This window comes from Cloeon dipterum, chromosome 3 (genome assembly GCF_949628265.1).
Source record: "Cloeon dipterum chromosome 3, ieCloDipt1.1, whole genome shotgun sequence".
Taxonomy (NCBI): domain Eukaryota; kingdom Metazoa; phylum Arthropoda; class Insecta; order Ephemeroptera; family Baetidae; genus Cloeon; species Cloeon dipterum.
Window position 1 is genome coordinate 34,824,723 of NC_088788.1, and position 208,565 is coordinate 35,033,287.

At 40.0% G+C, this 208,565-nt stretch overlaps 25 protein-coding genes and 2 long non-coding RNA genes across 47 annotated transcripts; 12 read left to right on the forward strand and 15 right to left on the reverse strand.

Moving 5' to 3' along the window:
* The first annotated feature begins 10,195 nt into the window (after window positions 1-10,195).
* LOC135941129 (uncharacterized) lies at window positions 10,196-11,306 on the forward strand. The gene is made up of 2 exons (XR_010574949.1): window positions 10,196-10,814; window positions 10,884-11,306. It is a non-coding gene; the product is annotated as an uncharacterized LOC135941129 (long non-coding RNA).
* Window positions 11,307-11,898: 592 nt separating this feature from the next.
* LOC135941124 (D-beta-hydroxybutyrate dehydrogenase, mitochondrial-like) lies at window positions 11,899-14,884 on the reverse strand. 2 transcript variants are annotated; one of them, XM_065486412.1, is made up of 7 exons: window positions 14,554-14,884; window positions 14,155-14,238; window positions 13,927-14,095; window positions 12,649-12,801; window positions 12,432-12,599; window positions 12,214-12,371; window positions 11,899-12,156 (listed from the first exon to the last, which is right to left on the reverse strand). In XM_065486412.1, exons 1-7 carry the CDS (start codon window positions 14,758-14,760, stop codon window positions 12,001-12,003), a joined length of 1,095 nt encoding a protein of 364 aa, XP_065342484.1. In that variant the 5' UTR covers window positions 14,761-14,884; the 3' UTR covers window positions 11,899-12,000. The 2 variants fall into 2 exon arrangements, with proteins under 2 accessions (XP_065342484.1, XP_065342485.1); XM_065486413.1 differs by having other exon boundaries at window positions 12,223-12,371; window positions 14,554-14,882.
* Window positions 14,885-16,433: 1,549 nt separating this feature from the next.
* Window positions 16,434-17,368, forward strand: ND-B18 (NADH dehydrogenase (ubiquinone) B18 subunit). The gene is made up of 3 exons (XM_065486420.1): window positions 16,434-16,640; window positions 16,882-17,050; window positions 17,126-17,368. The coding sequence occupies exons 1-3, from the start codon at window positions 16,532-16,534 to the stop codon at window positions 17,223-17,225; spliced, it is 378 nt and encodes a 125-aa protein (XP_065342492.1). The 5' UTR covers window positions 16,434-16,531; the 3' UTR covers window positions 17,226-17,368.
* Window positions 17,369-17,399: 31 nt separating this feature from the next.
* On the reverse strand, window positions 17,400-31,940 carry LOC135941126 (very long chain fatty acid elongase AAEL008004-like). The gene is made up of 8 exons (XM_065486417.1): window positions 31,585-31,940; window positions 28,306-28,469; window positions 26,160-26,350; window positions 23,059-23,139; window positions 22,943-22,999; window positions 22,644-22,749; window positions 22,074-22,210; window positions 17,400-18,556 (listed from the first exon to the last, which is right to left on the reverse strand). Exons 2-8 carry the CDS (start codon window positions 28,364-28,366, stop codon window positions 18,278-18,280), a joined length of 912 nt encoding a protein of 303 aa, XP_065342489.1. The 5' UTR covers window positions 28,367-28,469; window positions 31,585-31,940; the 3' UTR covers window positions 17,400-18,277.
* sit (stuck in traffic) lies at window positions 18,442-55,063 on the forward strand. Of its 2 annotated transcripts, XM_065486416.1 has the most exons (9): window positions 18,442-18,584; window positions 47,297-47,394; window positions 50,151-50,258; window positions 50,310-50,500; window positions 50,844-50,924; window positions 51,361-51,417; window positions 51,644-51,886; window positions 52,917-53,157; window positions 53,221-55,063. In XM_065486416.1, exons 2-9 carry the CDS (start codon window positions 47,355-47,357, stop codon window positions 53,223-53,225), a joined length of 966 nt encoding a protein of 321 aa, XP_065342488.1. In that variant the 5' UTR covers window positions 18,442-18,584; window positions 47,297-47,354; the 3' UTR covers window positions 53,226-55,063. The 2 variants fall into 2 exon arrangements, with proteins under 2 accessions (XP_065342488.1, XP_065342487.1); XM_065486415.1 differs by lacking the exon at window positions 47,297-47,394 and having other exon boundaries at window positions 18,454-18,584.
* Window positions 54,339-66,942, reverse strand: bond (james bond). Of its 2 annotated transcripts, none has more exons than XM_065486418.1 (8): window positions 66,668-66,942; window positions 56,938-57,007; window positions 56,695-56,885; window positions 56,453-56,530; window positions 56,332-56,388; window positions 56,154-56,259; window positions 55,956-56,092; window positions 54,339-55,474 (listed from the first exon to the last, which is right to left on the reverse strand). In XM_065486418.1, the coding sequence occupies exons 1-8, from the start codon at window positions 66,689-66,691 to the stop codon at window positions 55,307-55,309; spliced, it is 831 nt and encodes a 276-aa protein (XP_065342490.1). In that variant the 5' UTR covers window positions 66,692-66,942; the 3' UTR covers window positions 54,339-55,306. The 2 variants fall into 2 exon arrangements, with proteins under 2 accessions (XP_065342490.1, XP_065342491.1); XM_065486419.1 differs by lacking the exon at window positions 66,668-66,942 and adding an exon at window positions 60,373-60,548.
* Window positions 66,943-67,272: 330 nt separating this feature from the next.
* Window positions 67,273-73,559, reverse strand: LOC135939495 (very long chain fatty acid elongase AAEL008004-like). Of its 2 annotated transcripts, none has more exons than XM_065483906.1 (9): window positions 73,443-73,559; window positions 71,357-71,401; window positions 71,020-71,131; window positions 69,620-69,810; window positions 69,492-69,569; window positions 69,374-69,430; window positions 69,209-69,314; window positions 68,982-69,118; window positions 67,273-67,731 (listed from the first exon to the last, which is right to left on the reverse strand). In XM_065483906.1, exons 3-9 carry the CDS (start codon window positions 71,081-71,083, stop codon window positions 67,498-67,500), a joined length of 867 nt encoding a protein of 288 aa, XP_065339978.1. In that variant the 5' UTR covers window positions 71,084-71,131; window positions 71,357-71,401; window positions 73,443-73,559; the 3' UTR covers window positions 67,273-67,497. The 2 variants fall into 2 exon arrangements, with proteins under 2 accessions (XP_065339978.1, XP_065339977.1); XM_065483905.1 differs by having other exon boundaries at window positions 71,020-71,136.
* On the forward strand, window positions 71,637-74,333 carry LOC135939496 (very long chain fatty acid elongase AAEL008004-like). 2 transcript variants are annotated; one of them, XM_065483908.1, is made up of 7 exons: window positions 71,637-71,671; window positions 72,181-72,261; window positions 72,317-72,511; window positions 72,579-72,706; window positions 72,757-72,862; window positions 73,378-73,514; window positions 73,985-74,333. In XM_065483908.1, the coding sequence occupies exons 2-7, from the start codon at window positions 72,201-72,203 to the stop codon at window positions 74,213-74,215; spliced, it is 858 nt and encodes a 285-aa protein (XP_065339980.1). In that variant the 5' UTR covers window positions 71,637-71,671; window positions 72,181-72,200; the 3' UTR covers window positions 74,216-74,333. The 2 variants fall into 2 exon arrangements, with proteins under 2 accessions (XP_065339980.1, XP_065339979.1); XM_065483907.1 differs by lacking the exon at window positions 71,637-71,671 and adding an exon at window positions 71,932-72,005.
* A 72-nt stretch (window positions 74,334-74,405) lies between these two features.
* On the reverse strand, window positions 74,406-82,730 carry LOC135939498 (very long chain fatty acid elongase AAEL008004-like). The gene is made up of 8 exons (XM_065483909.1): window positions 82,561-82,730; window positions 76,931-77,035; window positions 76,679-76,869; window positions 76,537-76,617; window positions 76,422-76,478; window positions 75,643-75,748; window positions 75,213-75,349; window positions 74,406-75,040 (listed from the first exon to the last, which is right to left on the reverse strand). Exons 2-8 carry the CDS (start codon window positions 76,986-76,988, stop codon window positions 74,873-74,875), a joined length of 798 nt encoding a protein of 265 aa, XP_065339981.1. The 5' UTR covers window positions 76,989-77,035; window positions 82,561-82,730; the 3' UTR covers window positions 74,406-74,872.
* Window positions 82,731-85,987: 3,257 nt separating this feature from the next.
* LOC135940370 (very long chain fatty acid elongase 7-like) lies at window positions 85,988-97,770 on the reverse strand. 2 transcript variants are annotated; one of them, XM_065485222.1, is made up of 8 exons: window positions 97,725-97,770; window positions 90,114-90,201; window positions 89,574-89,767; window positions 89,432-89,512; window positions 88,737-88,793; window positions 88,187-88,292; window positions 88,001-88,137; window positions 85,988-86,923 (listed from the first exon to the last, which is right to left on the reverse strand). In XM_065485222.1, the coding sequence occupies exons 2-8, from the start codon at window positions 90,199-90,201 to the stop codon at window positions 86,630-86,632; spliced, it is 957 nt and encodes a 318-aa protein (XP_065341294.1). In that variant the 5' UTR covers window positions 97,725-97,770; the 3' UTR covers window positions 85,988-86,629. The 2 variants fall into 2 exon arrangements, with proteins under 2 accessions (XP_065341294.1, XP_065341293.1); XM_065485221.1 differs by lacking the exon at window positions 97,725-97,770 and adding an exon at window positions 93,239-93,426.
* Window positions 97,771-98,223: 453 nt separating this feature from the next.
* Window positions 98,224-101,997, reverse strand: LOC135940372 (very long chain fatty acid elongase AAEL008004-like). 2 transcript variants are annotated; one of them, XM_065485225.1, is made up of 8 exons: window positions 101,800-101,997; window positions 101,200-101,339; window positions 99,803-99,993; window positions 99,670-99,750; window positions 99,557-99,613; window positions 99,395-99,500; window positions 98,528-98,664; window positions 98,224-98,472 (listed from the first exon to the last, which is right to left on the reverse strand). In XM_065485225.1, the coding sequence occupies exons 2-8, from the start codon at window positions 101,249-101,251 to the stop codon at window positions 98,287-98,289; spliced, it is 810 nt and encodes a 269-aa protein (XP_065341297.1). In that variant the 5' UTR covers window positions 101,252-101,339; window positions 101,800-101,997; the 3' UTR covers window positions 98,224-98,286. The 2 variants fall into 2 exon arrangements, with proteins under 2 accessions (XP_065341297.1, XP_065341298.1); XM_065485226.1 differs by having other exon boundaries at window positions 101,200-101,364.
* A 483-nt stretch (window positions 101,998-102,480) lies between these two features.
* On the reverse strand, window positions 102,481-106,942 carry LOC135938399 (uncharacterized). Its single transcript, XM_065482018.1, has 13 exons — window positions 106,799-106,942; window positions 106,557-106,744; window positions 106,423-106,503; window positions 106,308-106,364; window positions 106,146-106,251; window positions 105,952-106,088; window positions 105,666-105,891; window positions 104,699-104,886; window positions 104,564-104,644; window positions 104,445-104,501; window positions 104,279-104,384; window positions 104,089-104,225; window positions 102,481-104,037 (listed from the first exon to the last, which is right to left on the reverse strand). Exons 1-13 carry the CDS (start codon window positions 106,854-106,856, stop codon window positions 103,804-103,806), a joined length of 1,656 nt encoding a protein of 551 aa, XP_065338090.1. The 5' UTR covers window positions 106,857-106,942; the 3' UTR covers window positions 102,481-103,803.
* Window positions 106,943-107,425: 483 nt separating this feature from the next.
* LOC135939720 (very long chain fatty acid elongase 7-like) lies at window positions 107,426-109,521 on the reverse strand. Its single transcript, XM_065484246.1, has 7 exons — window positions 109,189-109,521; window positions 108,949-109,136; window positions 108,814-108,894; window positions 108,704-108,760; window positions 107,944-108,049; window positions 107,749-107,885; window positions 107,426-107,680 (listed from the first exon to the last, which is right to left on the reverse strand). The coding sequence occupies exons 1-7, from the start codon at window positions 109,244-109,246 to the stop codon at window positions 107,450-107,452; spliced, it is 858 nt and encodes a 285-aa protein (XP_065340318.1). The 5' UTR covers window positions 109,247-109,521; the 3' UTR covers window positions 107,426-107,449.
* A 1,995-nt stretch (window positions 109,522-111,516) lies between these two features.
* LOC135939719 (zinc finger protein 34-like) lies at window positions 111,517-119,514 on the forward strand. Its single transcript, XM_065484245.1, has 10 exons — window positions 111,517-111,799; window positions 112,836-113,253; window positions 113,361-113,630; window positions 113,751-113,865; window positions 113,925-114,150; window positions 114,206-114,387; window positions 114,441-114,599; window positions 114,655-114,804; window positions 114,856-115,172; window positions 115,935-119,514. Exons 1-10 carry the CDS (start codon window positions 111,666-111,668, stop codon window positions 116,187-116,189), a joined length of 2,226 nt encoding a protein of 741 aa, XP_065340317.1. The 5' UTR covers window positions 111,517-111,665; the 3' UTR covers window positions 116,190-119,514.
* Window positions 119,515-119,884: 370 nt separating this feature from the next.
* Nuak1 (Nuak family kinase 1) lies at window positions 119,885-147,759 on the forward strand. 5 transcript variants are annotated; one of them, XM_065487132.1, is made up of 21 exons: window positions 119,885-119,937; window positions 129,617-129,824; window positions 136,095-136,173; window positions 136,232-136,318; window positions 136,372-136,557; window positions 136,620-136,816; window positions 136,872-136,993; window positions 137,049-137,272; window positions 137,330-138,317; window positions 138,373-139,060; window positions 139,335-139,696; window positions 139,751-139,934; window positions 139,989-140,147; window positions 140,437-140,563; window positions 140,719-140,876; window positions 140,999-141,040; window positions 141,479-141,612; window positions 143,428-143,954; window positions 144,341-144,645; window positions 145,090-145,587; window positions 146,846-147,759. In XM_065487132.1, exons 1-21 carry the CDS (start codon window positions 119,898-119,900, stop codon window positions 146,949-146,951), a joined length of 5,421 nt encoding a protein of 1,806 aa, XP_065343204.1. In that variant the 5' UTR covers window positions 119,885-119,897; the 3' UTR covers window positions 146,952-147,759. The 5 variants fall into 5 exon arrangements, with proteins under 5 accessions (XP_065343204.1, XP_065343207.1, XP_065343205.1 ...); XM_065487135.1 differs by having other exon boundaries at window positions 140,734-140,876; XM_065487133.1 differs by having other exon boundaries at window positions 139,998-140,147.
* A 2,702-nt stretch (window positions 147,760-150,461) lies between these two features.
* Window positions 150,462-162,586, forward strand: LOC135941412 (pancreatic lipase-related protein 3-like). 2 transcript variants are annotated; one of them, XM_065486922.1, is made up of 10 exons: window positions 150,462-150,611; window positions 156,591-156,737; window positions 157,316-157,450; window positions 157,513-157,673; window positions 157,730-157,970; window positions 158,267-158,497; window positions 159,427-159,693; window positions 161,833-161,962; window positions 162,047-162,241; window positions 162,297-162,586. In XM_065486922.1, the coding sequence occupies exons 1-10, from the start codon at window positions 150,542-150,544 to the stop codon at window positions 162,388-162,390; spliced, it is 1,671 nt and encodes a 556-aa protein (XP_065342994.1). In that variant the 5' UTR covers window positions 150,462-150,541; the 3' UTR covers window positions 162,391-162,586. The 2 variants fall into 2 exon arrangements, with proteins under 2 accessions (XP_065342994.1, XP_065342995.1); XM_065486923.1 differs by having other exon boundaries at window positions 159,439-159,693.
* LOC135941416 (mpv17-like protein 2) lies at window positions 158,386-164,140 on the reverse strand. Of its 3 annotated transcripts, XM_065486929.1 has the most exons (7): window positions 163,985-164,140; window positions 163,830-163,929; window positions 163,183-163,338; window positions 162,891-163,120; window positions 162,702-162,830; window positions 162,606-162,648; window positions 158,386-158,514 (listed from the first exon to the last, which is right to left on the reverse strand). In XM_065486929.1, exons 3-7 carry the CDS (start codon window positions 163,328-163,330, stop codon window positions 158,495-158,497), a joined length of 570 nt encoding a protein of 189 aa, XP_065343001.1. In that variant the 5' UTR covers window positions 163,331-163,338; window positions 163,830-163,929; window positions 163,985-164,140; the 3' UTR covers window positions 158,386-158,494. The 3 variants fall into 3 exon arrangements, with proteins under 3 accessions (XP_065343001.1, XP_065342999.1, XP_065343000.1); XM_065486927.1 differs by lacking the exon at window positions 158,386-158,514 and having other exon boundaries at window positions 161,832-162,648; window positions 163,985-164,139; XM_065486928.1 differs by lacking the exon at window positions 158,386-158,514 and having other exon boundaries at window positions 161,832-162,648; window positions 163,978-164,086.
* A 46-nt stretch (window positions 164,141-164,186) lies between these two features.
* On the forward strand, window positions 164,187-166,783 carry FeCH (ferrochelatase, mitochondrial). The gene is made up of 9 exons (XM_065486924.1): window positions 164,187-164,357; window positions 164,399-164,440; window positions 164,581-164,775; window positions 164,836-165,057; window positions 165,115-165,216; window positions 165,269-165,437; window positions 166,003-166,159; window positions 166,211-166,326; window positions 166,378-166,783. Exons 3-9 carry the CDS (start codon window positions 164,582-164,584, stop codon window positions 166,582-166,584), a joined length of 1,167 nt encoding a protein of 388 aa, XP_065342996.1. The 5' UTR covers window positions 164,187-164,357; window positions 164,399-164,440; window position 164,581; the 3' UTR covers window positions 166,585-166,783.
* A 740-nt stretch (window positions 166,784-167,523) lies between these two features.
* On the forward strand, window positions 167,524-170,947 carry LOC135941415 (retinol dehydrogenase 13-like). Its single transcript, XM_065486926.1, has 8 exons — window positions 167,524-167,749; window positions 167,807-167,972; window positions 168,021-168,129; window positions 168,184-168,329; window positions 168,388-168,556; window positions 168,619-168,826; window positions 168,893-169,000; window positions 170,688-170,947. Exons 1-8 carry the CDS (start codon window positions 167,661-167,663, stop codon window positions 170,707-170,709), a joined length of 1,017 nt encoding a protein of 338 aa, XP_065342998.1. The 5' UTR covers window positions 167,524-167,660; the 3' UTR covers window positions 170,710-170,947.
* On the reverse strand, window positions 169,022-172,410 carry LOC135941414 (retinol dehydrogenase 11-like). Its single transcript, XM_065486925.1, has 7 exons — window positions 172,149-172,410; window positions 171,976-172,094; window positions 171,458-171,607; window positions 170,350-170,454; window positions 170,089-170,295; window positions 169,475-169,685; window positions 169,022-169,419 (listed from the first exon to the last, which is right to left on the reverse strand). The coding sequence occupies exons 1-7, from the start codon at window positions 172,256-172,258 to the stop codon at window positions 169,302-169,304; spliced, it is 1,020 nt and encodes a 339-aa protein (XP_065342997.1). The 5' UTR covers window positions 172,259-172,410; the 3' UTR covers window positions 169,022-169,301.
* A 144-nt stretch (window positions 172,411-172,554) lies between these two features.
* On the reverse strand, window positions 172,555-178,672 carry Sec23 (transport protein Sec23). 6 transcript variants are annotated; one of them, XM_065486915.1, is made up of 18 exons: window positions 178,557-178,672; window positions 178,233-178,455; window positions 178,046-178,176; window positions 177,901-177,987; window positions 177,690-177,845; window positions 177,440-177,636; window positions 177,244-177,388; window positions 176,718-176,762; window positions 175,677-175,951; window positions 175,481-175,623; window positions 175,273-175,424; window positions 175,105-175,211; window positions 174,759-174,912; window positions 174,382-174,708; window positions 174,170-174,325; window positions 174,048-174,113; window positions 173,884-173,907; window positions 172,555-172,806 (listed from the first exon to the last, which is right to left on the reverse strand). In XM_065486915.1, the coding sequence occupies exons 2-18, from the start codon at window positions 178,378-178,380 to the stop codon at window positions 172,714-172,716; spliced, it is 2,406 nt and encodes an 801-aa protein (XP_065342987.1). In that variant the 5' UTR covers window positions 178,381-178,455; window positions 178,557-178,672; the 3' UTR covers window positions 172,555-172,713. The 6 variants fall into 6 exon arrangements, with proteins under 6 accessions (XP_065342987.1, XP_065342989.1, XP_065342988.1 ...); XM_065486917.1 differs by having other exon boundaries at window positions 178,233-178,446; window positions 178,557-178,644; XM_065486916.1 differs by having other exon boundaries at window positions 178,233-178,451; window positions 178,557-178,643.
* Window positions 178,673-179,004: 332 nt separating this feature from the next.
* Window positions 179,005-183,179, reverse strand: LOC135939134 (kinetochore protein NDC80 homolog). The gene is made up of 13 exons (XM_065483344.1): window positions 183,127-183,179; window positions 182,768-182,929; window positions 182,313-182,582; window positions 181,916-182,250; window positions 181,562-181,783; window positions 181,391-181,512; window positions 181,210-181,336; window positions 180,946-181,151; window positions 180,676-180,885; window positions 180,513-180,617; window positions 180,339-180,460; window positions 180,182-180,287; window positions 179,005-180,125 (listed from the first exon to the last, which is right to left on the reverse strand). The coding sequence occupies exons 2-13, from the start codon at window positions 182,917-182,919 to the stop codon at window positions 180,066-180,068; spliced, it is 2,037 nt and encodes a 678-aa protein (XP_065339416.1). The 5' UTR covers window positions 182,920-182,929; window positions 183,127-183,179; the 3' UTR covers window positions 179,005-180,065.
* Window positions 183,180-183,428: 249 nt separating this feature from the next.
* Window positions 183,429-186,903, forward strand: LOC135939135 (histone deacetylase HDAC1-like). 2 transcript variants are annotated; one of them, XM_065483345.1, is made up of 6 exons: window positions 183,429-183,586; window positions 183,651-183,776; window positions 183,903-184,186; window positions 184,294-184,667; window positions 185,221-185,947; window positions 186,440-186,903. In XM_065483345.1, the coding sequence occupies exons 3-6, from the start codon at window positions 183,904-183,906 to the stop codon at window positions 186,469-186,471; spliced, it is 1,416 nt and encodes a 471-aa protein (XP_065339417.1). In that variant the 5' UTR covers window positions 183,429-183,586; window positions 183,651-183,776; window position 183,903; the 3' UTR covers window positions 186,472-186,903. The 2 variants fall into 2 exon arrangements, with proteins under 2 accessions (XP_065339417.1, XP_065339418.1); XM_065483346.1 differs by having other exon boundaries at window positions 183,437-183,591.
* LOC135939136 (uncharacterized) lies at window positions 186,816-187,600 on the reverse strand. Its single transcript, XM_065483347.1, has 4 exons — window positions 187,445-187,600; window positions 187,314-187,384; window positions 187,190-187,259; window positions 186,816-187,136 (listed from the first exon to the last, which is right to left on the reverse strand). Exons 1-4 carry the CDS (start codon window positions 187,538-187,540, stop codon window positions 186,921-186,923), a joined length of 453 nt encoding a protein of 150 aa, XP_065339419.1. The 5' UTR covers window positions 187,541-187,600; the 3' UTR covers window positions 186,816-186,920.
* Window positions 187,601-187,689: 89 nt separating this feature from the next.
* On the reverse strand, window positions 187,690-188,517 carry LOC135939138 (uncharacterized). Its single transcript, XR_010574720.1, has 4 exons — window positions 188,339-188,517; window positions 188,186-188,256; window positions 188,062-188,128; window positions 187,690-188,005 (listed from the first exon to the last, which is right to left on the reverse strand). It is a non-coding gene; the product is annotated as an uncharacterized LOC135939138 (long non-coding RNA).
* Window positions 188,518-189,007: 490 nt separating this feature from the next.
* LOC135940163 (WW domain-binding protein 11) lies at window positions 189,008-191,351 on the forward strand. The gene is made up of 9 exons (XM_065484942.1): window positions 189,008-189,237; window positions 189,310-189,435; window positions 189,493-189,590; window positions 189,641-189,879; window positions 190,037-190,116; window positions 190,171-190,364; window positions 190,423-190,543; window positions 190,626-190,983; window positions 191,039-191,351. Exons 1-9 carry the CDS (start codon window positions 189,174-189,176, stop codon window positions 191,253-191,255), a joined length of 1,497 nt encoding a protein of 498 aa, XP_065341014.1. The 5' UTR covers window positions 189,008-189,173; the 3' UTR covers window positions 191,256-191,351.
* Window positions 191,352-192,006: 655 nt separating this feature from the next.
* WDR79 (WD repeat domain 79) lies at window positions 192,007-194,272 on the forward strand. Its single transcript, XM_065485312.1, has 3 exons — window positions 192,007-192,255; window positions 192,320-193,311; window positions 193,726-194,272. Exons 2-3 carry the CDS (start codon window positions 192,344-192,346, stop codon window positions 194,144-194,146), a joined length of 1,389 nt encoding a protein of 462 aa, XP_065341384.1. The 5' UTR covers window positions 192,007-192,255; window positions 192,320-192,343; the 3' UTR covers window positions 194,147-194,272.
* The last annotated feature ends 14,293 nt before the right edge of the window (window positions 194,273-208,565 follow it).

The window sequence follows — 208,565 nt, forward strand, 5'->3', positions numbered from 1 at the left end:
ACAGATATGTTTAAATCATTTGCAAATTAATACAAAAATCCATTTTTTTAGATTTTTCAAAGAGGTGGATGAAGTATAGCAACTTAGGGTTGGAGGGTAAGCACCCCTAAACCCTTCTGAACATCAGGGCAACCCGAGAATATTCTTACGGTGGTTAGTTTTAGCAATTCTGATAGTTAGAACCCGAGATTTGGAGTTGCAAAAATAATGAAATTTGAAAAAATCCTCTTTTTTAAATTATTTTGTACTTTGCACCTCTAAATCTCGGGTTCTAACCTTCAGAATTGCAAAAAATACCCACCGTTAGACTCGTCTTAACCTCCCCAGACCAGCTGAAGGGTTTAGAGGTTGCTTACCCCCCCACTTTTAACCCCCTGCTAAAAGTATGCAAAAATGTGACGCGCAATCTGATTTCTGGTGCAAATTTCGTTGCGTTTGCTTATTCTCAATCCAATTTTGTCCTCCCACCCGTGAAATTTCATGCCATATTCAATAAATTTTTGCCAAATTAGGCAGTTTCAACCGACTTGAGATGACGGTTGGAAAAGTGCCCAATCATCTAAAATTCACAGCCTTTTATATGTAACAAAAAATAATTGTTAAAAAAAATCCCTGCGGCAAAAGACAGTGCTCGTATATGTGCGGCTATATAGAGATTGCTTTTCGTACTTGTGCTTTGAGGCCCAATCATTTTTACAGCTTGCCGTGTATATTTAAATTTTAAAATTTATTTCACCTGCATGAGATTAAAGCAAGTGTATAAAAAATAATGCTAGCCAGTGGTTGCTAGGCTGCTCCTCTCACGGCCGACGCTTATTCCAATTTCACCTCTCTCGGCAGATATGTCAACCCGCGCCAAAAGCCATGGAAGAACACATACTCCATTAGTCGAGTTGCATGTCCCCTGGCCGGCGTTCCGATAATAATATGAAGTGTAATTGAGTCGCCCGCTCAAGAGCAGACTGGGCCCGCGGCGCTATCAATCAATTCGCGTACGCACACACAATGGAAATTAATTAATATCGCATCGCTAATTAACGGCACAGCTGCCCGAGCGGCCGCGGCGGCGGCGGCCACGTGGGCTGGGGCCGCCGGAGAGCAAGGGCCGCCGCGGCTCAAGGACACGTACGCGAGCGGCCAACCCCGCCCGCCCGGCACAGCCATTCCATTGGAGCAGATCACTCGCGGTCTGGGGCCTTTCTGGGAAACTCGCCCGCCGCTCATTTAGCCGCCGAGTAATTATGTTGCCTTTGCCAGAGGCCCGCACGGGACGACAAGATCGAGAATCGCCCATGGGAACAATTCACACCGCACCACGCTGCACTACAAACTGATCCATTCTCATACAAACGCAATTGCTGTGGGAAACGCACATTAGACGCTATTAAAAGCTGGAATAGTTTGCCAGTTTGAACTGTATACACGTGATGATAAGTTTAAGAACCTCACTCAACACGAGATAAGGTTAATGAACGTAATTGCAATTATACGGGTCTTCAAAATGTGAAGCAGTTCACCGCAAAAAAATATAATCCTGCATTTCTAACAGCTTGGAAAGCTTGGATTTTTCTTGACTGATTTCCAATATCGTTTCAAATGATTTTACTATTTATAATTGTGGTGAGGGACAATATTATGACCCTCTATAGATTGCTGTTCTTGTTCTCTGCTTAAATATTGCTATCAATCCAGATTTAAACCATTTAATGTGATTATTAATTACAGCTTGATATTTTTTAATGCCTAAATGATCCACTGACTACGCTGGAAAACATTAATCCATAATTAAAACTAAAACAAACCTTTTATTACTTTCATTAAAGTGCTAAGAAAGAGGGATGATTGTTTAAATTGAATGTGAGCGAATTTGACTTGTTCCACCCTCAATTGCTTCCAATCTGCTAAATATGCATGTTTACCATTTTAGATCTGGGTTGGATATAAGGGGTAAGAACCCTGCTAAAAAGGTCATGACGAGTTGAATGGTCTACAGTTTTTGTGAAGCTGAGATTAGTTGAAAACGTCTTATGATTTTACAGACAAAATTCCAGTTTTTTTTTTTTATCAAATACTACAATTTTTTTAAAAATGCTATGCATAAAACGAAGTATCACGCACCAATTTTTAATTTTTTGGAAATGTATTTTTTCAAAATTTTCTGGCACTTGTTTCAATTTGTATCCAAATCAGCGAAATTGCGAATAAACTTTTCCCTTGACGACCTCTGTTTTATTTCCACGCGTTGCTGTTTCTCTGAGAATTCAGCATGTGTAAAGAAAAATGCGAATTCATTCGAGGAGAGGAAACGGATTGGGACTCTATAATCCACGCCAGCCTACCAGCAGCCAACCTACGTGTGTTTTGATTGTATAATACGATTTTGCATCCACGAGAGAGCAATGAGAATAGAAGCACCTGCCGACGACTGGGAATGTTTGCAAACACGCGCGCGGCCCAAATAAATCGCAAATGCACAAAATCGTGTACAGAGGATATTATTATGGAATGTGTGAGTGTGTGGCATCGAATGTCGGAGTTTTCTTGGCATGCAGTCGAAAATATAGAAAGAAGATTAATGGGCATAATAATGAAGGCGTTTCTGCGAGATTCCAGTCTGCGATAGCTTCCACTTCCCAAGCTGCAGCGCCAGTTGCCTACATCAAGGCAGACGCCAAAGTACCTTCCAAGGTCACTCGAACGGTTCTTGAGACACACGCCACCTTCCGCCAACCTCAAGAATAATCTGAGGAGCGAAGCAAATAGAATCAAATCAGCGCGCCAATCTTCAACTTGTACTGGTAGCAAGGAATGGATGGCTAAAAAAATCAAAATATTGTAAAAATAAAATATTAGCACACGCTCTCATACTGTACACCAGCTGTTTTTGCCCCACAGGCCTCAGGATTAGCTCCAAAACAAAATTCATGCCAAAGAATTAGCTGCTAAAATTTTTGATTGTTGAAAACGTCCGCCAACACTCATCTCTGAGTGCAAACAAAAAGAGAATCGACAACATTTGATTTAATTAAACCACAAACTTAGTGCATCCTTTTTTATATAAGCAGTTTTTAATGAGTAAAAACTTGCTACTAACATTGCACCATTTTTTCAAAATATATTTAGATTATGTAGTTGGTATGAAAACTGGAAAATAAATTTTAAGCATTTTTTTATCTTAAATCAAGAATGTTAAACAAAATTAATTTTTAGCATCGAATATCCAATTTAAAAGGTCTTGCATATTTATAACTATTGAAATAAAAAATTTCTCCTGTGTATGAATAAATGCCATTTTTCTTTGTCAAAAATTTAATCCTGAATTTTCTAATTGGCATGCAGTAAAATTAATTTTTGCATAAGAAAAATAAACATGTATGAAATATTTAGCACTAGATGTAAGAGTTTTCATGATATTGAATCTTCAACTATAAAAATTGCATAATTAAAATTTCTTTTTAAAAACATGACGAATATTAATTTTATGCACAATCCAATCCGCACAATCATAGAAATATAAATCATCACGACATTTAACGCCTGCGACTTGTAAGGTATGCAATCCGCTCCGCACGGGAGCGAAACAAGCTGCCTAACCAGATTGAAAGTATTATAAGCACCACAAGGTCATACAAAGTATAACTTCGCACAGTTAAACAAGATAATCTTTGCCTAACAAATGACTGTATCAATTAATAATATACATTGATTGACAGTTTCCTCTCAATGTGACACTTCTATTATGCAAACAAGGCTTGTCCATGAAGGTGTGCTCTTTTTATAAACTAGTTTTTAATTAGTCTCTAGTTGTGTTAAAGAGAAAAATATTTTCTAGAATATTTTCAAACTTTTCTCACAGATTCATACACAGTTGTAATCACTGACTATATAATACATCTGAATTGTTAAGAGTTTATGAGGATCTTGGCACGCCAAATAGGACTGTGAAATCTAGACAATCGGCCAATTTTTTTCTAAGCTTACAATCGTTTCGAGACCATCAAATAATGAGCACGAATCATACAATTTAATCCATTTTAACCTTACTTGAAACCGTTTAAAGCTGCCAAAACACATCTGAAAGCGTCTAAATTGGTTAAAAACCAAAGTTTTCAAAATGTTTTTATGGTTTCTGCAGAAATTTTCAGTTTAATAATTTTATATCAGAGTCTAGTTGAAATAGTATTGTTGCAATTTTTTAGATTTGATGAAAAACAGAACGAACTCTCCTCGTTTTGGTTCTAAATTTTCCCTTTTTCAGCTAAGATTTTTTAAACGTTTTCAAATCATTCTCACATCTAATATTTCAGTCCTGTTTTGATGGTAATGCAAGAAGTATTAAAAAAAATTAAGGTTCAGGCATTCTCTCAATAAAGAAAATCCCCTTCATTTTACAAAATCACGACTAAAAATTTTGCTTAAAAACCTAATATGTTTTAAAGTTTGTAACTTAAAAAATGAGAAATATTTTGATATTTAGAAAAATAGACATTCAGATTTTCAGTAAAAATTTTAGCAGATAGCAATTTGGCGGTGCAGAGATAACACCAGCCTAGACCCTACAGCAATTTAGGGGAGATAAACAAGAGTCTAACGTTGGTAATTTGCAATTCTGATTGTAAGGACCCGAGATTTGGAGTTAAAAATGTTTTAAAAACACAAAACAGTCAAAATTTTGTATTTTTCGAGTTTTTTTAATTATATTTTCTCTGAAAAAGAGAGAAAACCACTTTGAAACTCTTAGAAAAGATCAGACATGTCATAGGACGACTTTCATGCGCATTTTAAAATGCATATTTCCCATTGTTAATTACAAACCAAATTTAACCTTCTACTACCATGACCAAGGACATCAAGGTTGGTGTTAGTTCGGCCGAGCTGGGCGCCAAAGCTTACCATTTTTTTGCAATTGCATCACGGAGGGATTTCCATGCCCACGTAACTGTAAAAATGAACATTTCGTTGAGTTTGGTTTTTGACTTAAAGCCAATTTTTCCCCCAGCCCGTGACATTTCATTCTTACGAACTGTGTCACAGAACGTTTGACTGCATAAACCCACACACTCATTAAGATAAGAAACCATTTGGTACTTTCCATTGTTTCTGCCGACAGCTGCGTTTGCAGTCTAGGACAACTTCTCAACGCGCTGATTTAATCAAAAGGGATTTCTTTTGGTTTGGTTTGGAAGCTGAGAGAGTTTAATTAATTCGCCACCTGCGCTACAACTGTTACACAGTTGCGACTGACACTTTATTTATTGAAAGGCTTGATCGCAATACAAAAAGCTTTTTGATTTGTATGATTTTAATTTGATAATTAAATTCCCTCCACTGTTTGAAAGCTGCACACTGGCAGTTGCCAAGAAGTGCGAAGGTAGACCTACTCACTTCTGCTGCTTAACACCTCTCAATCACGCGTAATTTGGTTTCTCGTCTCGTTGGGGAGCGGAGGCAGTGTACTCATTTTATGCCAGCCTGTTGAGCTAGCTGCTCCATGCCGCGTAATGATTACATGCTTAGCAGACGCTTCTCGAACGAGATCAAACAGATAAAAGGCGTTTTTCATATATGGCGTCCACTTATAATTTTTTTAGTATTTAATCACTCGTTTATTCTCATTCTCAGTATTGTAAAATGTGAGAAATTTTAGTGTGAAGCTTTACAGGCCAATTTTAAATGTAATTTGAAAATGAAATTAAGACCAAGGAATAGTTAAATTTCAGATTTTGCCGAATTTAAATGAGTTTTTCTCTTGATTTCGATCCCTCTCGTCGCGATCTATCCAAAGATGTACGAAATTCGAGGAAAATTCCTTAAATTGTGAAATAAATCGTGATTAGCATGCAAACTTTTAAAGCTCATTTTGAAAAAATTTAAACGACAATCTATAACTGTCAACAAATTTTCTGTAAATATAAGCTTTACTTTAAAGCAACTAATTACGATCTTAGCAAGCTTGATTTCTTTAGAAATGGCCCACAAACATTTCAAAATTTCTCGATTGCTTGTTTTGCCAATGAAAAAAATCGAGTGGCGTGTGCGGCTTTAGCTATAAATTGTTAGCAAACACTTTACGATCCCGGAATCCCTCTGTGATTCATCTGTGGTTACTTGACAATGAAAGTGACCTGCAAGGATAATGCAATGAAATCTCTTTTTAATGGCTTTAGTTACAATTCTCTGGGGCACGTGTTTTAATGCATAAATTTTTGATAAGGCATCGTGAAATTCAGCGTTGCTTTTTGCTCGTTCGAATAATTAAAATCACCGGCCTTGGGAGATTGTTACCAGGCAGAATTATATCACCCGGCTTGAGTGAATTATTTCAAGCTGGCTGCGTATAAAAAGTACTCTGGCGAGGAGTAATCTGACACGCATAACTGGAGCCGAACACATATTATTCTCTCCAGGTGTGTGCGCAGGGCAAGTTTTTATCCATCAAAAGCGAAAACGCCCAATCCTAATCCAAAATATTGCTGTAATCATGGATAATATTTGACTTTTGCGATTATTCACACTAAATCTTGAATTAAGTGTTAAAAAATAACGAGATGGATTAAAAATCTGAGGGAGGGAATTATTTTCCAAGCATTTTTATGATGTTATGTTTGTCAATTAAGTTTAAATCAAGGTAATGTCTATTAACAGTATGAAAAATTACTGTTGAATGTAAGTGTGTGCCCTTTGCTTGCGGCGCACCGTGTAATTATGAATTTGCGTGCGTTGAAACGAAAACTGCCTCGAACACAGAACGCAAAAATGTTTGGTCCTGCTCTATATTTAACCTTGATTTATTTAGGAAGCCCTGGACCCACGTCAAGGGGAGGTATGAAAATTTTCTCCCATCCAAAATACACGCAGCTACCGCGCCTTGCCAAGACGGAGGTTTTGCGGGTAGCAACAAAACGAGAAAAGATTAATGTTTAAAAGAGCGTTCCAAAAGGAACAAGCTATTAACATTAGCTATTATCATTAGAATTTTTATAGTTTTTATTGCAAACAGCTACATTTTTCTTAACCTTCTTCGTGCACATTGCGTTTTTTCATATGTTTATGTAAAAATCCGACGTTAATAGTTTCACGAGATACTCAGCACGATTCTATTTACAGCACCTTCAATATCCATCCATATTTCGGGGGCGGTGAGCATAGGAATTAGGGAATGACGTCAGTGAAACAGCATCCGCGATCGTGCGGCAGGAAAATCACGGATCAAGCATCGCGTATTTGTTTCCACGACGTCCGCCTTCTCTCTAGAGTATATCCTTACGCGTGTTGCTTTCCCTTTCAAAACAAAACATTTGATAATATAGAGGCTGGCATAACAGTTTAGCCTTGAAACTCGCAATCATTGTGCTATTTTGTTTGATACGTATCATCCGACCGCGGATGGCTGGGCATAGAAAACACGCAAAAAACTGTTCACCAATTATTAGACACGGCACCTTCATCAGCGGCCGAGCTAATGACGGAATTGGAGTTTTGGGAATTTTTTGCCTCAGAACTACATAATTAATTTCCGGTGCGTGTAGAAGGCTGGCCAGATATTAATGAATGCGATAAAGAAACATGAGTTGCTCGAGAAGGTTTAAAAGGCACAAAATTAATCAGTGTAACTGAGAAACATATTACTGAGCGAATAATTTAAATGTAATAGAGTTGAACTTGAAAACTCTTATATATTTTATGGTTTGTATGTAGAAAAAATCAATTAAAATATTAAACTGACGTCCTTACCATCTTTCAAATATTAAAATTCTGAAATTTTGTGCTATTTGATCGGAAATACCGTCGAGAAAAACACCTTTTCCAGATTAGCGGGTCTTACGGACACTTGAATTTCGAGTTTTGGGATTTTGAGTGTTCCCTAAATCGGTTAAAATTGGTCGTAGAACAAAAATTCGGACACCGTTGAACTCGTCTTGTTAAGTAAAACAACTTTCCTGCTGTATTAAAAGTGGCAGGCCAAAGCACAAGGTCACTAAAATCGAATTTAAGAAATTCAGCTAAAATTATTTTTTTACTTAAAAAAATGTTTACACGCCTTAACCGCAGCTTCTAATTGTCAGATTTTCAAAAACCACACACCGCAAGACTAGTCTCCACCTCCCCTAGATAGCCGAAGTGGTCTAAGGGTGCCAACCCTTCAACCCCCTTTTTACCTTGAAAAAAAAACGATTACCTTAAATGAGTTTTAAAATTAATCCCAGTTCAAAAAATGTAAGAGCCTGCTTTTCTATTCGTGCTGAAAATTTAAACCATTGGTCTGAAAAGCAACACAACCCTTTAGGTTGATTAAAACTCTTTAAGTGCATAATATACTTCTTTGGATTTTGTACAGCACGGGAAATTCCTACTTCGAATAATCGGATGTGAATATTTATAACAGGGGAAAATAATTAATCGGGTTCCTTTCGATTTGCCCTCAGCAAAGAGTGTAGGCTATAGTTTACTGCTGCTGCGACCGAAACAGCTGCTGCGAGATAATCTTACTCTTCAAATTCTCACATTCTTATGGATTAGAACCATTTGTAACATTAGGGCGGCTATAAAAAGATTTGTTTAATTTTTATTAGAAAACTTACTAGGCTAAAAACTGACCGTCTCTTTTGCTGATTGAGAGGCAGAGGGCAATAAAAGTATCCTGCTGGCCATGAATATTAAGAAAAATTCTCCCTGGTCGCAAAACGTTCAAGCGATAACCTGTTTCGGACCTCAATATCAGTCGGTTCCGTTGACAACTGCCAAGTATGAATTTATTTTTTAATTGGAAACGTGTTCCTGCAGCAAATTTATTAGAGCCGCCGCCTCAAATAATAACAATGCAATTTTATTATTTATATCCATTCATGACTCGATCGCGTCGAATTATACGTTTCGGGCGTGCAATTGAAGCTCGTGAAGGCTGCCGATTTAATGATAATGCGCGGAGTGCACATAATAATTCCTTCGCATGACCAGTCAGGTTCGACATCGAAGCGCCCAACTGGCTGCTGCTGGTGGTTAAATGAGAAAAACAAAGCCGATGAAAACGAGACCAAGCACGCACACCTACAACAACAAGTTGCGGTGCGTGACGACACGGTGTCTCGGCGTGGGACGATAGAAATTGGAAAATTTCTTCATTAGCACAAATCTCCTGCGTGTATTGATTAGCCTTTCGTGCAGTCTTCCTATTTCAAGGTTTCGGCACTTGAATAACAATGAGCTGTTATGAATCTCATGAACGAATTATTATATCCGCCAATTTTCCTGAATGCATCAAGATAAAAACGAGGAGGCGGCGGAATTCGCTCATTCGCGGTTTGAAGGTTTCTCGCGTCTATCGTGATCGGTGATTGCACTAATAAAATTTTTTATTGCCATTTCGAAAACAAATCCCCCTTTGAGCATTTTGGAATGTGTCATGACTAGACGGACACGCTATTTAAATTACCTCAATGTACTTGGTGTACTTTGCCAACTAGGTCGGGAAATTACAAATACTGCGCAGATATGGGAGTTTAAAGTCTGAACACGTCTTCCCAATGAAACCTGATATAATCGATTGAAAGTGAAATGAAATAATATACGCAGTAGAACAGAGCGAAATAAGCGCGGGATTGTCAAAATGTACGACACGGTAATTTTTGCTGCTTAGTTATGGCCATATTGCATTCCCACGTGTTCTGATTCTCTCAATGCCAACTACATTCTTATTATTTATTCCTACTGCCATAAAAATGTGTAATAAAAATTCAACGTTCATTTTCTGACGATACATTCTTTAAAATATTTTAAACTTGATAACTAGATTTTCTAGAACATCATAGACTGATTTAAATGTCTATAGCGAGTTTTAAACTGTAAAAGAAATATGAACTTGATAAAAAAAATCGTGCCTGTTAGTTCAACTATCATGAACACATTTGTAAAAAAGTGGAAATTGAGATTTTTACGAACAATTGGTGTTAAATTCTTCGAGTAAATTTTCAATTATTATTTTAACCGTCTGAAAATGGTAAAATATGTATTGTTTTTGCGTCGAGAGTGAATATTGTTTTTTGTGCGTTCGGAAAGCTTCACAGAGGATTTGGACGTTTTTTTGGCGATTGTAAGAAGTGTGGCTTAAAAAGCACTGTATTAAGATGTCATGACTCATGCTCTTTGGTGCTCAAACGCACAGAAAAAGGCGATCGTTTTAAATTTTCAATTTCTTTCACAAGTTTTTATCAATCTCTATAAATAGCATTTTGATGAATATGTTCATCAGTTGCAGATTGAACAAAAAATAAATTAGCTCTGCGGTGAAAAGACCCTAAGCCTGGGAGAGTAAAAAGTTCGCTTCTTCAACGCAATGCTGAGCAAAAAATTAATTGGAATTGGCGCATCGCAAAAAGTCGAATCCAGTCACGATCGAGTTGGCCGGAGCGATCAAGCCGGCGAGCATAAATAACGTACCCCGCAACCCCTGCTTCAATGAATGTTTTTACCAAAACCTATAATTGGTCAGGGCGGGCGTTCAAGGCCCTGGCGTTGTTCAGCACCAGCAGCAGGGCAAGTACACGCGCGAAATTTTGTCGTTCGCCAACAATAGAGAAAGGAGGCAGTGACTCTGACATTGGCCCAAGGTCAGAGTCGACCTGCTGCACGGCTGTTTTAGTAGGAGGAGGATTCGCTGGCGGGTGTGGCCCTGGGAGGGGAGCCAGGCGCGAACACACCTCAACCACCTGCCCTGAACACGAGAGAAGCCGGTATAAAAGGGCTCGAACGCTTAGCCAAAGCATCAGTCTTGCAACAGACAGCTCAACAAACCTCAACCAACCATGTACAAGCTTGTAAGTCGAAGCCTCTTGTAAACCGAAAATTTCTCGATTCTCATTTTTCTGCGTTCTCTTTTGCTCCAGATGATCCTCGTCCTCGCCCTCGTGGCCGTTGCTGCTTCCCAGTACATCAGCCCGTACGCTTATGGCGGCTACAACGCCTACAACGGCGTGTACCGTGGTGCCTACGCCAGCCCCTACGTTGCCGGAGTCGCTGCCACCCCCTACGCCTACAGCAACCTGGGCTACCGCGCTGGATACCCCGCTGCTTACTCCTACCTTGGTTAAGCTGAGTTTGTAACTGATCCGGGGACCGGAAACCGTCCTAGGTGCCGGACCCTGGTCCAGAGAGCTGTCCAACTTGCTGTCTGATCCCTCAACCAACGACCGACCCTTGCTCAACGCCCCGCGGACTCATGATTTGGAATTTGCGATTCTGATTTGACTGACAAGGATTTCACATTTCGGCAAAAGCTAAATAAAACTTGGCTATATTTTGCAAAAAAACCTCACGTTTTTCTTTCTCTGATTCCCAACCCTTCAAGTAGATGGCATTTTTCAAAAGTTACCAACAACAGGGAAATTATGAAACACTTGGAGAACACTTACTAAAGAGGCCTCAGTGGGAAAATCAGCTGCTGTTCAGTACTAGACCTATAGTATTTTATCTCATCTATTGATTCACTTTTGCCAACCATCCTGTTTCGAAGTAATGGGATTAAAGCCATTATCTAGTTTAGTTTGCTCGCGGTGTTATTGGGACCTGGGTTTCAGCATTCGTGCTAGTACAGTGCGCGCCTTCCCGGTCCTCGGACAGGGATAAAAAGCAAAAAGCCTAATTACAATCAAACAAAATCTAATTGTTTTCCTAAGTTGTGTTTACAAATCCTGAAACATGCAAAAAATCTTGGAAAGTGTCTGAATAATCTAACAATTGTTTATCTTTTTTATAAATAAATTAGCAACAAATTAATCCACTTGGAGCTTGAGTAGCAATAAATCTAAACATTTACACCTCTCAGCATCTGATACAAGCAGTTTTATAGGTGAGATTTCAAATTAGAGAACAGGTTTCAAGACCATTGATAAAAATACCAAATTGTCAGCTCTACGAAGCATTTATTTTCCATTCGTCCCTTTCTCTAATTCACATTCCATTCGCTGCCAAGCGTAAATTATTCCGTTCAGCTCTCAGTCGCATTCAATTGTACAAGATGTCGTAAATGGAGCGGGGAAAATGTTCGGCCACCTGCGTCTGCACCCACTCGGCCGGAGTGAGCACCTGGTACCTGGGCAGCGGGAAGGTTCGCACCACGGCGTCCACCAGGGCGCGCAGAACGGGTGTCATGTCGATTTCCTACAACGAGCAGTGTCAATTTCGACCGCCAGGTTTTCTACCTGAGAAAGTTCAAACTTTTTCCACCTTGTCGTCCTTGATGTAGTCGTGGACGGCCCGGACGGTGTCCACGAAGTGCTTCTCGCCGTATTCCTCCTTCTGCGCCGCGTCCATCGCCTGCCACGCCTCCCGAGCCTGTCGCAGGACCCGCTCCTCGCTGAACCACTCCAAAGCACCTGATTTTGAAAGCTCAGGTCAAAAGCCTGGACGCCCAACGAGTGAGTTTTCCTTCCCACCTGTGAGAGCGTCGCCTGGCTCGACGAGGATGACGTCGACGCCCCAGCGTTTCATTTCCAGCCTCAGGCACTCAACGAAGGCTTCCAATGCCGACTTGGCGGTGCAGTAGGGCGCCCTGGCCCTCGAGGACACGCGACCGAGGAGGCTCACCACATTTATGATGCGACCTGCGAGGCTCGTGAGAGAACGGAACAAACCGGAATTTCGATTACTTACCCCGGGTCGGTCTGAGCAGTGGCAGGAAACTCTGCGTCACTCTGATTGCGCCCAGAAGGTTGACCTCGGTTGACCTTTGGAAGTTGGAGAACGGAGCCCACTCGACCTCTCCGAAAGCAGCCCATGATGCGCAGTTAATGACAGCCCAGATACCTGAAATGATAAGATGTTTCATTGAAAGCCGCGGAATCGGTTGGAGTTGCGCCTGGTGTTCTGTTCATGCTGTGCCGTATTGCACTCATGACGAGCAGGTTGCATATCTTGATTCATTTTAATGCCTTTTTGTATGGTCAAAGTTAAATATTTTATGCTATAAAAAAGAAAAATATGAAAGAATAGATCTTAAAATTAACAATTGATAAATAAAACAAGGGCATAATTTCCCCCCCCCCCCCCCAGAATTTTCTGTGAATCTGTAGCAAATTAAAAAAAAGAAAGTGCATCTTCCGCAATTGTTTACTAAAGTTTCGTTCCTGAGTATAAATTTGGACAACCTATTATATGATTATTTTCCTGTCAGAAAAACTGAAAATTTTAGGAAGAAAACATTTGCCCAAAGAGATGAATTTCTCTTGCCGATAAAACCAAAACAAGCTCTTCCTGTTCCCTGTCTATACATGGTGCGTTGTCTAGGTTTAAAATGTATAAAAAAGTAATTCTGAAAATTTATTTTTATATTTATAACCTCGTATAGCGCCATCTAGGCGAGATCACGTCGAGTCGAACAATGTGCAGTTTTTGTAGATCTGATAGTTAGGAGCTAAGATTTGGTGAAAAACTTTTTTTCTTTTGGTAACCAGCATATTAAAAATCAGTTTGACTGCAAAATCTCTGGTTCCAAGAGTTGACTTTACTAAAACTGAAAATCCCTCGACTCGTATTAATGTCCTAAGTTGCACTGAAGTAGTTTCAGGGAGCATATTGAAGTGCAATAACAAAAAAATTGAATATTATTAAGTTTTTACGGGCAAATAAAGAGGGTCGGAGGGCTTTGGCTATCTAGGGGAGGTTGAGACGAGTCTAGCTGTGTTTGGTTTTTGAAAATCTGACCGTCAGAAGCTGAGATTTGGGCGTGCAAACATTTTAAACCCTAAAAGACACAAACTTTGCATTTTTTATAAAAAAATAAATAAAAATGAGGCAGAAAATCATTCAAGATTTTCTTGCTAGAAAATTTCCACATTATTTTCTTTTCTAATTTACCCCGCGGCTAACCAATTAATTTTTAATCCACTTTCCTTAAATACGTGCCAAATATTGGAACATTGTTATAATCACCGGCTTGTGAATGAGGCAAATTCTTCTTGATGTAATTGACAGCTGCCTTAATGTCTGATTCCGAGGTGACGTCAAGTTTGATCAAGTGAAGCCGTCCCGATGACTCACTTTTCAGCTTGGCCGCTGTTTCTGACTCAACCCTCAAACATCCTGCGTAAACTGTGAATCCCTAGAGAACGGAGTCAAAATTATTCGACAGTTCAAACTTTTTGAATCAAACCATGCTACCAATGAATCGAGCTGCCTTGCGAATAAGGAGCCGAGTTTCGAGTCGCAGCCAGAAATGAGAACTGACTTTCCAGCCGTCGTTACCTACAACATTTAGCACGATTTTTAATAATCTCGCGACGTGAAATAACGAAAGGTTAGGTAACGCGTGTATGTCATGCGACATGCGTGGTGTTATTTTTGGATATTCGGAGCAGCGTCGGGTTCATCCATTAGGCACTCACTGGCACAAAAATAGACCGCGCATAATTGACCGCGTACCGTTGCTTCATCTTGCAGAGGGAAAATCAGCTGTCGCGTCTAATTCACCTGCCTAATTTTACTAAAAATTGACTTTTTCAATAAAAATCAAGCATCGCATGACGCAAAATGTCGGATTAGTAGAGTGGATGAGCTCACTTTGAGGTTGTGGTAGAAGAAAACAGTGGCCAAACTCGACGAGCAGATGAAGAAAAAGAGGGTAAAGCAGGAGATCTGCGAGATTCTTAGGGTGTTGAACACCACCGAGAGAATGACGGCGGCCGCGTGCGAGAAGACGACCGGCAAAAAGCACCTGTCCACCAGCACCCAGGGGAACTCGGCCTGCTTCTGCTGGCTGCTCGACATTTTCCTCGGCCCCGAGCCGCTCTCTCTCTCTCTCTCTCTCACTGTGCACGGCTGCTGGACACTGGCCGCGCGCGTCCACTCACCGAGCTGATCTTTCTGGCACCGACGATGCCGCCGCGTCCGACCAAGTGCCGCTTCTCTGACAACAGTCCAAATGCTTTTTGGCACCGATCGCGTCGCGGCTATTCACGCGAAAAAAGTCACTTATACACATACAGAGCACCAGGCAGTTGAGGTTTTCAATGAGATTGTGCCAGAACTATATTATACGTGTACCTCGTCAGCTTTGTAGTAAAAATCTAAATCTGAGTCACCTAGAAATTTTATTTTATTTTTTAATTTAGTTCAGATTTAGAAAAAAACAAAAAAAAACAATAAAACTTTCTTAATCTGTATCTGAAATCTATGCCAAAATATTTAACTGTTTTTGGAGCAATTTAGTCGGTCATAAAAGGCTTTTTATAGTCAAGTGAAATGGTTTTAGATTAATACTTTTTAATTTATTTTAAAGAAAAACCAAATTATTGAAAGCTTTTAGTAAGATAAAGATTATTAGGCCTTGGAAATATTACCCAAAAAATAAATACTTGAAGTTTTGCCAACATTGCCATCGTTAAATCTCGGGTTTGAACCGCAAGAATTACAAAAACTGCACATCTCTAGACTCGTCTCAACCTTCCTTGGATATCTGATGGGTTTTGTGGATCGCCAACCAAACCCAATTCCATAGTAAAAATGAGATTTAATTTCTAGTTATGAAATTTAGATTTATATTTTTAACCTTTTCACTCAATACAAAGGATAAAAGGTGTATTTCGGGGAGGATTTTTATTAATTTAAAAGGTTTTTGTTATCATTGAATAAGTTTGTGAAAGTGTACAAAGCAACACGCGTTTTTATCTTTACTGCGATGCGGGGTAGAAGGGGGATGAGGGTTGATCATCCTCAAAACCCTTCGGCTATCTAGGGGAAGTCGAGACGGGTCGAATGGTGTGCAGTTTTTGCAATTCCGGCTGTTAGAACCCGAGATTTGGAACTGGCAATGTTTTGACAAAAATGGAACAGTTAAAATAACTTTAAAAAATGTAAAATTTTGTTTCTGTAGATTTTATAACGCATCCAAAAATCGTTGCTGCGCATAGAAATGATTTTTTTACATTTTTAGAGTTGTGAAAACAACAAGTCCACGGAAACCAATATTTAGCATATTTATTTTAATTTATTGATGCGTTCTCCAGCTTTTTGGACACGCTCACAGAAACGATTTTTGCGAGTTTTTGGATCTATTTGAAAATGATGGATTGTGGATGTTGCTAACTTCAGCATCGTTCATTATGTTGTTACTATTTATTTGTAAATAAATGCAATATTTGATCGTCAATATTGTATTAAAGTATGTCTTTATCGCTGGTAGATACATATACATAAATGGATATTATGCGCGCACTTCGCACTGTAAATTAGCGAATATTTGATTTAAATAAATCTCGTTTTCATATAATTATACCGATTTTTATGTATTTAAACTGTAGAATCAGAACATTCCCTTTAGTTTGTTGTTTCAGGTATAATTATAGAAGAAAATCCAATATAATATTCTTTCCATTCCTGCCGCTCACTTGGCGCGCTTAACTGTAGACAGTATTTGGTTGCGAGAATATCCGCTAGATGTCCTTGTGACTCTCTCAAGCAGCTGGTGTTTTTCAAGTTTTGCTTTTGTCCGGCCCAATAGTCTGATTTTTGCCGGATTTTGTGCCGATTTGGCGTCGAAATGGGCACCTATTGGTCTTCGTATAGACACCCTGAGAACTTCCCTGACCGGGCAAGTGAACCGACCTTCGACCCTTTGTACGGCTTCCCCAACGGCCGCAAACCACGAGGTGAGAGTCAGGCTGGTTATGATTCGCACCCGCACCAAATTTTTTATTTTGATTATAAAGAACTGGAATGATTTAAATTTGAAAGATTTTAGTAGTGCAATAGATACCTATGAGATTTATTTGTTTTATTTTTCCTTCATTAGATGAATCAATCGATGTGAAAACCTGTCAGAACCGCTGAAAAAAGTTGTTTGTAGTGGCATTAGTTAATTTTAAACTAAATCTGATTTTAAATTCGCAGAAATGATTGCTACTGTAGAAGAAATGGAGGCTGCAAAGCTGGACCTCATTGACCGAGACTACTGCGCTCACAAACTGCTCGAGTTCCGCAAATGCCGCTCAGAAAACTGGCCCTGGGTAGCCAATTGCAAACACGAAAAACACGCCTACCTTACATGTGAATTTGACGAGTAAGTTTTCGGTTTACAGAGTAAAAAATCGTTCAATTATGCCTGTACAAACAACCTAATTTTTGGCTTTTTCAGTTTTGTGCTCAGAATGAAGGAGCATGAACGGGAAAAGAGATTAAAGGACCGGCAGATGAGGCTTAATGCGAAAAACAAAGCACTGGAGTTCTCGGAGTAATTTGTGCTGGAGGTTAGTGGTTCCATGGCTAGCAGAAACAGTCGACCACTTTCACAGCCGGCCGAATTATTTTGACGTAGACACTGTCATTGTATATTGATAAAAATAAAACAAAATGTCTCATTGTTATCAGTTAAAGGAAAGTAGAACGTTTTCAATGATACACTTCAAAGCTATAGGTTTAAGCTCTTTATTTGCTGATTAAGTATTCCTTTACATACAATGTGGGCAATTTTTACGGAAATTTTCTGCCTTAAAGTGCACCATTCGGCAGTTTTGTAGCCTGTCCAGCAGCTCGTGCATTTTCTGGGCTATCTACACACTTATGAAATGAGCAAATTATCAGTTTTCCCTTAAACACATGAGTAAAGTGGCGTGCACACCAAAGTTTACGAAAAATCTGCACTGCAGACAAATGAATTTTGGATTTGCCGTGCACGGCCAATATTATATGCAAAAGTTTTAAAACAAAATCCTGAATATAATCCCGTGCTTTTGAGCCTGAAAGCAGTGCTTTCAGGTCCAAGCAGGTGCGCTTAATCCTTAATACTAAATTTGAACAAGATCTGTGTATAAAACTCTTAAACTAGTTCAAAGTCGCAAATTATTTTTAAAATTAAAATAAGGGCTCAATTCCTCGTTGGGGCAAGAGGCGACCTGCCTGCTGCTGGCTTTTCTGGCTCGCGCAGGAGCCTAAAATGCAATGATGAAGTGTTCCAAGCGACAATGGAGGGTTGTGAGAATAAAAGTCTTACTCCACCGGGGGGAAGACTTGCGCTCGCGCGTGTGTATAAATTAAAAGTAATAAAGGGAGGTTTGAATCACAAACACTGGCACTTGACGCAAGTATTCTCGGCGCGGCCCGAGAAAATTAAGTAAGAGCCGCGGCCGGCCGCTCGTGCCATAGGTATAATTACAGCGCGTAATGAGGGTGGAAAAATGTGAAAATATGTACACGGGAGGGAGGGGGGGCGAGGGCGGAGGCGTTGTATGTGCATATATTTTGCTATCACGAGGCGCGGCGGGGGCGGAGGAGGGGGCGGCGCGCAGGCTCACTGAGTCTTGGTCTTGGGGGTTGGGCCCTCGGCCGCCGGGGTGAGCAGCGGGGCCAGTTGCAGGGTGGGTGCGTTGTGGCCGCCCTTGAGGCTGCTGTCCAGGCCGCCGCTGCCCTTGCGGCTCTTGTCGCGGCGGTACGCCTTGATGTAGAAGTCGAGGAAGAGGCCGAAGAAGATGCAAGAGTGCACCACCAGGAAGGCCGAGATCAGCTTAGGGTAGCTGCAGTCCGAGAAGAGTGCGTTCGCCGAATGCACGAACACCATCAGGAACTGCACCTGCGGATCAAGCAACGCCCAGCATCAGGTCAGTGTCTCTTATACCTTGGCCGCGGCCGCCGCGCACCCTGGCCGGTGCTCAAGGCGCGGCTCAGCCCTCCCACGGGCACACGGGGTGCAGTGGGTGGTTTTTATTGTTGTTGTGTCTGCGCTGGAGACTTTATAGAGTGTTTGGCGAAGTACAAAAAGGCCCCAAACCTCATTGTGCTCCGGATGCGCGTGCAAACTATTTTTTGGTGCCTTAATAGAGTTTTTATATCGATTTATAATCGCGGAAAAACATTAAAAGTTAATTTAAACCAATAAAATTGCCAATTATACACCAGTTCGGTAGGCCCTTAGTGTTCAAAGCCGCCAACAGATGGCGCCACCGTATACTTTGGATTTTAAGGAAATTATAGCTGCGATTTCAGACTCAATCCTGCCACTGTACATTCTTCACTTAAAATGTTTTCTTTCGACGTGCTGAAAACCAAAATCGGTTAAGCCAAGTGCCGTAGAATCGTGAAAACCACTTTTTTTAAATAAAAAATATTTTCCGACGTTTCTAAGGCGAATGGCAGGACTGACTTTTATTTTCAGCACGTCTAAAGAAATAATTCTAGGAGCAGAATGCACAGCAGCAAGTTTGAGTCTGAAATCACAGCGCAAAAGTTCATTTAAATCGAAAGAAACCACTGGCGCCATCTATTGGTGGATTCAAACACTAATAGAGGGCTTACCCAACAGGTGAGTTAGAGACAGAAACTAAGACTGCTAGAAAAATCCTCGACGCTGATTGGCTGACGCAACGCACATCTCGAGATCTGCTGACATGCGCGTTGCCTCAGCCAATCAGCGTCAAGGATTCTTCGAGCAGAATTCTTTTGCTGCTTTCGCTGACTATCATTATCAATTAAATCAGTTTAAATAATTTTTGTGTGTTTCTGCGATTATAAATCGATATACCAACTCGTAAGCTGCAAACAGTTGGTCGCACGCGCATCGGGAGCAGAAAATAAAATAAAGCAATCTAGGAGAGGTTCTACCGGGAGCAAAAAGACGTTTGGCGACTTTTTAGACATTGCTTATCTCTCTCTAAGGCCTCTAGTCTGCGCGTTTACGGCCGATGGCAAAGTTTTGTGGGAAAAGAGCAGCCTGCTATATTAATTCAGTTTGGTTTTAAAACGACTCGCGGGTTCTATTCAACAAACACAGCCAGTTCTCAATTTAAAATTATTATTATTATTATAAATTGATGTGCACTATTTCGATCTAAAATATGAAACAGCCTTTCAAACATTAAAAAACCTAATTATAATTTCATTAATCATTGCAGAACTTAAGCACCGCGTTACGTAATTAGATTCCAGCTATCCGCTCGTGCCGGGGCAAATTGCAATCTATTTTTCGCGCGCCATATGTCGGTGAAGTGATAATTTTTGCCTCTCGCAATCCGCCGTTCTCCCGCTCGCAGTACCGTGCATGCCGTGCAAAACTCGCAATCGATAATAACGAGCAGATATATAAACACGAGGGTGCCCTGTGAGAGCGAGACGGAGAACCTACACCCCGAAATCGGTCGATAATTTAAAGCAACACATTTAAGGCGTCCAAGTGCTTCTGCAGACGACGTGCGCGTGTGCTTAGAGGTTTGATCTTGTCGAATTATACAACGTCCGTTGAGGTCTAGACTACCAAATCCAATTGGGAGCAGTACAAGTCCACTATAGCCGATTACGCCGTCCGCACAAGCGGGGATAATGTCGATATTGCATGTTTTCTCTGCTACACATAGTGAGTCATTTTTTTAAATCCCATTCAAGACTACGAATAAATAAGGGATACATTTTACCCTTTTTGTACCGTTGTAGTGGAAAAGGTAATTTTGATAAACTGAGGATAACGAAGGCTTAAAGTAGAATGAGAAAAATCTTTGTACATGCCAACTGCTGTTTTAAGCCTCTAAATGGATTACTCATTTCGTAAGACAGGACTGTGTCGCAGGAGGAAAGAGTGTCCTTTAAAATTGCATAAACAAGGAAAATCTCAATTATAGTGGTGAATTAATTTGCTCGAGCATTTTCCTGCGAACTGACTATGATCCAAAGGTGAAAATTTTTACTCTGACCCAAAATTTGGAGCCAGAAGTAGACTATTTAACAAGACGTATAGATCAACGTGCTATTTTTCAGTTCCAGAAAAATCTCTGAATTTCATATTTTTTGGAAAGATCGATCATAATTGCTCCAAATGCACTGAGCGAAAAAAACATGGCTTTTTTTGTAGAAAGAACAAAAGGAATAAATTTTGTTACCAACTAGATTCTTAAAAACTTATTCTTTGGAAAACTTAAATGATAGCAAAAAAAAGGGATTTTATACCAGCTTTTAAAATATGTGCAGTTTTTGCTTTAAAATTAAGTTTTTCTAAAGTTGTGGTGTTCATTTAAAACCGTTATTTAAAATATTGGAACTTGAAAAATGTCCCATCTCGTCAAAATTTGTTTAAAAAACCAAATTTAATCTAAATTTACCCAAAACATTTGCTGTAATGAAGTTTTAAATCTTCGATCCCGTGCAACCGTTGCAGTGAAAAGAGAAGCTATTTAAAGTGGAATGCAACGAGTGTATGGACCAATCTGAAAAAAGGCCGCGTGCATTTTGCGGTCAAACGAGCGTGTAATACATTCACAATGAGTCGGAATTGCGACACTTGAGCGTTCTTTTTCTGTGATAGAGAATGAATATAAATATAGCTGGAGATATAACTGGTTTGAAAAGTGCAGCAGCCGCTAGCCGCTAGCCCCACTAGCTATTATTATTATTGAGAGTGAGTGAATGGCGTGAACTTCTAACATTGCACTGCTGAACACACAAATAATTAGTAAATGCATCTGTGTGCGCGGTGCAGCGCGGCGCAGCGCGGCGTCGTTTCAAAATCACGCCTTTTACGCTGCAAAACCATGAACCTTTTTTACTTGGCCGATGTCTCAACTCGCAAACACGCACTTTTCATTAAATCAATCACCGTGACTTGAACGGTAGTGATTCGTCTTGATTTTGTGTCTCAAGTCATTTCCCACTGAGGTCAAACAATGTAATGCAACAATATAGCAACAAGTCAATTAAAGAAAAAGTTTTGACCTTTTCGTGAAATGCTATCTGAAAATGAGGAAAAAACTAAAATTTTCATAAATTGTGTTGTTTAATTTTCTGAAAAAATCGGCTCAAAAGTTTGCATTCTAAATGGTCTCCCTACTGTAAAACCACGATTTATTCCCCAATTTAGGGGATGTTTTCTCAAAATTCGCAAACCATTGGATAGATCGCTACGAGAGGGATCGAAATCGAGAAATTTGGCAAAATGTGAAATTTAACTGTTTCTCTCGGTCCTGATCTAAGAAAAAAATGTCGCTTAATTTCCCAATCTTTCAAAAATGCAAAATTCTCTTAATTATTGGCCTGCAACGCTCTACTTAAACATGAATTCACGAAAGTATAAAAAATTATTTTTCCGATTTTACTTCATGTCTTACCAACTGAACAGTGGTGAGGTGCTTCTTCCACCAAATGTATTTCTGGTACTGAGGGCCCATTGCAGTCATCATGTAGTAGAAGTACATGACCACATGCACCAAGTTGTTGATCAGGTTTGAGAAGGTTCCATGACCGCCTGGAAATTGCAACAATTTAGTATGTCTGTCTGTTCAACTCGCTTGCATCTTCAGGGGGGTAATTCTAAACTCGTTTTTAATATGTATTGCGTCATGTGAACTTGCATCCGCATCCAACAATAATTATTCGTTATTTTTTGGAGAACCGTTGTTCGCTCTTGGATTGATGCACACGTCATTTTGCGCGTGACGTTATTCACTTGCAAGTCATTGCTGAAAATTCTAGCTGACGACAGAAAACACAAGCTCATCGTTGCTTTTTCAGCCGGACTCACGGAATTACCCCGCATAAAAGGATTTATCCAATCTGCACAATATACTCCGAAAAATCTGTATGAAACGAGCATTTTAATGGTACGTAACAAGCCAATTTACGAGAGTCAGCCTTGGTCATAAAACGGAAAAGATCAATACGATTAGAAAATTTATTACCTGCGAGGAATCTGACAAGAACCCAAGTCATGATTGGAGTCATCGAGTGGTGGTAAACGTGCAACAACGAGATTTGGTTGTTCTTTTTGCGCATAACGAAGAAGAGCTGTCAAAGGAGAATTTAATTAATGATCAACGGCTCTGGCGAAATGCAACGAATGATTAGACGCTTTTCTTACCAATTCCTCAATTTGTACGGTACGCATGCAATTATACAATTGAAAATTATTGCGATTGAAACATGTGTCAGAGAGTAACGTGCTCGGCATGCTTTTCAATAAGGTTTGTTTTTAACTTACGGTATCCAGGAATTCGGTTAGTTTGGAAATATAGTACCACCAGCAGAGGTGAGCCATCTGAAACGAAAACGCTTTAGTGCAAAACAAGGTTGGGACCCTTTTAACAATGCACTTACCCTCATTGCCACTGGACTGAGACTGTAGTCGACGGGTTGACAAGAGTAGCTGTAGTCAAATAGCCATCCGCTCATCAAGTGCTGTAAAAAGATCAAAATTGCATGATTTAATGCCTGTTTTCCTCCTTCTCAAAACAAAAGGGAAACTGCAATTGAGCAATAAAGGTGTTTTAAAGAGGAAAAGTGTGGGCTGTAAATATTTTTGAAAACAAAATTATTCTAAGTGAGGAAACAATTATTTACAAAAATTACTCTTTTAAAATTTCAGCGCAATTCCAGAAAAATGTTTTCCAAGGCTCTGAAAACAACGCGAGGTGTCTTGGTGCGGCGGAAAAGGAATAAATCATTTATTGCCTCCAAATTGCCCTGTTTATGGCCTGTTAGCTCAGTAAAATTAGAAGTGCCAAAGTGATTTAGTTCTCTCCGCAGGCCTTCGGCCCTTTTCAATCCCCACATTTTTTGCATTATTTTGCATAAAAAAACAAGAATAGTGGCCCGCGGTGGCACGATTTTCTTAAACACATTGTCGCCGATGGACTTTTATTATCTAAGGGGCATTTTTTATTCTCTTTATTAAAAAATAAAACACTTATGAGAAGCCTAAACAGCATTTTATAAAGACATTAATTGATACAGATGATGATGTGTTAAACAAAACCAGTTTTCAGAAAATTAACATCAATCAACTGTCACGGTGTTTAATCTCAAACAGGTTCAATGAGGTGTGCGAATTTTACGAGCCCTCTGGTTGAAAATTGAATACCAAGGCTGATGCTCAGCGGAAGGCTTTTGAAAAAATCAAGATTCTTCGTAAATCAGAGGCCAAAACAACGATAAGCTAGATGAGGAATTGCTTGGACCACTCTTTAATTAGAAAAAGGAAGGTAGAACCCTGAAACTACGAGCACAATAGAAATTAGCGGACGAAAGGCACTCTAGTCTAGCAAAAAAACCTGAAGACTAAAAAAGGCAACTGAATAGCAAAAGGAGCCGCCGCCTTATATTAAAATTTCGGCCTTTGATTGCGTCTGGCCGTTGGAAGAATCCGGTCTTGTTTTTGCGCTCGTGATGTCTGCAAGCATTTAACATTGGAGCAGAAAAGCGCCGATTTTGGCGGACGAATTGAAAACAAAAGTGCCACTTTTATTGTCTTGTCGTGGCGTACATTGCACGGTGGACTGGCCGGGGGTATATATTTATTTTTTTCTCTATCTCTCTCAATCTCCACGGCCATTTCCGACAAGACGGCTCTGCTTTGTGTTTTTTGTTCGCCACGCATCGCAATTTGCTAATGGCTTCCGCGCGTAGTAAAATTAGTTTATTAGAAAATGAAATCTACTTTAGACGAAAGCCAATTTACTCATGAGCTGGCTGAATAGAGGCTGGACAAAAATGCTCTTCCGCGGCAATTTGGTTGCATAACGAGAATTTTTTCCTGCATCTTCTCGATTCATTATTTCCGACCTTCGCGCTTACGCAATTCGGCTGTTGTACCGCGCGAATCGGGCCAAAGCTGCTGACGCACCGGACAATCCACAAATATCTTAAAAACTATGACACGATGCAAATTTTGAGGAAAAATGCGCGGCTCTCACGCTTACGCAGGTGAAAAGCGCTTTCACTTTCGCTCGCCAAGTTCAAGATCAGAACACACATACGTCTAATGCGTCCAATGAATCAACAAGAGTTTATGTAACCGACCAGTGGCATTCAAGTACACACGTGCGTTCCTCTTAATCGCGGTTGCTCCCGAGACTTTACTGTGATTATGCAACACGCACTGACCGAGAAGCAGACCGTTGATTCAGCGCCGTCCTGATTAACATTGTGTCGTGGTTAATTTGAGTCAATTAGCTTTCAGCGTAGATATTATTTATTAAGCAACCAAATTAATGTCTACGCGGACTTGAAATCTAAATATTAAATTGTTTCTAATTGTATTGAGATGAACTAGATCTCATGAACAAGTTTAAAAATGAATACAGCAGCAATTTTCAAACTCCAACCAATTCTTATAACTTGTATTATAGGGGTGAGATTGAGGGATGATTGACTAAATTGAAATAGAGAGATTTTTAATTGTTTGTACACTGAAATAGTTGCGGCAGTTAATTTTAATCTACGAAAAATGCATTTTTTAAATTTTTGACGGGCTGGAAAAGGGGTTGAAGGATTTGGCCACCTAGAAGAGGTCGCGCGTCGAACAGTTTTTGCAAATCTGATCATTTAAAGCCGAGATTTGGTGAAAAACATGTTTTTCTTTTGGAAGTTGTGGTAATAAAAAAAACTGAGTCAACTAAATCTTGGATTTTGAGAGTCACATTTACATAAAGTGCATACCGTTTTACTCATCTTAATGTCCCATGATGCACTGAAGTAGTTTGAAGGTGGTAAACTCTCAATTCCGTTGCGCAGTGAGGTGCAAGTAACAAAAAAATGTAAAAACTCACTTTTTTTTATTGAGTGAAAAAAGAGGTTTGAACCCTTAAGATGCTTTGAATATCTAGGGGAGGTTTAAACTAGTCTAATGGTGTGCGGTTTTTGCAAATCTGACACTTAGAAGCTGAGATTTGGGCGTGGCAACATTTTTCAAAAACCCGGATATGCACCATTTTGTCCAATTTTGTTTTTATTTTTTTCATTTAAAATTAAGGCAAAACGCCCTTCCTGATTTTAATTCTCTCTCTCTCTACCAGCTCTTTTCACTGGCAGTAAATCAATTGAGAACGAAGGAGTTTAGAGCAGGAAACACGTCGTGAGGCAGTAACAAAAGTTGTATTACCATATGTGGTGCACGAGACAAAATTGTGCTTTGACCGTGTAATCTCACTCGAGGTGACTAACAGGCGGTCCAGTGTCAAATTCGCTCACATGCATCTTCAGGCTGTAACCCTCAGATTGAGGTCCATTGAGATTATTCGGCCTTTACAGTGGCGACTTTGCTTCGTCACTGTGGCGGATGCGAAAATGCAACAACGCTCGAGACTCGTTGGAGAACAAAACGACGCACAAGAGCGAAAACTTGATTGAATTAAGAGTCAGGAAAGATGGCTATCCAGAAAACCAGTCTTGCTTTTTCGCGCACGGTAATTTATGCTCACCTCGTAGAACATGGCTGCACTGTAAATGACCTGAGCAGCGTTGTACACGATTAGCACCTCTCTGAGCTTGAAAGGCTTTCTGTTGTCCATCAAGGTGGGTCCTAGGATGAGCACCGTGTACAGGTATCCAGCCACCATCAACAGGGTGGGGAAGGGACTCGACATCAAGGGCCATTTGCTCGTCCTGGGATCTGAAATTCAATCGCGCAAGCACACGTGATTACTAATCATTGTCTTTGAAAAAATAAATCATCATAATTTATTGCTGTCTGAGTGTGAAGGACCGCCGCCTATTGTGCCAGCCTGACACTTCATGTAATTAATGAAATGCGTGTCAAACAGGATCCGATCGCGGCGGGTTAAATTATAGGACTGTTCTTTGTGTAGCGGAACAAAGACGTAATTTTGCGGTTTAAGTTTAATGTTTTTAATAAGCTAAGTGCGCGCTCTTATCAGAGCCGGAATTGCCATGAATTCAGTTTTTAAGAAAAGCTTAAGACGCGCTGCTGGTGCGTAAGTTTCATCGATCGTGAGCGGTGAAACGACTTTTTCTCGTGATATCGGACAATTTAGAAATAAATTATATTTTTCCAAACATCATTACTCAAGTGGGACATCAATAAGGCCAATTAAGAAAAGGTAATGCCATTTTTTGCGCACCATCAAAACCCCGTCATGAAGACACAAGAGTTTGGCTTAATAAGAATTAACGACCTCTCATATCGTTTTTTGCCAACACGTGCGTCAAAATTAACGAATAAAGACGATTCGCTCGGCGAACGCGCTTTGCCACACATGCATTTGTCAGCTTCAAGGTGTTTTTGAACTCGCAATGTGTGTGTTGGTTCGCCGAGTGGAGAAAATGATTCAGCAGTCTTTGAATTGTAGTTGGCCACTTTTTGTGTGTCCACCCGCGTCAAGGACAGTCAAAGGCAAGAGCAACAGGTGAATGCATCTCTCGCTCTAGGATTTAAGTCGCAATCTGCCAAATCACAAATCCTGATTGCCCCTGAAATGACGTCAATCGCAGCGTTTTTCTCGACAAACAGAAATTTTAAGAATTATTAATGATAATTTAGAACGGTCATTACGGAAAGGTCACCGCGCGATTTAGTTTTTTTGCTGTTCGCGAGCGTTCAAAAAGCGTCGTGTAAATCGCTCGAGCAGTTCGATAGGCATTGAGGCAGATTTTCCGCGCTTGCCGCAATAAGGCATGGATGAGGGATTTCTGTTTGTTTGTCCGACGCTCGCTTTTGTTGCCATTTGCGTAATTCTACGGCGTTTCGTTCGCTGATCTCTCGTGGTTGCAAGAAAAGACTGTAAATCTGGACACTGTTATTTATTAAAAAAATATATAAAGAAGCGAAATGAAGAAATTCTGCAGCATGTGATGAGACAAGAAAAATTCTTTACTCTGTGGATTTTTAGTCAATGTAAACAATTGAAGAGAAATAATTTTTCACACATTTTTGAACAGTACAGATGGTTGTTTTGGCCTCATCAGCAGTGTACTCACGCAGTGTAGAATATAGAGATCCTTATTGTTCAATTGTTAATTTTGAGCCGCATATCCTGGTTATAAATCCACACGAGTAATTTTCACGGTTTAATTGAATTAACAGTTGGAGCAGGCTTACTAATTTAAATAATTCAGTATTTTTATTGGCCATGTCCATAATCTTTAAACATAAAAAACCTGAATGAAATGTAAAACTAATGCTTCAAACATGTAAATCAAGATACAAGCAATTGGGATAGTTATACATATTGAGAGATAAAAATTGTAATCGTCAATCATTAAATGATGGTGCTTTAATAATATAGAAATAAAATTTAAAGATCGCGCGCTCTCTTGATTATGATAGTGAGAACGCCGGCGGCAAGGTTTCGCGATGTTTTTTTAGAAACGCAAAACAACAACCAACGCTGACTTAACAAGCCGGAAATTGTGAATTTGGAATCACTAGTGGATTATTTAATCAGAGTAAACACCTCGTTTAGAGGGAATTTCTCTTTTTTGGAGGTCAAAACATTTCCCGCGCAAAGTTTTGAGTTTGGCTCGTGCAGAGGAAGGGTGACCGTGACAATGGGATAAATATTGAATCGCTTCAAGTCAAATAGAAGAAAAAGAATGCGAAAAACTCACCACTGATGGAGTCCCAGTAGTTGAGGCCGTAGTCGATGACTTCCTTCACTATTTGCGCCATTGCACCTGTTTGATTTCGCCTGCGTGGTGAATAAAAAGAGGTGCGAGGAGCACTTTCCGAGCCGGCCTCGACACTGCACCAACCAATCGCCGAATTTAGCCACCTGCGAATCGGAAAAAGGGATGAAATTTAACGGAGATAAAGCGCTTGGTAATTTCGACTCGGCTGCTGGGATATTACTTTGCAAAATCATTCATTAGGCACAATGCGCAAATGACTTGCAAAATGACTTAACGGTGCTAATCGGAGTACGTAATTTAATTTACAATACACACACTACTTTTTTACCACGAGCCATGGACTAATTTGACGGGCAGCAATTAAACGACACATATCCAGAGGTGATAAAGTGACAATGAATTGAATTTAATTTGTGTCATTGCGAAATGGAATGAATAGATCTTCGAGTTGTGATGCAATGCCAATATAGAGAGTTCTGATTGGAATTATTGCACTCCTGGGCGTTAAATTTTTATAAAATGCTGCGAACGGCAGATGGAAGCCATTAAAGGAGCATATTTTTGACGGGCCGTTTTCGCAACAGCGGCAACAGCAGAGCGACGAGACAAAAGAGCGCACGTTAATCGGCACATTAAGAGCGGCGCCAAGCATGAGCGGTTACGTTGTCGCGCGCATTTCACGTAACGTGTGATACTATTTAATGTTGGTCGGCTATTTAGTGAAAGGATCGCCGCCGTGGCCGGCTGATGCAGGATTACATCCTATATATTATTGTGTGCGGTGCGCAGCGCAGAGGAATCAGAGAGATGCGGCAATCGCGCCACCAATTCGGAGGTGCAACAAACGCCAATTCGAGTGCCGCGGCTTTAATTTGATCCACTTTCACTGATGCTGGGCGACGCAAAAATTAAGTATTTAACAGCGGGATTATCAGACATCGAGTTAATGTGCACTATACACAAGAGCGTGTAAGATTAATTTTACACTTTTGCCAGCAAATAATTACTTTCAGAACAAAAATAAAAAATATTTGAAAAGTGCGACCACTCGGCGTTGTTAAAAATAAAAAAGTAAAATCCTTTTCTTAATTTATCAGCGTAATTTTCCATGAATATTTTTGGTTTAATCGGATCCCGATAAATTATTTAATGAGCCAACATTCCTATGCTCGCTGTTCGCTCACATTTTCGCAAGCATAAAAGCGAAATGGCACATGCAGCTAGGTCAGCCCAATAAAGCACCGAGAGTGTTGCCTATCTCACACTCGATTGACCCCACATGTAAACAGTCTATGCGTCTGTACGTTGCATAATTGCAATGCACCTAGATAAAACGCCGCTCTCGAGATTGTGCCGTCGAGCACCGCTGCTGGAACGTCCTTGAAAACCAGTTTGTGTGCACCAGCCGAGAGTGCATTTCTACCACGCGTATAATCACACAAATAAAGTGTGTCTGAAGTTTAATTCAGCTGCTGGCTGGAGAACGCCGCTTTTATGTCGAGTCAAGCAACTACTTCATCAAACTATCGCAGACGGCCTTTGCGGAAAACCACGTGACCGTGCAGTCTGATTTTGCAAAAATGCAGGCCGTTATTGATATTGAGTAACAATTTCGGACCATGGTCAATTTTTTATGATTTTAAAGCTTGGTAATAAAATCGTAATACTGCTTGTTATTAAAAAATAAAACTGAAAGGTTTCAAGAGTGTCGCCCGCCTTTTGAGAAACGAGCCTTGAGAGTGGCGTCCAAAAAGGAAAGATGTTCCGAAATAAATTTGCAGGCTGGCAATTATAAAAAAATGCGTACGCGAGCATTTCCCGCTCCTTCTGGCCTTGATGCCTTGGTGCACCAACGAAAACAAGCCATTATATTAAGCGAGTCACATAAAAATGCCCACGTGCTACCCTGAGATGTGTCTCGCCGACAATGGAGTCATATTTTATGCGGCTGCAATTTCGGCGTCGCAATAAGGATAAAAGACTTTTCATTGACTGAGACGGACTGAAAACAGAAATATTTTCCACTTTCAGCCGGCACAACCTTGAGCTCGTCGTCAATACAAATGCACTTCAGCTATGAAAGACTTTCGATCTCGTGTGTTGCCGCAATTGCAGATTATTCACTCGCCGGCCCCAACTGGCTCCAGCATCACGTGGCACGTAATTTTATGCAAGCACCGCCTGCATCTTTTCCAAGATTCCATGCTCTAGAAAGCCAAATTGGTGCGTTTGCCGCCGCGAAAACACACAAACAGCACGCGCGTGAATTATATCATCTGCGAGCGTGTCGCTTCCTTTCAACGGGCTGCCACTTTCACTGACCAAAAGTGCGAGATGCAAACGCACCCACACAGTATCGAATTTGTCCAGGTCACAGACCGCCAGATTTGAATTATTTACCACAACGCCGGCTTCTATATTTCGAAATGATCCTTTTTATATGGTTAATGCAAAGGACTAATAAGTTGTAATTTACAGATCTCACGCACAACTCGAAATTTTTATGAAATTTAATTATTGGTTGCGCCACGATTTGAAAAATAATGAATTAAATAAACCGCATCTCTAATAAAACAATAAAAGACGGAACTAAGAGGCATTGCAGGAAAATGAGCTAGGAGTTAGCACCTCTCGCGATGGTTTTCTCTGTTCCGCGAGGTGCGAATTCGCCGGCGTCTGGCGCAATCAACTGGCTGCAGATGCGAGCATAAAAAAGTTAGGCGGATTTCGTCAGCTATGACCAAGCAAGTCTAGCAGGGCGACCGGGCGAGAAGAGAGAACAACTGCAGTGCCACGCATGACGCAAATGAATTTACCCGAATCACGGTCAACAGACTAATTAGAAGGAGAGAAACCATTTTTTGGATCGCCCACGCACCCGAATCGGCGGCACAGATACATTGTGGAGGACCCTGTTGCAACCGTGAGTGCGCGAGTGAGACTGTTAACGGCGCATCTCGCTAGAGTGTTTGCTCTTTTGTGTCATTGTTTGATGGATTAATTGCGCAGGACCCTTTGCAAATTTCTATAATAACGATTTGACGTCTGATGACTCCATCGAACGTGTCGAGTGGCACATCCTAGAGCTAGAAAAAAAGCGTTTGAGGTGCGTCTTTTGTCTTTTGGTTCCTCTATGATGGCTTTTGAATTTTTGTGACGCACTCGGATGACTTTATAGTATTTATCGACAAGTTCGGGTGAATGCACAGGCAGCCGAGGAAATTTACCAGGTATAATTTAAGTATTGAAGAGACTTACCTGACTCGGTAGTTTCGGCCAAGCAGTGGATTGGGTTTGGTGCACTTGAGGAGGCGGAGGCAGGCGAGAGCGTGGTGTCCTGGACGAGACTGCGTCTGGATGTGACTCTGGTGGGCGCACCTGGGGTACCTGGGTCGAAGGCCCCACCACCAAGCGCGCCAACACCGGCCCTCCACTTCTTTCTTCCTCGGTTTCTTGGTACACCACCTTGGCTGACCTTGCCTGCACTGGCAATGGCCAACTTTTCGCCTAGCATATCAGGAAGCCGAATTTCTTCCCTCGGCGCAGCCACCGCCTCGCTGATCCAATTCGCGAGATTGCCATCCCGGCATCGGCCGGCCTTGCGCTCGAGAGCAAACAAACACGGCTGCTCCCTTTGTTTTCGTCTTGTGCGGCTGATCAAACATGATATGTGTCGGCCGGGTGACTTCCTTTGACAGTCACAGAATTTTAAGCCCAGCCATTTTCCTGCTGTAGATAATTGGATTGACAATAAGTGTGTATGAAATTTATTCTTATCATTTGCATCTGAAGGTTTTTGTTTGTATTTGCCGCGAGCGTAGAGGAAACACGCTTACTTAGTTATACACGTATGTGGATCTGGCCTCATTAATATGTTCCGGGGCTCACAAGTTCAAGCAGGTTTTATAACTGAAGCTACTGAATTTTTAGCTTACACCAAATGTTTCTATCAAGCATTACTCGCAAGGTCGGACTATGGTCAAAGGTTTTGCAATGAAACGCATATTTTATTGAACTTACACGGTTGAAATTTTCACAAGGACGACGATGATGTTAGGCAAATCAATTTCCATCTGCTTTTGCAAGATTGTGATAAAAATTTCATTTCTGCCAATCATTCTTAATATAATTCTTTGGGTTTAATGAAAAATTCAGTTAGCAATCGTTCAAGAAATTAAATTTACATAATATTTGAAAATTTGCAGACCTTGAATTGGAAAATAAATACGATTTTTTTAATTAAATGCCACAATATCATTTTCAACGAGATTGAGGGCAAAATAAACATTTATTCCAGCAAATTGACTTTTTATCCTTTATTTACACAATTTAGTTCGATGTGAAGATGCGATTTTTCAGACAAAATCCCCATAATTTGTGTTATGCTATAAACAAAGCTTAGAAAAAGATTATCAAAGCTTTATTCTTGTTCCAAAGAACTCTGTTAATTGAATTAAACATCATAACCTTCATACTCGACAGTTCAAAAGCAATCAATAGTTCTAAAATCTCATAGCCTTGACTATAGACAAGCTCATGTCAAAGACTGTTGAACCGCAAAGGTCGTGAAAAGTGCAATTTTTTTTGCTGCCCTGATTATTCCAAGAATCATACAGAGTTTCGCATTAAATTCGAGGTTTTCCGAAAATATTTACGAAACATTTCATGACCGCGTCGATTCGAATCTGATGCAAAAGAACATTATACAATATCTGTTTACTTTTGAACTTTAGTGCGGCGCAATTAACGCCGAACAATACCATTCTATTAAGGCTGTGCGCGCGCGACTGCATAAAGGAGATGTATGTGCGTGGACCACTTTCGCTATCTAACCCAATGAGCTGCTCAAGCAGTTCTATTATAATAACACGGTATCTCAGCTGGGTCACACCGGCTCTCGTGACGTTTGAATCAAAGCGTGGAATGAGCACCACGCGCCTTTTATTCTCTTGTCACACTAGTCCGAGGCAAAAGGAAATTCAGTTGCTTGTTCTGTTTTATGATTGTAAAATTATATTAAATCCAACACGTGTTCAAAAAACAAAATTTTCTGTTACTTCAGGAATAAAAATTAATTTTGAATTAAAAAAATCCCTGAATGAGTGTTATCACTGGAAGTTTCTATTTTAAAAACAACAATGTTTTGATTTGAGACCGAATTTCTGCAAGTTAACACGACGAATTTTTATTTTTTAATCTCACAAGCACTTCCTGACGCTCCTCTATAGTTTTAGAAATGTTTATTAGTTCGTAAAGAATTGTTATCATGCAAATTAATGAATAAGGGCAGCTAGGAGATTTATATTTGTTGGAAAAAATGTGCTATGTGCAATGAAAGCCTCAATTTGCAAAATTGTGAGAAAACCACGGTCCTAGTTGCGTCTGAAATTATTTAAAATATATATTTTCCTTTCACCGATCATTTGATCCATTTTGATTTCAATCAAGAGATGGTTGAGATGATCCAAGCAGAATTCAGCGAATTGATTCCCACGCGAGGTGACCAGATACGTCTCTCATTGATCGGTGCTCACTGTATGCACACAATTTCATGTGACCTTGGTGTGAAAAGTTACATAAACGGAGAACATCTAGCATAATATTCCGCGCAACGCTGACCTAGCTGAGTGATTTCACTATTTCAACAAGAGCGAGCCACTCATTCCTCACTTCAATTGCTCCAGCGCTTTTTCATTTCGCTCGGCAGCCAGCCAGCCGCGCCTTCCTCAACTCGATCGTTTGCACTGTTTTTGCAACTTTTCGTCAGCTGTTGTTCTTGCAGATTGTTTAAAAACTTCTGCCATATGGAGGATGAAGTAATCCACAAGCAATGCAGGCGCAATTGGTTTTGTCTCTTTTTACATGGCGTTCTATCTTCTTTATCGGCGTAAAAAATTGCAAGAAATTGTGAAATTTTGGACAGAATCAAATAAATTATTGTTGTCAGAGTAGTTCGAGGAGTATATTTTAATTTCACTTTCTATTTAGTTCAATATTTTGGCACGAATGGTCCATGTTGAAGATCTTTTAAAATATTATGGAATAATTATTATCTTACAAAACGGAAATTTATATAAAAAATACTCGATTTTAATTCAACAATGAGCGTCTTGCGAGGAAAGATTAACAAAATGAATTAGATTTCGATTTGAGGAAAAGTGTTAGCTTTTTTGTAAGTGAATTTTCCCAGAAATTTACACAGCAAAAATGAAAAAAAGATAATCAAAGGTTTTATAAATATTTATTATTTATTTAGAAATTTCATATAGTTTTATTGTTTTTTAAACATGGGAACATTTTGATAATTTGATTTTTTTTCTAGCCAGTGGGAATTTCAGGACTATGAGTGCTGAACCCCCCAAAAACCTGTTTTTTACGTTTTAGTTTTTCCTCAACCTTGTACCATTCGCACCGCCTAGGCTAACCTGTGATTAAAAATAGAATCTACTGCTCACTCTAGAGCTAACAGTGAGATATTATGAAACGTAAAATAGTAAAACCTAATAAATGTGGTCGCTAGTCGTCGAAACCGAAATGCGTGGCGGCTTCCTTCTCACGAATACGTTTCAAGAAAAATGCCGTCAAACGAGTTGCGCATATGTTTTAGTGGTTGGTTGTTTTTCTTTTTTTTTCGCCTGGCAGTTAAAAATCTTCATCGTCTCGTCTCTCTCATTGGACCGTGTTTGCTTATCTCTATATAGTAAATATTTTAAACTCCGCAAATGCTGGTGTGGGCGCCTTTTGACTCCCAAATAATTGCAAATATGGCAGTAGGCTATATTTCATTCTAACTTCAAGCCAAGCTCACATGAAACAGGGATCAATGCCAAGGCTGTTTTTCGTGACCTTTACATAATATTCTCGTAAAAATTAATGCAATCGTTTTATTTTACTTTTTAAAAAAATATAACATTTCCAACTAAAAGCCACGCTTGATTGGGCGGCACTATGTAGCAACCTTCAGGAAAGTACGCGAAATTTTTATTTTCACCTACTAGTATTTTTTTCGTGATGTTTAGAGCAATTTTTAACTATTTGAAAGTAGCTCAAATAAGAAAGGGTGGAATGTTTGGCCTAATTTGAGGAAATTTCTGTTAAAATTGCGGTGTTGTCAATTCCGTTGCTCGTTTGAGACATGAGTGCAGGCGGACGTCTCATTAAAAATTTCCTTGTGGTATGAATTTTGTTTTGTAGTTAAAGTATTGCTGATCCGGTGCCGAAACAGCTGCTGATGATATTATTTTTCTTTTTACAATTTTCTGACTTAAAGCCTTTACAAAATGTAAATTAAATTAAATTATGTATGTTTTTTACAGGCTGAGAACAATTTTCTAAATTAAATAAATTTAATTAAATTGGAATATGAATAAATTAGCAAAAGAACCAATCAAAATAAAAAGAACCTGCGTTGGATTAATTTATTCCAGTGACCAAATTTTAGACGAACAAATCGTGAGGTGAGGGAATCTGTTGTAGCGCAGACCACCTTTGGTCTATCCCTTCCACGGCATCCCTTTTGCGCAGTAGAATCACACTTTGCACCATAAAAAGGCAAATATGTGTCGGGTACATGTATTAAACAACACATAATTAATCGAGAAGCGGGTACACATAGTCGAGCAAACAGTGGCAGCGAGAGAGAGACAGAGAATTGGGCAACGCTTATTTATTTACGTATTTTCTCCCGATCCAGAGCAGTGGGCTGCTGCTGGAAGGTCGTCCACTTCATTTCCTAGGATCGCGTCGTCCGATCCGTTTGTTTCGCGCCAGACCTGGGGGCAACTAAAATGCGCACCTTTGCCGCATAAAAGTGTCTTACAGCGCTCAGCGATGCTTCGCTCGTTGCTTTCCGTCCGGCCGCTCCAAGGGTAGACTGAACCTGGCCAAACCAGTGTGTTGGTACACGGCAGCGATTATTTGGGATTCCCCCGGTGAACCTTCGCACGAGAGAAGAGAGTTTTCTGCGCTCAAAAAACACACCTCTGGAGGAGCGACGGCAAAAATTCAAACTGGTTTGGAATGTCGAAACGGCGCGCACTGCAAATAAAGAAAATTTGACTTGAAGTCTCTTTGACGGGTATGCGCAAAGAGGTCGGAAAACTCTTGATGTTTCCTCCAGGCGTGATGATTATTGCTGTAATTATTGTTAAAAACAAGAATGGAAGTGGCGAAATGACTACATTTAACATAGCGGATTCGTCGCGATCAGTGAAAAGTGGTTTTCATCTTTAAATTCAATTCCAGCGAGTGCTGAAATACTAATTAGAGACAAAGTGAAAAGCCTTTTTTCCTCAGATAAGAACACCATATTTTTTTATGGTTTTTTATGTTTATTAACAGACATATGTTCACGAGACACGCTTGTCACGGTTTTCACTATTTGATCTGTAATAAATTGACCTATCACTCCTGCGCGAGTGAGGACTGCGAGTGCAAATTCTGTGATATCAAACAAATTAACTTTTACCATGTTTTTGAATGTGTTAAGAACAATCTGACGTTGTGCCAAGCCGCCAAAGCAAAAACGAGCATTGATATGTGATTTAATTACTCTGTATTTTATGTCTGTTGTACACCTTTTGGTGTTTAATAAATATTTCATTCATTCATATTTTTTTATGATTTACTTGCAGCTTAAAAACATTTTTTTAACACTTTTTTCGACGCGATATGCACTTTAGAGATTTGTTATTAAATTCTCCATGTCCTTTTTCATAATATTATAAAGAGAAAGGGTACAAAGTTTAGAACTTGTTTAAAAGAGTTGGTTCATCGATTTAAAATCGCTGAAACACAATAAAATTTAATTAAATCCGACAATTGAGAATGACTACACGCAAATCGCTGATTGGCTGACGCAATGCGCATGGCAACAACTACCATATATATGATTTAGAACACGTGGGAGCTGCTGACATGCGCGTTGCCTCAGCCAATCAGCGTCTAGGAATTTTCGAGCAAAGCCTTATTGCTGCTGTCTCCGGTTTGCGTGTTTTCATTCGCAAGTCCGGATGTTCAAAACCACTGCAAGGTTGCACCACCGATTATTTAAAAAAAATCATTTCTTTACTGGACACAGAAACAATCCTGCTGCTGTGCATTCCAAACGTGGAAAGAATACAATAAATTAACATTCTTTGTTCTGGATACTTAGATCGGTTGAGCGCTGATCGCTATTAAATCGGAATAAAATATTTATATATGTCATATTTTTAAACACAATCGGAGAAATTGAATACAGAATAAGGGCGGAAGTTTCCAAACATAATCAATCGCACAAAATATTGGCTTAAAATTTAATTAAAGGCTAAAATCGATTAAATTTTTTAAAATTGGTTAAGAGATGCAGCCAATATATATATTCCCTTGCATTATTTGAATTTAAAGATCAAAGTTCAACAAATTGTTTGAATTTTTTGCGAAGGACTTTCCTGGGAATTATGCAAAAAATTTAATTAATTTTCTCTGGGGTATAATCAATTGGCAGTTTAAATTTGAAGGTGTGGGAATGTTCCTAAATGCTATAATTAGGATCAATTTCTCTCTTCCTAAATGTACTCCCATAAAAGTAAATTCAATTCTGGGATTACCCAAATTCCTGCTTTGAATGCCAATCGCAAGGCCGCAGACGAAGCAATTAGCTATTAAGCCAGCACGTCGAAAAGCAAGAACACCGATAAATTTTAACGCCATGAGGGCTAGCCCAAGAATTGCGTCGGCGCCTTATGTCATAGGAATAGGAAGAACGTGTTTTTTCACTCTACTACTCTCACGTTTAATTCTGAATGATGCTGTCACTGATTAATGAGGTCTATTTTGCAAAAGGACGCTCTGCTCAAAATTCAATCTAAATAATACCTTGGAGGTTGACCAGTTTTTACAAATGGAAGTTGTTTTCATTCTGTTTATCTCGCCAGATTAAACGATCCGACACTTCCCTCTAAAGCGTGATTTTATTTAAGTTAATCGTTCTTGATTCATTACTCTTTACTCCTTGAAAATCCACTGCTGTTTTTTTAACTTTGGAATTTTTATCTGAAACCATATAATCAGAAAAATAATCACAGATATTTTAGCTAATTATTATTCATTTATTGGACACCATCGGTGTATGACTTAATTACAATTTCGTTTCTTATACCAGGATGCTTGGGATATTTTTGTACACAGTATTTTTGACACAGTCCAGTAAATGGTACTTGCTAGTAAGCGAAGAATAATAAGATACATATTTACAATTTAAAGTCAGTTCGAGATGAAAACCTTTTAAGAGAGCAGATGAGAAAATGATAGCCATGAAAGTTGCATCTTGTTAACATAGCCCTATCTTTACAATTAGTAAAGATCCAATCAAATTTAGTCATAGCAGGAGTAACATACAATTTCTAGTCAATTGATTGTCGTTTAATATTCAAATTGTTTTTAACTTTTCTTAGGCAGTTGTATAGAAGGGAGTGAATATTATTTGGACTTCAAAAAATTAAAAAAATATGTGTTTTAACTAATTCATAAGCGAATCAAGATTTCATTCGTTTGTCTACACAAAGGGCTCTTTTGAAGAACCTAGACTTAGCACCACATTCCAATTCGTTGAGATCATTCAGCGAGAGGTGTGACCATATTGCTTCAATACCATAATAAGAAGCTACAGGAGAAATGACCAGATTAAAAAGCTTATGTATTAGATATTAGCTTAACTTGAATAAAGAATAATATTTTAAATAAGCAAAAAGACGTAGCCCAAAATTTACAAGAAATAATAAATGAAAAGATGAATGAAACAAACAAACCTTCATATATTGTTCAAGGTATCAGAAGATATTTTAGACCAAAAATGTTTTACGAAACCCTATGTTTACAATTATTTGCCAACAGCATGTCATGCAGAATGATTCATGGAATTTCCAATAGCAATTTAATATATACCGAATCTCTAATACGCAACAATGATCATTTCCCAGAAATACCTCTAATTTTAACTTCCCCCGTTTCACTTTCCATCAGCAAGAACAAACACGCGGCCGTTAAAATTAGGCCAAGCCAACAGCTTATGTGCGTCTATATTTTGGTGTTCACGCATGATGTCAGTGTCAATGTCAAAACCGCAGCGAAAACTCTTTCTCGGCCAAAATATTTGGACACCAATGGCATTGGCATGTTTAATGAAGAAACTTGATACGCGGCTATGCTCTCATATCGGTAGTTTTCTCACGAGAGCTATGCAGTTTGCAGTTAGTTGCGTCGTTTAGCGCCCAGTAAGTTTCCTTGGGATATTTTGAGTCCTCTTTAGCACAAAAGCGTGCATTGTCTTGTAATAACTACAACAAAAAATACCGAGCGGCATTTGAAATTACAAGTCTGGATTATCATGATCGCTGTCCATTTATCCTTGGATCTTTTGTCCGGGGCTGACGATGACACGAGAAGAGAAATAAAATGACATTCCACTTTTTGCAATTGTTGCAGAGCGCTTCGCTCATTCATCTCTCCTCACGATCGAGTCCTCGCTAATTTCAATGTCATCCCGTGGAATTTGCAAACAATAATTGGGAGCTGACATTTCTATGACGCAGGCAAAAAAAACTTCCACTAGTTTAATTGTTACTTAGCGGGCAAATGAAAACTAGCGGAGCTGTTAGCAACCTTTTTATCAGATCACAAAAAAATTCATCGGTCCCTGACTCAGAGAGTGGAACTGATTTGCAGTTGCATAACTAACAATGCAGATGCAAGATCGGCTTGTCTCTCCTATCGAGAAATGCAACGCACAAATCACTTCCTCACGCAATTAAAAATGTAAATCGAGTGACGAAATGAAAGTTATGATGGTTTTTGTAGTTAAACAGAGAAATGCTTGTCCTTGCACGAAAACCATCGCTGCACGCTTAATGCAACGTGTTTTCCGCGGTCAGCCTTTATTATAAATGCTCACGCAGAAAGCACTTGCACAAAATTTTGAACACGGTTTACTCTCTTTATGGCCTTGTTACACGTAAGATTTCGTGCAATACAGCATTCTTGCCATTAAACCTCTGGCGAAGGGAATAATCAATAAAAATAGTGCATGAACAGCTCTTTCCTCTCACAATAATAAAATATTGTTAACGATTTGATAAACAAAATATTGAGGCTTCTCCGTTTTTCTCTGTGATTGAATGCAATGAAACGGTTAAAAATGGGCGAGCGCGAATGCAGCACAAGTGCCGAAAGTGGTTGCGTCACAACGAGGGTGGCTGGAGCGTGAAATCTGTCTGATGGACCGTGAGCACTTCCGCAAAGTGCGACTCCGAAATGCAGCGCAATATAAGCGATCGTCTGGCCTACTTGTCTTCCTGCCGGCTAAACGGCTCAATTCACGCCAAGCTGTTGCACCGCACCGCCCTGTCAAAATTCTCGATTGACGATCACGATTACAATCCTTTTGTTCGTTAACGAGATCAACGCCCAGTGCTCCTTGTTTTGATCTCCACGATGACTGCTCCATTCATTATTTTTTGCAGATTAACGCTCTTGCTGCGAGATCGATCAATTATAAAGAAAATTAGTTAAAGAAGTTGATTAGTAATTATATCGTGCTGCAAGGAGAGGCTCTCACGCAACACATCATGAAGAAGTGTGCTTGGAAGATATTGCACAGAAAGACGACTCAGGTAAAAATTCTGCACATGAAAAAGTCTGAAATTTTTACAGCTAGATGGAGTAAAGTTGGCACCTTAAAAAAGTGAGAGCGACTCTTAAAAAACGCAGACCAGAACCTGTTAGCGGCGATCACTTGCGAGGTATGCAACACGCTTGACGGGAGTGCTCAACAGGTTGCTTTCTTTTCGAAGAGAGCACAGCTTTATTGACAAAAGTTCAATTTTAGTCTGTTGCGTCTGTTGTTAAAGTAGGACTGTAATTTATTCTTAACAGTGATAATCAATTCCTGAGGGTCAAATTAGGTCAGGCAGCTGAATCATTCAACATGCCAAATCGGCGGAAACCTACTTTAGCAGTTTTTTGGTCTGAAACTAGCAAAGAGTATACCAAAAGAACGCCAGCGACCAATTACAGATGAGAGCAGTACTCTGCAACCAATCTTGTCGCTTAATTGCGCTGGTTGTCGTTGTGGCGCTGCCGTCTGGAACTTACAAAGTCTAGCGGCTAGACAATCAGAATGCCACTCTCATTTCTGAATGGTCGCCGCCGTTCTTGTGGTACTTTCTTTTCTAACCAAAAAACGCCGAAGTAACGGTTTTTACGTTTCCCTCGAATTGTGCACATTGTGTTGAATTGTCGAACTCAGCTGTCTAACCTAATTCGACCCTCTGGAATTGAATAGCACTATCAAATATTAAATGATGTTGAATTTTTAAAACGCAATTTAAATCGTTTTTCCTAGATATATGCTAACGATTTATCAATCGATAATTGGCGAATAAACAAAATAGGTATTTGAACTACACGAATTTCCTGCTCGACTATTTTTAGCCCCAATTCATACAAGCTCAAAGTAGCCAAAACTGAACAGGGTAAAATTATACAGAAAAACTAACATATCGCTGGACACCGAGTAAGCTGCGTTTGATTTAAACTGTGATAAAAATCATTGAGTCAAATTTTCAATGAATTTCATGGTTATTTGAAGCCTTGGATATGAAGTAATAATATTTTTTATTAAAGGTAGTACCTGATATTTTAATGCGTGAAACAATTTACCATTTACTCCCTTAGCCCCTGGCACTTGTACAATAAAAAAATTTAAATTTATAGCTGACTGTTAGTACCTTTCCCTTCCGGTGCACGCAAAGTATTTTCTGAAATCTTAACTCAGGATGTGCGCTGTTGGCAGAAGGAAATTCCTTGAATTTCGCTCATTGCCAACGCATTATTTTTACAGCAAAAACCTGGGCAATCGCTCTTTAATTGTTGCAGCGGCAGTTAGCTGCTGTTTTTGCGCAGCGGGCCAAGGAGACGTGGCCAAGTTCAGCTGCACACTTTGCGAGCCGGTGGGTGACTCCCAAAGGTGGGCGCACGTCCTGGCGAAATAGATACTTTCTTCGCAGGTGCGCACATTTGCCACTGACAATTATTGCCACATTGTGTCTTTCAATCGATTGATTATCCGCGACTCTTCATTTTTGTGCGACAACTTGACCCCTTCGAACCCTGAAAACAACGTTTCAGCGTAATGTGTTTGCAGCTTATGCGAACAACTTCAATGGCAGCTTTCCCTTTTGTTTAACATTGAACTTTCCGCCGATACACTTTTATGGCTCAAGATATGTAGAGGAATTTTCATTTACATACTCTGACTGAGTAGGTGTTTCAAGCTAAAGAGGTAAACTGAAGTGGGAGCATACTTACGCTATTAATTAAAACTAGTATAATGAGCAGCAATAGACAAGAAAGTGGCTTTTCGGTTTTATAATTGCTTTATTTCTCATACAAAATGTTCGTTCAGATATCTTTTAAGGTAATATTCATCATCATAAAAGTACCTACTAATAATATGCGCGTTTAAAAATAAATGGTACTGTTACTTGTAAGAATATCACTTAATTTTCTTACGTAACTGAAATTGTGCCTGTAGCTAAGGGTCGCCGACATACCATAATAGAGATTTAGTTACAAACCATAGAGACAACCTTACATATTTAGACGAAATTGAAAAAGATGCCAAAATGGTTGTCACGTGGCATATAGTCTGCGTAACAAAACGCCAAAATCGGGCAGAAGCGGCCACGGCCTTGCCGCGTGACCCACAACGAAGCCTGTTTGCAAATGTCACCAGCAGAAATCGCGTGCCGAAACGTGGCCCAGCCGCGTTGATCCGTCGGGATGACCAGCACGCACGCGAGAGCTGCTGGAGCGCGCGCGCGCGCGCTCAACTCGGCCGCAGGTGAGCTGCGCGCGCGAGTTGCATCACTGGACCACAGACTTACTTTCTCTGTACTCCCCGGCCTTGACTCCGGAGCCGCCGCTATGCAATTGCCCCACTAATTACCGCCTATTGCTCGTCTAATGCCGCAAGTGCACGCACGCAGAGTGCAGCAGCCGTGGTGCACTCACGACCCACACTCGCAGCGGCGGCAGCGCACCGACGCTCGGCAAAACAACATCCAATTGCGTCCAGGTCAATACTCGCTCTTGCCTCATGCACCATGCACTTGGATCGCACCACGATTTCCTAATGCAACTGCCACGAAAATGTCGATTGTTTGCCAAACTTTCAGGATATGTCAATATCACAAAATTTGGATTAAATCAACTGAAAGCTAATAATTATTTCGCCTTAACCAGATTGCAAAATATAATGCCAAATGGGGAGTTATGAACAAGATTTATTAAAATTACTAAAATCCGTGAAATTTCTCTCTTTGAAATAAAGAATGGAATTTAGGACGCTCGAATTTTGTACCAAGTAGGGTGAGTGGCGGGGCTGAACAAGATTTCATCACTTTTGCCCTTTTTTAAATTTTCTGATCCGGTAATTCGGCGTTCTTGGCAATTAAATCTGTGGTATTTATTTTGTTTGTGGTGAGGTCTGAAGGGCAAAAACAGCTGCTCTTCCGTTCGCGAACGTGCGATATAATTCCCCTCTTCAATAACTTCTCACTTTGAACCATAAATTTTAGTTTTTATTTAAGGTTATATTAAAATGTCGTTTATTGTTTGTTTTGATCAAAAATTGATTAAAGATTTGAATTAAATTTAAAACATGCCCATGTTAATTGTTGGTAGATTCCAATGAAGTCAGCTGCAGTTGAGGTTGTCATAATTTTTTTCTTAATTCTAAGCAACAGGAAATTTCTGTCAAAAATACGGAAAAAAACAGCTGGCTTTACCCAATGGAAGCTGTATTCACAACCTGAATATAGTTTGGTTGTCGAAATTCAAAATAAATTGACCCCGCAAGGTTTGAAAGCTTTCGAAGCGGAGTTTCATTTCGTCAAAAGAGGATAATTGCATTCAAGTCGTAAAAGCATTTCCAAAAAGAGCAATAAAAACACGACTAAGTTGAGAAACAAGGCAAATTCCAAAGAAGCCTTTGTTTATACGATATGCGGAATCAGACTTAATTAATTAATTGCTAAATGATGATTCAATACTAAATTGTCAGTTTAATTTTTTATGTGGCACCATGACGTTCGATGAATATGCCTGCAGTTTTATTCTAATATTTTATTAATGCATACAAAAAGGTACACAATTTTCCACGCCCACTCAAACCAATTTATCAAGTTAGTGTCATACGTGAAAATACTAAAATTAACTCTAGTTTTCAATTGAATTTATTAAATTGATTTGCTACGTCGCTCTTATTCATACACATTCAATATATTTATCTTGTTGGCATTATCGGAAAAATGGCATTAAAATGTTATTTCCTGCCTCAATATAGCTGTATAAGTGTGCATTTCTCGCACACAAAATTGCTAGATAAAGGAAGTTGGTTGTTGAACTAAATTTTTAATTCCTGCATGCACGGCCCACGTTCACTGAAGGAAGCACACTCTTCTGGAGCAAGGTGTTGATTTAGACACGCATGGAACGGCATTTAGGCCAAACGCAACGTGCAGCCTAGAGAGCACTACTCTTGATATCGGTGCCTTCTCATTTGGACGCGCACTCTTTGAAAATCGGCAATTAGAACGAGGAGCTGTTTTCTAACTATTTTATTTTTCTCAATCCTCTGACCTCTATACGACTGACATCTTGCAAAAACTACAACTTTTGGTCATGAAATTAAGTGGAGCCTTGTGTCTAAAAACGACTTGAACATAACCTCGAGCAATCAATTTGCAATACGAACAATCTCGAACCTTCTTCAAATAATTGATCATTGTGAACTTTCTCAAACAATCAAATTTTTAAAATATTCCTGCATCCGTTTGTTTCTGAATTTTTTCAACTAGATTTCACTCATCTTACAATTTGACAAAATTAATGCAGATTGGGCTAGAAAATTAACGAGAAAACGTGTGTCAACTTGGTCACGTCGTACAAAATTTTGCAAACTGCAATATTTTGCAAGCCAACGGGCTGATTAATCAAACGCGCCCGCCAAACTTGACACAGAATCCGATAGGTTATTTCCTAAAAAAAAGCGCCTCGGAGAGCTGCAGACACGTAATCCTATCTGCAGGCCAATATGGGAGCGCGCTGTGCGTTCAAATCGTGGTCGCCTGCCTAACAGAGATCGAATAGAAAGTGATTTCCATTCGGCTGTTGGAGCTCGCTGACCGCTACCTACATTGCTGCAAGGTCACAAGGAAATATATGCCGGGACACTTGCGTATTCGCTCTCCGATTTATGGGTTAAATGCCACAAAGAGGCGCGCATTTTCAGCTTTGTGTTTGTGCAAGGGGGAGCGCCGCTTTTATCTCGGCAGACGCGGACGTTTGGCCGACGGCGCGCGATAGAAAGGAGAAGGGTTTGTTAATTAATTAACATTCGCCTGCAATCGAGTTGCGAATTGAGAAACCTTTCTTGATAATTCCTCTTCGGCTAGATGAATTTAGTCGTTGAAAGATTGCAATGGATCTTTTCACAATTTAACAATTACATTAATTAATTGCGGAAACTACTTCAATCCATCATGGAACTGCATTTTTTGCTGCATGGCCCGAGATTTTAACTATGCAGATCTCAAAAGAATATAAACATTTCTCACCAAATCTTAGGTTCTAAACATCAGATTAACAAAAACTGCACACCGTCTTACTCTTCTTGATCGCCCTAAGATAAATAAAGCGGTTTAAAGATGCCAACATCTTATTTTCAGGGCGATACACACTAAATTTCTTTGAGTATAGTGATGTAAAAAAAACAATAAAATTGTAAATTTCACGTTTTTAGGGTGCGAAAGGGGGTTGAAGGCCCTTAGGCTACTATGAATATCTAGGGGATATCGAGACTAGTCCATCGGTGAGTGTTTTTTTGGAAATCTGATCATTAGAACCTAAGATTTGGATGTGCAAACATTTTTTGAAATCCCGAGAATTCACCAAATTTGGTGGTTTTTATTTTTTAATTTAGATCTAAGGGAAACAACTTCAGATTTTGACTTACCCTAATTTTTTGTGCTCTACAAGATGGCAATGCAAAATATTTTAAAATTTCAATAAATCCAACTTCCTTACTTTGAATTAAATGACTTTGATATTTATCCTACCACCTTGAAATCAAAATAAAAGTTGTTTAACTTGACGATACAAGTTCAACGGGGTCTGATTTTTTTGTTCTACGCTAAGGAGAAAATTCAAATATCCGTGAAACCCGCAACTGTGGGAAAGTCGGGGTTTTGGCAATGTCGCTTTCGGTCAAATAAGGCCTAATCTCAGTAATAAAACCTCATCAAGATACTTAGACCCCTGCCAGAATTACGTATCTTACTTGGACATATATAGGATCAATAAAAACCTGTGACTACTTAATATTTTTGTTTAAATCAGAAAAAAACTGAAAGTACAAAAAAGTTGTTCTCTTCTAGAATAGCTGCCGACCGACTTTTTAATTTTCCTGGCGTATAATCCCGTTTAGAAAAAACTCACACGATTTTTTTTATTCAGCTCAAATATCCAGTTTAACTGGTTGTTTGAACTATTAAAGAACTAAATTATTCCGTTCAACTCAGTTGTATTTTTATGTCCCTTCGATTTTCACTTTTTAACCATTTTAAATAATTTCTAATGAAAGAAATGTTATGAAATAATTTCTGACGATTGTTGGCAGTGACGGATTAAATCCCACTAAATGTGCGTACGACACGGCCACTGCACGCACCTCTAATTTAGTGGGAGGGACCAAGCCGTGAAAATTTTTAGTAGGAACCTGGCTGCCCGAGTGCGTTTAATTTCATACATGTGAGTGTGTGTTGCATAAGAAGCGCGAGTTGCTTCTTATAGGAGAGATAAAAACGATCGCGTCCCCACTCTCAGGCGCTGCAGATTCGACGCCAGGTTCACTTTTGCTGCGTTGTTTCAGTCCTGCTCAACCTCCAGGGGGATAGAAGCACCCTTGCTGACTGCGCAGCACTGCCGACATGGATTTGCAAAGTTGCTCCGCCGGAAACCTCTCGGAATGTGAGTCTTTATATCAATTGCCATTGTCTAATTTTTATTATTGCTCCTGTGCACAGCAGAATAATTCTGAATTGTCATGATTAGTTGACGGAATTTGGTGATAATTGTTTTATCAAACGGCCCAAAAGAGGCAATTCACCGCCGCCTTTTCACTCTCGGAAGCTTGCAGATTCTTCTCGAGCGTGAATGAGTGCTCCAATTGAGTCATGATTCGGCACTTTTACTTTCAAAACTGTAATTCGCACAATCTCGCGCGCACCTAATTGAAAACGAACGTGTAAGCTAAGCGTTTTCCTGTCTTTAAAATTCATTAAGGGGAAATTTCTTGCTAAATAAACTCTACTGTAATTTATTACAGTACAGAGAAACTTGAAACTAATAAAAACAGTTTATTTGTAATTTTATTTGGTTATTTATCTTTTGAAATAGAAATTATAATTGACAAATAAATATTTTATTATTAATTGATGATTCAGTAGTATAATCGATGAATGAATAACTTTGAAAGGTTGTTTTTACAGTAATTGTGTACATACGGAATGAAAATTGGTACAGCTTTTTATAAATTTGAGGATTAACAAGTCAAAATATGCTTATTAAAAAAACTAGCTCAAAATAGATGATTTTACAGCGGCATGTAGTTAATTAAATTTGGAGCTAACGATATTCGGCTGAACCAAATGCACGCGGCAGGTGATGTAATTGGCAGCTGACCATAAACCGGCCCCGCGCCCGTCGCTTTCTGGTTTCCATTTCTTCTGTGTGAAAAGTGCAAGTTTTGCCGTGTTGACCTAGATACCTAGATTCTACGAGCCCCGCCGCTTATTTTTCCTCTACCGTATAAAGTGCTAATAATAATTTTGTCGCTTAATCGCTGTTTGGCTGGTAACCACAGGTTAGATTCGATTGCTCGCCGCTATTAATCAGAGCCAGAGAGCGGATTGAATTTATTTCACGAGATCAGTTTACGCAACCTTCAAATATTGATGGAGAAATTGTCGGTTTCCGCGACTTAAATTTTTATTCAATATAGTGTTCGGCGTACGTGTAAGGTCACACACCTGTTTTTTCCCCTCTGGTTGACCGCTGAACAGAGTTCAACAAAAGTGAACACTCGAAATTCGCTGTAGGGAAGTGGCAAAACTGGTTTCGCCGTCATTAATCTCATCTTTTGCACGGTGTTCATCGTTGAACGTTTCGAACATACCTCCGTCAGGGTCACTCGCCTGCACATTGGACAAAAACAACAGACGTTTCAAAACTTGATTAATCGAGATGCTGAGGTTTTTTTGCTTCGGAAATAATGAAGGCTCAAGGGCCTCGTCGTGGATTTTTTGCTGCAAAAGCTAATGCACTCAAATTCTGAGGTCATGAAGTCTCTAAACACGCAGAACATTCATTTGGTTGTTTTATTGGCCGCCAAACAACATTTTAAACCTTCAATGGATCAACACTGAAAGTTTCTGGAAAATAATTTTCATCTTTTTGCCGTAATTATGTTCTGAAAATTAGGAAAGAGCTCAAATTTACCTAGGTTGCCGTTTAATTTCTGAGAAATTCAGCTCCAAAGATTGCATTAATGAAATCAGGATTTATTTCAGGATAGATCGTGACAAAGGGATCAAATCAAGCGAAAAAAATTTAATTGCTCGAGAAAATTGGCAAAATCTTAAATTGCACACTATGCAAAGACAACTATTCAAACTTAAAATGTGATCATCTGCTAATTCAAGTCACCAACTCGAATTAATTTCAATTGTTGCGCTACCTCAATCCACTTTATTTCTAGAGTGTCTCTGAAATTCAAATTCCGCCATAGAAATTAAACGTGGCGGCTCGAGAGCGCCGGGTTTTTTTTATGCCTCCGATCAAGGTACTAACTTGTCATACCACTTGCAGCGAGCCTCATTTACTCACAATCAGGTCTGCTTGGCGCGTGAGTACGTGCTCCTGTTCGGTCTGCGAATAAACATAAATTTGGCATGTCGAAATCCTTGTCCCACAAAATATCGTCGATACCACGACGGACGGATGGCACGCGCGAAAGACCTGTCGGCAGGGGGCGGATGACAGCCTTCGCGAAATAATCACTAATTATAAGTTTTAACGATTTGAATTTCATTACGCTCTATGCGTCGTTTTGTAATCGGCGTTCGCTCGATGCATAAACCATGTAATCTCTCTCTCTCTCTCGTGTGCTCACATGCGTGCCGTGCGAGAGAGGGAACAAGCCGGTGCTGTTGCTCACTCGAAATCAAAGGCCGTGCAGCAGGATGAATTTATGAAAAATTATTCGGAACCGCGTGCGCGTTGCCTTGAAGCCAGAAAGCGGCAAATAATTATTTTTGTAACGACACAATAATTTAAATAATTCATTGGAAAATCCTCGATCGCTAATAGAACGCGTTTGAAATCTGCATTCTGCCATTCCTTCCACAACTATAATTGTGCGGATCTGGGATTTTCCGCTAGTTTATGTTACGTTCTCTGGATTTGCAGCCGTCTCAAGGTGAGCAGCAATTTGTCTGCATTTTATTCGCAATTACCCTACGCTGCATATATTTATACTGCGTAGAAACAATCATAGTATGCGACTAAAAGGCTCGCGGCGTGAACTAAAAAATGTGTCACCTTTGGTAATAGAAAAGTTGCCACCAAAAGCGCATGTGTTCGGCTGATAAGCGCCGCTGAAAAATATGTCCGCACTTCCTTCCACCTGCGCGAAAGTATAACGATGACCTTTGCGCTTGTTTCAGGTCTGCAACCAACGCCCCAAACACTAGGAGGCCTGCAGGATGCACCTGAAGCTGGCTTCGTCGGTGCTGCCAAAAGATACTGGCACTTAGTTTTCACCGAACTTGCAGGTAACTGTTCTTTTGGAAGTCATGATCTATTTAAATGAAAATCGCCAACAGACCCCCGCACGAATGATTGGCTACTCATCAGCAGCCCCCTCCCCGGGCTCACCATCATCGCCTGCTATCTCATCTTCTGCCTCAAGGTGGGCCCCAAATTCATGGAAAACAGAAAGCCCTTCCAGCTGAAGAACACCCTCATCGTCTACAACGCCCTGCAAGTCTATGCCAGCGTCTGGCTATTTTGGGAGGTACGCCGCTTGATCAATATTTCAATAAATCCCGTTTGAATTTTATTTTTTCGAAAATAATTCAATGTTTCGTCAGTACTAGAAAAATTTAAAATTAATTTCTAATCCCATTAATTTTTAAAATTGCACAAAAATTTGTTCCCAAATCCGACAAATATGTCATTCTTGCAGTTAAAATCGTAATAATACGGACAAAAATTAAATTGCAAAAAAACAATTTATTGGCAATTTGCATATTTAAGCTCTGGTAATTTTGCCCCATACGGAAAACAATTAAAAATATTTATGCAATTAATGCAGCTCAGCTCGATTGACTAATATTTGTATTGTAATGAAATTTCAGGCTTGCGAAGGAGCTTGGCTCTCTACCTACAGCTGGAGGTGTCAGCCTGTCGATCCCTCAACATCTCCGGAGGCCATGAGGGTCTGTATTAATTGTCACGGAGTGTGACCTGATTTCATGCCACCCAATAATCAGCCAAATTCCAAGAACCGTTCGATTTCATTGCTCAACAAGTTGTCAGTTGAAGATGCAAACACTTTCACCTGGATGAGCTCATATATAAAACCGCAGATGCGGCTGCACGAGAATAAAAGAACGGCGGCTGACTCTCAATGCACTTGTTTGCGCGTGTGGGTGACCTCCATTGTGCTGAATCATCCGCCGCCGCTTTGTTCTCCTCAAATTATCGCTCTCTTTGATCAGTCTCGAGTTCCACAATTCATCAAGTCAAATATTGAATGGATCGTTAAGCAGTCTTTGTAAAAATATGATACGGATGATTAATTGTGGGGCTTTTTTGACGATGTGAAGTATTGCGCTTTTGTTTTTGAAATATGTGTATTTATTCCCTCCACAGGTGGCTAGAGGTGTCTGGATTTACTTCATTTTGAAAATCACCGAGCTTCTGGACACAGTAAGTAGCGTCTGTTATTAATTACAATTTATTTAAATTATATTTGAAAAAATCCGGTAATTCGCGGACAAAATCAAAGGAACTTTCTGTGGCTCTTTCTATTGATTTTGTCTCGCAATCATATCTCCATGAGAAGGAAAACAGAAAAAGCTGTGTTTATTCCACCTGCACAACGGCCGAGCGGAGCCGGTTGCCTACCTGCGTCACTCACGCTCTATTTTTGCAGGTTTTCTTTGTGCTGCGCAAAAAGCAGAATCAGATTTCGTTCTTGCACCTGTACCACCACACTGTGATGCCGATGATCTCGTGGGGCTGCACCAAGTACTACCCTGGAGGGCACGGCACCTTCATCGGCTTCATCAACACCTTCGTGCACATCATCATGTACGCATACTACCTGCTCTCTGCCCTCGGCCCGCAACTGCAGAAATACTTGTGGTGGAAGAAGTACATCACCAGAATGCAGATGGTACGCAAATCTCCTAATTCATCTAAGATTAGAAATAAAACTACTATGCTAGTGCGAAAATAGCAAAGATTATTTTTTGGGGCCATAACTTGGCCCTATTAAACAAAAATTCCATAGGAAACCCCCTGAATTTCCCATTTTTGCGGGTTTACTGGCATTCGAAGATCAAAATTTATTGTTTTTTAGTAACTTTGTTCAGTTTGGTCGCAGAACAAATATTCGGATACCGTTCAACTTTGTCTTGTCATTTCAAAAAAGTTTTCTGTAGATCTCAAAGTGGTAGGTCGACGGTTAAGGCCACAAAATATTTGAGTTTTGACATTGTAATTTTGTTGAGCACAAAAAATAGGGCAGATCCGCTAAAATTTTGAATGGTTCACATCTTTATTAAAAAATGGTGTTTTTGTTCGGGATTTCAAAAAATGTTGTCACGCCGAAATCTCAGCTTCTAATAATCGGATTTTCAAAACCTACACATCAATAGACTAGTCTCAACCTCCCCTAGATAGCCGAAGCAGTTTAATTATGCAAACCCTTCAGCCCTCTTTATGTATACTAAAAAACCTAAATTTACGCAAATTTTATTGTTTGCACCTCACTGTGCAAGAGAATTTAGTTTTTATCCCCCTGTAACCACTTCGGCTCATCACGGGACGTGAAGAAAACTCGAACGGTATGCAGTTTTTGTTAATTTGAATCTTAGAACCCAAGATTTAGTTGACAATATTGTTTATTCCAAAAGAAAAAACAAGTTTTTCACCAAATCTCGACTTCTAAGTTTACCAAAAACTGCGCGCCATTCAACTCGTCATGACCTCCAACGACGAGGCGTAAAATGGTATAGAGATGATTCTTCTTACTTAAGAATGGTTACAAAACATTTACTTGTTTATCAGAGTGACTGCATCTGCCACTTTTTTTACCAAATTTAAAAACCGTGTGAAGCGCGTGTCGTGAACTGCTATCTAATTGAACTTTCTAAAAAGTGTCGTCAAATTAATGATGTATTTTTCTTTTTAATCGAAAACAGGCGCAGTTCTGCATGGCCTTCTTGCACAACACCCAGCTGCTGTTCTACGACTGCGGCTTCCCCAGGTGGACGGCTTTCCTGACCCTGCCCAACGCGATTTTCTTCTACTACCTCTTCAACGACTTCTACCAGCAGGCCTACAAGGAGAAGCAGGCCAGACTGAAGGCTGCCAGTGACGCGGCGGCCGCACTTGCCAAGAACGGAGCGGCCAAAGCCAATGGCAAAACCCGATTGAAAGCTGGTAAAGCAGAATCTCGTGTAATTTTTTCCTATCAATAATTTATTTATTTTCTCGTGTTTGCAGAATGAATGTGGTGGAGTTTGTCGCCTTAAGGGCTCTAAAGATGTATATACCTCCATGAGAATGATTGCTGTTGAGTGAACCGACCGATTCATCATCTGCAGTATTTAATTTGCCGCGCCGTCTGCCAATGCCAATGCACCATCTCACCGGGATGCAGAGTGAATTTACATTAATATGTATAGCGTAACGAGAGAATCCAACCCCCGTAGAAAGATAGAAGGTTTCTTTGAGTTGCGGGACTTTGCCGTCTTTGTACACTCTCCTGCTCCCGTCTTCGTCAAGATAAGAATTTTCAATCTGTCTTTCTGTCATGTCCGCGCGCGTTTGCATGTGCTTTTGGTTTCGCGTTCCGACGGCAAACTCCCGCGCGATCAGTACTTTAGTCATTTTGCAAGAGTTGATGTATCATTGACAAAAGATAGCTTGACACATCTGAAATGTGCTCAAATGCCTTGTACCATAAACGAAGTACTCGAGTAAGGTTTTGTAATATGTCGTACCTCATCCGAACACACACATATGTCATTGCTGGAAAGAGTAATCACCCCCCGAATTACCAGAGGGCGAGGTCGTCGATTGCCGGCGCTCGCGCTCACCCCCCCCCATTTAGACCGTCTTTTTTACGTTTTGCATTTAATTAAGAGTAATGTGTACGGAATCTTATACATTTGAAGAGTCTAAATGTGTGCGAATTAATCAGAAAAGTTAAAATTTCAATATTTATACTGTGATTAAGTAAGGCCTGTCACTTTGTTTCGTGTTGGCATTTTTTTGTTGATTTATTTTCTCAATCTAAGCCTAGACACTCACTTGATTTTTAAATGGGTCTTATTTTTTATGTGATGTGCTTGTCAGACAACAACTCGCCTTTCCTGAAGCCACCATTAGATGGCAAATCTGGTGAAATCAAAATCTGTCCTCTTCCATTACAAATCTAAGTTGTTTCTGCGCGTGAGCAGAGGGAAGAATTAACCGATTTTGGATTTTCAGATGGAATCCGTTGAGCGGCTAGACTTTGATTTCACAAACACTACTAACAGGCGGACGTCTCCAAAATTATTTTTCGAAAATTTCTACGTAAAGAGGCAAAAGATCGAAGAAAATATAAAATTAGGAACTTAGGGAGACAAGTGGTTTTTATTGACAAGTTTGTGGTGTTTTCTGACCGTTTATAATGGCACGTATATATAATTTTGCTGGCTTCTTTCATTTCCAAATCGAAGAGATATACAAAATATTTGTACGTGTATATTGTACTCATTCTAAAATATATTCGTTGATTTTGAAAACAGTTTATACTATACATCTCATTAACGCTGTGCATGAAATATATTTATGTCTTCGATTTTCCAAGTTTTCGAGGAGAGAAATAGGTAAGGCCAAGCAAGGCCTTTATAGACGAGAGTCATCAGTTTGCTTTAAGGTGAATATTTCAATTTCACGTGCAATGTATTCCCACGTACGGACATATGAATTTAAATAGAGGCAATAAAGGGACACTCTAGAAGCAAGGTAGAAGAAGCAATAAATTATGTATCTGCAAATACAAACAGAATTTGCATATCTCTATTAAATAAGAAGCTTTTAAAAACTAAGGAAGGATGCCAGCAAATGGGAATCGAGAGACCTTTTTACTAAAAAAGGCTTTAGATATTATTTTGATGAATCTATCTGTATTGTATATGTATTTTGAGTGGATATATATGGGCATTGAAAAGAGAAAACGTGTAATTCCCTTGTTTACTCACATAATTTAACTTATATGCATTATACAGTACAGCAAAATATGAATATGAATGTATATCTAAGTACAATTAAATATAAAGTTTGTTTAAACCTCTAATTCCTACAGTGACATTTTCATTCTTTGTTGTTCAAAACCCACAAAAATGTTTAAAACGGCATATATTTGAATTAAAATGACAAATCTCACAATCAAAAGTGGAGGAACTCTGTCGTCTTTCCGCTCTCTCGCGCAAGTTAACTCCTCGTCCTGAACTACTCGGAAGGCCACTTATGTTTTACAATCAGGTGCAAAATTAATGAGAATCATAAATATATGGCAGACGCGGCCAATAATGCCCATTTAGTTGACCTTTGGCTTGTTCTTGACGTACGCTTTGCGGTAGAAGTCGGAGAAGAGAAAGAGGAACACGATGGAGTTGCCAACGAAGAAGAGAGTGAGCGCTTTCGGCAGCTTGCAGTCGTAGGCCAACAGCCCCAGCATGTAGGCAACCATCAGGCAAAACTGGATCTGGGAAAATGATTTAGATCGATAAGTTTAAATGCCAAAATACAAAATGTTAACATGGGTGGTTCGTGATCTTAAAGTGGGGCCGTGCTCAGTTTAGATTTAAAGGGCAAAAAAAAACTTTCGACGTTCACAAAAATGATAATATCTCGAATTTTTATGATGTTAAGAACTTTGTGCCAAATGATGCCTATTTAGACAACTTTAAAATTTGAACCACATTTATTGAACTAACCAAAATTTTTTAATGTCTGAAAAACACAAATTTTTATTTTGTCTTTTAGCACAGAATAAAAAAATGTTGCCCTAAGGGTGTATATTACATGCCTAGAACATTTCTAGAAGGTGAAAATTTTGGTTTGTTAGATACGAAAGGGTCAAAAGTTTAAAAGACCGATGGAACGTTCTGAGGCGATACAAGACCATCAGACCAGGTGAGAAATTGAACCCTCAAGGTAGCCAAAAATATGGAAAATGAACAAACCAGCTGAATCCAGGTCATATATCTCTTCCACCACAGGTACTTCTGGTACTTGGGACCCATGGCAGCAATCAAGTAATACGTATACATGGCGATGTGCACCAGCGAATTTAGGAAAGCGATGACGATTCCTTGCTCGCCTGCGAATCAAAAGAAACACCTATAAATATTCTCCTACAAAAATAGCTTTTTAATTTTTACCTGGAATATACTTCAGATAAACCCAGGAAAAGATGACGGTGATGGTGTGGTGGTAGACGTGCAAGAAGGTCACTTGACTCTGTTTTTTCCTCAGCACGAAGAAGATCTAAAGATGCATGACAAAATTTGTTAGTCTTTAGTTGCTGGCAGCCGAACAATGAGCTTCCGATGAACTCACCGTATCAAGAAGCTCGGTGACTTTGGCAAAGAAGTACCACCACGCACCGCTTGACAGCTGCGAAACAATGCGAATATGTAATTTGCTCACGTGCCACACAGTGATTATTCAATAAACATACCGCTCTGGAAAACTCCGCGGTGCGATGCGCCGAGCAAGCGTTGTTGATCAGGTACGAAAATGCGCTCTCTTGGAACGGCTATAAAGTGAGAATTTATATGAATGCATGTTTTTATCCTTTGGACCTGGAAGAGTCGAAATAATTTATTAAAAATAATTTATTAAAGGGTTAAATAAATCTGATCAGTCTTCTCTCTACCAATTTTGTCCTGTTTTTCATAATAAATAAACTTAAAAACTTACGAGGTAGGCCAAAAATATGCTGAAGATGACTTGAACAAAGTTATAAGCAATGAGCACGCCGGTGAGCTGGAAAGGTTTGTGATTCGCCATGATTTTGGGGCCGAGGTAGAGCACGAAGTAGAGGTAGCAGGCCAATATCGAGAACACCGGCCACGGACTGGACATCAGTAGCCATGAATCTACGGTCGGATCTGAAAATCGGTTTTTTAATGTCGACGGTGTGGCTGGACAAAGAATTCTTACCCTTTGTGTGTTCAACCAGCTCGTTGTAGTTGTCGACTACCATGTGCATGATCTCTGCCATGGCTGTAGTCTGTCAACAAATAGGACAAAATTTAACTTTCATAAAAATCTATTTTGGTGAATTTTTATACTAATTTAATATGAGCAAAAGCAATTAAATTTTTTATGAAATGAAACTTAACTAAATACAAATATAGTTGTCTTAATTTTAATTTTTAATCTGCTTATTGATGAACAGATCAATAAGATTTTCTATCGTATTTTATTTAAATTTAACGCTTGCCTAATAATTAAGGAGATGCTAATTTAAATTTAGTTGCTTCCATTATTAGTTGGAATATCTTTTGAATTAATTAGCTAATAGAATATAACATTCATACTAAAGCCATCTCCAAAATTGGGTGACAATAGAAGGGAATAGCACACCGTATGAATAAGTTATGATAGAGGCCGTGCAAGAATCCCACCGAAATGTCAAGATCATAAAGACATTTCCAAGAAAGAATTTTTTGTCAGCAAAATAAAAATTCTCTCAAAATGCTTCACTCTGTCTGTGAGAGAAGAGGATTATGGTCAACGCACGCGGATTTTCACTGGTTTTCAACCAAAAATGGAAATAATGATTGTCTATTGTGCCTATTAAAAAAACTTTTAATCGCGTATGTTTTCGTGTTTTGTGGAATCCCAGAATAATCTACTAATCTAATTTCTCGTAATGGAAATAATTGATTATTACTCATTTCAAACAATCGAAAGCAAAGCGTTGGTAATTATATCAGCAAACAAAAGCCAGCTTTCCAGTTTTGAATAATATGTGCAAGTAACGGTTGACCGCAAACAAATTATCGCTGTCTCCCGAGGACAGCGTCCGCCTCCTCTTGCGAGTGAAAACCTTATCAAAATAGAGGCATAGGACTATGACATTATGCTTAAAATGCTTCGTAGACTGCCGCGTGTTACTATAATTTAAACAAAATACCACAATTTTGGATTTAGTAAAATTTTTTCATAGTGAGAAGATAAAAACATATATTGTTACTCAGTTGTTACTAAAATAAACATAATATATTTTGAAGATTCTGATAAATGAGTGCTTCAAAGGCTTTTTACCTACATTATTTTCAATTTATTTTACCACTACGCATTATGAGTTCATTGTTTTTTTTTTTTTACTTTTTATCCCTGTCTTTTACTCTCGTTGGAAATGAGCGAGGATATTTTTTATCCAGCCTTGATGACTCTGTTTTTTTCCCGGATTCTGACAAAAAGATTTTGATCTCACGGCACGCATCAAGTCCTCATCATTTTCATAAATGAACTCGGGATTCCCTGTGACTATCTTTACATCATATTTTTTCTTCGTAAAAAAATTAAGTCGTAAATAGTTTAGTGCCCCCAGCGTCGTAAATTACATAAAAATTGGCCAGTAACATTAATCAGGGGACGTGGCTATTTGCATCTTTCTATGACTATTGCAAATAGTCATTCGCGAGAGTATGGAACCGGCTGTAATTAAGATTAATTGCAAGAACGGTAGCACACGCGCGCGGCGGCTAAAGGGAAAATTGCACTTTGGGATTAATTGCGTCAACGTCGCGGGGCGGAGAGGGAAAACGAGATGAAACCAGCGTGATGAAAGCGAGAGTACATTTTCCTCGAACTGTGGCGTACTTGCAAATAATAATAATTGTTCTTCTGCGCGCCACTTTTAGTACCGCCAAAGTGAAATTATTCCGGCCTCTCGTGATCCAGTTTTATGAAAAGACATTGTAGGCTAGAGAGTAATTGAGAAATTTGTCGTATTTGTGTATCAATCTGGAATGCCCCTGAAGTGATGATAATAAGGGCCACTTTAGCTCGCAAATTCGTCACTTTTAAAAAGAAATTATTTATCAAGGACGAAAATAAAGCTAATTATTTTGGAGGAAAGTTTGTAATCAGCTCTGAAAGGCCGAGGAAAAGTGCTCATTAATTGTTTTATACCGCTATTGAAGTTTTGCAGCTGTAAATAGTATGAAATGTAAATAAACCGCAGCTTACAAGCAAGACTATGTAAAGATATGTAAAATAAAAAGACATCATTTTGGTCATCCAACTATTAACAAAGTAATAAAAGGTAATGGTCCAAAAGGCTCAAATGTCAACTAGTGGTTCTCTCGTAGAATGTAGAATGTTGTTTACACTCTATGGAGCGTTGCACTTAAACAATTCCATGAATCGTTTCTGTCGGCACTAAATTTTAGGCACGTGGTCATCTCATATGTTTTGAACCCCGGCTCCACCTTGGCATACCTTTCAAGGCCGCAGATAATTCTCAGCATTAATAAAGATCTTGATTCGTTATTTTTCATGAGTTGCACCAGAAATTTACTGGTTGAAATAGATTAAAATAGCTGGCACAAAAGGCCTGGTTTTCTTTGCACATTGTGAGCGGCTCAAACATTTCATTTTGACCGCTGTCCAAAGTCGCTATGGTCTTTCGCTTCTCGCACATTGAGTGCGTTGACTTTCGCAACAGGCAAAAACTGTTAACGCTAAAAATCAATATCACTGCTACCGGCTCCGTCATAATTTTGTGCGAATTTAAATATAACTGAATAAGAGATTATGCAGTCTAATTTGTCCGATCTAATCTTCATATTTCAGCGCTAAGGGCAATGGGCGTTCGTTAACACGGAATGCCAAAGCTCGCATGAGATTAGTTATGGTCAGCACCTCTGAATATATGCATTTTATTAAAAAAGGCCTATTAATTTCGCAATAGCTTGTTTGTTTGTTTGTTTATTTTACGACTTTAGAAAATATTAACAAATAAAAATGGATTTAAGTAGACAATAAAAATATCATTCTGTGTTCTTGACCGACTCTATCAACAAAACATAAATCCCTGAATATCTGATCTCTGGGAAACATTCGATTGCCTAATTTTTTTTTTAACATTTCGTGTTTTTTCCTAAACAATAAAAAGGAGTTAAAGAAAATTGGAATTTACTTCATCCTCGTTAAAATTAATGAGTTTATGAGTTTGCCTCTGTTTGGATCAGTGAGTTGAATATTTTATTTTGACTTTCTGAGCGGTGGTAAAAATTTAAAAATAACTAATAAAAATAATCTGATATAATCATGCGTCGCAACTTTTAAATAATCTTGGAAAAATTACAAATAATTTTATTGTTGCTCAGATGCAAATGGAAACTAAAACACTTGAATAGGTCAAAATTGTACATTTCTTTACAAAAAATTTCAACAGGAAACATTTAATAATTCCAGAAAAAACATTTTTCAAACGGCAAATAAAAAAACAATAAAGAAGAATTAAACTCTTCTGTAATTTTGTAAGCAACAATCACTAATTGAGCAAAGTGCAGCCTAAAATAGTCCAAGTATTTCCACACGTTCCTTAAATGGCTCGAGAAAAACATTAAATGCACTTACTGTAACCGCAGTCTGTGGGTTGAGAGTGAGAAATAATGCCTACTCGACTCTCTCGCGCCCGCGATCCCCGGGATTTAGCGTCGCCTCGCGTCTCCCGCACTGCTTTTCCGCTCGAAAAGGTTGAGGATCGACTGGCAACGGCGGCGAACCCAGCCCGCGCTAAAGTCGAGACTGAGACCCCCACCTGTGGATGTATGCAATGCACCTTTTGTGAAGCCGCAGAACCCACTTTCCGCCGTGCCTCCGCTGTCCACGCCGGCCCGGCCCGGCCGGCAGGTGACAAAACATGCAAATCGCTGGCGAAACGCACCGACTGCTTACTGATGAGTCCATTATCGAGGGGTAATTCAAAACTGAGCCGTGGGAATGAAGACTTACGTTACTAGCGAAACAGGAAATCGTCGCAAGCTCCATGATTTGTTTGGCATTTTCTGTCTAATTAGGAAATTTTCTATTTTTTTTTCAACGGACAAATAAATAAATATCCTGCCTGCACCGGAAACAGTGAATGTTATTTTATTCAGGAGAATCTTGTAGTTGAGTTGGTGTTAAAATTTCTTCTAGTTTTAAATTCAACGCAAAAATGTTGCATAAACCAGCAGAAACTTCACTACTTTTAGAATGCGTGTGTGTACCAAAAATAATAGCACTTAATGCGATCAGCAGAAAAGCGTTCAAAATCAGGTTAGACTAATTATTTGTATAGTGTAAGGTTAGGTTGATTATTTTTCTGGCTAATGCTAGTTTATGCCGCTAGTAAACAACGATTCCAGTTAAGCCGATGTTGCAAATAGTAAATCATTTCTTATACTTAAACGGAAGGCATAGAAAATTATTACTCCCATTACTATATTTACAAAATACTAATAATTCGAGATATTTTAAAACGCAAACATTTTTCCACAACTTCGATTGTTATCTCGACTTTTCATCACATGCGTATAGTGAAAAGAATTTAATTGATGCAGAAAGTGAACTGCACGCGCTATTTTTATCGGCAATATCTCCCTACTTTGACGACAAAATGTTACGCATGATCTCCGCCTGATTCTGTTACCCCGCAGGCGCAATCTGCTATTCTGATTTTCCTTCGAGATTATCTCTGCTGTATAAATAGTTGCTACAATATTTTTGAAGCATAGTGCAATAATTAGAAAGTACTTATGCACCTAAGGAGTCGAGCAAGCGATCATTGTGCCGGAGAAAAGAGAACCACTGTTGTGGAGCCGTCCCGACGCCTATTCAAATTCATAATAAAATGTGTTTACGCGTGCACTCAGATATTTCTCAAAGCAGGAGAGCGCGAGACGCATAATATGCCTTGGGCTCTCGCTTCTTTCACCTGATTTCTACATATTTTGAGCAATGCAGATATTGGAGCGGACGGTCCAAAACTCAAAATTATTTACCTTATTTGTGGTTGAATATTATATTTCCCAATTCAAATCAACTCAATTTATTTATTTTTAATTTGTGCCAATCCTGAATAAATTCGTCCCTTTCAGAAATTCTCTGTGCATTTCTTTGCGACTGAACGTGTGGAGAAAAAGTGAAGCTAAAATTGTTGTAAAATCAGTAAATGCCTTGTTTTAATTTTATGATACATGTAATTAGAGTCTGGTTTAACCAGTTGAAGTGGTACACAAATTGATTTAATCCTGAAAATTGCCTATGGCAATAAATGATCACATAACTTACAGGCCCAGATAATCATACTTCTCAACTTCAAAATTATCTCCCTAAATTATCCATCAGCACCTCCAGTCTAAATTTATTCTGTTTATAAATAGGCAAAGTTTAATCGAAATTAATGTGTAGTTAAGCAGCTTCTGAATGTGTAAAGGTCAAAGCGTGAAGAAAGATTGCATTATTTCCTGTTTACGTGAAGAGCGAACGTAACTTTTCCGCCGAGCTATTAAAAGTTGCATCAAATTAAATTATCTTTCTGACCGATGTCCGCAGGTAATTGTCACCTGTTTCCCTAATAAAAAACTAATAAATTAATTATTAATTTTATTTCCTCACACTCTCGGATGCGAAATCATGGGTCAAGCGCGGCCAGACCGATTCTCTGGAAATTGGCGGCGTTGAGCCAAAGAAAACGATGGAAACACTCGTGGAATTGAAATCAGCGGACGCACGCTTGTTATTATTTTGTCTGCTCGGCTGTACTGACAGGCTTGGCAATGTTTGGCGAACTGATTATCATTCCGATATATGTGCCGTAGCCTTGCGTAAGGCCCGGTGGAACTAACATTCTAGAAAATGCGCATTAAATTGACGCCATGAAAGAAATTCAGTTTATTTGTGTGTTGAAAAACTTTACAGCTCTTGTAGATGTCAATGAACGCAGATGCACTCGAGGAGCTCACATACTGTTTCCACTTGAAATTAATTGCAGCTAACTCACTGCATAGCGAGTTAAAGTATTTCTCTGCATAACTTCAGAAATTTCCTGCTAAACTAGTTTCGGATGCTGATTGCAGCCTAATTTATGAGCTTCCCTGTTCCTGGGGATTGTGGAATGGGTAGAAATGCGTTCGTATGAAGTGAAACAGAAAAATAAACTAATTTAACACTCGTTGCAAACCAATGTATAAAGCATAATTTAAAAAAAATGTAAATTTTGCTCTCTGGACTTGTTTTTATGATGATACAAGAGAGTAAATAGCAGCGAATTTTGCAGAATTCATCACTTGTTTTGCAACCGAGTGCAGTTAATCATTTTCAACGACCGGTGAGGCAAAATCCTCTGCATAATTATGAATGTTGTTGTGTGCATTTGTTACCTGAAGGGACTTATAATAACTGCTTATGATGAATTTTTTAAATTATAATTCAATTTATATACATATCTATACCTTTAAAATAACACTATTAAATTTATTTTAGCAGATTCTCAATCGATTCAAGGCAGCAGAATTGCTAATTTTATTTCACAAGAAAGACTTTCCCTAATAGGGTTGGACAGATCTCGGCGAGAGGAATTAAATTCTGCCAAGAAAATGTGTTCGAGTGATGGAAATTTTGGAGGAATTTTGAAAAAATGAATTTTTACTGTAGCAAGGTCCATTTTTGATTGTAACAAATTGTGTAATGATCAACTGCTTATTGCATCCAACAATTCAAATAATTTTCAATTGTCGCCCTGAATCGACCCACTTTAAAAGAGTGTCCGATGCAACTGCAAGTTGTACAACTCTTTGCTTGAAGTATTTTTAATATTTATTATTCAATCTGCTGAGGGATGTGTCTCTCAATCCAATTAAAAGATCATCTCGTCGATTTGGATGAGCTAACTCAGCGCCTCAGTAATATGCGTAGTAGTAAAAGTGCTGAATATATGGCATTACAGGTAATACCTGTATGCGCAGCACTTGCTTGTGTAAGTACTGCAAATGCGCCGGGCTGTATAAAAAGAGTGTAGTGCACTCTTACGCACACCCAGTGGCTCGCTGCCGACAGTAACAGAACATACGAACGAAATGGAAAGTAGGAATCGAGGCGTGGTGTGTGGAATGAAGCATAAAGAGCCTCGGAATATTGGCAGATGAAATCGAGTGTGATGTAAGAAAGGCGCGCGCAGACATTTGTATGCAGAGCGGCGATCGTGCACGCGGATGTGTTATGGTATGGCCAGACAGACAGATCGCGACGCATTCACGGTCAAAAAGGCCATGCAAAGATTCACGGCACACCGTGCAACAACCGAGAAGATAGAATAGAAAGAAATAAAAGTATCTCTTTGGAATCCGGTCTGAGGACTTTCACTGCATATTGTAAACAGAGCCGTTTCGTTATTGAAAATATTAAAATATTGTAACCACCGTACATGGAAAATCCAGAATTCTGTAACAGTTTATAAAAAAAAATATTAAATACCAGTATTCGATCTAGATTTATTATATAGGAGCTTTGCTAATGGTTTAATCACACTGTGGTAATGAGCGAGCAAATTTGCTCATTTTTTTAAATTTTACAGTAACTGCTGCCAATCACCTCTGTATTAGCAATCTTTATCAAGGATAAACAATTTAAAAAATTAAATCCCTAGCTGCATCGTCATAATGGTTGTTGGTTGACTATTAGCAAGAATAAACAAGAGCATTAGCTAAATATCCGCCTCCAAAGTAAACTTGGACGATGCAACAGCTGAGATAATGTATGCACGTAAAAGCCTACAAACAGCTGCTGAGTTTTTAATCATTATGTTCACTAGAGCTAGTCACATGGCACAATGACGCTGTACGCCATAAATGCAAAAGATATCCGATTCTCAGCATAGATAGAGCCTTTTAACAAAGGATTAGCAATGAATTTATTAACAATGCACTGCGTCATCTATCACGAACGATTGACTTTTCTCACACCGTTTTGCGTAATTCGCGTTGAAGCGGCCTAAAATTATTCTCAAACACGCCAGGCATATTCTAGAATTTACGTTTTTGCGCACAATGGTTGCTCTTGGTTTCTAAGTTTGCTCAAATGATTGTCAGTTGGACTACGTGCGCGGATTTGTGCTCTTGCGGAAAAGATGACTTGACTAAAACTTGTTCTTCAAGAATCCTCATGGTTTTACTTTGAGCCGGCGCCTCCCTAGACTAACAAATTACGCACACGTTAGCCCTGAGAGCTAAATTAAATTAAAGAGGTACGCAAATAAGGTTGTGCGAGCAACAAGTTTATAAAGTTGTTGGCTGTGGCGATCGGAAGGTGAATCAGCGAAATTTTAGCTGAAGTGAGGGGATTACACTATAGCATTTCTATCGCGCACGTGTGATCAAGGCATGCTCGGTAAATTTTTAAAAACCGATTTAATTCTCGATCTTATCTTACCAATAAAAAAGGATTTCTTGGCTTAAACCTCTTCTGTTTAGCAAAATACAATCGAATTAGAAGATCATGTTGTTTTCCGTTTTTTAAATGTGGATAAAACTATGATTGCATACGTTAAACGCGGAGCCAATTTTGTTTCAGCAGGTGGCATTGATGTCAGTCTACTATAATTTCCAATTAAAAATTTAGGCATCTTCGTTGAAGGTCTAATTTCATATATATTCCTTCGAAAAAATACCGGAAATGACGTCACTGCCGTCAGAAAAACAAAAAAGACTATGCATATTTTCCGAGAAACAATTTAATTCGATCGTGGTGCTTAACCTTGATTCCAACAGCCAAAACATTTTTTAAAATTCCCTTCCTGTGCCGAGATTTAATTATTCCATCGGAGCCGAGACCGAAAATGTCCTCTACGCATGCCTCGAAAGGAAATGATCAGCAGGTGTCGCACGCGCTTTTAAGACCACCGGTCGATGCTTTCACTGAGCGGTGAGGTCGCGCGGCTATAGCAAATGAACTCGCGCGTTGAATGCACTTACGTGCATCGGTATGTACACCATTTATACATGCCCCCGAGGAAAACGCGAGACTTAGGCAATCAAAATAGACACAAGTGATTCTGATTTACTATCTTGCTCTTGCGCTCTCTTGTTACCTTCTAATTAACCAACTAAAATTCTTAGAATAGATTTTAAGCTCGGATTTATTACTTCCTAATTAATGTTGAGCAACTATATTGGGCATGTGGAGCGCGTGCTCAACGTGTTTCGCAATCTTTACTATTTATCAAAGAGTGTAATCACTATTTCTTTGATCTAAATTAGCGTTTAAAAGGACTTCCTGCGTCCGCATGAGCAGTCATGAAATGAGTTGGTTATAATAAAGATGAACATATTGTCTATGAAATTTCCGTAAAAAAATAATCTTCTCTAGCTTGACACTGAAATGGTTGCTTTAAATTGAACTTAAAAAAAGCATCCAGGTAATTTAGAAAGAGTTGTGTAAAAAATTGCCATTCGTTCTGCATTTTTTTTTTTGGCTCTCCGCATCAAATTACGAGGACCCTCAAAGTCATTAGCTTTAATAATGATGCGCTTTTTGAAATGGGTGTGAATAAAAAATATACGCTTTAAGTCAGCTTGGAAAGCACAACAGTATTTCTCGCTTTTTGCTTCATTGCATAAACGTCATCAAGGGAAAACTCTAAAGGTCATGTGTAAACCGTCTGTGGTTGCATCTATTAAATATAGTGCTGCGCTCTAGACGCGCCAGGAATCATACAAAATGTCTCAAGGCTTTTGAGAGACTTTTCCACCGGCTGTGACCATTTCCAGGGGATCTATTCATGAATGGATTTTTGAAGTCACAAGTGTCTGAATTAAAAATTAATCTCAATATGGTTGAGGAGGGGACCAACGAAAAATAATAATTTAGTCAAGTTTTATGGTCAACTTACCGTGTTTTTTACCGTCGACTCCATCTAGGTCCTTGGTGTGCTCGTTGATTTTCTCCAATGAAGAAAATGCGCTGGTTGTGCGGCGCGCACTCGCTCGCTGCTCCCCAAAAGGCACTTCCTCCCCAATCCTTTATTTGCCTGTAGGAGGCCCGGCCAAGGCTCTTCCCACAAGTAATTTTATTCAAAGCGCAGCTCTGTCCCCTGCTGCACGAGCCAAATTTACGCTCGTGTGCCAATTTTCTGTATCAACAGCAAAACGTGCGACGGCAAACAAAAGCTTTTTTGCTCACCACGACAATTGTTGATAGTTTACAGATTCCACAGTCGTGGGCAGCTGCTCACTCGCGTTCTTTTGCCGACTGCAGTACTTTTGGTCGATTTCCTTGCGTCGTCGAGTGCTTACCGGCGTTCACGCGGTATGGTGTTATCTGGTTAAAAGCAACTTTTGTCGCTCAAAGCCTGCGATTATGGGCATGGTGGAGTCTCTTCAAGGCATCTCTGACCATTAAAAATAAATAACGAGACTGCTATTTGCCAAACGTCAGTGCCGTCGTCAAGGAAAATGCTTTCAAAAATTTCATTTGAGAAAAACTCAATTCTATATAATGCTTAGAGAACTGACCTTTATTTGAGAAGTCTTTGGGTTATCGTGCAAAATATTTTATTTTATTATTTAGGTTCAAGATTAATCTGCAATTTATAAGAGTCTCAAACAAAACCTTCCTTGTACAAAAATCGTGAGTTGTTTCTCAGCCACAATCCGACAATCCTCGCAGTGCTGAGCTTTTATTACAATCAATTACACTTTAACTTAATTTAATCGGGCACGTTCATGACTGTTTCGGTCCACCGGTGGCGGCTTTCGTGTCGGCGGCCGGGTGCTGCACGCCGTTTGTCTGCGGTTGCTGCGGCTTCTTCATCACGTAGGCCGACAAATAGAACCTGAAGAAAAGCAGGAACATGTAGGCGTTCTGCGATACCACAATCGGAACGGTGAACTTTGGATAGTCGCATTCTCGGAACAGAAGCTGCATCGAGTGAATGATGATCATCGCGAACTGAATCTGAAAAAAGAAAAAAATGACAATTTGTTAATACGATGAACAAAACAAGAAAGTGTCTTCCGTCCCAGCCGGCGAAATTGACCAAGAGACTCAAATATAGGCGACGGCGCTGGCCAAACCACAAAAAACAGGTGACCTGAGGAAGGTTGGTGACAGGAAAGGGGGAAAACGTCGCCGAGTATCGCCAAATGTGCTCGAAATTACTGAAAAAGCATTAAAAACCGGCCTGGGAGAGGATCTCAGGTCTGAAAAAGGTCGTGAGGGCACCGCAGATCAAAGCCCCGTTTGAGACCTATCCGATGAGGGGTCGTGGTCGACGATCGGACAAACGGTTGAATTTTAAGAAAAATAAAATCATTTCCACGTGAAGAGAAAACAAAAAAAATTAATTATAATTTTTCTATGGGCACGAAAAATTTCAAAATCGGTTTCCAGACTGGCGGTGGTCCAGTTCGTGTGATAGAGTAGGTAAAATCCTTTAAATTTGCTCCCTTTGAAAAAAAACCACGAATTTTCGATTTTCCACGAAATCCTTATGGAGAAAGAGCAAAAATCTCGTTTTTCAAAGTTCAAAATCTATCTACTCCTAGGATTTTTTTTTGCTCTTTTTATCCCTGTCCGAGGACCGGAGGACCGGGAAGGGCGCGCACTGCACTAGCACGAATGCTGAAACCCGGGTCCCAATGACACCGCGAACGGATAACATGGGCGCACCGGGCCGCACAGGGACCCAGCCCACTCAGGGGCCACTTTTGATTTGATCGGCTCGTATTTGGTCTTAAAATGATCCCAGATAAATTTCGCGTCAACTGATGAGCATTTTTCGCCTTAAACCGGAGATATGGGTGGTGGAGCTCGGAAGGTATCGAAAAAAAAACGGAAAATTACACAACTGTATAAAATCAAACCATAGAATTTCTCCCTCCGTGTTTTTCCACATTTTTGCTTTCGATCAACTTGTAAAAATATTAGTGAGAGAAAAGATAATTGTATTTTGTCAATTTAACGTTTGTTCAAATTTATTGCTGCATCTTTCAACCAGTTTGATGTAAACTTAAAATGGAGATTCAAAAGAATATACTTTGGGATAAATAACAAACATTATTTACAAAAAATTGATTGGATTAATTTGTTGCGTTAATAAACAAAACCTTTGAGATCGTTTTTCAGCATTTGTTCCAAAGAGTAAAGTGACAAATATTAAAATTAGAAAAGCCTTTCTTTTTTTCAAATAGCAAAATTAATTTTACCATTTGCATTTGCGTGATGTATTTCTTCCACCAAATATTCTGCTTGTACTGAGGATAGAGCGCTGTAATCAGGTAGTAGGAGTACATGACAACGTGGACGAAGCTGTTGATGAATCCTAGGAAAGTGCCGTGGCCACCTGAGACAAAAAAACGCATTCCATGTCAAATAACTCCGCTTGCATAGCGAAAGCATTCAGTTTATAATTATCCGAGAGTTGATATATTACCCGGCAGCCACTTGGTGCCTCCCCAGGAGAGCATGACCATGCCAGTGTGGTGGTAGATGTGCAGGTACGACGCCTGGTTCAGTTTCTTGCGCAGGATGAAGAAAACCTGCGAGCCAACATTCGATTTCGCACATGCACACGCTTTTCGATTAATTCAAACATTACCGTGTCCACCAGTTCTATTACTTTCACCAGGAAATAGACGTACATGGCTCGGATTATCTATAGAAATGGCGATTGCAAAAATGCGTATCAACATAGTAAACGCCAAGCCATATTATACCCTTCTGCTTTTGGGGTTGTCCGTCCAGTCGACCGGCTGGCAGGTGTAGCTGTATTCCTTCCAGGCGCCGTCCCAGGCCTGCAGAAATTTCCCATCGTGACTTATGCTGCGAACGGATTCAAACGTACCTCGTAGAAGAGCCACGCGCTGACCAGAACGTTGAGCAGGTTGTACACGATGATTATGCGGTCCAAATTGAACGCTCTTCTGTTCCTCATGAAGTTTGGGCCCCACACGTTCACGAACCGCAAATAGCAGAATAAGATGAAAAGGGTTGGGAAGGGGCTGCCCATCAAAGGAAGATTAGAGGTCCGTGGGTCTGAAACAGAGTTTGCCAGTGCTGCAAAATCCTCAAAATACAAGGCAGAAACAGTCCAGTATTTTTTATTTAAAATTGGATCGATACAGGGCGACAGTTGAAAATTATTTGAATTGTTGGATGCAATTAGCCGTTGATCGATAAACAATTTTTTATAATAAAAAAGACCTTGCTACAATGTAATTATGCAATTTTTTTCCAAATTTCTGCAAAATTTCCAGCACTTGAACACATTTTTTTGGCAGATTTTGATTCCTATCGTCGAGATCTGTGCAAAAGCATTTGAAACCTTTTAGGGAAACTCTTTGTTGTGAAATACAATTAGATTTCAAGTAAGGAGACAGTCCTCACCGTTTAAAAAGCATACTAACTTTGCATAGCCAATTTTCTCACAAATTTACAGTGCAAAGCCCAGGTCAATTTTGGCTTTAAATGCTCCTTAGGGATTGGTTAATGCATTAGCAACAACGATTTTCCAGGCTTTTGCAGTATCAATCTTTTCTAAAGCGTGATTTAGGCTGAGCAATATTATATGATTCTTTTGAATCGTTGTGAAACCAAAAGTACTATAATTTTAAATGCGCAGTTTTTTCAAAATTTGACCTGAATACGAAATCACGTTTAATATAGAAATAGTGTCTTTTTACTCTCAAATAAACTGTAGATTTAGGAGCTGATGAAGATTGTTGCATCAAATTTAGCCAACAAATGCTGAGAAATCTAGAAAACATTTAAAAGTATTTATCATCATTGTTATATTTACTTTAGACAGCTAACTCCTATTGTTTTTGTTACATTTTATTAATTTATTAATTAATTATTAATTTCTGTGGGCATATTTTTACCAACTTGTCAAGACTGTAAATCATCAACTTATCCTTGTAAAAATGGTTTACAACTCGCATTTGAGCTTTTTAGAGCTAATTATGCTCTATTATTTAAATGTCAAACGTCATTCTAAAGAGGAGCGGCTAAATTTGACAGTCATTCCCACGCGGATGCGAAAGTTTCTCACCAGTGGCTCATTTTAAAAAGCCTGGTAATTATGCAGCCGGCTGGGCGCACGTGTGGAGCGCTCTGCATACCCATCACAATTTTACCTGGGCTTTAATTCTTGCAATCGCGTAATAATGAAACTATCCGATAATGCAGTTTTGAAGACAGATATATATTTTTCGGTGAAAAAAAAAATGAGAAATTAATACTCACCGCCCCATTTGTGGAACATGGTGTCATAGCCTTCGCGGATGGAGTCGAGGAATTGCGGTGCCATCGTCGGGCTGGTCCAAAGGCGGCAACTGCAGACCGAGCGGTGTGTGCCCTGTCCTGGCGTGACACCAAAAGAATCGCAATCACTCTCAAATGGTCAATCGCGGCTAGGGAGGCACCGGAGGAAGTGCTCGTGGGATAATTTATTCCGGTATTGTCACAGCCGCACGCGCTCGCCTAATGCAATGAACTCGATTTTGTGCGTTTGCTGGAAGGTCGAATGTCGGAATAAAATCTGAGCAAACATGCGGGTCAACTATGTAGATATAAATCTTACCCTGAGAGAAGTGGTTGCTGGTGTCGCGGTTCCGGTCAGGAAAGGCTGAGGAGCAAAATTTATTTGACCATGATTCTAATTTCGGATCCAGATACCGAGAGATCGCCAAAAATCGGTCTGATCTTTCCCAATAAGCGGCTGAAGTGGAACTGCTCGAATTCGGACGACGCGCGGTTATTGTTAGTTCCCGCGCCCCATTTCCATTAGCGTAACTCGGCATTGAGGCCAGTGACTTGCAATTCAGAACCGAAATTCACATACTTTAAGCTGGCCAGTCCAGCCCGGCTTTTCATTCAGCGTCGGAACCCTTGCGGGGTAAGTACAAGCTCAACTCGAAACTTTTTGACCAACCGCAACTCTTTCGAAATGTTAGAATAACTCGGCTCGGGTGACATTGTATGTAGATAGAGTTTTTGCAATCTTAGAGTGATACGTTTCACTTGCATCATTGCGTGCATTAGCGGAAGAAGGACGAAAAATGTAGTCGAGCAAACAATTCGCGGCACCTGATATTTTTCCTCACGCAACGCGCCCCTGTTTGTACGTTTGAACGCGGAATATAAAAGGAAGACCCTGACAGCTCTCGCTGATCATTTTATCGCGGCAATCGGTTCCAATGGCTGAACGTATTTCTCTCGTCTAAAATTTTATTTAAAAAAATACGTGAGTGATTAGTCGAATTTAGCTGCAGCTTTTCTCGCGTCGTAATAATATTGTGGCGCACACACTCAAAGTGTCAAAGGCCAGTCTCACGATGACTGCGTACAATCAAACAGGATATTACAACTTGAATGCGTAATAAGCTGCTCTTTTTTTGCCCGCAGTTGAAACACACACAACAGGCATGGCTACCCTGATCGGAAAAGTAATCGATGGCTACAACACGCTCACCTACACATGGGCAGGTAACCGAGAGTTGATTTCCAGGGTGCGCGCGGATTGACTTTTTTCCTTATGCAGATGAGAGGACCAAGGACTGGTTCCTGGTCGGCTCGCCGCTCGTGCCGCTAGCAGTAATCTACTTATACCTCAAGCTCGTCAAAGACTGGGGTCCCAAGTTTATGGAAAATAGACAACCGTTCGACTTGAAAAACACCCTTCTCGTCTATAACATAGTTCAGGTTATCTATAGCATCTACCTGTTTTATGAGGCAAGTGGCTGAATAATTATTTCCCACCATTCGCTAAAGTAATTATTATTAATCTCTTCCATTGCAGGCAGCTTTTGTTTGGAGCAATTACAGCTTCGTTTGTCAACCGATCGACTTTTCTCGAAGCCCTGCGGCCATGCGAGCGGCCCGGGCCTGCTGGCTCTACTACATGGCCAAATACACGGAGCTCCTGGACACAGTAATTCTTTGCTGAATTTAAAAAGTTAAAGCTCACCGTCTGTGTCGTAGGTCTTCTTTGTTTTACGAAAAAAGAACAATCAAGTCTCTTTCTTGCATTTATACCACCACTCCATGATGATCGTTTGCGGATTCATCGGATCGAAATATCTGGCCGGTAAACATAATTAATTTTTAAAATTTTCGCGCCCATAGAAAAATTAAATTTAATGTTTTTCGGTTTAATCTCGTAATGTGCAAAGGCAAAATTTTTTTTTATTAAAATTCAGCCGCTTGTCGGATCGTTGACCACGACCCCTCATTGTACAGGTCTTTGATTGGACTTTTACGTGGGATGGCCTTTTTTAGGCTACCCCGACCTGAGATCCTCTCCAAGGCCGTTTTTTAATGCTTTTCAAGTAATTTCGAGCACTTTTGGTGATTTGTTTTTACCCAAATTCCATCTGAGTACTATTTTTTGCGGTTTTGCTAGCGCCAACGCTTACTGGACTCTTTTGATCAAGTTCACCGCCTCGACGGACGGTTGTCCGAAGGGCCCAAGGGGCGTAAGCCACTTGTTCTAGAAGATATTACAAAGCGAATTGAAGCATGGCCATAATAAAAATTTAAATTTATAAATTCATACACCCTCAACTTTGACCGCATTATATTTAAAAAATTATGCAATTCCAGGTGGACATGGCACCTTCTTGGGTCTGATCAACACCTTCGTGCACATCATCATGTATTCGTATTACCTGCTGACAGCGCTTGGCCCGAACGTGCAGAAGTACTTGTGGTGGAAAAAGCACATCACCCGCATGCAGATGGTGAGCTCAAAATTTTCGCACGCCTCCAAGGAGCAGATCCGCGACTGCTTCGTCTGCTCCGCCACCGCCGCCGCTGACTGAATTCAATCTGTCTGTACACTCTGCCCCTTTTCTTTAAAACGTATAAAACGACTTGTACATAACTAGACTGGGTGGTTATTATTATTATCAGCCTGACTAATGACAGCAAAACTGCATTCTCTGCGGAGGACAGGTTGCTAGCCTTGGAAATTCGCTTCATTTGCACACCAGCCATTATTCCGTCTAGCTGTTCGATTATTATTTACACATCCTACGCGTTGTCGTGATTTCTCCGGGGAAATATTTCTCACTGAGCAATTCTGGAAACTATCAAACACTCTCTTTCATGCAGAAATTGCTTTAAAGCACCTCACCAAGAATAAAAATAAAATATTAAATATAAAAATTCCCTCATTAAGCGCCTCATCTAATTTGTCATTCATTTTCAGTTCCAATTTTGTCTGGTATTCCTGCATTCGCTGCTGATCCTGCGCAAAGACTGCGATTACCCGAAATTCGTGGTCGGTCTGCTCACTCCGAATGCCATGTTCTTCTACTTCCTCTTCAACGACTTCTATCAGTCTGCGTACAACAAACGGAAAGCTAATGCTGCCAAACTCGCCGCCGAAAACGGAAATGCTCAGCCGACGCAGGCGACGGACGAGAACAAGACGGAATGAGCCCAGTGGCCGAGTGGAATAGGATTAGGTGTGGAATTTTTCGTGTTCTTTAGGATATGCAGAAAGCAGCCGTGAATCTCATGTGCCATAAATCGGAATATAGATTTGTAAACAAAAATCGGTGGTTTGATTTACCTACTAGAGTATTCCCTCGTTATCCAGTTTAGTGATGTAAAGAAATGAATAGGCATTCTACGTGGTAAAATTTTATTTTTCTTAAAATACATACGTAGAAGATAAATACAAAATTAACCATAATACGTTTGAAATTTAACTTCTTATCTGAGGTATATTCTTAAAATCACAATTGAAACTAGGTTATCTTCAAATCGTTTATCGGGAATTCAAATAAACAGAATTCTCTGTGTAGACTCGGGTATTTCAACCAATCGACAGTTGTGAGCCATTAAACCAAGTCTACTTAATTGCAAAAATAGGAAAAATTTCGCCAAAATAATCATAATTGAAATTTGCTTTAGAAGCGACTGAAATTCCCAAGTCTACTGATGAGCACGTGAATATTAACCTCTATATCAACATAATTAATTAATTAATAAAAAGCGATCAACGCTTGCGTCATTAACTGCTGCTTTTTAAAGACAGTTAAGGGTATGTAAGGCAGTTTCCCGACCGACTCTACTTGCTGACTGATCACATTCACGCAGTCTTCTTCTTCTTTTCGCCGTAGTTTTTCTTGAAGAAATCGGCGAACATGTAGAAGAAGATGATAGCATTGGCGCACAGGGCCACAATGATGGACTTGGGGTAATTGCACTCGTACACCAGCAGTTGCGCGCAGTGCACGAACACGATGCAGAATTGTACCTGAAAATTAAGATAGAAATTTATCCTTTGTGTGAGACTCTGCTTCCTGTGGCAACACGCAACGATTGTCAAGCTACAAGATTTTCCTGATCTTTTTACACTTAAAATTTGCCAGAGTGTGACAGTTTCACTTTGTAATTTGAAGAAACGTGTGTCTGACACTATCTCTCACCAGTTGCATGGTGGTGATGTACTTCTTCCACCACAGGTACTTCTGCACTTCAGGGCCGAAGGCAGCCAACAGGTAATACGAGTACATGACGATGTGCACCACCGAGTTGATCACGCCCAGCAGAGTGCCGTGGCCACCTGATTCAAAACATCGCATCAAGTTATTAAAATTAGAGCTTCATCATTTTATGAGTAAACATTTAATTCTTAAAAACCAATTTAAACCCATGAGCTTTTGCATTCAGTTGTCAACCCAGGAGGAATTTGAAAAAATTAAATGAGAAAAATTTTAATTACAAAAGGTAATTTAGTGAGAAATTAAATTAAAAGTAAAGGTCTCCTTGTTAAAAAACAACTATTGCAACTTTTAATTTAATTTACCAATTTAAATTTTAAACGCAAACAATAAATTCCTTTATTTTTGTAATTACCTGGTAGGTAGCGGGTACCAACCCAAGCGCAGAATGGCATGATGGTGTGGTGGTAGAGATGCAAGAAAGAAACTTGCCTGTCCTTCTTTCTCAATACGAAGAAAATCTAAGAAAAAAACAATCGAATATATTCCTTCCTTCCAACTTTAAACATTGTTTTGATATGTATAATAGCATGCATTAAAGAGGATTGAAACTACAAAATGCTTGTTGCCAATGCATGAACCCTTAGAATTCAGTTGAAGCCAAAATTGACCTAAGTAGCACTGTAAATTTTTTAGAAAGGTGCTTTTTAAATGGTGAGCACTGTCTCCTTATTTGAAACGTCATTTTTTTGGCAACACGAGTTTCCCTAAAAGGTTTCATACGCTGTTGGAAAGATCTCGACGAGAGGAATCGAAATCTGCCAAAAAACGTGGTCAAGTGCTGGAAATTTTGGAGGAAATCAGAAATATTTGAATTTTTACTGTAGCAAGGTCCATTTTTGATTAGAGCAAATACATATTGTATCGATCAACTGCTTATTGCATCTAACAATTCAAATAATTTTCTCTGTTTGTCCTGCATCAATCCACTTTAAAGTCAACAGAAAATAAAAAGATTGCTTGTTTCATTCTCATTTTCCGCTAAGTGAGATGAAGTGCAAATGAAGACCGGCAATTACTTCTCCATTCTTTAATCTAAACTGCTTAACGAGAGTGAACGACCATATAATCGCCAAGGGTATAATTATCCTTTATTCAATGGGAAAGTGCATCGTATAGGACAACACAACTTACAGTGTCAAGCAGCTCGATGATCTTGCAGAAAAAGTAGCACCAGCACGCGCGCGCCATCTAAACAAACACACGATTTATTAAGGTTAATTGAGTTTGCGGGCAGGGCGGGTCTTACCCTGAGGGCGACGGGGTCGTGCGAGTAGTCCACGGGTTGGCACTTGAAGCTGTAGTGGTGCAACCAGCCACCCTGGAGGCCCTGCAGACATTTTCCAGGTGTTAATTCTTGCTCAGTTTTTAAATTAAATATAATTACGAACCTCCCAAGCGATATAGGCACTGAAGACAACCTGGAAGGCGTTATACGCAATCAGGACGCCCTTCAACTGGAAGGGCTTTTTGTTTTTCATCATGCGCGGGCCGGCTATGTTGCAGAAGTAAAGATAAGAAGCAAGAATTGTGAAGAGCACTCCAGGGCTGTCGACCAAAAACCATTCTCTCGTTCTGGGATCTGAAGAATATACATATTTAGTTATCAGTTTATTCCCAACAGAATATTCCAGCTGACAAACCTGCTTTTTCATCCAAGAACGACTGGAAGTTTTCCACCAACTGCGCGTAGTTACTCATCTTAATAGAGCTACACTATTTCCAGCAGGCGCGGATGAAACTCGTTTCTGCAACAGAAAAATTCCCTATGCATTAACAATCGTTTTTACGCGTCAGTTAATTTTTTATCCTATTTGACTCATCTTGACCCTAAAAGAACATTTACGAGCACGTTCGTAACGCCCGCAGTCACCGTCTTAAGGAGGAGATATAAATCAAAATGTAATACGTGTTTGACCGGCCTTGGCAGTGAACATTTTTACCGACCGAACGAACGAACGAACGTGTTCATATTTTTTTTACTATGTTCATTGATGAAAACGCTTGGACGCTGGCGGCCGTTAACCGTTCAGCTGCTAAATCGCAGCTATCGCGTGGCATTAAATTAGTGAGCGCTACTTTCACATTTTGATATGAGTGTATTTAAGACTACGTAGCAAAAACGAACTTATGAATTTTTATTTTAAATTAAAATGTTTGTTATGAGGCAGGTGTGGCGTACGCAGGTAATTTGGCACCAAAAGTATGCATAATGTGTCACGTATGATATGACAGCGTTTACTCGATCCCTCGCGCATAATAATAAATAAAGGATAGGCATAGACCTGAAATAAGAAGCTGAGCAGCATTAATTTGAAGGTTTTTTGATCGCATCCAAAATATTCGAACATAAAATGTGACGCAATCGTAAAAAAAACACAGCCGCAATATACTCTCATCAGTAGAGAATTCAAAATATCACTTTTCCCCGCTGATTAGAATTTAACCGCACCCAGCTTCCCATCACCTTTTCAACTCGCTGCGACGCAAACAATGCTTGCAGCTATAGGAAAACAGGTTTTTCTCATTTTTGACGTGCTTTCCACAATCAAGTCGCCAAGAACGAACGGAAAAATGCAAACGGCATCCGTTTTGCGGCAGTGGAAAATTCCTCACCTCTAACAATAAATTTTTCTCAATCTGAAAATTGGAGACTATCAAAATTCACTTTCCTTGCAAGGATCGAATGAGCAACGAAATAAATCGTGCGTCACTGCGCGGGCATTGGTAATAGCAATAACTTTTAATTGCAAATGCCGTCATAGCCAAGTGGCCGGCGGTCCTATTATGGAAATCGTCACTAATTGCATTCCGAGCTGGCCAACGACTGGCTGCTGCGCACAATCCGCGAGTTTTAAGTGACTAATTTAAAATCACGAGTTAGGCAAGCTCGAGGATAATAGTAATAATATATATACGCATAATGCCGTCGATGCTGAAAGGATCGAGTCCCAAACTCGTCGGCTCTGTGTCAAGAGCAAGAACGTTAATTCGATCATTATCATTACATCTGTTTGCAAAAAGTGCGCAAGCTCTTTCTCGGAATTTCACTTTCCTTTGCTTGGTGCAAAACTGTTGATCTGAAATAATGGATGGCGTGTGCACGACTCACCGCTGCTGCGCGCAAAAGTGAAGAAATAGGTGAAAATAAGTAGTTCTTCAATTATTAGCGTTTTGTTTTCCGCCTCGAGGAGAAAATAGATACACCGTATAAGCTGCATAATTTTGGCACGGTTCCTTTGCAATTATGATGTGGTTCATTTTGCTAATAAGTAGTAACTCTCCTGTTTTCACTATTACTGAAAGTCAAGGCTCCAAATAGAGTGTAATTTATTGCGTTGCAAAACAGCGTAATTTGGGCAAAAGCAATCATTCCACTCCATTGGCCCGACTCGCATTTAAATGAGGCGCACGTTTGATTGGAATGACTGACTGACTGACTGAGAACCGGAGTGTGCACATGCGAGCGCAATAAAATCTGCACGCATTTCAGAAAAGGCCGCCGGCTGGCCCGCTTGCACAACTTTGTGCACAATATTGTGCCGCGTAACACAGGTAGCGAGAACAATTTTGCTCGGCAAGCACGAATCACAAACAGAACGAACCCGCCATTGCTTGCGCAACGAGCAAAAAATTGTTTGACTATTCCAATTTTTACTGGAGCAAATATTTATGTCTGCTGTGAGTTTTGCCATTGACTTGGCAGAATTTAAAAGAGTTTAGTAACTGCGTGCAGCTATTTAAACATCGCCCAGATCGTTTAGCCTGTCAACAGTTTTGTCACTCTCTTGTTTGCACGAGGCGTAGATAAAATCTGCGCGCTGGTTGTGAAAATCAAACTGCGAGCACAATAAATTAATTTATCTTGTTTCCTGTCCGAATTAGGGTTTAACGGGCAAAAAATAAGAACAATTTAACTCATTGTTGGCTGGCAAGTGGTTCATTCAGTTAATTTGTTTGTGAATTTAGCAACAGTTTATATCCAAAATCAGGACTGATGAGGAACGGTTTAATTTTAGATTTTGCCAAATTTCGTTTTTTTCTCTTGATTTTGATCTCTCTCGTCGTGATGTATCCAATGGTGTGCGAATTTTGAGGAAAAATTCCATAAATGATGAAATAAATCGTGGTTTTACAGTAGGCAGACAGTGCTTGATTATCATGTAAAATTTGCTGGGAAACTTTTAGCTTTCCTTATTAAGGTAATAAAAAGGCAATAAAAATATGCAAAGCTTTTCTTTAAAAGATAAATTGTTGTCAGCATTGGCACGTTTAAGGGATTCTAATTTTAACTATCAAACATTAGTGTCATTGATGATGTACAAATTTTCACACCTTTTTATGTTCAACTCGAACAAGCAGTGTTCAAGTCCGCAAAATGTTATGTTCAAGTAAATAATAATTTTAATGAACTAGAGTCGTAAAACCTATCAGCAAGGCGTAAGTCGGCAATATCATCGTTAATTTACGATTCGACCTACACCAACTTTTGAACGAACGCTAGTCCTTCAATTTATCACGTTTTTAAAGTGCAAACCGTGATTCTTTGGCAAATAAATTACGTGGCAATTGCGTGCTGATGTTTTTATATGAGTAGGCACTCTATTGTCGACTCCCCAAAATGTTCGGCAGTCTCGAGAGCTCATTAGAGAGTCACGTGCAATAAGTTGCCAAATGGAGAGACGCGCAATAACACTAAAACATGGAGCGTGGCGGCGGCGGCAGCGGCGGCGGAGGCATCTGAGGGTTGTGGTCCAAGGCTAGGCTCGTAAAGCGTTTCTCTAAACGCATCTCGTGTCGCGAAAATCAGGCAGATATGAGACAGAAGGCGGCTGACCCACTATTTCCACACTCGCCGTGTGCATTGGATCACGTAATACAATTTTTCCCAATATGACGGCCAACCGGCTGCTCGTTTGCGAAAGGCGCCCTGTGACGTGATCGAGCCACCCAGACCCCGCAGACTCACGTGGCGGTGGTGCGCGTGCAAGATTCGCGAGAATTTCCGCGGGAATGTAGCCTACGTGACTGAGAGTGCGTTTGGAGAGCGATCATCGGCCGATCGGGTTCCTCAAGTGGGATCAAGGTCTTTCGCAAATCGCCTGGAGTTTCCTTGCCTCTCTCTAGGCCTACCGCTGGACCGAAATGCACTTGGTTTGCGAAACGCGATGACCTTTGTTTTCAAAATTAATAGGACCGGTGCACAAGTAAGATTTCGTATAAATCCTTTAGGCCCTTGAGGTGTGATTTGGAGGCTTTCTATTTCTTTGTTAGTTAGAAGGATGCCTCTTCGTTTGTTTGTTATTTGGTTTGGTTGATTAATTGTGTTTCTCTTAATGCATTTTTTAGTACCGATATGGAAATACGTAATACATATTATGATGAAATATATTCCTATTATAAAGAGGATTGATGCTACAAAAGCCTGGAAAATGCTTGTTGCAAATGCACGAACTCATCTCTTAGGATTCAGTTGAAGCCAAAATTGACCTAAATATTTGAGAAAAGTGGCTGCAAGGTTAGCTTTTTAAATGGTATCGACTGTCTCGCTACTTGAAATCTCATTTTGTTTCACAACAGAGTTTCCTTAAAAGGTTTGATACGCTGTTAGACAGATCTTGACGAGAGAAATCGAAATATGTGGTCAAAGTGCTGTAAATTTGGGAGAAATTTTGAATTTTTACTGTAGCAAGGTCCTTATTTGACTAGAACAAATTGTGTATCGATCAACTGCTTTTATTTTATTCAACAATTCAACGATAAATTTTCAATTGTCACCCTCCATCGATTCACTTTAAAATAAGATTTCAGAGGACAGCAAAAATTACAACCTTTTTGTAACGAGGAGTACACCAGTGCTTAACATTCGACCACGGTTTTTGTAACGAGATATTTTTCACAATATTTCAGTTCTTATAATTTTGAGAAATTAATTGTAACTGATAAGTGGTCAAGATGAATAAAGTTGAAAACTTGCAACAAGGAGATGCCCGTTTCTTTTATCACACCAACATGCAATCGTTGAGTGAGAATTCCATCCAACCAAATATTAAAAAAAAGATTTGCAAATGGCAGAGCTGGAGAGGGGAGGTCTGCATTGTGAAATGTCTAATTTAAAAATCATCAAAATTAAACGGCCTTAAATTTCAGTAGAAATAAAGCTCAGGTAGCAAAGAAGAATTTAAAATTAAAAATGAAATTTAATTTTAAAAAGACTCTCTTACTATTAGCAAAACTGAAAAGCCGTGCCTCCATTGCATTACACAACTTTCTATGCCAAGGCTAACAACTAATCAACCCGTTTGAAATGACCTAAATTGCAGAATTTGGCGGAAAAGCTCGTACCTCCAGTAAAGTCGGTGGAAATTTATAACTTCAAAGTATAGGTTGACTTGAATTTCTCTAGCGATTATGAAACCTAAACAGAATGAGGTCAAACATTTTGCGAATTTCAGTGTCTTCCTGCCATTAATGAATTGCGCCTAGACCACGCAGAATTCTGCGTTCTCCGAGACGGATTTCGCATCCTGCCGGCTGACGTGAAGGATTTTTTGGCAATATGATTTAATTGGCGGGTTGCGTGTGCCAAAAGAAGAAACTCATGCATTATTTAAGACGGCAGAAGATGCAACATATTAAGTTACATTCCGCGGAGAGACGCACATGCAAATCGAATGATAAGCATTGTCCGACCTTGGCGGCTGTTGATTTTTAATGCAGCCGCGCGCGCATTGCGAAATCGCGGAGCGCTTCTTGTTAATTCGTCTGCCTAATTATTACGTGCCCGCAAAGGTCTTTCAGCCGAAACCCGAGCTGCCTTGCACCTTGCACAAAGTGAAAGATTGACAAATGTTATCAACAAGTTAGCATTTCTCCTGTTTGCACAACAAACACTTCTTGTTCGGTGCAAACCCGTTTGGCCGTGATTTATGGGAAATGATTTTAATTTTCCGATTTTTGTTCCTCATTTAAACTTTTCAAAATACATGATATTTTTTAATTGGCGCGTGCATTTAGCCGAAAATGACAAACAATAAAAATTATAAAAAAATTATAATTGAACGAAATATTGAAAGATCTGTTTTAACGCGAAGTAAAATTTAGAAGCTGAGGCTTAAAATGCTTATTTGAAATAATCCAAATGGAAATTCCCGATTAAAAAAAATAAATTGATGACAATCACTATTAACCCATTTAAAAAGAATCAATATATATAATACGCGGAAGTAATTAAATAATTGTAATGAGATTAACAATAAAAGCTGTAATTTACCTTAAAGATAAAGCAACCCGGAGAAGAGCGCGTTGACGCAGTCGTCTAGCTGGTGCTCACCAAGAAAGGACTGGCTGGAGAGGTGTGCAGCCAAGTGCAAGGTGCCCGTGGATCTAAGAGTGCGACCTGCAGAGGCGAGCGTCCGTTGCCATTGCCACCTCCGTGTTGGCTTACCTTGTTGCCCGGTGGAGTTGTGGTGTTCTCCGACAAAGGGGGGGCTTTCGCAAAACTAGCATCTTGGACTTCCTAGCCTCCTCAACGAGTGCACACAGCCCTTGCTTCGTTGGCGTTGATATAAATTGCGTCTTTCTTTGTGACTAGAATCTTCTTTTGTGGTGGCTTGAATCACAAGTTGTGTTTTCAAAACTTCCAAATTACGAGGTGAAGGAAAGCTTACATAATTTTTTCGATTTCGTCAAACAAATTTGCCTCAAAAGCAAAATATTTGAATCCGGAAGTAGAGTAATCTTTAACAAAAATTGTTAAAATTATCTAAAATATAAAACATTAGATATCATATAGATTTTGTGCACTCTCCCTTCAATAACAACGAGCTCGTGACTAGGGTATACGCAGGGTACGTGCAGGGGTAATGCAATGATATACGAAAAAAGTCATATTTTTATTTATTTAAAAATTCAAGCACCTTTATTTTCATGCAGACTACACATTAAAATTCAAGGAACGTAAATAAACGATTGGGGAATATCGTACTACACTGCAAATAGTCTGAAAAAACAAAACATTTATCTTATTTGTGTGCTACAACAAAAACTAATATTGTTCCATTTTTGCCAATATTGTTAGCACCGAATCCCAGGTTCTAACACTCAGAATTGCAAAACCTGTGCACCATTCGACTCGTCTTAACCTCCCCTAGATAGACAAATTATTTTCAGGGTGGTACAAACTCATCCCCCTTCCACCCCATGCATTGCAGTAACGATAAAAATTGCGTCGCTTTGTACTTACAGAAACCTATTCGCTGATCCCTTCTCTCTTAAATTAAAAATTATCTGACCCAAATTCCATTGCCTATCTAGGGGAGGTTCAGTCGAGTCGAACGATGTGCAGTTTTTGCAATTATGACTGTTAGAATCCAAGATTTAGCGATGTTTATGTTGGCAAAATTCAAAAGTTGTATTTTTGCTAATATTGCCACCGCATAAATCTTGGTTTCTAAGCGTCAGAATTGCATAAAATGCACACAATTTGATTCTTTTGGCATCCCCTAGATAGCTGAAGGGTTTTGAGGGTGATCAACCCTCATCCCCTTCCACCCCATGCATCACAGTAAAAAAAATTTATACCAATTGCGTCACTTTGAAATTTCAGAAACCTATTTAATGATCACTACTCTCTTAAATAAATAAAAAAAATACCCCTAACTACCACCATTTACCTTTTATAGAGTGAGAAATGGTTCAAATCAAAATCATACATTTCATTGCAATTTTACTAATCAATTTTTTCTGCGGAGATAGAAAAAAGGTGAATCGTGATTGATGAGCGATTAGATCACCCCCAAAACCCATTGGCTATCTAGGGAAGGTTGAAACGAGTCGAATGGTGCGCAGTTTGTATAATTCTGATGATTCAACCCCGAAATTAAGCGATGACAATGTTGGCAAAAAATGAAGTTTTTAACTTTTGTTGATATTGCCAAGGCCTAATCATTGCGCTCGGTTAGGCGGTTAAAAAACATATTCCTGAAGCTTTAATAGTTTTTACTTATGATGCAAACCTAAATATCCCAATAATTGATCATTGACTTACCTTTTTCTATCCACAATTCTCTAAAAATAACATAGGTAAATTTTTCCCACAAAAACAATTTTATGTTTAGTTTCCAACCTAAGACAAGTACAGGTTTCCAGAGATTTTCAAATATTCATGATTATTTTTTCATGTTGGCAAACATAATGTAGATGGTCAAATGTCATGTGTGAAGAAATCGAAAAAGCTCTGACGAAGGAACCGTTAACTGGTTTAGACTGCACAGGCCAATAATTTTCGTCTATGTTATGGTTGCACAATTATCGGTGTCGTATAATAATGGATAGCGTGATTTTCAGGGCGGTGGTCGGCTAGCTGCTGGATCTGTTGCATTAATACGTGTGCGGTATTCACCTTGGGGCAACATTTGTGTATCTAAGGCAAGCGCATGCACCAATTTTCCTCAAATTTTCGGATCTCGCGCGACAAAACCTTCACCTTAATGCTGTAATTGCCCAGCGTTTCCTTTGCGTCGCAGAGCAATTATCACGGCAGTTGCGGAGACGGGCGAATTAAAATCATGAGTTTAGCACACACACAAGTAGCAATTCTCAATTATCAAGGAAAGTGCGGTTGGTTAATTCAGTCAAAAAACGTACCTGCACACATGAAATCTCAGGGCCACGTGCACCATAACCGCACACAAGACTTTCCTCTCTTCTGGAGAAGACAATTAAAATTGTCATTGAGTCTTCAACAATGTTTTATTATCTTCTTGCAAGAAAAAAAATAAAAAATAGCCCTGCTCTCCAAATGGCATTTTGCAAACCTTTATTTAAATAGCATCCCACGCGAAATGTGTTGAAATCTTTAATTTTCCGTCTTTTTTATAGCGTAATGTATTACCGGTTTAAACATTGACGCAAAAGCAATAGCTAAGTTATCGCATTTACTTGATGTTGTTCTCGAGATAGACTTGTTTTGATTATGCAAATTCAACAGCATTAGCGCTGACCTGCGCCTTTGAGTTGCTGCAGAATGCTCAAATGTAGAACATTGCAGCTCTCAAAATAACTTTCATATTGAGCAACAGGTTGCTGCATCGGCAGTCTGTGAATGGCGAGTCAGCTGGATTTTTTTGGATGCCAAAGTTAGGCCACCGGGTTACTCCTCAGTTGAGCCGGTTGCCTACGTGCGAGGCGTTTAAAAATGTGTAAAAATATTGGACACTCCAACGCTCTCTCTGAGAAAGCTAATTCACTACTTGGAAACACACTCGGAAGTTTTAGTCATTCTTTCGAGGAATGCAATTGAGGAAAGATCTCTGCTACATGTCTGATACATTGACTTAATTAATTAAATAAATTAAGGTCATGCTGAAATTTACTCGCAACAATTTACTAACTTTCAACTGACTTTTGACAGCAAATATTAAAAAAAATTAATTAATGCAATTAGGGGGTTAAAATAGAAGTTAAATAGTTACTATATATTCAGGGATGTGTTTAAAATCCAAACACAAAAAAATCAACGATGACTCGTTTGGTATTTGTTTGTATTTAAAGGGGTTGTTAAGGGGTTCTTTGGAGGTTGTATGGCCGCAGTCTGACTTTTGCAACAAATTTGCTGAGAGGGCTGAGAGAAAGGTTCACATAAATAACAAGTATTCATTTTTCAGTTCAATGGAGGGTGGATAAATAAAACAAATGCCTTATTGCTAACGTCTATAAGTTTATTTGCGCATGGATGAAAACAAGATAAAGTATTATGCGTAAATATCAATATAGTACAAACATAATATGTCTCAGGACATAGTTGATCAAGAGCACTTCATAAAATATTTAAATTTACATCAGCGTTCTGATACAACACGGTCTGGCTTACTTTCTAGGTAACTAGCGTGTTATATGTTGGTAATCGGGAAGTTTCACAGAAAACATTTTATTTACAAATGGACCCTGACGAGATGGCATAATTAAGAAAATATTCAAGGCGATTCATTTTAATACTAATTTTCAGAATGGCAAGAACGCAAAATATCAGTGATTGTTGAGCAATATGATGTTCAATACGAGTTACATTTATTATTGACAAGTAAGACGCAGGGGCAAAGGGTTTCGACGTTTGTAATTTGCTAGGAACACTTCTTGCTAGCGCGAAAACGCGGGCAATTTTTGGTCCAGTGAGCCTGTTTTTGACGAGCAGCAGGGGAGACGCAACAACTATAATCCGCTTTCAAAACGGATTATTTGGTAGTGTAGGAAACTATAAAAATCGTAGGATGAAACATACTGTGTGTTTAAAGTTTTTGGTGTTTGTATGTAATAAAATGTGTATTTTCGTGTGTGTGATTTTAGTCGAGCTTGGAATTGGGCGAGTAGCACGCAGAAATCATGTACGAATTTCCGTTTTGGTGCACCCCATTGGTTCCGTTCTTGTGCACCCCGTTGGTGCCGTTCGTGTGCACGCCGTTGGACACCTTTCCGTTGGTCTGAGCCGGCTTCCTGTACGCCTGCCGGTAGAAGTCGTTGAACAGGTAGAAGAAAATGAGCGTGTTCGGTGCCAGGAAGATGAAGGCCACCTTGGGGTAGGTGCAACTCGGCTGCAAAATCAGCAGTGTGTGCACCAACACCATCAAGAACTGGATCTGCAAGTAATAGAATGATTAATGTTTTGTAACGAAGTTGCAATACAATTTATTCTTTTTTCTTCTTCCTTGAAACTCAATTAAGTTTAATGTTTAATCAGCCTATAGTATTATTTCAACTAATAGGATTTTATTGAAGTTGAGTAATATTTAGAGAACTGCAATTTTTTTTGTTAAGCGTTCCAGGAATTTTTATCCAACAATTCAATTTTAAAGATCAGACTTATGAAGTTTAGTCGACAGAAGTTTTATATAGAAATGTTTAATGAGACCCATGTTTTGATTTTAAACTGGCGTCTTAAAATTAACCTACAGTAAAATTGGATACAGTAAAACCGCCAAAAATGCTGACAAATGCATTTTTACTTCTGGGTTTTAGCAATTTCTTGCGCAAAAGGGTATGTACAAGTATTTTTTCTTTTTTATGTTATTCCATCAATATATATTAATGCAAGTATTTAATCTTATAATCAGGCTGATTTTTAACAATCATTGCATGATATTTAATGGTTTGCAGTCTAACAATATAAATAAATTTTCTAGAATGAAACAAAAATTGCTCTAAATGCGTATTTTTTGTCTAGTCGAATAATTGACCAATACGTTAAACTTTCCGGTTTATTGAATAGAGTTGTCGTTAAAAAAATAAAAACAATTTTACTAACCACGTCATAGCATCTAGGAAAAATATCCGAAAAAGGACAGATGGGTTACCGTTTTTTAAAACGGCAGCACTTTCATGAACTTTATCCCCAAGAACCAAACTTACTCGTCCAATTATTCACTGTTTATATTTTGCAACAATATTTAATCAGCTATAGCTTCAAATTTCTGGGTTTAAGACAGCAAATGGAAATTAATCAAACGTGGGCAAATTTTGAGATGCGCGCGATCCAACGAATCGGTAAAATTGCAGCAGCGGGTAAAAGTTTCCCCCCACTAAAGTTTGTTAGTCACCACCTAATAAATAATCCATAATTGTAAGGTCTGCATCCGCTTCACTTGCAGTTATTAAGTAATTAAAAAATAATCTTAAAATTCAAGCAGCGTAAAATGAGAGGAAATTGAATTATATACCATTTGCATCCTGGTGAGGTATCTCTTCCACCACAGGTATTTCTGCATGTGAGGCCCAAAGGCAGACAGCATGTAGTAGGTGTACATGACGACGTGGACGAACGAGTTAAGCAGTCCCAACATGGTGCCGTGGCCACCTGAAGATTTTTTTTCAGCATTTTTCATTTAAATAAATTCGATGCAAACCTGGCATGTATCTGGTGCCTCCCCACGAGATGCCGACCATGCTGACGTGGTGGTACAGATGCAGGAACGACACCTGATTGTTCTTCTTGCGCAAAACGAAGAAAACCTGCAAATGTAAATTTTGATGAGGCCCCAGAGACGTACATTATCGTTTGGCAGCAATTTCAAATCATCTGATTGCGATCTCGCGATCTTTCTTTTGTTGCTCTCGCGAGGCCTGCTTTTGAGCCGAGTGACGTCAGCTGCTGTAATATTTTTTAAAGGTCTGCGGCAACCGAAACAATGGCAAGTTGCAATTCTTTTTGCCAAGTCGTAATTAGGTACGGCTGGATTTTCCACTCGGGGCAAAAAGGGTATTGCGAAAAAGACTGCAGGCGGAGGTGTAATTTGAGCACCACGCCTCTCTTTCAATTGAACCAGGCTGTATAGAGGCGCAGGTGAAAAAATTATGTAATTCATCCATCACTGTCAACCCTTGATTAGCAAAAAGCGTTTTTATTCATCTTCTTCTTGTCGTTATAAAACCAAAGATGAGTTGCCTTGAACTTACCGTGTCCAACAAATCGACCAGCTTGCAGATGAAGTACAGCCAAACTGCTCGCGCCATCTGAAAATTAAAATTAAATCAAAACTCGATTTTCGTGCCGAGGGGAACTCCAAATTTCAGACAAAAAACTCGTCTCATCTCGCTGCTCTCGCAAACTTGGCTAATAACCTTGTCTGTTGCATAAGTGTAGCACTTGCGGTTTTTCGCATGTTTGCTCACGGTCCAAAAAAAATCAGTAAGACGTGTGTGATTTGGATTCAACGTAGGCTCTTTTTTAAATCTAAAGCTGACTTATAGGCCCCCTGAATGGAACTATTCTGACTCCAAATTATTTTATAAAATGGATTAAATTGTGCAAATTTGTAACAATTTTTAAAACAAACATTTATTTCCTGACAATTAAGCCAACAATAATTATTTTATTAAATAAAACGGGCGTCCCCAGTGGTTCACTTCAGGGGGCATCTGATGACTAGGAGACATTGCAAAAAAATCATGAAAAATTTAGAATATTTAAAAGAAATTGGAACTTGGACTATTATATTTTTTTAAAACAGGTAATTGGATTTAATCACATTTAAACAAAGCATTTTAGTGATTTTTTCCATAAATTTAAAGTGCAATCACTCTAACATGAATAAAATTACATAAAAAACAATAATTTTTCCTACAATATGCGCACAAAAATCTATACTTGCCCTCATGGCAGTTGGGCTCGTGGACGGATCCATCGGCTGGCAAGTCCAGTCGTAGCCGTTGGCCCATCCACCCTGCAGACCCTGCGCAAAATTGATCTCAATTATAGAAAATTCGCCTTTTTTTGCCTCTTTCCGTCGTTACCTCGTAGAAAATGAATGCGCTGAAAATGACTTGGGTGAAGTTGTAGAAGATGATGGTGTTGCGAAGATCAAACGGCTTGCGGTCCCTCATCAACCAGGGGCCGACCCTTGTGCAGAAGGGCAGATACATGAACAGCACCAGGATTGAGATGTAGCCGGGCGACTCCATCAGAAACCAGTCTTTTGTTCGGTAATCTGCAACAAAATTGAATTTCCACGGTCAATTGGTGACAGTTTCATGCTCGGCTTGGCGTGCAAGTGCAATTATTACACATTGGTCTTTTCATTGTACTTGAAGAGGTTGGTGCAAATTCAGTATTTCTGGCCAAAATTAAACAAAAATAATGTATTGAAAGGATAAAGAGGTGTGAGTCATTTCATTCAAACAACTATCCAGACGACCTTCAACTTTCATTTGTCGCATGACCTTCGAAAATTAGGTCGCAACTGTCATTGTGAATTTTTCTTCACAGGTAATTAAGCATTCATTTTCAAATGTTCGACAAATTTGTGGAGAAACTTAATTACCAAATAGACTTACCGGGAGGTATCGCAAGACCGTTCCATATCCATCTGTCCAACGTTGCGACGACTGGACCCGACGTTGACAAAAGTGGATTGTAGCCCATCTGAAAGCCAAAAAGACGGAAATTTCAGCAACTGTCCTAATTGATGATTTCACGTACGACACCGGCAAAGGTGCTTTCTCTTGACGGTCAAAAATGGTATGCCTCTATAAATAAACTGCTCTTTACCGTGTAGGAACAATAAAATTTCGAATTTGTACCAATCAGTTGCCACAAAAAGGGGGGAAATCGCGTGTTTATTTCTATAATGCTCTATAAATTCCTCGAGTTTGCTGCCGAGAAGAGCGACCACCAATTGGCACAACAAGCAACACGCGAATCTGAGCATTTCCTAAGCGCCAAAATCCAAGTCTTTGCTATTTCCTGCCTACGGGAGACGAGAAGAAAGTTTTTCAGAGCTGCTGAAATTTATTAGCGTGTGCCGCAAGAGAGGATGATGAAGGAGCCGTTTACAGCGCACAACTTTCATTTTCGACGCCCGAAAATCTCGAGCTGCACACACGTGGGTCAGGTCTCCGCCGCCGCACCATTTCTCACCGCCTCTTAAATTATATAACGCGGTGGTTCACGAGTTCTGCAAGACCATCACTTGTGACCTTAATATTTTGCGTTCCTTTTGAGGCCACTTGCAGCTCTCATTCATTATTTGACTAGCATTCGAGATTTCCGATGAAGCTTTGTGTTCTGAACTGCCAACAAATGGCACCACCGCATTCTTGCATTTTTAATGCTCTTCCGTGGCGATTCCTCTGTGCATTCAGCCTTTAAAATGATTTCAATTGATGTGCTAAAAACCAAAATTGGTCCAACTAATCGTCATAGAAATATGATGAGCAATTCTTTTGATGTACAAAAATCCTTCCCGACGTTTCTGCGGCGATTTGCTAGACTGATTTTTTTCAGCTCATCAAAAAGCAAATAATTTTAAGATCAAAATAACAGGATTGAGTCTTAAATCGTAACGGAAGTGAATTAAACTCGTAATAATACGGTGTCATCATCTCCAAACACTAAACTGGCGAAATAACTATAAACTTTTACAACATTTAATGTGGTTTGAACCGCTCATCCTGATCTAAAGCCACAACACGAATATTTTTAAAAGCTTTTTTTACAAAGATCTTTAAAATTTTAGCGATGGAAAAAGATTCTGCGTCGCTCAAGGTGATAGGAGTTCGTTCAGATGGTGTTTTTGTGTGTTAGGTAATGGTTTTTATGAGCGTGATGGGTGGTGGTGGGATAGAATCCTAGAAATCGCACCGCAGCACACGCAAACACGTGTGTCTCTTTCACATTAACTCCATAAAGCGAGCAAAAAAATGATGAAACTTCGCGTGTGAATTTGCCTTTTAATTATCAATCCAGCTGGCACGTGTTCGCGACGAGAAATTTACAAAGCGTAGCAATAATACTGGCTTATTTTCTATTGGTTTATATACATTATACTTTCAAATTTATTTATGACAGAGAGTCCACCAATTAAGAACATTTTTGTTTTATTGACTATAGAAAGTAGCTAATTGAGTTTATTGTTTGTGAAATTCAGCAACAGTTTATTACTACAAGAACCGAGGAATAGTTAAATTATGCAAATGTCTCGATTTATTCGCTAGATTTCGATCCATCTCGTCGCAACCTATCCAACTGTTTGCGGATTTCGAGGAAAAATTCCCTAAATTGTGAAATAAATCATGATTTTAAGAAGGGAGACAGTGCTTGATTTGCATTCAAACTTTAGAGCCGATTTTCTCAAAAACCTTGGAAATATTTAGCACATTCCCCAAATTTTAGCTTCATTGTTTCGTCTTTCTAATATTAATAGCCGTAAACGAAGCAATGAAAGATTTTCATAGCTTTATGCGCACATCCGTTTTCCTCCCACGCATGGAATTCTGTGGCGCGAAGAAATAAACCTTGACTCTAATGGAGACGCAAATCATCCGCTATTAATTAACACCGTCGTATTATTTACAACAAAACGCGAATGGACTGGTCAAATATTGACACGTCGGTATAGGCTGAGAGAGCAAAGAATCCGTTAAAAGCCTCTCAGAAAGGGAATCGGAGAACGCGAGCTTAGTGTTTTGCAAACATGCATAATCCCGCGGCGTGAGCAGGCTGATCGTATCATTTCTGCTCATTCGGTGGCACTCACGCCAATTACCTAATGACAAAGCGCCGAGGGAAACAATGGCACGGGCGTGCCTACGTATTAAAAAAGCCGGCAGCCCGAGAGTGACAATAATAATTGCATTGTCTCGAATACACTCGCGGTGTCTGACAAAAGCACTCTGGCGGGCTGGTGGCACGCGTCGCATCTATTATATGCACCGCCGACGTTTCTTTGTGCCAATTTGTGTGAGTGAGAAGTGTTATTTCGTGCACGACGCCGCCAACAAACATACGCTGACTTGCATTTCCACGGAGAATTCAATGATTGTGCGCGCGCTCGTTAGCACTATTAACTATTATGAATGGATGGCTCCTTTTCAACCAGCTCTTGTAACTAAACGACCACTTTTCCGCTGTTTACCTCCAGCAAATAATAGTTATAATCCAGCGTACATCTCATTTGACTGTTGCACTGCTGCAAAAGATCAAAATTTAAACACAAAGAGTACATATATATTATAGAGCCTTAAAGGCCAATTAGTAAGAATATTTTAACGCATTGTTGAGTTCAGTGAGTTTATTGGATGTGAAATTTAGTGACAATTTATCTCTACAGGGCGTAATAATGAAATCAGGACCAAGGGAACAGTTAAATTTCAGATTTAGCCCAATTTCTTGAAAAAATAAATTGTTTTTCGCTTGATTTTGAGGAAAAAGTCGCTAAATTGAGAAATAAATCTTAGTTTTAGAGTAGGGAGACAGTGCTTCATTGGCATGCAAACCTTTGAGCCGATTTTCTCAAAAAAATAAAAGGCAACATTGTAAATTTTGAATTTAAATTGTAATAAAGGTCTCATTTTGCCCAAATTTCTCTTAAACTTAAATTTCAAGAACGTTCCCTTTCCAACAATTTTGATGATATTATAAATAAAAAAATTTCACTCAGCTTTGTACGAGCGAAACTCACCTTAAATTATTGTAATCCGAATTTGCGAGAGCAGTGCTGCCGAAAATAAAGCCGAATTCGAGTGTGCACCTTTTGCGAATTGGCTAGAACGGTGCCATAAAGTGCAGCGCGCACTGCACGTCCCAGTCGAACCAACCAAAATGACTCGAGCGCAAAGGTGGAACTGCGGCCCGGCCGCCGTCGGAGGTGCAGGATTGCAGACTTCCCTCTCCCGCCCCCTGCTTTGGTGCGCAAGGTGAAAATTTAAGAGAGATATTTTACGCAAGAGAAATTTTTCGCTCGTACACACACACACGCTCTCGAGAGCTAGCGGCCAACCAATGAGCGAGATTCGCTTTGTTTGTGTGACGCAACTCTAAAATTTCGGCTGCTAATATACCTGTTTGACCAGCCGCCACCGTGATTTAACCCATTCTTTTCCTTTACAGATCGAACCTCCTATCCTATTCGGCAAATCTCTCTCGCGCGGCGGCTCAAGTTTGCACTTGTTGCGAATTACATCATTTATATTATTGTCCCTGCCAATTTGGGCTCCTGCGTAAGCCGAGCATCGAGATGTTTCCTAACGATTTCCACTTACTATGTCAAAAGTAGCTTCTCGCTTCTCAAGAAAAAAAGATTGAAATGAGGTCAACTCCATCCAATATTGAAATAATGACTTTGGAAAATAAATTAACTACATGTATCTCATGTCAACAATAACAGTTTTCAATTGAAAATGTATCAAATATGCGGTCGCACCTAATTTATTCATAATTAAGGATATAAATAAACAAATATTTTATTAAGATTAGAATTATTAGGATATTTTTTTAATTCAAGAATATTTTACTTTAATTATAAAATAGTTAATTAATTATATTAAAATCAATAATAATAATAAAACCTTAAAGGAAAAGAGTTGCTAAAATTTGAAAAATTAAAAAATTGCACACAGTTTATTGTTTAGGTTTTGTTAGCAGTGCGCAAACCTGCAATAACAATAATTCAGTCCTGCAAGGATTATTTAATGTCTGGTACTCATCGCTGTATCGTTGGGCACCATTATAAAGAGTTTAAAGAAAAAATCTAGTGAAACCCCGTTCCTCACTCTCTCTTCTGCAAAACTACCCTTCAAAATGTAACAAGTTTTTTGTTTAGATGGAAATTTATCTTCTTTTGTCACGAATGCGTGTAGTTTTACTTTTATTCAAACGTTATAAATGCTTAATTAGGCATTTTTCTCTTGCTTCCCAAATCGTTGGAGTTGGTGATTATTCATTCAAGTGTTTGTTAAGTCGTTAATAAAAATAATCAAAGCCAATTTTTTACTTGAATATAACTTTTTCTTGATCAAAGTTTCAATGGAATTGTTATTCTCGAAAAATTGATACCATTTTTGCTATTTCCATTATTAAAAAAGACATTTTGTTAATTAAATGAAATTTAACATCAGATCTGATTTGGCTTTAAAATGTAAATTTTAATTGAAACGTTCTTCGGCTCGTTGTAATACAGGACAGCAGCTGTTTTGGATTCCTATTTACTGAATTGTTGAGCACCAGAGACGAATTCTTAACAAAATTCCCTCTAAAACAAATGAAACATAAAATTCAATACAATTCTTTATTCCTTGTCTTAATTTCAACAAGGCTGCAACCAGTTGTATCTGTGTTGAAAGAAAAAGACTTCGATTAAATTCTCGTTTTTAAGAGGTTAAGGTCATCCAGCGTGAATTACAAAAGCAAAGTTCACCGATGAGGATAATTTTGGGTATAATTAAAACTACATTAGCTCGCAAAGTAAAGCACATACTCCTTCGACAACCTTAAATTTACGCCCTTGAGATGTTCACAGAAGATATTATGCTAATTTCTGCTGCTGCAAACGCGAACAGCCGCGTAATTGTTTCTGAGATGGATTACGTGAGCGAAAGCCTCTCTTGCGCTCGAGGAGCAAAGTGAATCGGTGAGGTCCGCTGTCTGCTGTAGGCCAGAGAAAGTTTTTTTCGGGTTTGCATACAGCGGCGCGCATATTACGTTTCAAAGGAGATTCTTGGTCAACATAATATGCGGAGAGAGGCGATCGCCGCGGCAGTGAAGGTTATTTACTTCCACCAAAATTGCCTCCTTTATTTGTAACGCAGCGACAATTATTATTATTAATTTAGAATGTGCGAGATGCCTGTTGAAAACACCTTTATTTTTTTGCTGTCTTCATTAAATTAGTAAGTAGTGCAGCAGCCAAAAGGCGACATGCGTGCGCCTCTTTAAAAATTGGGTCAATGTGAACCGAAAAGCAGACTTTAGAACTGCAGCTCGCATCCTGTTGGCGGTTCGTTGAATGCTGCCGAGGATGCAACAGCAGATTATTTTACTAGCAAGATGGCTCGTCTTTCAGAAAAACAAACGACGAACTTGAACTTTTTTAATATATTTTTGCTGCACGATGTTGAATGACACTTCTAAAGGTTGATTAATATCTTTAAGAGACAGGAGGAATATAAATTGTAAATACTTTGGATGGAAATTCAACGTGTTGAATGGAGGAACCGTTGTTTATAATTCTGCAAAACGTTCAAGTTATCCTGAGGGCATGAAAGTGCACGTAATAAGGGCGTCAATCTGTTTGAATTAGAGTTTTGAGCAACGCAACCAGTATTTGTTCAAGGGCAGGATAAAAAAATTGCGGTTAGGGCGATTGTAACGTGCAAAAAACTCAATTTGTCCTCTTGGTCAGGGTCCAACAGTTACCATTATTTTTTGCCTCAGCTTGTGTTCATTGACATTAGATTCTCTATAAAAAAATAATTTGCAATAACTATATAAAAAATATCCAATGCCATTGTCTGCATTTCAAAAGGATTGACACTGCAAAAGCCTAGAAAATACTTGTTGCCAATCCCTTAGGATTCACAATAATTAGCACTGTAAATTTGTAAGAAAAGTGGCTGCAAAGTTAGCGTTCTGTTAAAATGGTGAAGACTATCTTCTTACTTGAAATCCTATTTTATTTCACAACAAAAACAACAAAGAGTTTCCCTCAAAGTTTTCATACGCTGTTTGATAGATCTCGACCAGAGGAATCGAATTCTGCCAAAAAATGTGGTCAAGCGCTGTAAACTTTGGAGAAAATTTGAAATTTTTTAATTTTTACTCTAGCAAGTTCCTTTTTTTATTTATCGCAAATTGTTTATCCATCAACTGCTTATTGCATCCATCATTTGAAATAATTTACAATTGCCGCCCTGTATCGATCCACTTTTAAGCCCTTAGCAACAGGTTTAGAATTTCAAATAAATTCACTGGGAGCAAACATAAAGAATTTATCCTTTGATTGAAAATCTCTATGTTTAAAAATTTTAACCTTGGCTTCGCTTACTCAGTTTGAATAATACAGTAGTCCTTGTGCTTATCGCAAGCACTAACTCTCAAGACTCTTAATTTTTCGACTAAATATGCTTCATGGGTTTGTCCGAAGTGTATTTGACTGTTTAAAAGTCTGTACAAACAAACGTGCCATTTTTCAATAAGGGAAATTCCGCGTATACACACTACTTGCGAGCGAGCGAGCGAGCGCGTGTTCAAATGATGAAAGTGGCTGCGGCGCTGATTATAAATTCGGCTGCGAGAAATGTGTGTTAATCTGCCGGCAATCTTTCTTCCGCCAGCGGCTTACATAACATTTCATGCTCTCGCGTCTCTCTATCGTCGCACTTTAATTTACCTCCTAATCTCGATCTCGGCTGGCATTTAGCTCTCGACGGGCTGAATAACGGACATTTATTATCAGATATTCGCAAACAAAGCTCAATTTAATTGGCGTAGCATTATCTTGTTCGGATTCAATTATTATTGTGACTTTTACTTGCCGCATAATTTTCTCAGGCCAAGTACCGATGCATTTCGTAGCCACAGACACAGACTCGATTCATTTGCGTATTGGCTTTTTAGCTCGCGACGTAAGTTGCCGAGCGAGTTGTGGGCTGGCGCAACTTTTTGCCACTTGAACTTTTCGCCAAGTTTGCGGTAACTTTCTATCGAGCACGTGGCAATTAATGCTGAAACGTGAAAAATGACAGTTACTGAAGTGAAGAGTGTGCGAATGAATAGATCACCTTGAGGTACGCACCCATTAATCGATAAATAGTTTTTTTCGCTACAAAGTGATAAAAGATTAATTTTTCAATGCATTATTAGCGTCTGTTATTTATGGTTATAGCCTTTTAAGTCAAAATTTTGACCATATCATGAAAATTGGTCGGATTAAGGAAGAACTTAATATATTTGGAATCTACTCAGCGAGTAGAGTCGAATAATATACTTATGGAAAACCATATTATGAGAGAAACGGACTTCATCCTCGTTGCTAAAAAAATCTTCTTTATTTCTTTGATAAGTTTCGCCGCCTTATTTTATTTTAAACATCGTTATTCACATTAACATAAAATCAAAACAATTATCCAACAGCGCATTTTAAATACAGTAAAAATACAAATTGCGCATACCTATGTCATGGAAAAACCCAACTGTCTCCAACAGCAGCCAACAACAGAATAAATAGACATATGCAAAAGGAATTGCGAAAGGTAAAGGACTGGTTTATTGTGCGGTAGGATTTTTCTTCTTTCCAGGTGTAAGAAATTTTTTCTTACTCCACTGACAATGAGGAGATGGCTTGGCTGACTAATCACAATCATGTCTTTACATTCTAAAACCAATCTTTTTCCCAGGTTCTAAAATTGTCAACCTCAAGTGTTGACATCTTAACCAAGACTTTTGGAATATTTTGAGTTTTTCCTAAAATTTCTGACTGTAAAGTGATCTTGGAAAAAAATGCAATAAAACTTTTAAGTGTAATATTTAAACTGTAAAATCTTTGCAAAACTGTTTTTGCCTTATGTAAATTTTCAATATTTCAAGCACTTACCGCTTATTAAAAATATTAATAATTTTAAAACCTTTTTGTGCCTTTTCAAGCCTAAACTTGTGATTTAAAATAAAAAGTAACAGCTTCAACACTAACTTTTATTACTGTGAACAAAATTTCAGTTCAAAATTACGCATCTATCATTTGACTTTCAGCTTCTTTCCTGTGATATGCTTTCCTTCCTTGTAGCTTTTCCTGTAAAAATTCACAAACAACAGGAGGAACATGCCAGAGTTGATCATTAGGACGATGACCAGTGGTCTCGGGTAATTGCACGACGGGTGGAAAACGTATGCGGCGTGCGCCAATGTAAACACGAACTGCACCTATACACAAGATGTACTTGGATAATATGGTCTGGCTGGGAAATTGCAATGTTACCAATTGCATGGTGGTGAGGTATTTCTTCCACCAGAGGAACCTCTGCACCTTCGGTCCAAGAGCAGCCAAAAAGTAGTAGGCGTACATCAGCACGTGAATCAGCGAATTTAGCAGAACAATCAGAGTCCCGTGTCCATCTGCAATATTGCGTTGTTTTAAAGGGGATCGATACAGGGTGACAGTTGAAAATATGCAGCAGTTGCTCAATAAAGAATTTGTTATATTAAAAAATGGACCTTGCTACAGTAAAAGTTCAAATTTTCTCTAAAATTTCCAGCGCTTGACCGCATTTTCTTGGCAGATTTAGATTCCTTTGGTCGAGATCTGTCCAACAGCATTATGCAACCTTTTAGGGAAACTGTTTGTTGTGAAATAAAATAGGATTTCAAGTAAGGAGACTGTCCTTGCCAATTAAAAAGCACCCTCTTTTCTAAAAAAAAATGTACAGTGCTACTTATTGTGAATCCTAAGGGATGAGTTAATGCATTGGCAACAAACATTTTCCAGGATTTTGCAGCATTAATCTTCTTTAACTGCTGAATTGTTCAGTTTAAAACAAATGAGTATAGAGAGAATATTTGTTTAATTAGAGAAAATCTGACTGGGCCACTGCCATCATGCCATTCACGTCAATTAAATTAAATTTATTTGGCTGTAGGTGTATGAAAGCGGCCGTCGCCATCATCAAGCGATGTGAATTCATTTACGAGTTTGGCACTTGACACCGGTTAATGCCTTCATAGGCGCTCCACGTGATGTATTACGTTAACATCAAAAGCTCTCGTCGCCCGAAAACACACGTCCAATTTGCGAGCGTATCGATTCGTTGGCGAGGGGAGGCTTATGCAAAAGGGGTTATTTATATACCAGGCAGATAGCGGAACGAGCAGTAGGACATGAGCACCACCACGCCGTGATGGTACACATGCAGGAATGAGATTTGCGAGTACTTCTTGCGCAGCACGAAAAACACCTGCAATCAATAATGATCTCGTGATTCGAAGAATCGATTTTCACACACGTTATCACCGTGTCCATCAGTTCGATAAATTTGGAGACAAAGTACACGTAGTGCGCCCTGACCATCTGGAAATAAAAGCTGTGTTTCAAATTCATTAATGCGAAAAAAACGCAGAATTTACCCGCATCGAGGCTTTGTCGTCGGGAGCACCGATCGGTTGGCAGAGGAGCCGGTAGTGCGTGCCCCAGCCTCCCATGAAGGACTGCAATTTGAAATCAATTTGATAGCTCTGTAAAATTAATTCCAGCACTCACCTCAAACGCAATATAGGCACTAAGTAGGACCATGGTCAAATTGTAGCCGGCCATGCAGTTTTTCAGCTGCATCGCTTCTCTGCTTTTCATAAGCAGCGGGCCAAGGAAAAGACATACTATCAAGTAGACGACAACCACAGCCACAGTGAGATTGAAATTTGTTCCTGGAAACCAGTCTTTTGTTCGAGGATCTGTGAAAAAATTCATAAAATTTAATTGCAGTTTTTTCACTTAAAGTAGTGCCAAAAATTAAGAACATTTTAGCAAATAGTTCACTGAGTTTGAGACAAATTTCAGATTTTTTCGCTTAATATCGATCTCTCGTCACGATCTATCCAATGGTGTGTGAAATTTGAGGAAAAATTGCCTGAGTTGTGAAATAAATCGTGATTTTACAGTAGGGAGACAATTCAAACTTTTGAGCCGATTTTCTCACAAAATTAAACCGCAACCTGGGAAACTTTTAGCTGTTTCCTAACTTTTATTTGAATTTCATGTAAAAAGGATTTTTTTTTAATTTTATTTGCTTAAAATGTGGCTCTGTTTTCTTTATTTTTAGAGCAGAAAAATAAAATAAAATAATAATAATTAGGAAATTGTAAACAATACGAGATTAAGTGTTTGTAAATTCCTCCTGCAGCTACTAACCATTAAAGCTTGAAAAATATTCGAAGCAATTTATGAAAAATTTAAAACTTCGGCAGTCGTTGTGTTATGCCAGTAATTTTGTCCAGATTGAATGAAATTTCTGCAAGAATGATAAAAATGCTGTGTGCTATTCTAATCGCATTTCATTATCTCTTTTAGTATTCTTGGATTAATGCAACGTTTTAGTGGTCTACTGATTATGGAGATAACGGCCTATATAAAAGTTAATCTCGACTGTCTATACGTTCTCAAGTTACACGATATATAAATAATTGGCACGAGATATTATTTAAAAAAAATGACTTGACCAGTTTGAAGTCCGGCGAAAATTATTAATAATTTAAATTTATCTCTGTTGTATACCGATTTTCCAACAAACAATGTAAAACACTAATTTATCCACAAACACAAACAATAAATTCAGATGGAATATGTTGTGAGAAGATTATCACCTGAATGTATTATCGTGCTGAAAGTCAAATAAATGAATTGAATTGGATTGAATAACTCCCAAACTAAAAAGGAATACATTATGAGCTCGGCTCCGTATCAGCTATACGCTTTTTCAACTTTTTCCTAACTGTCAAATAGCAATTATTAAAAATTATTTAACACTCACAGCACTAAATTTTCATTGCCTTCTTACTGCTAATCGATATTACAATCAATTTAAGTACAGAATAAATTATTCATTGGAAGTATTTCAACCTAATTGTGAGCGATTTATTGGAGTAATTTTCATACTTTACCTGGTAATATCTGGAAGTTTGAGTAAAAAAAGTGGTCAACTCCCTGGCTCATCGTGCCGTGGTCCTTGTTCGCGCTGTGTCCGTGGCTGCGCGACCTCTAAACCATCAGGCGCCGATGCTTCTGCCCACGAATTCGGTCCCTGCAGTGGCGAGAAAGCGCGCTCTCTGAATGATACTACTAATTTTATCTGCATTTTCGGTGCCGGAGAGGAATGCTAGAGAGCATGCCATCTATCTTGAGCACGAGTTGCACAAAAACGTGCTGACACTCCTATATATCTTATCAGAAAAACTCGGTCAATATTTACATTTTCACTTCAACTCCAGCTGAGCCGAAATAAATATAATTCCAATTTGGTTTATGTTAAGCAGTTATCTGTCTCTACTGATAACAAACGCTCATTAAAATTTATAAGCCACCTTTTTAAATTTAAAAAATTAATAAACTGTTACATAATAGCTTGTTTTTACAATCAAGCCAGGAGCCTCTATATTTGTCAATAAAATTGAGACGAAACAAAAAAAAAATCGCCTGGCGGGCGACTGATGAAAAGATGGAGCTAATATATAAAAGTGAAACTGTCCGTTTTTTCTCATTACCGGCAGGTGCAGCGGTGGCGGGGCGGCGGCAAACGGCTCTCACGCACTTCCAGGTTGCGTAACCCTTCACATGCCGACGCTGCTCCAAACACTAGCGTCAGAGTGGGCCAAGCATGCAAGAGCTCCTCCAAAGAAGCAAGTGACCCGCCCGACATGCGCATATCACGCGAAAAAAAGGCGCAAGAAACTCGGATTGCACGCAATTCTGAGCCTACAACGGCCCGAGAAATGGATTCGAGCATATTGTCGTTGTCGCCGGCTGAAATGCCGCATTCGTAAAAAATACCGCAGTTTTATCTAAAGTGTGTGCTGCACGCGGGGCGCGCAGATAATTTCGTGTGCCGCTCGGTGCCCCCCGAGATCGATACCGAGTAATTTATTTAGCCGCGGAGGGCGGAATTAAATTCTATGACGCTTGATTTTGTGCATAATTCAGATGCCACTTTTCGCCAGCTGCCGCCGCGGCGTCACTGCCACTTGGGGGCTGCACGCAGCCTTTTTCCGAGCGTGAATAATGCAGTTGATGGTGGCCAGCGTGCGGCTGAGAATGCAACGTGAATAAGTCATGACCGCGAGGGGTTTCATATCATTCTTTCTGAATGTTTATCGATTTTCTACCCCGCCCACACGCATACGCAGGTGGAAATACAAATTTTAGTAAAGTAAATGATACGAAGTAACCAGATTTCAGTACAATGTTCATTTATTAAATTCAATAACTTCAAAATAATAGTCGTAGCTTTGAAATAAACAGACATTTCTGAAAAATATCAATACATAGTTAAGCAATAGCAATATTAAAACTGTTAATTTTCGACGATTGACTATTTTTTTCTTCGCTTCAAATCTTCATGAGCACGAATAACGCAATTTTAAGCATGTTAAACAACACTAAAAACCGTCTATATCTGCCAAAGCCATTTAAAAGTGATTAGTAGAAGCGACACAAATTGTTCCATTTGTACCATTATTGTCACCACCAAATCTCAGATTCTAACAGTCAGAATTACAAAAACTGTACATCGTTCGACTCGCCTTGACCTCCCCTAAAAAATCGATGGATTTTGAGGGTCATTCACCCTCATCCCCCTTCTACCCCATGCATTTAAGTAACGATAAAAATCGCGTCGCTTTGCACTTTCCCAAATTTATTCTCACTGATCTCATCCCTCTTAAATAAATAAATATTCTATCCCAAACCCCTTGGCTATCTAGGGGAGGTTTAGTCGAGTCTTACGGTGTGCAAATTTTATCATTCTGATGGTCAAAACTCGATATTTGGTGGTGTTAATGTTAGCAAAAATCGAAAGTTATAATTTTTCTAATATTGTCACCGTCAAATCTCTGGTCATAACAGTTAGAATTGCAAAAAAAGCACTCCGTTCGACTCACATCGACCCCCCCCCCTAAATAGCCAAAGGGTTTTGAGGGTGATAAACTCTCATCCCTCTTCCACCCCTGTGAGGAAATTACGCCGCCTCGCAACCCCGTGCACAGGAAAAACGATAAAAATCGCGTCGCTTTGCACTTTCCCTAACTTATTCCCTCATCACAATCCTCTTAAATAAATAAAATTCTACCCCAAACCCCATTGGTTATCTAGAGGATGTGGATACGAGTCGAACGGTGTGCAGTTTTTGTAATTTTGAAGGCTCAACCCCGAGATTTGGCGATGAAAATTTTGGCAAATTTGGTAGTTTTAATATTAATAATGACAAGGTCTTGTGCTTGGTTAGTCGGTTCAATATATCATCCCCAACGTACTTTTATGCTTTAATACTATTTATTTAAAATAAAAATTAATCCATATTGACCGTAAATAATCATAAATTAAACCATCTAAAACCGGGTAAATAATTGCTTTAAAAAACTGTTTAAATATATCTGACTATTTTGGCAAAAAAAAACACGTATAAAACCCCCACCTAAACATTGATCGATTATTATTTAGCAATTTTTACACAAAATTCATGTAGTCAAACGTTTAATACACTCGTTTTTCCTCTAATCCTGTTTTTCAGATTGCGGGGGAAAACACGTATCCCACATATTTTCTTCTGTTTCATTGATTTGCGTTTTCACGCTCTTTTCTCTGTAGTTTTTCACGTAGAAATTAGTGAACAACACAATTAAAAAGACCAGGTTGGCGGTGGCGACGTAAGACATGGCGTGCGGGTAGTCGCACGTCGCGCTGCTCAAGAGCCAGAGGTCGTGCAGAATCACGATCACGAATTGCAACTGGAATAAAAAGTTAAGAATGGATTTTCCACACATCTCTAGATAATTTACCAATTGCATTTGTGTGAGGTGCTTCTTCCACCAAAGGTACTTCTGCATTTTGGGGCCGAAACCCGAGAGAAGATAATAGGTGTACATTATAACGTGGATGAAACTGTTGATATGAGCCATTAAACTGCTGTGCCCGTCTGCAAATATTTAAATTAATACTTTCGAGGGAGAATACTATCAGAATATTAACCTGGCAGGTAGCGAGTGCTCGCCCAAAACATTAAAATCACCGTATGATGGTGGTAAACATGCAGGAATGAGATTTGCCGCTCTCTCTTCCGCAGAATGAAAAACACCTAACGAATGAATATTTCATTACTGCATAATCTATAATTGTGAAGGGTCGTATAAATTACCGTGTCAAGCAGCTCCATAAATTTGGACAGGAACATAATGTGCGAGGCCTTTGCCATCTAAAATGATGAAATTCAAAATAATCAGATGTAAAACGCAATTATTTTTATTTAGAAAATACCATGTATGAGTTGGGATCGTCTATAGAACCAAGTGGTTGGCACAGAAATTTGTAATGGGTGAACCATCCTCCAGCAGCAGTCTGATAATAATAACATTTATTTCAAGTACACTCTGAATTGAAGGGCAGTTTTACCATATAGAACACCAGCCCATTAACGGCTATCATCAGCACGTTGTAAATCATGATAGGAGTGCGCAACTCGAACGGTTTAAAAGATTTCATGATTTTCTGTCCCAGGATTGAGCCAACGACATAGAATACCGAGGTGAAAAAGGTGAAGCCCAAGTTATTCACCAAAAACCAGTCTTTGGTTCGCAGATCTGTGAAAATAAATGGTTTTTTGTCGGAGTAGGGTAAACTAATACAAAATCTTCTATTTTAAAAGAGACTTAATTAAAAAAACTTACCCGGTTCCAATCCAACGAAAACTTTGAGGCAATGATCTGTAACTTGCAGCAACATTCTGCTTGAAGCACGGAATTGAAGTATCTCGTCTCAATAAGAATTTTCCTGATGCCTCTACCCTGGCTGAGATGCTCCCACTCTACCTAAAATTTGCACCGTTTAAAGATAATCTACTTTATTTTTAGATGCATATATCCTTGGAACCAGAGCGGCAGGAACATCAATTACCGATCGCACGTACAATGAAGTGATCATTTTAAAGCATGTTTCAACCTTCAGCGGCTCTTCACTCTTCTGCTCCAAATTAAAATGATACAATGATGTGGAAAGCAAACATTTCAAATATTCAAAATCGTTTTTGATATTTTAAACATCTCATCCTCTGTAAGTTTTAAAAAAAATTTTCAATAGCTTCCCTCTTTTTTATTATCCAAAAAACTACACAGTAGCAATTAAATTTATATGATATATACCAAAAAGCGAGGTTTGCACCAGAAAAGAATGTGCGCTCTGCCAAGGCCATCACTTTTTTAAGATATCCAGTTTTTTGTTCAACGCGCAAACGAGTAAATTTTATTGAACTTCTAATAACCTTGTGATTTAAACGAAAAAAGTCGTGTATTCTTAAATTTTTTTATTCATAGAAATATTTAATTACTAATTTCACTCACGCTGTGAAAATAATTCAAAATCTAATTCAATTTTGGGTCTGTGAAACACATCGTTCCCAAACTCTTTCCCGACTGCATGAGCATTTCTGCATTCTGCTTCTTGTTTGTGTAATTTTTCATGTAAAAGTTTATAAAAAGTAAAAAGTAAATAAAGATGTTGGCTGACGGCAGCAATGCAATGGCCGGAGGGTAGTTGCACGAGGGGTGGAGCACGACCAAACTGTGCAGAATTACGCCGACAAACTGCGTCTGTGGAATCAATTAAAAAATTTTCAATACATATATTCGGTCTATTTATTTCGCACTCACCAGCTGCAATCGAGTGAGGTACCTCTTCCACCAGAGGTATTTTTGCACGCTCGGCCCGAACTGCGACAGCAGGTAGTACGAGTACATCACCACGTGCACGAAACTGTTGACCAGCACCATCAGTGTCAGGTGGCCATCTGGAATAATTTCCATATTTATCAATTAGAGTTCAAAGGTGAGAGCGTAAAACTTGCCTGGAATGTAACGCGCGGCGCCCCAGAACATGTACATCACGGTCGAGTGGTGGTACACGTGCAAAAATGTGATTTGGCGTTTTTTCTTGCGCAGGATAAAAAATACCTGCGAGTGGCAGTGATATTTAATTAATTATATAGGGCAGGCCATATTTTTCTTACTGTATCAATCAGCTCCACGTACTTCGACAGCATCATAAAGTGTGTAGCTCGAGCCATCTGCGTTGTTTATTTTTATTTTAGTATACAATTGCCAACAAAGTGTATCAGAACTTACTGTGTAGGAGATTGGCTCATTCACTGAGCCGCACGCTTGGCACAGAAACTTGTAATGGGTAAACCAACCCCCCGAAGCAGCCTACAACAATTATAAAGTAATCTCCTAAAAGCTTCAATTGAAGTGAGCTTTACCAAATAGAAAATGACGCCGTTGATGAAGACCATAATCGCGTTGTAAATCATGATAGGGCGGCGTAGCTCAAAGGGGTGGAAGAAAGACATTACTTTTGGGCCAAACTGGCAGACAATCAGGTAAAGGGCTGAGGCGAAAATCATAACTCCGATGTTGTCCACGAGAAACCAGTCCTTAGTTCGCACATCTAAAAGGAAAGTTCGTTTTTACAGTAATAAAAGAGAGCTGTGTTTGCGCTTACCTGGTTTTATTCCGCCTAAATAGGCGTCGAAAATATAGTCGGTAATCCGAAGGAACATCTTGCCGCGATGTCCAGCTGCGAAATAATGCTCAGCACGCCTTATCCTACCCTTCTCTTTTCGTTTATGAGCCCCCTTCCTCCGCCCTGCCCCCGAAAGTGCGTCAGTAAAAAAATGCAGAGATATTTTTAGGAAGCGTTGCGTGTATCCTTGGAAAGAAGAGAAAGCCTCGTGCAGAAAACAATTATTATTTAAAAATGCGATTCATTAGTAGACAATCTCAACCGTTTAAAATTAACTTCAAGGAAGAAATATATTTTAGATCTTTTGCGCAGTTGAAGGCACAGGCGTACCATTAATCCATGCGGTTTGCAAAAAACCATGTGTAAAAAAGTGGACTGGTCGGTGAAAATTATAGACAACCCAAGGTCGGATTGAAAATTGGACGTATTGAAGCTTGAAATAAAAATTTATTTGCGGTTCGCGTCATAATTGATGTACCAAAGATCCCCTGACTATTTATTGTAAGTTAACAATTTGTAATATATATATTTCCCCTCAAAAAATCTGCATAAACACTTTTATTAATTTTTTCCTATTTAGTAAATAAAGTCAATAAAACGCTACGATTCATGCATACAAGTTTTATTTATTTAATCTTGCTTGACACTTCCAGGAGAAATGCACATATTTCCCAACTTATTGCTAGATTCCTCAATGATCTCCATATTGTTTTTGGCAGTGTAGTTTTTTCGGTAGAAATTAAGAAATAGCGTAGCAAAAATAACACAGTTGAAAGCGTTGAACGTTTGCATGACTCGAGGGAAGGTGCACGAGGGATGATAGAGCCACAAGCTGTGCAGAATCACCACCGCGAATTGGGTCTGAGGAATAAGCAAAACACACGATTCAGGTTTCTCAGACTCGACCTGTTATCTATCCCTAAACGTACCAATTGCATTTTCGTGAGGTAGCGTTTCCACCAAAGATACTTCTGCACGCTGGGCCCCATCTGCGAGAGCAGGTAATAAGCGTACATCACGACGTGGATGAAAGCGTTCACGAAAAGAGCCAAGTTACTGTGCCCGTCTGTCAGAATATGGAGTACATTCAAAGAGAGCGAGTATGAGAACGTCTTTATACAAACCTGGAAGATATCGGATAGAGCCCCAGCACATTGGAACTACTATAAAGTGGTGGTAAATGTGCAGCACCGAGAGCTGACGCTCCTTTTTACGCAATATGAAAAATACCTAAAACAAAAGTTTAAATTTTTTATTTTAGAAAATATGCCTTTGCTTATAGGTGGGTTATTTAGCAAAGATTTTTAGTTTCTAATGCTATTTAATTTGATGAAATATCACAGGTTGAATGAAAGGGGTCAAGAAAAACAACAAAATCTAAACTATTCAAATTTTTGACAAAATATTCATTTACAGGAAAATTTTGGAAACCATTGAGACTTAATTATCTCCTCTCCCCGTGGTACAATTTAAAAAAAGAGGAGCTCTTTAGATTCCTCTCGCCGATCCCAATCGAACTAATACCAAATTTGATGTCCTGGGTCAAAGTCATAGGTCACCACTGTTAATTAAAATTTTGGAAATGAGCTTGAAAGTTGTCCCATAATATTTATGAACTTGTGTGAAAATTTCAAAGGAGAGTTCGCTTTAATTTTTAAGAAATATTCCACTTAAAAAATCGACGAAAACACGAATTTTTCAAGTTTTTTTATTTTGAAAAAATTGGTAACTCCAAATCTTGGGTTCTAACCATCAGAATTGCGAAACCAGCACCTCGTTAGACTCGTCTTGATCTCTCCTTCCCAGCTAAAGTGTTTATAAATATATTTAGTATTTATTTGTTACAATTAGATTGAGTGCTTAAAAAAGAAAGCAATTCTTAACTGTGTCGAGCAGCTCCATATATTTCGAAACCATCATGATATAGGTTGCATAAACGATCTAAAAACAAAGATAAGAATAAAAAGGATATTCAAGTCTGGCGAAAAACATACTTGATAAGACCTAGGGTCGTCAGCAGACCCAACCGGCTGGCACAGGAGCTTGTAATGTGTGAACCAGCCTCCAACAGCGCACTGCCAAAGTTAAGAATATTAAAACCCTAGACGTGATTGACTATAAAAACTCACTAAGTAAACTACACATGCGTTGATAGCGACCATTAGCGTGTTGTAAATCATAATCGGGCGCCGCAGGTCAAAAGGCTTGAAAGCCCGCATGATTTTGGGGCCGGTGATTGCGACAAATAGGTAGGAAAACGCCATGAAGAGCATGAAACCCGCGTTGTCCACCAGGAACCAATCTTTGCTCCTGACATCTGAAGATAAATATTAGTAAAATAATAAAAACAAATGCTCAAAATGACTTGCCTGGCTTAACATCGAAGTAATTGTCAAACACTCTGTCTGCAAATCGCAGGTACTTCATTTTCAAAGGCACCTTCTCTCGTCAAATTCCGCGGAGGAATAAATGTTCGTTATGTTTTGTATTAACAGTCTCCCTCCCTTTGAAACGAGATGAGCGCGCTTGAGATCCAGTTTTCTTGGGATATTTTGGGAATCACTTATCCTTGAAATCGTTATACATTCCATCAGAGACAAAGAGAAGGGAGCAAAACCTGTAAAAAAAACCCTAGCATTATCTCGGTAATATTTAAAATAAATAAGCTTTACAGAAAATTTGTGAAAATTTTATTTTTACTTGAAATGCTATCTAAAAATTAGAAAAAGCTAATTTTCCCTAAATTATTTGAGAAAATCAGCTCAAAAGTTTGCATGTTAATCAATCCACGATTTATTTCACAATTTACGGAATTTTTCTCAAAATTCGCACACAATTGGATAGATTGCTATGAGAAGGATCGAAATCCAAGGAAAAAATTATTTAATTTTGCGCGAAAATTGGCAAAATCTGAAATTTAACTGTTCCTCGGTCCTGATTGTAGAGATAAACTGTTGCTAAATTTCACAATGAAATGCGTGCAAGAGCTAAAAATGCAAAATATTGATAATTTTTGGCCTCCAAAGCTTCAATTTAAAAGTGAGCTGCTTATTATAAAATGGTATTTGGTAGTTTTTCATAGAAATAAACTCGAATCTTTCTTGTAGGCTCAATTTTATATTAAATTTTCTAGATGAGTTTCGCAGAATTTTGTCTTTGAGCGGGGTGGTTACGTATGCATTCATCGAGGATGAAAATAAAATCATCAAATTAAAAAAACAAGTGAATATGAAAATAAAGAATTTTTTATTAGAGACACTGATGTTATTATTACATTTGGCAGGAGTAGTGCTCTTGTTGAGCGAATTTTTTTGCTTTAAATTGTCCTCCTTCGTTATTAATAATAAACAGGCGTGGTGTGAATGCGAATGAGCAAAAATTAGATGCTTGACACGACCGAACAAAAACAGAGGCGTCTCCTAATATGTGAGCTTGTGCATTTGTGCGAGCAAAAACACACTCCGCAGCACACACACATACAAATGGAAAGCGCGCCGAGACCTTGACTCTATTTTTGCTTTATGGTCAGTGAGGATTGACGAAAAAAAAATGCTCAGGTTTTTACGACGTGGATTTCACGTGCACTGTTTGCTGACCTGCGGTCGGATTTTTATTCTTTGCTGAAATTTTCGCCTTCTGGCCAAGCAATAAAACCTTTGTTTTTATTTTGTTTAGTTAGGAACATTATTTTTTTATTAGTTTTATTAAATTGTGCGAGTAGTTTGTTTTAGCCCCAACATAACAAAATCCAAGCTCATGAATTATTTCATTTTCCTTTTAACAGAGAACCTTTCGAGCCAATTAAATGATCATTGCGGCAAATTGCCAGGTCACCGTTTTATTACGAGGGTGAGTAAAAGTATTGCAGTCATTTCGAAAAACACCCTGTGCCGTCGCACCGCAGCACCGGTGGCGATAAGAGCGAATAGTTTTCGGGCAAATTAGAGTTGCAGTTCGTTTTCATCAACGTCCGCTTGGGCACAGAATTGCAGGCGATTATAATTCGGTGGCAGGCGGGTGGCGTGGAAAAGGGCGAGGCGGGCACAGCCATTTTTAGAAAGCGGGGCCGCCAGCCAGCCAGCCAGCCAGCTCCATCAAGTGTTATTGAATAGGCGCGTTAGGAGGGCAACGGCAGGCAGCCGGGTGCGCGTGGCCGTGTTGCGGGTGGCGTGCGTGCGATTTCGGCAGGCGCGCACCGCCCAGTCCCCCGCGTGCCCCGCCGTCCCCGCCGGCCCCCGCGGCGCTCCGACGCCCTCGTTGAGCTGCCCTATTAGATCTAATTGGGCTGGAATTATTTAGCTTGCATAATAATGGTCGACGCCGTAATAACAATATTGCCGACCGCCGCCACCGCAAGCGGCCGAAAATGTCGATCGTTTCGCGCCGCGGCTGCAAAAGGCTGCGGCCAAACTCGCTGCAAATTCTAAAGGTCGGGTCGACAATTTTCAGCAGGAAAAATTCGCAGCTCTGAAAACATAAAAAGCATTTTTGAAAATTTACGAATTTCATTGCGATTTTTATTAAAACTTTTCCTAAAAAAATTAATCAAACGCTGTTGAAAATTGATCTGGTGCCCCCCTAGCTGTTTTCGAAACTGGTGACGGGGGCGGGTTTCGGGAGTCATAAAATGCTAAAGTTCACCGTGACCTAGCCCTCGAGCGGCGGGCGCAGCACCTACGCCAAGTGTCTGCGCCGGATCAGCTGTTCCCCAGACAGAGGGGCAAAAATCAATGGCACTCGGTCGGTGTGTGTTTTTTACGCGAGTCTGCCCGTGTTGTGGGTTGCGTTCGGCAGGGGCAGCATAATGAGCGGGACGTGAGCACCGACTGCAGGCCCGGACGCGAGGATGGCGCCCACCGAGTGCTCGATGAGCTTCACAGAGTCCGAGCACGGCAACTCGATGCTCGAGAAGCTGCGGAGCCAGCGCGAGGAGGGCCGCTTTTGCGACGTCACCCTCTACGTCGAGGGACGCAGCTTCAGGTACGAAACGTGCACCGGCCGCTCGCCGCCCGTCCACCGCCCCTTCGGGTCACCGCGGTTGCCACCCTCGCGCCCGCCAACGTGCCGCTTCGAGCCGTTCTTTTCGGCCCGGCCCCGCTGCCCGATTGATTATCGGCCTTTTTGATTGGGCCGACGGCGAGGGTGGAACTGGCGAGAAAAAAAGCACGCTCGCTGCTGGATTATTTGTTTACGTCTGGAATTATGCCATGTGTTTTTCTAATTATTTTAATGGGCTGTACCCGCTATTACAATTCCCACATCATCTACTAATTTAATCACCAACGCAGACTGAAGAGTAATTTTAATCAAATTAGTATACCCAAATTAACTCTATATAATTGTACAATTTATACCCGTTTAATTTTGGAAATTGTTTCTAATTAGTCAATTTTCTAAATAATTTTGATTTCTATATATTGTTTAGCTAATTAGACTTTCCGAGTGCTTTGTTCAAATATTTGATGTTCGTGTATCTATAAATTTGATTGTTCATGCTTGCTAATAGTCAATACACGAGAAATTAAAATATATTTAAAAAAAGAAAATGCGGTGAGCAGAATTAGCAAAACAATGAAAACGATTGGATTAGATATCTAGAGAAACTAAATTCATTAAATTATTCGTCGTAAGAATTTGAAAGATGTAGTTAGTAAGGAAAGTATTTCCAGTTTTTTTTTAAATTTTTTATTATTTTTTAATTTATCTTATTCAGCTTATTCATAAAATAATCTTATTTACCTGGTTCTGTTTTTTTTGCGCAGATAAAACTCCAGAGAAAATATTAAATTTCATAAAAAATATTATGTCTTTTTTAATTTGAGGGGTGAAAATGTTTCACACAATCCCCCTATGTACATTAGCGTGCGTTACGGCTGGATACTGAGCGTGCCAGGTCCCGTTTCAAAAGCGAGAAATGATATCAACGCTTTTGCTTTGAAATCCAATAATGACTCTCTCATTCACGAATCTCCAAATTTATTTTTTTAAAGAGAACAACGCCTCTGGTTCTTTGCAGAGCCCACCGTAGCGTTCTGGCCTCGTGCTCGCCGTACTTCGACTCGATTCTGAAGATGCACCGCGTGGTGAAGGAGCGGCTGACGGTGACCTGCCAGAACTCGGAAGTTTTCCACTGCCTGATCAATTACATGTACACCGGAATCGTGCTGATCGACGAGGACAACGTCGCGGAGATGCTGCGACTGGCAAACCACTTCCTCGTCTCCAAGCTCAAGACGCACTGCGAGGAGTTCCTCGACAAGAACCTCAGGCTGGACAACTGTTTGCAGACCAGGCACCTGGCCGACAAATACGACATGACTGATTTGATACGACACGTAGCAATATTCGTTAGAGCTCACGTTCACCAGATAGTCAAGCAACAAGACTTTTTACAATTCTCCTCAAACCAAATCCAAGACTTTTTATCTGATAAGGTGAGAATAGGAAAAAACCGGCCAAACTTCTATTTTTTTAAAAAATTAATAAAAAAACGACATATTTCCAATCGATGTAATTTTTCTAACGCAAAATCTCATTGCAGACTTTGGAGCTAGACGTGTTGACCTTACTGGATGTTGCCTGCTGCTGGATCAGCCAAGACCTAACAACGAGGGAATCCGTGTTCCCAACCCTGCTAGAGATAGTTGCCGACTGGAGTGGCCTCAGCGAGGAGCAGGTCAGAGGTCACCTCGACTCGCAGGCGCTCTACGCCAACAGCACAGAGTGCCTGAACGCGGTACTCGAGAGTTTGGTGCGCGCCGAGAGGCTGCCCCCGCAATACCAGCCCACCTACGACGCCCTCAACAACAAAGTGAGTGACTTTGCATCGATTGAGTGCGCGACAGTGTCTCACGTGTCTTAATCAGTTTCAAATCTCTCACACTGGGCAACTCGAGATTCGAATGACAGTATATTAAACTGATGCTTTCAGGAAACAGCAACTGTAGAGCCCGAAGAACCCCCTCAAGATGACGCTCAAGATTTTAGTGATGATCTCCTATTGATGGGTCCGCCGAAAGAGCCGCTCTGTGACTCAGTTAGAAATGGTTTGAATAATTTGCTGCTACATTCTTCTTCAAGTAAAAATCGTCTTCTCCTCTTCCAGATGAAAGGCCTAAGCACAAACGAAAATCAAGCACAATTTCTCACCTCTGGCGGAGTCCGTCTGCGAGGCTGCAGGCTCTGCGAAAAATTCAAGAGAAGATGCAGTTGCTGCAATCCATGGACAAGCTAGAACTCGACCTGAGCCCAGGGTCTGCGAATCAGGAAGACACAAACTTGGAGCCGATGCCCACAGAATCCGCTCCAGAAACTGAAGAGGAGATTTTAAGGTTGTATCTGCAAAATTATATTGTATTACTTGTAATTAACTTTAAAATCATTCAGTTGCCATCTCTGCGACTTTTCTACAAATGTGGTGGCCGACCTGGAGCAGCACGCAGCCACCACGCACGCTCACGACCTGAGGTACAAGTGCAACATCTGCGAGTTTACCTGCACCTTCAACAAGGATTACTACTCGCACATGAGGGAGCACTTTCCTGGCCCGCCCTTCGTCTGCGACACTTGTAATTTAAAATTCTCCTTTTTTAAATTGTTTGTCAACTTGTTATTTCGTCAGGCGAATACCGTTGCGACCGAATCCACCAAGTGCTGTCGCACCGCTTGAGACACTCAGACGAGAAACCCTTCAGCTGCCTCGAGTGTGGTTTCAAGTGCCGCACGAAACCCAACCTGACGCAGCACCAACGGTCTCACTCCGGACAGCGACCATTCACATGCAAGTCTCTTTATAATCAGACCAAATTCAGATGATGAGTGCGTCCGTTTGTTAGGCGAGGCTTGTGGACGCTCATTCGGAATGAAGTCCACCCTGGAGCAGCACCTGGCCACGCACAGCAGCGACAGACCGTACCTTTGCGACACTTGCGGCTTCTCGACAAAGTATCTCAGCCATTTAATTGCTCACAAAAGAATACACACAGGTTAGCAGAGAAATTTATCACAATTATGTTCAAGATAAATGTGAATTTCAGGCGAGGTGCACAAATGCTCGTACCCGCAGTGCCGGTACACGACCCCGAAACGGTCCCAATTAGGCTCACACATGCGCACCCACATGGGGGTGCGACCTCACACTTGCTCCACCTGCGGCCGTGGTTTCCTTGAAAAGAGCCACCTGGTGCGGCACGAGCGCATCCACCTGGAGGACAAGCCGTTCAAGTGCTCGCAGTGCGACTACGCCAGCTCCAGAAGGGACAAGCTCAAGGAGCACTTCAACAGGCACCACGGCCAAAACGCCTCGGCCAAGGTGCCGTACAGACCGCGCCCGCCACGCACCAGACTTGCGAAGGTATGTGCGAGGGGGTATGCAACCTTCTGAGGCTGCAGGTCAAGCAGGTTGCATACCTAAGAAGTTGCAGGCGTTTCACTCTCTCCAGTAACATCTCTGCAAAACCCCTCTGGATCCGTCTGGATCAAAATAAAAAATCGATACATCGATCGATAAATATCAGAGTCATAAAATTAGCAGTCAAATCGTTGATTTAATTTTGCAGGTGAGCCAAAACCTCCGAAAGCAACAAAGTTCTGGCCTAGAATCCAGCAACGTTGCTGATTTTTTTCTGTTTGACCCGAAATTCTTTGGGAAACTCTTGAAATCCCCATTTGTGTGGGTTTTATGGGCGTCCAGAGATCAAAACCCGGAAATTTTGAGTAATTGTAACTTTGTTCAAGTTGGTTGCAGAACAAAACTTTGCACACCGTTGAAATCGTCTCTGCAAAATTAAAACTTTGCTGATGTTGATTCCAAAGATTTTGTTTTAAAATTATTTTAGTTATTAACTTGAAAAAATTGGTTAGAAACGTCAAAATTTGCATCCATATTTTTATTAAAAACGTTGCTTTTTCAGGATTTTGAAAATTATATATATCTTCCAGTGGTCGGATTTTCAAAAAACCAGACACCGCTATATACCAGTCTTGATCTTCCCTAGAAATTCAACCCTTTCAATCTAATTTTTCACGATAAATTCGTGATTTTTTACAACGTGTTTGTTTTTATTTTTTGCATCTCACTGTGCAGCGAAGTAATTTGAAACTATGTCTGTTGAAGATGGACGAGCTGGAGCTGCTTTTGGGGTCGACTGGCCCTTCAGGGTTGCCACACTTTCCCTCGTTTGAGCATCTCAAGCAGGGGAGCAAACACGTCGAGCTGCTGAAAGGAGGCTCGTCGCAGTCGCTGCCGATGATGGGGTTCGGCCAGCAGGCGTTCGTGGAGCCGATTCGGCCCTTGATGGGCCCCGGACTGGGCCTGGCCCAAGGGGGCCTCGTCGACTACAGTCTTCAGGCGTGCATGCCGCTTTTCTAGGCAAAGACTGTATCGTTTTCTGCTTGTCTTTTCTAGACCAAGTTGTGAGAGGAACCAAATTAACGACTTAAAACGCAAGCATTTAGATTCTCTACTTGGTTTTAACAAATGCCGGATGACTCTAATCGTAAGTTAGAACAATTAAAAGCTCGACCGGTTCGGCCATTTGACCAGTGCGCGCGCGATTAGCTGTCCATCTTTCTGGGAAATTTTATTCTTAAGACGTGTAGTTCGTGTATTTTTTTATTTTGGATGTTCAAACATTCCCTTCATCAGATGGCCGTTCGAGGGGAGAAAAAATACAGTTCGTTTTTCAATAAATAAGGTGGAAACCCTTGAAAATTGCTCTACTTCAACGCAATAACAGTTGATATTATGATGTTGTTCAAAAGATAATACAAAACATGTTAATTATTTCTTCTCCGACGTACGTAAAATTACACACACACACACACACACAAGTCATGCGCATTTTCATATGATGGATACACACACACATTATTTAATTTGGCTCTAGCTCTCTCACCCTTCGGGTTGTCCATTATTCCTTTCAGCTTGTTAAGACGGATCTAGTTGCAGTGTTTCTCGCTCTTTGTAAATTCGCTGCTCGATCAAAACACGATTCATTATCAAAAGATACTCGTATCGACCTTTGAAAAGTACTATAATTAAGTCTCTAGCGCCAGTAATAACTCCTCACCTCGACCAAACAGTTTCAAATAATAGGTTTCAATGTTACCAAGTATCAACACGAAAAAACATACATTTCGCGATTCTAAAACAAAAAATTTTGCTCAAAGGCTTTTGAAAAAAAGTTTTTATGTGCTTTAATAATAAGCTTTGTTCATAAATTTCTGTTAGAGCGACAAAATAACAGCACCTTTGAGAGCTAACGATGTTTTCATTTAGCTTCAAGTGCACAAATTTTCGTGTTAAAAATGTCCTTATTACAGTCGTCGGACACGATTTCAAAAGTGATTCCGCTCACGCTCGATTTACATGTAATATGAGATGCATATATAAGAGTTTTGTGATTTTTTCGAGTGCCGTTGTCGGTGTGTCTCTTTCTCGCGAACAGCGCAGCAAAAAATAGTTTTTTCAATTATTCTGTTATTTCGCGCTCGTGCAATGATTTTTCACGTTTAAGCCGGCACAAATATGCCAAACCGCTGTTAATACTGCTACAATGAAAGGAGAAAAGACATTTTGCCAAAAGATATGAAAAAAAGATGATTTTAAACGCATTCATTGTTGTATCTGCACACATACACACACTAGGTTGCCGTCAGTGCGATCGATTTTAGGCTCATTCACTTGGAAAAGGTTTGAAATATCAACATATATTTCACTGTTTCAGCATTGAGATAAACAAAACACTGTAAATCAATTTGCCCTTTTCTCAAAAACTGAAGCAATTCACCAGGTATGCGAGGTTAAAATTCCCTGAACGGTTTGCTTTTCAATTTTTAAAGAGTGACGAAATTTTATGGGTTGGAGAGCAAAATTGGCAGCAAACTTATCCAACTTTACAGTTTACACCAGATCACTAGTCGATTTTGTCATAAAATTATTCATTGTCACGGGTTTTACGGGACAATTAATGTTGTAAAATTGTCTCATCTCCCCCGGGTTCAATTTAAAATATATGGGGTGATTCGGATTCCTCTTGTCGAGACCAATCAAACTGATACTAAATTTGCTGTCCTAGGTCAAGGTCAAAGGTCACTACTGTTAATTTTGGTTTTTAATTAAAATTTTAGTAATGAGCTCAGGATTTTGGAATTGCGGAAATGAGCTAAAAAGTTTTCCTATTACACGTGTGAACTTTGGTGAAATTTCAATGAAACGCTCGCTTTAATTTTTGAGGAAAACAATATTTTTTACTTTTTAGTTTTGCAATTATTGGAAACTCCATATCTTGGGTTCTAACGATCAGAATTGCAAGAACTAACATCGTTAGACTCGTCTCGACCTCCCATGACCAGCTTAAGGGTTTAGGGGGTGCCCAACCTCATCCCCCAAATATTAAACCCCTTAGAAAAAAAGTAAAAATTTTTATGACACTAGAATTTAGTATTATTTTAAATTTGTATTTTCAAACAATGTTTAATTTAGGGCAGTTTTGGATAATTTAAAAAAATTTAAGTAAAATACAAAATATTTTAAGTTAGTAGAATATTTCTACCATTTAAATTATAGCAGGGGGGTGAAAGTGGTGGATCGTAAGCACCCTCTAAACCCTTCTCCTGGTCAGGGGAAGTCGAGACAAATCAAATGGTGGGTAGTTTTTGCAATTCTGATTGCTAGAACCCGAGATTTAGAGTTTGCAATATATGCAAAGAAAAGAAAAGTCGAAAAATTCGTGTCTTTCGAGTTTTGGAGTGAAATATTTCTTACATTTAAGAGCACAACAAATTGAAATTTTCAAAAAGTTCCACACAATATCATAGAACAACTTTTAAGCATGTTGAGCTAATGGATTTCCAAATTATATTAGAAACCAAAATTTACAGTGGTAACCTGTGACTTCAAACCCGTAAAAATGTCGAAATATTTATATGAAAGAATCTGCAAGCCAATTTTTTCCTCCAACCTGTGACATTTCGTTGTGAATTCTTGTTCATTTACAACTTTGTCTATAACATTAAGCAATTTGCACGCAAATCCTGGTACTTCCTCTTTCTCGCTGATTTAAAATGAAGCTGAAAATTAGAATCGGGAAGGCAAGGCATGACGCATTAAAGAAGTGGCTGTAATGGAAAGTGATATGAACTTAAATATTGTGATTCAATAGAGATGTAGCAGACTTGGCTTTACTTGGCATGAGGGTAATTTTTCCATACACTCGTCACTCACAAAAACGAAAACATAATACACTCAAACACGTCGTCACATTCAAACACACTATATTAAAATTTAAGTTGTTCTATAATTCAAACTAATATGGATCGAAGATAAAAAGCAGCACATTCACGTTATTTTCAGTGTCGACTTTTATCTAAAACTTTTGCCGACGAATGGTATCCAAGTGAAGAAAAAAAAACAACGCGACGCCTGGCCGCGAATTTCCAGGCGTCTTATTGTATTGAGCAACAACCAATTATTGTAATTATATACCACCCGAAATTAATTACATAACATGAAAAGCATTCACTCAAATTATTATTAATATTATAAATACCATTAAATAGTGTCTTTCAATATTTCAAACATTTCCAAACGGTTTCAGGATATTATATTATTAAAAATAACGTCTCGTCTGCTGTGTAAGTTTCTATTTGCAATAAATGTGTTCTTGAAATAATAAATTCAAAAGGTCATTATACTTTTACAGTTGTTTCATTTCTTAATCAGTATTTGGTTAAATTTTATGAAATGCCCTACGAGCAGAATAAATGACGTGAGGTTTAATAAGGTTTAAATAAAAATATTGTCGATACCTCCTGTTGGCATGTGTCCTCAGTCAGATTTGGATTAATTTGCTAAAAAATCTTTACAATTATAATATGTTGTGATGAATTCAATAATTTTCTTACGCTTTGGAGCACAATATTATCTGACGCTACTCTGAGATAAAAAAATATGTACTTAAAGCCGAGAGTGTAAATATTTAATCTATAAAAATAATATAATAATTTATAATCGATTTCCTTACATTCTATTGTTCAAGGTGGATAGTTGGCCTGGCAGGACACAGATGGCGGCGCGATGAGCACAGAAGTGGGCGTAAACATGGCGTACTGGAACGGTAAGTAATTTGTTTATATCTCGCAAAATTCGCCGAATTTCGACATTAACACGCGACAGACTCATCGAATTCGGAAAAAGGCGAAAATTTTAAATTGAACTCGATCCGTGAAGCATGAAAATTTGGCGAAGCAAGGGCGGGGCGAGGTGCAAAATAGGGATGAGAAAGGCAGCACCATCGCCTCTCAAACTCGCAGGCTATTTTAGAACTTACAGTCGAGCCTCAATTCTCCAAGTGATCGCATCTCCTCGAATTAATTCAGCTTAACTGGTCCGAACTTCACTTAACAGCGTGAATTCGCGACTGGTCCGCTTTGGTTTCATTCCGGACCTGCGTTTGCTATTAAAAAACGATGCGGCAGCCGCGAGTCTAACTGAACCTAGTGCTGGACTTTTAGCGGCCTCTCCTTCTCACTCAAATTTAAGGTAAAAAATTAAATTGAATTTTTAATTTGTTCTTATTTTTTACTGCAATATTATTTTGGTTTTCACATTATTTTTTAATAAAGTGGACCAAATTTCCAATTATTTGGTGTTTTAAATTTAAATATTGTGATTTTAGTGAAATAATTATCGAAATTATCATAAAAACGCTTTTAATTCACAAGGAAACAAAGGATTAATATTGCAATCGTCTCACGAGCGGATAACCCTTTTAAAGTGAAGAGGTGTTGACATAATTCTCACCTCGCGACTAATCTTGATAACACTTTTGCTGGTTGATAAAGGAATGGAAACGCAATGAGACAATTCATATCTCACGGGCACTGTGCAAATAATAATTTATGCGCAATGACGTGCAATTATTTCCGTTTATTTCCTTTCCATTCGCCCAGCTAAAATCTCACTCGGGAAGATAATTTTGGAATGCATGTACACGCGTTATCAGCAAAATTAAACTGCTATTGCAAATCTGCTCAAGTGCGTACTAATTATCTCGCTAATTAGTGGCTATTGGTCGCGAATGTTTCATGCTCTAATCATTGATTGCCAGTCGCGATGTCACTCTTCAGCCAGAGGAGTATTATATTAAATTTGAGATAAAAACTTCAAGTGACACTGGCGTGATTTTTGTTATAATTTCTCTTCAATAATTAGAGAGTGTTTGTCAGTTTTTAATGCTTCTTCATTAAGAAACTTAAATGTTTTAGGATAATGTATATTTAATTTCACTAATTGCCTAATTAATGAGTGCTAAGTTTGGTAGTATAAATATGATTTAGCTGATTTGGGGCAGAGTTGCCCTGTTAGCCCATTATAAACTTAATTTTGAAACTAAAATAAATAAGCTTCTCAGAAAGTCTATGAAAAATCCTTTTTACCTTTACTTCAAATAAAAATCAGGAAAAAGCCCAATATTTTCCAGGTTATTTCTGTTTAAATGTTTTGAGAAAATCGGCTCAAAAGTTTGCATGATCTCTACTGTACAACAACGAATTATTTCACAATTTCAGGAATTTTTCCTCAAAATTTGCACATCGCTAGATAGATCGCGAGGAGTGGGATCGAAATCAAGCCAAATAAAAAATCGAATAATTTGGCAAAATCTAAAATTTAACTGTTCCTCAGTCCAGATATCAGTATTGTTGTTTGATTTCATAAACTCTAACCTCAAAATGAACTACATTCGATAGTCAACAATGCAAAATGTTCTTAATTTCCGGCTGTAAAGCTCTACTTTAAATTCAAATTTCCTTCATAAAACCTTTAGATCTATAATTTAAAAATCTTATCGTGAATTATTAATAAATGATTTGTTAAATTTAACCAATTAACAAGAGCTATTTTTCTCATTTAAATGGGTCATTTTCTCAATCTCTGATATAAACTTAGTGCATATAGTAGTTGAGGAAATCGCATTCCTTAGTCTTCTTCAAATAAAAGTCGAGAATTCTCTAGCACCCAGTTAACACCAGTTTTGCGTTGATAAGAAAAAACTTTTCTTTTCGGGGGACGCGCACGTTGCACGTGGCTTGCGAGTGAGGGCAAAATAATTACGGCGGGGTGTCCCTTGTTGTGCGAGCGACGGATGGTCGGGCGGACGGACGGACGGACGCTCGGTAGTCCTTGATTCGAGAGAAGAACAAGTCTAGAGTGGACTATTTGCTGGCAGAGAGCGAGTCGGAGTCGCACCAGAAATAGCCCGGCCTGCGCCTCTCGCACTCGCAGGCTGGCTTGAATTCCATCTGCGTTACATTTAGCGCCTCTGCAGTCCAAAAACTTGCCGACCAGTTAATCACCACCGCCACTTTCCGCCCGACCCGACTTGCGCTAATCCAAACTTTCTGAGGGGACATTTTTCATCTCATGCTGGACGAAATAAATTATTATCACTTTTGATTGAATTATGATATGAGGTTATTATTAAAAAGCTTTTAGTAGTTTCATTGCTCCCTTACTTTTATGAATCATAAATGTTGGCTCTCATTAACGTCACTGCTAATAAAATTTTAGTTTTATAATGGGTTTTTAGAACGATATCAAGTTTAAATTTTGCTTTTTTTAATGGTTTGCACGTTCAATTAGTCGCATAAATGCATTTTTCACATTTTAAGGGGGTTTGGCTAACTAGGGAAGGTCATGAAGAGTCAAACGGTATGCAGTTTTTGTAAATCTGATGCTTAGAAGCAGAGATTTGGGGAAAACGTCTTTAAAAAAAGCGCGTCAGCTAAATCTCAGGTTTTAAGAGTCACAAATGCAAAAATTCTATACCGTTCGACTTTTCTTTACGTCCCATGGTGAACTGAAGTGATTTAAGGGTGATAAACACTCAACCTCGTAGCGCAGTGAGGTGCAAACAACATCAAAATTTAAAATATTCCTTTTTTATAGTGCAAAAAAGGTGTTTAAGTGTTGGCACCATTCGAGTGCCTTGACTATCTAGGGGAGGTCGAGACTAATCTTCTGGTATTTCATTTTTTTCAAAATCTGACCCGTAAAATCCTTTAATTTGAGAAATTCAGAATTTATCAACGGTTTCGTTGGTCAATTATGGCAACATTTTGCTGCTTTAAGAGATTGAGGAATGCATTACGTCTTTTGTAGGATTATGAACTCAAGGTTGTTTGATAAAAATCTTTTCAAGAGAAGCTGAATTTCTTTCAGAAGCTCGCTACGTTATGAATTTTCCCTTTGGAGTTGGTGTTTACTAGCCATTATTCGACTGCCGAGAAGAAGAGTCCATATTTGTAGATGAAACCTCTATCTTTCGAGTGCGCTCGACATCTTTTTCTCATATATTCATGCATGTTTGGATTCAATCTCGCAGCTAAGTAAATACCGGCGCCAAGATGAGTAGATGCGAGCGATAAAGCACGGCTTCAGTTTTAATCCGGCCCTGTACAAAGAAAAGATAAAAGCTCAAATGTCGTGGAAATAGCAAAAAATGGTCGCCGCTTTTCGGACACGCTTTATGCAAAGTCGCCGCTTTTCACTTTGCGACGTGAATGCAGACCAGGAACGAGGGAAGGTCGGAGAAGGCTTGAAAAAGTATCAAAAGGGGCAGGAAATCTCAGTAGTGTGCTTTAAGGATAGCTTCCTTTGCCGCATCGCGCGTCACGATGCGAAAAAATAAATTCTGCACGACGTGGCCAACCAGCAAATAATCGCAAGGGACATTAAAGGGAATTGGTACTGCACAATCCTTGAAAATGCGTGTTGCCAATGCATGAACTCATCTCTTAGGATTGCATTGAAGCCAAAACCAAAATTGACTGGCATTTTTTAGAAAAGTTGCTGCAAAGCTATAAAATGGATAGGACGGTTTCCTTACCTGAAATCATATTTTATTTCACAACAAAGAGTTGCCCTAAACACGCTGTTGGACAGATCTCGACGAGAGGAATTGAAATCTGCCAAGAAAATGTGGTCAAACGCTGGAAATTGTGGAGAAAATTTGAATAATTTGATTTTTTTCTGTAGCAAGGTCCTTTTTTGATTAGAACAAAAATTGTTTATTGAAAAACTGCTTATTGCATCCAAAAATTCAAATAATTTTCAACTGTCGCTCTATATCGATCCACTTTGAGAGGCACGCGTTAATATCATAAAAAAACCTTTAGAAAAATCGCTAAAATCATTTCTAGCAGATGCTGCCAACAACAAACATTTTTTGTCTCGTCTTGTCACAGTGCCGAGCTCTTTTTGCGCAGATAATACTTTCCATCTGTTCGTTTCCCAAGTTATTCGTTTTTATTCCAAATTGTGCGCGAAAATACACGCGTCCAGCAGTCTGCCATCACAAAACCGTGCGAGTGAGTCAAAATCCAGGAATTGCGTCCTATATTAATGACTGTGAACGCGAATGTCGAGCTCCAAGGTGCATTCACACTTGACCGAGCTGTTCCCGCCGACGAAGAGTGGGTGTTTTTTTAATATTACAGCCGGGAAAGAGCCAAGCGCGACAGCTGCCTTCGTAATTATTCCGAGCGTCTGAATACCACACGACAGCTGGAGCTTAGACGCCTCGGATTTGAATAAAAGAGGCAAAAAATGGCGATAGATAAGACAGCAGGGAAGCTGCATCAATCTAATTCAATTCGACTTTAGCTACAAATTAAACAAAATATTTTAAAGTCGAAAATGTCGGGTTTTTTCATCGAATATGGAATGAAAACTGCCTTAAACGGGTTCCTAATAGAGATAAACATTTTTAAAACCTGACTGTTGAGTGGAAATTTTGAAAGAAATGTCTCATGCATCGGAAATATAGACAATTTGGAGTTTTTTGAAAGGTGCTTTAGAATTCAAAGACGATTTGGATGTTTTTTTTATCTATATACACAATTTAAATAACGCGGCTCAAAATTAAACAAATATTTCCAACCCTATGAAAAATACGCTCCGTGCTCTCCAACAAGTTGAACCCGCGTCTCAACATGTTCTGGAGCGAGGGTCAGCGCGAGAGCAAATATTGCAGTGAGCATTACAAGCGGAGGTAAAACGAGATGCTCGTCGTCAAGTGCGGAGGAGCGACCGTGGTCTGAAATGAAGCTGCAGGCCGCATGAAAAAAAGTGTTCCAGACCGAGCATTGTTTCGCTCCCCTTGCAGGCAACCAGAATAACACATCACACCTGAATAATTCAAAAGCACGTCGTGCTGGTGCATTGTTCTCTTCCAGTCGACGTCTACAAAGTGTACAACTCTTCTCTCACAATCAGTCGGTTGCGAACGACTTTGGCACTACTGCGGAAATTTGCACTGCCAATTGAGCAATTAACAAATCGCTCTGCTGCACAGCGAGTGGCATCGGAGATCGGAGACGCGCGCAGTGACCGCAGTTAGCTGGTCGGTTAGTAGCCCAGTTAGTTGGGAAACTGCGACTGTTTGGTAAGCGGCGTCGAGAAAAGTTGCAAGCAGACCGCGAGATTGGCGCCAGAGTGCTTTCTTCTCTTTGCACCATGTGCTGCTGCGCTAATGTATGCATGTATGCATTTATATATATATATTTCACTTCGAGTCCGATGGACATTATCTATCGCTTTTGGCTATCGGCCACCCCACATTTCGCAGTGGACAAATATAATGTGCAAAAGCGAGAATTTTTTTTATCAACTTTACCCTCGTAAGATATCTGGAATTCCTCATTAAATATCCTTTGATATCAGTAAAATCGAAGCATAGAATGTTCATTACATTTGAGACGATAAGATTTAAAATTACTTTAAAGTAATGGGTGTACTTATCGGCCTTGTTGCTTTTAATTAATAACTGTGGCGCCTAAAATCAGTGCTGTGTATAGTAGATAAACTTTTTTCATCAGCCTTTTTCATTAAATTCAAGGGCTTGCGCGAAATTCCTAATATCTAAGTATTTCTTAAGGTTAAAGGTCCAAATTTCCATATTGCTAGCCATAACAAGGAACGTAAACATGACGATTCATAACCAAATTTATGCGTAGTTCATGTTGACTCGAGAAAGGCGACACGAGACACACGATCGCTGGGGACGTTTGAAAATTCACTCGCGTTGGCAGGAGTCGCTCTGGTGATTAGAGCCGATGGACGGAGACAATGTGTTACGTCACCACGCCTGATGAGTCACGCGCGCCAGACTCCACGCGGGCCGCCCTTCTTTGGACTGACTGAGCAAAGCGACACTGCGTGCGATTGTCCGGGAAACACCGCCACTCTCTCCAGTTGAAAGACAGAAAAGCGTTGCGGGTAGAAATGACGTGATTCTTTTTTCCACTGACTGCTTCCATGGGAAAGAATCGTGAAAGCGAGAAGTTTTTCACTTCCAGTCGGATGGCTTTAATAAAAAAGCTGGCTCAGCAATGACGTGCAGCGATTGCACTCGTTTTTATTGAAGGGTCGTGCTGAAAATAAACAATTTTTCTACCCTCTCCAACCAAATACCAATTTTTGTTCTTTTTTCTTATTTAAAAGTTTTTAAAAGATAATTATTTTCATGAATTTGTCACTCAATACGTTATTTACGACAAGCATAGTTGTCTTTTAGACAAGCAAGTGTCTTTGTTCTCCTCTTTCGCTGCGAGTGGAGGGGGAGCGTGTTCTTTCACCCCCTCCACTGCCTGCTCGTCAAAAACTAGCTGCAGAATTTATGCTCCCCCGATGCGTTTGACTTGTAATAATTATTTTTATATGACATGCAGTGAGTTCAAATTATTCTAATTATAAAGATAGATGAATTTTGCTCAAAATTTGGCAACCACTCCCAGCAAAAACTGCGATTACCCCGAGCCCCCATAGCGGGTGGGTAGCCCTTTCATAGTTTATCGACGCTCGGAGCCGGCGTTCATAAAGCAAAATAAATTTTGCAAGCGAGAGTGTGGAGATCCTTTATGATAGCGGCACTGAGTGAGTATAATTTAACGGCCGAGCTACACACACAGAGTTGAATAAGCAAACTCGTCTGCTTGCTTTGCGCGAACAATGAACGCGGCGGCGGAAGAGGCCCCGAAGTCCTCTCTCGAGGGCACTCTCGTGCTCGGTTTTTCACCTAGCGGGATTTTTGCACCAAGACCGGAATATGGTTCCGAGCATGTGCACGTAGTTTTTGCCCGGCGTCTGGCCCGATCACGCCGGTCTGAACACTATTGACCCGCCAGTCGGTGGGTTGCTCGCATTTTGCACGAGCGAGTGGGAAAGCGTGGGATGTCAGTGCCCTTGCCGCGCTTTCTGCCCTTCTAAGGGAATCTGCCGACCTTGTCACGCCTGCTAAACGCCTCACTCACTCAAACGCTTGTCGCGCGGAACTTGTTTACTGAATTATTTACACCTGAATTCTTTTGAAATATTTTTGATAACCTCTAAAATATGCAAAAACCAGGGGGGAAATAATATGAGAAAATTTTTACACTGATCTAAGTGAAATAAAATTATTATGATTTATTTTCTTTGCAATAAGCGGTTATGTAGCTTAGGTTGGCAGAAAAATTATACCGCACAAATGAAAATATTCTAAGCACTACGAGGATCTCTAAACAAGATCTTGATTTCTCTTTGAAGCCACCATTCTAGAGAATTAGTGTGTTGCCAAAGTTAATTTTGGCTTTAACGGCTTTTACTCAATCTTTACGTCTTTAATGGTTGCAAACAAGAACTTCGCAGTGTCAAGCCTCATATATGGTTCTTAAAGAAGCTCTGGAATTTCATTTTTGACACGGACTTCTGAGTGTCGAATTAGAGGCTAGTCAACCAAATCACTCGTTCGACAATTCGACACGACGTCTGAACCTAGCAAAGAGTACCACATCAAGAACGCTGGCGACCAAGCGGTTATGTCATTGGTTTGACGTTGCGCTGGTCTAAAAGATCAAGATCGAGACAGCAGCGAAACCGCGACATTCAGCGTAAGCAAAAAGGCAGGTCAGACTTGTCCCTTGACTCGCTTCCACTTCCGCTGGCTGTCGCTGTGGTGCTGCTGTCTCGATCTTAGGACAGTGCCACGTACAGTCAGAGATCAGCTCTCTTCTCTGATTGGTGGCCGGCGTTCTCGTCGCACTTTTTGCTTGATTCAGAACGAAAACCTTAAAATGGTTTTATCGTTTCCACCGATTTTCGGTCTAATTATCAATCGAGTGATTCGGCTGCCAATCATAATTCGGCCCCTAGGGCACTAGCAGAAATAAAATTTCAGTTCTACTTTAATTCTAATTCAAAATATCTCTGTCCAAAAATCAAAGATAAGCAAACGAGTAATTTTCGAACGAAAAAAGGAATAGAAACGCAACTTTTTCTCGAATCCATCTAACAATAAGAGAAAATCGGTGTGCCATCTATTTTCGCAAGTAATCAAGTTGAATAACTCGAAACCATGAGTACCAGGAAAGCCCTTAGACGCGGAATTCAACGAAGCAAAACAAAAACACCTCTTTCGTGACAAAACAAACAAACCGACGACAACGGTTCAAGTTCTTTCGGCTCTTGTGTGATTGCGGCAATTCAGGCAATTGTACGGGCTCCATTAAATGCGATCATGTGCTCTTTTCGTGCACCACAAATGCATTATATTCTACGATAGTTGCCAATTAAGGAGGCTTTGTGGACGCTTGCCCGGCACGTATACCAAATGCAAATATGCGTTTTACAACAGCCAAATGAGGGGTGTGATTTTCTAGAAGAGCGGCTGTGTTTTCCTGTGTTATTCCGAGCTGAAAATAGCCCGACGTCAGCTGGTCCATCTATCTGCACGAATAATATTTACTCCTTCGCCGCTCACTTTTTGTGCACAAACCACACACGGAATACTACTCACGCGGTTTCCTGGAACCGGAGATCAATTACTCACCTCGACTCGTAATATATATTTTTCTGTAACTTTCCTCGTATTAGCAACACCCGCTGTCGCTATTAGCCTCTAATGTTAATTTGTTTTTTATGCCCGTCAAGTGCTGTTTAATTCGTGAAAAAAATCTAGCAGTCTCGATGGACGCTGTGTGCCGCAGCACCGCGCTAATTTTAAACTGTCTGTAAATAAACAGCTATACTTGGGAAAACCAAACTGCGTACTTCATAACGAAGGCGCTATATGGACTGTTTTGACACGCGCTCTTCATAAGTCCATTCAGCAGCACACCGGAAACGGTCCAGCTGGCAACACGAGCTTCAATTCAAAAGGAGAATTTTATTGATAGCTCCAGTCAAAAAGTTCTGGATGTATAGTTAAATTCTAAAATTTTAACAAAAATTCAAGAGGCTTAAAAAACTTTTATTGAAATCGGTCTTTTTCTTCGCGCACTGTGCTAGCACGAATGCTGAAACCCGGGTCCCAATAACACAATAAGCCCACTTGCCTCCGCATTGAGGATTTTTTGAAACGCTAGACATTCGTCCCGTGATACCAAATCACGCATGCTGGAAAGGTGCAATCCAGCGAGTAACGAGTTTGCCCAGAGTTATGCAGCCGGCAGCCAGGCCGTCACCCATCCAGCTTAGACTGCACGCATAGTTGCTTAACTTTGGTGATCTAACGAGAACCGGTGTGTCCAACATGCTACACCCTAGGGTTTTCATTTTACTAATTATTTGAAAGCGTTATTTACTGATCGATATTTTGAAAACGGATCGATTTAAGCTTTTTAATTTTTATAATCATTTCTACGAAAATAAGATTCCATGCCACAAATATTTTCGTGTATTAAATAACTGCCAGTATTGTGACTCTTCCTTGTTTGTAATTTTAGCTCATGAACATAATTTATGTTTAATTATTTCAGGGGGAAGCCCAGAGGAGGAAGTGATGGTGGTGGGCGAGGAGGCGAGCAACGCTGCCCCCGACGAGGGGGCCGCCGCTGCGACGACCACCTCAAAAAATGGGCCCACTACGAAGCCGGCCATCTCGAGCAACATCAACAACATCATGGGCGGAATGGAGAGCACTGCCGGCGTCAAACTGCACAACCACCGCAGGAAACTCAGACAAAGGTTTGTTAATCCTGATGGCGCCTAAGCTATCCATCTCAAGTCCTCTGGTAATTACACACGCTCATGAAGGTTAATTCTTGGTGTGTGCTTTTCGCCGGCCATGCGGCCGCCTGTGTCAGAGCAGCAGTAATGGCCAACAACAGATTTTCTTTCGGGGGCTTTCTTGGGCCATTGCCAAATAGCACTGTGTGTTGATTTTAAGTTTAAGTCACCTTGTCTGTTTCGTTGCCAGGTGAACAGAATTCCTCTGACATTCCTTCCGATACGCACAGAAAGCTTTGAATGATTGAAGCAAAAAACAAGTAAAATTCGCAAATCGGTTGCCTGGCAAAATCAGCTCGTATGCGGATTAGGTTTCTGCAGAGTCTATCAACCGAATTGGATTTTATTCCCTTGGTGAAAATCAAGTCTTTTGAAATCAAGAGTTATTTTTTTTCTTTTCCGCTGTGGGTGTGGGTGCATCTCCCACTCGCAACTTCAATTGCGGTGGGTTCGATTTCCATAAAAACTAGAAGGCAGACGGCGCAACAGGCTGTATATAAATATGGTGTTGCAAGGGCCTCAAAGTCTGGCTCCAACTTCTCTGAAATCAGCAGAAAGTGATCCTGGGTTCCGGATATTTTAATGATTTTTTGTGTGCTAAAACGTTTCCCCAATTAACTGAGAAAATCAGGATTTCCCATTTTTCGGTTTTATTTTAACATTTTTTGAACGATCAGATCGGGTTTTTAAGTGTGAAAGTCAAATTTTGAAATAAAGAGGCGACAAGATTTTGAAGTGTTGACTATAGCAATTTATAGAACATGTCAAAGTGTCACAAGTTGTTTTCTTAATTTTCTTTTAAATAAAATTAAAACAACTAAAATAGTGTTTTTAGGGGACTTAAAAAATATTCTTTGCTCCAAATAGTCAGATTTAAAAAAAAAACGAACACTGCTAGACTTTTCTCAATCTCCCGTAAATAAACATAGTAGTCTGCCACCCCTGTTTTACACCCAAAAAACAAATATTTTATTAAAGCTCAATAATTGGACGCATTAGACATGTTTAGATGGGAAATTATTGTGAAGTTTGTAATTTGAAATCATTAATGTATTTTCCTCTAGATTAAAATATATTTTCGAGTAATATCATGAGCGCATATTGCTCATATCCTTAAAAGCTGCGGAAACATCAATATATTTCCCTTGTGGTATTGCTTGACCTCGCTCAAACGTACAGAGGACAAAATTAGCTACATTTATCATCAATGTGCAAATTTCCTGTAACTTTTTCGTCACCATTGATTTTGCCGTTGCCCAACCTAGAAAATAAACATTTCCTCCAAACATGTGCAAGTGATACGCATGTTAATCGAGGGTGGCCTACTGGCTCGGATGATAAAGCACGGCCCCGTTTTCAGGGGGTAATCGGCGGGCCGTCGTTCTGATGACTATGTGCCTGCAAATAGAGGCTATATTGCACACTCGCACGCATTGATTCGTCTTTAGCCACCAGCCGCCGGCCTATTTACTGCTGATCAGCTCTTTTGACATCCGTCGCCTGTTTTTCATTTCACATCGTCGCAGGGAACTTGCTTCAGAAGAGAAGGAGAGTGCCTTGTGATGACTGCGTCTTTTCAGACGCAGTTCCCTTTGAAACAGTGTCAATGCGACGCACTATTTGGCAAAATTAATTTTATGTGTATTTACTGTGATGGCTTGTTTCTTAAAATGGAAAATTGGTAGCACAAAAAAATCTTAGATGTGTTTTAATGGTTACTAAGTAATCAAAACCCGGGAAGGTGTCCTCACATTGAAATAGTGCCTAATTGAGATTGGTTAAATTGGCAGAAAACACTGCATGAAAGTTTTAATATCAAATTATATTGTGCCTGCGAAAAATTTGAATTAGCAGGGCTTTAGTCTCTGTAAAAATAGACTGCAATTTAGGCAAACTATTTACATGCTGAAGGACGGTACACAAGTTTCCAGACGAGCAGGCAGTTGTCGTCGCCGTCCTCAGTGTGCCTCATTTTGAAACAAAGCAGCCGTTTGACACATTTGCCAAATATTAGCAGTTTATTTCGGTCAGTGGGTGAAGGAAGGCCGAACAAAAATACTGTGTATCTCTCTGTACCCACACTTCACCCGCAAAAAAAGCTGGTCTTGTACCAGTGGTAAAGTCTAGAAACTTTCTATTTAGGGCACTCGAATTCGCTTAACAATTCGTTAATGGATCGCAAAAGTTGCAAGGTCCCGGCGCCGCTTGCTGAAATTTGAAACACCCCATTGCATTAGGAGATTACGACTCAGCCGTCTGCAAACTTTTGTCGTTCATTTTGGCCAGAAAGTTTATCCTGAGTTGTGGCAACATCCTGATATGGTAATAGCGTTGTTGTCAGAAACTGGAACGCGTGCAAATATTTCCATAAAGGGAGGAGTTTAAAGTAGAGCCCTACATGCAGGCCAAAAATTAAGAACATATTGCATCATTGATAAGTAGTTAATTTGAGAAATTTAGCAATAGGTTATCTCTTAAATCAGGTCCGAGATTTTGAAAAATTCTCGAAAAATTGATTTTTTCCCTCATATGATTTCGATCTATCCAATGGTGTGCAAAAAACCTGTAAGCCGATTTTCTCCAAATATTTATCGACAGTTTAGGATATTATTAGCCTTTTCCACACTCTTAACTAGTATATCAAGTAACAGGATTTTTCATTTATTTTCTGTGAATATGAGCTTTATTTCAAAGCAAAACACTGTATTCCATTCATTTTATTCAGTAGTGCGCGATCCTTAACAAAATGCCTTTTGCTGATGTAATATACTGGACTGGCGCTGGGATAATATATATTTAGTCCGCAGCTGTGTGCGAAATTTGCGAGCGCGGGCATTGATTGCTGGGAGCACTTGCAAATACGCGAGCGTGTGAACGAAACATGCACATCGATTTCATCTGCTCGGCCAGAGGAATGCGACAAGGCGCACAACCCGTGCCGCGATTCGTTGTGTGATATTTTGCGCAGTGCAGCAGCTTTGGAGCTGGAGAGAGATTTAAATTGTATACAAAATCAACTGCGTGCGTTAATGTATTCTTTGTTTCTGCACGTCTGGCGTTCGCGAGCGCGTGTTTGCCAGATAAAGATGATAATTAGACGCCGCCGCCGCTTCCTAGGAAAAGGATATAGGGTTCGATCGCAGACGCTGATGCACAAATGTGGGTCATGTTTGGTATAACAAAAACGATGCGTCCGATGGTGAAGTAATCTAAAAGGTCCGTATGTTATTGTCTGCAGAGAGTTCGTCTAAAAAAAGGCGTTGGCCTGGCATTTAGTGGAGCCATTCTTCTTCTTCAAAGCATAATTCCCTTGAGTGAAAAATCACGGGTCACTGGACGGGTTTGACGGTGTCAACATAATCTGACAAAGTTCACACCAGTCTTATCTCAAAGAGTAACCAAAAATATTTTCGTCGAAATTTCCATTTTTGCGTGCTTTGGCGAATTTGTAGAATGCAAATAAGTCATTTTGAATGTTTTGGTGTACAGTGAACTCCTCTCGTCAAGTCAGATGAAATGAACACCAAATTTAAGGTCATCGGTCAAGGACAAAGGTCACCAAGGTTCATTTTCGAAAATATCCAGATGTTTATTGGGATTTTGAAAACTTTAAAAATCTGAAACGCCTCTTAAAAGTGATCTCAGGTTACGTGTGAACTTTTGTGGACATTTCAAGGGGGTGTTTCGGCTTCGTTTTCAAGAAATTATATTTTGAACATCGAAAAACATTATTTTCGCAAATGTTGTGAGCGCCAAATCTCGGGTTGTAGCCTTCAGAAATGTAAAATCTGCACACCGTTCGACTTAGATTGGCTTTTCCTGGTGATTGGTTTTAGGGGTGCTCACCCCTTAAGCCCTATGGGCCCGAATTTTTAATTTCATCTGGCATTTTATTTTTTTATTTATTTTATTAGACACCAACGGTGTACAACACAGAGTACATTATATATCGATATTATTTAACTGCAATTTCTTATATTTAGCAGCTTGAAATAAGGTAGTTGTATTATTTTATTGCAACTTTAATTCATTCAGTCTCGCTGTGGCGTTAAAAAAGCTGCTTTTCTCGTTTTAGGCATTCATAATATCCGAATATATACTTTGAGATCCATAAGGAAAATAATTAGTCATTGCAGAATGTTGGAGCGTTCGCGTCCACGTGCCTCGAGTTTGTTTGCGTTCTAAATTAGCGTCAGAGCAACAAGCTAAGTGCAAAATTCGGCTTTGTGCTTGCTAGTTTTTTAATCAGTGAGCCATAGTCGCGAGGCTGGTTTTAGCCCAAAGTGAGCTAAAATTAGAGCATGGATCAGTATAAGTAATACGTTAATAGCACGGAATACTGGCCGTGACATCATGCAAAAGACTCGCTGACGGCCCACTTCTGATCATCCCTCTGCCAAACGGGCTATTTTTATTTCCGATGCGTTCCGCCGCGTTGATAGCGAATTGATTCGAACTGCACGCCGCATTTTTTACGGGGCCCTTAGCTCTTTAAGCAAAAAGCTCCCCTAAAAGAGGCGAATTCGTTACCTCAGCCAACAAGAATCGAGTGGAACCCACTTCAAACCAATTCCATTCATTTCAAACGCGTTTTTTTTCATTTCAATTCTCGTGCTTTTCCGTGAATCAACGCCGAAAATAGAGCTCTGTTTGTTTTTGTTTTCAGCCGAGTTAAAATCGCGGGGCGCGCGCCAAAGCATAATTGCTCATCTTTTGTGCACACTCGCTTTTACACTCATATGCAAACGGGAAAAACAACGGCGAGGCAGGCCGGCGTGTGTCTCGCCGCGCCCGGCTTAAAATAATTTGCGCCCGGCGTCGCCTCCGCCGCAAGAGAGCTGCTGGCGACGTCACGCCGTCGGCTTTAAATGTAATTGGTTAAGCCAATTGTCCATACGAACAAGCTAGGGTGCCCTGAATAATGAGTTGCTCTCCTGCTCGTGATGCAAATGACATTTCATAAGTGAAATGTGGTGCTTTAAAAAATCCCTGTTAATTACACACATTTTGGATAGGAAAAAGTGACAATATTTTGTTAATTGGGTGACGAAATGTCACAGAATTGGCAATAGGTCAAGCAAAATCGAAGAAATATTAATTTTTAGGAAAATGCTTTGGTTAAAAAGAACTTCGCTCTCGTTGCTTTAAGTTAGAATAAAAATTAGCGTGTTTTCGCGCTTTTAAGCTTTTCGAAAAATAAATATTTTTAATTAAAACTTTGGAAATGAGCTCTGTATTTTGGATTTTTTTAAATGTGTTTCATAGAAGTCCCATTAAATTTAGGGCTGCTCTTTTTTGTTTGAAAATAAAAAAAACACATTTTTTATTGTTTTTCATATTTTGTTGACTCCAAATCTCGGGTTCTAACCATCAGAATTGCAAAAACTACCTACCGTTAGATTTGTCTTGACCTCCCCTGACTAGCTGAAGGGGGTTTAGAGGATTCTTACCCTCCACCCCCTAAATTTCAATATTATAAACAAATTTTTAAGCCCCATCTGAGGAAGAATTTGTAGTAGATCATGTTTGCTATTAAAATTGTAGCACGGGGTTCAAAGTTGAAAACATCCCCTCCCCTAAACCCCTCAGCTGGTCAGGAGAGGTTGAGACGAGCCTAACCGTGTACAGTTTTTGCAATTCTGATGGTTTGAACCCGAGATTTAGAATTGACGAAATTTGAAAAATACGAGTTTTGAAGCGTAATTTCCCAAAAACGATAAATAACCTATGTTAGATATTTTTACACAAGTTAACAAATGTCACGGGACAGATTTTAGGCTCATTTTCTATTATTCTAAATTTTATAATTTTCATCCAAATATTTAAATTTCAGATGAAGGGAAACGAAAATAGCGAAAACCAATAATCATCGCAGAGCACCCGATCAAAATCACAAATAATTTAATTCCGTTTGCTGTCTTAATCCCTGCAATCCGAGGGCATTGCTTGCTATCGAATGCGTGCGCCTAAATGCCAGTCTGATGCACAATTAGCGCCGAGGAGAATAAATCAGAGTAGGTTAAAATTCGAATTGATCATATCGATAGGCGGCAAGAGTCGGATCAAAGCGCAACTCTCTTCCTCCAACTTGAAAGAGCAGCGCTCTAGCTAATTAGGCCCGCGGTCTTGAGTGAGCGCCCCTTTTAATCCCAACGTATAAATAAAACGCAACGAGGCACGAGAGATTTGTTTTCTGATGATTGATTTCGTCTCATCTGTTGCTTCCAGGTTCGACATCATCCGCAAACTGGGGCAGGGCACTTATGGAAAAGTACAACTCGGAATCAACAAAGAAACTGGACAAGAAGTACGTGTATCTGGCGGTTTTATTGCTTTTTAAATGACCCCACGTGTTCTCTGTTCAGGTTGCAATAAAGACAATCAAGAAGGCCAAGATCGAAACTGAAGCAGACTTAGTGAGAATAAGGAGAGAGATTCAAATTATGTCCTCTGTAAGATTTATAAAAGTTGCTTTTTCCTCTTGAACGGTTTTTTCTCTTTTTAGGTGAGGCATCCGAATATCATTCACATTTACGAGGTATTCGAGAATAGGGAGAAGATGGTACTTGTGATGGAATACGCAGCTGGTGGCGAGCTTTACGACTATTTGAGTGAGAGAAAGGTACTGAGCGAAGTCGAGGCGAGGAGGATATTCAGGCAAATAGCGACTGCAACTTATTACTGTCATAAGGTAGGTGTTTAATAGGCACCACATCCACTTGCGAACTTGACCTTATTCCGCTTTTATTGCAGCACAAAATCTGCCACCGTGATTTAAAGCTGGAAAATATTCTCCTGGACGAGAATGGCAATGCGAAGATTGCCGACTTTGGTCTATCGAATGTTTTTGATAACAAAAGGCTTCTAAGCACGTTTTGTGGCAGCCCGCTTTATGCTTCCCCAGAAATTGTCAAAGGCACTCCGTACCACGGGCCAGAAGTTGACTGCTGGTATTTTTCACTCCACAAAAAAAATCTATGTGCTTCATATTTTTATTTTCATAAGGTCCCTTGGAGTACTTCTATACACGTTGGTTTATGGTGCAATGCCGTTTGATGGCTCAAATTTTAAGAAATTAGTCAAGCAAATATCCCAAGGAGATTATTTTGAACCAAAAAAGCCTTCCCGTAAGTGTCTTCCTACTCGAGCAGGATTTTTTTCTGATCGTTCTTCAATTTTCAGCTGCCTCGCCTCTGATCCGTGACATGTTGACTGTGACTCCAAGGAAAAGGGCTGACATTGAAAAGATTTGCAATCACTGGTGGGTCAACGAAGGCTACAACGAAAATTGTTATGAAATTGCAGAAACGCTGGCCAACCAAACTCCCGTTAGACTTGATCTCCTCCTCTCACTGGCGCCGGCTCCTAGTTCTGACAAAATTGTCGTTCCTGATAAAGAAGAAGAGGTAGTTGCCGCACTGATAATCACTTTGGTGCTATTAATTTAAAATATTCATTACCAGGGGCTGCCTGTTCCGATTCCGCCTACCAGCTACCCAGCAAGGTCGCATTCTGTTGGAAGTTTAATGGACTTGGACTTCCCTCAGAGGAAATCATCGCCGCCAAGGTTAACGATCCCACCACCCCCGTTGCCTATTCTACCCATCGAAGAGCCCGCCACGGCGCCCAAGAGAAAACTGCAGGAGTGCCCCAGTGGAGAAACTGGCGCAAAGAGAAAAGAGTCAAAGCCCGTTGCGCCTGCTGAGACGAAGAAAAGGGAGGAGCTGATGGAGGTGGATGACACCTCATCGTCAACAATCACTGAGCCGACCGTAAAGAGCAAAGAAAAACGCAAATCAGTCAGAGTTAAAAAGGAATCTGGAAAAGTGCCAGAGGCGGACGCGGCAGCGGTGCCAGCTGAAACTCCAGAGTCTCAAGCGTCCACTCCGCTCTCCGACTCTGACAAAACGAAGAGCCTGAAGAAAAAGAAAAAGACCGTTGAGATCAATGGAGAAGTCCCTCCAGAACCGAAAGCTGCAGCGCCAGCCCTGGAAGACGAGGCTTTGCTGCCTGCTCCGATCGAGGCTGTGAACGCCAGCGCCAAAACTGATGAAAAGCCAGTACCTCTCGCAGCTGAGCCGCTCATCCCTACACCGGTTTTGGAAGAGGCCGCTGCTGCACCTGCAGTGGCAGAGCCGCCGCCCTCAGTTCCTGCAGCTGTTGTTTCGGCTCCTCCGACAGAGCCGGAGCCAAAGCCAGTTGAAACCGTAAAAGCAGAGCAAGCCAAGAAGGAAGACTCGCCGCCAGCTGTTGAAAAGAGGAGGCCGCAGAGTCTGAGATACAGAACAAAGACCGAAGATCTTACATCCAAATCCGTCAGCCCTGAAAAGTCTATTGAAAAGAGGGAGATTCCTAAAAATGACGTCCGACGAAAGTCGAGTATATTTGAAAAAGCGGAAATGTTCAACAGCATGTCCTCGAATAACATCAACAGGACCTCTCCAGAAAAGGGTATTAATTTTTTTAATATTCTATTATCCCAGTTTTAATGAAGTTCACTTTGCAGGAAAGAAAATGTTCATTCCAGGGGTGAAGGTTAGTGACTTCAAATCAGCATTTGAAAAGAAACCTCCCACAAAGTCAGCCAGCACAAGTGTGGCCAGCGAGGAGCCAAAGATAGAAGCGCTGAAAAAGCCAGCAAAGTCCGAGTCTCCTCAGATTGAGAAGAAAACGATAAAGGAGCCTTCCTCTGCAGCTCAACCCCCTGCAAAGACTGCCATCCCTGCTCCTCAACAGGCAGCTACCCCGGTTGCACCCCCTGCACAGCCAGCAGTCGCCCCAGCACAACCAGCCAAAGCCCCGACGCCTCCAGCTACCCCACAGAAGCAGCCAGAACCCAAAAAGCAAGAAGCACCTGTCGTGGCCCCTGAAATCAAGCCCAAGTCGCCTCAGAAAGAGGTCGTTAGGCCTGCTTCTCCGCAGAAACAGTCCATCAAGCAGCCATCTCCGCCGCCCAAGGCAGCGGTTGCCAAGGCCAAGTCGCCAGATTTTGAATCGAAGCAGGCTGCTGAAGCTCAAAAGAAGAAGTCGACCTCCATGAAAATCACGCTTGAATCTAGTCCGAAATCTGCCACACTTCCTAGAAGAACGTCTAAGGCTGAAATCAGGCTCAATAACCCACCGGCAGCTGCACCAGCTTTTACTGCTACGGTGCCAGCCCCTGCACCAACGCCACCAAAGCAAGTGGAATACAGGTAAACTTTATTAGCATGTCAATGAGATATCAGTAAACGTGGAAATAAATCAAAAGTGTTAGTTGCTGAGCCAAGAAAGAGGGTTTCTTAGACGGCCAACTTGAAATAATCCCATGTTTTGGAATAAAATTTGGTTAGTTTGGCTAAAATCTTAAAAAATAAATCTGATAGAACGTTTGATCTTGAATTTCCATATATTTTCCATGAAAACCCCTCATTTCATTTGAATCATTAATTAGCAACAGAATTTAATTGAATAATTTTAATTTTGTAGGACCGAGGTGGAGCACATGGTTGGAACACCACAGCCAGTGCAGACGCAGCGCTCAGAGGTTGCGTTCCCCGTGTCCGCAGCATCCAGCGCTGCGTCCATGAACGCGCAAGCAGCAGGCGCTGCGTCGCCGAGAGTGCCACGTCCATACCGACACTCAAACACAGCGCCGACGAGCAACGCCTTCAGGTCCATGTCTGCAGAGCCAGAGCTTAAGAAAGAGAGGATCATTCCGATCAGAATGGAGGGCGAGAAGGAGGTAGCCAAAGAGGCAAAGCCGCCTCCTCCAAAACCGGCGGCAGCAGCAGCAGCAGTCAAGAAGGAGCAGCTGTCGAGGCAGAGCACAGTCGAGTCGGAAGCTGAAAGTAAGAATCAGACGCACAGAGTGAGTGAGACATAAATTGATGCCCTATTTACAGCCGTGAAGGGCGAGCCTATTAGGAAGAGCCCGCGCGAGTTTATCATTCCGATTGCGGTTGAGGGAGTCGGCTACGTCACCCCCAGAGCCAGCAGCTTGGAGCCCTCTTCCGACTCGGTCCCATCTACGCCAGGAACTAAAGGCAGGTCAATGAGATTCAGCAAGCCCTTCGGAAGGTTTATGAGGTATTTTTATTTTGAATCTGATGTTGTGTGTTCTATTAATATAATTTTATAAAGTCAACTTAGTGAGAGTGAAGGAGGCGACACGGAAACCACTATCAATTCAAACGGAGGAGCGGCTCCTTCGTTCAGCAGAATGAATAGTGACCAAACTGAGGACGAACTAGGCCCGATGGCAGGCACCTTTGGTCGAGGATTGCACATGCATAGATTAAGGTAAACTTGCCCTTTATTTGAGGTCTCAGCTGCGAGATTTGCGGCTGACGGGACAGGCTTACCGAGTTTTTTGCCCGACGTTGGCAGCTGGCAGTATTTTAAACGTGAAGTTTGGTAGTGCTTAACGGCCTGATGGGCCGCAAGAAATTTTTTTCTCTGCAATTTTTAATTTTTGACCATTTTTTACTGGCTCTCCACACAACCAAAAATTTGCCGGCTGGCGCAACGCGGCTGACTGAGACCTCTAGTTTTCATAAACCATGCGATTCTGAACATTTCAATTCTATAGGAGTTCTCGTCCAAGCCGTTCATCCCTGGAACACAACGACAGCCTGAGTTCTGGAGACGAAGATGACGACGAAGACAACTTTGAGGCTTTTACTGCGGAAACGCTCTTCTCGTCTCTCCTCTCACGGGTATTTATCATTAAGCGAACGAATGCATCATATGCTGCATCCAAATTAAACTAGCACGCACCTCAGCTGGTCTATCAAAGACTCGAGGCTGAGGGCACTAGTCTTTACAATAGCAGATTCTCTGTGTGTCAAGAAATGCATGCTATTGACTTTAGATGCGTGTTGGCCAGGTTCGAAGCCTCACTCAGAGGCTCAACGTTGACAACGATCTGAGACCAGGCTTCCCGAGCAGCAGACTCCTCAGCCAGAACTTCCCGCAACCCAGCCTCTTCAGCAGCAACTTCCCCAGCAGATTTGGAGAGCCGCTCACGAGGTAATTTCTTTTAGGATAGAATAAATTTCTCTTAAAATGTGGTTGATAACTTGAAAATGCATTTTATTAAACTTTGTGGAGTGTGGTTCTCTAAATGAGTGATTTTTGCGATTTTGTGCCAGTTACTCAGTGTCTCATCATGAAAGGATTGTAACTAGTCATGTGTAAGTAACAATAATGAAATTGTCAATTCTGCTGCATGGTGATTCATCCAGTTGTCTTGGCTAGCAGTCATTCGAATCATGATGTCTATTTTAGCATGAGTTCAAACTTGGAATTATTTGTAGTGCCTGATATCACTCTCCCTCAGAGTTCGCAAAATCCCGCATTTTTTGCTGCCAGGCACACTTTCAAGTGGCTCTTGATCCGATCAATTTGTTAACTAACATCTAATTTTAGTTTTCTTGTGAATATTGTATAAAAAATCGGAAAAATGCGAAAAATCTAAAAATGCTGGTTTTTTGCGCATTGCAAAATTGGCGAACCCTGCTTCCCCTTCATGTAGTCTCTTTAGGCCTGGCAGGAGCAGTTTGCCTCCCTGTAGTGCATCTTGCGTTTTTGTTTTAAGTTTATCTATACTAACAAGCTGTGCTTGAATTTAGGAGGCTGAGTGAGCACTCGAGGCTGAGTCGCAACAACAGCCGCGGCGAAGAGCATGCTGGAGGACACTGGAGGCGCAGTCTCAGTCGGGACGCGTCCGACGGCGACAGCGTCTACTCGGAACATCATCCAAGAGGTATTTTTGTCGGTCTCGCCTCCAGCACCCTCACCTTGCATATTCTAGTGCATTTTCTACCCCTTTTTATTCTCCAAGATCTTGTCAGATCAGAACAAAGTTTTACATTTTTCGTGATTTTCGTTCGAAAAGAGAAATAATTGTCTTTTTTGGCTTGTTGCATGAGAACAGTGAAAGTCCCTCGATAGATAAGTTTTTCCACACGCAGTAAGTCGGTTCTTTACAAAATGAGAATCGGTGTGTGTCAATTGCGCAATCTCTGTGGGAATCTGCGGCGAGTTACATGCGAGACGCGATCGAGCAGCCCGTTTTGTCCGCGCGGTCCGTGCGTTCGTGTTGTCTCTGTGACATGTCTGATTTCAGTTGTCGGTGTCCGCATGACGACGCAGTTGCCCACGTCCAGTTTCTCCACCCTGCCGCGCAACCTGACAGCCTCACGGGTCTCAGGGCTCGGCTTGCGCCGAGACCTGCCAACCTACTGACGCAGTCTCACGACCCCCTCCCACCTGGCACTCGGCAGAAGGGGCTGCAGTGCTCTTTACAGGGGTACCGCTCGTTCTCTCAATGTCTGTGTCACTAATAGGCCTGACAATGCTTTCTAACCATTAATTTCTTCATTCACCGCCCTCCCATCTTTAACTTCAGTCGTAATTTAGAAAGCATTGCTCAGCCCATTTGTGTTGATCGCAAGGAAAAGCACTCCAGACGCACCCCCAGCTGTTTTATTATTTCTATATTCTCTCTCTTTATCTCGAGCTAACGCCTCATTAAATTTCCACAGAGATATGCAGCATAAATCGCAAAGTAATACACTATGTAAACTCCACTGAACAAGAAACGACTGGTTTTCTGATTAATCTAACAGCTTGTTGATTTTGTTTTTGTTTCCTTTGTTGTACCATTTGTAGTTGCTTCACCGGAACGCTGGCCTTAACCATAACATAAGCAAGACTGATCAATATCACACTCACTCCTGCAGGACTTGGCTGTAAGCGTTGACAGGTGCGTATCACACCACTCTCAGTCCACCAGCATGGTGTTTTTTGTTCGTTCCAAATCAATCTTTTCTACTTTCTACCGCCCCGTGCTTGCCTAGCCTCCAACACGATTAGTTTGGTTTTTCAGGAAGAGTGTCTAAAGAAGCTTCCGCCCGTAATATCTGAGAAATTGTGAGACAGCTCTCCTTTATACCTTACGAAAATTTCCAAATTGTTTCCTCTCTTGATTTTACATTGCAAGCATCTACCAGTATTTTTTGTTTTATTGATAAAAAATATGACGAAGTTTCACGGGTTAAAAGGACACAATTGGCATGAGGTGATTTTTGAAAAATTTTAAGATCTCCGTAACTCATCTCGCCGCGGTGCAATTTCGAAAATAAGGTTGTCTTAATTTATCTCGCACAGCCTGATCAAACTGACACCAAATTTGTGTTCTTGGTCAAGGTCAAAGACAAACCTGGCTATTAGGTGGCATATCCCCGCGACGAAACGAGTCAATTACTTGAGTTTTGCGCCGAAAATGCCGCGGGAATTAGGGAACGGGTTTGGGTCGAGGATCAAAATTTTAATTACAAACCAATAACTACCCGTGACATTTCTACATAAATATCATCACACTTTAATTATTTTTTCAGCATTAAAATCCAAACCATTTTTAAAATTCCAATCTCACGTAAAGCATTATTTGCACAACAAAATCATGCTTTGTATTTTCACCCCCTTTGCAATTGCAACACAATGTAATGCCCTGAAAGAGCTGTCCCTTTGGCTTGCTAACCCACGCAAGGTTCTGATCTTCTGCCTGACCCCGCAGGAGAATATGAGGGGTCGAGCAACAGCGACTTCCGTCGGCACCACCACTACCAACCACCGCAGCAGGAGCAGTTCCGCCGTTCCAACTCGCACCAACCCTCGGAGCTGTACAAGCCCACCCCATACCGAGCCGACGCAGCCGAGCTTTACCGCCAGGAGCAGCAGCAGCAGCGGCATGCGCGGCGCAGCGGCGGCGTCTTCTCGGAGGGCCAGGGCCTCAACAGACTCAGGTCGCTGTCGCTCAACAGGGAGAACAGCTGGAAGAAGAACCAGAGGGCCACGCCCGACCGCTCCCTGTTGTCCAGGTACATCAACCAGCAGGAGCTGCAGGAGAGGTCGCCGCCCCCGCCGCCTCCCCCGCCCCCGCTCACCAGCGAGGAGAAGCGGCGGGGTCGTCGCACGTCGCGCTTCCTGCGGCCCGACTTCTTTGACATACCCAAGGAGGAGAGCGTGTACGCCAAGCAGAAGGAGGAAGAGGCCAGACTGAGGAAGGAGCAGAGGAGAGCTTCTGTTGAGAGACGCCAAATGGTTTGTTATATTTCTCACTAAGGATTTTTAAATATAACTAGAGGTCTCAGCCGCGAGATTTAAGGCGGTGGTTAACGGGACCGGCTTAGCCGAATTTTTTTCCTGGTAATATTTTAAGCGTGATTTTTTTTTTAATTTTAACCCTTTTTCACCGGCGGCTGGCTTGGCTGGCTGAGACCTCTAAAAATAACATTTTCTTAAAATCTAGATCTTTACTAAATAATCAGATTTAATTTGACGAGACTAATTGATCAACGTAATTTTGTAATTTCTACATTTAGGTCACTTTGCGCAGATATAACGTTAGAAACAGATTCTAGAAAGGACTTAAATTCATGCTTTTGGTCCAAAACAATTTTTTTAAATATAATTATTTGCTATTAAAGCAAACTGCGGAGGAAGAAGCACGGAGCAGGATCAACCGAGCAATATCCTCCTTGAAACAACGATCTGGCGGCCAGGACATGACCGAATCCTCTTTCATAAAGCGAGCAGTTTCCTCTGACGACTGCGCGCAGCTGAATGAGTCTCCCCGTAGCTCTGGCAAAGTGAACTCGGTGCTGGGCATGTTCAGGAAGATGGAAAGGCCGCCCGACAGGAGCGCAGTTTCCAGGTTTAGGCGAGCGAAATCTGTGTACGAAAACTCGAGCAGCGACTCTGTCCCGACCGACTATCAGCAAGATTATTCTAGGTAAGAATCTTTCAAAACGATTGATGTCATTTGTATTTTCCGCGAATTAAATCTTGGAAATATATTTTCCGATTCAAGATCTTAAAAATCGTAATGATTTAATGTCACAATGCGCAGGAAATTATTGCTATTAAAATTGTAGCAGGGGAGTTTAAAGGGGTGAAGGGTAAGCATCCCTTCAGCTGGGTAGTGGAAGTCGAGATGAGTATTATAGTGGATAGTTTTTGCCATTATGATGGATAGAACCCGAGATTTGGAGTTTGCAAAGCACAAAAGAGTAAAAAATCGTGTTTTTTTTAGTTTGTACTGGACTTTCTCGAAAATTGTCCCGTAAATATGAATATTTAGTCGCAATCTGTTCATAAAAGACTTATTTTCGATTTAAATTTCATGCAAATTTTGCTCTACGACCCGTTTCATTTTGTGATCCATTTATTCTGTTAGATACAAGCGTCCAGAGGCTCCCACGTCGTCGTCGCGCACGCCAAGTGCCTTCTTGCCCTACAGAAGCAACAACAGCGAGGACAAGTCTCTGGAGGACGACCTCTCGGACGACTTCATGCGGCACAACTCGAGCCGTGACGGGCAGGACGACTCTTTCGACTCTTGGTCCGTGAACTCGGACCCGCAAGAGCCTCCAGAGGACGAGACGGTCAGCGACCGCATTCGACGCAAGAGTTTCTACACTAGATTCAACGACTACGTCACGCCGAAAAAACAGCCTGCGAAGCCGTCGCCGGAGGTGGCCGCCATTCTCGAGAAGGGCATCAGGAAGCAACAGAAGCAGCAGAGGCACAGGGAGCAGCAGGAACAGCAGCGCAGGCAGCAGCAGACCGCCTCTGCCGCCGCCCCCAGGCTGAACAACAACTTCTGCTCTCTGCCCAGGGGCTGGGAACCGCAGATGGAGCAGGATTACTACCAGCAAGCCAGAAAACTAAACAGGTGAGAGCAATTCATTTCGGCAGGGAATAATAGATTTTTAACAAGTGACTTGCGCCCCAACAAGCAACAGTCTGTTCAGGCGGCGAAATTAACCAAATAACTCATATATTATAAGCGTCGGCGTCGGCAAAACCGTAAAAAATGTCCCCAGGTCGGTGATAGGCAAGGGTGAAAAATCGATTATCGCCAAATGTGCCCGAAATTATTGAAAAAAGCATTAAAAACCGGCTTGCGAGTGGATCGCAGGTCACGGGGTACCCTAAAAAAGGTCGTTTGAACATGCAGGTCAAAGCCCTTCTCGAGACCTGTCTGATAAGGGTCATGGTCGACGATTGGATGAGCGGCCGAATTTTAATAAAAACAAAACCATTTTCGCCTTTGAACATTACGCATCGCGCAAAGAGAAAATTAATTTTAATTTTTCTGTGGGCGCGAAAAATTTCAAAATTAGTTTTCAGGTTGGCTTTTAATCTGCGTGTGCGATGGAGTTTGTGGGAACCCATTGTGGGCCCCCGTTCGGAAATAATCGCGAATTTTCCTGGAAATTAGTATACAAAATGAAAATAATTTGTGGTAATTCCAAAAATGGTTCGATTTTGAAAAACCGCACACGGGTGGACGCGTCCCACCGAGGGGCATCGATTGGTACCAAAATTGGCGCCGTCCGGCCCATTGGTCCCCGCCTGGGCCTCAAACACTAAAGTTGGCAAGTGTCACATGTCGCGTTTTTTCAACTTTAAAAATTAATCACTAAGCTCCAATGGGTCGGAGAGTAAAAAAACAAAGTTGGTTAGACTCGCGCCGTAAAATTTTGCGTTCGCATTTCATGGATCCTAATGCCACCCGCCAACGGCCCCAAAATATGTCCTACTTAAAATATTTTGATTTGTTTTTATTATTTATTTTTTTATTTATTATTATTTTTTTTGTCTAAATTCCACTATGGGCCGAATGGCGAATCTGACTTGCAGACACGCATTCCTGCGATGAAACGTGTCGATTGCTCGAGTTTTGCGCTGAAATACGCCACTTTGCAGTTTTTTTACGTGAGAAGATAAGGGAACGGGTTTTGTTGAGGGCCCCTATGGGCCAGATTTGCAATTTTTTACCAACTCTCTTGCTTCTAGCTCAGCGTTTCTGGGAGATATTTTTTCAGACATGCATATTCAAATTTATCTGCATTAGACAAAACGTTGCAATTTATTAGTTCTCACTGAAAATGCACGTGTTCTAATATTCTGTAACTTCTGATAATCAGGTACAGCCAGCAGCGCAGCCACCCGACGGTGCCCTCATATCCCCTGCAGCCGCCGTCACGCCGTCCGACGCGGCCTCCATCACCGCCGCCCATGGTGGACCACTGACGAATGCTTCCGCGGAGCAGAAGCATGGACGAGACTTTCCGGACTACACAGTGGTGGTGCCAGTGTCAGAACCATTACATTTGTGACTTGTGATCAACCAGTCAAGCCTTAATTGTTAGCAATATATCGTTTTTTTAGCATCACTTGTGACGTTGCCAAATTCGCAATTGGCAATTTGTATTTTTACCGTAGGAGTCAGCCGTCTCGCGCAACCAGCTCTCATGGTGCACAAATAACAACAGAAATTAATTTTAACGATTTAAGGTGCACATGAAGAGGAATAAAAAAGGTTGACGCTAAAATAATTTATATTTTTCTCCCTTTTGCCAAATTTTATATTGTGTCCCGTACACAAGCGTATTTTAACATCATATTTTGTAGTTTTTGTTAGTATTTTTTGTCATGTGATTGCTAATGTTGTTAATTTTTCATTTAAGTATATGGGCTCTCTTTTTATTTTTCGCCTGATGCCAAATTTGCAACTCTCGTCTCAGTCATATTTATTAATAATTCATGTTTTACGCAGAGAACAACGAACTACATATAAGTCATTGTTAAATTTGTGCAACTGGACAGAATAATCTCATATTATATATTTGCTCTTAAACCTCATGCTGTGTAGGAAAAGTCATTGTGGTCATCATTTGAGAAAAAAAAAATAATTGTTAATGCACACAAAATGAATGCTATATTCATATTTATAAAAAGAACTTATGACAAAAAAAATATTTATAATAATATGACTGCATTTTGAGAATGTAGCGTTGTTTTTTCTTTTTTTAATAAATCTACAGGAAAGAAATTCCAACCAAGCTCTTTCATTCTATTTACCTCCCCACGAAACCCAAATGATTTAACTTGTGCAAGGTGACTGATATTTATACTATAAAGTAAATCTTTACAGAAAAAGAGTGAATAATCCTTATTACCTTCACTATAAATAATATCTAAAAATTAAAAATAAAACAAAAAATTTCCCAGGTTGCTGTCTAAAATTTTGAGAAAATCGGCTCTAAACTTTTCATGCTAATCAAGCAGTGTAAAACCACGATTTATTTCACAATTTTGGGAATTTTTCCTCAAAGTTCGCACACCATTGAATAGATCGCGACAAGCAGGATCAGAATCAAGCAAAAAATGGGAAATTTAGCCGTTTTGATCCTCGGTCCTGATTTCATTCTTGCACATTGCAGAGATAAACTGTAATTAAATTTTACAAACAATAAACTCAATGAACTACTTGATCTAATCGACGATGTAAACTATTCTTAGTTGCTGGCCTGGAAAGCTCGAATCTACTTTAAAAAATAGTTAAAGCGCCTTTCTCCGCCTCGGTGCGATCGCAGACTCCTCTATTTGCCGCGCACTCGCCTTTTTCAATTGAACCAAAGCTGCTGATGTCAAAACCCTGCAGATTTCAGCCACTTTTTTCTATTTATATATCTGCTGACCCTTTCACTCTATCTATTCAGATAAGGGGGACAACTCCACTACTTGCTTCCCGGCAAAAACGAGTGCGAATCTCGAGAATGTGCCTAGGAGGTTGCGAAGGAATCGTGTGTGGAGCAAAAAGGTCTAGCACACTCTGCTTGTGCTATGTGCTGGCTGACCCCATATTTTCCTCCACAACCAGTTTCCCTGCAGGCTCAAAACATTGACCAACTATAGGGCTCTGCGCTGTTGCATTTCCGCGTCTGGTGCATATATGTGCGTCTGGCATGTGCGAGAATGTCGGGCAAATTATGTAACTCCTCGGCTGATCACTTGCATATTGCTGAGCTACTTTAATTAAATAATCTTTCATGAAAAACTGCATGAAACGCTTCAATTATCAAGTTAGAAAAAAAATTACAGGTCAGTAATTTTCGTAACGACTAGCAATTTTTCTAATGTGAACGGAACACATTCACATCGGTATATTTTGATATATTGCCCTTGCCAGCTCAGACGCGACTCCACATGAAGCATGTAACCTGGCACAAAGACCTCTCTGATGAAAGTAGTTCACTGAATATTAAGCAGCTGCGAGCTGTATTCGCAGTGCAGATTGAATGAAATCAAACTTAATGAGGATCGATACTATAAAAAAACGAAAAAATCCTTGTTTCAATGCATAAAATAATTACTAGAGATTCATTTCAAGCCAAAATTTTACAATTTTGAGACAGGTTGGCATGCTTTTCAAATGGTGAGGACTCTTTCCTTATTTTAAATCCTATTTTATTTCACAACAAAGAGTTTCCAACATGTGTCACACACCGTTGGATAGATCTTAACGAGAGGAATGGAAATCTGCCAAGAAAATATGGTCGAGCGCTGAAATAAATTATAAAGAATATGGGCAGAGTTTTAATTATGGTTGTAGCAAAGATCTTCTTTTTATCTTTTTATCATAATGTATGCACTGCTTATTGTTTTCGACAATTCTATTTATTTTCAAACGTTGTTCAGAAATAATTCACTGTAAATTAGAGCTGCAAGCCAACAATTATGAACATTTTTCAGTGTTGACTCAATAGCAAAAGTAGAGTTTATTGTTTTCGAAATGTAGCTACAGGTTATCTCCAAAATAATTCCAAATGAACAGTTAAATTTCAGATTTCTCCAATTTTTTGTTTTCGATTTCGATCCCTCGAATCTCGACGAAATCTTTCCAATGGTGAGCGAATTTTGAGTGAAACTTCCATAAATTGTGAAAATAAATCGCAGTTTTGCAGTAGGGAGACAGTGGTTGATTAGCATGCAAACTTTTTTTTAAAAAAAAAATTGAACGGCACAACCCAGGAAATTTTTAGCCTTTTCCTAGTATTTCAAAAAAAGACAAAAATTATTGTTTGCAAATTTTCTTTACACCTCTTCAAATAAATTAATATTTTATCTCTGTTATGCTTTCAGCTTTTTGTGAAAACAAATAAATTTAATATTTGAAAAGTGCGACCACTCGAGGTTGTTTTCATGTTGAATATAATTAAAACCAGGCTTCATCCTCGTTGTCAAATTAAAGAGAAATTCGTCTTCTTTATTTCTCGACCAGTTTCGACGTCACCAAGTACGTCCTAATCATGAGTTACAATTACAATCAAATAACAAACAATACAATAATGTCACATCTAAAATCATATAAATTCCATACAATTTTTAAAAAAACACCCACCTATTCATGAGGCACTTGAGGCAAGCTCCAAAGACCAAATGTAACAAATTCTAAGCCACCCCTTTGTTAAATAACACGCAGAAGACGAATTTCTCTTTAATTTGACAACGAGGATGAAGCCTGGTTTTAATTATATTCAAAATAAATTTAACCTTAGAAAACAACTAATTTCTTTTTAAAGAGATCTCGAGCCTCATTGTGTTGTGCTGGATTTTTTTCACGCGTAAAATCTTGCTTGGCTCTCGTGTTCAGCTTTAATTGCTGCTCGTCGTTCCCTTTCAGATCTCACCAAAAAGCGCGAGATAATCTGAATCAATGAGGGACAAAGTAGCTGCGGTGGGGAATTCCCTCCGAAGGTACTCCCTGAGCGGCACCTGAAGTGAATAGCGAGCGAGTGCTCTTCTCGCAGCCAGTCGGCGCCCACTTTCCACTCGCGATGTTTGTGTTTTCGTTGTCGTCGGCTCTGATCTACCTCGCCGCGGCTAGACTCGCCTCCGGCTTGCTAGGTAAATCCCTTTAATTACTAAAATCGTATACATGATTTTAAAATCTAAAAGTAGTGTCGAAAATTTGAGATGAAAGTCAAATGAACAGTTGCTTTTCCTCCTAAATAAGCTCAGTCTGTGGGCGCATGGTGTTTGACTATCTTTCCGCTTCGTAAATCGCACCGGCCGGTTGGATAAGCGCCAAAAAGTGGTGCTAACACTAACAGTCCCACGAATTAAATCAGCCAGAACCGTGCGATGCTCGTCCTTTGTCACCTAATCTATTTCTTCCGCTTTGCTCTGTTTTAACTAAAATGTTTCAAACATTTAGAGTGACACAAACCACAAATAATGCTATTATATCTTACTTAATTTTAATTAAAGATGGTACTGTGCCGATTTTATATTTTTAATATAAATATTTAATTTAATATATTAAGGTATCTTCATTACATTCATCTCTTTTTGTATTATCGCTCTTGTTGTTCAGCCTATTTTCACCAAATCAAAATTTATCAAGAGCCTTAAAACAAAAATTAAATATTCTGACCTGAAATTAAGCATCTATATATATGTATATAAGATCATGAAAACTCGGTGACCTATAAATAAATATTGAGAGGGTCAAGGATTGCATTCGCAGTCAAGACAGAGGCAGCCAGTTAAACCACAATATGCGTAAAAAAATATTTTGCTGGTCAAATACACTTGACATTTGATGGTAGGTGTCATATAATTTTTAAATTAAATACAATCACAGCTTAATGTGCTTCAAACTTTCGCTTCATTTGTCAATTCGTAAACATTGATTAGCAATCAGTAGAATGTTTTGTGTGCCGAGTTAAATGACGTAATAATCGCATTTTTCACACCTCCCTGTTCGTGCTAATTTTATTAGTTTGCTATTTTATTAGTTAATAGTTTTATGTAAGACCATAAAAAGCCAGAATTTCCTAATTGGAAAGGTCTGACCAAGATAAACGATTATTTTTTCATTCAATATTTAGATTTTTCTCGTGTTAATTCATCCAGCAACTGCATAAAGATATTTTTAGAGTGCTGCGTGCGTTGAGCAGCAACTCGCGACCGCTTTTGTCGGAGGTATACTATTATGTAATTAGCGGCGTTACTTCACTCGTCTTGCCGGTGTGAGCGTTTTACAATAAATTGTGACTTGCACACACCAGACAGTCTGCTTTAGTCAACTCTAGTTACGCGCATTTAACTCGCTAAAGCAGATGCCGAGAACTGCTTTCTTGAGCAAGTCAAGTGTTTAAACTAGGATGGGAATCAGAGATTTCCTCGCTGATCATTTTTTCTGACCATTTCTGACATTTAAAAGAAGATCTAGGTGCGTCATATGCACAAGGAAAACGCTTTTTGCGCATGAATAAAGACACGTTTATTTGCTGAAAGGGGCAACAATGATTTCGTTGTTGTTTAAAAATCATAAGGGGAGAATAGTTTATTGAACTCGAGAGTGAACAAAATATCATATAATAGTATTTTTATCACAGTTTAAAATACTAAAAAGTGAAATGAAGGATGCAAAAGCTGGTCCTGAATGAGTTTATTACTATTTCTGTGCAAGTGAAAGAAAATATAGTGCGAAGGTCATCTTCAAAGAAGCTTGTATGATAGTCTGGCTTTCATTAAAAATATAATTTTACTGATTCCCGCCAATTTAAAAAAGGAAAGGCTAGATGCCCGGCGCCTAAACGCGTTCAGTAAACGCCTTTCAGGTCAGTTAGGCGCACCATAAACATTCAAGGGCATAGATTTAGACAGTAAAATTGCTGCTTTTGAGTTTGAGTAAATCAAAGAGGTCATCCCGTCGCACCTTTAATGCATTTACCAATTTTTTACAACTGCCGCGGCTCAAAAGGTCGCGTGCGAGTGCGTGTCTGTTTATGCCCACTGAAAGGCAGCTGCCAATTAAGGCCGTCCAGTTTGATACACCGGCGGGCACTGCTTCAGGTTACAATCTCGGAGTGCATCAGATTATCTGGTGCCTGCAGTCCCGGTGCGACGACCTTGATTTGACAAAAAACCTGTTTCAGCCCCGAATTTCAAGATTTTATTGATACGAAAGCCGCCAGAGTAATTTCAACTTGAGCCAAATAATTACGGCTTGAACAAGGTGAAACGTCATACGAAAATCCACTTTGGGAATGCTAGTAGTGCGAAAAACCAGCAAAAAAAATTGCCTTCGCAGAGGGCAGCATAAAAAGAGCTAGAGTAACTAACCTTCGTGCGTACTACAACGCAAACAATGCTGCAGCACATGATGCACAATTCGTTTTGTCACTACTTTTCCTTGAGAAACGCCAACAAATCTCGAGCTGTAAATAATCAGAGGACAAGGCTTCGTGATGAAGGGATATCCTGACTGAGTTGTTTCTCACTCGCGGCTTAACGGAGAGGCAATAATTCGATGGTGCACTTGAAATAAATCCCAAAATTTTCCTGTCCAACTTTCTCTTCAAATGCAAACGTGATTATTGTAAAATGATTCTGGACTGGATGATTTTACTTATTAATTGTTCCTTCCAGCAATATGAAAGCTGACGATTATCCGTAACTATTAAGCTTTCCAGAGATTTTTTGTCAAAATAATATAAAGAACTCCTTTAAAATTGAACAAGTTACTTTTCATTTGCTTAATTTTTGCAAAGAAGGAAAAATGAATAGTCATCCCGCTATTTCATTTTAAATATTTTTCTCCAAGGTAAATGCCGAAAATGTGTGAAAATGTTAATGGAAATCCTTGGCCTTTTAAGGATTGGTGGATTATTCCGTTGACAAAAAACTTGTTCTGGGCTATTCCTTTAATAGACAAATAATGCAATCTGGATTCGCGCTTTTGGAATTCCCAACGAATAACTTGTATATAGCACCAAGGTTAACAAGAATGGGATTTTGGCAATAGCTCTCGTTTGCGGTTTGTGGATGAGGCCCCTATTCACCTCACGGAATAAATTTGAATTAAACACGGTATGTCAAGAGCTTTAGTTATTGAGGAAGAAGGAACAATATTAATTGCGTTAATTGTACCACCGCATGCTAAGCGACAAATAAATAGAAGTGTTTATCAGGCTGGTTTGAATGTTCTCATGGAAGAGACAGGCGTTTTTTCTCACCGCTCACCTAAAAACTGTTTATTGCATGATGAGTTTCAACATAATGTGGCCCCATTTAGCGAATTTAGGGTGATTAAATAATCAACGTGTGTAAATAATGATCTGTTGTTCACTAAATGGATTTTATTTTTAATATTTCTGAAAAATTCATCAACAACGAATAATAAAACAATTTGAAGCAAAGAAAAGCCATAAAAATCATTCACTCGATTAAACTTTGGCAACGCGGTGTGCATTATGTTATTATTCTGAGCAATAATCGTCCTACAGCTGCCGGCAAACACTTTTATTCTGCTCCAAATGCAATGTAGGTTTTGCAAATACAGCCGCGGCTTTTGCATTGAATTATGTAATGGTTGTATAAAAGCGCGCTCTGTGCCGCTCGAGATAAAAAGTGAGAATACCGCAAAACGCAACGCGAACAGTCGATTAGCTGTCCCTTCTATTCATGGTCAGCCGCAACACTGAAACATCCAATTATCTGCCTTTTTTCTACTCTTGAATTTACAGGACTGTTAGCATACCAAGTAACAAATTAAAATATAATTTATTGTTAAATTCAAAGCTATAAAAATGAATTTTAATCAGGCTGCGAAGAAAATATTTCCTAGTAGCTTTCTACTACCTATCAGGCTGACGCTTCTCTATTCTAGAAAAAGCGTCTATTTTCACGGCTGGTTGCGGCCGACTCAAAATTAACCGTGCGCCGCACATTACTTAAAATCATGCACATTAGCTCTCGAAGATAAAAATTAAAGCACGCGTAGCTACCACGATAATAATAGTGAAATTCTTCACCGGAAGACGATCGAATCTTCCAAATTTTTGCTCCCAGCCAGCAGCGGAATTAGGAAGAAGTGCATGTTAAATTTTTTCTATGCTCTTGTACGAGTGAGAGTGAAACTGCTCCATTGTGATCGATGCCTGTGATAGTGTCGCACTGCTGATAACATTTTAATTACACAGAAAGCGTGCACGTACGTCTCTCGAGAATTTAGAATTTGTATCAGCGACCTTGGTGAAAGCGGATCACGCTCTTCCCTTCGTAAGAAGCGACTCATTGCCCCTTTCCAGCAGACACATGCACGAACAACACTTTCCTCCGCTGCGCTCTCGTTCATAAATTGCTTTAAACTGCACGTGCAATAAACAAAATAATTGACTGCATTCGCATTTTTGCGGCTCCAACCTATAATCACACGTCTCGTTGCACAAGCCACAAAATAAAAAAAAACTAATAATATTTATATTTCACTCACGTGCCTTTGAACTTGTGTAACCCCGCCGACACAGCCGTGAATAAAACTGCGTACACTGTAAAGAATTAATCCCTCTTCCCTTACTTAGCTATCATGACCTGGTTGATCTATTATAATATATGTAATAAGAGTGGCATGGATATTCCGTGTCAATATGTGATAATATCCTTAATACACATGTCTCAGGCATGTTGGATTGAAATGTTTTACCCATGTTATAGGTGTTTTAAACATGTTATTTTTTAGAATAATTAACTAGAATATTTGTTATAATAACGGCACCTGCTGTGCTAAATAACATATATTAAGCCTTATTAGAGCGCATTATAATAGCGGGGAATGTGAATACGCGTCTCAGGGCCATACTAATCTTTTCTTGAAGCCAATAAGATATTAATCAATTTTTACCATTTGTTTAAAAGTTGAAAACGCATACACGATTCTCTGGTTTGCAGTTGAAATTATTTTTAATATTTTTGTCATTGGCTTAAACATTTTCTCAATCAGCGTCACTTTGCTCTTTGATGCGGTCTGGAAGGTTATTTAATTACTTGATGCTGTCTCAAGAGAATAAGAGACAGATGTTACACAAACAAGTAAAACCAGATGTTGAACATGTAGGGTATCAAAAAGCACGCAAAGTTGTCATTTATACTATCAAAAAACCAGCTTCGTGTCAAGGCTATAGGCTACGTTAACGATTTAAAGGGATTTAAAGTGTGCAGCTTATATGATACAAAAAATTGATCAATCAAGAGCAAGCATAATTTAAACTGAATATATGTGTTATGTTGGAAAAAAGCAAACAGGTCAATGAAAACTTTATTATTTTAAACGTAATTTTGGTAGTTAAAAATATGTAAACCAAATACATTTTACATTATCTTTAATGATAATCTAGGATTACATTTAAAAAATCATAATTAAACCAACTTCCGACCTAAATGTTTTAAAGGCATACTGGCAAATAAAACTAGGAAAATTATAAATAATTTTGATAAAACGATTTTTATTATTATCTGCAATTTATAATAATAAAAGGGCTGTCAAAAATTACACGATTATGACTTTTTTCTGAACTTCAAATCTTGACAAGGCTATTAAGTGAGCATGCAATTTTGAACCTATTAAAACACAACACACTTTGAAATCGTCTAAATCTGTCAAAACCATTTAATTTGTTCAGTTTTTGGCATAAAACCTGTTCTTCAAGCTGGTTTTTTTCATCAATAAATAAATAAGTAATAAGCCTCGTCGTGTGTATGTGTAAAATTGATTATTTCGCCGTGGCAGGCGCGAGTGACACAAAAATTGTTCCAATTTTTGCCAATATTTTCACCACCAAATTTCGGGCTCTAACGATCAGAAATGAAAAAACTGCACACCGTTCGACTCATCTTGACCTCCTTTAACTTAACTTTAATTTAAAATGCAAATGAATTAAAATAATGAACTTAAATTCATGCTTCTAAAAATAGCGGGGAAATATATTATTTACATAAAAATTTGTTAGTTTTAGCAAGTTACCCATAAAAAACCGTCTCAAAATAACAGCCCTAATCACTCGTTTGCTAATACGCGACTATTTGTTATTTTGACAGGTGAGCCTCCACCCGCACTATCGGAGGAAGTGGCGCGAGTGGCGATGCCCCCCGAGGTTCAGCCAGGCAACATCAGGAGAGTTCTGGACCAGGTTCTCAGCCACATGCTTTTCAAGCACCGCAGCGGCCGAAAGTCTGTCTGCTATGGTTTGTATAATTGTATTTGTGCAATCATTATAATGAGAAAATCTGCAGTGTAAATGCTGCAATTAGTAAAACCACAGCAGGTCGCAAATTGCGTGTCAACTAAATAGAGGAGCGCGCGCGCTTAACGCAACTAATGGTGAACAAAAGGATTTTTGCGACACAAGACAAAACGTTTTCCCAACGTGAAAATTCATGTGGGCGGCGTAAAAGCTTTTAATGCGCAGCCATTCCCACAGCAACAGCGGAATTAATTTATCAAAAATCTCGTAGAAATGTTAACTATCGACCTCGACCTGCCGCAAGAGCTGATAACATGCAATTTCCATCCTGCGCGCTCCTTTAGCTTTCACTTCGCGTTTTGCACAGACGAGATGAGCAAATTGTCAGTCACAATAAATCACGGTGAAAATGAAGTTGGCAGATGCACTTGAGTGACTTTCTTTGAACGATAGTGATCGTGACTTTGGGTTTTGTGTGTTTTGCAAATAATGCAAGAATGACTCAATTAGATGAAATGCGAAAATACCGTAGGGGTCTCGGTTGCAATTCAAGGATTTTGTAGAAAGTTGAACTTCCAGGTCTGCTCGGATGCTTCCACGTTTCTGGGAAGTTGGCGCATTTACGCTCGGTGCCGGAGAGCCCAGAGAAGCTGGAGACCAAATTTTACCTTTACACAAACGGCGGCCCCGAGACGCGCGAGCAGCGATCGATCGGTATGTTGATTTCCTAATTTCTGGTTGCTCTCTCCATTCTTTAATTCGCAACGCTCACAAAGGTGTCGAAGATGAGGCAGAAATGCTGGACTACTTTAGCTACCAGAAACTGTCGCTTTCCCATTTCGACCCGACGAAGCCAACGAAAATCCTGCTTCACGGATACAAAGGGCGAGGAGACGGCACCAACGCCAGGAGGATCAGAAACGCCTTTCTCGATCGCGTAAAAAACATCCTCCGTTCTGATAAAGCCGATTGCAATAATCCCTTGAAATGCAGGAAAACGTGAATGTTATTTCTGTGGACTGGTCCAACGGCGCCAAAGGGCCCAATTACCTCCGCGCCGTGGCGAACGCAGAGCTCGTGGCGCGACAAATGGCTCGGCTCATCGTGGAAATGATCGCGTTGGGTGCAAATCCCAAAGACATTCACATTGTAGGATTCAGCCTGGGCGCACAAGTTGCCGGCATGGCTGGCGGAGAAGTGCAGAAGATGGGATTCAAAATAGGAAGAATCACAGGTTGGAATCAATTTTTTAATGCTTTCAAAATGGGCTTACAGGAAAATTTATTTCATTACATACATTTGTGCACTTTTCGACATTTTTGGTACAGATAATTATTTTTTAACTTATATTCAACTTAAACTTCTGGGGAAAGATGCGGGAAAATTTTGATCAACGTGAAAAATAGAAATTATCTTAAGGTTTTCCTAAAAAAATAGATACAAGAATTCAATTAATAGATCATAAAAGTTTCCTTTTCTGTGCCACACATTTTATTAAAACAAAATCCCTAAAATTGACTCTCTTCCTAGGTCTGGATCCTGCGTCCTTCACCTTCGAGAGGGCTGGCCTGGATGCCGACAAGAGACTTGACTTAACTGATGCCGAATTTGTGGACGTGATCCACACGGACGGCAGTTTGATTTGGTCCGACGGTTTCGGACTTTTAGCGCCTGTGGGACACGTCGACTTCTACCCCAACGGTGGCCAGGACCAGCCTGGCTGCAAAGACAGCTACGTTGGTGCACTCACCTTCCAGCTCAGTAAGTTGAAATCAAATCTGAAAACATAGTGTGAAAATTTACCAATTACGAAAAGACAAACAAAAACCGCAAGTAATAAAATATATTACAAATTATTTATTTGTAGCGGTGTAAGCTTTAATTAATAATTTGTCGCGGGAAAATGAATAATTTTATGTTGCTTTTTGGATTGCTGGGCAATTCTAATAGAGCTGCCTGTTTTGAAATGTGACTTTAATTATTAGATAAAATGGTGTCAAGAATTGTATTTACGATTTTAATCACGTTTAAGGTTTTTTATTATTGGTTATCTTAAGGATAGCATGAAACAGCAGGCAAAATCACGGCTTACTACTTATTTTTCTTAATATGTTCATTTTCCACTCACAAAGAATAATCAAAATAATCACAATAATCAAAACAGGCCAAAAATTAAGAACATTTTGCGTTGCTTACTGTAGCAAGAAGTTCATTGAGTTTTCTTTTTAAATTTAACGTGCAATAATGAAGTTAGGGATTGAGAATTTCTCGAGGTTTTTTCGCTTGATTTCGATCCCTATGTCATCGCAATTTATCTAATGATGTGCCAATTTTAAGGAAACAATCCTAAAATTTTGAAATAAATCGTGAATTTACAGTTGGGAGACAAATGGTTGATAGACTTTGCACATTTGAGCAGATTTTCTCAAAAATTTAAAATTTTGAAATTTAATTCTAAATTTTAAGATCATATTCTAAGTTAAAGATTAAAAGGATTTTTACAAACTTTATGTAAAACTCTTTACAAGACAGTCTTTGAGAAAAAAGTAGTTAACCCTTCCATTTTGCCGTTTTTTTACATATTATTTAATCTAAATTGTGGATGTTAAGATGGATTAATTAACAAAACTTAACAGCGGGCAGGCAACTAAAGCATGGTGCAAGATCGTGTTACTAAACTTCGAATAAAGGGGTTCTTTCAGCGCAAAACATGAACAGCACGCACCTGTGCAGCCACGCGAGGGCCGTCGACCTGTTCATAGAGTCGCTCGACCCGTCCTGCCAGTTCCTGGCCTTCCCTTGCCCCGGGCTCAGACAGTACGGAAGGGACTTCACGCACGGCAACTGCTTCACCTGCGGCGATGGCAGTTCGTGCGGCGAAATGGGCATCAAAGCGCCCCAAAGAAGCGGCCGAGGAGCCCTCTACTTAGCCACGCGTGCTACGAAACCCTATTGTGGTTGGTGATGACAAAATTCGTTCAGAGAGATGACTTGTTAAATTCGTGCAATGAAGTCTTGACAAGGGAAACGCTCCTCTATTAATCCAAAAAAATGTGGTATTTTAGCTACAATTTTAAAGTTTGTGATAAAAGGATGACAATTTTCAAAAACAAATAGCTCCCGTTCCTTTATGATTCGGTAAATACACGCCCGAGTTAATTTCTTGAAAAGCATTTAAATTTTAAGAAACTTTTTTGTTATATTTAAATTAATTTCCATAAAATTTCAAGAGAGAATTTTAATACCAGATTTTTCAACCTTGTTAGGGAATTCGGAATGACAATCAAATTAGATTAATCATTATGTTCTTCACGAAAGAACTGCCATTTATTGGGCACATTCTTTCAAAGTCACATCTTTGATGTAGGTATGGGAAACACTAAAGAGACTAATATATTTATTTTGTACGACCAGGCAACATCATAAATGCATTTCCAGTGCTCTGGAAAATCGAATTTAGAAATTTAACGGATTTTGTGGAAGTTATATTTTTTTCTTATTAATTTTCATAAAATGAAGCTTCATTTTAGCAATTAAAAATATTTTCTGTCCCACTTAGTTTGGATCAACTTTTAAAAAAGTTTTCCCAGAAATTCGGCAGAGGAAAATACGCAAAAATTGCGAATTTTATCAGCTTTCCGAATTTGAAAAGAATTTTAATCTAGCTCTCATAGCAGTTGAATTAAAAAGGCCTTTTGTAATTAATCAATTTATTTTCAATTCGATTTTTTTATTGAAATCTGGAAAAAATTTTTGAATCCAAGATATATTTGAAAGATTTTTATAGTTCGAGATTTGAATGAGTGCAACCTGGAAAACCGCAAACAACGCAACGTTTTTCTCCAGAATTCTGTCATCTTATTTTAAACTCTGTATGATGTTGATAAAAGAGCCATTTTTTCAGATGAATATAGGCGTGTTCCCCTTTTAAAGTGGAATGATAGTGATTTTTTTATTTAAAAAAATGAAATTTCATGTTGAGTTAACCCTAACTGACCTATTTTTTCCATGTACTTCTGACCAAAAGTGCCCCAAAATCTAATTTTTCGAATTTTACCGGTTACGCCCTCTTTTTTTAGCATAGGAAATCAATCGCTTCCGGGGTGAGAAAATTTATGAAAATTTAACAGTGAGAAAATAAAAAATAGTGCTTTTGAGTCTTTAAAGAAATTTTTTATTTTTTCAAAAATTGCAGATTTTCAAAAGGGGTCTGTGTTTGGCCTCATTAAAATTCACTAGTTCATAGTAGCTTTAAATACTGCCTAAATTCTGAAAGCTGATTAAATTTCCAGTTTTTCCCCACTCAGCAAAATTTTCTCAAATTCACCATTTTTGAAAAAAAATCGTCTGAAAATTTCAGCTGGCCGTTAAAGAACGTTTAAAATTTTTTTGGGGAAAATCAAAATACCCAAAATTAAGTTAATTTATTCAAGAATCATCTCAGAAAAAATGTTTTTTTTATTTTAATAATTTAAATGATTTTCAGAGGCAAACTCGGACCCTTATGGCTATCAGAGACTGCGTGTAATATAAATAAATTTTTTATTGATTTTCAAGGACAGATTCATTTGCTACCATGTGCGAAAATTTCAAATTTTTCTGATAATGAAAACGTAATTAAAATGATAATTGAGTTGCGCGCCGGGCACCTTCTGTAATGCAACCAGAAGCGACGGCATGAAACGCCCCCCTCTGTTGGCCAGCAGCGCTGGGCGCTGACCAATCAGATTGTTTTTGCCAATTTTCTCCGAAATTTACAGTGCTGCACTATGTTTTCTCACATGATTTGGAATCCTCTCATCGAGATCTATCGGATAGCCAGAGTCTTTTTTTGGGGAAATGCGGAATTTCAGAGTAAATCGCGATTACACAATTCCGTTGAAAATTCTCCATTTAAAACAATGCTAAGTTTGAGGCCGATTTTCTCGAAAATTTACAGTGCTGCCTATGTCTTTTTTTAACTGTACATGATTTTTAGGACCCAATCTGTATGTGTGTTAAAGGATTTGGCGGGGAAATCCACTATCATTCCTCCTTAAATTCAATCGTCTGATTAAATTGACCAAAAATAATGCAAAACTTGTATTCTCATGCAGGACAACAGATCAGAACGTCTGTTGAGATTTCCCCGAGTTCAAAGCTGACAAGAGGCACTATGTACTTGCAGCTGCACCACAGCTCAACCGTGACGACATTTGAGCTCAGCTCCTCACGCTTGGGCTCTCAGTAAGAGGAAAAACGAAATAGAAAATGAATTGCATTTAAAACAGAAATAACAGTTTAATAAATAAAATATTACGTTGCTTTCAGAGCTTTGGACATGATTAGCGGTGGACAAGAGCTGAGTGCCATCGCCGTGGCGAATGCTCACAGTATAACTTCAGAAAAGACGCCGATTTTGTATGCTGCGTTGATTTTCAGGCCGAAAACAGGGCCGGCTGGAGTAATTACAAGCCAACAAGTTATGCTGGACAGAATAACAGTCACAAACCAAGACAAGCAAAGGTAAATTTTCGATTAGTAATATTGATGCAGTTAATAAAATGATTTCAAACTTTAGGTGGTACTTCTGTGGCGGAAATACAACAGTCAAATACTCCAATACGCAAAAGAATAAACCCCTAATTCTGAAATTAGACCAAATCCGCTGCTGATACAAATGACTGATCTCTTCTATTTCTAGGAGTGAGAAAAAACTAAAATAATTCCGCATCTTGCTTGCTGGTTAGTGATTCTATTTTTGGTACAAATCCATGACTTTGTATTTGTAAGACGTTCACAGAAAAACGTCAACATTTTAAGACATTGTGTAGAATTTAAGGTACAAAATAAATTTATAGTTAAGTTGAATACTTGAGTTTGATTCTACCTTCATCTGCCTGGTGTTTCTGCAAATTCTTCATGACTTGATCCTACAAGTGAAAGATATTACTGATAGTTATTTAGAATTCTAATATCGCCTTACATGATGCTTCATGTATGATAAAAAGACGTCCCAGACCACAGTTGCTCCGTTGACGTACAGAACTCGGAACCTGCTAGGAACGTAGTGGAAATTGACGTACTGAATCGGAGGCCAGAAGAACCAATCAAACTAAAATCAATAAAAAAGATTAATAGACAGATCAGTATTCCCAACAAACTACATCCTTACCGCATATACTGTGGGAAATTTGGATCTGAATTCCGTCGTGACTTCAGCTGGAGTTTTGTTTTCTAAAGAGCCCATTCCATAGAAGAAAAATGCAGCAAAGAACGGAGCTGCTATGAGCTGGTCTGCTAAGATTTTCTTCCAGACTTGATGGGGTTTCAGAACTTTGTCAAGCCAGACGTACCAATAGTGGTGAGGAGGACCGCAAGCGAGGCCTACCAAAAACATTCGGCCTGCAACACACAGATGTTTATTTATATTTTCAATACATAACGAATTAAAGATTGATATTAACCTGTTCTGGCCCAGTCATACTTGTTTGAGATCGCACTTTTCCTTTCAATACTTTGCTGCAGTCCGTCTCCAATTGCCAAAAGGCCACCGGAGGTGATTGTGTTGGTCAAAAATAGCCACTTTTTGGAGAACAACCGTCCCAGCACCATCTTAAAAACTAAAAACAGGATTCAAAATCTATTAATTAATCTTATCTGCACTGGGATGCTTCAAAATGATTTTAATCATGTTTTTGAGCATCATCGTGTTAAATTGGTTTGTTGTTTAGAGGCGTCAAAATAATTTTAATGCAGAATTTACCGGATAATTAGGGAGAAATCTGGAAAATGGCCTCTAGGCGCTCACAAAATTGATAATTTCTAGAGTTCTAATAATACTAGGAATTAAGAAAAAAGAGATTTGTGCCAAAAGATGCCAATAAAATTTGGATTTGACGACTTAAATGAATTTTCCAATTTTATTCTTTATTTTTGAATAGCAAAACTATTGCATTTTTGAATTAATTTGACCTTTTCGACGCCATCAGGGGCGCTTTATTACACAAGGTAGGGTGTGTGTGGTAAAAAAGGAAAGAATCAATTCAACATTTTTCTAAAAATGCATTTTGTGTATGAATGATTATAAAAAAATATCTGTATAGATACATACCCTTTGTGTATGGCCAAAAATCGTATCACAGCAGAATGAAAATTTGAGCTTTCATGGAAGCATGCTGCAGTCATTAATCGCTTGTGCGAGGTTCAAGAACCTAGAAGAACCCCCGTTAAAGAGAAAATACATTAGGGAAAAACATTACAATTTACATAGCTATAAAGTCCGCTGAAAACATCGGGTGTTGTCTTCAAATTTCAAACGTTGAGCGTTTCCAGTCCACAAACAGACTTTCAGTGCATGGTGAGCATGCTGAGATTTTTGTTTACCATCGCCAGCTGGAACACCACGTGACTTGTTATATGTAATGCAACCGCACCGACACCAACACGAGCCACTCGAGCCTTAGCCTTACTCGAGCCAGACGCCCAGACGGCAAAGACGGTGCCGACTGTGCGAGCATCAAACTGCTGAATTTGCGTTAGATTTTGAAGATTTAAGCAAGCAGAGTAGAAAAAGCCGGCAGCCTTCTTTGCTTTACCAGTTTATTACATACATAATATCGCATTTATCTAAAAAGATTAAAAAGTTTGAGCCCGCAGAGTGAAAGGATCAGTTTTATAACTGTAGAAATCTCTTTTGAATCGAAAGTTTTGCCCAATTTTTAGGTAAGTTTGAGAATGGTTTATGTATATAGAACAAAACCTATTTTTATGTGAAATTTGTGGCGTGCTGTTTTTTATGTTTGTTTTACATAATTGACACAATTTCATTCACATAATTCTAGTCTAATATTTTTAATTCTTAGGATGGAAATCACTCGGCTGTCGCGGAGACTGTTTTCAACAGCCTCAGTGCTGCGAAATGCTGCTGAAACAAATAGAAAAGTTAAAACGGGAGTCTTGATGATCAACATGGGTGGCCCTGAGAAGCTGGACCAAGTCCACGACTACCTTTTGGGCATCATGACTGACCGGGACATGATCCAGCTGCCCGTGCAGAGGTAGCAATACTGCAGTTTCATAAGATAATTTGATGAACATTTTGTTAATTTCTCTTTTAGCAAGCTTGGTCCGTGGATTGCCAAGCGACGCACTCCCGAGGTGCAGAAGAAATACAGTGAAATCGGCGGCGGCTCTCCCATTCTCAAGTGGACAAACCGGCAAGGGGAATTGATGTGCAAAAAGCTGAACGAAGTGTCCAAGGAGACGGGGCCGCACAAGCACTACGTGGCCTTTCGATATGTCACTCCATTCATTGACGATGCCATTGAAGCCATGAAAAAGTACTTTTGTCGCGATAGCCTGCGTGACCCTGTCCATAATTAGGCGTCTAATTTTAGAGACGGGGTGGAGCACGTGGTTGCCTTCTCGCAGTATCCGCAGTACAGCTGTGCCACCTCCGGCTCCAGCTTCAACGCTATTTTTGACTACGCTGCCAAAAAGTGATGACCTTTTGATTTTATTTACTAAAGACTTATAATTTCTGCATCAAAGCAAGGGCATCGCTGAGAGCATGAAGTGGAGCGTGATCGACAGATGGTCCACGAATCCTCTATTGGCCAAGGTTTTCGCTGATCGAATCCGCACCGAGTTGAATCAAATCCCTGAGGATGTGCGACATGACACCATCATTCTTTTTTCTGCGCACTCCCTACCTCTAAAGGTGCGAAAAACCAATCAAACTTACCCTCTGCGCTGCTAATATGGGAGCAAAACCGGCCGGGGCTGCGAAAAACACGTATTCAAAAAAATGCAGTCCAGAAGTAAAAACATTTTTCCACCAGTTTCTTGCAAGGCAATGTTCACCTCCTACTCCTCCTAGTTTTCATTAATTTTCTAATTATTCGCTTGTGAACAAGAATTGCCAGAGAGAATATTATAGAGAAATCGAGGCAGAAAATAGCAAGAGGAAACCAGTTTGCACTAGTTTGAACTGGTTAAAAAAATTACAAAGCTTGGAACTAACGTTTGTTAGAGATTTATATTTTTTATAGAATGCGATAAATACCTACCAATCGATTTGTCTGATTGAACAGTGTCTTTAAGCCAAAATTTAGCTAAATTGAGCGAAAGCTAATATTTTAAAATCAATTTTGAAGATTTGGGCCAGTTTAAATCGCCCCCGCTGAATCCAACAACTGTGCAAAGAACCAAAACGTTGCTGTATCCCAACAGTTTCCTTTTAAGACGATCTGAAGAAGCAAATTAAAACCAATCCCCTCCTTCAGGCTGTGCAGCGAGGCGATCCGTACCCATCAGAAGTCGGTTCGACCGTCCAAATGGTCATGAACGAACTGAACCACTGCAATCCCTTCAACCTGGTTTGGCAGTCAAAGGTTGGGCCTCTCCCATGGCTTGGACCATTCACAGATGAGGCCTTGGAAGGTTTGTTTGCATTTTTTGTGCCTTCCGAAATACTAAAGACTAAATCCGTAGCATATGTGAAGAAGGGAAAGAAGAACTTCATATTGGTGCCCATTGCCTTCGTCAATGAGCACATTGAAACGTTGCACGAGCTGGATATCGAGTATTGCCACGACTTAGGAAAAAAGGTATTTTTTCAGCCCTTAACAGAATTTGAGGTCTAACACATTCTTCAACAGCTCGGGGTGCAGAATCTTCGCAGGGCGGCTGCTCCCAACGACCACCCACTGTTCATAGACGCTCTTACAGACTTGGTTCAGCAGCGGCTCAAGTCAACTGCTCCAGGTGTGTCGCCCAAATTCCTGACAAGGTGCCCTCACTGCGTCAACGCACGGTGTGGCCAAACCAAAAAATGGTTTGCAGAGCTGTGCGGTGCAAGAATTTAGTTAATTATAAGGGGAAGAGATACTTCGTAGTTAAGTAAAGTTGTTGTCATGAGAGTCGAAAATGTTCTCTATTTGGTGGTTTGTGATTTAATCTTATTCTAGGGCATGTCTCTTTTTTATTTATACAAAATTATTAATATTTTCATTTATTTCTGTCCTGCACAATGCGCAATAAATTATTTGATTTTGCTACAATTAAGATTTACTTTATATCACATCTATATAAAATATATCCTAGCACCAAGAAGATATATGCATAAAGGTATTTCAATTTAATGACACAGTATCAACGATTAATGATGATTTTAAATAATTTCTATGTGAAGTAAAGGCTAACTTCTGGCCAGTTAGTGGGTTCTGCAACTGTAATAAATGCGTTTTTCAAAAAACATGAACATACATGACGGTATTATGCTCGATAAAATTGTGTTCCGAAAAGTGACGATGTAAATTTTCGGGCGCCTGCCTTGCCTACACAGCGCGCAGGGGAGAACGGAGGGAGAAAATCGGGAATAATAAAAGTACCACACGAGACCATCTCTCGGGAACGCTAGCTACATTTTTTCGCTCCCCTGACGACAAGCAAGCAAGAGGGTGTTTTCTCTCTCACAAACAATGGAAAATCGTTAATAACGATGGTTTTAACTGTAAAAAGGGTTAAACAAGGGGAAAACGTTAATAACGATGATTTTAAATGAAAAAAAGGGTTAAATAAGGGAAAACGTTAATAACGGTTGTTTTAACTGTGAAAATAGGGTTAAACAATGGAAAAACATTAATAATGGAAGTTTTATTTTTTTGTCGGAAAAAATGCGGGTTTTTGCGAACTCAGTTGCATGGTTGTTAACCTTGTTAACGTTGTTAAAGCTCTCTCTCTACTCTATTGCTAGTGGGGGAAGAGAGGGGCGTAACTCTCAGCTGACAAAAATAAGTTCTTTGCTTGTCTTGTTAGGCTAGAGCAGGGCTAGAGTTGCCGAGAGCTCTCCAGTTTTTTTCTAATTTCTTCGTAACTCACTGTTGCTGTCGTCTCATTTTTCTTTTGTCTTCAACCTACGCACATTAGTGTCTTTTTGAAAATGAAGAGAAGTAAAAGTTTACTCTCGAACAAATATGTTCTCGCGCTAAGCGCAGCCGGCACCACTTTCGCTGGAGCGATTTTTATGAAGTATGTATAAAATCAACAATTTTCATTACGTACATTGTTTTAATTTAAAATTTACAGGGAATACATGGGTGGAAGGAAGTTCGAAGGGAAAGAGCAGGCAGAAGGAAAGGTTGTGATCATCACAGGAGCAAACACGGGAATCGGCAAAGAAACTGCCAGGGAATTGGCCAAACGAGGTGCGAAAGTTTACATGGCATGTCGAGACATTGACAAGTGTGAAGAGGTAAAAATACACTATAACAATTATATATTAGGCTTAATTATACTTTAGGCTCGTGAAGAAATAGTCATAGAATCGAAAAACAAGTATGTATACTGCCGAAAATGTGACTTATCTTCTCAGGAGTCGATAAGAACATTCGTCAAGAGATTTAAAAATGGTAATTCTATTTTTTTACAATAATATCGATATTATGTGTACCATTAAATTGCAGAACAGGATCGCTTGGACATATTGATCAACAATGCTGGAGTGATGCGATGTCCTCAATCATTCACCAAAGAAGGGTTAGAATTGCAGCTCGGAGTCAACCACATGGGCCACTTTTTGCTAACATGTCAACTTTTAGACTTGTTAAAGGTTCGCAATATGAAACTTGATCTTGTAAACCTACTCACAAGCTATTTTAATTGTATAGAAATCCCAACCGAGCCGTGTGATAACGGTTTCCAGCATCGCACACACTCGAGGCACCATCAACAAGGGCGACCTGAACAGCAAAGCAAAATATGACCCAGCCGACGCATACAGCCAGAGCAAACTGGCAAATGTTCTATTCAGCAAAGAGCTGGCGGAACGGTTAAAAGGTTTGCATCGGCACTTAGTTCATCAGATTGGAACAGATACAATTAACAATATCTTGATTCAGGCACTGGAGTGACGTCTAATTGCCTCCACCCTGGAGTTGTCGATACCAAGCTCTTCAGGCACATGGGCTTTTTCAAAAGCAAAACAGCCAGCTTGTTTGTGCGTCCGTTGATGTGGCCTTTCGTCAAAACTGCTCGTCAAGGAGCCCAGACGACGTTGTTTGCCGCCCTGGACGAATCGCTCACCCAGGTTTCAGGGAAATATTTCAAGTAATTTGAATAAGGAATTATTGGAATGAGCTAAATGCAATTTATTTCCTTCCATTTGTTCCTTAGAGAGTGCGCAGAGTACCCTGTGGCGCCTCAAGGTGATGACGACGCGATGGCCAAGTGGCTGTGGGCGGTCAGCGAAAGGTGGACTCAGGCCAGCAAGGATTGTGATAGGTATGCAAATTAAATATGGGATTAGCACTTTTTAAATGCAATATGGTTTATTTTTTACTATTATTATTTTCGCCAACAATTTACACAGTCAAAATAAATTAAGGAATGCTATCTGCGTAAATAAATTACTAGTAAATGCACTAAAGATGACGAAAAAATGAAAATTGGCGTTGTTGCGAAGTCTCGTTGTTGCTTGGGGACACTTTCGAGCGCTACTTCCATAAATCCAGACACACAATCACACTGAACAAGCTATTCTACCATACAAATAATGGTTATAATATTTATTGTCAAGGCGGAATCAGTGCTTGCTCTTCTCGATGCTTTTGATGCCGACCAGTTGGCATGTTTTTTCATACAGGGCTTTGGTCAGATCTCCGTTATGGGCTTTCTCTGCCATGTTTGTCTCAGAGCAGTCCCTGGTTAATTTTTAATAATAATTTTGAAAATTCTGAATGCGTGCATGGTACTCACGCGAAGTATTTCCCAGTCGTTTTTTGTAATCCGGATTCGATGGCCAGGTAGACAGTGGTTTGACAACCCTGGTGAGGGTTTTTGGTGAAGAGCCAAATCCAGGGCACCATGGGTGCCTTCAGGATGATAGAGCTGCTGAAGGGCGAATGCCTCATGTGCTGCGTGCCGCGTACCATTCCAGGGTGCAGAGAGTTGAAAGTTACGCCGCTTCCTTTAAATTAAACATACAGAGAATTTGTGAAAAATCCTTTTACATTAGCCTGAAATACTATTTAAATTAGGGGAAAATCTAACATTTTCCCAGGTTGCCGTTGATTTGTGAGAAAATCGACTGCAAAGTTTGTTAATCAAGCATTGTCTCCCTACTGTAGAACCACGATTTATCTCAAAATTAAGGGATTTTCCCCAAAACACGCAAACCACTGGATAGAGAAAAGAGGGATCGAAATCAAGCAAAAAAATTGTTTTTATTTTTCAAGAAATATGGCAAAATCTAATTTAAAATAAAATCCAAACGTTACAACTGACGCCTGCAGGATCATACTCATGCAATAATTTTCATGCGCGTGCCACGGCATACAGAATAGCTAAATTTAGTACAACGATTTTCTCACCCTTCAATCGTTTTGCCATTTCCACTGTCATCATAACCAAGGCCAATTTGCTCTGACCAAACGCCTCGCGAGACGAGTAACACCCTTCCATGTTAAGGTTTTCCATGTGAATGTCTCCAGCAAAGTTTGCTACGCAGCTCACGTTGATCACTCGGCCCTTGCGCGCTTTCAGCTTTGGCAATAGGAGGTGGGTCAGCAGAAAAGGGCCTGTTTCACATTTCTAGTTTTAAAAGAAGTCTCAAAATGATTCATTTCACTTGCCTAAATAATTTGTTTGGAGATGAAACTCAAATCCGTCGACCGTCCTTCCTTCCGGGTGAAAAACCACTCCTGCATTGTTGATCAAGATGTCCACCTCAGTGTTTCCTGTTAAAATTATTTTTTCAAGTACATACTTGTAAAACGAGTATTCCGTCAACTTCATTATTTCGTCATCCGAACGTATGAATGAGAAATATTTGTGTTTTGTCTTTGTGAATTCGAGTATTTTGTCTTATTCACGATTTTTATCATCTTGATTGTGCCACAAAAACATTTTTCGTTCTGCTATTGTCGAAAAGATTGTATTTTAATGTTAGCGAAAACGTTTGTTCAAAAAGGGAACCTGACCAGAAGCTGTAGATTACTTCAGAACTTCTTCTACGATTTGTGTAGCCGAGACAGATTTGAAGATGTGAGTGTCTGACGCTGACGGATCTGAACGTGACGCGGAGGATACCGTTTTTGAAGAAAACTAAGTGTTGATTTATGTGATAAGTATGAATGATTGCATTCTGAAGTAACCCATAATCAAAGTTGTTATTTGCCAAGACGTCATTTTAAATTAAAATCGACGAAATTTAATCATTCTTAAAATTTATACCAATAACATTTTGATTTTCCGAACTAAATCCAACGAGCTAACAACCCAATTATTACTCTTTGAAACATAATTGGCATGAGGTCAAGAAAACTCTACGAAATTCATCATTCTCTACATACCATTTAAATATTTCTTTTAAATAATTATTTTTTTGTGTTTTACGGGATGATTTTTGGAAATCTCTAAGATTCCATCTCCTCGTGGTGCAATATAAAAAAATGGTTCCTCTCGCTGAGCCCAATCAAACTCACCTACGTTAATTGAAGTTTATAATTAAAATTTTGGAAATGAGATCAGGATTTTGGATGAGATCAAGACGAGCCTTACGGTGGGCAATACTGATGGATAACACTCTAAATTTAGGGTTGAAAATATTTGCGAAACACGAAAAATTCGTGCAATTTCTTGAAAACAATTTTTTTATGAATAGTGATTATCCGTCAAAGAGCGATTTATACCTGGCAATCAGGTGAAACCTGAGTGTTTTAAAAATAATAGAATAATTACCTAAGTTGGCGACGAATTGCTTGATTGATTCAAAGCTGCACAAATCAAGCTTTTCCACGATTAGAACGGCGTTTTGCGCAACTTTTCGAACTTCGTCGCGCGCCTCTTCGCCCTTTTTCTCGTCTCTGCACGCCAGAATCAGTTTGGCGCCTGAAAGAAATAGTATGATTTTTAAATTTTACACGGAAGCCGTAGAAAAATAGCTAACGAATACAGCTTGTATGCAAATTTGTACATTTGCTTGAGTGCACGACATATTCGTCCATAAAAAGTTGCACTCTTAGGCTTTCTATGCTCGGAGTGTCGTTACTACTACTTTTTTGCTGCTTGTATCCATCAAACACAACAAGTGGAGAATGTTGGATCAATGATTAATTTACTTGCGTGTAACGTAGTAGTTGGAAAATATTTATTTAAAAAAATATATATTTAGTAGTGATTTTTCATACCACTTTAAATTTTTTATTAAAAAAAATCCCGTTTTTTATTCCGAAATTTAATTAGCGTAAAAAAATCACCCTTCTTGGCTAGTTCCTTGGCCGTTTCGAGCCCGATGCCGCAATTAGCTCCAGTGACGATGACCCACTTGCTGTCGATGCGCGCCTTGCTGGGGCAATCTGCTCCCCCCATGTACCCCCTGCAATGGACGAATGAATAAAAAATGTGCGACTTGACAACCCTACGCACTCACTTGATGCAGGTGACGACGCCGACGAACAGGGCGACGACCCACGGCCACCAGCTGGACAGGGGGTCTTCGCCGAGGTACTTGACGAACTCTGGCGGCTCCGCGTCCACCATGGCGCTCCTTCCGCTGGCTGGAGTGACAAAAAGTGCTGCTCGACCGCGCTCGCTTTTTTGTCTGGCCGGATGGTTTAATTAAATCAACTATAGAGAAGGGGATCAAAAGAGGCGTGCCCGCCGTGTAAGGGCGTTTGATGCGAGCTGGAAGTTGGTAGTGTCTCCAGCCAGCCAGCCAGCCGCCTCCCCCATCTCTCCCCCTGCCGTCCTGCGCGCACTGCATCTCTGCATCCTCCCCCAATCCCACTTATCCCACCGCTGACAGCGCGTGTGAATAATGAATGAAACGCAAAGCCTTATGGTCAACGAACCTTTTATTTACTTCCAGCAGCTTTCGGTACACATTTAGCCAATCTGCTGTTTCCGTATAAATTCCAAATCGCAGTAAAACTTTGTGTAACAAATGGAAATAAATTTAAAACAACAATTTATTATCGGCGCTCCCTGGTGTCACTTCAAGCCGTGGACGAGACGGCCAGCTTCTTAAGGTGTTCCATGAACACCTGAAGACTCACGTCGTCAGTCAAAACTGGAGCACCGCCATCGGCCTGCAATTTAAAACCGAATCAGAAAAATTCGGCCAGAAATCAACTCGACATGGAAAATAGCGCTGCAAGCAGAGATACGTATGTACAGCAGAACAGCTTGACCCGTCGGCGCTCACCCAGATGTACAGGAGTGAAAATAAAACCCGCAGTTATATAGAGTGCGGAATCAGTAAGAAAATTTGGTAAGCACAACAGAGATCAGCGAGTGAGAAGTAATGAGTAAATAAGCAAGTTAGAAATACATGCACAGTGAACATAAATGTACTTTAGACGAAAATAGTTGCGGTTATCACTTTGAAATTATTATGCAAATCACGTTAGGAAATTAGTCATAAATATTGACATGCGTAGTTCCAAGTGGGTGGAAACATTCCGGAAGATTGAGAATATTAATTTACATTTCATAACTAGGGCTTTAAATTTTAGACGGTTTTTACGGGAAAGAGTACAAATATTTAGTCGTTATCGTCAAAATTCAGCATTTTCACTGAAAAAACTGAGGTAGTTGTACAAATGACAAAACTGATAACGAAAATTTGAGCGGTCAATGTTTTGCAGCATAAATTGAAAATTATTTACAACGAAAATTGTTTTTTTTCTAGAATAAATTGAACCCTTTTATAATCCTTCATGAACCTTAATTTGCTTCGTCTTCCATTACTACCAAAAGGAGCAGGACCAGAATTTTTTCCACGAAGCAAAGATGAATGAATGAATTTAAAATGTCAAAAAGGTCTAAAATTGAAATGAAAACAATTATTACAAACAAAATGAGAACAGTTCTGACTGTTTTTAACATGTCTGAGAAATTGTAACAAAGCCTACTTTCGTATGTGTCAAAAATGAAAAACATTTCCAAGCGCGAAGAAAATATTATTCACTTTGTTTTGTGTTTGCCCGAATGAAACGATTTTAAATATTAATAAAATGGCTTGAAATTGCATTAATTCATGGTTAGAAGCTCAGAAAAAGAATAATATTCAACCGTCTAAATTCCACAGCCCTATCGTAATAAATCAATAATTGCCCCTGAGCCCTGAGACCGACGATAAGCAAATAATTCAAAAGAAACTCTACCGATTGCTGAACTGGCGCCATGAGCTACAAATAAAATCAAGATCAGATTAGCATCACAAAAGGATCAATCTCTATTAATTTAATTGTACAAAAAATGCAATGTGCATTAAAACCAAACTAATTTAGCATCACAATAGAAAAATCAAGACTAAAACTGTACTTACGCCTCCGTACGCATACATGTTGTTGTGGGTTTGCGACGGATTCACTTTCGAAAGGAGGAAGCGAGCCTGGAAACAAATTATTCAAAGTTTGTGCTCTTGGTCGAAAATTTGTCTCAGCTAACCTGTGATCCACCCTGCTCACAGTTGATGTAGCGCGGCATCGGGAAGCGACTCTGCAGGATCTCCTGGGCATCATCGATCGGCGCTTGCAGCAGCTGTTTGAAGTTTTCGTACTCGGGCTTCTCATGGTAGGATTGGGCTCGCCACTGGGCAATCGTCTGTAATAGCAAAGTATTTTTAAAGATAGGCCCCAACTTGTTAGAAGCTAACGCACCTCTCCGTGGAAAATAAGGATTTGGAAAAACGTGTCCATCAGCAGGATCCTGTCGGGCTGGATGCTGCTTGTGTCCAGCAGGACTGGCTCCGGGGGGCCGTTGAAGTTGTAACTGTACAAAATCGGCTGGATCATCACCAGGGACTGGTTCAGGTCTTCTCTCATCAGCATGTGCCGGTAGAACGACGTTTCGTCCGGGCTGTTGTTGAAGACTTGCAGGAATTGTGAGCGACGCAAGTGGTACATGAATTGCGGGTATAAACTGAAATTGTCCGGCAGTCGGAAGCTGTTTGGGTCGTCCTTGTTGTATTCACCAAACTTTTGACACTGTAATCAAAGCGTTAGACTCGAGCTGGACCAGCCGACGGCGCACTCACGAGGCGAATCAGCATCCTGTCCACCCAGCGCAGTGTGTCGGGAGTCTCGTCGTTCTCCGCCTTGAAGACAGCCTGTCTGGCCATCAACACTGCTGCGCATTCTTGATCGAAGCCGGCCCCAATGTGCATCAAATTAGACGAGGCGTCAGCCCAACTGTCAATTAAAGAGAGTTAAGCTTGGTAAAATTTAATTTCTCAGCCAGCCGCTAGTAAAAATGAATCAAAATAAAAAAAGTGCAGGAGAAAAAATGTGTTCCAGCCCTTCAGGCCATTAAGCACTATCAAACTTCACGTTTGAAATATTGTCAGACCTCTAGTAAATATCAACTATGAAAGGAGGACGTACTTTCTAGTTAAGGTTGTCACACGAACTCTTCTTTGTCCACTAGAATGTTGGTATTGGGTAATGAACTGAACGCAACCTCTGCCGCCTTGTGGAATGGGTGCAGTATGCTGAAAGTTAAAAAAGTTTTAAAATCAATAAGTCAAGAATGATTAGAGTTAAAGTTCTTACTTGACTAACAACTTCGAAAAATACTGCAACAGACGTGCTGGGACTTAATGTACATAACTTCCATTGACAGGTGTTTCCTAAGCCGATTTCTGTTTCCGACACGGCACGGCCTTTGATGTTCATTGAGACGCAAGGACCGATGGCTCCGTGCACTGAAATTGGCATCAGTCAGATTAGAATTTATAAAACAGACGATTTTAGCGCATACCTTTCAGTTCCCTCGAGGTTTTCACTTCCAAAACTCCATTGAAGGCCATCTTGAAGTCATTTTTTTCGTCACGGATGAAAACTCGTTGGAAAGTTTGTTTGAAAAGGGTTGAATTGAACGAGTCTCCCATCACCATGTGGCCCCTGGAGAGTTAAATACTATTAATTGCCAAATTTTGTGATGAGCGTGTGCTTACCCAGTAGCATTGCAGCACTGCTTCATCTCCAAAAGGCCAGTTTGGTCGAGCGCGCAAGAGTAAATGTCGATGGCATGGCCATTGGTCGCCGCTCTGGCCGCCAAACCCTCGTAGTGCTTGATGGCCTTTTTCATGTACTTGGCAGCGTCCTTGTGGATATCGTGGTGCGAGCGGATCGGCTGCTTCAGCTCATCGTTGACTACTTGGCCAGGCCCCTCGGAGCACGGCCCGCCGACAAACAGCATGATTCTAGCACCGGTGTTTGGGTACGAGCACTGCGGAGAGAGTCAAGTTCAAAACATCGCCAGTCTTTAGTATGAATTTTAAAAAAAGAACAAATCCAAAGCAAAACTTTCTCATGCAAACTCGACATGAAGGTGAAAGCGCAATAGTGAAACCAAGGGATGCAAAAACCTGTAAACAGGATTGCATTTGCTTACCACCTGGTTTTTCACCACTGGTTTTTCTTGCGCATGAAATGCAAGGAATGAATTTTTCCATTTTCCCCTGTGAAAATTTTAAATTTGCGGTCGAAGTGGTCAATATTTTGTCTGTTTAACTGAGCAGATTTTTTCTACTGATATGTACTGCCTCAATTTCTCCGAATAATCTCTTTGAGTCGAGGTCATAAGCAAATAATTAGAAAATTATTGAAAACTAAGGTGCAAACATTGCCTGCAAGAAACTGCTAAAATTGAAAAAAAAAACGGTATTTTTTACCAATACACTGCATTTCCACAAAATGCGGGTATTTGCGATCCTGTCTGTATGTAATTTTTAGAGGCAAAACTTTCATGATTATTAATTTTATTATAAATTGCCTAGTCAAAGAATGTTGACAAATTGGTTGGAATTCCCCATTTAATATATTTATGATGAATCATGGTAAATAACTCGTAACAAAAATCATACAAATGTTATGACTGGGGTGGGGGCATTTTGGGCAGGGCGAAAGTTGCGAGCTTTGTTTAGTAATGAGAATGAGGGCTTATTTATTTTACCAAACGCACAAAGTCAAACTTAATCATTTCATCAATTTACCCTAGCACCATAGTTCTTAAAATCAGGACCAATGCAAAGAGTAGCCTGCAAAATAAGGGCCCATCAAAGACGTGACCTGTTAATATACAACATTGCAGTGTTCCAATTTTAGTTTTATTTTTCACAAATTGTATTTTTGTTGAATTTTTAGAGGACCTAACAAGGAAACTCTAGAAGTCATTGAATTCTCGTGCATCTTTTCCTGATGTCAACCGCGTACAGCGGCGGGAATGTATCGATTTGACGATTTAAGCAACTTTTGCAGATTTGGAGAAAACGGCAAATACAAAATTATGCTAGCCACCGTGAATCTGGCTTAGCTGCGCCAGCCGCCGGTGAAAAAGGATAAAAATTTAAAAAGTGCAGGAGAAAAAATGTCTTGCGGCTCTTTGGATCGTTATGCACTATCAAACTTCACGTTAAAAATATTGTCAGCCGCTGCCGAGCAAAAAAAAATGGTTAAGCTGCCGCTTTAAATCTAGCGGCCGAGACCTCTGATTAAAAACTAAATGAGAGTAAAAACTACCTCCAGCAATCCAACGGCTATAGAGAGCGCAACTCCAGTTGCTCTGAGCGGTCTCTTTCCCTGCGACACTGGCCAGGGGTCAATCTGCAGTTCGGTGAGCAGGTCGGTCAGACTCATTTCACACTTGTGCACAGGTTGGAGGAATCTGCATCAGCTTAGTCAGTAACCCTATTTTTCTAAATTTAGCTCCACTTGCCTGTTGGCTGGACTCTGCGGCTGTTGAGCTTGAGGCTGCATCATGGTGGGCATGCCAGGCTGCTGCGGCTGCTGCCTCGGCATTGTTGGGGCCACTTTGCCGATGCCCAGCATGTCCTGCACCTGCTTTGCGGTCAGGTCCTTGGTGCCACGGAATACATAGCTCTTCGAAACACCTTCACTACACAATTCGTGCACCTGAATTTACGTTTGGATTAAATTTTGGTCTTTTACGCAATTTTAAATCCAACCTGAATGATTTTTCCAAAGGTTATGAGTCCAACTAGAGCATTCGGTGGCAAAAGGCTGAGTGACATTTGCAAGGAATCGCGGACTGCTGTGAGTTCCTCTTCATCGCCGCATGTATCCACCACAAACAGGAATATCGGTGGCAAGCCTTGATTCCGCTGGAAAAGTCCTTTTTTAGAGGGATGTGCATTAAAAAATTTTGGTGCGATTTACCATGAGTGTGTACTCTATGGTGGAGAACTGAGGTATCAACTCTGCCGGTTGGTGTTGTTCCGAGATGGCTGCATACTGAGGGGGAAACTGGGAAAAGGGGGGTACTTAATAATTAAACCATAGTGTGTAAATCGAAAAAACTTACGGGATTCCTCTGAAAGCAGAAGTTGCACACCCAGAGTTTTGCTCTGTAGTCCACCTGGCAAAAGGGATTCAGGATGGCACGGCAGGCATTGCCACTGCAAAGAACAGGGTCGTATTGCACGGGTGGCAAATCTGAGAAAACCAATTAATTAGTTTGATTAAATTTTACATCAGATAGAAGATCTGACCTGGGCGTTCTTTCAGCGGTTGATATAGGGCCCCGAGGGGGACAACGAGACGCTGGGCGTCAATCCGGCTGGTCGGCCACACATTCCAGGTGAAGTGGATGCCGTCCCTCTCCTCGTTTTGCAGCAAGAATTCTTCGTAGGTCGTCATTTTTGCCCTCAAGATGAATGTGTGACACCGAGGGGCCGCTCAGACTGTGCTCTCTTGGACTTCTTTCTGTTCAGACTGAAATTATAAAGACAGCCGGTTAAGTGTCAGTATTGTCAATGCGAGCACATCAGTCGAATTCTTCAGAGTTATTTAAATAAAATTTGACGAAAAATTACCAGAGAAGTGCCGAATTGACCACAATCCCTTGCTATGCTGACAGCCAGATGATGATAGAACACAGACACGTCACAATTAAGCAGAGCTACCAACGTAACATTGGACTTGTGTTTACGTGTTGCGTATGTTGCGAAAGGGGGTAGGGAGGACACGCTCGATTCACACCTGATTCACACTATACTACATAGATTTCGATAATTTCCTAAAAGCACAATAAGCAGCAGAGTGAGCTCGCAATTCATTTTAAGCAATAACTTGATCCTTTTTAATTGAAAACTATAAGAAATATTGATGGCGATGACATTTATTTTATAAACAGGGGGACTCACACTTTCCGCTCACTCACACTTCTAGCTCTCTGATGGGAAGAATCAATGCAATGCCCTATCCTAGCGAGAAGTAGAGTGAGTGTTGGGCGAAAAGATTGAGTCTGCCACATATATAATATTATTTAAAATGATTATTTATTCAGCAGTAAACGCATCTCTACATAAACTAATAAATCATAAAACAATAACATTATTAAATAAAGTTTTAAAAGATTATTATACGAATGAAAAATAATATGAAATTATTGAACAATATTATTTCATAGTATTATTAAACGACAATAATATATTTTGACCCCAAATTTTTTGGAACCCCTGCCATGTCTAAATTTGATTGGACTATATTATTTAATACAATTCACGGCTATAATTTGAGTATAATTTCCACGCATCTGTTCTCATTATTGTTTTCATCTTTAGTTACTGAAAATTGTTAATGTATTGCTTAACTATTATACATAGCATTATCTCGACTGTGTCAAAAAACCTCAAGCATCATGTTATAAAAAAACGTAACAATCGAAGTCGTTTCGTCGTTTGGTGTCTAATAAATTAACTAAGTTAAATAATATAACGTTGATGCATGCGTTGTTGGCTGCGAAACTAATAGGTGCTCGGCGCTGCAATCAATTTCGATTTAACGCGGCTCTGCTGCAGCTGCAGCCAATGCAGTTGCAGTAATGCGCTCAATGCTGGCATGATGTAAATTAAAAGTTGCTTCTCTTACAAAAATATTTTAAAATTTTTTTCCAGAATGATCCATTCATGATGCGCTCTATCATGGAAGGAGACGCTTTTATCAAAGACATTTCCTCCACACTTCCTGAGAATTCTGAACTGTACCCGCCTAGAAATCTTTCACCCCAATATTTTCCAGATCTTAGAATTTTGAATAGCATTTTTGAATAAATCAACCTTTAAAAATATATTGTTTGAATTTGTCGGACACTGGTAAATTTTACTGTTGGTAAAAGGTCTTGCGCCAGTTTGTTGCGGCATGAACAATATTATAAATAATAAACTTATTTTCTAACAAATCTGGCATATTAAAAGTTTGAATTTATTTTGTTGCATGCTACATGGTTATTTTAAATTCCAGTCTAAAATTGAAATTATTGGACTGAATAATATTAAAGAATATCGGAGGAACATTATGTACAAAGTTTGGAGGACACTGGCTTACTTCTTTTCAGCCTTTTTCACACCTATGTTCTTGAATGGCTCGGTCACTCTTCGAGTCTGAAATACGGTCCAAAGATATTTAAAGTGTTTACATTGACATAGGATAAACTTACCAACTCCTCTGCAAATTCAGCTTGCCTTTGAAGGAATTTGGGGAAGAAGTAGCCCTCCAAAAACTCCTTTCTGAGTCTCAAATCTTCCTTTGCCTGCAGAGTGTCCCTGTGAAACGGTTTTTAGTGGATTGAAATAGATTGATTGGCAGTGATTTACTTGTTGATTTTGTCAATCATTTCCTGGACCTCCGCTAATTTGGGCATTGCCTCCAATTCCTTCTTCACTTTGCAACATCTTTCTTGAGTGAGTTCAATCTTGGCCTTCAGCTCTTGCTCATTCTGAATGACATGGCAAATAAATCAGTGATTCAAACAAGCACATCTTTCTCACCATTTGAGATTGGCCTTGCCGCTCAGTAATCATGCTGTCTAATTGATCGCATTCCTTTTTCAGTTTCTGCAGCTCATCGTTTAGAGTCGTCTTTGCCTCATTCAACTGGAAATGTCAAAATTACAGCATTAACACATACATTAATATTAAATAATCATCTCACCTCTTCGATATCCTTCACCAGTTTAGCAAGGCACTGGGAATCTCTGTCATTTACATGCTCCATGGATTCAATGCCCTTGAGCCACATGGCTTTGGTCTCCAGCATGTTCTCCTTGGCGTTGTTGTGTGTCGGAGCGTGACTCCATTTGTACTTTTCTTGCAACTGGTGCTCCAGCACAATTTTGTTGATTTCGTGAATCAGGGAGCGAGTCTGAATGGGGAAAACTTGTCATTAAAGTTGGTTCATACAATTTTAAGTGAAAAAACGCACTTCTAATTGCAGCTTTGAGATCTTCAGGTCTGCGTTTCCAATCAGACGGTGCACGATTTCCAAATGCTCATTCTGACTTTTTATCTGCTCAGTGTACTGCTTGCACTGAGCGATGATGCTGTCTCTTTCTGTGGCCTTCAATATCTGGTTTTCAATCCGGTCACTGAGTTCGGAACACATGTCCTTGTAACGTTTGTTGTCGTTCTCTGCAACAGTGAAATATTCAGACTGTGAAATTAGCAATTTCCAAAATGTGCAACTGACCAAGAGACTTGATGGACTCCTTCTCAGTGTTGATTTTCGCCTTTAAAGTCCCCGAGGAAACCTTGTACTCTTCAATGGTCTGTCTGATTTCGTGGATTCTCTTTTCAATGATGTCCAGTTGCTGGACCTAATTAAATAGAGAATACAGATAATTGGAGAGCATGGTAAGAGCTATTATTACTTTTTCATCCTCCTCAATTTTGCGTGGGTCCTTTTCCATGACATCTATTTCCTGTTTCACAGATTCAATCTGGTTTGCCATCTCTGTATGCACATCAGGAGTGTCGTCACCAATCGCCTCGACTGAAGGACAAATTTTAAAAATTGAATTCTTTGCGAATCGAAAACTTACAGAACATCCTGTCCACTTCTTCCTGTTCCAATTCAGGTTCCCCAGCCTTAGCATTCGAATACATGCCCAGAATGGTGAGGCTGGCCCCTTTGTGCATCTTGTTATCTGTGGTGTCTGTGAGGAAGCAACTTTTCTCAAAGTCCACAGTAGTCAGGATCTCAACGCAATCAACAAGCCAGGAGAGCATGGCCAAAATTTGAACTCCACCATGACCAGAACCAACTGCAAACAATGAGTTGTTACGGATGAGCATCAACTCAACATTATTCATAAATTTTAAACACAGATCCCTTTTAAAAATCTTGAATGTTTAACCGTTTGAGACGCCGCCAAGGACCTCTGGTATTTTCTCACCTGCTATGAAACTAGACTTGCTGATGTTAGACGGATAGCCCAGATTCTTGATAATGTTGCTGATCTTGTCAGCGTAGTCACTGTTAGTGACGTTCGTGCTGGGGTCCAGTTCTCTGTAAATGGCGTTAAATACTTGCACCAGGGTGGAATTGCTTAGCGGCTTAAGTTTGATGTTTGCCATGGAAGGGGAGCAGCGTCGCAAAAAGTTCTGGATCTTGGAGATAGCGTTGCTTTGGAAATTTTTGTCGTTGATTGGCCTGGGATCTTTGGTTTTCTGGCCATTGATGGGAATGACATGCAGTTTGGAACTGTGGCGCCTGCTTGAGGCACTTCCCCTTTGAAAAATAAAAGAAACTCTATGTAGTCTTGTTCCTCGTTTCTGTAAAAAGATGCCTACCTGTTGGTTGAGGCGAGGCCACTGAATCCAGGGCTTTTGCTAGGATTTGGTCTCACTGGGGTTAGAAGGAGGCCTGCGGCGTTGTGCTGATCAAAGACTGCCATATCAAAAGTCCTTCTCTTGTCCAAGGCTGGAGGTTCCTGTGAGGATGACCTCCTCTTCCTTGTAGGAGCAGCATTCGAGCCATAACGACCAGCTCTTGAAGAGGATGGACCCGCCATAAAATCATTAGGCATCAAAGTTTGGCGGCTGTTCTGACTTTGTGGCTGTCTGCAAAAGTATTCAAGTCTATTAAGAATATATCTATCTATATTACATAAAAATTTCTTAGATATTTATGTATATTATAAGTATGTATATATGGTATGTAACCTACCTACAAATGTCACAATATATGTACTTAAATAAATATGTACTATTATTTAGTGGCGCAGTTTCCGTCAAATTCAACTTACGAGAAATATGAGGAATTTGCCGAATTCGCAGGTCTTGAAACTGATGGCATTTCATTGTCCTGGCTTCCTTGACTCCCAGACATATAATAGCGGAAGCTTGATTTACGCCGCGTAGGGTTTGCTATTAAAGGTATGCTACTCTTCCTGCTCATCTTGTCCTTGCTAGAAATTAAAGTATGTACATATATACATTTATGTTCATAAATAATGTGCAAGTAATGTAACACTATTTAATTCGCATTATTAATTCCTTAGACATGCTGCGATAATTTTTAAGGAATCGTAAAATTTAATCATACACATACACACATATCTTACATATAAATTATGTACTATTATAAATAAAAATGCACGCCAACCTGTTTGGGCAGCTCAGCACGTAAAAAGCAAAAGCACCGTCGATATAATGTATCTATTAAGCAAATTTGAAAAATGTGTAGGTGAACAGAACAAATTCAACGACCAACGTTCTCACCTCAGTTTCACTGTAAGTGTGCCTGCCCGCCCTCAGCTGGAGCGATAGTTCGGATACGCGCCAAATGGTCCGTTGAGAAGAAGTGGGATGAGCAGCATTCCCACTTTTCAGTTTTTGTTACCGCTACCGCCATCTGTGTCCACTGTCCCAAACTATAAAGCACGCTGCAGGACTGGGATCTGTAAGGGAAGCGTTAGCATTGCTCTTGTACCGTGACAATCGTGACTACGAATACGAAAGTGGCGGTGCGGGTGAGCAGCATTAACAACGCATAAGAAGCTCGCGCTCAGATTGCAGCTTGCGAGAACGAGGAGCAACTTGGCCCGGTGATTAAGGATTTGTCGGTGAGGTTCAGCATTATTTACATTGCCGAGTGATCTGTAAACAAATTTATTGTTTCTATTCCAGGCCTCATTTTCAATCGGTGCGGTTGTTCAGGTTACATCTTTTGATGCATTAATCAGCAGCCTAGACCGCGATAGTTAATCTCTGTCCAAAAATCTCTGCATTGTCCAGGGTCTCCTAATTCAGCAGGTGAGATTCGGATTTTCAGTGCTTGCTGTTTGCGTTTGCATGAAGAAATTGTTTTAAATTTATAGCATTTAGAGCTCAAATTACATTATTCAGTCCAGTTTATTTATGTTGTACATAATTTTTCAGAATGACCACTCAAACACCACACAACCGCCGAAAGGTGTGCTACTACTACGATAGTGACATTGGCAACTACTACTACGGGCAGGGACACCCGATGAAGCCGCACCGCATGCGGATGACCCACAACCTGCTGCTGAACTATGGCCTCTATCGCAAAATGGAAATTTACCGGCCATACAAGGCTACGGGCGATGAGATGACCAAGTTCCATAGTGATGACTACATCCAATTCCTACGGTCCATCCGACCGGACAACATGTCCGACTATGGCAAACAAATGCAGAGATGTGAGTCAAAATATTGCTTCCCCTTCGCAAACATACCCTAATTTCTGAGAGATCAAATCCGCATTTTGTCGACAAGTGTTTCAAATAAAACAAATTTTATTTTGCAGTCAACGTCGGTGAAGATTGTCCTGTATTTGATGGGCTCTTTGAGTTTTGCCAGCTGTCGGCCGGAGGCTCCGTGGCAGCCGCTGTCAAAATCAACAAGCAAGCGTCAGACATTTGCATCAACTGGGGTGGCGGACTGCACCACGCCAAAAAGTCTGAGGCGTCGGGCTTCTGCTACGTCAACGACATTGTCCTTGGAATCCTTGAGCTTCTCAAATATCACCAGCGGGTGTTGTACATCGACATCGACGTCCACCATGGCGATGGAGTCGAGGAGGCTTTTTACACCACAGACCGTGTGATGTGCGTCTCTTTCCACAAGTATGGAGAGTACTTCCCTGGAACTGGTGATCTCAAGGATATCGGCGCGGGAAAGGTAAATTTGTTTACTTTCGTGATGTTTACATGGACCACTAGTCCATAGGTTTTAATCTAGCATTGTTTTCGAGTTACGTGTACTGTAAAAATATTTAGGAAAAATTTAAAATCAATTTAGAAACAAACTATGTTTGATCGTGATGATTTTTATGAGTTAATTTGACTTTGTAAATCATTATGAACCTATATGCGAGAGCTGCGCATGCGTCAGAGCTGGCTGGAACAAAGTCATTCGTAATGGCATTCTCTCTGTAAGTGCTCAAACCAGCTGTGACGCATGCGCACTTCTTGGATATTTTAGATTCATATTGTTTTGGCGGGAAAAGGTTCTACTTGTGCTACGCACGTCGCTCTGGACCTTTTGGTCGGAAAAAATATCCACTCTACCTGATTTGACCCTCAAGAATCGATTTGGTGTGCTCGGAAACTTCGTCAAAGACGGTCTTTTATAAGAATAAAATTTTCTATTGCTCTTACTGTCTCAAGAAAGCTTATTTCTAGCTCTTATACAAACACAATCTAATGTAAGCTCTGTTATTTTGTGATTTCAGGGCAAGTATTACTCGGTGAACATACCGCTGAGGGACGGCATCGACGACGAGAGCTACGAGAGCGTGTTCAAGCCAATCATCGCCAAGGTGATGGAGACATTCCAGCCGAACGCAGTGGTGCTGCAGTGCGGCGCGGACTCACTGACCGGCGACCGGCTTGGCTGCTTCAACTTGACCATCAAGGGACACGGCAAGTGCGTCGAGTTCGTCAAGAAGTACAACATCCCGCTGCTGATGGTGGGTGGTGGCGGCTACACAATACGCAACGTGTCGCGCTGCTGGACCTACGAGACGGCGGTCGCGCTCGGCGAGGAGATCCCTAACGAGCTGCCCTACACAGACTACTTCGAGTACTTTGGGCCAGACTTCAAGCTGCACATCAGCCCATCCAACATGACCAACCAGAACACAAACGAGTACCTGGACAAGATCAAGAACCAGCTGTTCGAGAACCTGCGCATGCTACCGCACGCGCCAAGCGTGCAGATGCAGGCCATTCCAGAGGACGCCATGCAGGTGGACAGGGAGGACGACGACAACCCAGACAGCCGGCAGAACCAGGCCGACAAGGACAAACGGGTGTCCGCCAACAATGAGTTCTCCGACAGTGAGGACGAGGGCGACCGAAAGGAGCAGAAATCTCACAAGGGAAAGAAGCCCAGACTGGAAAAGCTTGAGAACAAAATCAAGGCCGACGAGAAACCTGTCGAAGACACAAAAGACAATGGTGAGTAACAACTGTATTTTCCCCCAACAATGAACTTTTTTCGCCGCCTAAACCATATGAATGCGAGAAGTGCGCGTGCGTCAGAGCTGGTTTGAGCACTTGCAGAGAGATCGCCTGTACGAATGACTGTCAGATCCTGCCAGCTCTGACGCATGCGCAGTTCACGCAAATAGGTTCAGATTGTTTTGGCGGCAAAAAAAGTTCGCACGTCGCGCTGGGTGTTTTGGTCAGGAAAAATATCCATTTTACCTAATCCGACCCTCAAGAATCGATTGGTGTGCTCAGACTCCGTAAAAGATGGTCTTTAACGACCCAAAGGGCCGAAATACATTTCTTCCAGCACATTTCAATTTTTGACTCTTTTTCACTGGTGGGTACCAGCTGCCCACGTGTCCCAAAATTTGCCAGCTGGCGCAGCGCGGCTGGCAGAGACCTCTACCTACTTGATTTTGTTTCTAAAATGCTGTTAACCACTTGAATTTTATGTTGCAGGTGCTAGTAATGCAACGGCCTCGGCACAGTAATTGCGTTCAGGTATTATGAAAAAAGCCAAAATTGACTATTTAATTTTTGGTAATCGGCCTTGTGTAGTTAATAAGAGATTTTACGGTTGAAAGTGGCTCAATAATGATTGCTGGTGCATCTTGAGAATATTTTTGACGCAATATCTACGAAAAGAAACAAGTTGTCCGCATTTAAAAGAATCCAGTTTCTTCCTCCTTGTATTCAGCGAAAAAGACTGTACATTATCACGAACCTTTTAATCACTTATGATGATTCAGCTCCCAACCTTGTCTTTCAAGTTAAGATTTTGGTTTTTAAATTGCAAAATAGAACTCCCGATTTCATAAGTTACTGAAAAGCCTCCTTTGTTCTTTGTCTCATCTCTTTTTTTACTTCTTTTGATACAATTTCAGGTCAATAAAATATGACGCGTGAGTTAAAAAAAAATACAATTTTCTTTCAATATCAATCACAACTCTGTTTTTTCCTTTTTCGATTGTCCTTTCTTGCCAGCCTCTTTTTTGGCTTTTGGCACAGTGACCGGCGCTTCTGCTCCACACTGGCCTGCATTAGCTGGTGGCTGATGCGATTGCCTGAACTCCTTCCTGACGTTCAGTCCGTTGTCTAGAAAAACAACTTCCCATTCATCCTTGGGCAAAATCCAAATGGGAACATCGTCAACCACCTGAACAAAAGTTCACAATATATACTCCTGAAACAGCAAAAACGCAAACGAACCTGGTCGCGATCGCCGTAGAAGGTCACCATAGGTTTCTGATCCTCCAGCCTCCAAATTTCTACGTTTTCGCTAAAATTAAAAAAATTTCATTCGAAAATTCAGTTTTTTTATAGAAGAGGTTACTAAATTGGTACTATTTTCTTGTAGAACTTGCACATCTCCTTGTATTTGGTTTCCTTGCACTTGGTAGGGAGCTAAAAGAATATCATTTCTATGAAATTCAGAAAGCGAATTAAAACATTGAAAATATTTACCTTAACAACTGCCCTAACTGCTTTTCCCTCATCGTCTTGTACGGTTTCCGAAATGACGGCTAAAACTAAAGCTAACGTCAGCGTGAGTATTTTCATTGCTGTGATATATATCCGTGTTGCGTCGACCACCTCTGGAAACCAACTGTAAGAATTCCTACGTGTTCTTTTCCGCTCCCTGATATTGACAATGCCGAGCAATACGTGGACGAATCCCAGTGTGGGAAAGAGATAACAAAACTTCGCAATTAGATAGTGGACGGGCAGGATTTTATTTTTTGTATTTAACAAATACAATATTGCTTGAAAATTTGAACTATTCCGTTTGAAGGCGTCAATCAGCGGCCACCGCTTGATGGGTTTGCGCCACTGACATCATAAATTAAACGAAATAAGGTCAAATTTGCAGCAGCAATAATTATGCTACAAATCTTCCTTTGGTGACTGAGTCTCAGCAGCACTCGGCGCTGGTTTCACTTCCTTCAGCTTAATTTCGTACTGCTTGAACAACTCGTGAATCTCTTCTACCTGGTTTCTCCACCAGATTTTCTCCCGCCCGATTTCCTACGAAATTTAATTTTTAATGTTTGCCAGAATCAAGTTAATTTGAAAATAATTACTTTATCATCCTCGTAGAACACTAATGTAGGTTTCATATTCTTAATGACGATGCTCCTTGTGTTTTCGCTAATTGTAAGCAAAAATGGATAAATTTGAATAATAATTTGTTATTTCCGCGCTTACTATTTATTTAAATGCAGGTAGTAAAATTGACTTGGGCCTGGGAACATCCCTAGGTGTCACCCACCGGAATGCTGCGTTTGATAATTAATGAAATCAAAAATACATATAAAACTATGAAATTCTTAAGGATATTAATATGTATTTATATCTTACGAGAAACTCGACACGACGAACTCCCAAAGACGCGTGAGACATGGCGATCAGCATAAGGGACAACACCACGGTGAAATTTAGTAAATTTTGACTCATCTCCAAATTATACTGATAATTTAGGATTTGGAAAATTCGGGTAATTCAATACGGATGTTTGACACCAACTGAAGTTTGTACATAAGAGCACGCTAGCTGGTTTTTATCAGCAATAAATGTCAAGGTTTTTGGTGGGAGTTTAATAAAAAGGGAAATGCGTGCGCGTGCAACTATCTTTTTACTTTCGCACGCATACACACTCACGTGCTTTCCTTTGTAATTTTGATAAAAAAAGTGGAAAATTTAGGAGAAATTTCGGAAAAGCTAAAAAAATAATAGTGAATGGACTGAATTTGTGAAACCTCAATTTTATCTATTATATAAAAAATACCCCCATTTTCACCGTTTCCCTCCCTATGTATCTTAAAATTCATTCATGTTTTACAATATACTATTCATATTTTTATTTAAAATTTCCTGATTTTTTGCTTACGCGAGGTTAATAGAGGCGAGAAAAATAGTGAGTTTGTCTCGTAAATGCGCGAGCACTTCCCGCCTCTGCTGTCGGGAAAATCAAAGCCTGCGCCTCCTTTTGAGCCAACTTGTAACTAAAGTCGTAAATATCAAACTAAAATACAAACACCTAGACATCCCTGTGTTTACTTTGTCGATGCCGAAAAATATATATTTTTGCAGCAAGTCAGCGGTCACTTCAGACGGGTTGCTGCGGAAGAATTTGTCTCAATTCTTGGAGAGGCCTAATTGAGAACAAAAAAGTGATTGAGAGTCCGTTTCAGCCATGGGTCGAAGGTCGATTAACACCACGAAAAGTGGGAAGTACATGAATCCCACTGATCAAGCTAGTGAGTGGCTAAATTTTACCACACATTTTATCAATAACACACTCTGTTAATTAATTTGTGTTCATTTTACAGGGAAAGAGGCAAGGAAAAAAGAGCTAAAGAAAAACAAGAAGCAGAGACAAGCGGTTCGGACGGCTGTGTTGAAAGGCAAAGACCCTTCGCAGATCATCTTCGAGTTGGAGAAGATTGATAATATGGGTAAAAAGATTCAAGTTGACTATTATTATGAATTCTGATTCATTGAAAATCTTGCAGAGTACAATGTTTACCAGCCATCGCCTTTGAACGAAAAAGTCTTAAAGGACAAGAGGAAAAAACTGAAGGAGACATTCAACCGAGTCATGAAACTTTATGCAAGTTATTCAAGCAAATATTTGCGCCAAATTAACGTTTTTATTTGCAGAATAAGGAGGATCCTGATAAGTGGATGGAAATGAGGAAGCTGGAAATGGAATATGATAAAAGAAGGGCGATGCTGATTCAGTTCTACGAAAGTGTCAAATACGCCCAGAACGTTTCCGTGAACGAAATCCCGTTGCCCAGCATCAACATCCCAGACAGTCTGACCTCGAGCATCCCCCTGCCTACGGACTTGCCCTCCACAGTTGTCCACGGAATATTGAAGAAGTCGTCAGCCTATGGGTATAATGATGTTTAAAAAGCGCTTAAACAAAATTTTACTATTTTGGACATTTCCAGAATTTTGACCAGGATGTGGTAAATTATATCTTAGTTATTTGCTTAGTGCTTTGAGGATTTAGAAGCAAGAAATATAAAACTATTTTTTTATGTCTTTTAGCATCATGGATGGCCAGTGCCCTGGAGTTCCTCCAGGACCTCCACCAGACTTAAGCATTGACGATGAGGAAGGTCTTGATGGTACGTATTTTATGCCCAGTTTTTGAACTGATTGATATTAATTCGTCTTCACAGAGGAAACTAACGAAAATGGCATTGAAGACCGGCCTCGAACGATTCGGTTTGCCGAGGACAAATCAGAAGAGGACCTGATGCCACCAGCAACCGAGGACGTGGAGTTGCCTAACAATGGCAAGGCTCAGCCAACCGCTCTCCAACAAAAAATGCTGCTAATGGCTGGTCAAGATATTGACGAGTTCATGAAAGAGGTGATTGCTCGCGTCAAGTAAATTTTTGGGATTGTTTGAATGCATTTTTGATTGATAGATGGAGGAAGTGCACAGGAAAAGAGAGCAAGACAGGCAGGCAGATATGAACAGCAGAATATCCAGGCTAGAGGCTGAGGATAAGGTTGTAGACGACACCCAGAAAGCTGCCCCTGGAATTGGTATGCGACAGAATTCCTCCCAATCTTTTTGATTCTATTGACGCACTTCTCACATCAACCTAATGGAAAATAAAATTTGCAGCGCCACCTCCGCCCCTGATGTACCGACCCATGATGCGGCCAATGATGCATCCACCACCCGGTGTACGACTGCCGCCGGGACACCCGCAGTCGCGGCCAGCCATGCCTCCGCCACCCCCTGGCATGCGAATGGGCATGCGGATGCCGCCCGGTATGCCTCCAGGCATGCCGGGCAGAATGATGGGCAACATCCCACGACCTCCCGGCATCCCGCCTCCTCTGGGAATGGTGCCGCCACCTCCGGGCGCGGGAAACCCCAACGTGTTGTCCGCAGCTCCGCAACTCATTTCCAGGCAGCAGACGGTGGAGTCAACCTCAAAGAAACAAGGCGCCACAATCGAGGCTAAACCGCAAATCAGGTTCGAATTTCTAACAAAAATTGTGTTCCTTTTGAGACTGACCAAATGTTTTCAGGAACCTGAGTGCCGACATTACCAGGTTCATGCCCATGTCGGTCAGGGCCAGAAAAGATGAGAAACCGAGCAAGAGGAGCGATGCAAGAGCTGAGGCCAACAGCTTTGCCAGGGCGCAACAACAGGCTGCCGCTGCAGCCAGCCACGCTCAAGCAAACACCCAGAACAAGGACGACGCCTACATGCAGTTCATGAATGAAATGTCCTCGTTGCTCTAGCTGAATCTTTGCTAAAAAAATCTTTGTAGCGTTTGTGTATATATTTAAGCCGTATAACACGATGGTGAAAATAAATCCCTAAAAGATCAAGTGATAGTGGAATGATTATTTTTTATTTGCCTTTAATCAGTCAAATCGGGATTCAAAATATATTTAATTGTTCGGAATTATAAAGTTTAGCTTTAATATTTAATTGTATCTATTTTATAAAATACTAATGCAATTTAACAGTTCAGCTTAACAGATAATCATAAGTTAGAAAATGTGTCAATATTTTAAAGTTCGAAGTCAGTGTTGATAAAATCATGCACGGATAATCGATATTATGGTTTTGTAAAAGGGAATTTAAGTCAACAGAAGCACGCAGCGAGAGGTCAGCGCGCGAACCAAAGCCAGCCAATCAGCGCAGCAATCGCTTTGAGGCATGTTTTTTTCTTAAAGTCAACATTATTTGCACCACATATTTTAGTGCTCATTCGATTCCAATCATCAAAAACTATCTCATGCTACCGAAATCTGCTGGAGGCTGGAGAGGACCGCGATGTTAACATTGAAATAGGTCGTGCCTTATGGAGGTTGCATGTTATTTCGGACAGAGATTACTCTGAAAATTAAACTGAGATGGGTGATTTTTTATTTAAATTGGATGTATTTAGTCCATACTATAATGCTGGCAAAATATATTTTCGACTAAACACAACTTCAAAGCTTATAAAGGACCACTCAGTCATGCCTTTTTTGTTGCCTTCTTGGTTGCAATTGCAAATCGCCATCTGCTGGGAGCATGCCCAACTAGTGGTGTAAACAAATCTGCTCTTCGTCTCCTTGATTCAGAGCAGGAATCGTGTATTTTTATTTTTTATTGGTCTCTTCCTTTTTAGATCAACAAATTCAATATCCGTGGATTGAAGATAAAAATTTGAACCGTTCTTTTATTTGATTTTTATTCAAAAACATGTCAACAATTATACACATAAAATAATTATATAAATTATAACAGGTATATTATATAGCACAGTTTTTTAACTGAATTAATTTTAATAAATTATTCAAATTTTTGTCAGGTGCCTCTGAAAATATTTAACAAAATGGACAGTACGGAAAAGGATAGTCTCATGGACACAAGCGAGCCGCCAGAACTGCCAGAAGAGGCTCACCATGACTCAATTGCTGAAAGCAAGACTCAGACTGCCGGCGAAGAACCAATGCCAACAGAGGAGCCTGAAACTGAAGCGCTGCCAGTCATTTCACCAGATGAACCAACTCCAGAGGTTTCAAGCAATGAGACTGATCAACTCAAAGCCCCAGCCCAGCAACTAACGGCCTTTCAGGTCACAGAAATCGCGAGAGAAGATATCTCCTTCAAAACCACCAGCGTTGAGCAGTATTTGAAGGGCTGCAAGTGGGCTCCGGACGGCACCTGCATCCTGACCAACAATTCAGACAACACTCTTCGGATCTACAATTTGCCCGGCTTCCTCTACCAAGAGTCTTCCAGCCTTCCGTCCGAACCGGACACCATTCCACAAGCGGTGGTCATCAAAGAGGGCGGCCTCATTCAAGACTTCTGCTGGTACCCGCAGATGTCCTCGATGGACGCCGCAACCTGCTGCCTACTGTCCTGCAGCGCGAGGTGTCCGGTGCACCTGTGGGACGCGTTCGACGGCCGCCTGCGCGCCTCCTACTCCCCCATCGACAGGGTGGACGAGGTTGAGGGCGCCAGCAGCCTGGCCTTTGCCCCTGACGGCCAGAGGTTTTACTGCGGCTCCACCCACTTCATTCGCCTCTTCGATCTCGGCCGTCCAGGACGGGAATGCGAAAAAAGGGAACTGAAGCACCACCTCCAACCTTCCGAGTACCGGCAGCCTGGCATCGTGTCTGCCATCGCAGTCAGCGAGGCCAACCCCAAGGTGTACGCGGTCGGAAGTTACAGGAAAAGCGTCGGGTTGTACGCAGAACCGGACGGGGAGCTCATCAGCCTGCTCCACGGACACAGGGGTGGGATCACGCAGCTCGCTTTTTCTGCAGATGGAACAAAACTTTTCAGTGGTGCCAGGTATAAATTAATTGGCTTTTAGATTTAATAATAAATAAAAAAAGTAAATAACAATAGAGGGCTCAGCCGCGAGTTTTAAGGCAGCAGCTGGGTCATTTTCACCGGCGGCTGGCGCGGCTGACAATTTTTTAAACGTGAAGTTTGACAGTAATGACCTAAAGGGTAGAAAGACATTTGTTTCTCCTCCAATTTTTAATTTTTGACCCTTTTTAACTGGCGGCTGGCTGAGACCTTAGATTTATTCAAAAACGATGAAATAAATTAATTGAATTGAAAAAAATCACTCTTTGCTTTACAAATTTATAAGAACTACTTGATGTTTTCTAATAGCTAAAAATGTCACAAGAAAATCGCAAACAGGGAGAATTGGATAGATAAATCCGATTTTTCATGAAAAATATTTTATCATTGCAGACAGGACAGCGAGATAATCTGTTGGGACACCCGTTCGCCCGGCCGCATTCTTGCCATCATGCAGCGCAGCGTGTCGACCAACCAGCGAGTGCAGTTCGACCTGTCGCGTGAGAACCTTCTCTTTTCGGCCAACACCAGCGGCCTGGTCACAGTTTACGACCTGAACGAAGCCAGAGGCGAAAACTGTCCGATGGGGGTTAAAAAGAGCTGGAGGGCGAGCTCGGACTGCGTCAATGGGGTCAGCCTGCACCCCAGCATGCCCATGGTGGCCACGACCAGCGGCCAAAGACATTTTGACCTCGCTGGTAGCGACGATGAAGATGACGAGCCTGACAATGAGGACAAAGAGTGCTGCCTCAAGATGTGGTGGCTCACAAAGGAAACAAGTGACTGTGATAACAATGCCCAGGTGGACAGTTGATTGTTTTCAAAGTAATTGCGTTGTGTTTTTCTTGAGAGCGATTTATTTCATCTAGTTTACTGGATACATTTTTTTTAAAAACATCTATTAAAATATTTCGTGGCTCAGAAATTTCAGTCGTTTTACTATTCAACGTTGTTTTCTAGTTTCTAAAAATGGTATTCTTCAACAAATTTGAGAATAATAAGAAAAGGGAAATTTAAAGAGGATTGATACTGCAAAATACTGAAAAATGATTGTGGCCAATGCATGAACTCGTTCTTTAGGATTCAGTTGAAGCCAAAATTGGCCTATATTTATAAGTAGCACTGTAATTTTTTATTTAGTGGGACTGTCTCCTTACTTGAAATCTTATTTCACATCAGAGAGTTTCCCTAAAAAAGGTATATTCGCTATATTGGACAGATATCAATGAGAGGAATCGAAATCTGCCATGAAAATTTGGTCAAGCACTGGAAGTGTTGAATTTTTACTTAATAGCAAGGTTCTCATATTGTTTTAATTATGGAAACATTAATTTGCAACTGAAATAAAAAAAAATCATGAATATTTGCTTCACATCCCGCCTCTTATTTTTAAAAACGCAGCATAAATAGTTTGCGTCAAGTCGCATCTTGCTGACGAGTTGAATGGGAGAGAGAAATAAGCGGGCGGCTTTTTTGCGCGGACGATTTAAAAGTGATAGACAGCTATAGCGGCTCATAAATGGGCAGTAAATTTTACGACGCGCTGGACCGAAAGAGTGAAAAGGGGGCAAATCGATCTGCATATCAAAGGCGCGAGATGGTAAAAATGTGCCGACACACACATGGGAGCAAGGAAGGCACCATAGCGCCGGCGGCAATTAGATTGAAAAGGGCGGCACGGCGTGATTGGCCCGAGTAGCAACAATAAATTAATAATGACACGATGTGACATCATCCTTAATTTTATGCGAGCATTTTTTATTGCTTTATAGGCGCGGCGGCGGCCGACCAGAGCCGCGACGAGACCTCCTGCAAATCGGGCCATTAACAATTTATTCAAATTCTTCTGTTACTATTGAAACAATGTAAACAATAATTAATTAAATATTTTCTGCAGATTGGGAATGTAGAAGCTAAAATTCTGCAAGGCCTTTTTTAATTTTTGAGGAAACCGGGTTTAAAAATTTCACAATTTAGGTAATTTTTGCACGCATTTACATAGATCAAGCGAAAAAATAATATATTTTTTGAGAAATTCAGCAAAATTTGAAATTGAACTGTCATAACAATTAATTCCTAATTTTACTCAGCACAAAACAGAAATTTAACTGGGTCACAAAACTCTGGTGCATCCCTCAAGAAAGATTAAATTGATATCTCTTCATGCAGTCAAAGATACACAGGCATAGGAGGCAATTACGGTCACCGCTCTTATCAAATTGGCTCGGCGTTTTAATTTTTTTGCCTGATTTTTATTCCAACGTAGGTTTGGAGCGGGGCCCGTGTGCCGCATAGCGTCTCGAACGTGTGTGTACAAACAGAGGGAAAGATGCTGCGAGGGCTACCGAGATGCTGCTGCAGATCAAAGGTGTGATTCACGGCCGCAAATAGCCATCAGGTGTGGTTGCCTGCCCGCTTGATTACATTCGCCGTGCCGAATCGCCTTTCAATTAATCATGATTTCGCCTGCCTCTGACCCAGCTGCCCGATACACGTACACAGTACACGCACGCGGCCGGCGTTATTGCCGTCGCGCGGTGTGTCAGTGAGTGTGCAATGCAAACGCGGCAGATAATACGATTGTTGACATAAAGGGGCATTATTTATTGTGCGCGCGCCACACCTTGGATAATTACGATGAGAATCTCTCGCCATTGAACCCGACACTTTATGGAAAGCCTTGAGCTTTGCGTTGTTTTTCAATTTGCATGCGCGATGCGTCACGTAAGCCAGAATTCGCGCAAAATAGATATATATACAGAGAAGAGCTTTCTAATTTCCAATGAAGCAATATATCCGCCACTCATCTTTTCAAGCTGTGTTGCTGCTTTTGTCTGCAAATGAAGAAAAATTGGGGTCTAATGTTCTTTTTTTGAACAGGATGACTTAACTCGCGTATTGTCCCCTTCTCGGCGTCGGCTTTATTCATCTTCACAGTTAAATACGAATGACGCGTGACTCACAGCCGGAGCCGGCGTTTTATAAACGCAGTCGTCCGGCCCGGATTCATCAACGCGGCGCCGCAAAAAGGCAGTCCTCGGGTTGTACGCAACATTAGGATCATTGAACGATAATTGCAACTGCCCTGACAAGCACCCTAAAACCGCCGCGCGCCACTCAGTGGGGAGCAGCAGCCGCACTTCTGACTGTCACTTGGGGGTCCACAAGAAAAACAAAAGTGCAGTCCCTTTCAGAGTGAGAAATGGACTCTTGTGAAATTATATTGCCGATTTTTGTGTATCTATCAGAGTAACCGATCGGTTGAGTTTATAAAGTTACCTTGTGATGCAATTCGTAATCCTTTTATCGGATTAGTGCACGGCCTCTACATGTGTGGGGGCCGGAAATTGAAGATGACCATTTAGACCAATATTTCGACAATTTTCTCAATCATTTACGCCACTGGACTATTTTTCATGACAGATTTTACCTTGTTGAGATCTATGAGGAAACTCCTTGTTTTGAAATTAAATCAGTAAAAAAGCCAGAATAGAAGAGCTCACGATTTGAAAAGCACAGACCCTTCATGAAACTTTATGATATATACGGATAAATAATTAATTAGTTGATTTAAAGTAGAGCTTTACATAGGCCAACAATTAAGAACATTTTGCATAGTTGACTGTATAGCAAGAAGTATGTATTTACATAGTAGTTTTTTTTAATTTAGCAGCAGTTTATCTCTACATATATACAATGTGCAACAAAATGAAATCAGGACCGAGGAACAGTTAAATTTCAAATTTTGACAAAATTAAACGGCTGGCCAATAATTTTTCCGCTTGATTTCTCTCGTCGGATCTATCCAACGGTATGCGAATTTGGAGAAAAATTTCATAAATTGTGAAATAAATCATAATTTTGGAGTTGATGCTCACCGCTTGATTAGCCGATTTTCTCGAAAATTTAAACTGCAACTTTGGAAATTTTTAGATTTTATTTCAGGTAAAGATTGAAAGGATATTTCCACAATTTTTCTGTAAGGCTCTATAAGGATTGTTAAACTAGAATTCTTTTGAGGATTTACTCAGTATAAATAAATATTATTCAAGTTTTAAAAGAGATGAGTGCATGCGCACACATTTTCAAATATAATATTTGGTCATGAATTTTGTTTCTAAGGTAAATAAAGCCCTGCTGATCCTAGGCCTTTTGTGCTGGAACAGCAGCTGTACACAACAATAGCGCGCGTGATAGTATTATTTTCTTTTTACAATTTTAGTATTTTTATCCTTCCAAGTAGCCATTGTAAAACCAATGTGGAGTTCATAAAATAGCCCAGCGAGGGATAGTAAAAGCACACGCGTCACTGCAGGAAGGTTCTGTCATTTTGTCCAAGCCAACAGGTAAAATTCCAGTTCTCTCCTTTGCCGCACAGAACACGCTTCACCCCTCAGCAGTGTTTTCTTAACGACTTAAATGGCTTTTTCATTTTCTTATTTCTTGTGAGCACATAAAACAAATATTAATAGGGACGTGTCAGGTCTTCAAGGGGCATTTTTTTATCCCCGCATGTGCTGGCCCATGCACTAATCGAGCAATAATGTCGTGCTAATGGACACAATGCACAAAAAGGATTCCGACGCCATATCTGCATGGGGTAGAGAGGCGGCGTTTTTGTTCTCGCGACGGAACGGATGTGCCGTCTTTGGCGCGAGCGGGCAGAATGGAGAGCGTGAAAATAGAGATTAATGCGTGTGACTAATGATTGACTGATCTTATTTTTATTCGGGCTGACAAAAGCGACACTCGGCCGTCGCAGGACAGGTATTGCCGCTGCTGCTGCTGGTGCCGCTGAGAAAGCGTCTATTTTCACGATCGAGACGCGCGGTCGGCGCGCCTAGCTTGCATGATTCAGCCCACGACTGACACGAAGGCTCGCGGGTCACAGGCCACCGCCGATTGCTATTCATAATTCGCACGACAACAGCCGGCCCGGCCGCCACCAGCCATGAGAGTATTAACTCTATAACGCGCCGCTCTTTTCAAATTCGGACCACATTCTTCATCAACGCGTCATCCGCGAGAAAAGCCTCTCGCGCTCGCGCGCGCCCGCCGCGCACCCAAGACCCAACAAACACGTTTCTTATTTCCATGACTTAGCCGCGCCGAAGCACACCCCGTCTTTCTCACCTCACAATCAGCAGAGAGAGGAAATTAAAGCCAGCCCGCACCCGCGCCAATGCGCAATGACATCGATGCTGCATTCCTCGCTGCACCCTTTACGTCCTTCTGACCCCCAGCCTTTTTGAGGTATTAAACAACAACTGCTGTTTGAATATTTTGCAATGTGAAGTAATGCTCCAATGCGCAAAACAACTGCATTTTTCCGAGTTTGACCTCCGAAAATGTCATACTTTGCGCCAAAAATTTAAATTGTAAAAAGTCTTAAAAGGCACAAAAATTAATTTTCTAAAGTATTAGTTCGGTTTTCCAACTAATATACAGAAACGTGCATTTTGGAACAATGTGCAAAATTGCCGGAAAACCCGCAGAAAAGTAATTTTTCGCGATGCAGTGGAAAAAATTCGAGATATTGCGAATCCTACTTTTTGCCTAAAAAGAACGCTTTTTTAATGTTTGCAGTTTCCACCTCAATGTGCTAAGGAGTTGAATGTTTATCACCTTTGAACCCCTTCAGCTCCTCAAGAGATGTGGAGACGAGTTGAACGGTGTATAATTTTTGTTAAATTGACTCCTAGAACCCTTGATTTAGTTAGCACACTCTTTTTATTTCAACTGTCTCCAAAAGAAATTGACGTTTTTCACCAAATCTCGCCTTCTAAGCATCAGAATTACAAAAACTGCACACCATTAATCTCGTCATGACCTCTCCCAGATAGCAGTAGCAATATAAGGGTATCAACCATTTTTCAACCCCGTCAACCCTGGAAAAAATAGTTTTTCGCAGGTTAAAATCAGATCAATTGAATGTGTTTAACACATAAAATTGCTCGAACTCAACCTGATAAATCACCCTTTTTCTCACCGCTTGAATGCGGTGCATAAAATCATCTTTTCAGGTTGAAAATGCATAAATTGTTATAATTATGCTAATAGTATTTTTTCTGATTAACGACCAATCTTGCATATTTTTGTCTTTGCAATCCAAGTTAATGTAAACCATTGTTCATGGTATTTGAACTATGCGATTGTTTTTTTAAAATCAGTTTTTATGTCAGCCTTCACTTAATTTTGATGATTAATTGACGAAATTTTCAAAAAATAAATAAAATGTATAATGTGCCGAAGTGTTATGCATAACAGATTTGTAAAAGAATTTGTGCTATTTTTAATATGAATTTCACTAATGATACACAAAGTTGTTGTATTCCTCCGAAATGATAAATATGATGACTTTTTTGGAGAAATAGTTTCAGATCGTTTTTTATTTTGTTTGAGTCGATATTTACTAGACTGAATTAACAAAAAGATATTTATTTCTCAAGCGTTTTGTTCTTCTTTAGTATTTAAAAGCTAAAAGGTAATGCATTAAAAAACCCTTGTTGGACGTTTTCGGTCGTCAAATCCCATTATCAATCAGATCGATATTATTCACAGATTGGATCTGGAAAAACTGGGAAAAGAGATTATCAGTTTGCCCAAGCAAACCTCAACCTAAACCAACGAGGATAAGTCCGACTATTTCTATACCAACAGAAATGAGTCATTCTTCAAATAAGTTTTTGTTATTGTTGATTTTTTTCGACAGTTCCTCGAATTTGTGCATTCCTGGTTAGGTCATTCGTCATTCGACTGACAGTTGTTTTTATTTGTGCTAAGGGTTGAAATTTTTCCAGGAAATAAACCTCGGGCCATTTAAGTGCCAGCCACGTCCCGGCAATTTCTTTGTGGGATTAGATGACCGTGCAATTTTTTTAGATGACCGTTCTTGAGCGTTTCCTTTGAACCTGGTAAAGTGCACTTCTGCTTTACCAAAAGATAAGATATATTATTGTGTGTTAGATGAGTGAGTAAGCTCAGTTGTGTTTCTCAAGTATTGTGGCACACGCACGCTCTCTTTCTAAATCCAGTCTTAGTTGAAAAATAATTTCCTGATTATTTGCGTTGTTTCTAAAAATGGAAAGAATTTTATGCAATGCACAAAGTAAGCAAATCACTAATTAATTTACAATTCATTAAAAGTTAAAAATTTTACTTTTCGGCTTACAAAGCAAAATATAATGCAAGATTGGTATTTAATCGGAAATATTGCCGCTTTTTTGGAAAATTTAAACAATTTTATGCATTTTCAGTTTGATAAGAGGGTTAAGAGAAAGAGGGATGATTTATCGGGTTGAATTTGAGCCATTTCCAATTGTTAACACGCTCAATTAGTCACGTCGTTTGGTTTTAAACTGCAAAAAAAGAATTTTTCCATTTTTGGCGGGGTTGAAATAGTTTTTAAGCTACTCTGCTATCTATTAGGGGAGGTTATGACGAGTCAAACGGGGTGCAGTTCTTTTAATTCTGAGGATAATATAAGTCGAGATTTGATGACATGCCTCTATTTCTTTTGGAGACCATTAAAATGAAAACAGTGTGTTAAAAAAATTAATTGCTCGGTTCAATCGTAATTTTATGTTACGAAAATGTGCAGAATAATTTTGAAAATTATATTTTAAGACCGTGCTATATTAATAAGATACTCTTTTCACGGATATCACTTTCTAATCTGTTCTAATCAATGTTTTCATCAAGAAACTTGTGGTAAATGTATAAATGTACATATACTGTAATTCGAAATTAACTGGCATGTATCACCTATTAGACTGTGACAAAAAACTAATGACTCTTTCCAAGGCCACCGCCTATAAAAAGGTGTAATTTTTCCATGTTTACACCATGGCGTTTAATAAATAAATCAATCAATATTTTAAGAGGAAAATTTTACTAGAAAATTATATCATGTTCATTTATTGTTGATGGACCATAATTTGCCCTGGGAAAACAATGGTGTTGAAGTCTCTCTAGACTCTCGCCCAGTTTTATCTAGCCACGGATCCCGTTTGGTTTTACGGCGGCGCCGGGCGCAATTTGCAGACGCCAACGTGCCCCCGAAAGTGCGTATTTGGGCGTCGACGAGGAAACGTATTATTTTTTCTCGACTTTTTCGTGGAATTTTGCTCTCGAGGGCAGGTGAAGAAGCGCTCTCGCGCGCGCGGTGCGGTGGTGGTTGGTGTGGGTTTTGACGAGAGAGCAGCACTTAGCGCAGCGCGACCCACACCGCGCGTCCCTCCGTCCGTGTGTGAGTGTGTGTGTGTATGTGTGTGCAATGCGGCGGCGGCGGCCCACGGCATTCGCTCACAGGTGCTTCGGCGGCGCGCACAACCCTTCCTTTCTTTTTCGGTGCAAAATATGCCGCCTTCACCCAATAAGCGGCCCACCGAGCGCACACTTAACGACCCATAAAGACAAACAGACGCGTGGGACTTTTATTTTGATGCGCTCAAATGACAAACACTCGCTCACTCACATTCAGACAGGAGGATATTGACTCCGCGCGCAACATCGATTTCGCTTCCTAATTGGAACAACAATTTCGACTTTTCGATTTTTTTTTTAGATTAGGGTAATATGTATACACCTTTTATTTGTGAAAAAAATCAATTTTAATATGTTTACTTAAAATAATTAACATATATGCTGAAAATTTCCCAGCTTGTCGTTTAAATTTTTGATCAAATCTGTTTAAAAGTTTCCATGCTTATAAAGCATTGTCTCCTTACAGTACAACCAGGATTTAGTTCACAATGTAAGGATTTTTCTCAAAATTCGCACACTATTGAAGCCATTCAAACGAAAAATAGTTTAATTTGTCGAGAAATTTGGTAAAATGTGAAATTTAACTGACTGGACCTAATTTAAGAGATAAACTGCTGCTAAATTTAAAAAACAATATTATACATAAACTCAATGAACTACTTGGATATAGTCAACAATGTACAATGTTTTTATTTGTCGGCCTGTAAAGCTCTACTTTTAAGTGTTTATAACCTAAAATTTACCAATGAGTCCCTTCAAAGCTGATAATGAAATTGACCTTAAACTAAAAAATTTCTAAGTTCTAATGAAGCTAGAACATCAAACTTTGTGCCAAAAGATGCCTAATTAGAAAACGAGAAAATATTTCTATTTTCAAATTAGAGTAATTTTTAAGCAAATTGCTAAATTTTAAATATCTAAAAACGGCCAATTTAATTTAAAACTAATTGTTGCTTTTTGAGACACAAAGGGTCAAAGGTTAAAAAACGAGTATTTTAGAGAATATTGGGAAAATCAAAATTGCACGATCAATTACCCTCGGAACATGCTGGGAGGCACTCCTGCGGTCAGATAAGACTCTCAGAACAGGTAAGAAATCCAACCCTGGCGTCAGAAGAGCCATCGAACGCGCGGTATCATAAAATTCCCTTTTGTAGCCACTTTACGGACGTCTGACGGACTCTGTAATGGTTCGATTTTCAAGACCTGTACAACTGTTCGAACGGCCAAGTCAAGAGCTTTCAGAATATGTGCAATTTTACACTTTGGAAGTGATCAGAGTGCTCAGGAAACACCCTGATGTGCCGATAATGTCGTTCGAAGAACGTGAATGAAAGTATTTTTCATATAATATTCTTAAAAGAAACCGCTTCGTCTGTTAGCAAAATGACCTCCTTCCAATTTCGGTTGTTTATCAGGGGCACCAAAAAACATATATAATAATAAAAACCTAAAGAACCCGATTAGTCAAAATTTTAAAATTTAAATAAACAAAACTGCAGATTGGGAACACACCCATTTCCAATGATCCAGTCCATTATTCCAAGCCTTCGTGGCTTAATAGATATTTCTCCTCTAAATCATTACGTGTCCTTTGCAGTTGACAATGGCGACAGCGATTTTTCATGGTTGCGTGTGCAGATTGAAAAATGCCAAACGCCACGACGAGCCGATTTCTCATGCGGCCTTTTGTGGCAGTTGGCAATCTGCGCGTTTATGTCTCTTCAGTCGGCGCAGCGTTAATTTTAACGAGCGCGAGGCAACCGCCTCCGCGAGTCCGCGCCGACCTGCGCCGCTTTGATTGAGATATGACATTGGAGGCAGAGTGGCGTTATGGCGTCCCGATCAGCCATTTGTCTTATCTCCTCATGCTTTTTGCTAATGATGTTTTGTCTCTCGTTACTCTCAGCAAATTGGAACGAGTTGCGAAATATCGAGATTGTTACTAAGTGGGTTGACAACGGGAAATTTGGAATATCATTGGAAAGTAAAGGAGAATGATGCGTTTTCTAAAGTCACCCGCAAAACAAATGAAAATTTAGATATATGAGAAGTTTTGTCTGACCTACACCTTCCAATCCGGCTTATCATTTTGACCGAAAATATATATTTTTATCGGTGAAACGATTTAATAAGCAATATGATTAAGTTTAAAGACCGCCTTTGACGACGTGTCTGAGCATACAAATCGATTCTTGAGGGTCGAATCAGGTAAAGTGGACATTTTTTCCGACCAAAAAGTCGAGCGCGACGTGCGTAGCACAAGTAGAACTTTTTCCCGCCAAAACAATATGAATGCGAGAAGTGCGCATGCGTCTGAGCTGGTTTGAGCACTTGCAGAGAGGCCGCCTGTACAAACAACTTCTTTGTTAGATTCAGCTTCATATTGTTTTGGCGTTAAAAAAGTTCTACTTGTGCTGCGCACGTCGCGCTCGACTTTTTGGTCGCAAAATATATCCACTTTACCTAATTCGACCCTCAAGAATCGATTGGTGTGCTCAGAAACTTCGTCAAAGACGGTCTTTAAAGTTCAAGTCCTTACCCTGACTTGACCCTGAGGCTCAAAATGTAGAAAATTGCCAAATAAACCACAAGGGTGTCGTTTTGTTTTCGATCTTGAAAAATCATAAAAATGTCAATTTTTCATGCTGCCAAGCATTTTCAATTAGTCATTGATTTGTTGTAATTTATTTTTTACAAACATAAAAAACTTTGGCACTGTTGCAACCAAAAAAGTGTTATATATTTTATTTTAACAAACAAATAATCTTTCTTGGCTTTATACATCTTGTCTGTCTACGCACTTCATTCAGTATTGAAATGAGAGGGCTGTCATCAAATGATATAACTCTTGAATGAAGTCAAAACACAAGAGACAGAGACAGGGAATTTGAAGTTGATGCTGCACAAGAAACTGGAGCTAGAAACTTGAAGAAGAAACCCACATCATATATATTATAATCTCATTTCATTTAACTCCTCGCGAGACTTAAGAAAAAATCTCGTCCAATGCTCAAAATATATCTGAGATAAAACGCTAATTGTTTATTTATTCTAAAAACTGGTTTAATTTAAATATTTTATTAGCCACTACAACAATTATTAGTACCTTGAAATGATTAGTTGATTGGAGATGTCAAACGTGGAACAGGATAATCATTAACACAAGAAAGGGAGTTGCTGCTTGTTCGGCGCGATAATAAAAAATTATCTTCCTCATTATTGATTGTCTCCGTGTTGACTTAGCGGCAATAAATTAATCGCGACTCATCGATTGTCAGAAAGAGTCAGACCGCTAATTCGCAAACAGCGATAAAATCACTTACGAAGCTGTTCACGGAAAGGAAAATTAAGATTATTAAATTAGAGGAACGCACGCGGCGCTTCTCGTAGAAACAAATTTGTGTCATTAGATTTTATCTGGGCGAAATCAGGATATTGAATTCGGCGAAGCAGGCGCCTGCAAGCAAGGAAAAAAGAGGAAACAATGACGAGCGAGAGTGCATGCATATACTGTATACATTCGAGAGAGGCGAGAGCAGGAGTGTGAATGGTGCGTCAGCGTGTGTTTCTCGGCGGCGGCGAATCCCACGACACGAGCCGCGCGTGGGACGTCCATTGAAGCCCTCCACAGTCAATAACTTTTAAGATCTGCCCACCGCCGGCCGGCTCGAGAGCCCCTGAAGTCCAAGTATGGAAAACAAAAACACTGGCTCCGATCGTAAATTAAAGAGGCTTCGTTCCACTGCACTTCAATGCTTGATGGGATGTGTGTGCCATAGCTTAGGAAGCAAAGTGGGTGTAATTAGTCTCGATAGCACAGTTCGCAGGCAGTGGAAAGAAAGAAATAAATCTCCAAAAATGAAATGGCTGAAAAACTGGCTCTCAACAACTTGTTAATTTAATTTTTAGAACGAGTAGATTTTCGCTTACTTACATCCTTTTTCCTTATTTAAACTAATTTTGGGTGGGATTTTATATAAGGTAGAAAGAGGGATGATTATTCAGATCGTATCTGAGCAATTTTGAATTTTTATGATCAATTAATCACTGAAAAAAAATATTTTTTTCATTTTTGAGAGGTAAAAAAGGGTTGATGGGGGGTGGAAACCCTTAAGCTGCCTCGGCTATCTATAGAGGAGGTCATGAAAATTCGAATGGTATGCAGTTTTTGCAAATCTGATGGTTAGAAGCCCAGATTTGGTGAAAAACGTGATCAAAAACAGGGTGTTAACTAAATCTCGGGTTCTAATGGTCCTATTTACAAAAAATTCGTACCGTTCGACTTGTTTTCACATCAAATAATGCGCTGAATTGGTTTTAGAGGGATAAAATCTCTACTCTGTCAAGCATTGAGGTGCAAATATAGCAGTGGAACTAAAAATTACAGTTTGTACGCTTTTAAGGGTTGAAAATTTAGTGGCCTTTGGGAGGTTAAGACGAGTCTAAAGGTATATAGGTGGTTTTTGAAAATCTGATTCTTGGAAGACACTATTTGTTAGTTGAAGCCTGTAAACGAATCATTAATTTTATACTTTACTTTGAAATAACTCAAAAGCGAAAACAAATTATGCCCTTCGATGTCTGGCGGCGATTTTAAGGACTCAGATCTTTGACCTATGATCTTGACACTCATTTCCTATTATTTCTTCTTAATTAGCTGTCATTTGGATAATTAACTCATCTGGAAGCCAAGATAATCAAATTTAAAGCAAAAGTCCAAACTTTGGGCCTTTGTAAGTTGGGATTTTGTACTTCGGAAGAACAAAGTACCGTAAGTTGATCTCTTCCTTAGATAGTTTCATTCTAGCTTTGGAATCAGCCCCAAATAAAAATTACAGTTTAGACAATGAAATAATTCTCAGAGGGAAAGTCATATTCAAATAGAAAAAAATTAACATTGTTCCAAAAAACACAAAATTTAGTAAATGCATCTGGTGATATTCTTCAAATATTAAATAAGATTAAACCTAAACCTCTGACTTTTGTTAATCAATAATAAATGTTTATAAAACATTTAAATCGGTAAAGATAGTGATTTAATTCAGTTAAAAGTACAAAATATTCATAACAGTTAAAAAATGCCAGATTTTTCATTCATTTGCAACAGAAAATAAGCAACGAAAAATGACATTCTAAAAATTTTCATTCACTTCTGGAGCATGTAGTGAAACTGTGGTGCGGTGCGGTGTGGACGGTGAGCAGTAACTTTAGCAGCTGGCTGAATGGCTGTATTGCTCGCTCCTTTTTTATTTTAATTTGACCAACATTTACTCGGTCGGCTGGAGCAAGCGAGTGAGCCCACGTGCTCGGCTCTGCGCGCTTGCTTTTTTTAATGGCATTTTCATTGAGCAAACTCGGCCGCCGCCGCCACCGCCGCCGCGCGATTTTCTTTCTCGGTCGTCTTCTGCTCAGTTCGATTTTATTTTCGCCAGCGCGGAGGTGCTCCGTCCAGGTCTTGCGCGTCCAAGAAGGAAGCGGCGGTGGGCGAGCCAGCGAGAGGCAGGGGCGGCGGCCAGCGACTTGTAAGGCAGCAGCACACCACACTCCTCTCACTGCCACAGCCTCCGGTCTATGTGATGTTATTTAATTTTAACAAGAAAATAATTACACGCTGCGCCGCTGCCGCCGCAGCCGCGCACAGATGAGAGCGGAGAGATGCGAGAGAGAGAGAGAGAGAGAGAGAGAGAGAGAGAGAGAGAGAGAGAGAGAGAGAGATCAAGGTGTGACAAACTTGTGAATGGAATATGAGCTTGATGGGCACTGAATTTTGCAATCAGCACAATACGTGCAAACAATTAAACGCGAATAATTCGATTTTGAGTCATTGAAACCACACTTGACGAGGAATCCTGGAAAATGCTTGTTGCCTTAGGATTCAGTTGAAGCCAAAATTGACCTAAGTAGCATTGCAAATTTTTGAAAAAAATGTATGCAAATGCTTTTCAATGGTGAAGACTGTCTCCTTACTTGAAATCCTATTTTATTTCTTAACAAAGAGTTTCCCTAAAGAGTTTAATACGCTGTTGGACAGATCTCGACGAGAGGAATTAAAATCTGCCAAGAACAGGTGGTCAAGCGCTGGAAATTTCGGAGAAAATTTGAAAATGTGAATTTTTACTGTGGCAAAAGGTCTTTTTTACTACATATTGCAAATTGCAGAACAAATTGTTTATTGCATCCAACAATTCAAATAATTTTCTCGCTAAATTATCAGGATAAATTAACTCAACCGGGATGATGAAACTAGCAGAAAGTGCTACAAAAACGCGGGTAACAAATCAGAGAAATGAATTGTTCTCTGATTGGCTGTTTGAAGTAGCTCATTGGCCTAATAAGAACGAGACAGCAGCGCCACAGGGACAGCCAGTGCAAGCTCCAATGCTGGCTGATCTGCCTTGTCCCTTGACTTCCGCTGGCTGGCTATCAACGTGGAGTTGCTGTCTCGATCTAGCCAATCAGAGAGAACCCCTCCCTTTTCTGATTGGTTGCCTGCGTTCTTCTTGGCTAGATTCAGACTAGAAACCGCTAAAGTATAACGGTTTTCCGTCGATTTATAGCACGTCGTGGTGACTTCCTGACCCAATTCAGCCCTTAGAAATCGATTGGCAGTGGCAAAAATGAAATTCCAGAGCTCCTTTAATTAATTCATACCAAAAAATCATAAAAAATCAATATTTTTACCAAGGAAATGCCAAAATTAGCATTTGAATTAGGCTGATGCAATAGAACAGTCTAAATATATTTCATTATTTTTTAAAAAACCGACCAAAACTCCCATGCAGATCTACAAATAAAAAATGGAACCAATTGAAGTTTTTCTGATTTAGTTTCCCTCAAACTTCGGCTTTAAAAAAAAATTACGTGGCAATTAAAGCATATAGCTATTTTTCTTCTTTAAAGAAAAATCAGTGAGTCTCGAGTCGCTTGATAATTATAAACATTATTTGAATCAACGCATGGCAAGT

What these genes read in the sequence shown, in the direction of transcription:
- WDR79 (XM_065485312.1), top strand. Translation starts at nt 192,344, where the DNA reads ATGGACAGTACGGAAAAGGATAGTCTCATGGACACAAGCGAGCCGCCA. An exon ending in AAACTTTTCAGTGGTGCCAG is followed by an intron (nt 193,312 to 193,725) that starts GTATAAATTAAT and finishes TTATCATTGCAG; the next exon opens with ACAGGACAGCGAGATAATCT.
- LOC135939719 (XM_065484245.1), top strand. Translation starts at nt 111,666, where the DNA reads ATGGCGCCCACCGAGTGCTCGATGAGCTTCACAGAGTCCGAGCACGGC. An exon ending in CTGTGACTCAGTTAGAAATG is followed by an intron (nt 113,866 to 113,924) that starts GTTTGAATAATT and finishes CTCCTCTTCCAG; the next exon opens with ATGAAAGGCCTAAGCACAAA. An exon ending in GCCCTTCGTCTGCGACACTT is followed by an intron (nt 114,388 to 114,440) that starts GTAATTTAAAAT and finishes TTATTTCGTCAG; the next exon opens with GCGAATACCGTTGCGACCGA.
- LOC135941124 (XM_065486412.1), bottom strand. Translation starts at nt 14,760, where the DNA reads ATGTCGAGCAGCCAGCAGAAGCAGGCCGAGTTCCCCTGGGTGCTGGTG. An exon ending in CAAGGCAGCTCGATTCATTG is followed by an intron (nt 14,096 to 14,154) that starts GTAGCATGGTTT and finishes TCCGTTCTCTAG; the next exon opens with GGATTCACAGTTTACGCAGG. An exon ending in GCCAGGCGACGCTCTCACAG is followed by an intron (nt 12,372 to 12,431) that starts GTGGGAAGGAAA and finishes TTTCAAAATCAG; the next exon opens with GTGCTTTGGAGTGGTTCAGC.
- LOC135939496 (XM_065483908.1), top strand. Translation starts at nt 72,201, where the DNA reads ATGGCTACCCTGATCGGAAAAGTAATCGATGGCTACAACACGCTCACC. An exon ending in GCTCACCTACACATGGGCAG is followed by an intron (nt 72,262 to 72,316) that starts GTAACCGAGAGT and finishes TTCCTTATGCAG; the next exon opens with ATGAGAGGACCAAGGACTGG. An exon ending in CTACCTGTTTTATGAGGCAA is followed by an intron (nt 72,512 to 72,578) that starts GTGGCTGAATAA and finishes CATTGCAGGCAG; the next exon opens with CTTTTGTTTGGAGCAATTAC.
- LOC135941412 (XM_065486922.1), top strand. Translation starts at nt 150,542, where the DNA reads ATGTTTGTGTTTTCGTTGTCGTCGGCTCTGATCTACCTCGCCGCGGCT. An exon ending in GAAACGCCTTTCTCGATCGC is followed by an intron (nt 157,674 to 157,729) that starts GTAAAAAACATC and finishes CTTGAAATGCAG; the next exon opens with GAAAACGTGAATGTTATTTC. An exon ending in TGCTACGAAACCCTATTGTG is followed by an intron (nt 159,694 to 161,832) that starts GTTGGTGATGAC and finishes ATTCTCATGCAG; the next exon opens with GACAACAGATCAGAACGTCT.
- LOC135939134 (XM_065483344.1), bottom strand. Translation starts at nt 182,919, where the DNA reads ATGAGCAGGAAGAGTAGCATACCTTTAATAGCAAACCCTACGCGGCGT. An exon ending in TCTCAAAGCTGCAATTAGAA is followed by an intron (nt 180,886 to 180,945) that starts GTGCGTTTTTTC and finishes TTCCCCATTCAG; the next exon opens with ACTCGCTCCCTGATTCACGA. An exon ending in GGCAAGGCCAATCTCAAATG is followed by an intron (nt 180,461 to 180,512) that starts GTGAGAAAGATG and finishes CATGTCATTCAG; the next exon opens with AATGAGCAAGAGCTGAAGGC.
- ND-B18 (XM_065486420.1), top strand. Translation starts at nt 16,532, where the DNA reads ATGGGCACCTATTGGTCTTCGTATAGACACCCTGAGAACTTCCCTGAC. An exon ending in CAACGGCCGCAAACCACGAG is followed by an intron (nt 16,641 to 16,881) that starts GTGAGAGTCAGG and finishes TTAAATTCGCAG; the next exon opens with AAATGATTGCTACTGTAGAA. An exon ending in CTTACATGTGAATTTGACGA is followed by an intron (nt 17,051 to 17,125) that starts GTAAGTTTTCGG and finishes TGGCTTTTTCAG; the next exon opens with TTTTGTGCTCAGAATGAAGG.
- LOC135940163 (XM_065484942.1), top strand. Translation starts at nt 189,174, where the DNA reads ATGGGTCGAAGGTCGATTAACACCACGAAAAGTGGGAAGTACATGAAT. An exon ending in GAATCCCACTGATCAAGCTA is followed by an intron (nt 189,238 to 189,309) that starts GTGAGTGGCTAA and finishes TTCATTTTACAG; the next exon opens with GGAAAGAGGCAAGGAAAAAA. An exon ending in AAGAAGTCGTCAGCCTATGG is followed by an intron (nt 189,880 to 190,036) that starts GTATAATGATGT and finishes TATGTCTTTTAG; the next exon opens with CATCATGGATGGCCAGTGCC.
- FeCH (XM_065486924.1), top strand. Translation starts at nt 164,582, where the DNA reads ATGGAAATCACTCGGCTGTCGCGGAGACTGTTTTCAACAGCCTCAGTG. An exon ending in CGCACTCCCTACCTCTAAAG is followed by an intron (nt 165,438 to 166,002) that starts GTGCGAAAAACC and finishes CCCCTCCTTCAG; the next exon opens with GCTGTGCAGCGAGGCGATCC. An exon ending in CACAGATGAGGCCTTGGAAG is followed by an intron (nt 166,160 to 166,210) that starts GTTTGTTTGCAT and finishes CTAAATCCGTAG; the next exon opens with CATATGTGAAGAAGGGAAAG.
- LOC135940372 (XM_065485225.1), bottom strand. Translation starts at nt 101,251, where the DNA reads ATGAGCCAGGGAGTTGACCACTTTTTTTACTCAAACTTCCAGATATTA. An exon ending in AAACTTCCAGATATTACCAG is followed by an intron (nt 99,994 to 101,199) that starts GTAAAGTATGAA and finishes ATTTTTTCACAG; the next exon opens with ATCCTCGAACAAAAGACTGG. An exon ending in ACCTCACCACCATGCAATTG is followed by an intron (nt 98,473 to 98,527) that starts GTAACATTGCAA and finishes TCTTGTGTATAG; the next exon opens with GTGCAGTTCGTGTTTACATT.
- LOC135940370 (XM_065485222.1), bottom strand. Translation starts at nt 90,201, where the DNA reads ATGGGCTACAATCCACTTTTGTCAACGTCGGGTCCAGTCGTCGCAACG. An exon ending in TGGTCGATTTGTTGGACACG is followed by an intron (nt 88,293 to 88,736) that starts GTAAGTTCAAGG and finishes TTACATTTGCAG; the next exon opens with GTTTTCTTCGTTTTGCGCAA. An exon ending in AGGCACCAGATACATGCCAG is followed by an intron (nt 88,138 to 88,186) that starts GTTTGCATCGAA and finishes AAAAATCTTCAG; the next exon opens with GTGGCCACGGCACCATGTTG.
- sit (XM_065486415.1), top strand. Translation starts at nt 18,530, where the DNA reads ATGCACGAACACCATCAGGAACTGCACCTGCGGATCAAGCAACGCCCA. An exon ending in AGTTTTCACCGAACTTGCAG is followed by an intron (nt 50,259 to 50,309) that starts GTAACTGTTCTT and finishes AATCGCCAACAG; the next exon opens with ACCCCCGCACGAATGATTGG. An exon ending in ACATCACCAGAATGCAGATG is followed by an intron (nt 51,887 to 52,916) that starts GTACGCAAATCT and finishes AATCGAAAACAG; the next exon opens with GCGCAGTTCTGCATGGCCTT.
- LOC135941415 (XM_065486926.1), top strand. Translation starts at nt 167,661, where the DNA reads ATGAAGAGAAGTAAAAGTTTACTCTCGAACAAATATGTTCTCGCGCTA. An exon ending in CGTCAAGAGATTTAAAAATG is followed by an intron (nt 168,130 to 168,183) that starts GTAATTCTATTT and finishes ATTAAATTGCAG; the next exon opens with AACAGGATCGCTTGGACATA. An exon ending in GCTGGCGGAACGGTTAAAAG is followed by an intron (nt 168,557 to 168,618) that starts GTTTGCATCGGC and finishes ATCTTGATTCAG; the next exon opens with GCACTGGAGTGACGTCTAAT.
- LOC135939495 (XM_065483906.1), bottom strand. Translation starts at nt 71,083, where the DNA reads ATGGCACCGCAATTCCTCGACTCCATCCGCGAAGGCTATGACACCATG. An exon ending in GCGCGTGGCTCTTCTACGAG is followed by an intron (nt 69,570 to 69,619) that starts GTACGTTTGAAT and finishes AAATTTCTGCAG; the next exon opens with GCCTGGGACGGCGCCTGGAA. An exon ending in ACAACCCCAAAAGCAGAAGG is followed by an intron (nt 69,431 to 69,491) that starts GTATAATATGGC and finishes CCATTTCTATAG; the next exon opens with ATAATCCGAGCCATGTACGT.
- Sec23 (XM_065486915.1), bottom strand. Translation starts at nt 178,380, where the DNA reads ATGACGACCTACGAAGAATTCTTGCTGCAAAACGAGGAGAGGGACGGC. An exon ending in TCTGCTTTCAGAGGAATCCC is followed by an intron (nt 177,988 to 178,045) that starts GTAAGTTTTTTC and finishes CCCTTTTCCCAG; the next exon opens with TTTCCCCCTCAGTATGCAGC. An exon ending in GTGACAACCTTAACTAGAAA is followed by an intron (nt 174,913 to 175,104) that starts GTACGTCCTCCT and finishes TTTAATTGACAG; the next exon opens with TTGGGCTGACGCCTCGTCTA.
- LOC135941414 (XM_065486925.1), bottom strand. Translation starts at nt 172,258, where the DNA reads ATGGTGGACGCGGAGCCGCCAGAGTTCGTCAAGTACCTCGGCGAAGAC. An exon ending in TCTCCAAACAAATTATTTAG is followed by an intron (nt 170,296 to 170,349) that starts GCAAGTGAAATG and finishes AATGTGAAACAG; the next exon opens with GCCCTTTTCTGCTGACCCAC. An exon ending in ACGACTGGGAAATACTTCGC is followed by an intron (nt 169,420 to 169,474) that starts GTGAGTACCATG and finishes AAAATTAACCAG; the next exon opens with GGACTGCTCTGAGACAAACA.
- LOC135941126 (XM_065486417.1), bottom strand. Translation starts at nt 28,366, where the DNA reads ATGGCGCAAATAGTGAAGGAAGTCATCGACTACGGCCTCAACTACTGG. An exon ending in CTACTGGGACTCCATCAGTG is followed by an intron (nt 26,351 to 28,305) that starts GTGAGTTTTTCG and finishes ATTGAATTTCAG; the next exon opens with ATCCCAGGACGAGCAAATGG. An exon ending in TAACCGAATTCCTGGATACC is followed by an intron (nt 22,750 to 22,942) that starts GTAAGTTAAAAA and finishes CTCCTTTGACAG; the next exon opens with CTCTTCTTCGTTATGCGCAA.
- LOC135939720 (XM_065484246.1), bottom strand. Translation starts at nt 109,246, where the DNA reads ATGAAGTACCTGCGATTTGCAGACAGAGTGTTTGACAATTACTTCGAT. An exon ending in TTACTTCGATGTTAAGCCAG is followed by an intron (nt 109,137 to 109,188) that starts GCAAGTCATTTT and finishes ATTTATCTTCAG; the next exon opens with ATGTCAGGAGCAAAGATTGG. An exon ending in ACGACCCTAGGTCTTATCAA is followed by an intron (nt 108,761 to 108,813) that starts GTATGTTTTTCG and finishes CTTTGTTTTTAG; the next exon opens with ATCGTTTATGCAACCTATAT.
- LOC135938399 (XM_065482018.1), bottom strand. Translation starts at nt 106,856, where the DNA reads ATGTTCCTTCGGATTACCGACTATATTTTCGACGCCTATTTAGGCGGA. An exon ending in ACGGCGTCATTTTCTATTTG is followed by an intron (nt 106,504 to 106,556) that starts GTAAAGCTCACT and finishes TAATTGTTGTAG; the next exon opens with GCTGCTTCGGGGGGTTGGTT. An exon ending in ACCTCACTCGATTGCAGCTG is followed by an intron (nt 105,892 to 105,951) that starts GTGAGTGCGAAA and finishes TTGATTCCACAG; the next exon opens with ACGCAGTTTGTCGGCGTAAT.
- LOC135939135 (XM_065483345.1), top strand. Translation starts at nt 183,904, where the DNA reads ATGACCACTCAAACACCACACAACCGCCGAAAGGTGTGCTACTACTAC. An exon ending in TGGCAAACAAATGCAGAGAT is followed by an intron (nt 184,187 to 184,293) that starts GTGAGTCAAAAT and finishes TTTATTTTGCAG; the next exon opens with TCAACGTCGGTGAAGATTGT. An exon ending in AGGATATCGGCGCGGGAAAG is followed by an intron (nt 184,668 to 185,220) that starts GTAAATTTGTTT and finishes TTGTGATTTCAG; the next exon opens with GGCAAGTATTACTCGGTGAA.
- LOC135939136 (XM_065483347.1), bottom strand. Translation starts at nt 187,540, where the DNA reads ATGAAAATACTCACGCTGACGTTAGCTTTAGTTTTAGCCGTCATTTCG. An exon ending in CAGTTAGGGCAGTTGTTAAG is followed by an intron (nt 187,385 to 187,444) that starts GTAAATATTTTC and finishes ATATTCTTTTAG; the next exon opens with CTCCCTACCAAGTGCAAGGA. An exon ending in TCTACGGCGATCGCGACCAG is followed by an intron (nt 187,137 to 187,189) that starts GTTCGTTTGCGT and finishes ACTTTTGTTCAG; the next exon opens with GTGGTTGACGATGTTCCCAT.
- LOC135939498 (XM_065483909.1), bottom strand. Translation starts at nt 76,988, where the DNA reads ATGAGTAACTACGCGCAGTTGGTGGAAAACTTCCAGTCGTTCTTGGAT. An exon ending in ACGACCCCGTCGCCCTCAGG is followed by an intron (nt 76,479 to 76,536) that starts GTAAGACCCGCC and finishes GTGTTTGTTTAG; the next exon opens with ATGGCGCGCGCGTGCTGGTG. An exon ending in TCATCGAGCTGCTTGACACT is followed by an intron (nt 75,749 to 76,421) that starts GTAAGTTGTGTT and finishes TTTTTTTCTTAG; the next exon opens with ATTTTCTTCGTATTGAGAAA.
- Nuak1 (XM_065487132.1), top strand. Translation starts at nt 119,898, where the DNA reads ATGAGCACAGAAGTGGGCGTAAACATGGCGTACTGGAACG. An exon ending in ACAAAGAAACTGGACAAGAA is followed by an intron (nt 136,174 to 136,231) that starts GTACGTGTATCT and finishes TTCTCTGTTCAG; the next exon opens with GTTGCAATAAAGACAATCAA. An exon ending in CAACTTATTACTGTCATAAG is followed by an intron (nt 136,558 to 136,619) that starts GTAGGTGTTTAA and finishes CTTTTATTGCAG; the next exon opens with CACAAAATCTGCCACCGTGA.
- LOC135941416 (XM_065486927.1), bottom strand. Translation starts at nt 163,330, where the DNA reads ATGGTGCTGGGACGGTTGTTCTCCAAAAAGTGGCTATTTTTGACCAAC. An exon ending in GTATGACTGGGCCAGAACAG is followed by an intron (nt 163,121 to 163,182) that starts GTTAATATCAAT and finishes TGTGTGTTGCAG; the next exon opens with GCCGAATGTTTTTGGTAGGC. An exon ending in AATTTCCCACAGTATATGCG is followed by an intron (nt 162,831 to 162,890) that starts GTAAGGATGTAG and finishes TATTGATTTTAG; the next exon opens with TTTGATTGGTTCTTCTGGCC.
- bond (XM_065486418.1), bottom strand. Translation starts at nt 66,691, where the DNA reads ATGGAGTCGACGGTAAAAAACACG. An exon ending in TCACCGAGCTTCTTGATACG is followed by an intron (nt 56,260 to 56,331) that starts GTGAGTTCATCG and finishes ATGCATCTTTAG; the next exon opens with ATCTTCTTCGTGCTGAGGAA. An exon ending in ATATGACCTGGATTCAGCTG is followed by an intron (nt 55,475 to 55,955) that starts GTTTGTTCATTT and finishes TCATTTTCCCAG; the next exon opens with ATCCAGTTTTGCCTGATGGT.